Source organism: Phodopus roborovskii, unplaced genomic scaffold, assembly GCF_943737965.1.
Source record: "Phodopus roborovskii unplaced genomic scaffold, PHOROB, whole genome shotgun sequence".
Classification (NCBI taxonomy): Eukaryota; Metazoa; Chordata; class Mammalia; order Rodentia; family Cricetidae; genus Phodopus; species Phodopus roborovskii.
Window position 1 is genome coordinate 28,298,936 of NW_026126541.1, and position 267,127 is coordinate 28,566,062.

At 40.5% G+C, this 267,127-nt stretch overlaps 4 protein-coding genes across 5 annotated transcripts; 3 read left to right on the forward strand and 1 right to left on the reverse strand.

Moving 5' to 3' along the window:
• Positions 1–91,602: 91,602 nt before the first annotated feature.
• Positions 91,603–96,135, forward strand: Ranbp6 (RAN binding protein 6). The gene has a single exon (XM_051200099.1). The coding sequence runs from the start codon at positions 91,647–91,649 to the stop codon at positions 94,962–94,964; it is 3,318 nt and encodes a 1,105-aa protein (XP_051056056.1). The 5' UTR covers positions 91,603–91,646; the 3' UTR covers positions 94,965–96,135.
• Positions 96,136–98,582: 2,447 nt separating this feature from the next.
• On the forward strand, positions 98,583–171,874 carry Kiaa2026 (KIAA2026 ortholog). Of its 2 annotated transcripts, XM_051199941.1 has the most exons (9): positions 99,163–99,312; positions 115,118–115,214; positions 119,728–119,928; positions 133,342–134,759; positions 146,819–146,898; positions 155,437–155,526; positions 165,728–165,843; positions 167,004–167,191; positions 168,205–171,874. In XM_051199941.1, exons 2-9 carry the CDS (start codon positions 115,186–115,188, stop codon positions 171,756–171,758), a joined length of 5,676 nt encoding a protein of 1,891 aa, XP_051055898.1. In that variant the 5' UTR covers positions 99,163–99,312; positions 115,118–115,185; the 3' UTR covers positions 171,759–171,874. The 2 variants fall into 2 exon arrangements, with proteins under 2 accessions (XP_051055897.1, XP_051055898.1); XM_051199940.1 differs by lacking the exon at positions 115,118–115,214 and having other exon boundaries at positions 98,583–99,312.
• A 2,726-nt stretch (positions 171,875–174,600) lies between these two features.
• Positions 174,601–182,603, reverse strand: Mlana (melan-A). The gene is made up of 4 exons (XM_051199797.1): positions 182,505–182,603; positions 178,179–178,275; positions 175,451–175,558; positions 174,601–174,678 (listed from the first exon to the last, which is right to left on the reverse strand). The coding sequence occupies exons 1-4, from the start codon at positions 182,573–182,575 to the stop codon at positions 174,601–174,603; spliced, it is 354 nt and encodes a 117-aa protein (XP_051055754.1). The 5' UTR covers positions 182,576–182,603.
• A 46,401-nt stretch (positions 182,604–229,004) lies between these two features.
• Ermp1 (endoplasmic reticulum metallopeptidase 1) lies at positions 229,005–263,308 on the forward strand. The gene is given in 16 exon segments (XM_051199952.1): positions 229,005–229,168; positions 229,170–229,355; positions 230,552–230,853; positions 236,960–237,087; positions 238,165–238,270; positions 241,977–242,123; positions 242,667–242,759; positions 244,768–244,980; positions 247,460–247,680; positions 250,452–250,626; positions 250,995–251,185; positions 255,564–255,716; positions 257,690–257,892; positions 258,610–258,725; positions 262,872–263,035; positions 263,116–263,308. Coding segments are annotated over 16 exon segments (2,700 nt in total). The 5' UTR covers positions 229,005–229,031; the 3' UTR covers positions 263,281–263,308.
• The last annotated feature ends 3,819 nt before the right edge of the window (positions 263,309–267,127 follow it).

A 267,127-nucleotide genomic window follows, 5' to 3' on the forward strand; every position in this document is an offset into this window, starting at 1 on the left:
TTGACAAAAACTAGCTGCAATTACAAAGAAGCTTAGAAAATTAGTTGGCAGATTTTTCAGCACCCTGCCCCCAGGAAGTAGCACCATAGCTTTGACTCTTGTCAACCTCTTGGTTTTACAAACCTCTTTTTGTGCAAACTGTGTGGCAATTCAGTGTTCTGGAGCTGAAAGACTTAGAGATGTCTTCTGACTTCAGGAGAAAGGGGATTTCAGGAGAAAGGGAAAGACACTGGGTGACTCACACGAATACGGGAAGCCTATAAAAAGCAGTTTATGAAACAGCAGCGTCAAGAGAACAAAGACGTGATGGAGTTAAGAGTGTAGAGCATGTCTGTTCGCCGGAAGTCACCATAACCAGTGTTCCTTCTTTAGATTTTGAAAGATTCAAAGTCCAAAGGAAGAGAACTACAGTGCTTAGCCTTGGAGGACAGCCCCTTTGCTAGGAAAGGCAATTTTTCAAACCCAAACCAGTGCAGAAATTCTGCCACTTAAAGATATGAAAACAGCTCCTGGGCAGAAACAAACCAACAACAGCAAGAACAAATAGAAACCAACAAAACAAATAGCCCCTGGGCCCTCTCACCTGTTTGGTTTCCTTTTTCCCTCCACTTGAGTCCATTTTATATTTCTCTAGGGTAAAGGGATCCACTCTCCCTTGATGGGTGCAGGGTCATCCTCCTTTCCTGGCTAGTTGCCTGGAGTTTGGTGAGTCATCCTAGATACACTGCCAAGGACCATTTTCCCTTGAACAACTCTTCTAAGCTTCAGAGCAGGCATCTCTGCTCTGAAGGATGTGAAATGTCCCTGTTGACTCTTGTGTCTGAGTTCTTGCTAACCAACTGGCAGTGCTGTTTTGGGAAGACATGGAACTCTGGGGACTCAGATGGACCCTGGCAAGTGTGAACCACTAAAGGTTGGCCTTGAGGCCTATACCCCAGCACTGCTCTGGGTCCCATTCTCAGCAACTTCTCTGTTAATGGGATATGAGAAACCCCAGCCATCCACCAAACCATAAGCACTGCCATAGTGGACTAAGTCCTTTGTTTTGGGAGCCCAAATAAACTCCTCTTCCCCCAAGGTACCTTTGCCAGATAATATGTCATAGCAGCTTTAAAAAAAAAAAAAAAAAAAAAAAAAAACACCTAATATACCAGGCTTCTATACAAACGTTGAAACATGTGTTGATTTAACTTGGGGAGAGGAGGAATTCAAGTTTCATTTGAATGTGAACAGAGTTTTAATGAACTTTGAACTCTCGAATCTGATGAAGATTTCTTTCTACCTTTTGTGGTCCCTGTGGAGAATGATCTACACCAGTCATGTTTATTGTTATTGTTGTTTTGAATGAAGAATTTGTTAAGCATACAGCAAGCGGGAGTAAAAGACTAAAACAGTAAGCAGCAGAGTTGATCTGCCTCTGTAACAAGACGGCCAGCTGGAGCCCCTGGTCACCAAAGAGAGTCCTGGGCAGAAAGTTTTTTTCCTGGGTGAGTAATTTCAATTAGCCACTAGTAGCCCAGGTGTTTTTCTATCTTGGCCTAAACTGGAGCTGAGCTGTTGTTTGGAGAAGGTGCCTTGGATTTCCCTGTCTAATAACTATGTGTTTTTGAGCTCTCTCTCTCTCTCTCTCTCTCTCTCTCTCTCTCTCTCTCTCTCTCCCTCGGTCTTTCTCCCTCTCTTTCTCTGCCATGGTATTTTTTTACACTTGGGCTGTTTTATTGTTCTCTTGTTCCCTTTAAACCATGCTTTGAGGACCAGCCCATCCCTAAACAAAGGCTCAGGGAGGATACTCTAAGACAAACATGCTTAGATCTAAAGTGTGTGTGTGTGTGTGTGTGTGTGTGTGTGTGTGTGTGTGTGTGTAGTGGTGGTGGTGGGGAGCTCATCTCCAGAGACAGCCTCAAAATAAGCTCCAATAGCACATCCATTGACAGATATAGCATGAGTTACACTCTGCAAATATCAGCATCCCAAGTAACCCAATAAGAACAAAAAAGCCATTTGTTCTGTCTACACCTTTCTCTCAAGGAATGTTTTCTGTCTTATTTTGCCCTCCTGGCTAGTCTAATAATCTCCGTAATAAATAACTATGACAACCATTTATTATGCATGTTTGTTTGGGAAGTTTATACATTTATTTAATTTAATTTGCACCAAAACCCTAATAAAATTCCCACCACAAAGAGATAGCACAAACCAGCTGGGCTGTGGTGACACAGGCCTTTAATCCCAGCTCTCAGGAAGCAGAGGAAGGTGGATCTTTGTGAGTTCAAGGCCAGCCTGGGCTATAGAGTGAGTTCCAGTTCCAGGATATCCAGGGCTACACAGAGAAACCCTGATGGAAGATGTCATTCTGTATATGTTTCTCATACTGGTTAATGAATAAAGCACTGTTGGCCAATAGGAAAGGGAGATAGGAAGGACTAGGAGACAAGGAGGAAAGAGGAAGTAGTAAGGAGGAGTCAAGATGGAGAGTCTGGAGAAAGCAGAACCGCCATTCCTCCGCTGTCGGTAAGACCACGTAGAAATACTAGATTAACAGAAATAGGTTAATAATTAAGACAGAGCTAGCCAATAAGAAACTAGTAACAGGCCAACAGAATTATATCTAATACAGAATCTCTGTGAGTTAATTGGGACTGGCGCGGCGGCGGCACAAGACTAGGCGGCGGGAGGAAAAACCATACTCTTTACAAAACCCTGTCTTGAAAAACTAAAAAAAAGAAAAAAGCAGATAGCCCAGTCCAGCGGCAGCAACGTTACATGGCTGATACAAGGTGATATATCTGGTTATTAACATTCACAGTGGAGTCAGAGTCAGGGAACGGAAGCAAGGTTGTAAAGTCCACCGGTGGTTTTTGAAAGGTCTTTGTTTCAGAGAGCACTTTAGACAAAAGGGATGTGGTGTCATAAACAGAATTAGAGGGGCAGGGATGCTTTAACTTGTGCATTTTTAGGTATTTCGTATTATTTAATACACTTGCAATTTTTAAAAAAAAATGGTTTGAAAGTTAGCTCAAATGACTGCACTTTTTGCTTCCTTCCAGCCTGAATCTTTCCTTCGTTCATTCCTTCCTTTCTTTCTTCCTTCCTTCCTTTTTCCCTTTCTTCCTTTTTTCTTTCTTTTTAACCTTTCCCTTCTTGCATTTGTTTTCAGTCACAGGCTTAGCAGGTAAATTGATTGACCGGCAAGAGGACTGCAGTTCAGATCTGTACAAGTACATCAATGCCACGTGAATATGAGGACTTGCTTGTAATTCCAGCCTCAGAAAGCAAAACGCTGGGGTGAGACAGTCAATAAGATTCGCCATATCCATTTCTGGTTTGAACTGAGAGACTGTCTGAAAGTTCTGGTGGAGCAGCAATTATGGAAGATTCCAGATATCAACCTTAGTCTACACAATGAGGTACATGCACACACACAAACTTCTGCACACATGTATGTGCTAGCATATGTACTGGCACACCACAAACACATGTTAACAGGAAAGATCTGTTTACAGAGCCCTCCTGTATTATACAGAGCCAGCTGTATTATTGAAGGCACCTTATCTTCACAAATTCGAGGAGTCTGTGTCTAAGTGAAAGCAGCTGTGCTCATCTCCCTTGCAAGGGTTACATTCCTGGAATGATAAATTCTTCATGAGGATTTTGATCAACTGTCACAAAGATTATTTCTTTGAGTTCCCAAAGTATTTCTCCTAAAAAGCAATGTGAACTCCCTGGCCTTGAAGTCCAGTAAAGAGGAAGGATCATGCCTCTGGAAGCTAAACAGGAATTTCTTGAAACTTTAAGATCAAGTTATCTGTTTTCTATTGGCAAAGCTCAACTGAGTAGACACTAAATTCCAAAACACCCAGAAACAGGGTAACCATTGTATAAAACCTCATCTTAAAATGCATAGCCTTGTTATTCTGTATCTAAATGAAAGCAGCTGTGCTCATCTCCCTGGCAAGTGTTACATGAGTTCTTTACATGTATTTTGATCACTTGTAACAAAGATTATTTCTTTGAGCTCCCAAAGTATTTCTCCTAAACAACAGTGAAAACTGCCCTGCTGGACTCTCTCATCTCTCTTCTTCCTCTGGGCAGACATCCAAACATGTCTCTTGTTCCTTCATGGTCACCAAGTTTGTTCTCAGATTTATTCAGAGTCCTCAGACCTCATGACCCATTAGGCCAGGTTGAGCCACTCTTCTTCAATAAACCAATTAAGCAAGTAATAGTAAAAAAAAAAAAAAAAAAAAAAAAAAAAAAAAAAACAGGGAAAAAAGTTAGTGTAGCCACATTGAGAAATGGAGCTGGGAGGTAGCTGATCTTTGTCCTTCTTCCCAATGTGGCCACATAGAAAAAGTCTCCTTGTTCAGCTTTTCCCTGTTAACTGCTTGCGTAATTGGCTAATCAAGGATGGGTGGCTCTGATACAGTACTGTTCTCCAAGCCAAACTGCCACCATTGCCATGAGTTCAACTGTGATTGCTTTTTAAGACATCACCACAGCTGGCCTTGTTGACTGTCGATAACCTTACATAATACACTGGTTGACAGCCATAGGATGTGATGTGTACAGGACTATCCTCTGAGCCAAACTCTTTACAAGTTCAGCTGTGTCACTTTCGAAATGTCATCACAGGTGGGTGTGTGGGTTTATTGACTGTTAATAGTCCCCATAGGAAGAGAGGCAGGGGATATCTTGGGACTCCCACACAAGTATCCAGCTACACCTCTCCAACCAGTTAATTGTATGCAGTTTTTTTCCCTAACTGCAAGTAGTCCCAGGAAGGGGCTAGAAGTATATTGCTTGGGAGGGACTAATGGGGGGGGGCTCCATCTTCAGAGCCATAGGGAAGTTATGGTCCATGCAGGGTGCAGACTGTCCCTCACCCTTGCCCCCACCTTCTTACCCATTGCTCTGTAAGTAAGCCTGATGCACTGTTTCCCCAGAGTGAACCATGGTGGAATTGTACCTTGGGTTGTTTGAGACTTTATAAGGAAGGGAGGTAGGTTTTGCCTAGTTTCTCCTCACCACAGAGAAACAACAGTGGCTGAGCCTCATTTATTGAGGCAGGCAGGGCCCAGGCTGGTACTGTTGTAACTGTCATCTTTAAAAGGGGGGCATAGTGTGCCTCGGTTTCCAGCCATCTTTTTTCCTTATGCAGTTTCGTTCCTCAGGACTATTCTTTGTTCACATCTCCAGCTGCATTATCAGCCAATGGCTCTCAAGTCTAAGTCACAACCCAGACTGCCTTTCACGTATGTATCTGTTTTTCGAACTCTGACTGGGACAACTTACTGGCAACTGCAGTGTACTATGTCCTAAATCACTCTGCCCTTTTCCTTGCTCCAGCCAGTGGCATCATCAATTTCCCAAATAAAACTCTGGGTATTTTCTTTGGCCTCTTCTATTCCTTTGGCATTCTCCACTCTCCAAGCCTCCACTTAATGGATACCAAAGTCCTCCTAAATTCTATTTTCCAAGTATCTCTGGAATCCACATTCCTCCCTCTATCACAGACCCTGCTGTGAATGTTCAAATAGCTGGATTAAAGTTTGCCAAAGTAGGAGTAATAGCGGAGCATTTTGTAATCACAGCGATGTTCCAAGGAAGAGGCTGAAGCAGAGGAAGAGCAGTCACACTTGTTTTCTCCTGTGTGAATTTGCAGCTGGAGTCCATTTACCCTTAAAGGAGCTACAAGAGAAAGGGCGGACACCTGGGGCCAGAGATCAATAGGATAAGGGAAGGATACCCGTGGGAAAATACTTAGCATTGAGTCCAAGAGGGAAAAGTGCCTTTAAGGTTCAGAGATAAGGAAAAGCCCTCTGAGTGGAGGTGCTTGGATGAGGAACACATAGCTGACTGAATCCAAGCCTGCAGCTCCGGACTCTTGGGTACCTCCATATCAGCTGCAGAAAACACATGCTCCCTCCCACCCCTCCCAGCCCAAGAGGCCGCCCAGAGTTTGGAAGACCACACAGGATTTTGCCCAGCTCCAGTCCTAATCCCATAAATTCTGTCCAGCTACCCGGGCCCAGGACACAGTCCTCTCCAGCCTCTAGAGTAACAGATCATCCTCACATGGGCCCTGGAGCCAGCCTTTCTCTCTCTCTCAGTTGGGAACCCCCAGTTCCCAAATAATGGCACAGAGACTTAGTATTAATTATGGAAGCTTGGCCTTAACTTAGGCGTTTTCCCTCTAGCTCTTATAACTTAACTCATTTATTCTAATCTGCATTCTGTCTCAGGCCTCCTCACCTCATCTTTTCATACTGCTCATGCTGTTTTCTCCATCTGACTGGCGACCCGCCTTTCTTCTGTCTAAGTCCTCTCTGTGCCTAGAAGTCCCACCTAACCTCTTCTGCCTAGCTATTGGCTATTCATCTCTTTATTAAACCAATCACAGCAACACTTCTGTTCCACAATATTTTCCCTTTTTGTTTAAGTAAGGAGGATAAGTTTCAACTCTAGTGTAATAAAACTATAAACAATAAGAACAATGATCAGGTAAGAATTACATTCACAATGTCCGGTCTATTTGTATTTGGCATATTTGGAAAAAATACTCTATTATCTATCTTATCTTGATGAATTTAAAGCTTTATACCTGAACCATTTTCTATCATAACTTTTATTACCAAGTTAAAACTATCTTTTTAGACCTCAAAACATTTTTTAGATAAATGTAAGCTTTTATGTCTATCAACCTTATACATTTTATACCTCTTTTGTGAGTTTCTTTCTTGAATTTGGTAACAAAGAAAATGTGACTATAACTATTTTGTCTTCAAGTCTACCAGAGACACAAGAAAAATATATTACCTAAGTACACCGGAGTTGCAGTACAAAAAAACTTCCAAAACCATGAAATGACAGAGACATCTAGCCACTGGGACAGTCATCCAGGGTTCCTCTGCAATGTTGGGACATCATTCTTCAGCCTATAGGCCTAGAACATCTGACAAACTTTTCTGTGAAGCAGGAATTTTGCAGGAAAGTCACATCTTGTCTTGACAAAGTTGGGCAATTGCCTTTTTTGTGCCTTGCTTGTCCAATTTGGACGGCACCCTGTCAGCAGTCTAGGCAAGGGCAGTTTCTTGCCTTGTGACTAACTTTGTCACAAATGAAAGCAAACTCCATATGGAGGTTCTTTGATGTCCATCATCCTTTTTTGGAGTAAATTGGTGCTGCAAGGAGCAGATTGTCTTACTGTCAGGAAAAGCCCTATGTTATTAAAACATTAAAATACCATATTCTGTAGGTCTTCGAAGTATTTGAAGACCATCTTTCTACTTAAAATATATATCTGATTAACCATGAAAATATACCTGACTATAAGTTTGATTGTAATAGTATGTATTACTTTATTATCCTAAATAACATTCAAGGACTAGAACTTTACATTACATTTCTAAATGAGCTTCTTAGGTACAATGCCTTAAACAAGAGCAGAAACATATACAGTATAACAAAATTAACCTTAAATTTGCAATCCATCGTAAAATATGAAACTAGTGGTCATCCAAAAGTAGACTCAATGATCCACACTTTCATTCTACCATTTCTACACTATATTGTCTTTTTCCCTTCAGAAAAAGATCCCTGAATCTTGTCTCCTTTGTTTAGTTCATTTCCTGACCATGACCAATAACAACTTCTAACCAGCCCCCCTAAATGATGACAAACATCTGTAATCCACCGAATGACCAAAAACCCCCACCCCACCTCTTGGGAATGTGGGCATTGTGTTCTCTAGATTGCTTCCTGTTGTCTTGGGGTGGTGGTATCTTTATGAGACCCTGAGGGGAAAAAAAAATGAGATAATGGTCAAGTCCTGGGAGAGCTAGCTGTATCATTGGTTGTCTAGTTCCTGTGTACTTGGAAAGTATCTAAAGTCTTAAGTCTTGGCAAGAGTAGCCTGTGAGGCTGGACCATCTCAGCTAATAGCTTTAAAGATGTTCTAGATGCAGAATTATGAGAGGAAACTGCAACAGAGGCACTCTGAGAGGCTGGATCACCTGGGTTACTTGGCTTTATTGGTATCTAGTACAAATATGATTTAATATAAGACCTTATCATGTCCATATCATTAACAACCCCTAAAAGAAATAGGCTATAGCTCAAATGGTTAAAATGAAAAGCTTTGACAATGGGTCTAATTAGAAAGGTGTGGGCAGGATTAAGGAGGTGGAAATCAGTGAGGGGCAAGAGATAGTTATCCAGAGGGAGCTGGAGCTACAGAGGCCCTGTGGTCAAGGCGGGGTAAATCCACAGTGACAGATGAAGCAAGGGGAGCCATGCCATGGGTCCAGTGAGTGAATGGACCCAGCTGGAAGCCAGTAGACAGGACACAGCTGGAAGCCAGTAGGCAGGACACAGCTGGAAGCCAGTAGGCAGGACACATCTGGAAGCCAGTAGGCAGGATACAGCTGGAAGCCAGTAGGCAGGATACAGCTGGAAGCCAGTAGGCAGGGCAAGGGGATCCTAATTCCAGATAGGAGCAGGAATGTATCTGGAACTTGTGAAAACCAAGCCACTCTCCTGCTTGATAACACCACATGTTGGGACACACCCAGGTCCCAGATGTATATGGTTCCCAGGACACACACACACACCCCTTTGGCTGGGCTGGGACTTCCTTACCACTTCACTGTAAGCTTTATCCACTCCTGCTCTCCAGTTCACTACACTCAGCAATGGTTCTCCCATGTCCACAACCTTGTGAGCATTTTCCTTTTTTGTTTGTTTGTTTGTGTGTTTGTTTTAGTTACCTTCTCTTTATTCTTGATATGAGCCACTTACTGTATTTCAATTAAATTATTGCTCTCTGCAGAAATTCTACTGTCATGTGACCCTGACAGGGCTTACCCTACACTCCCGCATCCTATTTCTACTTCGACAAATGTCCAAATTTTGGGAAATTTCAGAAAAATTTTCTTGTAGCTCCAGTCCTACTGGGTGTCGGTGGTTCACACCTTTAATCCTAGCACTCCAGAGGCAGAAGCAGGCAAACTTCTGTACATAGCGAGTTCCAGGTCAACCTCCAGAGCAATACAGAGAAACCCTGTGTCTGTCATGTTCAGACTGTATTCCCAGGATGCATCTGGTACTGGTGAGTACTTAGATACTTATATAATGAACATGTGTTTAGTATATTACAGGAACTTTGCATTGATTTTCCTTTTTCTTGGATTAATAGTGAAGCTGTGAGTCTAATCTGCTTAGTGGGCTTCCAAAACAGAATGAGCCAATCCTTTTTATATATGTGTGTGTAATAAATATATAATATGCATAATTCATAAATATATATGTGTGTATACATGTATATATGTGCTACATATATATCGTTGCTCACATATGTGTAGTACATATATGGTTAATGCTATATGATATTATTTTAGGAAGACAAAAGTGTGATCTAAAACCCATCATTTCACATCATTTACTACATGAGAAATTTAACGAAAATTCACATGATCACATCAGTCCTTGACAAAGTTCAGTAGCTTTGCCTAGTAAAATCTTCGCTTAATGAATTGATAGTTTATGTCATATTATACTTTATAGTCCATCATCTTGGGGAAGCCAGGGCAGGAGTTCAGGATGGGAACTGAAGTAGGGTCCAAGGGAAAAGCTGATCACCGGTTTGCCCACTCTCTTATAGAGCCCAGGCACACCTGCCTCAGGATATTACCACCCACAGTGGGCTGAATCTCCTCTCCTCACACACACACATCTATTAGTGTCAATTAAAAATTAAGAAACTGCCTCATATACATAGCCACAGAACATTCTGATTGGGGCAAATTTCAGTTAAGGTTCCTTTTTCCCAGGTGATACTTCATCTGTGTTAAGTTGAGAAAAAAAACTAACCATTGCATGCTGGGTGGTAGTGGCACCTGCTTTTAACCCAAGCACTGGAGAGACAGAGGCAGGGGGATCTCTGGGAGTTCAAGGCCAGCCTGTTCTACACAGTGAGTTCCAGGACAGGCAGTGCTACATAGGGAAAACCTGTCTGAAAAAACAAAAACAAACAGAAGACCCTAACCATCACAGTTTTACCTGAAGATACAAAAGGGGTGGGTGGGGATTGGTTCCACTCAGGAGTAAGTTCTACCACTCATTCATAGACAAAGACTGAGAATTTACTGACCCCAATGTGACAGAAATACAGGAGTTTCTATAGTCAAATGACATCAAATGACATCCAAGGTGCTATTTGGAGTACAAAGAACATGGGGTTATCCATAGTCTTAAGGTCACAGTTGTACAGTCAGATGCAAAGAGGGGTCTTCTGCACCTAACTTTAGAAAGAACTTATGAGCCCCCACATGTGTCTCCTGGCATACCCCCTTTTTTCTTCCCATTTTGTTTTTGTATGTATGAGTGTTTTGTCCACACGAATGTCTATGAGCCACTTATGGGCCTGGTCCTGCCGAGGCCAGAGGAAGATGTCAGAGCCCTTGGAACCAGAGTTATACATTGTTGTGAGCTGCCATGTGGGTACTTCTCTGGAAGAGCAGCCAGTGCTCTTTACCTCTGAGCCATCTCTCCGGTCCCTCTTCTGATGTACCTTTCAGGTAAACAGTCCCAGGCCCTAGGGTATAGATGTAAGGAGGAAAGCTGTTTACAGAGGATGTTGAAATACCACCGGATCTTCTTCTCTTGATAACTATTTTTTTTTCTCTCTTTGCAGTTCCTCTGGCAGGAAAATTGGGCTTTGAGGCCAAGGACAAGTACCCTAGGAAAGGAAAGGCAGATGCAGCAAGGCACAGATCAGCTCCATGGTTTGGGAAATCATGAAATTGCTTTGGTGTTGACAGATTATCTGATAGGCTTCAACTAGAGGGACCCAGACCCAAGTTAGGTAGAAAATTAACCCTCTACCATTTTGATTCTCAGAACTGCCTACGGCTATAACCACAAGTTGCCTAACTTGTTCCTGGAGACTGTCAATGGCCAGTTGGCTATGAGCCAAAGGGTATTTGCACCTGCCTGCACCCATTACAGTAGGTTTCCACCTTCTTAAATCCTGCCCACCCTTTGTTCAGAACAATCTCGGTATTAAGCAAATCTGTCTACCAAATCACACCCTCTAGAGCCCTCAAATAAAGTCCTTTTGTACTCTCCAGCCTTGACTTGACCAGAGATATTGTTTAGATTAAGTCCAAACTTTTAAAGATCCAAAAGCTACACATTTACATGGTTAAAATAGAAGTTTATGTGGTTGAATATAGAGTAAATTTTAGCTGGGGATGTCCCATCCACAGAAAGGTCACTTGGATACTGTGTTCCTCCCCAGTATCCTTTGATTTTGCTATGCCACCATGTAAGTGTTTTTATAACAGGTTATGGGCTTTTTTTTCCAGCTGCAGTGGGCAGTCCTTGTCGGTAACTTACCTACCTTCTCCCTTCAGCTGTGTCTAGAGCCCTGAATGGTTCTGTCGTGTGGACTGCTGCAGCTGGGGCACAGGAGGAGGAAAGGGAGTGGGCCTCTTCCTCCATCCTCATCTTCATTCTTCCCGTTAGGCATTTGTGAAGTATAGATTTGGACTGTAGTAGACACCTAGACATTACGAATTTAGTATTCAGTTACAAACGTCTGCAAGTACCCACATCATTCTGTAGGTTTGAATGAGAGATGTTGTAAAATTGGAGTTACCAGGGAATGTTGACAGATAACATTGGGCACCTGCATCTTGTCTTGCCTTTGTTAACCTGTCACAGGTGCATGCTACATGGGGGTGGGGGTGGGGTGGACACACATTTTTTTTAATTTAATTATTTTAGTTTATAGGTGTTTTCTGTATATATGTCTGTACACTGTGTGTGGGCAGTGCCCATAGAAACCAGACAAAGGTGTTAGACCCTCTGAGAATGGAGTTACAGACAGTTGTGGCGGCCAAGTATGTGCTGGGAATTGAACTCCTGTCCTCTGGAAGAACACCAAGTGCTATTGACTGTTGAGTCAGCTCTCCAGCTCCTAGACACACATTCTTTCAGATACAAAATTGACAGAAGTGAAAAGAAGTTAGCCTCCAGGACATGAGGATGTGCCTAGAAACCATGAGACCTTCTGTGGGAGCTGAGTTTACGGGAATGCCAAGAGTCCGCCTGGACATTTCTCACAACTTTGAGGATGCATAACCATCTTGGAATGTGTCTGTGGTAAATGTTAGGGTTTGTGCAGGTTAGCTGTTTTCAGTCATGGAACAAACAATTAACTTACTCATAAGCAATATATCATTTCTCACCTCATTCACACGAAAAAGGTGTTTTTAAATTCTGCCTTTGCAATCGGTCTATTTTGACAGGCAAATCACATTCTTGTTCTTCAGAAATGATTGCCTGTGACTTGGGACCTGAACAGAGCCTACAGGAGCCATAAGTCAAACAATGTTCCAGTCACAGCTCTCCAAAATTAACAGAGAGGAGTCCAGCTGGCATGATCCTTCGAGAGACTGACTTCAACCATGCTCCTGTGAGTGTAGAAAGCAGGCAGAAAAGGGAACATGTAACTTTCTTCTTTTCCCTCTTCCCTGCAGGTAGAAAGACCAACCTCCATTATCATAAGTTTGGGGATCCTTTCTTTTAGATGAAGGGAATGTGAAAGATGTTTGGGAAATAAACTGACATGTCATAATAGACTGTGACCCTATCCAGCTATTGTAAAAGGAAGTTGGAAGAGGTTTGTGTTTCTTGAGGCTTTTTAGTGATTTAAGAGCCAATTTTATAATTGTTGCTGTCCCTATGTTCTTGTCTTAGTATTTTTATATTAGCGCGTTATTACTGTGATATCACATTGTAATGTGTTAGCCATATTTTCCCACCATGCATTGGCATGAAGTCATGGGCATTATAGTTTGGGAGGAGGATTGAGAAAGTCCCATATAACTCCAGTTGGCCTCGACCTCTCATGCAGCAGAGACTGACCTTGAATTCCTGATCCTTTTTGCCTTCACCTCCCAAGTGCTGTGATTACAGGCATTTGCTACCCTGCCTGGGAGACACTGAAGTCTTAAATAGTAATCTCTACACCCAGATAGGCTGTATGGAGCACATTTTGGGAAACTAGCCTACAGGCTTCATGAAGATCCCTCCAGCTTTAACATTCTAGCTTGTTGACCCTTGTCACATGGAGAGCTGGTATCAGACAACTAGGTATAGGGGCTTTTCTGTTTCCCTCTGGTTCTAACATTCATTGGCAGTATAAACCAGGCAAATCATTTGAAACCTCTTACCTACATTAGCTTTTCCCACCTCCCTAAGTTGCTATGAGTCAACGAGACAATAAATGCCAAGTGTTTACTAAGTGCTTAGCCCTGCAGCACAGGTTTGAGTCAATCATTATTATCAACCATTATTATCAATGCCAGAATCACAGGTACAACAGTACAAGCAGGACTTTGCTGTAGGGCACCACAGTTCTGGAGATATCACAGTTTTACAGCTGCTGGATACGCACATACTTGACTTACTGGCACTTGTAGTTAATGTTGTCTGGCTTTCTCTGAGCCTAATGCCAGTCCCCTTGACACCAGAACTTCAACAGAGACTCTGGGTTAAAGAGAAAAGCTCCAGGCCCAGTACTTTTGTTTAGAGACACCAAGCTAGTCTTAAACTCACAATCCCCCTGGCTCAACCTCACAGGGGCTGGAATTTCAGATCACCACACCCTCTTTAGGCACCCTTTTAGGTGTGATAGAACCATTTCCTCCCAACAATATGCAAATTACACCACCAATTTAAAGGGAATTTGTTTTTGTTTACTCTTAGAAGAACTAGGACTAGTTCTCACGAAGGGTGGACATGGAAGTTGAGGTGAGTGTGAGCAGAAAATTATTTTCCTGTTGGACTCTTTCTAGAATTCTGGAGAACAGCCCTGCCTTGATCTAAATGACTTTATGAAAAGTGACTGTCTCTGCATACTTGAATTTTTCATGGTTCGTCCTGATAGCATTATCTGAAGTCGGGGCTGTCATTAACCCTCTGTCACAGATGAGAAAATGGAGACCAAAGAAATGAACCAACCCGAAGCTGTGGGACTGTTAAGCGGCCAAGTGGCCACTCCAAACCAGATGTTTTGGCTTAGAAAACATGCTCTTACCATACCAAACCCAATGTCTCAACATTCCCCTTTTTATGATGTAACCTCTTTATCCCCACTTAAAATCAGCCCCTAGTCAGTCTAGCCCCCTACTCAGAGAAATAACACCATGACCAACCTGCTCATCTCAGCCACCTGCACACTGGGTGTATGACTCTGTGAGTTAGTCATCTGTTCCTTTGCTTCCCTTCATATAAAGCAGTCATAATGGCCATTTCATGGGGCTTTTGTGGATATTAAATAATGGGCTTGGGACTCTTAATAAACACATAACTATTGGCTATACCTAGTTTCTCCTTTCACAGGTGAGTATAAATTTGTGATATTTATCCATTTATCACAAAATACTTTAAATTTAGACCTTTCTATGGTTTGTCTAAAGTGTCATGACCTGCAGTTTTGGAGAGGCTCCTTCCTTGGAGCCCCTGGAGCTCCTAACAGGGTGATCTCATGGTTCCTCCCTGGGCTGTGCCTCCTGCCCTCCTGGCAAAGAGTAAACGTGGCTCATATTTTAGGCAATTCTTTCTTGAGTTTTTTTCTACAACCAAGAGCCTTTCTCCTCATTCAAACCTCTGTTTTTCTTTTCATTTCAGAGAGTTTTCTTTCCTTTCTTCCTTTTTTTCTTTTGGTGTTTAGTTTTAAATATATTCTTTCTTCCTCATCAAAAAGTTTGGACAGGTAATTTGCCATGACTCTCTGAACTTCTCCAGTGCCATACACATCATTCTCTTCAGCTGTATTCCTACTGAGACAGAACTTTAAAAGCCCCTGTTTGAGAAATACTGAAATCATAAGGAAGCCTTGAAAATCATTTCTATAAAGATCACAGAAAATATGTCACTCCCAGAACGGAGATATTTCTTTCTTTTTGTAATATGTGAAACAGGAAAATAATAAATAAAATTTTTTGGGGTGGGGGCACAGGGTTTTTGAGACAGGGTTTCTTTGTGTAGCTTTGGCTGTCTTTGATCTAGCAGTCGGGGTCTGTGTTGATATCCACAGCCCATGTTGCTACCAAGGGCCTTATGGACACCTGGAGTCTGGGCTGTCACCTAGGGCCAAGTTAATCTGAGAGCTGTGCTACTGCCGGGACCATACAGATCTGAGTGGCCTGCACTGCCATCCTGGGCCATGATGTTATCTGGACCTGGGCTACTGCCAAGAGCATGTCTGTGCTGATGTCCATGGTTCATATTACCACTGAGGATAATGAGGCTAAGGCTTCAGAGCTGGCCCCACCCTTCGCTGTGTGCAGCTGTGAGGAGCACCCTCACTCGGGAGAGCAGGCCCTGCACCTAGGCTGAGCAGCACAGTAGAGCTGACCCCATTGTCAGGGTGCAGGTGAGCCTCTCAGCAATGTATGAGAGCGGGAAAGCTAGCCCCATTATCTGTCTGTCATGGGGTGATGTGCATGAGGGGGGGACCCCCTTGGCCCTCAATACCTATTGCAGGTGGGAGGGCTTGTCCCAGGGTCACCAGAGTAGGAGGGTCTGCCCTGTTTCTCTGTAGACAGAGTTTCTGTTCCGACTAGTACAACCACCCTTCAGTCCCAACTAAACACACAGAGGCTTCTCTTAATTATAAACTTTTATTTTATTTGAGGGGGGTTGCAAGGGCAGAGGGCACTGTGAAGGGACAGGGAGATGAATGGGAATGGGATGCATGATGTAAAAGACACAATTAGTAAAAATGCCACAAGTATGACGATGCAAGCCTGTAATCTCAGTACTCACTGAGGAGGTAGAAGCAGGAGCATCTGAAGAAATCATGGCTGCCTCAGCTACATAGAGTTCAAGGCGAGCCAGCTACCTGAGACTTGGTCTTAAAAATACGTTGAAATACTCCTTATGTACACTGAGCCGTTTTACATTAATCTGCATAAATTTATTTTACCTTTTTTTTTTTTTTTAAATACAGGGTCTCTCTATACATCCCCATCCCCAGCTCTCCTGGACCAGGCTGCCCTTGAACTCTCAGAGATCAGTCTACCCCTGCTAACTCAGTGCTGGGATTAGAGCACGCACCATAATGCCAAACCCCGTATTTTACCTTAGTTTTAAGATTTGCTTTTTATTTTATGTTTGTGAGCTTTTGCTTGCATGTATCACTTCTGTATCTGGTTCTAGCAAAGGCCAGAAGAAAGTGCCAGATCCCCTGGAACTGGAGTTAAAGATAGTTGTAAGATATCACATGGTGAGCACAAGCAGGACCCTCTTCAAGAGTGGTAAGCATTCTTACTACTGAGCAATCTCTCTAATCCTAGACATTTACTTTTTTTTTTTTTAATATCATACCTTGTTTAAGACTCAGTCCCAAGATCCTTCAGGATTCAGCTATTTTAACTTTAAAAATACTTTAAACGTGTGTGTGTGTGTGTGTGTGTGTGTGTGTGTGTGTGTGTGTGTGTGTGTGTGTGTGTGTCCTGCCTCATATGTAGAGATCAGAGAGCAACTTGCAGGAGTTTGCTTCTGCTCAACAAGGTAGATCCTGGGGCCCAAACTCAGCTTCCCAGGCTTGATAATAAGTGCCTTTACCTGCTAAGCCATCTTGTAGACTCCTGAATAGATATCTTAAAGATTCCTTCAGGGTCTAATCTCAAGGGAGGAAATTTAGTACTATATTCTTGTAATTAGGTTTTTTGTTGTTGTTTTGATTTTTGAAACAGAATTTCTCTGTGTAAGAGCCCTAGCTGTCCTGGAACGTACTTTGTAGTCCAGGCTGGCCTTGAACTCACAGAGATCCACCTGCCTTTGCCTCTGGAGTGCCAAGATTAAAGGTGTACACTATCACCCCTGGTTATAATTAGTTTTTAAAACCAGATAGTGTACTTACATGACTATTACACATAGAAATTGACATTAAATGCCTTCAAGAAATGTTCAAGTTGGGAGTGGAATTCAGCAGTAAGAGCACTTGCTGTTCTTGTAGATGACCTTAGTTCCTAGCACCCAGATCAAGCAACTCACAACTGTCTGTAACTACTGTTCCAAGGGATCCAACACTTTTTTCTGGTCTCCATGGGTATCTACACACACACACACACACACACACACACACACACACACACACACACCCCATAAATTATAAAATAAAGTACATACACAATTTAAAAAATAAATCTTTTTTTTTTTAAGAGTAGGGCTAGAGAAATGACTCAGCAGCTACGAGTACGTGCTACCCTTCCCAAGGAGCCAGGTTCGAGTCCTAGCATTTACACGATGGCTCACAACCATCTGTAACTCTATTCCAGGGGGATCCCATGCCTTCCCTGGCTTCTGCAGGCACCAAGCACATCCATGGTATACACATACATATATGCAAAACACTTATGTATAGAAAATAAAAATAAATAAATGTAAGGAGTACTGTTTTTCCGCCCGCGCCTGGTATTGTCCTGCCGCCGCACCAGCCCCAATTAACACACAGAGACTCTGTATTTGATATTATGCTGTTGGCCAGGTGCTAGTTTCTTATCGGCTAGCTCTATTTTAATTATTAATCCATTTCTATGTACTTCCACGTGGTCTAACCGAGAGCGGAGGAATGGTGGTCCTGTTCTCTCCAGGCTCTCCATCTTGACCCCTCCTCCCTACTTCCTATTTCTTCCTTGTCTCCTAGTCCCTCCTATCTTCCTTTCCTATTGGCCAACAGTGCTTTATTTATTAACCAGTATGAGAAACATATACAGAATGACATCTCCCATCATCTCCTCTTTTCTGTCTAAATAAAAAGAAGGGTTTTAACCTTAACATAGCAAAATATATCACATAACAGTTATCAAATAAGAATCACAGTTAACACTATTTAGTCCATTAACATTTAGCAAGATTTGAAGAAAATATTCCATCATCTATTTTATCTTTGTGAGTTAAAGTCCTATATGTCTTTAAGCTTAACTAAGGAAAACTATAACCATAACTCTGTCTTCAACTCCATCAAAGACCACAGAAGGATAATATATAAACTCTAGAAATGACAGAGGCAACTCATTGCCTGGCCACCCGAAATTTGTAATCTTCCATCTTCAACCCATAGGCCATAGTGTGTCTGGCAGACTCTTCATCAAAGCAGGAAACTTTAAACTGTCTTTTTGTATTGGTAGTTTGTTAGTTACTTTTCTCTATGTTCTGTAGACTGTCTGGCAGACTTCCATGAAGCAGGAACTCTGTAGCAATGTCCATCTTGTATCAGCAGTCATTTTTCTGTGGGTCCTGTATGTCCAGTTTATACAGCATAAAATCAAACAGTCCAGACAAGAGCAGTATCTTGTCCAAATGGCTAGTCTTGCCATATTGAAAGCAAACTTCATAACACATTTCTTCAATGTCCATCTTCCTTTCTGACACAGGTGTTGTTGTCAGGAGCATTTATGTCTCACTGTCAAGAAAAACCCTAAACCATTTTAAATGCCATATTCTGTAGGTCTTTGAAAGGTTTGAAGAATTTTTATCTATCTCAAATACATCTCTATATATCTAGAAAACCTAACTCACCTAGCTATAAGTTTTTACTATTATAGGTAACTATCTAAAATCTGTACTAAATTATACATTACATTTTTAAATGAGCTATATAAACACAATACATAAACAAGAGAAATATACATATCACAAAATTGACCTTAAATTGTATCAATAAATGAAAATCCATTCCAAAACAAAGTATTCATATCTATACCATAATCCCTTTTTAACCTTTAAAAAGAGATTGGTTGTGGTCATTAACCATTTATAACCAACCCCATTTAAATGAAAGCAAACATTTATAAACAATATTTGGGAATTTGGGCGTCGTTCTTTCCAAACTACTTCCTGCTGGAAAAGGGCGCTGTCATGGGGGATTCTAAGAAGATGCAGAAATCCTGGCAGTAGCCTGCAAGGCTACTTTGTTTAAGCTGTTTTGAATGTTGGATCATCATTTGAATGTTGGAACTCTGTTTCAGGGGGTCTGGCTTGATCAAACCACATTAGTCTGGAAGGAATCCACAACCTTTTATTTTCTGTGGAAACAAAAATAGAAATCCTTTTCCCCAGTAACTTGTCCTTAGACTTAAATTTTTGAGTCAAAGCATTTTTAAAATATATAAATTGAATTAATCCAGCATTTCCTTTAACAGTTGCTTCCTCAGCAGTCAAACAATATAAAGACAATATAATACCATACAGTAACCAGATTTTTTTTGAGCTTTTTATCTTTACGTGGCTTTATTATTACTCTGTTTCTTTTACTTTTATTGTTTTATTTTTTGAGGCAGGGTTTCTCTGTGTAACTTGTATCTGTCCTGGAATTTACTCTGTATACCAGGTTTACTTTGAAATCAAAAGAGATCTGCTTGCCTCTGTCTCTCAAGTGCTGGGATTAAAGGCGTGTGCCACTACACTCAGCTCCTTTCTGTGTTTTTAAAACCATTTTTTTTCATGTCTACGTACATTTTAAAACACACTGTAAATGTTTAGCGCTTTTTTTTTTTAAATGTGAATCTGTCTTTACTATAAATCTTTTTATAGCCAGGAGTCTTTTATCAGGTAAACAACAACATTACTAAAATGAAAGTCTTTATTGTTTCTGCCACGGTTTATAAAAGATGGCGGCGGCTATTTTACCGCCAGCATTGAAAGCTGTGCTCACTTCTCCATCTTGACTCCTCCTTACTACTTCTTATTTCTTCCTTGTCTCCTAGTCCCTCCTATCTTCCTTTCCTATTGGCCAACAGTGCTTTATTATTAACCAGTATGAGAAACATATATACATAATGACATCTCCCATCAAATAAACTTCTTTAAAATTATCTTGAAGAAGTGTACATATTTTCATTCTTCATATTTGACATTCTCTTTGACCTGGCAATCCCACCTGAATAAAAATATCCCAAGGAAGAAGTCATATAAAGATATAAAATACTTAACACTAATATACATAAACATTATTGATAACAAATAAAGATTTGAAAAAGGCCGGAAGTATATTAGTAGAGAATTGGATAAACTATAATATGCTTGTAACACAGACTAGAAGGCTCCATTAAAATTTGGTTAGTGTAACTTTAGGTTGAATGACAATGGGAGTTAATATTTAAATTTTTTCTTGACGTGGAGTCTCCTCAGGTAGCTTAGGTGACCTCAGACTCAAATTCACTTTGTAGCCGAAGCAGGTATTGAACTCATGATCCTCCTGCTGTAACTTCTAGGATGACAGATTATAGCTCTATGCCTGGATAAGACATGAACTAATTAATATAAAATGTTGTATGTGTTCATGCCTATGCATACACATAAAGGTGCATCTTGAATGGTGCCCATCTAAAAGGTACCTTTGAGTTCGTTTGGGTTTTTTTTTTAACTTTATTTTTAAAGTCTACATTTTTAAATATAGTTTATTTAAACTATAGTTTAGTCAGCAATTTTTGTTTCAAAAATCTTACTATCAAAAATGAATATATAAAATGTAAGTAGGTATGTAATTATTAAAGACAGGACCAAAACTACAACCACGATTCCTTAACTTCTTACCTAAGCAAAGACTCCCTGGAGTTTGCCAAAAAAGATTTCCTGGGATGCAGTAATAGTGAAACTCTGTCACAATCTGTGTTCCTACATGTCTTTTTTCTCCCTGAGTCATGGCTGCCACCGTCAGCTCTTCGGTTATGAAGTATCCGGGAACCAGCACCCTGACTGCAATTCAGTTATTCAAAAGCTGTCGCACACAGCAGGCTAGATAACACCTGTGCTAAGTAACACTTGTGCTAAGGGTTTTCGATTCTTTTTAAAATTTTTAATTGATTTTTTTTTGTGTTGGTTCTTCTTGACTCTCAACTTGAGAGAACTGAGGTATGCTTAAGAGATTAGTAATGTGCACACCCGGGTGTGCCTGTGAAGATGTTTCCAGAAAATATTGAGTAAGTGAGGAACGATCTACCCTAAGAATGAGCAACTCCATCAAGAAGTGGGGGCCTGGCTGGGAGAAAGGAGTGTGAAGGAGAAGGCACAGTGTGAGGACTCTGTCTCTACATCCTGCCTGACATGGGACCTCTAAAACCCACCATGAGACCTCTAAAACCATGAGCCCAAATACATCTTTCTTCTGAATTGTTTACATCAGGTATAATTTATAGCAGCAACAGAAAGCTAACACGATTTTAACTAATACATAAAAGCATAAAAATTGTACACATTTGTGGGATACCATGTAAAGTTTAGACATTACATGCCTTGCAAATGCTCAAATCCAGTTACATACGTCAATCTGCTCAAATATCTATTATTTCTTTTTTAAAATATTTATTTGTCTATGTGTATGAGTGTGTTATTTACATGAATGTATGTGTCACATGCATACCATGGGGAGGTGCCTGGGGAGGCCAGAGAAGAGCATTGGATCCCTTGAACTAGAGTTATGAATGGCTGTAAGCCTCCATGTAAGTGGTGGGAATTGAACCTGGGCCCTCTGGAAGAGCAACCAGTGCTCTTAATCCACCAACTCATCTCTCCAACCCTAGTACTTCTTTACAGCAAAAGACAAAAACAAACAAACAAACAAACAAGACAAACGCCTTTTAAAATTCTTCCTTCTATCTCTTCAGGGTAGACAGAACATTATTGTTGTCTGTAGTCACCCTAGTGTGCAGAACTTTTTATTCTTAACTGTAACTCTTTTCCCATTCATCAACCATTCTCCATCTTCTCCCCAAATTCTCAGTTATTTTTAGATTAAGAATTCAAGATGCTTTGAGATGAGTTTTTTGTTGTTGTTGTTGTTTTGTTTTGTTTGTTGTTTGTTTGTTTTTCAATGAAAGTGTTTTTCAATTCAAGATGCTTTGAGATGAGTTTGTTGTTGTTGTTGTTGTTGTTTTGTTTGTTGTTTGTTTTTTTTTCAATGAAAGTGTTAGAAACATCTTCAGGACTCAGCTGTACGACTTAGACATTAGTGCCTGGTTACAGTAAGCAGATAACCAGGTGTGCCTCTGAAGTGTATGTTTTCCCTGGCCCCTTCTGGTCTCCATCTCTCTTTCCTGGTTGCCATGCGCATTCTCTATCACATGCTCCTCAGCCATATTCTTCCTCACCTCAGACTCCAAGCAACTCCAAGCAATAGATCCATCTAATCTGAGCTGAAATGGAAAGAACGCATTTCCCATTTAAGCTGTTCCTGTTTCAATAATGAAGAAGCAATATGGAACTCTAAACTTCCAATCCACTCATAGGTGTTACAATGTTTAGTCTTGACTGCTAGTTGGATTGATCGATTCTAAAACATGCTTTGGCGGGTTCCTGAGGGTATTTCCAGCATGGATTCTCCAAGGAGGAAAGTCCAGCCTTGTTATGGAATAATCTTTTGGTGCACTGTGAAAATGTGTCACTAGGATCGGTTTAATTAAAAAGCTAAATGGCCAATAGCTAGGCAGGATTTTAGGCAGAGAGAATGCTGGAAAAAAGAAGGCAGAGTCACCAGATACAGAGAGGCAAAAGCCACAAATCATGTTTAATTAGAGTTATAAGAGCTAGTGGAACAAGCCGAAGCTATAGACCAAGCTCTATTAATTAATAAGAAGCCTCTGTATCATTATTTGGGAGCTGGATGGTGGGACAGAGAAAGACTATCTGTACACCCTGAAAGCAGGTGGCCCTACCAAGTAAACCAGGAGCACAGCCACTCAGGCAGCCGAAAGTAAGTTCTTTGTGACTTGATGGTAGAGAATCAAGGGGGTTACTATGCCTTGGTTGAGCCATCTAAGTAGTGGGCATGATAGTGACTACCTACCCCACTAGATCGTTTCAGGAATCAAATGAACTGATATTTATAAAATACTTTCAGTGATGCGTAGCAATTACTCACTTAGCCTTACTACTCATTCTGAATCATTCAAGCTAGTATCTTAAAGCGCAACACCTTGCAGGCCTCACTCTTAGCTTAGTGTGTGAGTCATGGTATCACATATTCACACCACCGATATGATCAAAGAGCATTAACACCTCAGCTGGCCTTGTAGAAATTTTTTTAAGATTTAATTTTTATTGTTTCTAATTACATGTTTGATTGTGGTTATGTGTGTAAGTACAGCACCTAAGACAAGGCAGCTGATCTCCCTTCTTTCCCTGAGCTAGGATTACATGTGGTTGTGAACTGCCAAGCATGGATGCTAGGAATCAAACTCAGTCCTCTGAAAAAGCAGTGTGTACTTTCAACCACTGAGGCATCTCTCCTTCCACCACACAGGTCCCAGTGACTGACCTCAGGTGTCAGCTTTGGCGCCAAGAGCCTTCACTTGCTGAACCATCTCACCATCATGCCTTTTAAAAAAAAAAAAAAACCTGCCCATGGGCTGGAGGAATAGCTCAGCCACTAAAGACTAGACTCAAAACCAAAACAACAACAACAACAAAAATGCCTGTTCATGGTATCAAGAATTTGTTGTCTTGAAAATGCATAACAAGTTGATCAGGAAGCCGGTTGCCAAGAACTCTAAGGCTGGGATGTGTGGGACTGAATCAAGAAGTTTACCTAACCCGGAGCAAACTTGGCAGGACCTACCCCGACCCTCCTTGGCTCCACCCATTTCCCCGTGTGCTCCCCGCCAACGCCAAGAATTTGTTTCTGGGAGGTTTCCCTTTTTCGAATGGACGCGTGCACTCACCTCCCCTTAGACTAACTTCGGATTGCGGGAAGGGGCCACGCGGACTGGAGAAGTTCAGCTGCGAGTGTCGCGGTGTGTGTGTGGCGGGGGTGGGGGGGAGTGGCTGTAGTGTGGGGCACGGTCCCTTGCCTGGGGTCAGTGCTGGCCACTGTCGCCCAGGTTTGAGTGTGTGCTGGTCCCCTGGCACGCGCTGTGGGCAGGTGGGATGGAATTGGCCCTGTTCTCCAAAGTCTACACCTTGCTGAAGACCAAGCAGAAAGGAAGGGGAGGGACGGTGCTGGATAAGGTGATCTAGGTGTTCTGTGTGCAGAGCTGGCAATTACCTAAGTGGTAAGTGGCCGGTGTCACGTGTCACAAAGGGAACAGCAAGCGTATTCAAAGAGACTCGTTTTGTGCTCAGGATTGGCGAAGGAATAAAGAGAACTTTTTACTGAAAAAAAAAAAAAAAAAAAAAAAAAAAAAAACAAGTTGATCAGAATAAGCATTAGTATTTCAACTGTGGAAACACCTAAGTTTACTTCATATCACAGTCACCCAGAATGCATAGATTCTCTGAAACCTCATTAAATTCTTTGCTGAAGTATTAAGCCCTTCCACTAAGATTCCTTGTAAATGGCTGCCATGTTTTTCTGGTTAGGGTGAGCTGAGATGCTGGTTCAAACACCTTAGTTTGGAAAAGCACTTCCTCTTAGCAACTGTACTTAATAAATTCCCAGGAAAAACAAACAAACAAACAAAAAACAAAGCCACTCAATTCCAAACTCTAGGTGTTGTGGGGGTATCCACCAGAGAAGACGGCTCCAACATGGGTTCAAGCCAAGAGGAAGTCTTTATTAGCCAGCAGGCGACTATGCTGGATTTTCAGGATCCCAGTGTAGTCCTGGTGCTTTCTCAGAGTGAATTTTTATGCATAAAAACCCTGTTTAGAATTTACATACTTCAGTCGACAAGAACAGTTAGCCAGAAGCAGGGTTACAGAAGCCAAAAAGCAAGGTTAGCCATTTAGAGACTTTCCTAGAACTATGAACTTTGAAAGATTGGATCTTTGTTTTCATTTTTGACAGGTGGTGCTGTCTACATGCTGAGTTTTATAGCCTGAGTGGCAAAACATGGAGACAGTTATGCTAAGGTCTAGAGCATTGTAACATTGGAGAACTTGCTTTATCTGTTTGGTTAAACATAGTTATGGAAATCATGTCATAAACTGCTTACTAAGGGAATGGTAAGAAGCACTCTAAGGAAAATCCATAGGCAAGTGATTAGCTTGCCAACTGTGCAGACAATTTAAAGAGCTGGATCCTTTAACAGTTCTTTCCTCATTTGTTCAGAGGTAGACACTCAAATCTCTCCTCAGTTTTAAGGTCCAACTTTATTATATAATGATTTCAACACCCTTCATTACTCTGGGGGTTAATTTTGTGGCACACTCATTAAAGTAGTCATGATGATGTGATAGCTTCAGACTGCCTCAGTGTGGTAGCACATGCCTTTAATCAGGAGGCAGAAGAGGATGGACCTCTGTGAGTTTGAGAACAGCCTGGCCTGTGGTCTGTATAGAAGTTTCCAGGACACCCAGGTCTACATAGTGAGATCCTGTCTCAAATACATAAATAAATATATTAATAAATAAATAAAGTTTTAGCCCAATAGAAAAGTCACTGTAATCTCCTCTATGGAGGTGAGTGACATATATTGGCTAGAAATAGAAGGAATAATTCCAGATGAAACAATTTTTTGATGGTGGTTACTGATAACCAGAATTATGCAGTTTATTATTGCCGCCTACCTACAATTGCTCATTATTTACCATTGTTTATACTGAAACTGGGGAAGCTCTATAGCTTCATTTACTTTCAATTGCTTTTAAATATTACTCATTTAGATGGACAGAGCTGAGCAATATATTATTCATTCCCCTCTAGTTTTGATAGAGATGGTATTTCCATCTGAAGCTCCCGAAAGGATTAAATATTTTCCCTGGCCAAAGGTGTATGTATCATGTACTGTCTAACCCTGATCTGTGTCTTAAATGGCAGGGTTAGACGTTTGTTTCCAAATGAGGCATAAGTCATACAAATTACTCATCTGTGACTTTCCTTTAGATTTTTAGATCCCAGTGCACGAGGTATCTTCAGACATTAGAATGTTGCCGAGGACTTGCTAATCATGTTATGTAATTAAAAGTACAATGATATTTGACTTCCAGGGAAATGATGTAATTACTTTTTAAAAAAAATTCCAAATACTAGCCCAGGAGATGAAAACCATTTATTAATAAAAATGTTCAAAAGGGGCCAGAGAGATAGAGAGCTAGTAGTTAAGAGTGTTTGGGGCTTTGCAGAGGTCTTGAGTTTGGACTCCAGCACCCATGTTGGGCAGCTCACAACTGACTGAACTCCAGCCCCAGAGGATCTGAGGTCCTCCTCTGGACTCCTCTGGAACCTGCACTCATTTGTACATACCCACATACAGACACATAGAGATACACACACACACACACAGACACAGAGACACAGAGACACACACAAACACATACACACATAGACACACAGACAGACAGACACACACACACATAAACACACACATAGACACACACAGAGACATAGACACAGAGACATACACACACACACACACACACACACACACACACAAACATACACACATACCATATATAAGCAAGTCTTTAAAAAAGACTTCTAGGAGAATAAATAAAAATGTTCCAAGAGATGGCTATAAGCCTGGATTTGTGTGACTCAGCCTATAATCTTGTGCTTGTTGCCCCCAGACTCTTTTTCCTGCAACTAAAAGTTCTTTGTATTCATTATTGGGTTCCCAAAGATCAGCTTCTGATGTTAGGGACAATCCTTGAATAAAACTTAGTTTCTGAGCTGGAGAGATAGTTCAGCAGTTAAGATGGGGTACTGATCTTCCAGAGAACCCAAGCTCACTCCCCAGCACCTACATCATGTAGTTCAAAGTCACCTATAACTTCAGACCCAAGGGCATCTGATGCCTCTGGCCTCCACAGACACCTGCACCCACATGCACACTCCACACATAGACACTGGAACATGAATTAAAATAAAATACAAATTTCAAAACTTGACTTCCTTCTTGCTCTCAGTCTGTGGGTATTGGCTTTTCAGTAGTGAACAGCTGGACTCAGGTTCAGTAAGGGTACCAGCTCTTCTCAACAACTACATCTTTTGAACTGGCTCAGGCCAAAGACAATGTTCTCACTAGCCTAGAACAAAATGTGAAAAATGAAAACAATGTCAGATTAATGTAGGAGTGGAAACTGGCAGTAGCTTCCCTCAGGGACAGTATTAACCTTTATTATGATGTGTTCCTTTTACTTGATTGGTGAACAAGAGAGGATTTTGATACTGTGTACAATCTGCTAAACCTAACTACAATAAAACTATATTTATGTTATATCCTGAACAAAGAGAATTATATCAATTATGGAGCAGGTCATTAGCAGTGTGTGTTTATTATTTCAATGGAAACCATTATGAACACTGGAGAAAATCCTAAAGAACTGACGATTTATTCCTTTAACATGGCCCAAAGTATCTACAAGTAGCCTCATCTGTTTCAGAACTCAAGATTCCCTAATGATGAGGAGGGCTCTGCCCTCACATAGAGTTGTCAAGAAAAGAGAATTAGGACCTGGTGATGTACTCATCTTGTAGAGTAGGGTTTTTTTGTAGTATACACAAAGCCTTGGGTTCAACCTCCCACACTGAATTAACAGATGTATGTAGTGGCATACATCTGTCATCCCAGAGGTTAGAAGGTGGAGATAGGAGTTCAAGGTCATCCTCAGTTTCTTAGCAAGCTCATGATCAGCCTGAGATGCAAGAGACCCTGTCTAAATAAAAGGAAGATTGTCTAACAGGTAAAGGCATTCGCCAGCAAAGCTGAGGACATGGGTTCCATATCCTGAACCTTCAAGGTGGAAGGAGAGAACAAACTCCCAAATGCTGCCCTCTGACCCCCATATTTGCCCCCATATTTTAGAAGCGATGTTAAAACTAAAAAGAAAAAGAAAACCAAAGAAATTGATTGATGGGCATTTTCAAAGCAAAATTTTCATGGGAAAAAATGTATAGCTTATAGCTTTCAAATCTGACTTCAGAGAAGCCAAGCTCTACCTTGCTACTCAAGGTTCCCTAGAACCCAACAGTCCCTGATAAAGTAATAGCAATCTTCAGTCTTTCATATCACCCATAGCTGACAATGGTATCCATGTCTATTCCCTTAACATCTGTTCATCCTCCCCACCCCCACCCGGAATATGTCCCTGTGATTCAGTCCTACACTCTGCCATCTGGTAACCAGAATCTCCCTTCTACATCCCTTTTCTGAGATTTATATTTCTCAGTACTCCCTCCCAAATCATTCACTAGTTTATCTAACATACGGTGGATATCTTCCTTGTCCCTACATTTCCCTAAGTTCTGAAGACAAAGACGAATAATTTGGATTCTTTCAAAAGAAAATGCATGTATGAGTGTGTGCACACACATGCTTTGTCATCATGTGGTCAGAGAACAAGTAAGGAGTCAGTTCCCCGCTTGAGGAATCTAGGGGTCAAATTCGGGTTGCCGGGTTTGACTAGCAAGTGATTTTACCCACTGAGTCATCTCACTGGCTCTAGCTTTAGTTCTTGAAGAATGCCTGCCTTGGTGAAATCCAGGAAAAGAGTAGACATACTAACCACTATTACTGCTACACTCTTATTACTTAAGCTAAAGTCCATACTTCTGGTACCCACAGTGCTGTTTCTGCTCAAACTCAACAGTATCATTTTGTCACAGACCAAAGAGAAAAGGGCAGAGATGAGTTAGTCTGGAGGCTTTACAGGAAGGCCAGAAGTGCAATGTTCAGACAGGTTCTTTGAGCCTATGCTCTCCACTGCTCTCACAGAAACAGTCACCAGAGCACTGGCTCTTACAATTCTGTTCTAAAGGAAGTGTTCTTAGCTCTCAGTCAAGTCCCTTGAGGATGTGTACCAGGGTCCCAGTATAGATGGAATTTAGACAGATAAAGCGCAAAACACACAGGACTTTGCAAGACACTAAGAGTGTTTGGAAAGAAAAAAAAAACAGAGCATTTGCTCAGATAAAATATTTTTAAGGATTTAATTAATTAAAATTTTATTTTTTTTCACACAATGTTTTTAGGTTGTTTTCTTACTTCTTTCCCAAATCCTCCCCACCCAACTTCATGCTCAACACCTATGCTTTCTCTGTTTTTCTTTTTCTCTCTAAAACAAAGAGTAAAAATAAATCCACAAAAAGAAAACCAAAGCAAACCAAATCTAAAACCAATGACAAAGAATATCAAAACAAAAATTCATACACAGACACACAAACATAGAGGCTGTTTTGTGTTGCCAATTACTGGGGCCTAACAGAACCTGCTTTAGAGTGTGGTTAATATACTCTGTTTTCTTCATATGGGCACTTAGTGCAATGAACTTCCCTCGTAACACTGCTTTCAAGGTGTCCCATAAGTTTGGGTATGTTGTGTCCTCATTCTCATTGAATTTTAAGAAGTCCTTAATTTCTTTATTTCTTCTTTGACCCAGGAGTGGTGCAATTGCACATTGTTCAGTTTCCATGAGTTTACAGGTTTTCTGCTATTTGTGTTGTTGTTGAATACCAATTTTAAAGCATGGTGGTCTGATAAGATACAGGGGACTATTCCTATTCTCTTATATCTGTTGAGGTTTGTTATGCTACCTAGTATGTGGTCGATTTTAGAGGAGGTTCCATGTGGAGCAGAGAAGAAGGTATATCCTTTTGTCTTTGGATGGAATGCTCTATAGATGTCTGTTAAACCCAGTTGAGACATAACTTCTATTAGTTCTTTTGTTTCTTTATTGAGTTTCTGATTTGTGGTCCTGTCTAGTGTTGAGAGTGGTGTATTGAAGTCTCCCACTCTAAGTGTGTGAGGTTTTATGTGAGCTTTGAGTTTTAGTAGTGTTTCTTTTACGAATGTGGGTGCCTTTGTATTTGGGGCATAGATGTTCAGAACTGAGACTTTATGTTGATGGATTTCTCCTGCAATGAATATGAAATGACTGTCTTCATCTCTTTTGATTAATTTTGGTTTGAAGTCTAACTTGTTAGATATTAGGATAGCCATACCTGCTTGCTTCTTGGGTCCATTTGATTGGAAGATTTTTCCCTGACCTTTACCCTGAGGTAATGTCTATCTTTGAAGCTTAGATGTTTCTTGTATGCAGCAGAGGGATGGATTCTGTCTTCGTATCCATTCTGTTAGCCTGTGTCTTTTTATAGGTGAGTTAAGACCCTTAATGTTGAGGGAGAGTAAGGACCATTGATTGTTGATGCTTGTTTTAGATTTGTTGTTGGCAGTGGTATTGTGAATATATTTGTCCTGCTTTACCCTTGGTTTCTGGTGTAGTGAGATTATCTGTTGCCTACGTCTTTATGGGCATAGTTAACTTCCTTGGGTTGGAGTTTTCCTTCCAAAACTTTCTGTAGGGCTGGATTTGTAGATACGTATTGGGAAAATCTGGCTTTGTCATTAAATATCTTGTTTTCTCCATCTCTAATGATTGAGAGTTTTGCTGGGTATAGTAGCCTGGGCTGGCATCCATGGACTCTTAGTACTTGTAGAACATCTATCCAGGACCTTCTGTCCTTGAGAGTTTCCATGGAGGAGTCAGGTGTAATTTTGATAGGTCTGCCTTTATATGTTACCTGTCCTTTTTCCTTCTCTGCTCTTAATAGTCTTTCTTTATTCTGTATGTTAGGTGTTTTGATTATTATATGCCAAGCGGTCTTTTTCTTTGGTCCAGCCTATTTGATGTTTGGCATGCTTCTTGTACTTTCATGGACATGCCCTTCTTCAGATTTGGAAAGTTTTCCTTGATGATTTTGTTGAATATGGTTTTGGCATCTTTGAGCTGGGCTTCCTCACCTTCCTCTATGCCTATTATTCTTAGGTTTGGCCTTTACATGGCGTCCCAAATTTCCTGGATGTCTTGTGTTAAGGATTTGTTGGATTTACGATTTTCTTTGGTTGATGAATCTATTTCCTCTAGTTTATCTTCCGTGCCTGAGATTCTCTCTTCCATCTCTTGAATTCTGTTCCCGATCATTTGCCCAGTTTTTCTATTTCCAGCATTCCTTTGGTTTGTGTTGTCTTTATTGTCTCTATTTCAGTTTTCAAGTCTTGAACCATTTCCTTCACTTGTTTAATTGTTTTTTTCTTGGCTTTCAGTACTTCCTTTACTTTCCTTATGAAATTTGTTCATTTCTTCCAATTTTTTGTTTGTTTTTTCTTCCATTTCTTTAAGGGATTTTCTCACATCTTCTTTGAGGGCCTCTATCATTTTTATGATGATAATTTTTAAGTCGTTTCCTTCTGCTACATCTGCTTTATTGTGTTCCGTTCTAGTTGGTATAGATTCCCTAGATCCTGGTGGTGTCATGCTTGTCTTTCTGTTGTTAGGTATTTTCTTGTATTGCCATCTTCCCATAGTTTCTTCCAGTTAAGTGTTGGTAGGGTCTCTCCCTCTCTTGATGGTACTTCCCAGGTGGGCTTAGATGAGTCAGAGGTTTGATGTCTGTAGCTCTGGCTGGTCCAAGCTCTCTAGGAGGTCGCTCCACAGGCAGGGGCCTGGTGATGGGGGTCAGCGATCAGGCTCCAGCAGAAGACTGGCCATGGGGGTCAAAGATCCCAAAGGCTGTTCCTTGTGTCTATAGGCAGATCTAGCCTGGGTCTGGCACTCTCCAGCTGAGGCCTCTTTAGCAGAGGCCCTGAGATGGGGGTCAATGATCTCACAGGCAGGAACTCAGAGTGGTCCTGCAGAGATAGGCAGATCTCTGGGAGGGGCCCAGAACTCCAGTAGAGGACCAGGGGTGGGGGTCAGAGACCAGGCAGGTGGAGATTACGGGTAGTCCCACGTGGATAGGCAGGTCTTGAGTGTTCAGAGCCGCTCCCAGAAGTTCCCCAAAATGTCTGGATTGTTGGCTCCACCCTCTGTCCCAGTGCTCAAACAGAGCAGTGGGACAGTGTGCAGGGTAGGGGTGGGGGTGGGTGGGTGTGTATCAGAGCTCCAAGAGTGCTCTCTATCAGGACAGGACACAGGGGCAGGGGGATCTGGGGCCAACCCAGTGAGTTCCCAGGGAAGGGTGTAGGGGAGAGTCCACCCATATTGGTCCCAGACTCAACTCTAGCCAAGGCCTGGCAATGGGGGACAAAGGCTGGGCTGATACTAAGGATGTTTCTGCACTGATAGGCAGATCTAGCTCACCAGGTGAATAGTTTAATATGTTTCTCTATTGCTATAAAAGTAATCAAGCCAAGTGTGGTGGTACATGCTTTTAAAGCCAGCACTTAGGAGGCAGAGGAAGGCTGATCTCTATGAGTCCAAGGAGAGCCTGGTCTATAGAGTGAGTTCCAGAACAGCTAAGGTGTACATAGTGAGACCTTATCTCAAAAAAAGAAAAAGAAAGAAAAGAAGGAAGGTGGGAGAGAGAGGGGGAGGGAGAGAGAGCAACTCAAGATTAGATGATTTTAGATTTTCATTTTATCCAATATACTTTTTGAAAAGGAGCCTCTTACAACCAAATAATTTATGAGGAATAGAGGTTTGTTTGTCTCATAGTTCTGCAGATGGGGAAGTACAAGGTCTTGGAAGCAGCATCTCTGGAGGCCTTTCTTGTTACATCATCTAGTGAGACAGCATTCAAGACAGAGAAAGCTTGCTTGTCATAATCCAGCCATCCATGAGTAAGGAAGTTCATCATATTAATCCCTTTTTTGTTACTATAGTGAAATCCCAGACATAGCAAATTATGAATAACAGGTGTATTTAGCTTGCAGCTTTGGGAGATTCAAGGTCAAGGGATTAACTACATCATCTTAAGTTTTAGCTATGTTAAATGATGGTGAATGCCGTCATGTAAGGACAAGACAGTGGCTGTATCTTGAGCCAGGAGCAGAGAAGAGCATGGGTCAGATTTGCTCCTTTTATGGTGACACTCAAGAACTAGCAAAAGAGGGTCTAATGGGAGCTGTCTAAAAGGGTCCCAGAAGACAGCCCTTACGCTCTTAGTGACCAACCCTTCACACTGAGCCCTCCTTCCCAACACCACCCCCAGGGACCAAGCTTTCCACTATACCAAACCTGACACAAACCATAGCACAATTTAAAAGGGAAAAACCATATTGGGACTGGGGGGCAGTGAGTGGAGAGGGAGCTAGGAGAAGGGAAGGAGAGGAGAGCACGTGGGACTAGGAAGACTGAGTTGGAAGAAAAAGATGAGAGAGAGAGAGACAGACAGACAGAGAGAGAGAGAGAGAGAGAGAGAGAGAGAGAGAGGGAAAGAGCATAAAAGAGAGAGCCATTATAGATTTGAAGAGAAAACTGACTCTAGAGAAATGTTCAGAGACCTACAAGGATGACCCCAACTAACAATCTGAGCAACAGTGGAAAGGCTACCACCTTAAATGCCCTTGCCTGATAATGAGATTGATGACTAACTTATCTACCATCATAGAGCCCTCATCTAGTAGCTGATGGAAACAGAAGCAGACACCCACAGCTAAACATTGAGCTGAACTCCTGGAATCCAGTTGCAGAGAGGCAGGAATGATAAGAAAATGGGGGCAAAACCAGGCCACAGAAACCCACAGAGACAGCTGACCTGAACAAGGGGGATCTAATGGAGCTGGGAAACCAGCATTGAACCAACTCAGACCCCTTGAAAATGGGTCTCAGTTAGAAGGCCTGGGCAGTCTAAGGGACCTCTGACAGTGGAACCAGGATGTATCCCTGGTGCATGAAAGGACTTTGGGAGCATATTCCCCATGGAGGGATACTCCCTTAGCCTAGAAGCAGGAGGGAGGGCCTAGATCCTATTCCAAATGACTTGACAGATTTTGTTGATCCCTCCTAGAAGGCATCATCCTCCCTGTGGAGTGGAGAGAGGGAATGGGAAGGGAGGGAGAATTAGGAGGCATGGAAAGGAGGGAGGGAGAGGGAACTGCGATCCATATGTAAAAATAAGAAAAAATAATAATTGAAATAAATAAATAAATAGAGAGCCAGTCCTAACCTTTAGAAGAATCACGTCCTTGCCTTTCTTTACAGCCTTTTCACTCAGTTGTGAATCTATGCCCTTTGTATTTCCCACATACTAGTAATTGGATCCCAAGGACAATCAGAGTCCATGTTGATTGTTTAGAGTGAAGGCTGCTTTGCAGATTCCGCACTATTCACCTGGAGGCACTCCCTGTGTTTGTTGTTCAGAGTCAAGGAGACTTGAGACTTACATTCTTAATTTATTCAATATTATAAAATGTTGACATTCCAGTGCCATTATTTCTCCCTCATTTATTTGCTGGCACATCTTATCAAGAAAAACTTCTCCTCTGCTGTTAAGTTATCCAGCAGGACTAAGATACACATTGGGCTTTTGCTCTCTTCTTACTAAGTTCCAAAATAAACAATCTCCTGGCATCTTACTGGGGTGCACAATTAGAGTTTCCGCCGACACTGTCATGGACAATGAGTCTGATGTGTTTCGGTCTGCAGCAGCTGTTGCCTTTATTGATGCTGTTTGCCAGTTTTAGGGAGTTATTTTCGTGTATATTCATTGTTTAGCATCAATGGGCTTCATTGTGGTATTTTCATGCACATGTGTCATGAATATCGATGTCATTCACATCCCTTCCCATTACACTGTCCTCGCCATTGCTCTGTATGACCATGCATGTGGATCATGTACATTGATCTCATTCACATCTCTTCCCATTATGCTCTCCTCCCCATCGTGCTAGTGAAACGTACTGGTTGTATCACAGGGTTCACTTAACTACATCTGGGAAAAAGTTCTTGAAAGAATAATCATACTTTTAGAATGTTGAAAAAGTGTGGTCCTCTCTCTACATCAGCAAAACCACCTGTTGCAGGGACACTGCACCTGTTGTTATGATTTGAGTAGCCAGGAAGTAGGGTTCTCTTGGGACCCATTCTTACAGCCCCTCCCTGCCAGACAAGTCCAGAACATCTCTTATCCCCACATGTGAGCAGGAGTTTGAATGAGTCTTGGGTCTTGAGAGGTCTCCTTTCCTTCTCAGATTTCCATTCTCCCCCAGCCCTTTGCTTCCCCCAAAGGACACTGCCCAGTTTACAAATGCGTCAAAGGAGAAAAATGGGAGCATCTCTCAAACACAGAAAGACAAAAACAGAAGCAAAGTCTCCAGAGACCTTTACTGGGATACATGCTTTCCAAAGGAACTAACTTGGCAATACAAGTGCCCCAGATACCACAGTCAAGGCTTCGCCCTGACTCCTGAGACTTAAACACCAAAACCTGATGCAATATCATGCCATAGTTGAATTTCTACATTTCTTTTATATTCCTTTTTGCAAACATGTGTTTCTACAGATCTCTCATGTAAATGCAATTAATTGAATGATAGTTGTCCATTTGTGTGGCATATTCCACTTGCCATAATGTTCTCTAGGTTCATCCGTATCCCAGGATGCATTGATACTGTATTCCTTTCTAAAGCTGGATAATACCTTGTGTGTGTGTGTGTGTGTGTGTGTGTGTGTGTGTGTGTGTGTGTGTGTCCATAATGCATTCTATCTCTCAGCTCATCTGTTGAACATCAGCTTGTTTCTGTCATTTGGTTATTGTGAATGGGGTTCCTGAAAATATTGGGTGTATGGATTCCTGTTTGAGTACTAATTTTTTTCCTTTATTCTTCTCTCATATAATACATCCTAACCAAAGCCTCCCTACACTCCCCTCTTTCCAGCACCCCCCACCTCCCCTGTCCTTAAGTCCACTCCACTGTTTCCCTACAGAAAAGAGGCTTCCCAGTGACATTAACAGAACACAGCATAATAAGATGCAATATGACTAGGTATAAACTCTCATATCAAGGCTGGACAAGGCAACCCAGTAGGAGGCAAAGGGTCCCACAAGCAGGAAAATGAGTCAGAGACACCCCCATTCCCGCTCTTAGGAGTCCAGCAAATACCCTAAGCTAAACAACCACAGCATGTATGCAGAGGGCCTAGCAGAGACTCGTGGTATAGTATTAGGTCGGACTTTAGGTCTTTGAATCACTTTGAGTTCATTTTGTCTGTGCTGTAAAATGTTTCTGTCCTGCCAATCTATAAACAGTGTTCAATGGTGTTAAGTAATTTTCCCGAATCAGCTTCCTAATAAACCCAGAATTCCGCCACTTCCCATCACTTCCGTTGTTCTTGGTAAAGTCACTTCTCCCCAGTGTTACTCCTCTGGTCTCTTTCCCACTCTCTTTGATTCAGATCCAGCCCAGACAGGCTCACATTGGGATAATGCCAAATAGCTTCTTCAATGCCTGCCCTGGATCCATTGTTCTATCAGTAAAAGCCTGGCTTTTTCTCTGACCCTTACAACTCTAACTAACACGATCCAGTTACCTGGCTGTTCTTTTCTTGTCACCCTAATCTCCCCTTTGCTCACAACAAACTTTTTGCTATTTCTCAAGCATGCCTCACACGTTCTTGCCATGTGGTCTTGGCCCAGCTGCCTCCTAAAGCTGGAAGTCTTTCCCCAGCTGCATCCATGACTAACTCTTCACCTGTCAAATCTGAGACCTTGTGTAAAATCACAGCCTATTTCTTCAAGCCTCCGATGCTGCCATTATCCTACTATCTCTAATCTTTGCTGTTGACAGGCTGTGGTCTTACTTCATTATTCCTTTATTACCTTTCCTTTCTTCTGTTCTTTTTTCCCCCACTAGATTTTCAGCCTCCTCCCAACTGGCAAGTTTGTCTGGGTCACCCTTTGCTATACTCTTGAGTTTTTAGTGCTTGGCATACAATGAGTATCTCATACATGTTCCATGAGTGACATATACAATGAAACCCAACCAGGTCAGAGTGACAAAGTCAGTACTCAAGGACTAACTAGTACCCGTTGTGCTAGAGTATTCCTCCAGGTGTTCAGTCAATGTGCCCTCATAAATTACTTCCTGACCTCTCAGTACCCCAGGCCTTTTTCACTGGTCACAGCAACCCAAGATTCCTATCTCTTGTGGTATAAAGGAGTTTTATAGATGCAGGCCTCACATTCCCCTCAGCTTCCTCAGATTTTGGCTCCCCAGGTCAGTCTGTCCTGGAGAAGCACCTTCTTTTGTTTACTCCAACTGGCTGTAAGTTTTCTGTTTTCTTCATCTGTGACCTAGACTGGGCATATTAACTACTAAGGACTGGTGGGATTGAAAACCATGTGCGGATACCAGTAGGGGCAACAGTTGAAGAGTTGATGTCCTAGCTATTGATGGAGCCCATGAAGTGGCTCAGTGTCCAGATGTTGTGGCAGATCCAATTTAATGCAAAGAAATTGAAGAAGCGAAAAGTGAGTGCTTCTGTTTCTGGATGCTAGCCTGCCCTTAGAAGTTATTTCCCAATGCTCCAGTGACCACAACAACAAGTGACAGACTTTCAAAGTGTTTGATGAAATGTGAACAGATAGAAAAGACACTGGAAAGCCCAGGAGTTGGGTAGTAGCAATGGCAATGACAAAGTCTGAAGATTGAGAAGGCTAGAAAAAAATTTTCTCTGGGTAAAACATTGTGATGCTGAAAGAGCTGTTGGACTACCTAAAGATCAGAGTCTAGGAGCTAATTATGTGACGAATCAGTCAACAATACCTAGTGTTTTGGAATAGTAACTAGTTTGTAGAAAGATATTCTGCTCCAGGAGAGGAAAGATGGCTTTGTTGTCTTCTCTTTAAAACAAACTTTATTGCCTGAGGCTCAATCACTAGTTCAGCAGCTGGCAGGAAGGTACTCCGAAGGAAGACTTTTAGTGGACAGTGCTGACGAGGAAAGTGCCCGCTTTGATTAACCTGTTTAGGCAGCATGCATTTTGATCAGTGTGATTGCTTTGATGGGCCATCCTGCTGCCTCTCGGGGTAGAAGACTTACTGATGAGGGCAGCAGCCTAAGTCTGAGGATGTCCAATGGCAACTTGAGGACAGTGTCTCCCTTCTTCCACACCATGTCAAGAGTCTTATCCTAGTCTCTACAGGTCAAGTTGTTATTCAGAATTTAGATGGAATTGGTGTGAGTGTCTAAATATCTGAGCCAACTCTCACCGGGTTTCTGACAGTTTGAACAGTTTTCTTCACTGACATGCAACATACTACTGAACCACTTACATAAAAACAGATGAGCTTTTATAGAAGTCCCAGTGTTGTTTCATTGTTTGTTTATAAACATACATGTCATTTTTGATTGAAAAATGTACTTAGTTTACTAAAAAATCTTTTGACTCTTGAACAAATTAAAAGACAATAAATACCCAGGGAAAAAAAACCATATTTTCCCCTACTTTATTGAAAATAGATTTTTTTCCCTCACATAATATATCATGATTATGGTCTCCTTCCCTGTACTTCTCCCAGGTCCTCCCCATGTCCCCTCATCTAGATACTCTCTCTCTCTCTCTCTCTCTCTCTCTCTCTCTCACTAGAAACCAAGCAAGCTCCTAGGAATAATTAAAATAAAATAAAATATAAGATAAGATAAGATAAAACAAACCTAATCATAATTGGACAAAACAGACAAACAGAAGGAAAAGAGCCCAAGAGAAGGCACAGGAAACAAAGACCCATTCATTTGCACACTTAGAAATTCCATAAAAACACTTAACTGGAATATATGCATGATATTATATATATATATATATATATATGACATGTAAAGTATAAAGAAGAAAAATGTGCATAAATTAAATAAAAATAATAAGATTTTTTAATTAAAGGAAAGTAAAAGCCTTGAAATGACATTATGAGACAAGGAACCTCCAAAGATGCTGTTGAGTTCGTTTTCTGTTGGCCATCTACTGCTGGGCCTGTGCAAACTCAGCCTGTACTAGAGCTCCTATCAGCTCCTTTATACCTTAATGAGCAGGTGCTGAGTGCAGATGATACAAGAAGATTGAGGTACCATTAGGAATTTTTTCTAGGAATATGTCAGCTGGGACCATCTGTTCCAGCATTGCCCCAGGCTGCACCTCTGGCCCTCAGACAGATAGGGAGATGCTAAGAGACAGGGACTCCTGGCCTTGAGTAGAATGCTCTCTATGCACCCTTCTAAATATACTCCCTGCTCTCCTCAGGACTGGTCCATAACCAGAGAGGCTAGTTTTAGAGAATACACAAGAAGTCTTGCTCTTGTACTTTGGTTTGTGAGCTGGGGCGATAAGATTTATCGACTGAAGCTGCATAGCCAACACCTCCTGACAGCTGAGGGCACTTCTGTTGCTCCGTAGCTTGGATCGGTGCATGCTACCATTGTAAGTCTGTTCTATATGTCTATCTTCTCATTGTGGACTCCAGCTAAAGATCAACCAGTCTTGGCAAACACCTGATTAGAGCAAGGTCAGAATTTTATTTCCTGGGCTCTGTATTAGCTGCTTTCCCAAAAGAAGCAAATTAATGGAGGAAGGGTCTACTGTGACTCAAGGCTTCAGAAACAACAGTCCACTGTGGAATAGAAGACATGATGGTAGGAGCATCTCTGCCTGTGCTAGTGGAAGAGGAAGGCAACAGCAACTTATGTGGAGGCTGGACCAGGAAGAAGCACAAGGGATGATGGGAGGGGGCCAGGGATAACATATCTCCAAGACACAACCCCCAGTGAACTACTTCCTTTAGGTATGCTCCACTCCTAAAGATTCCATAATATCACTGTCAGTTGAGGGACCAGGATTCAAGCACACGAGTCTATGGGGAACGAACCATGACAGCTGCCATATTGCTAGGTCTCTGTGGTTGGCCCTTAGCTTCTCCAACTAGTGTTCCTGGATCCACACTGCTCCCTGTGTTTGACCCTCCTGGCTGGTTCCTTTAACCTTACCCAGTTTGTTACAACTGTCTCTTTTGTCAACTCTCCTTATTCTGCCTGTTTGGGCACGCTACAGTTCAAATATTTTCTGTCTGTACCAAAACTCATGTTGAAGCTTTATTCATCCATGTGCAGCATTGGGAGATGGGATCTAATGGAGGCTGGGCCCTAAAGAATGATGAATAAGTTCTCACTCTCAAGAACTGGCTTAGTTAGTGAGAGGGTAAGCTTTATAATGGAAGACTGCCACTTAAGTTTTGTCTCTCCTCCTTGCCCTTCTGCCTCTCCCTTCCTGAGCTTGCCACCTCCTCTTGCTATGAATACACTTGAGGACTAAGCCTGACACACCTGCCTGATCTTGCACTTCCCAGCATCCAAAACCATGAGCCAAGATAAACCTATTTTCTTTGTAAATTACCCGGTGTTGGGTATTCTGTTACAGCCACAGAAAATAGTGCTATGGCTTTCCTGTCGAGACCTGTTTGATTGAGTGTTGTTACCAAAGCTGGAAACCACACCAAAGGGGCTGTTCTCAGTAGACAGAACAGGGCACAGAGGGGTGTGTGTGCCTGAGACAACAGAACCTAAATGCTGAGCCAGAAGAGGCAGCCTTGCCAGCAGCCAATGTGTCCCACAAAGCTCATCTTCCCCATTGTCTTGTTTCTTGCAGCCCTAGTCCTTGCCCTTTGTTGGAATAGGTCTGTCTCCTGTGTGACCTAGACATTCCTGGCATCTCTATCCATTGGTCTTTGCATCCGGTCTTGGGCCTTCAGCTTTGTTTCCTGAAGTGTTTCCTGAAATTGTGTTGTAATTTTGCTCCCCTACTCTTGGTGGATGAGGCCAGGCTTCACAGCCCCCTACCTGTTACGGTGCAGTAAGGGGAGGAGTAGGAGGAGGGTGGACCAGCTGCAGGAAGCTGCCACTTCCCCAACAGTGATTTCTCTAGTTTCTTCATCTCTCTCTTTTCCCTGGGAGCAAAACCAAAAGCTTGGTCCACAACCACATCACTGGCAAAGTTCACAAGCCTTGCTTGAGGACCAGTCAGATAGGTGGCTTTCTGGACCCCTAGGATAAAGGGGTTAGGGCACTAGAGCCCAAGGTGGTCTCACCGTGGAATGTGCTACCTATGAGGAATATGCCGTCGCGGGGCTTAGCGTCTCTGAGGTCACTCCAGGGTTTGTGTGGATGCCTCACATCAGCCCTGTTTGCTCTTCACTCCTCCAGGAATTCTCTTACTTCCTCTTATCCTAACACATCTTAGGCCCCTATTCATCTCCCCTGACCAAGCCCAGCCTCCTAGAACACAGAAACTGCCCCCTATGGCTGGTCTCAAGAAGGTCAGTTAGCACTGCTGAGGATTCTCTAAGGTCTGTGTCCAGTATCACCTCCCCTCTTCTCGTCCTTCTCTGCATCTGTTTTTGAAGTACTGGACCCCTTGCTAGACAAGACTGTCCAAAGTTATTTAGCCATAGATCGGGAAACTGGCAAAAGATTCAGAATTGAGTAGTAGTAATTATAAATTAATTGAGTGGAATTGATTACTGTAGTTTCCTGTGCCATCAACAGAGGGACTGGGTGTCAGTTAAAGGGACAACATTTTCTGTGTAAATCTAAAACTTAAAAAAAAAATTCAGAAGTGTCTTTAAAACAACCACAACCACAGCAGCATCTGGTTGTAGTGACAGCCAAGTGACTTCACCTCAGTCACACTATGCCAAATTTGATAATGAGAAAAGTTGCAAATGTGTGGTAAGGAGAAAAGTTGCAAATGTGTGGTAAGGAGAAAAGTTGCAAATGTGTATCAACACAGTCATAGTTACAAAGGGCAGATTTTCAATCTGTATTTGTGGTGAGTCCTTGTGCTGTATTCTTTCCCATAGGTCCTTGCGCTGTATTCTTTCCCATAGGTCCTTGCGCTGTATTCTTTCCCATAGGTCCTTGTGCTGTATTCTTTCCCATAGGTCCTTGTGCTGTATTCTTTCCCATAGGTCCTTGTGCTGTATTCTTTCCCATAGGTCCTTGCGCTGTATTCTTTCCCATAGCACTGGGTGTTGACTCCAAGCACTTTACTACCTCGCTGTATTCCCCTATTAGCTTTTTAGGCAGAGTCTTGAGCCTTGGACACCGCTAGAAAAAAGAAATCATAGACTCTCCGAAGTAGTTCTGTACCTTATAAAAGCAGAAATTGCCAAGTAAATTATTCTTCTCACATTATGCTATCCTAATCCTGCATTAAAAAAAAAACACTTTAGCTAATTTGTCAATTATTGGAAATTAATTTGCAAATTTTCTATAAAGCATGATCCTGTGCTGGCGTGGCACAGGAGGGGAAGAAAAGAGTATCTTCACGTGTGGGGACAGCCTGAACAGGAAATGCCTTTGCAGAGGAGGATGGGGTGGACAAACTGTCCTGGAGTATAGTACATGTGTTGTGCTTTTGATGAAGTCTCCTAATGTGAGATCCCACAGGACAGATATAGAATGTGTGCCCCAAGCCTCCTGCACAGGCCTATACTGCATCCTCCACTTCATTTCATACTGTGCACGGTCCAGCAGCACTCTAACAAAGAGCCCTTCTTTTCTGTTGCCTGGCAACCTCCACCCATCCTGGCCTGTCTTTGCACAATGTGAATTCTTGGATGTAAATCAGTACAGCGTGTCCTCACAGAGGGGCAGTTTCACAGTCTTGTCTTCAGAGCAGTGGTTCTCAACCAATGGGTCAGGACTCTTTGGGAGTCAAATGACCCTTTTACAGGGTTTTTTATAAGATTCTGATTTGAGATGAAGTTTCTGGTCATGAATGATGTTTGAAAGCTGTTGTGATGGTGTGAAGTGAAGTATCTTTCACAAGCTCGCTTACTTGAACAATTGGTCCCCAGTCCTTTGCGTTATTTTGGAAAGAACCAACAGTGGGTGAGCGAGTCAGTGGAGGCCTGGTCTTGAGGTTTGACAGTGAGCTGCCTCACACTGTTGCTGCCAAGTGTGTATTGTTGTGGAAGGCTGTAACTCCTTGAATTTTAAGCCCAGATGAGCCCTTTCTCCCTTCAGTTGCTTCTGGTGAGACATTTAAATGGACAATTATCAAATAAGTCTTACATTCACAATGTTTAGTTCATTTGTAGTTGGCAAATTGAGACAAAATACTCCATTATCTATCCTCTTTTGGTGAGTTCAAAGCTTTTTTTTTTTTAAGTAGAAAAATGTTGTTTTACATGTCAATCCCAGTTCCCTCTTCCTCCCCACCTCCCCTGCCCTACACTGATCCCATATCTCATCCCCTTTCTGCTCCCCAGAGAGGGTGAGGCCTTCCAAAGGGGATCTTCAAAGTCTGTCATATCATTTGGAGCAGGACCTAGCTAGGCCCTCCCCCATGTGTCCTGGCTGAGAGAGTATCCCTCTATGTGGAATAGGTTCCCATGGTCCATTTGTACACTAGGGATAAATACTGATCCACTACCAGAGGCCCTTTACACTGCCCAGTCCTCCTAACTGACACCTACATTTAGAGGGTCTGGGTTGGTCCTATGTTGGTTTCCCAGCTGTCAGACTGGGGTCTGTGAGCTTGGTCAAATCAGCTGTCTCTGTGGGTTTCTCCAGCCTGGTTTTGACCCCTTTGCTCATCACTTCTCCCTCTCTACAACTGTATTCCAGGAGTTTAGCTGTGGGTGTCTGCTTCTGCTTCCATTAGCTACTGGCTGAAGGCTCTAGGGTGGCATTTAAGGTGTCACCAATCTCATTATAGGGGAAGAGCATTTAAGGTAGCCTCTCCACTATTACTTAGATTGTTAGTTGGGATTATCCTTGTAGATATCTGGGCATTTCCCTAGTGCCAGATTTCTCGTTAGACCTATAATAGCTCACTCTATTTTGGTACTTATTTTTTTCAAACCATAATCCATTTCTTTTATTATAAGTACATTATATTTACATTATTTCATTCAAAGTGATTAAAACTTTTTAAAAATTATCAAAATTTATAAAAGTAGAAAATATGCTATTGCAAAAATAATACTCAACTACAGAAAATATAGATATTATTGGAATGTATTATATCTAAAGCATTGAAGACGTAGTTATGAAATGTTTAACTCTCTACTGTGTTCTTCCATAATTAACACCACGATTATTAATATTTATATAATGGATACTTAATTTTAGATTTTTTCCCCCAGTAATCCACTATGTGTAATCACAGCCAACCTATGACAAATTGACTGGGTGAAATCTCTTTTCTCTATTCATTGCTTTAATCCATGAACATTTTTTGTTCAATTACAGCTTTATTTCCTCCCCCTTTTTTTTAAACATAGTTGTACAATTTTTTTCTTATTTTACATATTGATCCCAGTTCCCTCTCGCTCCCTCCTTCTGATGCCCCCGATGCCTTCCCATCACATTCCCCCAGGTACCTATTTTCTTGCTCTCCTGTATCCCCCCCCAACTCAGTCTTCCTGCTCCCTCATGTTCTCCTCTCCCCTCCTCCCATCTCTATCTCTTAATTCCCTTTCCCCTCCCCTTACACTCCCTTTCACCTTCTCTAGGGGACCATGTATGTCTTTCTTAGAGTCCTCCTTGTTTCCTAGCTTCTCTGGCAGTGTGGATTGTAGGCTGGTAATCCTTTGATCTAGGTCTAATATCCATACATGAGTGAGTACCTACCATGTTTACTCTTTTGTGACTGGGTTACCTCACTCAGGGTGGTTTCTTCTAGTTCCGTCCATTTGCCTGAGAATTTTAAGATTCCATTGTTTTTTTCCACTGAGTAGTACTCCATTGTGTAAATTTATCCCATTTTACTTATCCATTCTTCAGTTAAGAGGCATTTAAGTTGCTTTCAGGTTCTGGCTATTACAAATAATGCTGCTATGAACATAGTTGAACAGATGTCCTTGTTGTATGAATGTGCATCTTTTGGGTGGGTATATGCCTAAGAGTGGATCTTGGGGTAGACTGATTCCCATTTTCCTGAGGAAATGCCATACTGATTTCCAAAGTGGCTGTATAAGTTTGCACTCCCACCAGCAGTGGAGGAGTGTTCTCCCTTCTGCACATCCTCTCCAGCATAAACTCTCTTCGATGTTTTTAATTTTAGCCATTCTGACAGGAGTAAGATGATATCTCAGTGTTGTCTTGATTTGTATTTCCCTTATGGTTAAGGATGTTAAGCACTTTCTCAAGTGTCTTTCAAGCCATTTTAGATTCCTCTATTTTAAATTCTCTATTTAGTTCTGTACCCCACTTTTGAATTGGACTATTTTGGTGAGTAGCTTCTTGAGTTCTTTATATATTTTAGAAATCAACCCTCTGTCAGATGTGGGGTTGGTGAAGATCATTTCTCATTCTGTGGGCTGCTGTTTTGTCTTGTTGACTGGTGACCTTATCCTTTGCCTTACAGAAGCTTCTCAGTTTCAGGAGGTCCCATTTATTAATTGTTCATCTCAGTGTCTGTGATACTGGTGTTATGTTCAGGTACCTCCCACTTTCTCTTCTAAGAGGTTCAGTGTGGCTAGATTTATGTTGAGGTCTTTGAGCCATTTGATCTTAAGTTTTGTGCTAATATACTCACTGGCTGATTAGTGTTTGATAATACCTTTTAATATTTCTCTTAGAAGTATATGTTATTTTGTGGTTTGTTTCTAAGATTGGAAGAATATTAATCTATGTTTTCCATTGCTGTAACAAATCATGACAACCCATAAATTCATGCTATGTTAGCCACATATGGTTTTATTCCCTGACCTGTCCTTCTACCTTATACAATTTACCTATCTTTTACACTATTTTACCTGAGATAAAGTAAAAGATTGGCCTCCTGAAAAGGCCAATCTGGATGCCAAGATTTTGGTGAAATTACTGTTACATCCACACCTGTGTGCAGCAAACCTTCAACTACAATGCCTTTATTCATATCTTTAGCTTTGGTCTTTGATCATTTATAGAAGTTTGCCAAAATACTTCTTGTAAGTGGGCTTTTCTGTTCTGCTAGCCATTCCCCCAAATAACTACACAGAGACTTAATATTAATTATGAATGTCTGGTCAATAGCTTAGGATTTTTATATCTAGCTCTTATAGCTTAAATTAACTCATTTCTATTATTAAATGTGCTTCCCTCAGGCTCATATATCTCATGTATGTATTTCCTATCCTGTTCATTCTGTGTCTCATGGCATTTCCTCCTGACTTGGTCCTTCTTCCCAGCATCTTCCGAGACTGGCTTTCCTGCCCAATCTCATCCCATAGGCCAGTAGCTCTTTTATTAACCAATGAAAGTAATACATATTTATAGTGTACAAAGATTGTTTCATAGTTTTATGGTCTCTCCTGAAATTTTTGTTTTGTTTGCTGAAGCTTTTTTGTCATGCCAGAGCTGCATGTTTTTAAATAGGAATTAGGTCTTTTAATTGCCCTGTAGAGGAGTTTTCACAATGCTGACAGGGAATTACTGAGCCACATTTGACACTAGGGCCTATGAGAGGCCCCCAAGGCATTTCCTGATGGCAAAGGATTACCTTGACTATCTCTTGTTGACCTGTTTTCTTTAGTCCAGTGCCAATCTTTGCCACACCTTCTTCATACTCCAGAAGGCCGGAGCCTTCCATTAGGATTATAAACATTTCTAGGAATGCCTTTCCTGCAATTCCTTTTCAGATGACCTTGTTTTACCATAATAAAAATATCTGACCTCTTGACTTTTCTTAAATTTTCCAGAAATTACTTCTTCTATCAAAGCATCATAAATGTGAATTCCAATATCAGTCCTACTTCTAATCTATTCATCTATTGGTGCTGATCTTGCCTAATCAACCCCCTTTACATTCTGAATTAGCATTTCAAAAGCCAAAGATTCAATTAATAGTCATCTGATTTCTGGATCTGATTTCTGGATTTGTTTTATTTACAGCTGAAATCAATCTGTTTAAAAAAAATTGAGTGAAGTTGTCTTTTGGGCCTTGTATAATTTTAATAAGTGACTCAATCCTCTTTCCTGATTCTTCAACCTTGTCCCAAGCATTTAAAGCTGCAAAATGGCATAGGGTCAAGATGTGATCATCAAATTGTTGTCTTTGCAATTCAGCATATTGGCCATCACCTAGAAGTTAATCTTGGAAAATATTGATACATCTAGCCAGCTTCCAATATTGCTATAACTAAATCTTTCTATTCTTGAGGGATAAGTCTGTTCTTAGTTGCCCATGAATTTAGCATCTGCTTCACATAGGATGAAGGCATACTGTATGAAATGACTGCTTCCTTAAATCTAACATTTCCACATGATTCCAGTAAATTTGTACATACCTTGGGGTGCCTATCGTCTGGTGGCCATTCTTGTATGGTAACTGGATAAACTAAGGTTGGTTTTCTAATAACCTTGGGCCAATACTCTTCAGTTTCATCATACAATGGTACAGTAGGTTCTTGTCTAAATTCCTCTGTGTCTGAGTATTTTTCTTATTTTCATTAGTATGTCTTTCCAATACTTGCATTTTATCAGCAGTCATGGGGGAATGGAAAATTATCAGTATGTTAGTATCTAAGAGAGTAGTAGGAAAGATGGTTGTTAAGATGCTAACTTTGCTCTGGGGTTCCCCACAGGTGTAAACCTGAGAGATCCACAGAGAGACAGAGGAAAAAGATCAGCTGCCCTCTCTCCACCTTTCCAGATCAAAAAATTCTTTCCAAGCCCCATCCTTATTCCTCTCTGCCTATCTTCTCTGGGTCCACCAGAAAACTCTATGGTTTATTATGGCCAGACATTCATGGACTACACACTCTGAATCAAGGTTTGACTCCATTGGCAGTCTCAGAGCAACAATCTAAGCAAATTTCCTGCAATGGAGTTCTGTTGTAGGAGGAACTGAGAATAACTGTTAGCAGCCCTCTGTTCCTGCCTCATCTGTGCTGGTGCTGATCGCTCTGACATTCTGAGAGTCTCAGTGCCCCTCCTCCAATTGAAAGGGCTTACACATGAGCCAGCTCATCAGCCTTGGAAAGATCATTTAGAAATGAGTTAACCACCTGGAAAGTCATATTTGTGACTGTTTCTAGAGTGGACTCAACAGAAAACCCCGGCAAGTGGATGACAGAGAATGGTGGTGTGCGAGCATGCTTATGGAATACACCTTCAGGCCTGAGAAGTGTGCAAACCACTCAACTCCTCACCCCAGAGGCTCGTGATCTCCTTGCACATACCTCCTCTTCTGCCATCCACAAGCTCTAAAGGGAGAACAACTTGCTTTAGTCTATCTTTGTTTGATATCTAAACTCACTGAGTGGAGCCACATCCATGATCAAACTTCCCTTCTGCATTTTTTCCCCAGATAAACTCAGCATATCTCTTACTCAACTTATATGTTGGAAATTTTTGAAACAGTCACATTACTCAACAACTGAAGAATTTGTAAGTAGCATACACTGTAAAATCGTTGGAGCCTGGGAAGATGGCCCAGTAAGTAAAGAAAGTATTTACCTGCTGCAAAAACATAGAAACTGAATTCAGATCCCTGTGTAAAGGCTGGGTTAAAAAGCATGCCTGTAACCCCAAAGCTGGGGGTGGACACAGGTGGGTCTCTGGAGCTTGTTGTCAGGTTAGCCAATTTGGCAAGCTCCAGGTTCAGTGAGGAACCTGATCTCAAAAAATAAGAGGTAAGGAGAGTAAGATACCTGAAATTGACCCCTGCCCTCCACACACAATTACCCTAGAGAGAGCACTTGCAATGCACATATGAACACATACAAACACATACACCATACACCACACACATGATCATCTATCTCACTGGATGCAGAAAAGGCCTTTGACAAAATCCAACACCCCTTCATGATAAAAGTCCTGGAGAGAGTAGAGATACAAGGGACTTACATAAACACAATAAAGGTAATTTGTAGCAAATCTATAGACAACATCAAATTAAATGGAAAAAAAACTCAAAGTAATTCTACTAAAATCAGGAACAAGACAAGGTTGTTCACTCTCTCCAAATCTGTTCAATATAATACTTGAGGTTTTAGCTGGAGCAACAACTGCAGGATATCAAGGGCATACAAAATGGAAAGGTATCAAAGTATCTTTATTTGCAGATAATATATTATACATGCATAAGTGACCCTAAAGATTCCATCAGGGAAGTCCTACAGCTGGTAAATACTTTCAGTGATGTGGCTGGATACAAGATTTACTCAGAAGAATCAGTAGCCCTTCTATGTACAAACGAGGAATTAACTGACAGGAGGTGAGATGACTGGGTAGAGAAAGGACTCACTCTTCTGAGACACTAGGAGGTAAGGTGTGGCTGTGGCTTACTCCTTCTTCTCTCTGATCTCTCAGCGTTTTCCTCTACATCTGGCTCTGGGATTTTATTACTTAGATCAATTAAGAACTCCCTTTTTCAGGGAAGAATCCCCAAGCTGTAATGTGAGGGAAAGAGCTCTTCACACGAGAATCTGCAATGAGGACAGTTGACACATTCAGAAGGCAATATTCCTTATCATCTTGCAAATAAGGTTAAAATATGCATCTCTGATGACAATATTCCTCATCACCTTGTTAAATGAGGTATTTCCTTCAAGAGATAATCAGTATGTGATTAGTTGACCCCTGATGCATATGCTGAACTCTCACTGCAATAATTCTTGGTTTGTAGCACTAGTCTCTTTGGTTTGGGAAGATGCTCTGCATGCAGGCTACCAAAAGAGAGACATGGACACCAATCCAGCCACAAAACCTTTGACCTACAATCTGTCCCATCTGCAAAATAAGCTAGGGCAACAGTGACACAGAGCTTGGGGCAGTAGCCAATCAATGTCTCATTTGACTTAAGGCCCACTCCACAAGAAGTAGCCTGTACCTGACACTTCTTGGGTAGTCAAGAACCAGAGACTAAATAGCCCAGATACCTAGGGTATAAACAAATACTATTGGTCTTAATGATATGCTGCTATAATCATAGATCAGTGCCTTATTCAGCCATCATTGGAGAGGCTTCCTCCATCAGAAGATAGGAACAGATAAAGAGATCTACAACCAGACATTATGCAGAGAGGTAGTCTAAATTGGAGGTCTCCATCAAATCCCTCTCCTCAGAGCTCAGGGAATCTCACAGAAGAGGAGGCCAGAGGGGACGGAGGACAATACCCTCTGAATCAACTACGCAAGGCACTTACGAGCTCACAGAGACTGGTGCAGCAAACACGGGGCCTACACGGGTCTGTACCAGGTCCTCTGCATATGTATTGTAGCTATTAGCCTAGTATTTTTATGGGATACTTGACTATGAGAATGAGTGGGTCTCTGACTCTTGTGCCTGCTCTTAGAACTCCTTTCCCCCTGTTGGGTTACCATGTCAAATTTTGATGTGATAGTTTTTCCTTCATCTTATTATATTTTATTTTGTCTTGTTTGGTTGTTACCTCTTAGAAGCCTGTTCTTTTCTAATGAAAGGCAGAAAGGGGGTGGATCTGGAGGGGAGGGGAGGTAGGAGGAGTCCAGGGAGGGGAAACCATAACCAGGATATATTGTATGAGAAAATGTATTTTCAATAAACAGGGAAAATGAGGACGGGAGTATGGAGTTCGCATCTAGGAGCTGTCCCTGATTCTGATGCTCCTGAGGCTAAGGAGTTGCACTGTGCACTTATCTATAGAGATGGCAGTACTAGAGGGAAGGCCATAGAAGTTCTAATAGTGTTTGCCTCTATGAGAAACAGGAGAGAAATTAGCCTGAGAATGTGAAGGTAAGTGAGGAACTGGAAACTCTTAAAATAATTCTACATAGCTTCTCTAAATAAATGCACTGTGGTCTGGATGTGATTTGAGCATGTCCCCCAAAAGCCTGTGAGCGTGTGGTTAGGTTGCTAGTGCTGCAACCTAGAGGAGGTGAAGCTTTAAGAGGTGCATGTGAGAAGGAGTTAGGCCATTGCAGGGACTGCTCTTGGTAAGGGGTAAAGCTTTTCTTTGTTTGTTTGATTGTTTTAGGGGTATTTTGGTTTTGTTTGTTTTTTTTTTTTTAACTGGGTTTCTCAGTGTAGGCCTAACTGTCCTGGAACTCACTCTGTAGACCAGGCTGGCCTCAAACTCAGACATCCACCTGCCTCTGCCTCCAGAGTACTAAGATTAAATGTGTGTGCCACCACCTCCTAGCTAATAAAGCTTTTGTATTACTCAGGTTGGCTCCTGTGTGAGGGTGGTTAGAGAAGATCTGGCCTGAGACTGCCCTGTATAGCTTACAGCTTCCTGTATCTCCCTCGATAGTGATCTCTCTCTGTCAAAAGTGCCTCCTACTTTGCTGTGATATAACCAAGATGGTACCCACCAGATGGCAGCTGAATTGATGGGGACACCCAATTGTGTCCAAAACTGTGTGTCCAAATAAGTAAAGGTAGGACAAGATGTTACATGTAAATGTTATTTCTGTCTTTCAATGGTGACACCATACAGATTGATGATTTTCCATAGAGTTACAACTTTAGCCTTGGTGGGGGCACTTCTGTTCTTATCGGGATATTTCATGTATCTTCCTTACAGCTAATTTCAACCATGTAGCTAAACTCTCATCAGTCAGGGTTAAGTTAGATGTTTGAGTGGTCAGTGTCCAAAGCTGTCTATGGTACACATTGGTATTTTAAAAATATTTACTGGGGCTGGAGGGATGGCTCAGCAGTTAATAACACTGGTTGTTCTTCCAGAGGTCCTGAATTCAATTCCCAGCAACCACATGGTGGCTCACACACCACCTATAGTGGGATCTGATGCCCTCTTCTGGCAAAAAGTCAACAGGGTACTCAAATACATAAATATATATATGTGTATATACATATATATATATGTAGAGAGAGAGAGAGAGAGAGAGAGAGAGAGAGAGAGAGCTGGTTGGATATAAGATTTCCATGAGTCTCCTGAAAGGCAACAAGATAAACAATGCCTTTATCCTTTCTTCCAACCTGGTTTTGGAATACCAACACAAACTGTGTGTACTGTCTTGAACCATGGGGGTGAAGACTAGGGGCAGAGTAGTGACTGGAAGAAATCCTTATGACTACAAAAAAGAGACAACTCATAATATGACACTGCCTGTCTCTGTCATTTTTTTTTTCCATAATGAAATGACACCAACTTGGTTGAATCTACTGGATTTTTTTTTAACTGATTTCCAGTAAACCCTAATCTTGACAGGAGCAATGATTCATCTTCTAACAACAAAGTAGCAAAGTAGTTTCCAGGAAGACGCAGCACACATGGGAGTGTCTCAATTAGAACTGAACTCAGACAATAGTAACAATTTCAGCCGGGCAGACATTTATATTTCTCCTATTATTGAAACTGCTGTCTAGGAAGTTCAAGGTTTGGTTTGGCTGGCTTTGCTATAGCTCCCCCGAAGTCTGTGAGATGAGACATGTAAAGCTGTGCTTTGGGGACCAGGGTTTCCTACTTGGGTACTGTGAATGGCCAATAACAAGGAAATCTCAGTAAATGGTGTTTACATCTCTCCAACTAGTAAAGAAACATAAAGTGAATACACTCACATGGAAGCACCCAGCTCCTCACCATCCTACACACACACACACTGAGAGAGAGAGAGAGAGAGAGAGAGAGAGAGAGAGAGAGAGAGAGAGAGAGAGAATGCTAGTAATTATCCACAAGCAATGAATGGGATAAAAAATAGCCTCATGTCTGTCTCTATGTCACTCCTGACAAGGAGCCTCTCCCTGCTCAAGCTCAGTCAAGGCTAGGCTTGTGTTTGGCACTGCACTTTGAATGGCTGAAAGGAACAGAGCCGTATCCCTGTCTCCTGGAAATTGCAATTTAACAGATGTAACATAAATGCATAGGGACCATCAACAAAAGGAGAAACAAGACAAGATCCATTTATTTTACCTAGACCTTGTCTACCTACAGCCCTCAGCCAGAGAAACTTCACTTTCCGTTGATTCCCCCAGAGGATGTGAACATTCCTCAGGGTAAAACTCAAGAGGCCTGGGCAGACAGGGGGATCCTGAAACACACTGATGTTTCAAGAACTACCGGGTCAGAGCAAGAGTGACTACACAAAGGTTGGGAGTCCAGCCTTTGCAGCACTCAGGAGGCTGAGGCAGGAAAATCACCACAAGTTTGAGCCTGCTTTGACTAAACAGTAAGTTTGAGGCTAGGCTACACTACAAAGCAATCTCCTATTTCAAAAACTTCATTTATAAAATATATTTTTTCAGTCTAGCAGCAATGCCTGGCTTTATCCATGAGTGCTGGGGATTCAAACTCAGGCTTGAAATAAACTGGGTTGCAAATGGTTATGAAGAATAACAGGGCTGGAACAAGGCTTCCCCGAAATGCAAAGGCAGGAGGGCCTTTCTTCCTGCCCTTGAAGGTTTATGGGCCCGTGACTCATGGCATTTAGAGTCAGCTTCCTTTAAAACCAATCAAAAAAGCAAAGACAGAAGGAAAATTTTCTTTTCTAACTATAAAAGAATGCTTCAAATAGATCTGCCTGATGCAGTGACTAGTTTTGGTTACTTACTTGGCACAATGTAGAATTGCTTGGGGAAAGAGCCTCAGAGAGGACTGTCCATAGTATGTTGGTCTGAGGGATTTTTTAATTGGGTTAATTGAGCTGTGACGACTGTGACCATTTAATGAGATGTCCTCCACAATCTGACAATGTAGGACAGTCAGACTTCTTGATTTTTTTTTTTTTTTTTTTTGATGGGGTTTCTCTGTATAGCCCTGGCTGTCATTGGAACTCCCTCCGTTGACCAGGTTGGCCTCAAATTCACAAAGATCCATCTGCCTCTAACTCCCTAGTGCTGGGACTAAAGGTGTGCACCACTGCAGCCTGGCCAAGAGAATGTCTTAATCATTAGTGAATGACAGTTGATTTGAGGAAGAGAAGTGGATTTGGGTGGTTGTGGTTTTGTGTGTGGCATTTATGTAACTTTTCAATTTCACCGATCCCTTCCTGCTCTTTCTTTTTTTATTTTGTTTTGTTTTGTTTTTCTAGCTTTGGAGCCTGTTCTGGAATTTGCTTTATAGACCAGGCTGGCCTCAAACTCACAACAATCTTCCTTCTTCTGCCTCCTGAGTGCTGGGATTAAAGGGATGAGCCACCACCACCTGGCCCTTCCTGCTCTTTCTAAGATCATCTCTCTGTTTATGTTCTCTTGTCACTGTAACTACCTCTAAGCAAAATTTTCCAATTTTTCATCTATTTATTTGATTTTCTAACATCTAACCAGACTCAGGACTGTAATCACCATGATTTCAGGTACCCTCACTGTTCTGTTCACCATGTCCTCCAAAACCCAGAGCAGGAAAGGTGTTGTGAAAATACAAGTTGGACAAATAAAGAATTAAACGCATTATTTCATCTTGCATATTGAAACAGGAGCCAATGTCATGTTTCCTCAAACCATGGTTCTTCTGTGGCTGTCTGCGATACTTGAGTGAAGTCTACTTGGACTTCTGTTTTCTCATCCATAAAGGAGCAAAGCAAAGCAAAGGCTGGCTCATAGAAGTGGCTCCAAAAATGAGTGCCAGCATCAATAATGGAGACTTCTAAGAAATTTCCGTATAAAGGCATGCGTTCACTGCTCTGTGTTTGTGATGCCATGGATCCCCTCTCTGTCTGTGTTGTGAGTTGTGTTTCCCTCCACCAAGAATGTCAACATTATTAAAGAGGATAAAATATCACATTATTTCTGCTGAACGTGTTATTAGTGAGGGAATCTAGTTCACCTTCTAGACTCTGGGCCAGATGAGCACCCTTGGCTGACAGCCCCTGAAGCAGACAGAGCTGGTGGCCAAGAACATTTACATTTGTCCTCCACCTTCAGCAGTGGTGAGATGATACTGAGCTCCAGCAGTTTGGGCTTTCTCAGTCTATCAAGGGTATTATCTGGAAGTTAGGTGTGGGGATTTGGACGCTTAACGAAAAGATTGTTGGCAAAGGATGTAAATAATGCAAGGTGTACAAAGAAGAGAAACATTATTTCAAGCCAAAGGGGATTTGTTCGTTTTAAGATTACAACTCAAATAATACAAGGGCAGGAAAGAGCATGAATTCCAGTTCTGCTTGAAAGTTGCATAAGTTTAAGCTTGAAAGTTAGCTTTGGCTAGGAATGCAGGATTAAATGATAATCAGTGCAGCCTGGGATCATTCATGTCCTGTGTCTTAAGACTGAACCTATGCAGTGAGTGTGTGGAACAGATTCCAGAGACAGTGTGAGTGGCCAGGCAGCCTCTCCAGATGTTTTTGTCAGAGCATATGGCTTCTGGGCTAAGCTCTGCTACATGGCTGTGACCTGGGGTTCACACCCCCACAAACGTTCACTTTCCTGGACAGATTATGAACATAAAAATGAGACTCACTCGAAAGACCCACAGAGAAGATTAAGTGGAGTCCATAGTGTTCAGCATGACCCTACTTCATAGAAAGCTTTCAATAAGTATTAGTCACTAGTTATACTGAACTGTAAAGTTCATGAAAATATAAGAATACCATATCTTTACTTTTGTCCTTCGGTATTTTTATTTCAACTGGGAATTTTTATAAAACATGAAATAATTCAATTAAGGGCTATTCACTGCTGACTTCTTTTCTTCCTGAGTTTGAGGGCTGGAGGGACATCTCAGCAGCAGAGAGCTTGCTTAGCATGTGCAAGGTTCAATTTCTAGTACTAGAAAAAGAAAGAGGTTTTTGATGAAATCATAGAGATTACTTAACATCCATCATGAGACAAAGTAAAAAGCAATTCTAACTCATCCACCACAACTATAGACAGTTTATTGCCATGCAAAATGCATGGGTCTTGAAGCCACAGGTGTCTTAGAGTTGCTGCCATCTTGGCGAGGAAGGGAGAAAACACGGAGCCACATTTCTTGTTACACTGTGGGAATTTTTCCTAGTCTTGAAGGAGGAGTTGGGGAGATAAGGGAAAGAAAACTATCAACCCCTCAACACAGCTTGTCTTTGAGTGTAGAATTGTTTTTCATTAGAGGGTTTTATGTTCTTGTACCTTGTATCTCAGTCTTCTTCTTTATTCAGTGTCCAAACCCCAGCAGTGCCTGCCGGGCTGGAAGAGGAAGAAAGATGTGTGCTTACCCGGACTTCTGACAGGGCTTCTGTTGGATCTCTGCACGAGGTCCTTCCAGATTGGTGATGTTGTTCCACAATGGCAGCCGATGCCAATCGGCAGTGTTTCCAGTATTTACAAAAACAGCTTCATCATGCTTCCAGCCTCAGATATACTAGGGAGCCAGTATCTATCCTTAAGGGCTTTGGCCTCTGGTTCACAGGGCTCTTTATTCCAACCCAGAGGCAACGACTCAAGCTAAGACACATCCCAGCAGCTCCTCTGTTTACCAAGTTCTGGAGACTGAAGCTTGTACCTTCACATTCTAGGCAAGTACTCTACCACTGAGCCATATTTCCTGCCCAGTTGACAAATCCCTACTGTAAAGTCTTGGGTTTGACCGCTCTGGGCCCCTTCTCTAATTATCTAAGACCTAGGTTTTCAGCAGCTTCCTTCTGCTTCTCCGGATGCTACTACCATGGTGACTGCTTCTGGCAGTAGATCTCCACATGCTATCTTTGCATTCTTTCACTTTTGTTTTTCATCCTTCAGCTTCCTAGTTATTGACCTTTCATAAAATTCTCTCTGTTAAGTGAATGGTGTGGCTTCCATCTCCTGTTACCGAACAAATAAATCCATTTTCAAGAAAGCTTTAGATTTTCAAGTGAATGTTCTCAGCATTTACCTTTAGGCTTGTGAAAACAATCACATCTATGGATTACTCTAAAATATCAAATACAAGAAAGAGTAGCCGTTCTAAATAGCACTCTATCTTGAATGATTCTATTCAGAGTTATTTAAATATTAAAAAGCAAGGAAGTCCAACCTCACCCGTTCTAATCCAGGCAAATGCTGGTAGTTGTTTTCCTCTGGGAAGTGCATCTTAAATTGAATCACATCTTGGTCTGTTGTGGGGGGCTGGCAGTGGGACCAGGACCTATCCCAGGGGCATGAACTGGCTTTTTGGAACCCATTCCTATGGTGGAATACCTAGCTCAGCCTTAATATAGGGTAGGAGGGATTGGTCCTACCTCAACTTAGTATGCCACACTTTGTTGACTCCCCAAGGAAGGCTTTATCCCCTCTGAGGAGTGGATGGGGTGGGAAGGGGGGAGGAAGAGAGAAGGAGAAGGGAGGGAGAGGGAACCAGGGTTGGTATGATATGAAAAAATTTTAAATAAGTAAATAAATTGAACCACATGACTGTGAGCTTGGTGGGGATTGAGGGGTATGCATGCACCTGAGAGTCATCTTAGTCCAGAAAATTTTCTCTGGCCCCACAGTTTCACTTTTCACTGTATCACAGAATATTTCTCTGCTACTTCAATGGGGCAGAGAACTCCAAACTAATCATGATCATACAGAGGGAATGAGGGGTGAAGGGCTGGGGTCAGGAGCCAGTTTCTGTGAAGTATTTTCTTCATTCCTGGCACTGACTCTTGTAGGCCTCCAAACAACCCAGTGTTCATGTTACCCACATACCCATTTCACAGGTGAGTACACCAGGGCTTGGAGGCATTAAATAGCTAATCTGCTCTGAGAATATCCTCAAAGTCAGATTCCAGTTCAGCCCCCCAAGGTTCAAATTGCCTCTTTCCTTTAGAAAACCCTGAAGGGGGCCAGAGAGAGAGCAGGGTAAAGGTATTTACTCCTTAAGCCTAACAAGCTGAGTTCCATTCAGAGAACTAATGTGAACAATCAGGTGTGGTGGTACGCATCTGTCACTCCAGGACAGATGGGAGACAATAAAGAAAATCACTTGGACACTCTGGAGCCAGCTAGCCTGGAGTACACAGTGTGGCAGAAATAAGGGACACCCTTCCCTACAAGAAGAAAGTCAAGGACTGGTTCCTGAAAGTTAGCCTCTGACTTCACATGTATGTGAAGGCATGCACATGCACACACACACACACACACACACACACACACACACACACACACACACACACACACACACGACTGCCTCTCAATTCTAGTGACAAAGCATAGTGATAATGCTGTGAACAGGCATTATTTGTTGACCACGTAAAAAGAAATCTGGTCGTTTTATTCATTCGAGTGGTCCTGCTCTCCCCAGGCTCTTTATAGAGAGTTCACTGCCTTCTTGTGTCAGGAAAGCAAGAGTACAAGCCTCCGGGAACTTCAGAACAACCAAATGCCTGCATGGTAACAACTTTCTATTATTTCTTCAGTGATGTTTGGCATACAAAGAAGCCTTCAGTAAAAACACTCCACTGAGAAAAATAATTATGGATCCAGGAGCAAATGTTGGTGGAGATAAAGATGTCCTGTGCATTTTGAAGAACGAGGAGTCAGCTGGGAAGATGTCAGCACTGGAAACCATCATGATAAAAACAGGGAGATGGAAATTTCAGGGGTGAGATGAGCAAGGATCTGTTAGTCTCCACCCCCACAGAGCTGCCTGGGAGAAGAAACACTTTCTTAATCTCTGCTTATTTCTCATCTTGAGCTTGACCATGTCAGAGATTTTTCAGTAAATGTGGTTTTATGAATAATTTTACATTGATATGTGTGGGACAGATTTGAGAGAAAGGGGAACCAACAAATGCTATGATACAATGCTCTATAATTCCTTATGACAGTTCCCAGAAGTGATTACTTGTTGCCAATGTGATTTCTTTTAAACATAATTTCTGTTTTGGGAAACTAGCCTGAAGCAAAACCTTAGGTATGTTCATGATGTATACATGTGTGAACATATGTGTGCAAGTGTGCTTGCCTGAAAGGGTGCAGATAAAAAGCAGAGGTGAACATCAGATGTCTTCTTCAGTCACTTCTTCACCCTGTGTTTTCTATATATATATAATTTTTTAAATATTTTTTTCTTATTTTACAGATTGATCCCAGTTCCTTCTCATCCTCCCACTCCACTCCCCCACCCACTGTTCCATTCCCCACCCACTCCCCAGGGAGGGTGAGGCCTTCCATGAGAGATCATCAAAATCTGTCAAGTAATTTGGAGTAAAGCCTAGGCCCTGTCTCTAGGTGAAGGGAGTATCCCTCCATGGGGAATGTGCTCCCAAAGTCCTTTTGTGCACCAGGGATACATCCTGGTTCCACTGTCAGAGGTCCCTTAGACTGCCCAGGCCTTCTAACTGAGACTCACATTCAGGGATTCTGGGTCAGTCCTATGCTGGATTCCCAGCTATCAGCTTAGCTGCACATTGGTGGCTCATGCCTTTAATCCCACCACATGGGAGGCTGAGGCAGGTAGATCTCTGTGAGTTCCTTAGAGCCTTCATCCAGTAGCTGATGGAAGCAGAAGCTAAACACTGAGCTGAACGCCTGGAATCCAGTTGCAGAGAGGGAGGAGTGATGAGCAAAGGGATCAAGACCAGGCTGGAGAAACACACAGAAACTGCTGACCTGATCAAGTGGGAGCTCATGGACCCTACGTTTCTGAGACAAGGTTTCTCACTGAAGCTGCAGGTGACTGTCTCAGACTGTCTCAGACTGACTAGCTCCAGGGACCCTCCTGTCTTCACCCTCCACCCTGAATCGTGGGTATCACAGATGTATATGGCCACATTCAGCTCTTATGCCAGAGCTGGAGATCCAAATTCAGCTCCTCATGTTTACACAGCAAGTGTGTTAACCACTGAGCTATCTCCACAGCCTAAGATTCTTTAAATAGCTAGATTCTTGCCTCTGACACTATTTCTTACCATTGCTCTGCTTTTCAGGGAGCCCTTGCTATGTGCTGCCATCACCCTCACCACCCCACCCTCCTATCTTCCACTATGATAACTTGGACATAGCCTTCTGCCTCACACTTAGACTTCTATCCTACCAATTAACACATGCTAAGAGTATAATTTACCTATGAAATCACCAAGAAGGAGTGGCTAAAAGCTTATTGCTAAGTTATGAGAACTTACAATGTTCTGAGCTCCTTTTTTGTCACTTGCATCGCTTTGATGGGTGGTGAACAATGGTCAGTATTATGATATAAATGACACTAGACACCATAAGGAATATCTGCATTACCAGAAATTCAAAATTCATCCCAATGAGAAAATTCCACTGAGAGGTGAATATTGTAATGAATAGAAAGTAATGACAGAGAGATAAACTGGGACCATGATTTATATTTAAAATACCATGGAGAATTATTTGCATATGATAATGTTTATTTACACTTGTTAGTAATTGTTTATTCACGTTAACTGGGCTCCACAAAACAAGGGAAAAGCCTGATACATTGGCAAGATCCACAGGAAGAGAAGCAGAGAAACAGATGGATAAGTAGACAGACAAATGCCACTGGGTATCTTGAGGACCTGAAAAGTGGGGCAATGGTAGACAGAGACTTTGAATTAACTTCAAGAATAAACAATTTTTATTTTCCCACTGCTGTTTATATACTGGTTAGCTAACTACTAGACATAACATTGCAAGCATAGCTTGAGCAAACAGACTCTTTGACACCCTCCTCAAAGTTCTTCATTGTCCTCGTGGCCTTGGTTTGGCCAGAGGACATTCCTCCTAGGCTTGACCTCCTGCCTGAAGTTTCCCATGGTCATGGGGCCCCATCTGGGTCAGGGTTTGTGCTTGAGAAAAGAACTGCAGAGTCTGGACCCCAGATGGATGACCTGCAGTGATGGCAACATCTATGAAATCTTGTCACCTATGCAACTAAAAGTGTGACGATAATTGACCAGGTAAGAAGAGAAAACTAAAGCCATCCTGGCCAGAGATGCTGGAGGACATCCCTGCAACTGCCGAGACTGGAGAAACAAAGGAATGGTTTGAAATAAAATCTTAGATGTTTAGTCTCGTTGAGACAGAAAAAGTACATTAAAAATATATGTGTTTTTAAAGATAGTATAGCCAAGCATAGTGGTAAATGCTTCTGAGGTCAGAGGAGGTCAAAGCCATCCTTATTCACACAGAAAATTAAAAGGCCAGCTTGGGCTCTGAGACCACCACCCTCCCAATATAAGCATGCTTAATACCAAGAAATATTGTAATATAGTCCTATTACTCATGAAAATCCCTGATGATATGCCAAAATGATATTTGTAATTTAAAATGATAGAAATCTACACATGCAGATATAAAATGGAAATTGATGTACCCTCCTCAAATTATACTGAAGCCTGAAGAGGACTGGCAATCAAAATGCAGCATCTGTGGATTTGGAGTCAAATTAATGACTTCAAAAGGATACTTATACTGTATTTGGAAACTCAAAGCATTAGAATAAAATATTTGAGAGGAAATTAGCTGGGTCTCAGCCAGAAGGACTGAGCAGTCTAAGGGACCTCAGACAGTGGAGCCAGGATGTATCCCTGGTGCACAAAAGGACTTTGAGAACACATCCCCCATGGAGGGATACTGCCTTAATCTAGAGACAGGAGAGAAGCCCTAGTCCCTACTTCACATGACCTGTCAGATCTACATGACCCCTACTGGATGACATTCCCCTACATATGGAATTGGGGTGGGGGGATGGGAGGGGAGGGTGATTAGAGTGCATGTGAGAGGGCAGAGAGGGTAAAAGGGAGGGAAGTAAGTAGGGAGGGAGGGAGGGAAGAAGGGAGGGAGGAAGAGTGAACTGGGATCGACATGTAAAATAATAAATTAAAAAAAAAAAAAAAGATGCCGGCTATCAAAGATCCGTGGAGGGAAGGACTGAAAATAGGACGTGCTGGCCAGTGGGTGCAATGATACAGTCAGGAAGAATTAATACTGTGTTCTAGAGCAAAACAAATAGTACATGCTTATACAGTTATATTTTTAACAGGAGACTCATGTTAAATAGTTATCTTGTCTAATAGGTAGCCTCTGAGCACATATGGCTGTTTAAATTTGGATTTGAACCAAAGTTTGAAAATCTTAAAAAATGTCTTTCCTTTGTCACGTCGACTGCATTTCAAACATGCAACAGCCACAGATAGCCAGTGGTTATAACAGAATACTCCGTCACTGCAAAGTTCTATTAGATAACACAAGGATTCCCAGAGAGGTGTCCACTGACGATTTTGTGGATTTGCTGTAGAAATCAACCAATGGAGGGAGAAGTAGCACAGGTAAGGATTTAGACAAAGCAAGGTTGATCCTGGAGGACTGACCTTTGAAGGTGAGTACTGAAGAAGAAGGATTAGATAATCCTGTCTGCTAACCATATATTTACATCTTTCCAGCAGAGAAAGTTAAGATATCTCCAACACTCCTTGCCCCAACCACTTAAGGCATGGGGTACACCTTCCTATGAATAACCATTTTCTTTGGAAACATTACCCCCCCCACAAAAAAATGGTAAAATAGGCCACATGTGTATGTGACATTTCACATATCATTGATAGCATGTATGGTGTTTGGTACTTTGTGATTATTAAATAAAATATCTCAAAAAGCTTTGTATCGAGTGTATGCATTAAGTCTTTTTAAAGGCTACTTGGTTTTACATTGTCTTGAACTAGAGGGATGTGGATCAGTGTAGAGAATGGATTTGGGAGGCTCCTGAAGTTACCTCCCTGAGAGCAAACAAATCTGCCTGAGTAATTGAGTGCAATTGAGAAGCATACACCCACAAACCAATGGTTAATTATGTTTTGACAAAGCTATCAAGAACACACAATGAGAAAGGATAATCTTTTCAGTAGAAAAATCTGTTCAAGAGACGGTGTTTAGGAAATGGAATATTCACACACAGAAGAATGAAAACAGACCCTTCCCTCACTCTTTATGCAAGAATCAGCTAAAAATAAAGACTTAAGTATAACACCCCAAAATTAAGACTACTAAAAGACAATGTATGGGAAAAGCTCTGAAAGACTGAAGAGATTTCTTAGCTATGATCCCAAAGCATCAACACTGTAAGCAACTATAGGCTAAGAGGATTACATCAAATGGAAAGGTTTCTGGTGACAGGGAAAGAACTAATGGTAACACACAGATTTGAAGAGGATATTAGTAAACAGAATTTCAGACTTTTATCACATCTAAAATATGCAAAGAACTCAACAGCAAGAAAATAACCCTCAATCTAGACAAAGGTCCTAAATGACCATGTTGTAAGACAAAGCATACAAATGGACGCAGATATATGAAAAACTACTCCGCATCTCTAATCACCAGAGATATTCAAATTTAAACCACAATGGCTGTCACTGTATACTGGTTATTAGTTTTTTAGAAGGTCATTAAAGAGAATGTGGGAAAGGATGTGGAAAGGGGGATTCATACACTGTTGCTGATTGAATAAATCAGTACCCACATTTTGGAAAACATGAAAGCTCCTCAAAACACTAAACGTAGAATTAGTACATGACTCACCTATCTCTCTACTTAGTGTGTCCCCAAAGTGAGTGGAACAGAAGGAACCTCCAGACTCGAATATTCACAGCAAACTTATTCAGAATAGCTAACATATGGAAAACCTCAAGTACCCATAGATGAATGAATGGATGTTTTAAAAAGACATGCTTTCATGTGAGAGGGCAGAGAGGGTAAAAAGGGAGGGAAGGAGGGAGGGAGGGCTGGGAGGAGGGAGGGAGGGAGAGGGAACTGGGATCGACATGTAAAATAATATATTAAACTAAAAAAAAAAAATGCTTTGACTCCAAAATTTAAGTTGAAGGACAAGTTACTGGGGAAAAGGATTTCTATTTTTGTTTCCACAGAAAATGAAAAGATGTGGATTCCTTCCAGACTAATGTGGTTTGATTACGCCAGACCGCCTGAAACAGAGTACAAGCTGATCCTACATTCAAAACAGCTGGACAAAACAGCCCTACAGACTACAGCCAGGATATCTGAATCTTCTTCGAATCCCCCAAGACAGCGCCCCTTACCAGCAGGAAGTAGTTTGGAAAGAACGATGCCCAAATTCCCAACTATTGTGTATAAATGTTTGTTTTCATTTAATTGGACTGCTATATAAAATTAAATAAAATTAAAAAAAGACATGCTTTCAATATGGAATGGAATACTATTGTCTTTAAAAAAATAAATGAAACAAATAGGACTTTCTGTCACATGTGGCATGGTGGACAAACCTAGATAATGTTATAATGAACTAAGCTAGGCATGGAAAGAAATAATACATGATCTCATTTATATGAAAAATCTTAAAAAGTTCCACACATGTATTAAGTAGAGAGTAAAATGGTGGATACCAAAGGCCAGTGGAGGGAGGAACTAAAAAGGGGTCACATTGGTTAGAGAGGGAGAATTAATGCAAAGCACTATGGCTACAGTTAATAATGCAATAGTATTTCAACTTGCTAAAAGTATATTTAAGTGTTTTCACAAGAAAAGAATAAATGTTTGTGGCGATGGATTGGACAGTTAGCCTGACTTAGCCACTCCATAATGCATACATACATCACAATTCATCTCATAAATGCATACAACTATTTGTCAATTAAAAATAAGATACATTTAAAAAAACTAAACTTAGGTGGTGTGGGGGATGAATGTGACAGGACAACTTTTTAGAGTTGTTCTCTCTTTATACATTTGCCTAGACTCCAGAGATTGAACTCAAGTCATCAGACTTACAGGTCAAGCAATTTTACCCACTGAACCATCTTATTGGCCTAAGACACAACCTTGGAGAAGGGGAGGGGGGAGCAGAAATATATCACCAGTTACAGTGAATGCATTCTGCTATTCTGATCCTTAAGTAAGAAGATTGAGAAGAATGAATGAGAGACAACAGGGGGAGGACTTGTGTCTTTTCAATTTGGACCAATTGCAATGTGGGTCATAATGTGGCTAAAGGGAGTAAACAGCTGACCACGCGCATCTAAAGTCAACAAAGGGGCAGAGGCCCGGAGGCAGAGACACTGGCAATGCATTTTGTGTTAGAGATGAAAAGAATGAGTGATGTGACCTCTGGCTCTTCAGGATCTCTTTCTACCTCCATCTCTCCATCCCCCAGGAATATAGAGTGGGACTGACTCCAAGCCAGCTCCATGGTGTACTGCTGTGTGACATGCCCAGTGCTTACACATGCATCTTTGCGAACACAGAGAGTGACATGGCTTGTGCTGCAGAAAGGTTACTTGGTGGAAGAGGGAAAACCTTGAAGTTCTAATTGTTATTCTAATCAGCTACATCAGCAAAAATGAAGGCCTAACTGGATTCGTGCAAGGGGCATGAAAATGAGAGAACAGACTTGAGGAATACTTATCCTAATTAATTACTCTTACAAGATTCGAGGCACGTAGGCCCACTCCGACTATCTCGGTGATAGACTGTAAAGAGGAGTGAGGGAATTAAAAAATGAAACTAAGTACTTACAACAGAGAAATGGCTCATGGTCAGGATGTTACACAACTCATGTTATTTCAATTTACTTACATTTCTGACTACACATGACTTCAATACCCCATGCCTTTTACTTTTAGATGCCCCCCCACCCCCGCTTCTGCATTCTATAGCAACTGGATGCCTCCCAATATGTCTTACATTTTAATTCCCTAAGAGGAAGTATGTTAGGTTGAATAAGTCATTAGCAAATATTGGGTGGCCTTGTTAAGGAGAAAGCTTTTCTCCTCCCTTGTCGTATTCTTCTGAGTCAAATTCCAATCCTTCTTTAGCTTAGACTGTGTATTATGAGTGAAAATCATCTGTTAAAGTTCAAAATAACATTTGATTTTTTTTCCCACTGTTGCCAGGTGAAACTGCTAGGTGTCTATCTCCTAGAAAATTTCCAGAAAGATAGATTTATCACAATTTCTTCCTTACTCTTGAAGTCTAAAAAAACTGAGTCTTAAAATGTGCAATGACTGACTATATCACTCAAGATGAACCACAAATATATATCCACAGAGTCTAATATATGAAACAGCATGCCAATTTATCAGTTTGCAATGGGGAGTTTTAAGTTAGAAGGATCTAAATAATTGGCATGCAATTGACACCTCTCCACTAAAAAGACTCATCGAATCCACTACAAAAAAAGAAATATACAGTCAACAATCCAAAAATTTAACTAAAAATGTAGAAGATGAATCCATTGCAAAAGAAAAGTAGAGATGGCGATTGTCAGTGAAGGGAAGTCCCAGGATGAGAGTGTACAAAGCTTATAGAGAAACCGGTACACACAGGGTGTGAAACAAGAGTTGACCCATGCATGCAGCAAATGAGTTTGTTTGTGCTAACAGTAGGTATGCAGCTCTGGTAGAACTTGACACCAATTGATGAACAGTACAGAACATTGAGCAGTGAAAACAAAGGCAATTAGAGTTACAGGAGAAAGACATTTTAAGTCATAAAATGCTATAGAAGCATTCTGGAAATGTGTGGAACATACTCTTTTAATATCAAGTCTCCATATAAAAACAACTGATTGCCAGGTGGTGGTGGTGCACACCTTTACTCCCAGCACTCCAGAGGCAGGCGGATCCCTGTGAGTCCGAGGTCAGCCTGGTCTACAGAGCGAGTTCCAGGACAGCCAGAGCTACACAAAAAAACCTTATCTTGAAAAAAAAGCAAACAACAAAAACAAAACAAACAAACAACTAGGACTGACAACTGGGACTGGAAAGACGGCTCAGTGGGTAAAGGTGCTTATGCACAAGTCTGACAATCTGACACAGTGGAAAACGGAGTCCTAAAAGTTGTCCTGAACACACACACACACATGACATGTACATGCCTTCTCTCTCTCACACACAACCATAAAATAGTATTAGTAATAATAGTACAATAATATATAGTATACCAAAAGACATCATATACAACACAATTCAATGATAAATTATTCCCACAGACTATAAAGCATTAATAATTGCAAAACTCCTAGAAGAAAAAGTCTGCAGTCTTTGGTATACACAAAGATTTCTTAGGATATAAAAAATCATGACTCATAAAAGAAAAGTTGATAATATGAATATCACCAAAATTAAAATAATCACATCTCAAAAGACACTATATGACTTTAATCCCAGAACTCGGGAGGCAGGGGCAGGCAGATTTTTGTGAGTTTGAGGCCAGCCTGGGCTACAGAGTGAGTGCCAGGATAGGCTCCAAAGTTACACAGACAAACCCTGTCTCAAAAAACCAAAACAAAAAAGAAAGAAAGAAAAAGACGCTACTAATATTATGAAAAGACGAGGTTGGCACAGTAGCAGACACCTGCAATCCCAACACTGTAGAAGCTGAGACAAGGAGATTGAAAATTTGAGAACAGTCTCAGGGACACAGTGAGTCCTTGTCTCAAAAGTAATAAATAATTATGTAACATAAAAAGGGATACTATATACATGATATTTATATAACAAACATGGGACATATATTACTTAAAGAGCACTAAAAATTCAGTAAAAAGGGAACAACTTGATATTTATTTATTAAATATTTATTTATTTAATGGGAAGTGTTCTGTTTGCCTGTATGCCCACAGTCCAGAAGAGGGCACCAGATCTCATGACAGATGGTTGTGAACCACCAGCTGGTAGCTGAGAATTGAACTCAGGATCTCTGGAAAAATAGCCATTGCTCTTAACCACTGAGCTATCTCTCCAGGCCCAACTTAATTTTTAATTGACAAAATACTTAACAAAATACTTGACAGAAAAGAAAATCAAAAAATCCCTATGCCAGTAAACATATGAAAAAAATACTCAGCATTATTAATTTAAAAAAAATTAACCTCAATAAGGTATGATTCTCCATTCATTAGAATGGCCACAATCCAACAATCTGAAGTGTTACTAGATGAAGCTCATCCCATTTTGGAAAAGCCAATGTCTGAAGATCAATATTGGAGGAAAGAAAGGCTTTATTCAGAGGTCCATGGAGAAAGAACTAGAAGCTTTTGCTGACAAATCACCTTCTTAACTCCAGGGAGTTTGGGGTTACAGAAATAGTGAGAACGATGAGGGAAAGACAGGCCGTGGAGAAGAGGGATAAACATGTCTCTTCATGGATATTCCAGGAACTCAGGGTCACATTTTTATCTTTCTTTCATGCTTTGATATTCCCAGTCATGTAGGCTGGTAGGTGTCTTTTATACTTGAAGGGTAAGGAGAGAGACTAGACAGGTCCAGGTCAAGTTAGCTTTATATCATAGTTCTAGACAAAACATTGCTTAGTGGTCTACATGTCTACACACAGAAGTGACTAGAGTCTGACCCAAACATAAAGGCATCAAAAGAGTCAGACACAGTAAGAACACAGAGTTGCCACGCCTTTGCATCTCATCGTAGTAAGCCCCAAACATCTACAGGCCCAAGGAAAGAGTGGTTTCCTCAAAAGTAGACTTCAAGTCCCTGAAAAGCAACCTACATAATCTTTATCATCATCACCTACAGTGCAAAGGTGTTATATCACAGCAAACTAGTGGGAAACTAATAACATATCACCCTTCAGTGTAACCTTCAAAACTATCGATCATTTAAGTCAGCAAGAGTAAGTAAATCTACAGAGTTCATCTAGGTTTCTCCCTCAGTAATAAAAATGCCAAGTATTGATGAAAGTATAGGTTAGCTGCTTTCTCATGCTCTGGCCAAATGGGAAAAAGAAAATTATTATGGCACACTGCAGCAATCTATTAAAGGTTTGCAATTTACCTACCTTAGGACACAGCCACTCCACTCCACTCCACTCCTAGGAGGAATGTAAACACACATTTGCACAATGACTTGCAGAGAAACATTCAAAATGGTTTTATTTAGTAGTCACACTAAAAATGAAATAGAGTATTGTATACCTATTCAAGAAGGTATAAGTGAGCAATGAAATGGAGCAGACTAATAAGCCAATGTATTTTAGCTTTCAAAGAACAGTGTTATAATCCTTCTCTATGTCTGCCCTTGTAGGGGAGGCTACACTAGAGAAGAGTAAAATTTCTAATTTAATTTTTTCATTTAAGTAAAGAGTAGCATCATTAATAAGCTGGAAGATACAAGAAACTCTTCTGATTAGGAATCTAAGAAGTATAGTATATCTTGTGGGTAAGACTGAGCTGGGTCTGTGTACACTGCTTTTGGAGCAGATATATAAACTATGGCAGCTGAGTTTTCAGCAATTCATGAAAGGAGAATTCAATCAGTGCAAAGAGAACTTAGACCAAGATGGTGACCCTAGAAGATTACCATTCAAGAGGGAGGAATAGGGGTGTTATAAAATGGAAAAGATGAGAAAGAATGATCACAAAGATAGATGGGAATTTAGAAGGATGGTTAATGTAAGTCAACAAAGCAGAGTTCCAATACAGAGAATAGCAAGACAGAGTGTGCTGGGAACCACAATGAGGGAAGGATGGAAGGCGGGACTTAAAATATCCATTGGATGTGGCCATTAAGTGGGTTCAAAAGACATGAGATTCAGATGTGTGAAACGTTTTAACTCATAGACTAAAGTTCCTACAGGCTGCTAAGGAATCCTACTCACAGAGCCCGTTTCCATATTGCCTAGTTGAATTGTTGTGCTACCCATACTTGAATTCTAGAAGCTCAGCTATCAGCCTGCTTTTCCTGGTGTCCCTCATAGTCTGAAACATGAATAGAGTCCACATTCCCTGTTCAGAACAACACACAGATGAGAGGATGTTGGAATGGCAGTTTAGAGTCCACACTAATGCTTAGAAACTCCTAACTGATTATCGGCACGATACAAGAACTCAAAGTTTACATGAAGAAACCTTGTTGTTTAACCCGATCTTCCCACAAACTAGTGTGAACCTATATGTTTTTTTCTATTCTTTTTTTTTAGAAATAGTATATTGATGGGAGATGTCATTCTGTAAATATGTTTCTCTTATTGGTTAATGAATAAAGCACTTTTGGCAAAGGAAGGCAACATAGGCAGGACTAGGAGACAAGGAGGATTCTGGGAGAGTTAGTAAAGAGAAGTCAAGATGTAGGCCGTGAGAGGAATGAGGTCCAAACTCTCCCTCTCTCTGGTAACATAAGACCACGTGGAAACACTTAGATTGATAGAAAGGAGTTAATATTAAGACAGAGCTAGTCAATAAGAACCACCAGCCAACAGTTTAATAAATAGAGTGTCTCTATGTGTTATTTGGGGCTGACATGGCTCTGGGACCAGGCTGGCAGGGAAGTGCTCATAACAAAATGGCGCCTGCAATGTGGGTACTAAGAACTTCTGCTTAAAACTTGACAAAAGCTTAAAAAAACGACAAACAAGGCTTCTTGGTAGAAGCATTTTTTCGGGTGGGCTGTTTTGCAAGAGACAGAGACTAGCGTGGCTCCTTTAAGAGAGGTTTCCTGACTCAGCATACACAGAAAAAAACTGCAGGGCTCTTTAAAGAGGCCCTACTAACAATTGAATGGTGTGTACAAGCAGCTGGCAATGGCAGTGACCCCATCTCCAAACCGGCAGCATGCTGCTTGATGGCAGCAGAGACCAAAGCAATGAGCACAGCTCTCACTACTGGTGGTAAATGTACCCCTGCCATATTGGAAAGCAATGTTGTTGTTTAACAGATAAAAGACTCATGGCCAGAAAAAGACAAAGATTTACAGTAAAGACAGATTAAGATTTAAAAAAAAAAAAAACTTCTAAAGATTTACAGTGTGTTTTAAAATATATGTAGGCTTGGGAAAGAAAAAGAAACAGGATAAATTGGTTTAAAAAAGGAAAATAAACAAACAAAAAGAGTAGTACATGCCTTTACTTCTAGCACTCTGGAGGCAAAGGCAATCATATCTCTGTGAATTCAAGGCCAGACTGGTATACAGAGTGAATTCCAGAGCAGCCAAAGTTACACAGAGAAACCCTGTCTCAAAAAAAGAAGTAAAAGAAATAGAATAATAAAAAAGCCACGAGAAGATGGAAAGCACACAGAGAGTCTAGATACTGTATGCTATTCTGTTGTCTTTAAATTGCTCAATTGCCACACTTGATTATCAATACTGCTAAATTAATCCAATTTATATATTTTAAAAATGCTTTGACCTCAAAATTTAAGTCTGAGGACAGGTTACTGGGGGAAAGGATTTCTATTTTTGTTTCCACAAAAAAATGAAAAGCTGTGGATTCCTTCTAGACTAACATGGTTTGATCAAGCAAGACCCCTGAAACAGTATCCCAGGTGATCCAACATTCAAAAGAGCTGGGACTATGCACCCTTGCAGAGTCAGCAGGATTTCTGCATCTTCTTAGGATTCCCATCGTATTACAGCGTCCCCAGCCAGCAGAAGCAGTTTGGAAAGAATGACGCCCAAATTCCCAAATATTTTCTATAAATGTTTGTTTTCATTTAAATGTGGTTGGTTATAAAAAATTAATGATCACAACCAATCTTTTTTTAAAGGTAAGAGGTGATTATGGTATACAAATGAATATTTTGTATTGAAATGGATTTTCATTTATTGATACAAATGTAAGGTCTATTTTGTGATATGTATATTTCTCCTCTTGTTTAAGTATTGTGTTTATGTAGCTCATTTTAAAATGTAATGTATAATTAAGTACAAATTATAGATAGTTACCTATATTAGTAGGTTTTCTAGATATACAGAGACGTATTTGAGCTGGATAGCTATTTTTCAGACCTTTCAAAGACTTCAGAATATGGCATTTAAAATGGTTTAGGGTTTTTCTTAACAGTGAGACACAACTGCTCCTGGCAACACCTCTTGAATGAATGGACACAGCTCTAGCTGGACTAGATTATCTGCTGTAAGGATGAGTAATTCGAAATGAAGGTGTGCTGGTTAATTTTTGTCAGCTTGACATGAGCCAAGGTAATCTGGGAAGTGGAAACTTAGTTGAAAACAGCCACGCTCCAGGGTTGAGTCGCAGAAAAGTACATGAGTCCCTGCAAAGAAACAAGTCCATTTTAGACTTCATTGTGGCTTTTTAAAGCTGCACAATTATTTCATTTTTATTGAAGAAAAGGCAGACATTAGGATTTCCAGTTGAAAAGAAAAATGTCAGTTTAGAAACCATTGTGGTTCTAAATAATTCTAGAGAATGACTCCGAGGAGGCATCAGGTGTCCCAGAAGACCAATGTTTGGCTTCTTAGTCCCTATAAACTCAGAGTCCAGACCACCAGTGAGTTGTTATAAAGTTGTCAGTTCAAACTTGGATCCTACTATTTGTCATCCTTTCTGCTGGCAAAACCCTACTGCCATACCTTTTGGATTATCTGGCTTTCATACATGTCTGCCAAAAGAATATTTTAAAAGGCAGATTTATGGCTATCCTGCACATAAAAAGTGAGAATGTTCCTTTTTGCCAAGGAACTGATACATCTTTTCACCCTTTCCAATGGAGAACTCAAAGATACATACATGTGCCTAAAGAAACAATAGGAATACTGGAAATAATTGAAAAATGAAGCAAAACTAGATGAGAGTAAGTAAATGGATTGTCCCTCAATGATAAAGAATTCACGTGTACGTCACAAATTAGAATCACATGAGTTGCTATCGGTTTTCAAATTTAAAGCTATAAAATAGTTCATAGGTCATTGAAGGCACAGTCTCATGGAATCCAATAACCTGGGAGGGGATATGCTAAGACTCCTAGATGCTACAGTCTTTCGTAATTTTCCCTCCATGACTTACCCTTGTGTGCAGCTCTGTTCTTATGCCTTGGGTTTTTAAGACCTTTGACATTATTTTTCCAGAATAGGGCCTTCTAATAATTAACCCTTCTGTGAATATGGCTGTCTCTGTTTGCCACATACTCTGCAAGATTGAAAATTTGACTTTTTCCCCCTTTTCTCTTCTCTTTGTGTGTGTTTGCAACATGGTTTTCTCATGTAGCACAAGTGAGTGTGAGCTCTCCGTGTGCTTCCTGCCTCAGGCTCGAGTGCTAGGGTTACCAGTGTTTACCACCATACCCAGCATGGTTTTTTTCTAAAACATTTGCCCTGTATTTTTCTAGCTATAATATGGCTGGTTGTGTTGGCCTGTGGCCTTATAGTACATCTTCTAGACACAAACACTGTTAAAGAGGAAACTGTAGTAGGCCGTGGAATTATGTTGACAATGCATCTATTAGAAATAAGTAGCCAGGCAGTTCAGGAAGAGGGGAAGAACTGGGCCTGGGTGGAGTAAATGGGGATTAAAGACTATTAAATAGGGCTAGCTACTTGGGAAATAAAGATATGGTTGAAAGAGGAATAATGCCCTGGGAAAATAGGTATAGTATGACAGAGTAGTTTGACCCACTATGAAAAGATCAAGGGCTGCTGAGTGCTCAGGGGAGGATATGACCATCCTTAGTCATAGAATTCTACATTCTTTCCTTTGTCCGTAGTCCAAACTAAACACCGAAGGTATGCACTGTGACACTTGGAGCTGCTATAGAACAATGAGTCTTTATAATGCATTACATGGCCTCTTGGCTTCAGGAATACAAAACAAAATACGACTGGTGTATCAAATTCCAATATTGCTTCCTTTAATGCCTCCAACTTTCAGTTACAGCATCTGCTCTGGGATGGATTTCCTCATCACTGCTCTTACTGCCTCGGATTTGGAATGAGCTACAGCTAAATATATAAAGCATCTCTCAGGAATACTGGAGCTAGCACGAGGCATAAGGCCCACCTACAGCCTGTCTCCAGTGTCTGGGGGACCACAGCACGGGTTCTTGAAGTTGTGGAAGGCCTGGAGTCAAGTCAAAACACCTAGCAACCAGACTTGTTGCTATACATTCAAAAGCCATGGACTTTGGTTATAAACAGAGGGAAAGACACTCATTTTACATTAAAGCGTTTTGTTCACTGGAAGAAATTAAGCTCATTTGAAAGAATATATAGAGTAGAGGGAATTTAAAAAAAAAACATCTAAAATTCTACCAATTGCAAAGTTTGCTTCTTGTGACAATTTCTAATTGTATTTCTACCCTTAAAAGTGGTTCTGGGCTGGGCTGGGAAGATAGCTGAAGTGTGTAAAAATTCTACCTAACAAGCTTGATCACCTGAGTTCAAATTCACAAAACTTCCCTATGAAAAAAAATTAGACTGAGTGTCTGCATCACAGCACTGCTCCAGGGGGATGGGAGACAGAGCCCGGAGAGAACGCACACACAATGATTCTGATCTCTCTCTCTCTCTCTCTCTCTCTCTCTCTCTCTCTCTCTCTCTCTCTGTGTGTGTGTGTGCGCGCGCGCACGCGCGCGCACATGAAGCACACAAAGCATCATTTTATTAAAATTACTAAAGTAGGACTGGAATGTAGTTCACTTGGTAGAAAACTTCCCTACAATGAGCAGAGCCCCAGGTTCTCTCCCCTGCAATACATAAATAGGCCTTGGTCACACATGCCTGTGTAATTCCAGCACTTGGGAGCTGTAGGCACGAGGATCAAAAGGTTAAAATCATAGACAGAGGATGGATGGATAGATAGATAGATAGATAGATAGATAGATAGATAGATAGATAGATATAAACTTGCGTCCTAGGTGTAAAATGCAATGTCTTAAAAAGAGAAGTAGCAGAAATGGAAGAAAATATTTATAATTCATAGATGAAAGGATTTGTATATGGAATATGTGAATGATTCCCTATAACATTGGTTCTCATCCTTCCTAATGCTACCACCCTCTAATACAGTTCCTCATGTTGCAGTGACCCCCAACCATAAAGTTATTTCATTGCTATTTCATGACTGTAATTTGCTACTGTTACAAATCATAATGTAAATATCTGACCTGCAACCCTAAAGGAGTCATAACCAACAGGTTTAGAAACTTTGCCCTATGAGCTGTAATATGAAAAGGATAATCTAGTTTCATCACTTGAATTCATTTCAGGTGATTACAGGTAGGTCAGGTGGTTGCAGATAGTCCTTAGATAAGAAGTGGGACCCAACCTGGTCTATGTCACAAACCTCAGGCCAACCAAATGCTACATAGGAAGTCCCTGTCTCAAACAGAATAGGAAAACAAAAACAACAAACACCTGTCTTTTTTTTTTTTTTTTTTTTTTTTATCTCTAATGAAAGTGTTTTTTGGCTTTGAAGAAGAGAAAGAAGAGGGAAGGGTAAGAGGAGGAGAAGATGGTGGATTAGTTCACTGTGAAGCAGGAGCATCCTTGATGGGGGTATCGGGGGATATTTGCAGCCAAGGAAAAGTAAACATAAAAGATAATATCAAGGAAGAGTAAGATACTGGAAAAATCAACTCAGTATACACAAGAGTTGGATTTACTTAGCTCTGGCTAAGGGGTCTCCACAGTGAGACCCTATCTCAAAACAAAACAAGATTGGAAAAAAAAACCACACACAAAACAAGGAAACAAACTACCTGTTTTCAGAGTAGTGGGTTTTGGCTGGAGGTGACAACGTCTCACACAGGACACTAATGATATCTTGAGCCATTTAGGTCTATCACAGTGTATTTGCATGTAATGAGAAATGATTCTAAAATAAATTAAATACAAACAAGAGGTGCTGTGAAACAAGCATCCTACTGTGCTCAGGGATACCGCCCCCCCATACAAACACACACTCACCTTTCCCTTAAAGAATCACTCTGCCTAATGTCAGCTCTGCTGACATTGAGAAAATGGAAGTTTTGAAAACTTGATGTTAGGCAATGATCCAGGGAAAGATTTGGGCCATTCGTTGAATCCTAATAGAGCTTAAATATTCTTATGCAGATTCTTCATTGAAAATTTTCATTAAAAACTTAACACCTAAAATGATAAAAAAAGTGGGAGTTCTAGGCCTATAAAAGGTAAAACTTACATGAACCTGCGTCTCTCAATTCTCTGTAAAAATGTTTAGTTTCTGCTTATTTTCTCACGCCTTGTGTAATGGTTAGTGTTGTCAGCGGAATCTAGAATCATCCTGGAGAAGGGTCTCTGGGCATGCCTGTGGGGAACTATTTTGATTATGTTACCTGGGATGCGAAGGTCCACTAATGTGGATGGCACCCATTCCCAGGGCTAGGATGTATGACATAAGAAAGTGAGCTGAGTGTAGGCATCCATCCCTCTCCACCCCTTTAATCCTGGGTGGATGTGATGAGGCTTCTGCTCTGGTGGCCTTGACTCACCCACCCCCACCATGATGGACTACACTTTGGAGAACTATGAACTAGAATAACCCTTCTCCTCTAAGTGGTTTATGTCAGCGTTATATTTATCACAGACCCAGGAAGAGAAACTTAGACGTTGGTGCTAAGACATGAGGCTGCTGCCGTGATAAATCTGACAATGTGGTTCTGTGGCCATTGACGGTTTTGCAGCTGGAATGTAGAAGAGTTTGAGATCTGGGGCTAGGAAACAGAATGTGGGAAGCCCTCGTTGCTCTCTGTTTGTTTGCTATAGACATAATAGGGCCAGCTTAAGGCCCCTGCTGTCTTACCTGCCTTGCCATTGTAGAGCTGTGGGCAGAAGTAAACCCTTTCTTCCTTAAGTTCCTTTTTTAGGGGTATTTTTAGTACAGCAAGAGGAAAAGAAACTGAGCTAGAAATAGCATTGGGGTGGTTGGTGTTAATTGTTAACCTGGAAGAATCTAGAATTCCCTGGGCACATCTGTGGGTGATTATCTTCATTGTGTTGAGGTGGAAAGACCTGAGGATCCTGAACTGCATGAGATGGAGGAAGTGAGGTGAACACAAGCTACCATCTCTGTTTCCTAATCACAGACTCATGTGACCTTAACCTCCTGATGTCATGACCTCCATCTCAAACTGTGAACCCAAATAAACCCTTCCTCTTGTTGCTTTTGGTCAGTCTACTGTTTTGTTTTGCTTTGTTGTTGTTTTTGTTTTTCAAGACAGGGTTTCTCTGTGTAGCTCTGGCTGTTCTGGAACTTATGCTGTAGAACAGGCTGGCCTGCCACCCTATGTTCCAGAGGTATTGAGGCAACTATAATGCTTAGGAGACAGGGTCAGGAGTTCATTTTTTGCCTGAGTCACACTATTCCTGCCATCTCTGATTCTCTCTTCACTCTGTGTTTAAAGAAATTTGAGTCTCCTGTGAATACATGTAGAATAGCAACAACCAACAATAATGTTTTTAATGAAGCAGAGATGCAGAGGCACCTGGTACCCAGTAGAATGGAAACTAAGTGGAGTCTTGCTCAACTCGGTAACATTATCCACATCCTAAAGGGGACAGAGGAAGGGACAGGATAAACAGATGGCATGCTTGTGTTCTCTTAAAAATTGTCCCATGAGACAAAGGCGTCCACAGGGAAAATCTCAGGTTGCTGGTGTAACTTCAAGCATTTACTGAGTCTGAAATGGTTTGAGCCATCTTGGCCCCATGATAGTGTCTTTGAACTTACTCTTAGAAGGACAGCACCCCCAGGTGTCCATTCATTCTCCCTGAGCCAAACACCAGTTTTTCACCCTTGCTTCTAGTCCCAGCTTTGTGCTGGTGCGTGAACTCCTCATAGTCTTCCGGGGATGTACCATAGTTTTCCATCTTTGGCATCTAACAGTCAAGATCATCTCAGAAGGGGTGAGCAAAGATCCCTGTTATGCGGAGGCTGCCCCCGGTTCATGTGAGAGCGCCACCAAGAGCCCAAATGTGGTATGAGGCAAAGCCTCCCTATTCACTGTCCCTCAAGTCTGTCTTCCCTCTCCATCACAGTTCTTAGTGGCCAGATGGTGACACTCAAACTTCTAGGTCCTGTATATTGTGTCATCTCTATCCCAAACTCTTTATTTCTTGGTGGAACCTTAATGTTAAACGGAATGAGGAAGGGTAAATATTCAGTTTTTCAATAAGATAACTGACTACTGATACAGTTTTGAATAATTATCAGTTTAAAAGAAAATATATTGCTTTACCATTCATAATTTTTTCTTTTAATTAAAAAATAGAGTACTGTACATGTATTACATGCAATTATTGTGATTGTTACTTGGTCTTGTAAAATTAAAAATAGAAACATCTTCTTTAACTTATTCTGAAAAATCTTTTAAAATGGGAGTTTTCACAGAGATGGAGAGATGGCTCAGTGGTTAAGAGCACTGGCTGCTCTTTCAGGGGACCCAGGTCTATAATTCCAATTCTAGGGGATCTACTGTCTCTGTGGATACTTCATGCAAATGGTATACACACATATACGTAGGCAAAACACCTATACATATGACATTTTTTTAATTAGAAAAGGGAAAACAAGGATTTTCTGAATGCTAAGAAGAGTCAGTTGAAAAGCTTTTCACCCCCTTGTAGTTAGAACATGAATGGAAACATTCATATGCTTTGAAGTAATTTTATTGTTGCTTCAAATAATTAAATATATGTAAATAGTTGTTTCTATCCCACCCACCAGTTCCCAAATAACTACTCAGAGGCTTATATTGATTACAAATGCCCAGTCAATAGCTCAGGCTTATTACTTACTAGCTCTCGCATTTTAAGTGAAGCCATAACCTTTATTTATGCTCTGCCACGCGGCGGTACAATTATTAGCACGGCACATTCATCTCCTGTTCCCTCTGCGTCTGGCTGGTGACTCCTCCCTTCTCCTTCCCATCATCCTTAGTTTGGTTGCCCCACCTATTCTTCCTGCCTGGCTACTGGCCAATCAGCATTTTATTAAACCAATTTGAGTAGCAAATCTTTGCAGTGTACGAGAGGATTATTCCACAGCGGTATCTACAGTACTACAGTAGCTATAACCATCTGGGAAAATCTTTCGTCAGCAGACATAAAACAGATTCCTTAAAACAAGCATCTTTAAATGAACCGTTGTTAATAAGAATGCACCAGCCAAGTTGTCTCTGGTTTTTTTTAGCCATGATGAATTTACAATAGTAAAAAGGAACTAAAATCTATAGCTTTTTGTCTTCCCTAACTCCAAATTCTCTGTTGACATTGTCACCCATCTCCTTATCCTAGATCCACCCCCAAACAAAAGGACAGGACAATTGAAACTTCATTAAAACACCAATTTTCCAAGACAATACAGTGTTGAATAGTAGTTTGATCAATGAAAAAATTAATCAAATTGAGGCTTGAGCAACATGACTCAATACTACACAGACATTTGGTTTATTCACTTCCTGTGTCCCACGACTTCCTCTGTGTCAATATTTATCCTTTCCTCCCTACTAACTCTGTGGTTTGGCGTGTATGCTCACACACTCGGGGTTGATCACCAGAAATTCAGCTCTTTGACATTGTTAACTTAAGTATACATCAATTTTATTCTTAATGAAAATTCCAGATATTTACAAAAACGTAGAGTATACAAGAACCCTCTATTTATCACCACGCTTTGACAAGAGTCACTCAGAATTACTACTTATCTGTACCTCTGTCCATTTCCCTACCACAACCTTCTCCCCCATTTTTTTTTTCAATAGAAGTTGGAGTTTGCAATTAGGTGTTGCTTTTGTGAATATACCCTGCTCTATGCTGTGTTGGCTCCTCTGTTTTATATACCAGACCATAACATCTTTGTTAGTGAACTTGCATTTTACATGCTAGAAATTTGTAACTGTCACTTAACAATTTAAGAACATTGTAAACTTTCTGGGGTTAATTCTATCCCATTGTTCCTCGGGACATCTATGAAACCTCGCCTTTTTGCTCAAGCAGCTTGTCTCACTCTTTCCGACTCTTAAAGCAAGGGTGCCACCTGCTGGCAATATTTAAAATTGTTTTTCACACTGATGATTTGAGAATGGCGCCCATAGACTGGAATGAATGAATGCTTGATTCCCAGATGGTGGAAATGTTTCGGGAAAGATTAGAAAGTGTGGTTTGTTGAAAGAGGTGTGTCACTGGGGGGTGAGATTTGAGGTTTCAAGGTCAGGCCATTTCCAGTTAGCTCTCTTTGCCTCCTGCTTGTGGATCAAAGTACAAGCTCTTGGCTATAGCTCCAAGGACTATGCCTGAAGGCTGAGATGCTCTCCCATGAGGGTTATGGACTCATCCTCTGAAACTGTAAGCCTCCAATAAACTCCTTCTTCTGTAAGTGGCTTTGCTCATGGTGTTTTGTCATAGTAATAGAAACTAAGACATTAATTGAACTCAAATTCTTGACCATATTGTTCTAGTTTGCTCTCTGCTATTGTGATAAATACCATGACCAAAAGCAACTTGGGGAGGAAAGTGTTTATTTCATCTTAGTTTTTCAGAGGGATGCTAAGGCAGGGACTCATGGCGGGCCTGGAAGCAGGAACTGCAGCAGAGACCACAAAGAACTTCTGCTTACAAACTCGATTCCCCTGACTTGCTCAGCTACCTTGCTTATGCAACCCAGGTCCACCTGCCCAGGGATGTTACACTCATAGTGGGGTGGGCTCTCCCCGTCAATTAGCAATTGAGAAAATGTCCCACAGATGTGCTGCGATTCCCTCTTCCCAGGTGTGTCAGCTTGACCACTGACACTGACATGTGCCAAATAATCCCCCAGCACACTGATTCCTCAGATTAGTTATACACATGCATGTGTGCATGCACACACACACACATATACATACACACATATATACATATGTATGTATACATATGTATATATATAGAGAGAGAGAGAGAGAGAGAAACAAAATGTATGAAAACGCTGTTGCTGCCAAGAGTTATTAACTGGAGTCCATTGACTCCAGTTAATAAGCCATAACAGACTGCAAAGATGTATTTATGGTTCCTGTACAAGCAACTACTCTCTCTCATTTTGCGATTAAGAATCATTATTCCAGAAAGGGCTTCAGGAATTACATTGCACATTGTCCTCACCATATTTATATGTCTTGTAGATTTTTATAAAAGGTTATTGAAGACATAAATAAGTTTCTGTGCAATAAAAATTATCTACTTGATCCCAACAAGGCGACTCAGTAGGTAAAGGCACTTGCTAACAAAACTCATGGCCTGAGTTCCATCCCTAGGACCTGTGTGGTAGAAGGAGAGAACCAACATCTTTAAGTTGTCCCTAAGTACACCACACACACACACACACACACACACACACACACGAACATAATTAAAATTTTCAGTTGGCAATTTGAAGAAAAATATTGGGTTGTATGTCTAAGTTCAATGAATTCTAGAAACTGTGAGGGTTTTGTCAAGGAGAAAAAGTAGACTCCATAGAGAAGCTGAGAAGGCTGCTCTGCAGTGTCCCTGCCTCCCCTGCATGTCTTTACGAGGCCTACAAAGCAAGGCAGAGTACAGATAAATTCTTTAACTCCTCTAAATAAAGTCTACAACGGAGGTTTCTGATTAAGTCCCCTCCGAGGACTGACGAAGTAGCTCTCATCCCACTAGAGGGCACTGTGAGTACAGGTCAGATTGTGCGGCAGGATAGCCAGCCCTCTTGAATAAGGACTTGAGTCCCTTCCTTATAAATAACCTTCAGGGAAATGGTACACAAATGATCTCAGGAAGTGGAGAAGAGAAAACTAGAGGAGACAGCCACATTGCACAATTTTTTCTTCATTCTTAGCCTCTCTCATTTAGATGCTACAAGTCCTAGTGAAGTAGGTTTTATTTTTCCCCATTTGAAATAAACATAGATTGTATTATTCGCCATTTAAAATAAACAAAGAGGTGTTTACTTTATAGAACTTCCTGAGTTCACTAAGGACTAGCAGTATTCTACCATCCTGAGACCTTGAGTAATTATAAGGAGCAATGTCTGTCTGCTGACCCACATCCTTGTGAAATAAATCTAATGTTAAACCTAAGACATTTGGGGATGTTGTTATTACTCATTACTCCACCATAATGTAACTCATCTACAGACCTGTTTAAATTCATCGAGAGCTAGATGGGGTCATGTGGCAAAGGCATCTGGTCTGAGGTATTTTTTCCAGAATCAGAACTTCCCAGTGTTAGTTCATTTTAGTATTCCACAAAACACTTCTCAGAAACGCCTTGTATCCACCAAGTGCTCAATGTGCTTTTAAATGCAATTTAATTTAAGAAACTAAATATTTGTATACTCAGTCCCCCAAAATGCATTCCTCCCAATCAAAAAAAAAAAAAGATATAATATCACATGCCAGAGTTACAGACAGACAAAAACCCCTGCCTTTGTGAAGCTTACATTCTAGAGGAGAAGACAAATAGTAAATATGCTGTTTGTGTGTGTGTGTGTGTGTGTGTGTGTGTGTTACAATAGAAGATACATGCTAAGGAGATACGCAGAGAGGGCAGGTAAGAGACTCCTTGCATGAAATAAACACATTAAGGTTTGAGAAGTTCTGATATGAATGGAACAATGACACATATAGAATAGAGAGTTGAAGTGCCTGTCAAATGTAAACCAGCTCTTTTGGTAAGCAGGGGGAGATCCCAGGTCAGTTTAGGTGGGGGCTGGTAGAGCCTGACATTAACATACAGGTACAGAACCATCCTAAGCTGGGGTTTTGTTTGTTTTGGATTTTGTTTTTTGAGACAGGGTTTCTCTGTGTAGCGCTGCCTATCCTGGAACTCGCTCTGTAGACCAGGCTGGCCTCAAACTCACAGTGATGCCCCTGCCTTTGCCTCCCAAACAATGGGATTAAAAGAGTGTGCCACTACCTGGCAGCATCCTAAATTATTTTGAAGGTGTTTGTTTTTATTTTAAGACAGATTCTCACTGAGCAACTCTGGCTGTCCTAGAACTTGTTGTATAGACCAGGCTGGCCTAGAACTTACAGAGATCACTCTACTGTCTGCCTCCCAGGTAGTATGATTAAAGGCATATAGCTTCTACACTCAGCCCCAAGATTTTTAACCTTCTATTTTACAAACAAATGTGTATGTATTTGCATGTGAATGCTTATGTATATTAGTGTATAGTCAGAAGTGACCTTGTAATTTTTTTGATAATTTTTTATTTAAATTTGAAACAAGCTTGTTTTACATGTCAATCCCAGTTCCCTCTCCCTCCTCCCCTGCTTCACCTACCAACCCCCCATCCCATCCCCTTTCTGCTCTCCAAGGAGGGTGAGGCCTTCCATGGGGAGTCTTCAAAGTCTGTCATATCATTCGGAGCAGGGCCTAGGTCCTCCTCCATGTGTCTAGGTTGAGGGAGTATCCCTCTATGTGGAATGGACTCCCAAAGTCCATTCCTATACTAGTGATAAATATTGATCCATTACCAGAGGCCCCATAGACTGCCCACCCCTCCTTACACCCATATTCAGGGAGTCTGGGTCAGTCCTGTGCTGTTTTCTGAGCTGTCAGACTGGAGTCCATGAGCTCCCTCTTGTTCAGGTCAGGAGTTTCTGTGAGTTTCTTTAGCCTGGTCTTGACAGCTTGCTCATCACTCCTCCATCTCTGCAACTGGATTCCAGGAGTTCAGCTCAGTGTTTAGCTGTGGGTGTCTGCTTCTGCTTCCATCAGTTCCTAGATGAAGGCTCTAAGATGGCATATAAGGTAGTCATCAATCTCATTATCAGGGAAGGGTATTTAAGGTAGCCTTTCCATTATTGCTTAGATTCTTAGTTGGGTTCATCCTTGTAGATCTCTGGGTATTTCCCAAGTGCCAAATTTCTCTTAAAACCTATAATGGCTCCCTCTATTACGGTATCTCCTTTCTTGTTTCCTCTGACTCAATCTTCCTACTCCCTCGTGTCTACCTCTCCCCTCCTCTTCCTCCTAACTCCCTCTCCCTTCCCCCCATGCTCCCAATTTTCTCAGGAGATCTTGTCCCTTTCCCCTTCTGCAGGAGACTACTCATGTCTCTCTTAGGGACCTCCTGTTTCCTAGCTTTTCTGGTGGTATGGATTGTATGTCTGAAAACCATATATGAGTGAGTATATACCATGTTTGTCTTTTTGTGACTGGGTTACCTCACTCAGGATGGTTTCTTCTAGTTCCATCCATCTGCCTGTGAATTTCAAGGTTCCATTGTTTTTCTGGTTTTTTTTTTGTTTGTTTGTTTGTTTGTTTTCTGCTGAGTAATATTCCATTGTGTAAATGTACCACACTTTCTCCATCCATTCTTCAGTTGAGGGGCATTTAGGCTGCTTCCAGGTTCTGGCTATTACAAATAATGCTGCTATGAACATAGTTGAACAGATGTCCTTATTGTATGACTGTGCATCTTTTGGGTATATGCCTGAGAGTGGAATTGCTGGATCTTGAGGTAGACTGATTCCCATCTTCTTGAGGAGCCACCATACTGATTTCCAAAGTGGCTGTACGATTTTACACTCCCACCATCGACCTTGTAAATTTTTTCTCACCATTTTTTATTTTTCTTATTCTACATATCGATCCCAGTTTCCTTCCCATCTCTTCCTCCTTCCCTCTCTCCCCCTGACCTAGTAATTTTTAAAGTGCTTGCAATGTAAGATATTTTGTTGCTATACCAAAAATAAACCATAGACCACAAAGGATATATCAGAAAGATTACATTCACATTTAACCAAATTAAGCCTGCTTCTATTCCAAAAGTTTATGTATTACTTTTAAAATAAAAATTTTAAGCTCTCTTTGCCTCATATTCCTTAGTCATTATTAAACATGCTTCCTGTGCCAAACACCTGGGCCCTTATTTCATCTCTTCTGAGCCTTGGCTCCGATTCCTGCCATGATTATAGATATTAACGGTCCCTTCAAGGTTCCACACTCTACACTGGTGCCTCATCTCAGGCTAGTGTCTGTAACTCCAGACACCTCCCATTCAGCATAGTTTTCTGTGTTGTTTTGTTTTGAAGTCCCTGGAGGCCTTATCAAGAAAAAAGCAAATTGAGAACTCTCTGCAGGCTTTGGCCACAAGAGCTACCACTGAGATGCTCATTACTCAAAGTCAAGTGGCCCCTGTGGAAGTAGGCAGCTGTCACACCACCTCATTTTGCACATGCTGATATTTGTCATGGCTAGGAGCTTTGCAATTAGCAGCCAGTCCCCACCTTTACACCATAATGTGAGAGCACCCAGCTTTAGGAAGTGTAGTTCCCCATCCTTACAGAACCTCCTTCATCTCCATAAACCTGACAGAAAGATTCTTTCCCTGAAAGGGTACCCAGCATCCCCCCTGTTCCTTCCTCCCTACCTCTTCCCTGACACAATCTCCTTGATGAGTGGAACCTTCTACAGAGCAAATTGTCTTCAGACAACTGCTCCTTCCTTATAAGGAAAAGGTACATAGATAACTTTGGGAAATGGAGAATAGAAAAAATAAACAGTCCCATATCAATTGGTGTTGAACAGTTGTTCTACGTTCACATTTTCTCATACCTAGCTCCTACATTGAAGTAGATTTCATTATTCCCTGCTTAAAATGAACAATGGTGGAGGGGGTATGGGGAGGGGGCAAAGAGGAGGATGGCTCAGTGCTTAAAGCCTTGCTGGGCAAGTGTGAGGACTCGAGTTGAGATCCCCAGAATTCACATAAATCCTGGGCATGCATGGCAGCCCACCTGTAATTCCTGCATCCAAAGGCAGAGACGGGGCCTCAGAGTGAGCCTGCTGGCCAGGCTCGCCATATCTAACCACTCTGGATTTGACTGACAGATCCTGCCTTGCAGAATAAAGTAGAAGTGCAATCAAGGGTGATTTCTCACAACCACCTTGGGCCTCCACAGGCAATGCAGTCCCACACCTACCCCCCTCCCAACATACATACATGGAAAATGGGGGGAAAGCAGATAGATGGCACATAGGGAACAAACTGGGTATCCAGCAAGATGGGTAAATACACTTGCTGCTACAAGCCTGATGACCCGAGTTCAATTCCCAGAACCCACAACGTGAGATCAATTCCTGCAAACGGTCTCCTGACCTCCATAAATGAACTTTGAACACACACACACACACACACACACACACACTCATGGATACTAGTTATCAGTATTGAACTTCATTTTTACTCTTGGTCTTTTGTATTCAGTTTCTGTGTCCTTTCTTAAGAGAATCGTATGTTCCCCGTGTTCTTTCACATTGCAAGCATCTTCTCATTTATCTTCCTCTGCTGTGCTCATCCTTAAAGACTGAACTGAAGAATAATATGACAAGAAATCAATTAGTGAGCTTTAAATGTTATGCTGAGAGCTAGGTATGGTAGTACACTCCTTTAATCCCAACACTTGGGAGGCAGAGGCAGGCCAATCTCTGTTGGCTTTGAGGTCAAACTAGTCTAAATAATGGGTTCCAGATAGTCAGAGCCACATGGTGAGATCCAGTATCAACACTGCCCCCCCCCCGCAAAGATCTATGCTGATGCAAATATACAAATATAAGGAGGAAGTCTGGGTCAGCCATAGAATTTCTGCTCTTACCACTTATCTCAGGTGACAGAATAGGACGTGAAGCCCTCCACCTTAGCTAAGATATTATCTATGGGGAGCTGTCAACATCTAGGCAAATATAATTGTATGAACCTTACAGACCTTTTCTGGTTGCAATGGGTTTTAATGGGCAGAAGTAGGCACTGTGGCTCTTTGACCCTCCTACTCTGACAGCAGCTGACACAAATATCACTGTCTTTTCAGGGCTGGCTCTGTTTTAAACTAAGTGACTTTTGGGACAGTGTCATGCTGGGCTGGAAGGAACAATGCAGGGGATTGACTGCTCTGAAACTCCAAGTTCCCGTAGACAGGTTCTGGATGCTTCTCCTGTGGCAATGAGGACTCACACTCAGGTCAGACACCAACTGTCCTGACTAGACCATCACTTCACATTCGTCATGTTTTACACAAGTGGTGCAAAACCCCATCCCTCGAAAGACTCAGCTGTACAAACGTATGTAGAATAAATAGGAATGTCCTTTTGTTACTGGGGAAATTGGGGCTCTCTTTTCATGGTCCTTAGTTATCAATAAAAGGATTTTAAAAGGGATTGAGAAGAAACCCCTTGCACAGCTTTATTCAAGCTTGAGGGAATAAAAACCAGGCGGGTGAACAGAAACTCTTGGTAGGTGCCTAGAGGGGGGGGGGATGGAGAAGAGGAAAGCCATGCCTTTTGCAAGGTTGGCAAGCAGCTGCATGGCTGAAGGGAAGGTGGACTTTAGAGAGAAAGCCATGTGTATCCAGGAAAGCATGCTTAGACTTTTGGGAAGTGTAAGAAAGAAAAAAGAAGAAAAGAAAAAGATAGGTATTTCTACTTCTCCATCTCTGTAATCTAAAAGCACACACAGCTTGTCTTTTTGGCTCAGGCTGGCTCTACTCCACATCTGCCACTGTCCTCAAAGTTTGTTCAGTGGTCCTGTCATCTCAAATGTCTTGGGGTCTCCTGTAGCACAAATAATAACCCAGAGACAGATATTAGGGATCAAGCTGAAGATCAGAAAAGCAAAGTGGCCAGCCATTAGCTCAGACTGAAGGAGCGATCCTGTCTCCATGAATCTTCAGTGTGGCTGGAGACTGAATGCCTTGAGACTGAATGCCAAAGACTGAATACCTGACTCTGAGCTCCTGTCTTATATACCTTTCTAGTGCTGGAATTAAAGGTGTACACCACTACTGCCTGGCCTCTATATGGCTGTGGCTAGCTTTGCACTCTGATTTTCAGGCAAGCTTTATTAGATCATAAACCAAATATCACCACAGTTCCACTGTAATTGGAGCTTCACGTACATATACATACCTATCCGTACACAGGCACACATCTTAAAACCTCAGGTATATTATGTTGTATAATTTTAACAGTGGCCACAGGTCTTACTATTCATTATTCCACTTAGGATACAGAGTGATGCATAAAGACAGTTTACACAAATATCGGTACACGGAATTTGGAGTAACCTAAACCTGTATTCCAGGCCACAGTTACTCACACTGGGATGTTGAATACACTATTCATTTTTCTCTCAGAGGCGGTGTGTGTGTGTGTGTGTGTGTGTGTGTGTGTGTGTGTGTGTGTGTTTAGGGGCCGCAAGAGGCTGCTGCCTCCAGAAAAAGGGGCCATTGCTGAGGCAACCCAGAGAAAAACAGAAAGAACAAGAAAGGAACAATCCCTTATTTGGCTCTGCCTCTTTTGAAATCATCCAGTCTCTTGAGGTTCTTGTTGGTGGAACCCAACAGAGATCCAGCTCTGAATAGAGACCTTGTTCAAAGCCTAACCATAGCATCAGAGACAAGACAACAGGCAAGCGGCACTCCAGTTTAAACAGAAAATGTAAACAATGGTTTTCAGTGGCTTCAGCCTAAATTCCCTATTTTAAAGGTCCTACTGGTCCAACACTCATTGGCGATTACCTGGATCCGTTGTTCGGTGCTGTGCCAGAACAGTTCTCTGACTGAGGCATTTGTTTTTGCATTGATTAGGTGGAGTCTGCACAGAGAAACATTCCCTCACCAACTATTTGGCCGATTTGAATTACAATTTGTGCAGGAAAAGACAGGAAACTTAATTACTGCTATTATTCAATTTTCAGAGTTGCTGACTTAGGAATTTAAAGATGATTAGTGGCTTAGTAAATTTTGATATTAGAAATTGTCACATTTGTTCATATTTTTGATCCTCTTTTAATATATGGTAGGTATTATTCTCTTTATTTTAGGCCATTTAAAGTGTTAATGGCATTTTGTTTTCTGTATTCTTTTTAGTTGTTTTGGTTTATTCTTAAAACAATGCCATTCATGATCAACTTAATTCTATCCCTTTCATTTGACTCTAAATTTCTAAGTTCTTCAGGGAAATGAGTAACTTATCCTGAACTTTCCCCAACTTGGTAATAAACACCTTAATTGTCTGGTGTTGGGCTACTCTGTGGAAATGATCTTAAGATGCCCTCTCCACCAACTCAACAAAGCTAGAGTTAATTGCAGAATTTAAAATTGTCCAATTCTAACCAAATTGGCAAGCTAATTTGGGGTGTTATATACATGGGGAAAGAGGAAGACATAAAAAAGCAACTACAAGGGAATTATTCATTCTAAAATGAAAGCTAAGGTTTTAAATCATCTTGTGCTTTTCAAAAGCAAGAAGTCATAAATGCTTGCCCTAAAAAGGGTTCAATTTGCTCCTATTGTAGAAATTACAAGTCATTTTATCATGTGAGGAGCAGTGAGAGAACAAAACAGGGACCCCAAGATTCACCTTCTTGGGAAAAGCTTTTTTTCTCCCAAATAGTTAGCAGTGGCGTGTGTGTGTGTGTGTGTGTGTGTGTGTGTGTGTGTGTGTGTGTGTGTGTTTGGTTTTTTACATAAATACTGCTTTTTATTATTTTAGAAATAAATAAATAAACAGCACCTCAAGTCAGATGACCAGGACAACTCTTGGGAAGATGTTTTGGTCTCCTCCTCATATACTATGTGCTAATGATAACTTTCCAGTCTTTGCCATCTTTCCTGCCATCAAATTCAGCTGTTGAAAATTTTGACTTTCTGGTTAACTGAACTAAGTAATTGACTAAAATAATGTCTCTATTCTTTATGCATCAGTTTTCCTGTTCTGGCCAAACAAATTGCTCTAAAACTTGATTTCTAGCACTTGATTAAAATCTTGTCACCTTTAGGGACAGAACCCACATTTCTTAGCATGGAATATGATACCCTTCATCATCTTATCTCTACTACCTCCCTGCCTTCCACCTTGCTGTCCCGGGCCTCTCGGTGCCCACACCTAATGCTCTGACACTGAAACATTGGCAGAGAGCACTCACAGTTTGCTTCAAGGCCTCTGCATTTCAGCAAGCTGTGCTTCTACATAGGACAGTGCTCTTGCTCTCCTCAAATAGTTAATCAGGACTCATTCTTCAGAAGCCAGTTCAGATGTCACCTCCATCTGAGATTCATGTCACCCAATCTGAATATTGACTAAGGGGAGACATCAAGTTTCCCCTGCCTTTTCTTGCACAAACTGTAATTCAGGTCAACCAAATAATTGGTGAGGGAATGTTCTTCTGTGCAGACTCCCAGGTGATTGTTCTATACCCCAGTGTGTTAGGTGGCTCCTTAATTCCATGGACAGAATTATTATCACATTAATTCCTTGAGTATGTGACATTTACTATCTCTCATAAGCATCTTCCTGAAGTTGATCTTTGTGTGTGTGGTGTATGCTTGTGTTTATGTGGGTGTGTGCACATTTGTGCAAGTGGAGGTCAGAGGTCAACTTCTGGTGTCTTCCTAAATCACCTCCTCTTATTGAGAAAGAACCTCTGACCAAACTTTGAGCTCATCAACTTGTGAAAGCTGACCACTGAGCTCTAGAGATCTTTCTTTCTCTTCCTGTTTCTGCCCAGTGCTGGGTTATATATGTGCAATGTGTATTGAGATCCAAACTCAAGTACTCATCATGTTTACATAGTAGGAACTTAATCAGCTGAGCCATTTCACTGGCTCCTCTTGTATTTAATTTTTGCTGTCCAGCAATATGCTTCATATAGCTCCAATGATTAGTTTCTGATGGAATAAATGTATGACTGAACTATCTTAACAGCATTTCAACCGTCTTTCACATTGTAGTAAGTTATATATACTCCCAGGGTAACATCACTGCACCAACCCTGGCATTGTTAGTCATTTACATTCCAGACACAGTAGGGGGTCCGTCATCGCCTCCTGCTGTAGCTTTAATAAGCCCTTAGAATGCTAATGGTTGTAGCATTAGCTACATGTAAGGCAAGCATCTCTCCCACATTCATTAGCATTTTTGCAGCCAAACTTTTCTAGGAGCAGTAAGAAAACCAGTAAGTATGGCACGAAATGAAGAACTACAGGTAAACTCTTAGAATCAAAACGAAACCCATACTTCCCAAATTTGGGTGTTTATATGAAAATCTACTATTCCTGTTCCAATTATACATGCTGGGATTACAGGTTTCAGAATGCTAGTATAGAAGGTTGGAGTCTGATCCTAATATCTGCATTTTAAATAAACATCCTAAATTATCTTCAAATAGTCCACAGAATGAGAAACACTATTCAGAGAATAGTTCCATGTTACAAATTAACTTAAGAGACCACCTATTTGGTCTGTCATCTTGTTAGTGTGAAAACTATCATTTCTCCATTTTGTGTGTATATGCATAAGAATTCCACAAAACTGAAATCCAGACTTCTTGGCAAAGTTTAAGACAGAAAACAATCAATAAAAGTCTTTAATGGTGTTGCAAAAGCAAGAGTAGTTGCGGGGAGTTCTGTGGTGAAAAGGAAAGGTATAATTTAGACTCAGCTGTTATCTTAGGCAAATCCTTCGATCTCCCCGGCTCTCCATTTCTCACCTAAAAGTAGTACTATATCTGTCCTTATCAACCTCATAGAATTATAGAAGACTTAAAATGAGTGTAATAACCAACAACAGTAAGATCTGATCAGTTACACTTTATTAAGGTTTTAAAACGACACACCTGCCTAAATTAAAGGTGCATAGCCTCAGGAATTTGTTCTGAGAGTAACCTTTGCAGCTTCCTATTAAAGAGTAATTAGGATTCTAATAACTGAACTCTGTCATATTACAGTTTAGAAACACATGTAAGAGAAATCTTGAGTGGCAAAGATACAAAGTTAATTTAGATAGAAGACCGGAATTGAAGAAATTCATTATTATGCCAGATCATTTCTATCACACTTACTCTCATCTCTATTATAATCGGCAGGAGAAGGGATTCTAATGTAAGCCCGATTTGAACATCACTGTTTTACCTCGTTGGATGTGGTACTGGGGAGAAAATCGTTATCCTTTAATTGAGCTTATTTTTCGAACAGCTTTATTATGGTATTACTCATATACCTTATTCACCAATTTAAATTGTAGAACTCAGTAGTTCCTAGTATAATGGCACGGCACTGGGGAGCCATCCTCACTATCGATTACAGAACATTTTCATCAATTCTCAGAAAGAAATCCCCGGACAGCAGTTATCCTCCATTCCTCCCCATGAAGTCCATATAGGCGGCATATTTGAGATCTTTTATTAAAAATAAATAAGTAAATAAATAAATAAGGGCATCATACAGTATATAAACTTTCAGGGCGAATCTCTCTCCTCCTCCTCTTTTCCGCCTCTGCACGAGCACACGGATCGGAAACCCCATCACTCACCCCGCTCCCTCATAACGGTAAAGCCTGGGCCCCGCCTCCCAGCGTTGCCCCGGCGCCGGCCTGGGGGGCGCGCCCCGCCCGTCCCCGCCGTCGCCTCATTGACGTCACCGCTCCAGCCGCAGACTCCCTCCCTCCTTCCCGGTCGCGGTAGCTTTGACAGGCGCGATGGCGGCGGCCGGGTCTGCAGGGTTGCCGGCGACCGTGTCGGAAAAGCAGGAGTTTTACCAGCTTCTGAAGAACCTGATCAATCCAAGCTGTATGGTGCGGAGGCAAGCAGAGGAAGTCTATGAGAATATCCCAGGTCTGTGTAAGACTACATTTCTCTTAGACGCTGTCCGAAATAGAAGAGCAGGTTATGAGGTGAGACAAATGGCTGCCGCACTGCTACGACGGCTTTTGTCCTCTGGGTTTGAGGAGGTCTACCCAAATCTGCCTTCTGATGTGCAGAGGGATGTCAAGATTGAGCTGATACTGGCTGTTAAATTAGAAACACATGCTAGCATGAGGAAAAAGCTTTGTGATATTTTTGCGGTGCTGGCCAGGAATTTGATAGATGAGGATGGCACTAACCACTGGCCAGAAGGTCTGAAATTCCTCATTGATTCGATTCACTCTAAAAATGTGGTTCTGTGGGAAGTTGCACTTCACGTTTTCTGGCACTTTCCTGGGATTTTTGGGAACCAAGATCGCCACGATTTGGATATCATCAAGAGGTTGTTGGACCAATGCATTCAAGATCAAGAGCATCCAGCAATCAGGACATTATCTGCTAGAGCTGCAGCTGCATTTGTCCTTGCTAATGAAAACAACATTGCTCTTTTCAAAGACTTTGCAGACTTGCTTCCTGGAATCTTACAGGCTGTGAATGATTCCTGCTACCAGGATGACGATTCGGTGCTAGAATCCCTTGTTGAGATTGCAGATACGGTACCTAAGTATTTGGGTCCCTACTTAGAAGATACTCTGCAGTTGAGCCTGAAGTTATGTGGAGATTCTAGGCTTAGTAATCTGCAACGCCAACTGGCGCTGGAAGTAATAGTGACCTTATCTGAAACTGCAACACCGATGTTGAAAAAACACACGAATATCATTGCAGAGGCTGTGCCTCATATATTGGCGATGATGGTTGATCTCCAAGATGATGAGGACTGGGTAAATGCTGATGAAATGGAAGAAGATGATTTTGACAGCAATGCAGTTGCTGCCGAGAGTGCGCTAGACAGACTGGCTTGTGGACTTGGTGGAAAAGTTGTTTTGCCAATGACCAAGGAGCATATCATGCAAATGCTTCAGAGCCATGACTGGAAGTGTCGACATGCTGGACTAATGGCCTTATCAGCCATCGGAGAAGGTTGCCATCAGCAAATGGAACCAATTCTAGACGAAACAGTTAACTCCGTTTTGCTTTTTCTTCAGGATCCTCATCCAAGGGTGAGGGCTGCTGCCTGCACTACACTTGGACAGATGGCTACAGATTTTGCACCTAGTTTCCAAAAGAAGTTCCATGAAATAGTGATTACAGCTTTGTTGCGAACGATGGAGAATCAAGGTAATCAGCGTGTGCAGTCCCATGCAGCCTCTGCTCTTGTTATCTTTATTGAAGACTGCCCCAAATCATTGCTAATTCTGTATTTGGAAAATATGGTAAAAAGTCTACACTCCATCTTGGTGATTAAACTGCAAGAGCTGATTCGGAGTGGAACTAAGTTGGCCTTGGAACAGCTTGTGACAACCATTGCCTCAGTTGCAGATGCAATAGAAGAAAGCTTTGTTCCATATTATGATATATTTATGCCCTCACTCAAACATGTTGTTGAGCTCGCAGTTCAAAAAGAACTCAAGCTTCTTCGAGGAAAAACTATTGAGTGCATTAGCCATGTTGGTCTTGCCGTTGGGAAGGAGAAATTTATGCAAGATGCATCAAACGTGATGCAGTTACTGTTGAAGACACAATCGGACTTAAATACGATGGAAGATGATGACCCTCAGGCTTCTTACATGGTTTCAGCGTGGGCTAGAATGTGTAAAATTCTTGGAAAAGACTTTCAGGAGTATCTTCCACTGGTTATCGAGCCTCTTATTAAGACTGCCTCGGCTAAACCTGACGTTGCTCTCCTAGACACACAAGATGTGGAGAACATGAGCGACGATGATGGCTGGCAGTTTGTAAATCTTGGAGACCAGCAGAGCTTTGGAATTAAAACTTCAGGACTTGAAGCAAAAGCAACTGCTTGCCAGATGTTGGTTTACTATGCTAAGGAGTTAAGAGAAGGATTTGTGGGCTATACAGAACAAGTTGTGAAGCTGATGGTTCCTTTATTGAAGTTTTATTTCCATGACAATGTCCGAGTGGCAGCTGCAGAAGCCATGCCCTTTCTCTTGGAATGTGCAAAAATTCGTGGCTCAGAGTATCTTTCACAGATGTGGCAGTTTATATGTGATCCCTTAATCAAGGCTATTGGAACTGAACCTGATACAGATGTACTCTCAGAGATAATGAATTCTTTTGCAAAGTCCATTGAGGTGATGGGAGATGGTTGTCTTAATGATGAACACTTGGAAGAACTGGGAGGAATTCTGAAGGCAAAACTTGAAGGGCACTTTAAAAACCAAGAGTTGCGGCAAGTAAAAAGGCAGGAAGAAAATTATGATCAACAGGTAGAAATGTCTCTTCAAGATGAAGATGAATGTGATGTTTATATTCTGACCAAAGTATCAGATATTTTGCACTCATTATTTAGCACTTACAAGGAAAAGATTTTGCCATGGTTTGAACAGCTGCTTCCTTTAATTGTGAATCTAATTTGTTCAAGTAGGCCATGGCCAGACCGACAGTGGGGATTGTGCATATTTGATGATATCATAGAGCACTGCAGCCCTACATCATTCAAATATGTTGAGTATTTTCGGTGGCCAATGCTACTCAATATGCGAGATAACAACCCCGAAGTCAGGCAAGCTGCTGCTTATGGACTGGGTGTTATGGCACAATTTGGTGGAGATGATTATCGTTCTTTATGTTCAGAAGCTGTCCCGTTGTTGGTAAAGGTTATTAAGTGTGCGAATTCCAAAACGAAGAAAAATGTCATTGCTACAGAGAACTGTATCTCGGCAATAGGAAAGATTATGAAGTTCAAGCCCAACTGTGTGAATGTAGACGAAGTTCTCCCGCACTGGCTGTCATGGCTTCCGCTGCATGAAGATAAAGAAGAAGCTATTCAGACTTTGAATTTTCTCTGTGACCTAATTGAAAGTAACCACCCAGTTGTGATTGGTCCCAATAATTCCAATCTTCCAAAAATCATCAGTATAATTGCAGAAGGAAAAATTAACGAGACTATTAGCCATGAAGACCCCTGTGCCAAACGCCTAGCCAATGTTGTTCGGCAGATAAAGACTTCTGAAGAATTATGGTTGCAGTGTGTATCCCAACTTGATGAAGACCAGCAGGAGGCTTTACAGGAATTACTCAGTTTTGCCTGAAGCACTTTACTATCACTTGAATATCAGCTATCATAAAAATAACTACAAAGTGTTGTGAGTGGATCCATTACAAATGAGATACCACTTCTCTCTGCTAAGCAGTTCATATTTCCGTGTTTCTCCGGGACTAGTGTTAAGGTCTTCTGTCTATTTTGCATGTGTCATCTCTTAAAGAAACGGTGGTTGTAACTTGTGCTTCCAGTTGTCTTAGAGTTATTTGTCACCTTCCCCCTATTTAGTGTGAAATGTATAAATCGTTGCTATTTGTCTGAACTGTTGATGCTGGGTAAACAGTGCCAAGATGTCTGTGACTATCATGAGATGTAAAGAGCTCATAAAGAAAGGGAAACTTCCAGGATAGGCATCTTTGGAATTGAGGGTGGAGTGTACTGGCAGACTTACTCTTCCTTGGTAATACTTCTGTTTATTATGGTACTGGAAGGATGCTAGAACTGGAAAAGTTTCAAGGTACTGCAGTGGATGTAGGAGGTTTTTGCTATAGTATAAATGAACCTTTTCATGGGGAACTCCTGTAAAGTGGTTGGAGTGTGACTAAATTCCAGTTTCCAAGGTGTCCAGTTGAGAGGTACAAGAATTTAACCAAATTGGTCTTTAAAAAATATATATTTAGAATTGAAATTGTATGGAAGAGGAGTGCTAATACATCTAACCCTGAAAGCGTGTGATAGACTTTAACAGAGCTTAATAAATAATAGTCAGTGTTTGTGGGAGTCAGTTATTGTTACATGTTTTAGCAGAATATTTGTGTTTATATGTAATACCTCCCCTACCCCCACACCAAACAAGAAAGGAAACCTTTGTTCAGAATGGGGGATAGATTTCTGTTTTGAAGCAGTTCCTAACAGATTCTACAGAAACAGTGAAACAAACTTAATTTCATCTTTAAATATTAAAAAAGAAAATGAGCTCTAATACTAGTCATGTATCAGTGTATTGTTTTACAGAACAACTCTGAATTTAGGATTAATTATATTAATTGAAATGTCTTTACTGTTGAAGGTGTTTTGTAGAGTAGAAGAAAGTTTCTACTTAACAAAACTTCATTCAAAACTTACAAACGAGAATGTCTGTTGTGATTTCCTGAGCCTGTTGTGAGTGCAGTGTATGTAATGGGGCAAATATGTCAGACCCTATGTCAGACCCAGTAAGTGCTCAATAAACTGTCAGTGTTACTACTGTTGGTTGTTCTTCTACTGTGTTCTTTGTCATACTTTAGAATTTGGTTTACATGGCATTTACCCCCTACTAGGTCTATCTAGACTACTGTAAACAGGGATATAAAGTTAGATTTTTATATAGTTCAGAATTTGATATATAATATGGTTACAAGTGTATTTAAATAGGAAAATAGCTGCCTTGAAGTTTAATAGTTTTCTGTGGGTAGTGAGATTAAATGGCAACTTTTCCTCTTGTCTATAAATTAAAATTGCATACAAGCAACATATTTCTCATATAATAAAGTGTTTTTTGTAAAGTTCAAGGACCTGATTTACTATCATCTTGACCTCTTCATGAACAAGAGTTAAGGTTCCTTCTACTTACCTGTAGCTCTTATGTGGCTTAAGAAATCATTCATTAGTGTGTTGTTTGCTGTTCATACAGTCTTGTGAAACTGGCAAATGATTTATAACTGGGTACTTGGAGTTTTGAAGTAAGAGAGCTTTTAAATTTGAATCTTTTCCTAAGTGTTCATTTCCCCACCTGCAAGATGATAGTACACAGCTTATACAATTCTTGTATGAATCAAAGGAGACAATGAATATAAAGTGCTTAGCCACAGAAGGGTCAGTAAATGGAAACTATTGTGTGAGAATTTTGAAATAGGTCTGGTAGCTAAAAGAGAATGGGCATTTGCGTGAATTTGGTAGGCTTTAGATTCTTGTGTTTTGTCAAAGGAAATGAAGGAAGCCCAGCCAGACACTTGCCAATTGCTGAAGCAGAATTGGTCCCTACCTTTTTTCCTCATGAGGTATGTCTGACAGAGAGGAAACCATAAATGCCAGATGAGTACATGCATGTGTTGAGGAGAGTGTGACCACTCGAAAAACTTATATTCCTGTTCTCTATTTTCCTACAACTGGTATTTAACTTTCTGACCCCGCCCCCCAAAGTTTTAAGGCATTACATTTTATCAGTCCTCTAAAAGTCTTTGTTTATGCAGAAGTAAACAATCTTGAAGGTGCGATCTCAACCATTATAAATTTCACTTTCAAACTGCATTTCTATAGTTTTGGTTTTATGTATCATTTCAAGTTTCAAGCAACTAAGTCTGAATGTTATATGCACTAGAAAACAGTAATGCTGATTTTGTGGCTAATTTCCCCCTTTATACAACATGTGAACTAATGTGAATGGTGAGTCCACTTTTTTAATCACTTAAAAATAAAAAAATATGTAGCGAGATAAAGCCACACCGATGACAAGCTGTACAGCTTAGAGTAGAAATATGTGGAAACTTTTGTTTTAATTGAGATTGCAGTCTCTTGTTAGGCGAACTCAAGAATCCAGTTGTTTTTCGGTTTTAAAGTTTCACTACAACACAGGATTCGTTTTTTAAAACTGTTAACTGGGAGCTGGAGTTTCGAGTTCTACAATCCTCCACTCTTCTTTTGTGGCGTCCTTAAACTTTCTAATCTTTTCTAAACGCTAGTTTTATGAAAAAAAAAAAAAAAGACCGGCAGTCACAAGGGAGGAGGGATGCAAAGATGCTATTTTACAACGGAGAGGATTTACTTTTGTGCATGCTCGTCATTTACTTGTCCTTAATGAAGGTGACCTGGCGAACGCTTTGAGAAAACTAATACTAAAATTTCTAGGACCGGTAAGGGTCTCACGAAAGCAGACTCGATCCGCTTGCCGAGAGTGCGCAGCGCGCAGGCGCCCTGCTTCTCCCTCCACCCCACCCCTTACGACGGTCCGCACATTGATGACATCATCGGGCCGCCTCCACGCTCGGCCTCCCGGCCGGTGCTGGAGCCAAGTCCTGGCTTTGGCGTCGCAGGGCGGGGCGAGAGGGGGGCGGGGCCACTCTGTGCCACTACGCACGCGCGCCGGGAATGGCGACGGCGCTTCTTTCTTCGCCTCTCTCCACAGCTCTCCCCAGCCGGGGGGGCTGAGTGCCCTCCCCCTCTCCTCCCCGCCCCTCCCCTCGCCCCCCCTCCCCGCCCAGCGGGGCTTCTAACTGACAGTTGTCGCCGGGCCCGGTCCGTGCGCCGCCTCCTCCTGCCCAGGTCCCCCGCAGGTAGACAGGGGCGGGAGGGGGTGTGAGGGAGAGGAGGAGCCGGAGCGGCGGCGGCCCGGGGCTGCGGCCCAGTCGGGAAGGAGGGGAGCCCTCTCACTCCTCCTCGCCCCCTCCCTGCGCCCCGCCGGCCCGGGAGGGGGTGGGGCGCCGGGGCCCCGCCGGCCGGGCCGGTGAGCGGGCGGGCGGGCGGGCGGGGTGCGGAGGGAGAAGCCGGCGCGGGCCTCGCGCCGCCGGGAGGAGGGGAGGGGAGGGGAGGGGAGGGCACCTAGGCTCTCCTCTCCCCCCTCCCCCGCGCGCCATGTAACCCCGCCCCGCGGGCGCGAGCCTGAGACCCCCGCGCGCGCGGGTCCCGGCCGGCGGCTGGAGAGCGAGGCCCGATGCGGCAGGGGCTGCGCGGCGCCTCGGAGCAGCCCTGAGGAAGCGGCCCGCGCTCACGCGTCTCCCGGCGCCTCGAGCGCTCGCTCGTCTCAGCCCCAGCCTGGGCCTGCCGGGGGACATGAGCGCGCCGGAGACGCCGGGGGAGATGGAGCGGGCCGCGGAGGAGGAGCGGCCGCCACCGACGGCCGGGGACGGGATCGAGGAGGAGGCGGCGGCGGCGGCGGCGGCCCGGGCCTCGGGGCTGGACCGCAGGAGGAGCGTCTCCTCGTTGGACGGCGAGGAGGAAGAGGTGGCGGAGGCGACGGTGGTCGCGGGCGGTGGCTGCAGGGAGCAGGACCTGACCTACGAGCTGCAGCAGGGCTACCGCATCCTGGGCGAGTTCCTGCAGGAGAAGCACCGCGGCCTCACCGCCCCTTTCCTGCAGCCCTTGGGGGGCGTTGCCGCCGGGGAAGAAGAGGTGGCCGAAGGGCGGCGCAACGGGGGCCGGGGCAGTCGCGTCCTCCCGCAGCAACCTGGCCAGGGCATGTGTCTGTTGAAGATGGAGGAGAAGTTCTCCAGCGGCCAGTACGGGGGCATCACCGAGTTTGTGGCGGACTTCAGGTTGATGCTGGAGACGTGCTACCGCCTGCATGGAGTCGACCACTGGATCTCCAAACAGGGCCAGAAACTGGAGATGCTGCTGGAGCAGAAGTTGGCGCTTCTCTCTAGGTAAGCGAGCCGCCGGGTCCCTGGTGGGACTGACAGACAGACACAAACACACCAGCACACGTGTCCGAGGAGGGGCTGGGCCAGGGCCTGGGGGCGGCGCTGATAGGTGCTGAGTTGGTACTGGCACCTCAGGAGGAGGAGGAGCAGCGCTGGGCGTAGGATCGGAGGGGTGTGGTGGGCATGGCTCGGAAGGGTGAGTGCATCCTTGGAGAAGACCAGCCCTAGGAACCCCAAACTCCCGAGACTAGGTAGGTAGGTTCCGGATGTAAGAGCTACATGAGTAGGGAGAGGGAAAGCGTTTTGTAGGATGGAAGTTGAACCCGCCACTTGCATACAGTTTTAGCATAGCATTTAAAACAGCATGTAGGACGAAATACCTTGAGAAAAATAATTTTGGCTCATGTAGAAAGATGGTTAAAATTTTTTATCTTCTATCGGTTTCAACCATTGGAAATTTAGTGTTATTAAATGTTTCTTTTCATCTGAGAAAGTTAATTTTTTTACAGTGACACAAAATGAATGCATGAACACAACGTCTTTCATAAGCTTAGACTTGCATGGATGTGTGTGTCTGTCTGTCCGTGTCTTTTTCTTCTTACAGTGCTAGGTAGAACAGAGGGTGTCAAACATCTCAGACAAGTACTCTACCACCGAGTTAAGTGCCCACCCAGGCTTAGAAGTTTTCTTTATTCTACTAGAAATTATAGGTAATTCAAATTGTGCCATGCTTTTGGTATACACCATCTATATACTCCTCCCCTTTTAGGAGGAGAAAATAAGTTAACATAGGACACTAAAACTAAGGTATTTTATACAGTAGTCACTGTATAGTGGACATGAGCCCGGATAGTTAAAAATTTTCAGTAATAGAAACATCTTTAAGTATTAGGATGTCAGTGAAGGTGGAATTAGTTATTACCAAGGTTTTTTTATTTTGTGTGTGAGAGAACGTGTGTGTGTGTGTGTGTGTATACACTTGAGTATGTGCATTCTTGGGAAGTAGAAGCCAGAAGAAAGTGTCTGCTGTCACTCTCCACCTTATTCTTTGAGGCATGCCGCCCCCACCTCCCCCCCCCCCCCCCCCCCCCCCCCCCCGTGAATGTCTGGCTTGCATTTTCCTATATATTGGAAGCCAGCAAGCCCCAGCCAGCCTCCTGTCTTCATCTCCTTTGGAGGTGGGATTATGGGCTTGTTCCTTGGAAATGGGATCTGAACTTGAGTCCTCTTGATTGGGCATTAAGGGCTACTAACTGCTGAGCCATATCTCCAGCCCATGGGGTGGGTAGGAGTTTGACTATTAGTTAAATGAACTTGACTGACTCACTTTTTTTGGCCTGTTTCCTTGCCTATAAAGTGGAGACAATATCATCTTCAGAAAATTTCTGTGAGAACTAAGTAAGTTTTAAAAAGTGAAGTCAATACTATTGGTCAGGTAACTCAATGTATTAATCACAATAGTGCAATAAAATGAATATTATCTCAATTCTGAACCTGGGCATTATATATATGTAAAATAATGTATCCTTCATTTGTCTTTGGATGCTCATTTACTATTTTCACATCTGTTGCTGACTAACTTCACTAAAAGAGTAATATAGTGAGGGCTTAACTCATTCAGAAGGCACATTTCCCTTCAAACTAGTTTTTGCATTCTTCAATAAAGTAGAATTATTTGGTAATAAGTTAACTATTTACAAATTAGCTTTTAGATTATTTTAATATTTTATTTGGTGATTGATATTTCTATCTGTGTTTGTTACTCATCTTTACAGTGTATTGTGGCAGGTGTAGTACATCTTAAAAAACAGTCCATTCTTATGCCATCATTTTAAAAAGCTTTAAAAAAAAAAAAAAAGAATCTGTTTTTAACATGTGTGGTTGTGTGAGTGCAGTTGCCCTTGGAGGCCAGAAGAGTTTGTCAAATCCGCTGGAGCTCAAGTTACAGGTGGTTTGAGAGCCACCTGAAGTGAGTGCTAGGCATCAAACTCTGGCCCACTGGGAGAGCCATCTCTCTAGTCCCACAGGTCATTATTTTTAAATAGCTAACTATACCCCAAACTAATGTCACAGGATTTTAAACACAGAAGGAACTGTGGAGTTCTTGTAGTCCATCTAGTTTTACCGATGGAGAGATAGGCATATAGAATGAGATAGCTGCTTGGAAGTTCTAGAAAATGGCATATAGATGTAACTAAACTATAGATATTTTCACAAGTATTGTGTACATAACAAATCTTTGTTCTCCAAAAGAACAAGTTATTTTTTCCCCTTTGTATAAAAATGTATAAATGCCGTTATGCCCCCAGAAATACTCCCATACGATCTAATAGAAATTGAACTTAACAATGTTGTAAAGTAATAATACTCTGATTTATTAGCCAAAAGAAATAAAAGTCTTGCATTTTAGTAGCAATAGTAAAATGATAGTCTCAAATAGATAAAAATTTGAGTCTCTCATGTTTTTGTACCAATATTTGATGTATGCAAATTTTTTGGTAAGTGTTAGACTGTATTTGCTGATACTAAAAATTTTATAATATATTAGCTTAAAGTCTGAGTCATAACTGAGTAAATGTTTTGAGTGGGCAGAACTTGGTGAAAGCTATAGCTGATTGAAATATAAGTTAGACATACAAATGTGTTCTAGAACATTATTCTCCAGGCTTTGCATGTGATTATGATTTTCAGGAAATAGATTACTTTGTGAATATCTTAAAGTAATGTGTGCTACGTTAGTAATTAAGCCAGTATCACATAGTACTTGTTTTCCTTGTCTTTTGATGTGTATTTCTCAGACACTTAGGTAACTATTATTTTCAAATGGTAAAAATGACTTTAAAGTTGCTGCATATATGAAGCTGGCAGAAAGGCTCGGTGGATAAAGGCAGCTGCTGCCTGAGAACCTGAGTTTGGTCCCTGGAACTCATGTCGTAGAGGGAGGGAACTGATTCCTGGAAGTTGTCCTCTGACTTTCACTTGTGGGGATACACACCTCCCTCCATGAATACATGTAAAAGGATTTTTCCTTAAGCTGCTGCACATACTGTTGAGCTTTCCAATAAGCAGTTGATGGAGTATAGTAAGTAAAGAGGATGCTATGATATCATTGGAGAGCAGCCTAGTAATACAGGTGCTGTGAACATACTGTAACAAATCTCAGTTTCGTCATCCATACAGTGAAAATGTTAGGCTAGCTCAGTTATGCTACAAATATTTCTCTAGTTAGTGGAGTTAGACATTGTCCTTGAAATGAAAACCTCAAAGCCAAGAGTGGTGGCAAACACTTTTAATCCTAGTACCAGGAGGCAGAGGCAGGTGGATCTCTTGTGAGTTCAAAACCAGACTGGTCCACAAAGCAAGTTATAGAACAGCTAGGACTACACTGAGAAACTCTGTCTCAAAAAGACCAACTGGGGGGAAAAGGCAGAGAAATGAAAACATCAGCTCTTTGTCCCCACGTGGTATGAAGACATTTAAAGTAATAACTGTATATGATTATTATAATATGAACATACAGGCCAGAAATTTAGAGAAAGTTGGCTTACAGTTACAAGAGAAGGGAAAGTAGGGATGACAGGTAAGAGGAGTAAAGGAGAAGGGGAAGAATATGTAAAGCTGCGGGAGGGCTATACATGAACTGATTCTTAAAGGAGTTGAATCATGTTCTTGGATTTTTCAGGAGGGTTATATGAGAATATTCCAGAATGGTGAACTATAGTGAATGCAAAATATGAATAGTTTCTAGAAAATACAAGTAATTCTGTATGCTTTAGTAGGGGTCTAAAATCATATCTATACCACAGGAAGGTTTGTAGTATGACCCATCGAGGAAGGGAGGAAACTATTAGAACCTGAGAAACAATTGTTTTGGCTTGTATATGTTACTAAATTGTTTCAGAAGTAAGATTGAGACTCAAGTCTGTTCTGAATTTCTAATTAAATTGGAATTAATGATTAAATGCTTGCATGCATTCTAAATTGAGCTACAGATGTGTGCTGATTGTCTAAAGTGACACCATTTTTTTGTAGTACAATATTTATAATAGAAACTGGCTGAAAACACTACATGCTAACAGACAATATGATACACAAGTAGGATGGGGACAGACGGGAAAGGGCAGACCACAGGCCTACACCAAGAGCCTTTCAATGGACTGCTGAATGGACTGGATCTGCTGCTTTAGCTGAGAGCCTTCTTTGATGGTAACAGAACAGGCGATGACAGGTCTAGATACCCCACAGGCCCGTCCTAGGGCTTGCTTGGAGCGCACAAATACATAGGGGACATTCTTGTCTTCACATAGTAATGGGAGGTGCAGGATGATCTCCAAGGGCTCAGCGTCTGCTGCCATCACAACTCAGAGATGCCCCTGTTGAGGGTTTTGGTAGCTTCATTGGCTCCTTTCCGAAGCTGCTTGTAGTTACAGGACTGCTGAACAAGGTCCAGCAGCTTCTTGTTGAGGGTGACACCATATTTTTGAAAGGCCCAACATACTTTTTTAAGTAATTAATTTTATACCACTTGTCTTAGTTTTTGTTGCTATGTTGAAACATTTTGGGGAGGAAAGGTTTTATTTCATCTTACAGTTCCATAGTATACTCGATCATCGAGGGAAGTCAGGGCGGGGACTCAAACAAAGCAGGAACTGATAGAGAAGTCAGCCTTCCTTTTTATACCACTCAAGACCATCTGCCCAGGATGGTACCTGCCACAGTGAACTGGACCCTGCAGCATCAAACATCAATCAAAAAAAATGTCCTACAGGCTCCCCTACTGGCCAGGTTATTGGGGGAATTTCCTAAATCCAGGGTCCCATTTCTAAAACGATCCTAGCTTGTGTCAAGTTGACAACCAGGATTCTTCCCATTTTTATAAACTCTTTTCTCTTTAGACAAAGTTGTGTATTCTCAAAAAAAGTTAATAGGAATGTCATTTATCATTTGAGGCAACTGAGAAATACCAGTTATCATTAAAAATAGGGATTAAGCTAAACATGGTAGTGCAGGCCTTTCAATCCCAGCATCCAAGAGCCTGTTTACACACGTACACGCACACGTACACATACACGTACACGTGTGTGTATTGAGATCCATGTAGGCTAGCTGAAGCTATATAGTGAGACAGTCTTTAAAAAAAGGAAAATAGAAATAGGGATAAGGTTATATGAGTGGAAAGGAATAGAATAGATGTGTACTAGGAAATTATATACAAGATTTAGGAAAATGGGCTGAGAATTGGTTGAACAGTTAAGAGCACTTGTTGATCTTCAGAGGGCCTGAGTTCACATCCCAGCACCTATGTGAACTGACTCATAGGTAGTCTAGTGGACTCAGCTTCCACAGGTACATACAAGTGCATGCATACAAATCTTTAAAAGATTTAGAAAATTGACAAATTTTAAGGTTTTCTAAAAAATTGATCAGTGGAAGTATTTTTGGAAGTTTTAAGAATATTTACATGGGGCTGTAGAGATGGTTCAGTGGTTTAACATCACCCAAAGAACCTGGGTTCAATTCCCAGCACCCACATGGCAGCTCACAACTGTCTGTAATTCTAGTTCCAGGGGATCAACATTCTCATATGGACAAACATCAGTGCACATAAAGTAAAAGTAAGTAAGTCACTTTTAAAAAGAACAAAAGATAAAGAATATTTACATGTAGTCCAGGATAGCTTTTCCTAGTTTTAAAAGATTGATGTTATAAATATTCATCATTGATGACACTAATGGAGGTGGATTAAGAATTTTGCTTCTGCACATTTCATATATTTTGATGAAAGTATCATAAATACCCTTATTAAAATTATTCTTTCTCAATTAAATTGCTATTAAAATGGTACATGTATGAGTTAAAATATCTCTTAAAACTGGTTCTCAACCTTCCTAATGCTACAGTCCTTTAATACAGTTTCTAATTTTGTAGTTACCCCAACTATAAAATTATTTTCATTGATACTTAGTAATTGTAATCTTGCTACTGTTAGGAATCATAATCTGTGTTTTTCCATGGTCTTAGATGACCCCTGTGAGAGAGTCATTTGACCCTCAGGGCTCTCAACTTACAGGTTGAGAACACCTGTCTTAAAATGCAGCTGAAGATTAGTTTAGTATTCGATTTTTAATGCGCAAAATGTTTTCCTTAGAAATAGAAATACAAAAGCATCATTATTGTAGACAAAAGCCTCAAATTTTTAAAAATTGAGATGTGTAAGTACAAGTAGTAATTGAATCAAAATAAATTCTGAAGACAGATTTTAATACTCTCCTAAGTTAAATTTGAGGTTTGGTTGTTTTGACTAAGGTCAAAACCCAGAAAAATTTGAGGGGTTTGGGGGGGAAGCTTATTCTGAGTAGTCTAACCCCTCCCACCAAGTTCTTTCTTCCTCTTTTATGAAAAAGTGAAAGGTTTATAGGAGCTCAAGCGAGCCCAAAGTATAGAGCTCTTTTATATATATATATTTAAACATTGGAGGCCTTTGGCCTTTAGTAATAGAATCTGGACTTGCCTCTTGTTCAGAACTATAGAATTTTAAGAGTTTGTTATTGCATATAATTCTAGTTGTAATTGCCATTTGTTTTAGAAAAGTCTCTGAAAATGTTTAAATGTGGGATGAAAATAGAAGGATTCATTAAGACATGTATTGATCCCTTTTTCCAAAAGATTAAAAAACACATACACAGGTTTGCACACATATCTAGACCTTAACTGTTTTTCTACTCCAAATTGAGAGAAGCAATTATTTGATGGATGTTGATTGACAAATCTTGGCTTAGTTTGTAAATAAAATACTTTGTGTGTTCCATGGGAGCATATTTTAGGAATACTGTGTTGAGCTGTGTTCTAAAGTGTTAGGTGTGTAGAATTGGTATAACTACTGGTGTTGGGGCATGGGTGAGGTTTAAAGCTTAGTATATTTTGTTCAGTACATTGTAGTTTTGAGCAAGATGAGATTGATCTCGTTGAATAAGTATTTGAACAATTCTGTACTAGATCGAGATACACTGGTAAATGTTGTCTTGTTTCTTCAGGTAGATAGATGAAGAAAGGTCTTGAGACAGAAGAGTACAGTGTTGGATGAGGGTACCAAAGCAGAACTTCCTATGAGAATTGATTTTCTTTATTAGTCTTTTGGAAGGGACAAAACTTATGGAAGATTGTGATTAAAATGAATATCCATATATTAAAGCTGGACAGCTTGATAGGCAGTAGTGAGGCTAGAAAGAGTATATTATGGCACCAATAAAAGATATTATGTTCAATAGTGTAAACTTTATTGTCTAAAGTTTCTGTTTCACTTGAAAATATTTGAGAATGTTGTAGATTTCATATAATAAAAATGCCTTGGTAGAATACAGTGTGCTTTTCCTTTGTAGCCTGTCAGTGTTAAGTTCCAATACTATGGCCAAATACCTGAGAAAAACAACTTCAAAAAGTTGTTTATTCCATTTTATACTTATAGTTTAGCTTTCAGATTATTTTTAAGCTAGCTTCTTAAAATTATAATTACTCAAATAATATCATTTTCATTGTCCACAACCTTGTGTAATATTACAAGTCCTTAAAATTCTTATTAAATTACCCGAGGTTTGTTTTACTTTCACTGGGAAAGACTAATAAATCTCAGTGGTAGGTAATATTATCTACCCAAACCTTTGGCTGTATCATCCTCCACTTGAGACTTGTAAGTGTTCTAGAATTATTTGTGCTTGTGTCTCAGGATATTGAGTGTATATTTGAAACATGGAAAAATCAACAAAATAATAATTTTGGTTATTGCCAGATAGAAAGTTGCTACCCTCCCCCCTTTCTTTTCCTTTCTACAGAGTCTCTTAGTGTTCTAAGCTGGCCTTGAATTCACTGTGTAGTCCTACAACACATGCAGTGTATGCAGAGCTAGGAATCAGACCCCAGGGCTTTATGTATGCTAGGCTCAACTGAACTACATCCTTAGCTCCTTCTAAAAACTATGTGTATTCCAAGTAAGTATATAACTTTTTATGTCAAAAGATTTTTTATCAAAAAATAGTTATAATTTTGATAAACTATATAGGTAAAAAGTTGGGTTTGAATATGAATAATCAGGGTGGTAATATGGTCTGCTTAGAGTTGGTATTTGTAACTACTTAGTAAGACTGTGGTTGTTTAATTTTTTTTTTGTATGTAGAATGGTGGGGGTCATATCATGAAAGTAAAAGTTGGATTACTAGGCGTGTGAAAGGGTAGAAATGGAGAGTCAAAGGTCATAGGGTGAATATGGTCAAGTAAGCTATATTCATGTTTGAAAATGTCACAACAAAACACCCTTGTACAAACATATTTTTAAGAGGAAAAATTAGGGTGGAGATATGGCTCATTCAATAATACCTTCCCAGAAAGTTTGGATCTCCAATGCTGGATTATGATAGCACTGGGAGAGAGGTGGGGAGATACAGAGACAGGCAGGTCCAGGGCTTTCTGGCAAGCCAGTGTAGCCAGATGATGAGGTCTAGGTTCAGGGAGAGACCCTGCCTCAAAACAGAAGGTAAGAAAGGGTTGGAGAGATGACTTGGTGGTTAAAAGCACTTGTTAAGATGACCCATGTTTGATCCTAAGCACTGACATGGTAGTTCTGTAAGCATCCATAACTCTAGTCCCAGAGATACAGTATTCTCTTATGGCCCTCATGGGCACCAGGTATGCACATTGTGCACATACATACATGCAGGTAAAACACTTGTACACATAAAGTTTAAGTCTTGCCAAAATACTAAGTTGGAGAGTGATGGAGAAAAGACACCCAGCCTTGATGTCTGGGTTGCAGATGCATATCTGCACTGATTTATACATACACACAAACATGCACACATACAGGAGGTTTTTTTAAAAAAAAAGGAAGAAATTAAAATTTACTAGCATAGTATATGAGTTTATGAGTTTTGTGGTAGTATATATTCTTAACCCTTTTGGTTGACATAAAAAAAAAAAAAAACTTTTCCACAAAATATGCACTCAGAATACTATTTTCTGAGGTGCATTTCTTACTATGTTTTTTTTATTTGTATGTTTATGTGTATGTATACGTACACAACAGCAAGCATGTAGAGAGGTCAGGGAAGTCAGCACTCTTTCCATCATGTGTGTCCTAGGAATCGAACTTAGGCTGTCTGGACTTACCTGCTAAGCACTCTTACTGGCTCATGTTTTTGTTTTTAAATTGCTTTTCAGACTGAAAACTCAGCCTGATTACTCAAGCCGAAAATTTCAGCACCTGGGGGTCAAGATAGAATTAGCCTTTCCAGGCCTGCTAGGCTCTATGAGGTCCTTCCCTGAAAAACAAACAAACTGAAACAAGCTATTCTACCATTCTTGGTGGAGCATGCATTAGACCCTAGTGCTCCATTGTGGAGGCAGGTAAAAATCCAAAGAACTAGAAAACAGCAAATATTCAAATATTTTCTTTTACTATGTAAATAATTCCTAGAGAGACAGTTCAGAATATTTTCTTGGATTTGTCCTAAAAAGGACGAGTCCACTTCATTTCACACAGACTGCAACAGGCTATTTAATACTTTCTCCTGCAGTTACAAAAACATTTTTGATGTATCTGAATATTTTAAAATTGAAGATGAAAATATTAGAAAATAACAAACTGAAGACATGTTTAATATTTGCTTTGAATATTTGTGCTTTTATTTAGGAATATATTATAAATATATTTATTCCTGACTCCCCCCCCCCTTTTTTTTCCTTGATGCTACCTTATCTACAATCTTAAATAATTTTCCTCTTTTGGTCATTATCACCTGAAATGCACTTTGTTCTTAAAGATAGGTTTCTTTTTTTCTTTTCTTTCTTTCTTTCTTTCTTTTTTTTTTTTTTTTTTTTTTTGCAACCTAACACATGATGTCATTCAGTTTATGTTATATATATTATATTTCTCTTCTCTCAGACTATGAACTATGAGCACAGAGACTTTTTCTGCTTGGTTTGCTATATAACTTTTGTGAATATTCACTTGAAATTAAGACGTGGGTGGCTCTTTACGAACAAAAAAAATTCTGTAATTTACTTGTTGGGTTGTAAAGAAGCTCCATACTCTTCACCTTCAAGGAATGGATACAGTTTCAGAAGCCTTATAAACTTCAGATTTGAAGTTAGGTCAGCCTGGGCAATTGAGTGAGACCCTGTCTGCCTGGGGTGGGTGGGGTGGCAAGTGATACTGAACTTGCTTTTTTGAGACAGCTGGTGGGCTCAGCTGTCCATACTAGAGAGAGGGAGAGAAGAAATACCAGACAGATATACAGAGACAAGTGCATGTATGATAAAAAGTAGTATGGACTTGGTATTTGCTTTTGATACCAACACTTGAGAGGTAGAAGCAGGGGGCTCTCAAGTTTGATACCAGTGAGACCCAATCTTAAGGAGGGGGGATGGTGGTTAATGTGGGCTAAAGTCTAGACTGAATAAAAAGAGAGTGAGCTGAAGCAGCATTCATTTCTTTTCCTCTGCTTCTTGACTGTGGATCCAGTGTGAGTAGTTAGTTGTCTCATGTTCCTGCTGACATACTTTGCCTGCCATGATGGACTATACTCAAACTGTGAGCCAAATATCTGCATTTCCTTAAGTTGCTTTTATCAGGGGTTTCTTCACATAAATAAGAAAAGTAACTAATAGAGCTGCTAAGAAAGAAAACCATTTGACTAGATCAGCCTGACTCATTAAAAACTAAGTAGATGCTAGCAACAATGCCATGATGATTTGTAAAGAATTATAAGTAAAATTATACCTTGAAAATATATTTTTGATATTCCATGTCATACAAAGTTAGCTGGTTTTCTGGTATTTTCATTACTTCATTCTAGTAAAGTACTCTCATGGTTAGTTTATCATTCTAGAGCAGTGGTTCTCAACCTTCCTAATGCTGTGACCCTTTAATACAATTCCATGTGTCTGGTGACCCCGACCATAAAATTATTTTTATTGCTACTACATAGCTGTAATTTTGCTACTGTTATGAATTGTAATGTAAATATCCAATATGTAGGATAACTGATAGCAGGATATTAACCCTTGTGAAAGAGTCATTAGATTCCCAAAAGGGTCTTATCCCACAAGTTGAGCACCACTGGTCTAGAGCAAGGAATAGAAAAAGCCTATCTTGGTTGCCTTTAATATTCAAAATCCTAGTAAAAATTTGAAGTTACATTTTGACATATTTTAGCACTTCTTAACATTTATTGTCACTGCTACCTTGTTTGAAGAGGTTTACATACATTGATTCCTGTAGCTCTTAAGATAATTATCGAAAGGCCAGAGGTGACTCGGATTAAAAGCTCTAGCTGCTTTTGTAGAGGATCCCAGTTCAGTCCTCAGCACTCACATCAGGTGGCTCAATACCATCTGGAACTCCAGTTCTGGAGACCCAATACTACCCCTTGCCTTCTTTGGGCACTGGTGTGGTATACATGTGTCCAGGCAGGCACTCACACTTACACAAAATCTTTTAAAAGGGTGAGCTGTTTTACAAATGAAAAGATAAAAAATGGGGCACTAAAAGATTAGTTTACCAAACTAATTAGTGCCCTGGATATGACTGCAGGTGGTTTGATTTAAAAGCTAGTGTTTTACCACTGCGCTGTGTTGTCCAAAGAGGTAGTGATTGAGAAAAGGCACCTGAGAGACGGACTGGGGAAGAGAAGATTATAAGGAATTTCAAGGAACAGGGGCCAGTTTGTGACCTAGAGTTGTAATTGGCAGTATTTGCAATGTTCTTAAACAAAACAAAACAAAAACCAAAAAAAAAAAAAAAAAAAAAAAAAACCCAGCATGGGCAAGGCATGGTGGCATGTGCTTTTAATCCTAGCTCTACGAGGCCAAGGGAGATGATTTCAGAGTTCGAGAGCAGCCTTGTCTACATAGTGAGTACCAGGCTAGCTAGAGCTATGCAAATGAGACAGACCCTCTTTCAAAAAAACAAAACCAACAGCAAAACACGTGAAATAACTATTAAGGAAATCTAAAGAAAGTGGTATAAATGTATCTCATGTATGTTGCGTAATTAGCAATCCAGTGATTAATGTTTGCATTGTTGTTTATTAATTTAAGAAATGGTGTGTACATCTGCTAGCAAAAGCTAAATGATGTAAGAACAAAGTAAAATTTTTCAAAGGGGTCTCCTTGACTGGGGAATTGACTTAGAGGGTAAAGTGCTTACTGTATGATAAGAACCTCAGCACCAGCATAAAAACTGGGTGTGATTTGTATTCCTCTAATCCCAGTACTGGGAAGCAGAGAAGAGAGGATACAGAAGAGTGCAGCAGACCAACCAGTCTAGCCAGTTAGAGAGCTGCAGGTTCAGTGAGAGTCCTGTCTTAAAAAATAAGGTGGAGGCAATAAGAAAACCACACCAGATGTCAACTTCTGCCCTTCATATTCCTACACACAGGCATGGCACTTGCACATGTATATGTATTGCACACACATATAACTTAAGTAAATAAATAGTATCTCTTTTCACCAGTCATAGGGTCTCTTACTGTTTTGAGGCCACACTTGTTTTCTTATATCTAATTGGTATCTAATAACCATTTCAGACATGTTCAAACCTGTACTTGTGGCTTGTTTTGTTATGGTAGTGGTTATAGTTTTGCTAAGCCTATTGTAGCTTTGGCAAAAAAACAAGCAAAACAAAACAAAAAAAAATACTTGTGTTTTTCAAGTTTCTTTCGCTTAATTTATTTCCCTTATTAAAAATATCAATTCTGAGCTTGTGTGTTTGTAATGTTGTTGCTTAAGTTGAAGCCATTGTCATTTCTAACCTAATTTCCTAATTTCTGTTCTTTCCTTTGAGTTCATTTTCTGTCCATCAGCCACTTAACTCAGTAAGTACTCTTACAGATAAGTGTTTTACTGGCATTTGGAGCATATTAAAGAGTTTAACTCTGTTCTTCCTATGTACCTGCCAGACCACCTACACACCAATCCACCAACCATCCCTTCCATTATTTGGTGTTTGGGTGACTTTGCTGTGGCTCTAGAGTGGAGGTCAGGGGACAAGCTGAGGAAGTCGGTTCTTTCTTTCTTTCTACCACATGAGTTCTGGGGGGGATCAAACTTGGGTCATTAGGCTTGACAGCAAGCACTTTACATGCTGAGCCTCTCACCACCCCCTAAAACATTTCACACCTCACGGGCATTGTAGTTGGCCTTTTATTTTGAACATATATTCCTAAGGTTTTTGTTTGTTTGTTTTTGTTTTTGCTATGTTGATTTGGTTTTTGCGTGGTTGGCTTTCCTGTCACTTCCTCAGAGAAATTTTCTTGACTGAACTAAGGGTATATAACTTAGAACTTACATATATGTTTGTTTACTTTGATTGTATATGTCTTTACTATAGCATTTATACCAGTACCTAGCCACACTACCTATTAGCATCTAACTAATGCTGAATGAACGCATAAACAATGAAATAAAAACAAATCAATCTAAGATTTATTAGTCAAGAAATGAAGTTGAATTCCAGCTGTTTTGTTATTCTTATGTTCAGCCAATTGTTACATCACTTTTCTCCATTGATTTGAAATACTCTCTTTGTAACATCTGTAGTGTCTTTTGAACTCTTGGATCTGTTGCTGATCTTTCTTCATTTGTTGATATATTTATTTTTGTGACTTTAATTTTGTGTATGAGAGAATATACATACATGTACACTCTGCTCACGTGTGTGGAGGCCAGAGGACAACTTGGGTGTCATCCTCAGGAACACTGCCTACCTCTCTTGAGACAGGCCTAGAGTAGCTGATCAGCAAGCCCCAGGCATCCTCTTGTCTCCACAGTATTGGAATTATGGGTATATATCGCCCCATCCAGATTTTCTTACCTGGGTTTTCACATGGTCAAACGTAGGCCCTCATGTTTGCAAAGCAAGTGCTTTTTACTCATTGAGCCACTTCTTTGGCCCCTAAAATTTATAATATCTGGTAAAATGTGTCTCCTGCCAAGACAAGTTGTTCCCCCACCACCTAGTTGCTTTCCTTCTATTTTTCTATAACAAGTGTATCTTTTAGTGGAGTCAACATTTGTAAAAACCCATATTTTGGTTCATTGGGACAAGAAATATATGAGAAAACCACACAAACTACTGGTTTGTAGAGAATAGATGGAAATGGTATTGTTCCCGTTTGTGAAATCAAAGAAGAAAAGAACAGTTGAAGCATTAAGTGTTTTTGAAGATATCACAATATGCAATAGCCCTTTAGTTTGAAAGCAAAAATATTGGGAAGAATGGTTCAGTGGAGTATGTGCAGGCATTTGCCATGTTATAGTAGATTGATGTACAAACAAAAGGACTAGCAGTTTAGGTGTGAATATTTTCCAGGGATGTGGCTGTTTTTAGTCAAACCTGAACATGATTTTTTGCTAAAGGAATATACAGAAGAACTCATGAAATACAAATATTGAAAATCTGTACCACGACTGGTTTTAGACCAGAGACATTTTTACTGAAACATGACATGCCTAAATTCAGATCACCTTGGGTTTTCAAAAGCAGAGGTTAGTGCATATCTTAAGAACTACCAATCTGGGCAGTTGGTGGAGCACACCTTTAATCACAGCACTTGGGAGGGAGAGGCAGGCAGATCTTTGTGAGTTCCAGGCCAGCCTGGGCTAGAGTGAGTGCTAGGATAGGCTCCAAAGCTACCTAGAGAAACAAACAAAACAAAACAAAGAGCTACCTTACTAAGGTCTAGTGGGTGATTGGGTGAAACTTTTACATAATAACATCATTAGAAATGGCTGTTGTGGAAACAAAAGAGAGTGTTAACTACCTTCAAAAAGTAGTCTTAGTATAGGTTGAACCCAGTTGTTTATAGCTAGAAAATAAAACGCAAGGTTTTGTTTTGTTATTAACAGTAGTGCTTTGGTAGTAGAAGTATATGGGCAGAGGGACTTTAGGATAAGACTTAGAGATGCTAAGTGAAAGGGATAGAAAGGTCTTTGGCCAAGGGTATTTTGAGTTCCAGCTTTTTTTCATGACAAGTGAATAGAAGCTGAATTGTGTCAGAGCAAATGAAAGTTGAGACAAGATAACTACTTTTCTGGGTGAGCTGAAAATTTCAAGGGGAGTAAGAATAAATACTGAGGAAACAAAAGGTAAAGAAAATAAGTAATAGTTTGTGGTTAGTGTTTTCTTGCAGATGATTTTTTTCTGAGAAAAAAAAAACAAAACAAAAACTTGGATATCAAGTAGTTTAAAGATGAAATCTGTGGTCTCCAAAGTTGTTTTTAAAAATTTTTTAGCATATATTATTTATATAAAATGATTGGTTTCACCAAGATAGTTTCAGGTCTCTAAAGTTTTATAAGTTGACATGGAGGAGGGGAAAAAAAATGAGTGTGTATACTATAGTATGTTTATATTTCTTTATAAATGGCATGTAAGAATTTCTCTTAAGCATTAATAGTAAAAAAATTATTTTCATGAGAGCATTGTGATTTGTTTGTCAAGGTTTGGTTTAATACTTGGCTGTTGATATTTGAAAAACATCTTTTATGCTAGGTTTATTTGGATACTGGATTTTAATGATTGGTGCAGTTCAGAGCTCATAAAGATACATTTAGAGTACACTGCCAGCTGCAATGACTACATTGCTTATCTATCAAATGTGCCTAAGTTTTTGTTGAAGTCCCTAGTAAATCCTGTCTTTTCTAATTTCATTCAGTTGTTCTAGAAAACTAATACTCAGGTTGTGCTATGCTGTTAGTCATCATATGCTTCTCCAAATGCATTCTCCACCCTTGTATACTCTGCTCTGTGCCCCAGGAGGCTGATTTCTAAGGACTGCATCAACTGGTCTGCCTTGTCCCCTGACTTCTGATTGGGTTCAGCCAATGGAAGGCACTGACAGGAGGACCGAGAGGTAGGAGTATTTACTTTCACATCTTCCTCTTTCCTGGTCTTCAGGTTGTCAGTAACTATGCTCAGTCGTTGTGGGGCTCTCTTCTTTAGTTACAGCTCTCTTGGTCTAGTAACTATTCCCTGTCCCCTTCTCTTCCTCTTTTAGGCTTAGAGTGGGAATAACTCCTTGTTGTGGCTGATCCAGGAATACTTCATCATCTCTTCCTAGCTTTCTCTTAGTCTTGCCTGCACATTTGTAAATAGTCTCTACGTTAATTGTCACTCACTGTCTTTTTACATGTCCTTTCTTGCTAGGACCTTGGGGCTTAGTTTTAGTTGAATTTTTAATGTTTTTTTAAAAAATGAACTGAGTTAACAAAGTGAAACTTTTCTCTTAGAATATGAAACATTAGATAACTTTATTTCTAGGTTATAATTGCAGAGAAAGAGAGACAGAGAGAGAGAGAATGTGTGTGTGGGTGTGTGTGATGGGGGGGTTGATGGGTGTGTGAGTGTGTGTTGAGGAGTAAACCCAGGGCCTGTGCATGCTGAATATATTCTCTACTTTTGAGCTGTACTTCCATAGAAATAGTTGTAGTATTAATGACAATTCACAATGCTTTTAATAATAACAACCAAAAAACTCACATAATAATGGAAACATTCCTAAATATCTGTTTTTAAGAGGAGGCAGTACCTGTGTTATTAGTATCAATTATATTAGTTTTAGTATCAATTATTTATATTAGTTTTAAGTATCAATTATTTAACATCAATTTTCTTGTTAATACTTGTTTCAGTAATTGTAAATAGAATTTAAATTTAGTCTCTGAATTCTGAGATTCAGAATGTATTAGCATAAACATTTTATGCTTTAAGGGAAGAAAACAATAGAAATGATGACAGAAACTTAATGAGTCACCTATAATTGTTGCCAAGTCTTTGTGTATAGTTGGCAGTATATTGTTTCCAAACTACTGACTGATTTCATGAAATAATTTTTCTTATATGAAGAAAAGAGCTTGGGTTTTTGTTGTTTTATCCGTTTTTTAAGGGAAGACTGTGTTTATATAGCTCTTGATTATATGACACTTGCTGTTTTGAGGTGAGTTTTTTTAATATTACTTTATGGCATTTTATTCTCTAATGAATAAAAGCCAGATAACATGTTTAATCAGGACTCTTACCATGGACAAATATATTGATTAGAGTTTTAAATTTTAAATATATTTGTAACTGAAAAATGTAAAACAGCATTGCTTATATCCTTTTGAAGATATTTAAACATGCATGTACACACATATTACATACTATAATTGGGGATCAGAAAGTACAGTCAATATGGGGAGAAAAGTCCCTTATATTCCTAGACTTTTCCTTCTGGTTGGGGATAGTTATTTTTTTAATTGAAAAAAGTTTCATACAATATATTTTGATCATGTTTATCCCCTTTTAGATCCCCACAAACCCAACTTTATGTTCTTTTTCCTTCCTTTCTTTAAAAAAAAAAAACAAACAAACAAAAACCAAAAAATAGACACACATAAAATCCATACAAAAACAGAAACCATATTATACAAGCAAAAGGCCATAATACAAAAAAAAAAAAAAAAAAAAAGCAAAGCAAAATGAGACAAAAAGTCTACAAAAAAATTATTGACCAACTTCTCTTGGTCATGGGGCCTACCCTGAAGCACTAGCAGATATCAATTGCAGATAGCTTCTTTGTTGGGGGTGGGAACCTGTGCTTCAGTTTTCTCCTCAGTCTTGGGACCCTGTCTGAGTTGAGCCTGTACAGGTTTTGTGTGTGCTTCCACAGTCTCTGAGTTTGTGTATGCTTCAGTCTTGTTGAGTCTCAAAGACACTGTTTGCTTTGGAGTCATCATCCATCACCTCCGGCTCTTATAGTCTTTTTGCCTCCTATTTTGCACAGATCCCTAAGCTTTTTGAGTGGGTCAGATGGGAGGGGATAGACAATTATTAACTAAATGTTCATTAACACTGTGTAGTGGTGAGTAAAATAAAGAAAAATAAACCAATTTAAGAGCATAGAGCTTTTATTGAACATCACAATCAGAGAAAACCTCAGATTTGGTAGCCTTTGAAACATGGTTGAAATGACAGGACCAGCACACTGATATCTGTGGAAGAGTATATTTTTATGGGAGAAGAATGGAGCACAAAGATTCTAGGGAAGTATATGTGTTGGTGTGACTTGAGAATAGATGGGAGTCTAGCTGGAATGCAGAGAGCAAAGACTTAGAAACACTGAAAGGATAGAGGGCCTTAAGGAGGTAAGGATCATATCACACCTAGGTCTTAGAGGTTATAAGAATGCCAAATGTGTTCTAAGTATGACTGGAAGATAGTAAAAGTATTGCACAGGTTTTTGTGTTCATAGAGCAGAATGAAAGGAAAAAGCCTTGTCATGAGTATTTGTAGTAATCTAGGTTAAGAGTTTGGACTCATGTATACACAAGTACATATATTTCTAGATGCTGTTTATATTTGTGATGTTTGTAGGTTAAATAATCTTATTTGAAAACGTTTTTATACTTAATTATGATGATGTCTTTTTCAATGAATGCATATACACGTACCTGGTCTTATTAGATGAATGGTTTATAGTCTCTAGTACATTAGTTAATGTAATCTGGTCCTTGGAGGTGAGTCAGCAGCTAAAGGTGCTTATTACCAAGTCTAATAACTAGAGTTTGTTCCTTGGAACCCCTGTTGGGGGGGAGGAAAGAACCAACTTTCCAAAGTTGTCCTCTGACCTTCACATATACCTGCCTGTGTACGCAGGCAAATAAATAAATAAATAAATAAATGTGAAATTTTGTTTAAAGGTAGAAAGAATGTGCTGACACTTGAAAGCAATCCTCTAATCTCTACAGGCATAATATGGCATGTGTTCCTTTCCCCAGCACACAAAAATAAATGTAAATTTTTAATAAAAAAATTAATTTTTTGAAAAGGATAAGAGTAGCTTGACATAGCACACCAGATGAGCCCAAATTCTTCATTATTAGAAAACTAATGTTCTTATCCTATGAGAGGCTTAATCAGTTAGTGCCATCTCCTTGTAATAGAAAACAAAACAGTAGTACAGTAATTTAGTAGACTCTATTCATGGTATCCAGATGCAAGTGAAGGTAAGAGTTATAAGTTATCCTCATTTTTAATCGTAAGTTGATGTGCACACAGTTTAAGAAGGGAAGGGGTTTGTTTCTCATAGTAAAAAGATTTATGTTTCAGTGAACTTTTTGACAGTTTGTAGGGAATCAGGGAACTATATCCATATATCCGCAGTCAACATTTAATTTATATAAATTTTTTTTTTTTTTTTTTTTTTTTTGGCATGTGGTTTGTTTAGATAGTTAAGAAGAGAGCATCCAGAGCATCCAGAAGTGGGAAGGGCTCCAAGGGAGGAAAATCCTCACATAAATTATTATGGAGTATTTTGAGTGATTGCTTTTAGAACTGACTTGAGTTTACCATTGTAGTAATTATGAATGAAATATTCAGAGGATTTGGCATATTTTACAAAGGTAGAAGAATATATGTTTTCCATGTTTTTTGTTTGTTTGTTTATATAATAGATACAGATCTAGAAATCAATAGTTAAACTATCTTTTAAAACTTTGCATGGTCAGTGTAATGCTTCCTTTCCTAGTGTAAATATGTTTTTATTGACTTTTTTTGTCGTACTGTAGGTCATTATTGGGTCGTATGCCTGCTGCCTTTGCGCTACATCCCAAGGTCTATTATAAATTTTTTAGTCAATTCAAATTCATTAAGGTGATTTGTGCCGGGATACTATTTTTAACCAGTATCTGAATGAATTAATAAAAATATGAAGGACACATTTGCATTGAGATTGAAAAGGAATTCTAGAGTTCTAAATTTTGAATCTCTTCACTCAAAAGACAGATTTCATTACAGTGTTCATTCATTGTTATTAATATATTCTCTTTCATTAGTATTGATAAGTAGTTAATAGTACATAGGTAGATCACTTTCTAAAACACATGTAAATGAGCCTCTACTTCATCTATTCAGGGTTTTCCTTGGGCCTTGTAATTTCTTATTCTCAGGACACATGCAATATAATTGTTATATATTATAATGCTGCACTTGTTTATAATTTCCCCAATGTGTTTCTTACCAAAGTCTTCCTTAAAAAATGTTTTTATATCACTGTACATTTTCTCATCCATCAGTAAACAGTATGATACCTTGCAAACAAAACTTTCTATTGATGTTTTCAATAGAATTAGTGTTTTAGTCCTTAATTTGAATGCTTCATGCTGATACTTTTGAAATGTAGAGGAGGGACTGTTCCTCAATGAAATTTATGTGGAAGAGGTTAGAATCCTGTGTGGAACAGATAAAACTCTGGAATGTGGCAAAGAAAAGTTTAACTAAATATTCTGTAGTAGTCAGCAAAAGATACTCTACTTAAGGTGCTGGTGAAAGGGTGCGTTTCTTATCCGGAAGATTTGACCTTGTAAATTGACTTGTTCTTCTCCAAGGCACTTGAGAGAAAAGACAACGATAGCAGTTACATCTAGAGGCTATTATGGATTGGAGGAGGAGAAGGGAACTGCATGTCCTTCAACAAGGCGCCGGTCAACACCTCGAAGTTTGGCAGGTTTGACAAATGGAGTTTTTGAGTCTATAATGGTTCAAGTTTTGAGACAGGAAGAACAGCTGAGAGCAAAAGAAGAAAAAAGGTAAATGTTAAAATGTTAACTGTTGAGATTTCCAAGAATACTTTTAGAGGATAGTTGCATTTATACTCCATTATCATAGTTTTGGTCCCATTTTAGTAGTAGTCCATATTTATAGTAAAGTTAGTAGTAATGCACTGTCAACAAAATATTAATTGTTAATGAGTCACAGTGAATTTTGTTTTAAAGTGTAGTTTTAAATTTTAAAACAAATTATTTTGGCAGTATACAAAAATAATTTTATAAAAGATATTCAAGTTTTCTCAAAATATTCTCAAGGGAACTTCAGTTTATAGCGATTTTCATATACACTTGTAGTTTTAGAATAGAATTACACACCATCCAATTATTACCAACTCCAGAAATAATGATGTTCAAGAATGACATATGGGCTGGAAGCACTTGCTGCTTCCATAGAAGACCCAGCTTGTATTCCCAGTACCCACATGGTAGCTCACAACTGTCTAGCTCTAGTTCCAGGAGATCCAGTGCCCACCTCTGGCCTCTGAGGGTATCAGGCATGCTCATGATGTACAGACAGACATACATGGAGCATACATACAGAACATACATGGAACACTAGTGGAAGGCAACTTAAAACATTTTGTAGCACTTATATTAAAAATGTAACTTTGATAATTGTAGGGCTAAAACTCAGCCATGATACTTTCAGCAATCATTCTTTTTATAGCAATGGTTAATTTTGGAAACAGCTATGAAACACATTTCTCCCCTTGTTCAGCGCCCCAAAGTTTTTCTGCTGTAGGAAATGGGAATTTTTTGAAAGAATTAAAATTAACCTGATAATAGTACATAAGTGATTAGAATAGGAGGAACCAAAAAATTGGAAGGCTGATGGAAGAAAATGCCTCCATTACTGGTCACCAGAAGGAGGGAGGGAGAGAGAGAGAGAGAGAGAGAGAGAGAGAGAGAGAGAGAGAGATTGTTCTGAGAAGAGTTAACAGAACTTATTCTCAGAACTTAATGCCTTCCTTGATGCAAGTAGAGCAAAGGAAGAGTAAAAACTGAACCACAGCTGGGTGTAGTGGTACTTGCCTTTAATTCCTCCAGAGTTCAGGAGGTGAGGCACGTGGCTCTGTGAGGTTTGAGACCAGCTATACAGTAGTAATGACACTATGGTGACAAGGAAGAAAACTTAAGTGTAGTATTTATTTACTGAGACAGACTTAGCTCTTAACATGTGTAGTCAACTTGTCACAGAGAAATAAAGTTGTTTGCCCAAAGTCACACAGTTTTGGAGTGGCCCTTGGGCCTGTGCTACTAAACAGTAAACTACCTTGTGATTTGCAAAACAGCTGAAATAGCAAAGAAATTGTTAAGTTTTAAAATTTGAGCTGAAAGGGAAGGAACAGTGAACTTGTCTAAAAATAAAGGGAATAAGATGATGATAAATGTTGGCGCATCCAAGTGTGAATGCATAGTGGGAGCTAGGATAGTCCCAAGTGTGAATAGACAGTGGGAGCTAGGACAGTCCCAAGTGTGATGGATAGTGGGAGCTAGGATAGTCCCAAATCATAAATATGTTTTTTCCTGTCAGCTTTACATGTATTTATGTTAGCCTTGCCACAAATAAACATAGGAGAATAAGCCATGGCAGAACATTGTCCATTAAATGCCTCAGTGCACCACCACACCCAACTCCTATATGTTTTCTTATTTAAATATGACTTGCGGAAAAATTGTGTCCTTCCGGGCAGTGGTGGCACACACATTTAAACCCAGAACTCGGGAGGCAGAGGGTGATGGATCTCTGTGAGTTTGAGGCTAGCCTGGTCTACAAAGTGAGTTCCAGAACAGCCAGTTAGTTCTATTTGTTACACAGAAACTGCTTCTTGGAAAAAAAAAAAAAAAAAAAAAAAACTGTGTCCTATCTTTGTGTTTTCAGTGTTTTTCAAGAAGAAAATTTTACTTTTGACAGTTGATTGAGTAAAAAAAAAAAAAAAGAACAAAAATTACGGTTTTGGTGACCTGTATAAGAAACTGTACCATAATTAGCGTTATGAATTTTTTTTTCCTTCAGCATTTCTAAGTTTCCTTTTTTATTTCAATATCTAATTGTAACTTTTGGGTGTAGTGTGAGAAAAGGATAAAACTAGTTTTCCCATTACTGGTAGTCATTTATGCTAATACCACTTGTTGTGGAAAACCAAAAAACAACCTATCCTTTTTTTCACTAAATTCTTTATGCATCTTTATTGAAGTTAATTGAACATATATTTGTGAATCATTCTGAACTCACTTATGTATAGATACATATGTACTACTTTAATTTGATGGCTGTTTTATTTGATACTGTTATTGAGGAGTACTATTTATTTAAGGCTTTATATAGTAAACTTTGAAATTAATGTGAGTCTTCCATCTGTATTTTTCTTATTTTCAAATTTGTCTGTACTATGACCTTTTCTTTTCCAGGGAATTTTAGATCACTGTAAATTTCTTTGCAATAAATAGATAAATAAATAATTAAGTCAGGGAATTTTGATTAATATTGTATGGGTATTACTGATTAATTTCTGGGTAATTGTTTAATTTCTCTCAGCAATATTTTGTATTATAAATCATTGTAACTTGTAATTATGTATAAATGTGTAATCTTGTAGTATAGACCTTTTGTCTGTTTAATTCTGTCAGATGAGCTTCTTGTAATTTTTAAATTATAAAATCAACTCATTATGGTACAAATTGCTGAGCATGGTGGTGCACACATCTCAGCACTTAGAAGATCAGGAGTTGGCTATGTAGGGAATTTGAGGGTCAACATAGTTTATATCAGATCCTGTCTCATAAAACCAAATTTAGACTGGAGGAAAGGCTTAGTGGGTAAAGTACTTGCTGGGCAAGCATATGGACCTACATTTGATCCCTACTGCCTACATAAATAGCTGAGTGTGGTAGCATACCTCCAGTATCCCGAGGCGGAGATAGTAGGATCCCAAGGCTGTGCCATTCAGCCATTCTAACCAGTCAGTGAGCTCTAATCTCAGTGGGAGACCCTGCTTCAAAAATAAGTTGGAAAGCTATAGAGGAAGACACAAAACATCAATCTCTAGCCTCTCCATGCACATGCATACAGGCATGGCACACACTTACACTCACACATGTATACAGGGCTTCTCTGTGTAGCTTTAGAGCCTGTCCTGGAACTCATTTTGTAGACGAGGCAGGCCTTGAACTCAAAAAGATTTGCTTGCCTTTGCCTCCTGAATGCTAGGACCAAAGGTGTGCACCACTACTGCCAGCTTTAATTTTTAAAAGAAAAAAGAGAGAGATAATAACTATCATACTTTATTGACTTAAGTAATAGTGTTCTGTCAGCTGTTGATAGAAAAACAAAAATTCTCCCACAAAATGTGTATTTAGGTAGACTATTATTTCCTCACTAGCATTTTATGTTTTCCCTCAGTAAGAGATGCTTTCTCCACAAAGTAAGATAAAGTGCCTGGTGAGATAGCATGTGTCTTTAGTTGCAGTGCTTGGAAAACAGAGGCAGGTGAATTTTTGAGTTCCATCCCACCCTGGTCCACATAGAGTTGCAGGACAGCAGTGCTGCAGAGTGAGAGACCATAGATCAAACATACGAAGCAAACAAAACCAAAACAAAATGGGGAGGAGCATAATAGAATACTTCTTGCCTCTATAATGCCACAGGCATATACCACACACACTTAAAATAATAAAAGTACATTGTACATACTCAGTTTTGTTTTTGAGTATTTTATTGAATACTGTTACATGTGTGTCCATCAAGAATGTTGCCTTTTGTTTTCTTTTTGTTGTTGTGCATTTATCAGTTTTGATATCAGAGTAAGACTGGCTTTGTGAAAATGAATTTGGAAGCATTTCTTCACTGCTATTTTGTGGACTGGTTTGAGAGTAGTTTTTGATACTTAGGAGGGAGTTATGAAAAGGTTGTTTTGAAAGTATTCAATATCCTATTGAAGGGTTTAATTCAAGGATGGAGCCAAAATAAAATAAATACATTCTTATTAGTTCCCAGAGGTCTCCATTGATGAACTCAAGGGAACCTAGAGGATCAGGTTGCCTGTTGATAATCTGTACTGCAAAGGGTGGGGTAAGTGTAGGGGCTATCAAAAGATATTTGGTATAGCATCTTTAAATTGTTCATATCTAAAATTAATTATGAATGTATGGACCTATTTCTTAAGACTCAGCAGTACTGCTGAGTGTTGAATGGTATTATCATCTATTAAATTTTGCAGGTTAGAAATCTGGGGTTCATCCTGGAAATGTCCCTGTATCTTACATACATTTCAAATACACCCCAAGATTCTGACAGTTTACTTCCCAAGTATCTTTACATCTATGTGTCTCTTGTTTCTGACTTCAGCTAGTTCTTTTATCTCTTACTTAAACTAATGAGATTGTTTCTTAATTACTTTAACAGTATCCAGGCTCTCCTCATTCTAGTGTGTTTTGCACATTAAACTGTATTGTGGGCTGGGGATTTAGCTGAGCTGATAGGTTTATGGTCAGCTATCTTTAGGAAAATCTGACAGGACAGCAGGAAGTCTGGACTAGCTGGTTCACTGAGGGCCTTTTGATTTAGGAATCATCAACACTATTAGAGACTTAGAAAATTGAGATAGATCTAGTTAATTTATGGTTGCTAAAATAATCTTGACACTGTCCCAACCACTTTATTTTATTCCTAATGGTGACTTTGAACCATTTAGGGAAAGAATATATTTTGTAGACCTCATTTATTGAACAAAAAAAAAGTATATAACACTTTCAAAAAATAAAATTTGTTTAAAAAGACATATTGGCTCTCCTTACATATTCTGTTAGTCTGGATTTTTATTATTTTTGTGTGCTTATTTGTTTTAGTATCTTTGTCTTATGGGATACAGGTTGAGATCCCAGGCATGTACCATCTTACTCGACAATGAACATGACATTATCAGATGGTAGTTTGTTACCTTAATTGCATTAAAAATATTCTCACAATTACTTTTTGTAAAATTTAATGTTGGGATTACCAGAAACTATATCCTTTAATATTGTTTCCTATACCTTTATAAACTAACTCATCTTTTGATTTAAAAATCATAACTAAAACAGTAAATAGTTTCTACATTTTTTTTAAAATAAAAATTCTGACTTTATAATTTATTTTCAGATTCTCTAACAAAAAAATAGCAGTGCAGTTTAGTCACCCTGTATTTTTTGTTGTTATTGTTGTTATGGCTTTCCAGACTTTTTCTAATTTCCCATAAAATCTTGATGTTCCAGGGCAAATGCCAAAAATTCTCATACCCATTCAGATCTAAGGTGAGGGTATGTGATCATTTATATGGTTCTTACATGGGACTTTATAGGCAGGCACAACATGGAGCAGCAGTCTGAGATAGGAGAGTATATCTTGGCAAAAGTGGTAGTAGCAGTTTCTGATTACCCTGGGTTCTTGTTTTCATAAGTGTGAAATATATTGGAAGTCTTAATTCTCTTGGAGAAGTATATAATTGATATAATTGAGGTTACTTTGTGACACTTTTAGATTTACATCTCTGACCCTACACAGGGCTTCTGTAATTTATCTATTAAATTTTAAATTCCTTTTTAACTGTGAGACTCTGTTAGCAGACAAGTTTTAAAAAGACCTGGCTAATAAATTTGATATGAGTGACTAGTATTCCTGATATACAATATATATTTCTCATTTTAAAATGCAAATGTTTTACCTTTCCTTTGTCATGCTGTCAGTTTGTTTACATTGTAGTGTTCCCTTGAATAATATTTAATTAAAACTTCTATGTTTTTTCTCTATTGCAAACTCATGAGAAAGGGGGTCGATATTTTTTTCTTTCTTCATTTATAGAAAGTGTTCACTAAAAGTTTGTAAAACTAGTGAGGATACTTTCAAATGTGATTGTTTTTTTGGTGGGGGTGTAAGGGTGGGTAAGGCCATTCATCTTTAGCAATGCATTTTCTAAGTCATGAGTGCATGATTAAAATAACACTAGCTAGCATTTCTGTTAGTATTCCATACAGTAGCAGGTAAATGTTCTCCAGGCCTATAAGGAACAACAACAAAAAGCTTATCTAGAAAGAAGAAATAAGGGCCAGTTTTTTGTTATTTGAATTTTAATGAATGGTTGTCTTTTACTTAGTCTTTTACTATTTCCCCAAACAGAAGGCCTAGTATCTTGAGTTAACATTCTAAAACCATGTACTGCTTTCTTTTATTTATTTATATATGAGTGCTCTTGTCTGCATGTATGCCTACATGCCAGAAGAGGGCATAAGATCCCATTACAGATGGTCATGAGTTTTAGAAATTACCGTGTCACTCACCTAATAACCAAAGGTTGCTTAACCCTGCTTTAGGCAAAAACAAGTCCATACTTATTTTTTAGTCTGCTTAAATTTCTTTTCATTCTGCTCCTAAGCACTGGTTGCTTTTCTTTGCATCTCTTTAGAAACGTGTAATTTTTTCTATCAGAACAAAGAGAAATTAATTGATATTAGTCATTTATGTATTGCCTCCAGGATCCCATGATTCATTCTTGTTCTTTTTCTCTACTGGTTATCATTGTTATTGTTATTATTTTATTGTCTTATCCTCTATTCCAGTATTTAATGTTTCTTCATTGGAGTTGAGCACACTGGATTTATATTAAAAAGTTTTAATGTTCCAGAATCTGATGCTTTTAAGTTCTGATGACAGCACAAATGGAAAAGTCCACACCTGATGAAATTTATACTCAAATTTTCAAAGTTTGTATGGGTCACATTCAGTGCACAGGTTCATTAAAATGCTGTATATCCATAATGCTACCTTCAGTCAATATGTATATGTGCAATATAAATTAATTTCATGTTTAAAGTTGAATTCCATCTTCAAAATGCTTCATTTTATATATTTACAAATACTATGAAATCCAGAACTTTTTGTCCCCATCATTTTCAGATTCTCTTAGAAAAAAACAAAGTACTACATATTTTGATTTTTTTAAATCATGTTTTTCTTTTATTTTTATTTTATGTATATGATGTACATATGCCTTGTACCTGTGCAGACCAGAAGAGGGTGTCTAGTCCCTTGGAACCAAAGTTACAAACAACTGTAAATTGCCATGTGGGTGTTGAACCTGGGCTATCTGCAAGATCAGCAAATGGTCTTAACTGCTGAGCCACTTCTCCAGCCTTGAATTATAATTTTTTAATGTGTGTGATATATGTGCGTGGGGAGGAGCGTGTGTTCCTCAATATAGAAGTGTAAATAAGAGGACAATTTTACCTACTGAGCCATGTCCCCAGTCCTTAACATTTTGATTTTAAAAACAAGTCTACCATAAATTGTCATAAAATTTTGCTTGTATACAAGTATATAGAGATGATCTGTAGGCTTACTATCTGAGAGATTTTTCTAACCACTAAATGATTTTACAATAAGTTCATAATCAAAGGTTATAATGAAAACTTTGAGCAAAAACAGTAACATAGTAAATAAACCATCATTTTTGATGTTCAATATTCTAACAAGTACATAATCTTACAACAGACTTTTAAGTTCTTAAATTTTTATGGGAAATGACTCAAAACCTTTTGTATAGTTAACAGCAAAATTTTGAAGAGGAAATTCTGCTTATGTTAGTTTATAAGTCTATAGAGATTCTGTTATTGGTTAAAAAAAGAATCTATAATTCAAATTACAGGATATTCAAATAATGTGATTCGTCTTTAGTTTTAAATTTTTGATTTAGGAGTTTTTATTTGTTTGTTTATTTTTCAAGACAGGATTTCTCTGTACAGTTTTGGCTGTCCTGAAATGTATTCTGTAGACCAGGGTGGCCTCGAACTCACAGAGATCCACTTGCCTATGCCTCCCAAGTGCTGGGATTAAAGGTGTGTACCACTTACCACTACTGTCCAACTAAGATTTTTGTTTTTGTTTCTCCGTTGTAGACTATATGACTTAAAGTCTGTTTAGTACTGTTAAGGCTTCTCATAAAAGAGAGCAGTCTTATTACATCTCATCTTCACATCCCAGATTCAAAATCTCCCACATTTATCTCTTAGCTCTTTCTTATAATTATGTTCACATTTCCAAGTAAATTCTTACATAGCTGTTTCTTGACTTTAAAAAAATTGGTTTTGTTTGTTTGTTTGTTTGTTTGTTTTTATATAGCACTATATATTGACAGATAGTATGGAAAAGTTTTAGTTCCATTGAAACTATATCCACAAATAGAAATGTTTCATGTTCTACTTCTGTCTTGATTTTTACTTCTTATGCTTCATGTTTTGTTTTGTTTTGGTTTTTTGAGACAGGATTTCACTGTGTAACCCTGGTTGTCCTGGAATGCACTCTGTAGACCAGACAAACCTGGAACTCACAGAGATTCACCTGCCTCTGCCTCCCTCGTGCCATGATTAAAGTCATGTACCATCGCACCTGGCCTATACTGTTTTTATTATTATTATTATTATTATTATTATTATTATTATTATTATTATTAATTCAGCCACCTCATTTTACCATTATGGTAATAGCTTGCTTGTGCAAATAAAGCCTGTTTGAAAGTCAGAGAATTGAGCTTGCTAGTAGCTAACCATAGAGGTCTGGAGGACTGAACAGACAGACAGGAAGTGAGTTAGCTTGGCGGAAACATATAACAAGGGAGAAACGGGAACTCGCTCTCTTGTTTGTGGAGATGCTAAGGAGGTAATGTGTGATGATGGTTTGCTCCTTCTCTCTGATCTTTCAGCATTTTCTTCTATATCTAACTCCAGGTTTTTATTACTTAGACAAATTAAGAACTCTATTTACGTACCACCAAACTAAACATTACTTTTTATTAATATATACCTATATGGCTAACAGTTTATTCCTAATCACTCTTGTTTTTTATTTCTTTCTATGATTATTTTTCTTAATTAAATATATTTCATGAAAGTGCATTTATATTCACTGGTCTTTTTTTCTCTGCTAGTTTTAATTGCAATTAATCCCATTTAGTGTATTTTTTATCTCAAACATTTTAATTTTCCTATAAAAATTCAATTTGGGTTTTTTTGGGGGGGTCAAGACAGGGTGTCTCTGTGTAGCTATAGCTGTCTTGGAACTCACTTTACATAGGCAAGGCTAGGCTCAAACTCAGAGATCAGCCTGCCTACCCAGTGCTGGGATTAAAGGTGTTCACCATCACCACCCAGCATTGGTTTGGGATGGTTTGGTTTTTAAATATATTTCAAGTTAAGTGAATTTTGTTGTTTTTGTTGTTTGGCTTTGCTTTGCTAATTTGAGGCCAGGTCTTACTATGTAGCCTTAGCTAGCATTGAATTCAGTATCTAGACTGAATTTGAATTTGAAGCAGTTCACCTGTCCCCGCCCCCAAATGCTAGCATTACAATCTTGTCTCACACACATACACACACACACACACACACACACACACACACACACACACACACACCTAGTTTAAGTGAACTTCTTGACCATTCAAAATATAGTTTCAATAACTGTCATAGTGTTTGCTAATTCTAATATCACTGTCATTTCTGGATCATTTTTATTGATTTTTAAAAATACATTTGTTCTTTGAGAATTTCATGTAATGTAGTCTGATTATACTTTTCCCCAATCCTCCCTCTAACTCTCCCAAATTTATCTCTATTGCCTTCTCTCTCATGTTCATGTCCTCTTGCTCTTTTCAAACTAACCTATTGAATCCAGTTTGTGCTGCCCATATACTACTTAGTGTATCAACAGCCAGTGGAGCCTGAGCCAACCTACAGGGACCATACTCTTAAAGAAAACTGAGGAGCCGTCCCTGTCTATAGCTCAGTGGTTAAGTTTAGGACCTGTGAAGTAAATCCTTTGCTCTCCATTCTAGCATGTTGACTGGGTTAATCTTATGTGGGTCCTATGTCAGCAGCTACAGCTGCTATGAGTTCATAAATGCAGCATTCCTGACATGGCCAGAAGACATGGTTTTTGCTCCTGTCCTTCCCTGACCCTTGCCTCTTCCACAATGGTCTCTGAATATTGGGGTAGGGTGTGATATAGTTGTCCTAATTATGGCTGAACATTCCATGGACACATACTCTGCATTTTGACAAGTTATGAGTTCCTCTGTTTGCCATCATCCTCTGTACTTCTCTAATGATAGCTGTACTAATCTGTGTGCAGAGATGGATTTAGAAGGTAGTTTGATACTCTGTCCATTTAGCAGAATAATTGTTGGCTCATTCCTGGGGTCTGTGAGGTCCCCCAATCATGGGTACTAATTACCAAGTGTGTGGTATTTAGGGTTTCTATTACTGTGAAGAGACACCATGATCATGATGTCTTAAAAGGCAGCTCTTATAAAGGAAAACATTTCATTAAGTCTGGCTTACAGTTTTCAGAGGTTTAGTCCATTATCATCATGATAGGACATGGCAGCATGCAGGCCAACATGGTTCTGGAGAAGAAGCTGGGAATTTTACATCTTGATCTGCAGGAAGCATAAGCAACTGTGTTTCACACTGAGTGTAGCTTGAGCAAAGGAGACCTCAAAGTCTACCCCTACAGTGACACACTTCCTCCAACAACTCCATCTCACTCCCTATAGGGGGCATTTTCTCTCAAACCACCACACTGAGCCTTCATTTTCTCCTATGGAGCAGGTGGACCAGGCTTTAATATTAAACAAATCAGAAAGTGTTTGGTTATCCCCTTAACATTTGGACTGCCATTGCACCCATGAGCATATCTTGCCTTGGTGGTTATTATTGTAGCTCACAGTGTTCCCACCAGGTGAGACTCTTGACTTTTACTTAGCAGCTTATATCACCTTCTAACACTATGAAAACCAGCGGGGAAAGAGCTTTCTGCTCAGTTCCAACTTGATTCACCATGTCCTATGACCTATATATGTGGTGTCTTTAGCAATAGGGTCTTTCCACTAAGTTCTATAGGCCACCAAGAGCAATGGCAATAGTCTGTATTGCTTTGAGAGTCTCTGGGATACCTCTGACCAACTACTCAAGGGAAGGTGACTCATACCTGGCACTGGGCTTTTTATTTGGCAGTGTATGGCTTTGGGGAGAAGCAAAATTCCCTGTGTAGGATAACTAATTAAATGCTTATAAAATGGGTTTCCATGTGACTTTTAAAAATACCCTTAATGTTAGTGTAGAGAGTGTATCCCACTTGATGATCTATTCCTGACTTTAATTTAGCTTCATTCATTCTCTTGGTCAAAAGTTTAACATATTCTGTAACCTTATTTTTCTGAGTGTGTTGCTTCTTCAAGACAATACATAAACATTTATGTTGCAGGAAATGTGGAATAACTAGACACTAAATCATGGGTGCTTTGGTCCTGGACTTTTGACCTTTGTTAAGGACTTTCTGACAACATCTAAAAGTTTATGGATTCTCCCATCCCTTTTGGGCCTGAACTGCTAAGGCATAGCTTTATCTGTCAGTCTAGGAATACGTTCTTTTGTTCTGTCTTTCTTTCTTTCTTTTTTATAATCAAATTGAAACCTCTCAGGTTGGTATTCTTATAAAAGGAAGAAGCCAAATTCTAACAACATATTATTGCTACTCCCATGTAGTAAAAATTAAATTCTTCAAAATTATAAACATATTTTAGAGGGAGCAGCTTTTTGTTTGTTCTGTTTTGTCTTTTGAGACATAGTGTCATGAAATTTTAAAAAATTTTTAAATATATTTGTATTTGTTCCTTATCTGCATATAGCATGTATTTGGAACTCAGAGGACAACATGTGAGAGCTGATTGTTTCCATCCTGTAGGTTAAATTCAGGTCATCAGACTTGGCAACAAGTGGCTTTGCCTCTGAGCCATCTTGCTAGCCCTCAACAGCTGAATTTTGTTGATAATATTTAACAGTGTTTGGATGGTCAAATGCACACACATACTAAAATCATTAACAGAGGTATCTGTACTTTACATTTCTAATATAAGTGAGATGACAGTGTGAGCTCCTAACAGAAACCATAAATAGGATTAATCTGTAAAAGGAAAAAGCTGATATTTTTCAATATAGTTGTCTTACCGTTTATATATCTTAAAAGATTATAGTTGCTGAAACTCAGAATTCTTCTCGTCTGTGTTTTGGTATTTTCTGACTGCTTCATTCTACGATCTCCTTTTTTCTGGTCTCTTGAGAACATTATTTCACTTGGTTCTTCCATGAGATTGATTTTGCAGTTTGTACAAATGAGAGAAAACTTGTAACCATTTTCTTTCTGTATCTGGTTTGTTTCTCTTATGTAATGATTTCCAGTTCTGTTCACATTGCTAATAACAAAAATTAATTCCTTTAATGGCTAAGTAATATGTCATTGTGTGTACATCACCATATTTTCTTTATCCATTTATCTGTGATGAGTATCTTGGCTTATTTTATATATTGGCTAATAATACAATTTTTTGTGTTTGTTGTGTGTGTGTCTATGTTGTGTGTTTATGTATATGCGGGTGCCTGTATGTATAGAGACCTGAACTCAAATGTCTTCCTTTGTCACTCTCCACCTGTTTTTTTTTTTTTTTTTTTTTTTTAGACAGGGTCTCTCACTAAACCTATACCTCACTACTTGGCAGGACTGTGTAGTCAATGAGTTTCTGGGATCCAACTGTCTTTACCGCTTTGCACCCCCCCCCAACACACACACACACACACACACACACACACACACACACACACACACACACACGTGTACTGGGCTTACGGCTACACACCGCTGTGCCAAGCTTTTGCATGAGTGCTGGGATCTGAACTCACAACCTCATGCTTAAGCAGCAGGCAGGCACTTTACCAGTGGAGCCATCTCTGTATCCCCACAGTTTCTTTATAGTTCTAGTTTTTCTGTTTAATAACACTAACAAGCACATAACTTTTTTACTTGAGTTGTTATTATTTACTATTCATTATAGTCCTTTCTCTCTTTTTGAGTCAGTGTTTCTCGTATTCCAGGTTGGTCTCCTACTCACAGTATAGCTAAGAATGGCCGTGAACACCCAGTTTTTACGCAGTGCTAGGTATCAAACCTGGAATTTCTTACATGCTAGACAGACATTCTGCCCCCAGCCTCTGTTACTGTAATTTTGTAGAAATGAAATCATGTGGTTAAAATATAAACATTTTTATAGTATAGAAATAACTACAGTCAAAATTCGCTGTTTTATTAAGCTAAAGTAGATATATAAGTTAAAGTGTTCCACCCTGGAGAATACAGGGGAATATGTATTTCCGTATGGGATTGAGGCGCAGCATACTTTTAAGGGGACACTTAGTATTTACATGGAAAACAAAAACAGTTGTCTTAATTACTGAAGATAAATATAACTTTAAATTTCAGTGTTTTATGCTACTGTCTTTAAGTAATAGTAGTATAATTTAAATTTTGTTTAGGCTTCGGGAGCAAGAAAAAAAAGAAGCAGAAGAAGCTTGCCAAAAGGAAGTAGAAGAGTGGGAAAGAAAACTCCTTGCTCAAGCAGCTCCAGCCTGTATGGAGAACATGTGGGAAATTCCAGCCATTGGGCATTTCCTTTGTTTAGCCCAGCAGATTCTAAACTTGCCAGAAATTGTCTTTTATGAACTGGAACGCTGTCTTCTGATGCCTCAGTGTAATGCCTTTCTGTCTAAAATAATGACTTCTTTGCTAAGTCCTCCCCACCGCAGGCCGACCTTACATCGAAGACCTACTTTGCCTTACAGGACTTGGGAGGCAGCATTGAGACAGAAAGTACAGCAGTGGTACACTGCTGTAGGGCAGACGGAAAATCCTGATAACTGCGCTGAAAAACTTGGCTTGTGTCCTCAGTTCTTTAAGGTTCTTGGAGAAGTTAACCCATTGGAAGAAAAACCTTTTCATGAGCTACCTTTCTACCAAAAGGTGTGGTTACTTAAAGGGCTCTGTGACTTTGTGTATGAAACACAGAAAGAAGTTCAGGATGCTGTGCTTGGGCAGCCCATCCATGAGTGTAGGGAAGTCATCCTTGGCTATGACTACCTGGAGAACGCTTATGTGCACTTTCCGCAGTTCTGCGGTGCAGATGTACGGATTTATAAACAAAGGCCCTTTCAGGCCCCAGAATTTCCAGTTCCACCCATTAAAGTAAAAAGAGTACCTCGAATTAAACTGGAGAAATTAAAGTGTGACTATTTGAGTACAAGTAATGGAGATCACAGATGTAATAGAGAAAGTCTGACCTTGGCCTTAAAGAAAGAGCAGGAAATTGATTTTGGTCCAGCCCGTTGTCCTGCTAAAATGAACTTTGATAATCATGACATCTCTGTTGAAATGGAAGTAAAATCTAACTGTGACATTAAAGTACACAGGCCCTGTGAAATTGAAAAAACTGATTGTTGTAAAGAAAATTTGGAGAAGCCCAGAAGTCCAGGAGAAGTTACTGGCTTTGGAGAGCCACTCAGTCCAGGTGAAATAAGGTTTATAGAAAATCAGGAAAAATATGGTGAAGCTTCCAGAATAAAGACAGATCCCAGTCCACTAAAAGAAAATGCTCTGAAATCTTGCCAGATCCATATAAATGGGAGTCACGTTGATCATCAAGATATTAACTGCCACAAAGTTGTAAGAGATCTATTATTAGAGCACTCCTTGCAGAGCCACAAAAAACTAAAACTAACAAAAATGAGGGCAAAAAAGAAGAAAAAGAAAAAAAAGAAACTGAAAGATGTTTTGAATGAAAATTTACAAAGAAAGCGTGAAGGTCTTCATTCTCTTGCCTTCAAGTCTTACAAACCTGAGATCCAAAATAAGTTATTGATCATTAAAAAGAAAGGAAAACACAAGAAGCACAAATCTGGTAAGCTGACCTAATGATAGAATGAAATGCATGTGTGTATTTATGTGTATGTGTGGGGGGGGTCAAGTTTTATTTCACATGATTAAAAACTCAGGGCAGGAACGATTTTTATATACTAACAAAAAATAACTGGTATAATACATTTGAATGAATCACAATTTGACATATTTGGAGATATATGTGGATACACACACACATATACCTATACATATATGAATACTATATATAAATTTTTTGTTTGGTTTTTTTGAGACAGGGTTTCTCTGTGTAGCTTTATAGACCAGGCTGGCCTCAAACTCACAGAGATCCACCTGCCTCTGCCTCCCAAGTGCTGGGATGAAAGTCATACACCACTGTTGCCTGGCCACTTTTGGATATTATATTTTATATTTTTCCCTGTAAATAATGTGTCTCTATCATTTAGATTAAGTGATTTTTTTTTTTCTTCCAAGCTAAGGACAACACAAGTATAACCGCTCGTTTCTTTATCTGGAATAATCATATTATTTACTGGTTCTTAACTTATTCCCCTTAGCACTTTATTTTCAGTATGTATTCTCATATGTAGAAAAAAAACTGAATCTAGGAATTATGTCAATTAATAAAACACCAAGATTAAAGCATATACTTATAAAAGTAAGCAGATCAGTGGTAGTGCACACCCTTAATCCCAACACTGGGATGGCAGAGGCAGGCAGATCTCTGATTTCTAGGTAAGCTTGTTCTACAAAGCAAGTCCCAAGAACATCAGAGATGATACATAGAGAACTCCTGTTTCAGAAAGAGAGAGAGAGAGAGAGACCAGGAATTTCTAAGTGTGTCTTTGCCCAATTTAAATACCTTATATATTTGCCAGCAGCCTGTGTGAACAACAGAAGTTTATTCTGGTTGATTGATCATTTTTTGCTTTTGCTTTTTTAGGGATTCTGTTGCTTTTGTGTTTCCTATGATCTGTCTTAATCAGTTTATCTCATTTACCACAGGATAGGTGAGACAAAAACATATGGTCACTTATATAACCTTTATAAAAAGAATTGCTTATTGGAAGAAAAAGTAAGAATTGCTTACCAAAATGAGTTGTGGTTCTAGTCCTCATTGTTGGTTCCATTTTCATTGCTTCCCATGGCAGTATAGTTTATTAACTTGGTAAAAATTTGCTACTGAGTTGACAAAAGGAGTGAGGTTTTACTTACTTAAATCATCACATAGAACTCGGTATGTTCTAAAATGTGTGCAATGAGTCATGATAAAGTATAGGGCCAGAGAGATGATTGAGCAGGTAAAAGCTCTTGCCACCAAATTTGACCTGATTTCTAACAAACACACACAGTGGGGGCCAGAAGCTAGGTACACACAATAAATTAATGTGTTTTTAAAGTAGTAGTGTAATGTTACCACAAAAACCAGGCCTACCTTGCTTTTCAATTGGCCCATATTAACCTAACTTTTTGATTTTTCGAGACAGGGTTTCTCTGTGGCTTTGGAGCCTGTCCTGGAACTTGTTCTATAAAGCTCACAGAGATCCGCCTGCCTCTGCCACCCAAGTGCTGGGATTGAAGGTGTGCACCACCACCACCTACCTTGACATAATATTTTAAAGTAACTTTCAGAAATAAGCCTTTGGAATGAAAACTTGCAAAGACCATGTGAAGGCCTTCATTCTCTTGCTTTCAAGTCTTACTAGTCTGAGAAGTAATGGTATTCCATCCAATGTTATAAAGGTAAACATTGGTTTTACATCATTTCAGACCACTTGTCTTGTAAATTTTTATCAGGTTTTGAGGCAGCATGACATTTTTGGGCTGGGTTTCCATCATGTTTGAGTCCAGTGCTTCCTTTTTTATACTTTGTAGAAAGTGAGCTAGCTCCATGATCATAGGTTTGACTGTGCTTAGTATAAGTTCACTGTGCGCTCTGGGAAACTCCTACCACTTTTTTTTTTAATTTATGTACTTATTTTTATTACATATACAATGTTCTACCTGCATATCTTCCTGCATGCCAGAAAAGTGCGCCAGATCTCATGATAGATGGCTGTGAGCCACCATGTGTTGCTGGGAATTGAACTCCTCAAGACCTCTGGAAGAGCAGTCAGTGCTCTTAACCTCTGAGCTGTCTCTCCAGCCCCACATTCGTTTTGAAATTTAGAAATCTTGAGATTTTAAAGGAATATTATGATATATCTAGTAGTTATTAAATGTGGGTGGTTAGAGTAGATGAAATGAAATTGTTCTTAAAATCTTACAACAGTTCAGGGCTGCATTTGTTAAGCATATAAATTGGTTTTAAATTTTTAGTTTTCAGAGCCATTTTAGACTTAAAATTTTAGGTAAATGATTCAGGGCCCGTGTATTAAGAATTCTAGAAGACTTCAAAGGAAAAAGAAACTTTCTTTTGATTGCTATAATATTCTCTTCAAGTTTATTTTCACACAAAGCTTTTCCAAGTAATAGTTAGCTTGCGTGCCTTATAGAACTGCTTTGGGTTAAGCTGTGTCATCCATGTCTGGTTTATGAACTTAGACTTAGAGCAAACTAAATTTTACATATGGTTGGTTATCTGGTCCACAATATGTTACAGACTACAGACTGTAAATTTTTAGGTATTCCTGAGTTTTAGTTTAACTTATGGTTGTGATAAGAAATGATTTTTTTTAAAATAGAAGGTACAAAGGCAAATCACTTTGAATAATTTGATAATTTTAGTACACTGTGATCCACTTTTGTAATTTTTAAGCATTTTATCTGCTTTTCAGACTTGGATTTTTATTTCTGCTTTCTAGATTGTGGTTTCACTTTTTAGCCATTTATGCCTTTTACCTGTCATTTAAGGTGAGCAAGTGAGATTAACTGGGAAAGACTAGAAATGATTCTTTATCATATTATTTTTGAGAATTTAATATGATCATGTATAAAATATGTGCATCATTTCCACTCTACACTTTCTCAGCTACAACTCTTCCCATGTCCCCAAGTTCCTTTCAATCTTACAATATTTTCTTCAATTATTGTTTTATATACATACATACACACACACACACACACACATACACACACATGCACATGCACGCATGAGTACAGACACATAAAAATACAACCTGCTAAGACCATTAAGTATCTCCCAAGGCCCCACCACTAGATGAAAGAGTTGCAAGCAAATAATTGCTGCTAAGAGGGAGAATCAGTCTTTTCCAGAGAAGAGCCCTACCTCTATCCCTGCTGATTATGATTATCCAATCATAAATGGTCATCTGTAAACACGTATACATATAAGTTACACTACATAGAAACAACTTTTCAGAGGAAAAATACCATGTTTAGAAAAAACATTGCAAGTTCTCTTTAAATTTACTGTTGCTATTGGTTGAAAAGCAAAAGCAGTGCATTTTTCTTCTGCTCTTAAGCAAAACAATTTTTTTATAAAGGTCCTTTCCTCATTTCCTCATTACCTCATTCTTTTATCACGTAAAGAAACTTCCCCATTGTTTTTCTAAGTAAATTTTTCTCTTTTGTATGTAATTAGAGCATTAGGCACTTCTTTAAAATACTTAACTAATAGTGGCATTTATTTCTGGTATAGTTTGATGAGTGTCTCCCTTCTACTCTAACATTCTTGAGGACTGAAGGACTATTTCTGGTTTTGTATCCCTAGCAATTACTGCCATGTTTAATTAAGAATCTGTTAAATAAATGAATATATAAAGTATGGTTTCTCCGGATATATCTATGATTAGCCTCTTCCTGTGTATCTTTTTCTGGTTTTCTGAGACAGGGTTTCTCTGTGAAACAATCCTGGCTGTCCTGGAACTTGCTGGTCTCAAACTCACAGAGATTCACCTGCCTCTGCCTCCCGAGTGCTGGGATTAAAGGCATGTGCCATCACCACCTGGCTTTACTATGTATCTTTAATGTCATTTTAAGACATATGTTTTAATAGGATCATATTGTACATACTTTTTTAAATATATACTTTGTAGTATTCTCACCTTTCAGAATACATGAACAACTCTGAAATATAAATAGGTCTTTGCTGCATCATTTTAAGTGGCTGAATAGAATTCTGTATTTTGTAGTTTATTGAATCACCCTCCTTAGTGGATGTTTAGGTTGTCTTAGACCGTTTGAAGCAAATAGTTCAAATTAATTTAAAATATAAATATGCATTTGTAGTAATAAAAGACATCTTAAGTTACCCGTTTTAAGCTAGTTTTAGTGTAAAGGAATTTTCTTCTCTCAGCAATCTTTCTTTTCAACCAGATCATTGTGATACTTATGATTGATCTGAATGGATAAGGCAAACAGTCTTATTTTCTTAGAGGTTAAGAGACTGGTCAGTACAATGGCCCAGTTGAGTGAAGAAAGGCTCTTGCTACCAAGCCTGATGATCTGAGAGGCGCGTGTGTGCGTGCGTGCGTGCGTGCGTGCGATTTATTTATTACTTATTTATTTATGTATTTATTTATTTTTTGCATTTGAAGTAGGGTCTTACTGTGTAGCTCTGGCTAGCCTGCTACTCTGAATAGACCAGGCAAGACTCGAAGTTGAAAAGACCTATTTCTGCCTACCAAGTACTGGAATTAAAGGCATGTTTGACTAATTAAAAAAAAAAGAAAGAAGAGAAAATTAAGTTCAAAACTGGTAAATATGGGTCTGTGGAGGTGGCTCAGCTATTAAGATTGCTGCTTTTGCAGAGGACTTGAGTTCAGTTCCTAGCATCCACAAGGATGTTCACAGCCCTTTGCATGCAACTCTACTTCCAGGGGATCTGACACTCTACTAGCCTCTGCTGGCTCCAGGCACATATGTGGTGCACATACATACATGCAGACAAACACTAATAAGAATATATAAATCTTTAAAAGAAAATCCTAATAAATAGCCTTCTCAATTAAATAATCAAGACCATACAATAAAAAGAGCAAATGGAAAACTCAGTGTATACCATGGGAAGATTTCACAAAGGAATGAAGGACTTTGAAGATTAGGCTTGATTAGATAAAACATGATTAATATCATCATCAAATCATACTTAAATTAATCAAGTTGTTAAAAAAAAAATAGCACAATAAGCCAGGCTTTGGTGGCACGCACCTTTAGTCCCAGCACTTGGTAGGCAGAGCCAGGTGGATCTCTGTGAGTTCTAGGCCAGCCTAGTCTAAGAGCTACTTCCAGGATAGGTGCCAAAACAATACAGAGAAACCTGTCTCAAAAAAAAAAAAAAAAAAAAAAAAAGTAGCACAAAACAAATCTTTGAAGAGAAAGTTGAGGTGTTAGAATCTATTTCAGAGTATGCCATATGATGCTAGCTTAAATAATTGAATCAAGATTCCAAGAGCAAATGAGTGAGCTTTATTTTATATGAGATGTGTCAGATATATAAAAAGCAATTTATAGAAAATAACAAAAATAATGTAATACATTATTTGGTTACTTCCAAGGCCAAATTTGTGAAAACTTGGTAGAATTTTATATTGCTAGCACCTAGAACCTAATTGTTGGTGTCTTTGTGATAATGAAAGAATTCACTGTACATCTTGTCAGTTTATTTTCATTTTAGTATCTTGCAGTGCTAGGAATGAAGCCCAGGTCTTTATGCATGCCAGGCATATGTTCAACCACTACATTATGCCCTCAACTCCATGTCTTTTATTTTTTTCAGTCCCTTCTGTTTTTCCCTCAGGAGAATTAATATTCATGTAACACTATTGTGTACATTTGTACATATTATTTCATTTAATCATAAAAACTCTAAAAATAACTACTATTAGCCTCATATTTATTTGTTAAATTTTTTTGAGGACATATTTTTATTTTCTGTATGTAAGTGTTTTGCCTTCATTTGTATATGTACATCACTTGAGTGCCTGTGCTGGATGAGGCCAGAAGAGCTATTAGAGCTACTGGAACTGGAGTTAGAGATGGTTGTGAGCTAATATGTGGGTTCTGGGAACTGAACCCTGGTTTTCTACAGCAACAACAAATGTTCTTAACTGCTGGGTCATCTCTCCAGCCCCAAGATTTTGTAGATAGTCTTTAAAATGAGGAACAAGAAGATCTATTTACTCGTCCAATGTTACACAGCTAATAAATGGTGGGATTTGAAGAAAAGTTATCTTAAAAGATAATTTGTGTACCATTAAGTAGCTGTGAGAAGAAGCTGGTAGAGTTTAAGTGGCAAGAACTGGAAGGTGACTGAAGAGAGTGTTAATCACAGACGAGACTGCTGTGTGACTTTCTAGTATATTGGCAGAAAAAAAAATACCGTCTGTTAAGAGATGTGTACATAAAGTAGATGAACATGGCACCTGATTTTTATTTTTTGGTTCAGGAGTTACCATATTGTGTGATTAGATAAAAGAGTTACCATTATGACAAGAACATTCCTCATAAGCAAGGAGAGCAATATGAAAATCAATTGTTTAATTAAGATCAAAATATTGTTTACTAACAAATTGTTTCTGAACAGAAACTTCTATAGACTAAATATTAGCTTAAGACATGCAGATGTAATAAATATGACACAAGTTAAACTTTATACCTGTGGCTTGACATCCCAAGCACTTCCCAGATCCACTATTTAATATCATACAATGTCCTTGGATTTCTTACTTTAACAGTAACTTATGCCTTTTACCCATTCACTTGATAATATTCCTAAACTAAAAAAAATTGAGATAATAAATGTGTTGGGAGAATTTTACACCATGAAAAGGTTAGATGCAGAAAAGAATTGTTTTGTGGCTGAGGAATGAAAACAGACACGGGAAGACAGGTGAAGTATGGAAATAGGGATAAGGAACAGAATGAAGGAAAGGAGAATTAGATTATTCCAGATTATATAGGATGAGAGGGCATTTATGCATCGGGTAGAGGATAATATATGTTTTAGTTATTATTTCCTCTTAGGTGGAGTATGAGTTTCTTAAGCTGTTCTGAGCATGGTGTTTTAGAAACCTTCATTAGGTATGCTATTGTAACATTCATTGCAAAGCTTTGTTATTAGGACTATTAAGATATTTGTATACATTTTTGAAGCACAGTTTAACTGTATGTAACAATGTTTAAAACTTAATGGTGAGACATTAAAACAACACTTTATATCCTGCTTGTATTTTAAACTGACTTTTTATTCAGACAATCTTGGGTCTTGATTATGATTGGTTTTATGGGGGCAGATGATTTTGGAGTTCTAAGAGTAAAAACCTTGAGTATGCTTAGGCCATGAGAATATTCTTCTGGCAGCAGCTCGTATATGTCTTGTCCTGAAACAGACAAAGTGCCAAATAACTGGAATATGAAGGTGATCTGGCTGTGGCATCTTTCACTCCATTAATTAGCCAGAGTTGATTTGGCTTACCTGGCCAGGCAGACTGGTGGCCCGTTCTCCCTCACAACGGTTATGTGTTCCTTGCAAAGCTGCCTGCTCAGTGAATGAGGACAGCTTTTGCCTGAGGGAGGGGGAAAAAAAAGAGGTTGTTCTTCAGTTGTGGCTGTAGATGTCTGTACTTCACTGTTAGCTTCTCCAAATAACCCCAAATAATAGCTGTGTGGTTTTTATATTAACCTACACGTCATATAAAGAAAAATAATGCCTGGATTTTGGAAAATAAATATCCAGGTTATCTTTGAGGTTGCACAAAGTGTTAAGTAACGGTGAATGTGCAAATCTTTTAATCCTGACAAAAAGGATTAGTCTGAAATCAATCAAAAGCATATCTCTCCCTGTGTAAGTCTGAAAGGGAGCTATGTTATGTCATCAAACAGCACAGTTTTGAAGTGAGGGAAATGTAGCTGATAATATCTGCCCCAGTATATAGCAGCTAAAAAGCCTCCACTGATTTCTGTTTATAGTCTGTTCGTTAATATAAATGAGCTAATATAGTCTCTAGCTTGCTAATTTGCTGGCAGAATAAATCAGAATAGCAAATTCATAAAACCTGTCATGCTTGTCTCTTGGCTCGTAGTAAGAATCAACAAACGGTAACTGACTTTTGTGAAATAGAATTACCTAGTGGAAGGAACTTGGACTTTGGAGTTAGAATTCCTGGGTGTGGTGCTTACTTACTGGCACTTGAGTAAGTTAACTAATCCTTTTGATCTTTATTTATCAGTAGTAAAATACTGCTTTCAACAGTTTTGAGAACTAAATAAGGTAATTTATATAAAATCATTTTAGTAAGTATATGGCATATAGTATATGGCAATATCCCAATAAATATTTATCCTTCTGTTACCACTGTAAACATTAGTCCTCCTACATCTATGGTAAATAGTATAAGTTAAACCAGGAATGATCGTGCCCATCTATAATCTCAGGTGCTACAGAGGATGAGGCCAAAGGGTCTCAAGTTCAAGGACAACCTATGCACTTACAAAGACACTATCTCAAAACAAAGAAGAATTGGGGATATAGCTCAGTGGCAGAGTATTGTCCAAGAAAGCATGATGCTCTTGGGTTCAATTCTCAGTCCCAAAAAAGTCTTAATTATTTAAATTAATTACATTGTGATCTTCAATACAAAATGGACTCAAGTGAATGCATAGAATAGTTAAGATATAACTTGCCTGTCTTTTTCCCTACCACTACACTGTCAAAAATCTCTGATGAGAAGTGGGATTCTAGTATTTAAGGATCACTTCTTAGAAGCTGTGCATGTGTATTAAAAATAATACAATTTCTATCATCAGTAACTTAAATCATAGTGGAGAAAAAACATTTAGTTATGATTCCCTTGTGGGTGTTACATTAGTAACTTAATGTAAAAATAATAATAGCAGGGAACATGGACATAAGAATAAAAGCTTGAAGAAGAAGAAGCAAAAGAAAAAAGATTAAAAAGTAAGATTTGCAGGGCCTAGGGAGATGACTCATCACAGTAGTTAAAGATACTTGCTGCCAAGCCTGATAACCTGAGTTCAATCCCCAGAATCCTTATTGTGGATGGAGAGAACCAATTTCCACAAGCTGTTTACTGACCTACATACTAAGGTCATGTTCCTAGTAAGAGGCCACTTATCTTGGTTCCAGAACCTAATCTTAAAGCCTCCTACATGACTGCTGATGCAGCATTAAGTCCAGGAACTTAATAGCATGTAATCAGCCTAACAACAGAAGAACATAACCACATAAATTTCCTAAATCTGTTCACATAGTCTGGCTGCTAGAATTTATTGAGAATTTACTCCCTGACTTGAAAAGTCTATGAGACAATGTATAAAATGCATTTGACTGTTAAAAGTGTCTGTATTTACAGAGTCAAAGAATGGTTTTTAGCTAATTGGAGGAACTGGGGATGTGACTCAGTTGGTAAAATGTTTGCTCAGCATTCATGTAGCGCATGCATGATCCCCAGCACGGTACAAATGGCATTGTAGTATATGTACATAATCCTAACAGTAAGGAAACTGAGGTAGTAGAATTGACATGAGTTTGAGCACAGTTAGGACTATGTGGGGGAAAAAAACTCACAAAGAAGTGGTATTGGGACCTGCCAGATGGCTTAACAGGTGTAGTAACCTGCTGCCAAGCCAGACAGCATGAGTGTGACCCCTCAACCACATGGTGGAAGGAGAGAACGCACCCTCACTAGTTGCCCTCTGGCCTCCACAAGTGTGCCATGACACATGACTACTCCCACACATGCACACTAAAAAATTATCTTTAAAATAATGGAACATGCTTATTACTTGGTAGTTGGAGGCATGATCAGAAATTCAAGGTCATCTTCAACTCTTAAGATCCAGGCTAGCCTGGGATAAAAAAAAAAAAAAAGAAAAAGAAAACAGTATCTAAATGAATAAAACAAGCCTGTTAGAGCAATAAAAGAGAAAGGAATGAGGGAGTGTTTCCTTTTGTTCAAACTGTGTTTTAAAAGCCTCCCACAAAATGTAAGGCAAATTTTACTCAGCAAATCTTTTCCCATGAACTTTCTTTAAAAAAAAAAAAAGCTAGTTGTGAGATGGCCCATTAGTTAAAAACACTTGTTCTCCAGAGGATCTGAGACCTAGACCTACATGTGATTCAGTGTTCTGGAACTCTAGTTCCAGGGGATTCAGTAGCCTCTTCTGATCTCCTTGGGTACCAGGCATGCATGCAGTACACACATATACATGCAGCCGAACCACTCATACACGTAAGAATATACCTAAAAACTTTAAATTGAAATAGAAAAGGCATCCTGGCATTCGGATTTCTAAGGTTCCTTGAGCTAACTATTTTTTTATAAACACTAAGAATTTAGTCATTTCTGCTTCAGTATTGCTCATTTTAGCAGCTCACTCACTCTGATTTCCTAGATTTAGTACTGTCATAGGTAACAGTGTAAGCACAGAACAGATAATGATGATGAGAAAGGAACTATATGTTGGGTAATTATATAATCATTTAATTAAAGCAAGAGTCAAATTACAGCATTGATACTTATTTAAACCAAACTTAACCACTTCAAAATTCACATAATTCACTCATTGTATACACACATTTTGAGTCAAATGTTAGGAATTATCCAAGTTATAATCTTGTGATTTCATTGGAAGGGAATACAGAAATAACAATTGTATTGTAATTGGAAATTATTTTACTTGAGCTTAGTAAAATATTATAACAAAATTATCATCTTTCATGTGAGAACTTATCAATTTAGAAAATGTTTAGAGAGGGATATCAGGATTATGTAACTGTATTTATTTCTCTGTTGGAAAGGTAAATATTAAGTTGACTGTAACCTAGAAATAATTGTGAATCAGGATCAAAAGAGAAGGACTGTGAATGTAGCTCTGAGGTGGCACACTTCCCTAACACGCACAAGGCTATGGACTTAATCTCCAGCACTCACCAGAGAACTTAACAGAAATATTCATGCTCTTAAAAATCGTAAACTCCTAGGAGACAAGATCTCTATTTAATAATTCCTTATTGTCCTCATAAACTAGTGCTCTACATGTAACATTTGTTGAACAATTAAGTAAGTGTATTTTTCATTTTTTATTTTGTGTGTGCATGTTTTTGCCTGTATGCTTGTCTGTACACCATGTGTATTGCACAGCCTGTGAAGGCCAGAAGAAAATCACAACAAACTTTAGAGTTGTAAGCCACCATCTGTGGTTGCTGGGAATGGGATCCTGATCCCCTGGAAGAGCAACCAGTGCTTTTAAAACCCCTGAGCCTTTCCTCCAGCCCACAATTAAATAAGTTTATTATTTGATAATTACACATAAGGGGAAGATGTGGTAGTTCACACATGTAATACCAGCTCTTGAGGGCCTGAGGCAAGAGAATTTTTGTGACCTTCAACCCAGCCAGCCTTGGTTACATTGTGAGATCTTCAGCATTAAAACAAAGTAAGGAAAAAATTTTAGCATGTTTCTTGCCAAAAGTGCTTGTTTTATTTTGTGACATTAAATGCAAAGAAATAGATATATACTTCAGATGTGTTCTTGAAATTGGGTTCTTTCAGGATGAGGTTTATTTTTCATCATCATTTCTGAGTGCACAAAAGTACTAATTGCACATTAAAGGCATATGTTAATTACATTTTTAAAAGTTTGGATATCAAATACTGCCAAAAGCAGTCCATTAAACAAATGCAGCACTAAAGGAAGGCATCCTTGTGTTACTAAGGGGTTTCCATTTTGGTTGAGGGTCCATAATCTTCATTCAGATGACATGCTTACTCAGGCTCCTGAATGCAGAGCTCATTTTAAGGTAAGGCTTATTTCAGGTTATTTTGAGTTGTGAATGTAGATTTTAACTGAGCAATAGTTTTTTTGTGTGGCATTTTGCCTACTTTTAATAAACGGCCACTGGTTTTGTTTTTGTATCACCTTGAAGAGTGTAATAGTTTTGGCTCTTAATAAGCAGCGTTGTTTATGTGTCTGTCACGGGTAGTTACAGTTTAATATTTGCTTTCCCTGAGGCTTGTTTGATTCACTATTTTCACTTGACTTACTAGCAACCATCTGTTAGTTACAGTTTAACTTTCAAGGCTCTATGTAATTGGGTTTCTGTTAATGAGGTGCTGTAAACAGCATTATGAAGTTTTTCTCTTTTAATCTTGAAAGGAAAAAAATCCATATCTAAAAAAGCAATCACAAAGAAGAGGAAAACTGTCACAAAGTCACCTGCTGTGCCGGAGTTTCAGGTAAATGTTTCAACATTGTCACCAAGTTCTTCTTTTTTTTAAGTTTTTGTTTCACTGTCACTCCTTGAGGGAATGGCTGAATTTCAAGAAACTACAAGGAGTATACTTTAATGATTGTTTTCCACAGTGTGCTTCCCTTTAAAGTTACAGATGTAGGCAAAAAAAAAAAAAAAAAGAAAGAAAGAAAGAAAAAGAAAAAATGTAATTTTTTAAATCTCTGTCTCTGACAAACCTTGGTATTTTTAGTTTCCAGCCTGTACAAACTTTTGTAGATGTAGTTTTAATGGAAATGTATGTGTATATTTATCTCTTCTTTATATTTGTCAGTATATGTAAACAAATACATAAATGAAAGTCATCTAAGGAAAAAAAAGTCACAATTTATACACAGTATGTTATTCTGGTAAGCCTAATGTTACTCTGGTATGTTACTCTGGTAAGCCACTTTTACATATTTAACCAATATAGAAGTGGTGGACTGATTAACTTGAAAAACGGGTATTTTAATTCTTAGCTATAAATAAACATAAGAGAGAATATTTAGTAAAGGCTAAATATAAGTCTTTAAACATTTTTGCAAAAAACTTTGCTGCCATATGTGAAGTGTTAATACTGAAAGTAAGCAACCTTGTTATAAAGAAGTATGCTTTTATTTTCTACTTAATTCAGTGTTTTCTTCAACAAATGACACTTTCTTTAAAAAATTGTTTTTGTATTATTGTGGCCAGTCTGTCTCCAAAAAGTTTATAAGCTCATAAAATAAAAGTGTGATATATTTGAATTTGTAGGTCTTAGGTAGTTATGAAAATAAAGGGGCAAGAAAAATACTATGTAACAGTGTCATAAATCTGTTTTCAGTAAAAATCCTATTTGGGGGAAGTAGAAAATTAATAAAAACCAAGTATCTTTAAATAGTCAAAGGAAAAATATATATATACATATATGTATATGTATATATACACATATAATAGTTAACTACTTTAATGACATTATTATGATAAATAATATTCTTTAGAAATTCTTTATATAACCTTTTTACAGAATCTCCAATAAAATATAATTTACTATTTGGTTGGAAGCCATCCTGCCATTTATTGCTTATAACATATAATGGTATAGTATTACATTTTTATGCTTCCACTGCTAATCATGCTAGCTTTTGTTATTTATCCCATTCATTTTTTCCCCTCAATTTCTTAATACAGAATTCTATAGATCTTAAGACAAAATGGTCCACTTTTAATATTTTCCTTTTTTCTTTATTAATGAATAGATTTTTGTATATAATAGTAACAGACTGCATAAATAGTGCTTGGTAAAGTTTCAGATAGTATTAGTGATATATGAAATCCATGTGTTTCTTTTTTAAGTTATCAATATTAAAAAATAATTTATCAGTATATCAGTTTATCACAATGTCATGAATATGTATAATTGAATATATTGTTTTATGAAGCTGATGTTGCCTCTGTATATGTGTGTTGACATGCTTACATGTGTCAACATGTGAAATGTATTTTTCACTCTGGCTCATGGGGAAAAGTTGGAAAACTTTGTTGTGATACTTCTAGTCAGTTATTGACCATTTGCTTATCACTCAGAAATTTAAGGTCAAAAGTACATGTTTTGTTAGATTGAACTGTTCAAAATAAATAAAGTCCCTTTCCTAGTTCTTAAGGCCTGGAGGTAAAGGAGTGCGCTCTCTCTCCCTCTCTCTCTCTCTCTCTCCCTCTCCCTCTCCCCACCTCTGTGTATGTGTGTGTGTGTGTGTTGGGGAGTTGTAGCTGTCTTGTTTGTGAGTCTATATTAGACTAAGGTAGCTCTTGTTTCTAGTTTGCAGTGTGAATACTTTGTTGTGATTCATGAAGAGAACTCGAAACAGTCTTCTGAAATAGAGATTAAAGGGGCTGGAGAGGTAGCTCACTTGTGAGGACTTTTGCTGTACTTTTGTTCCTAGCATCTACATAGTGACTCATAACCATCTGTAACTCTACTTCCTGGGGATCCAACACCCTCTTATAGCCTCCAAGGGCAGTAGGCATATTTGTGGTATACATACATACATGTAAGCAAACACTCATACACATAAAATGAGAATAGGTGAATCTTAAAATGCCAATTATTATCTAATAAAGAAGTGAATTTTTTGTCTTCCCCAAAGTACTGGTAGTATATGTAGCACCTCATTTATTCGTATTGAACATAAAAACACTTTGTAGAAATAGTTTAGTAAGATTTTAATAGTAGCTATTCTATACTAAAATATCCATTTTTATTACTGCAAATAAAACTTTGATATATAAATATTAAATTGCATTCATAAAACCTGTCCTATTTACCAAAAAGCTGATCTTTGATAGAAAATATGCTTAGAGAGAAACAGTTTAAAAAGATTAAATGTTGTCTTAATGAGCTAAGAAAAGGTGAAGCCTTTTTGACCTCAATTTCTTTGACAGTGTTTTTGTTGACTTGTTAAACGCTATAAGTTAAATTTGCCTCCTTTAGCTGCTTTCATGAGAATCTGTGTTTATATGTACACTATAAAATTCCATTCCAGAAAATATCTTCCCATTCATATTTAGATTATGCACTAGGGACTCTGAAGTGATGGCTTTGGTTTCATTTTGTGTGTATATTGTAAAGAAACTAAGAGTATTTATGTCCTTGATTCTTAAAGTTTATAAAGTACTAAGATAATCAAATGCCTTTATTTAAAGCAAAAATTCCTAGGTTTCATCCTCTCCATAGACCTTCAGTGAGTAGTTGGTATCAGTGCTGTACATAGTAGTTAAAACATGTGGATTCTAGATCTCGACTACTTGAGTTTGAATGCCAAACCTGCCACCTGACTATTGTGTCACCATAGGTAAATTAGTCAAACTCTGTGAGTCCAGTTCTTCATCTGTACAGAGGGGAGATAATAGCCAGTACATTTTTAGAGTCATTGTGAGGGTTAATTCCATAGCTTACTGTTCCAAATAGGCATAGACTTCTGTTGGAAAGTACTGCATTTTAATTGGGACAATTAATTAGGAGTTTACTTAAGAGCATCCAGTGTGCTCTTAAGTACTTAATGGAAACTATAGGAATCTTAAAGTGAAAAACCAAATAATAACATCGGATCACAGAGTGAAACTCAGTCTTTCTTACTCTAGTGTCCTGATTAGTATACAGTGACACAGCAACAAAATTGTTGAATTTATTTATTAGCAGTTGACTGCAAAAATAAAAAAAGAAAAGAATGTTTTTATTTTAAATGGTAGAATAGTGATGGTTTTAAGTTTTATATAAAATTTAACCTTTATGATTTTATTTAATGTTTTCTTTGTTTTGTAACATAAAGACTCTTGGACTCAAAAGTAAATGTCATTTTTCCTATTAAAGTTCATTTTTGCTCCTCTGAAAGCCTTTCTTTTTTTCAGTATTTAAAACTGTAGTAGTATATAAATTCTCTGTGCTAAATTAAATTAGAAAGCGTTTTTAAAACTTGATGTGTCTAGTCCCAGTAAGCTCCATTTGTAAAGTGAAGGCACTGGAAAGCTAGTTAATTGGTTAAGAGGACTCAGTGCTCTTTCAGGGATCTAAGTTCAGTTCCCAGCTCTCACACCAGGCAGCTCACAAACTGCCTCCCTGTAACGTTAGCTCTAGAGGATCCAATGCTTCTGGCCTCTGTAGGCACCTGTACTCACATGCACACACACACACAGACATACAATCAAAAATAATTAAGATAATTTCTTAAAGTTATAGTAAGTAAGGGCTGAAGAAATGGCTCAGCAGTTAAGAGTACTTGCTGGCCTTTGAGAGGATACAAGTTCTGTTCCCAGCACCCATGTCATGTGGCTCACAAGTGCTTGTAACTCCTGCTGAAGGGATCTCGTGCCATCTTTTGGCTTCCTCGGGCAGTCACACACTTAACTTAACAGACATACATAATCAAGAACAAATAAAATCTAAAAATACAAGAATAATTTTAAGTGCGCTTAGTTGCCATGTTTCTGCTTTTCATTGGTAATCCCACCACACACACACACACACACACACACACACACACAGTTTAATGACTGTACTTGGCATCTGTTCTAAACATATTATTCTACAGGTTAATTTACAAAGGAAATCCACAATCTATATGTTAAGACCTACGCAGTATTGTTTACAAACATAAACTTTTAACTAATATCCCTGAAAAAAAGAAGTATATTTCTCCACCTAACCAAATAAGGAATAAGAAAATAAGTACTATCTTCATATAAAAACTAGAGACTACAACTGAAATCAGAATTTTTAACTTCCCTATGTTATAAGGAACCATAGATTAAATAATATTTTAATTGCTACCTGTTAAATTACATATTTTCAACTTTACCTCTTTAAAACCATTCAACTTTCTTTAAGGCATTGAAAAACATTTCTAATTACATGGTATTTAAAAATACTTTGTTAAATTGTTTGTCAAAATTATTTTTCTTTCATGTCTCTGTAATTTATTGTCCTTGCTGTTGTAGCATGGTGATCATAAGAAAATGAGATTTTCAGCCAGATATTGGTGGTGCATGCCTTCGATCGCAGCACTCAGAAGGCAGAGGCAGGTGGATCTGTGTGAATTTGAGGCCAGCCTGATCTACAGAGCGAGTTCCAGGACAGGCTCCAAAGCAATACAGAGAAACCCTGTCTCAAAAAACAAAAAAAAAAAAAAAAAAAAAGAAAAGAAAAGAAATAAGATTTTCTTGTCAGCATAGTTCTAAAAACTATTAATATATTTTTTGTTTAAATACTATATGGATTTTTAATTTGGATCATATATTTAGTGTTTTACTTAAATTTTAAATCAAGAATCTTTTTATTAGAATGGTAGTGAAAATAATCCATTTGTTTGAACATAATTATTACTTTTCAATGTGGTTTGCCCTTGTCTTATTTAATATAACATACATTTTTTAATTTTGTATAATACTTTTATTTGGAAAAAATCTTTCAAACCTAGTGGCATGATTTTGGTGATTGAATTGATAAAGTAAGGAAATTTTTAGTGTGTAATTTTTCTGAGATATTGCCATGAAATTCTTTTATCTATATAGTACTTCCTTACGCTAATATATATGTACATTCATTTCTAATTTTTTAATTGAAGAGATGGTCTTTTAATACTGCCAGCCAATGAAAATAATGTTATGAATAGTTTTGTATCCTAAAGCTATGTGTTCTATTCTTGCTACTTTTAAATTTTTTTCTGTTTTGTTTAAAAAGACCCCTTGTATGATGTGATATAGTAGATGGAGTTTAAAGTTCTGTTGTTTGCTCTCCCAGTGCATCATCTTAGGGCCTTTCACATCTGTTGCTTTTAATTCTTGTGGATCAATTAGAGATGCACCTCTTTAGCCTACTCTAAGCCTTGAACCAAGTTACAGAATTTTAGGCCATTTCATCTGTAAGTTGGTTGAGTGTGGCTCAGCCTGGATATAGTCAAGTAAAAAGCTTCCTTTAACATGAGTGTGCCACTGTGTTCTCCCTGCAGGGAAGCCTCTGAAAGTGTGTGGTAATCCCAGCAGCTCAGCTGTCTTTTCACCCAGAAGACCCTGTGTCTTGCAAGCACTTTCTAAATTAATACTAATGAGAAAGGGATTTAATGAGATGCTTTTCTTTGTTCTTACTAAATGCATCTATCGGTCCTCTTAATAAAGTGAATTTTTACTGTGTTGATTCTAGTTTTCATAAAATTACCATCTGAAATTGAAGACTTTCCTTTTTTAAGAAGTAGGAATTGAATTGTATGTGACATAAAGTTGGCATAAATTAAACTATGTTTCTACTCCAGAATTTTGTAATATTTTAGTATGATTTAACATACTATATATATTAGGTATATAGAAATATAAAGAATATATTTGAGTATTAAGAGTATAAGCCAGGCCTGGTTGTGATAGCACGTATCTGTGACCCCAGCACAGATAGGCTACATAAGTTTGAGGACATCTTGCTCTATGTAATGAAATAAATTCTATCTCCACAACAGCAGCAAAAGTTGTAAATGATTATGTAGATATTAAGTTATTTTAATATATCTTCAAGATAAATATCATTAAAAATATTCTGAACCTCAAACTTAGAAAATTTACACTTAGCACTTTGATAAGGTCATTTATTTTAAGATCATCTTAAAAATACCCTACCCTCCTAAATTCAGAAATTAGTTATTTTGAATTTTCATATACATTAGCTACATAGCATCAGAATATTTTAATGTATCAGTAGCTGTGCTGGCTTGTAATTCACAGTCATTAAGTACATGACTACTCAAAAGTGTGATCCACTGACTCTACCTATAAACTCGTCAGGTGTGAGGCATACTAAATTCAAAACTATCAAGGTTCCCCTCCAATTCTTATGTGTGTGGTTTAACACATCTTAGTATCTAGGTAAGCCATTTAGAAGTGTTACTTCATATAGCTTTTAACGCTTTGGCCTCAGCTATGTTCCAGCAAATGAAATATAATTATTCATTAATGTCATGACTAACTGATAATTAAAAGAGCTTTAAAAATTCTAAGATGTGTTTAGTTTGTTGTGTGTATGCCTTCATTTTTCCTGTAAATTTCTATATTCTGCACATAAAGCTTCCTCTTGCTATCTTAGGTGATCTACCTAAAATATAAGGAAAATTTCTCTGAGCCTTGCCATATAGATAAGTGAAAAAATCTATGCAGTGATATTACACCAAGTACACCAAATTCAGTGAAAAAGGACAAATCTGACATAGTAATAATAACTACAGACTGCAGTGAGTACTCACTAAAACTTAACTGGAAAGCTGATGTTGCCCTGTAGATTCATAGGTACAATAGAAGCTGAAGATTACCTAGTTGTAGAACTACTTCCCTAGTTGGCCAGTCTACTGCTCGACCATCATCATTTCTTTCATAACCAGATTTAGGAAATTGGAATGTTTGATTTCCAGTAATTATCATTTACACTCTCCTACTACAATATTGTGTAGTGTTTTTACTCTGAAATTGCTTTTATTTTTGTATTTTGCAAGTACTCTGCCACTGAGCACATCCCCAGTCCTGAAATTGTTTAATTTGGATTACTTAGGTGTATACTTCCCCTGTTTATCAGTGTATTTGAAATTTTATAGATATTTCTAGAAGGTAATTACTAATACTAATTATGGTATAGTATCTGTGATAAATTTTCTTAATCACTTAGGTTGAACCATATTGTCATTTTTGTAGATAAATGTATCTAAGAATTTCTTATAGTTTTAGCCAAATTTAAAGCATTTCCTGACTCCTGTTTTAATCAGTCCATAACAACTAGCATGTATCTTGTGTGACCCACTTTTGCTTGTTATTTTATCCGATTTTCTAATAAAAGAAAGTATACATTTTAAGAAACCAGTAACTTTACATTAATGAATGTAATGAGCACAGTGATGAATGTTAGTGATAATTTATAAATATATAACATATTTTAAGTTATATGGTATAAACATCAAGATTTTCTTGGGTCTGAAACTTGTCTGTGTGGATGCAGTTTTGTTTCTGGATTTTCTGTTACTTTGGATGTTCTTTGGTTGCTTGAATTATTTTAGGAAAAGGGTTAAATATATTAAACTCATTGGAAAAATTCAATATAATTTTACAGGAACTAAATGGAATAGTAAATATTTTTCTTAGTATTTCTGATGCTTCGGTTTATAAAACTATAGTAACCCAGGCTAGGTCAGTTAATAACTAAGAATTCATCATTTTGCTCATTAACCAGAATTAACGAAGTAAAATAAAATGAGCCACACAATTACAGACATACTCTTTATAAACAGGTTTTTAATTTATAAACAGGTTTAGAGATGGCTAAGCCATTAAAGGCTAGGCTCACAACCAAAAACCTATTAAGCTCAGTTGGGCAAGGTGGCACATGTCTAAATAGCACTAGATGGCTGAGCAGGAACATACATAGTAAGACCTTTCTCAAAACAGCAACAGTTAAAAACTATTAAACTCATGAAAAGATTGTGTACTTAATTTTGTTCATATCTTTAAATATGTTACATGTAGTTCTGGTCCTTTAGTACCACTGCCAGCAGCAATAACTCAGTTTGTTGAATTATATAGTTAGCAAACCAAAGCAAAGGGATAATGGCTACTGTCACAGGACTGTAGTTCACCTGCTCAGAATGCCTGGTGCAAGGATTTCTTGCAGGTGATTCAGTAACCTATAAATTCTAATGAGTTTCCAGATCTTTGTCATTCTGGGATGAAAGCTAATAATACTAAAAAAGTAATGGGATTATAATGCCAACTTTGAGATGTAAGATAAGACTACCAATGTTGTAATTTAAGTTTATTTTATATGAAGCCTGAAATTCATACATCATAACAAGTAAATTTCTTAGATAGTATGTGCACCTTTCCTTGCTTTTATTATTGCAGAAAAGTAATCTTAATTTCAGTATATGTTAAACAATTTATGTTACCACATTTTTGGTGTTTTATATTATGTGTTATCAAGCTGTGTTTTTGTGTTTTGTTTTAGCTTATTTGCACTAATCTTGATGAACTCAGGGAATTAATCTCAAAAATCGAGAATGAACTCAAAGATCTGGAAAACAGTAGAAAAAAATCGGTAGGTGTTTATCAAAAAGTTCTATCTATTATTGTCAGCATTAAAATTTATTCCTGCTTTTTTTCCAAAGTTTTTAAAAATCTTGTTCTCCTAATTACATGAAAATTTACAACTAAAGATAGAAGCATTGTGTCTTTCATTTCTCCCATGTGATCTAATTTTCATTTTTAAATCAAAAAGATGGTATCTCTGTCTGCTTGGTTTATAACAAGTATAGTCTTAGATATTACTCAGTATGCTAATTGTTTTCTAACTAGTAGCTTTTTGGATTTTGCATATTCTTTGCATATCTTTAATGGAAGCCTATTGCTTAGTAACAAGCTTTTCTAATTATGTGTAATATAAAACATATACCAGGCCCCAAATTCTTACCAAATGACTCCTAAGTTCTTAAGATCAAGTTTTACTATATATTTGACAACTAATTTCCTGAATTTTTCATTGTTAAGAAGACGATACAGTATGAGAGTGTTATATATGAGATACATACATATATACATACATACATACATTACATACATACATACATGTGCTCTCACTTGGTAAAGTTCTCCATGTTGTTTTTTATTAAATAGATCATCACCTACTTAAATGGCATTTATAGTTGGATTATAGCATAATGGAAACAGTTATATACCAATAGATAAATGTGGAAAATATCAAATATTTAAGAAAATTAATCATTATAAAAACTTTGTTTTATCATGAAACCTCTTGCTTTGTACCTAAAACTGTTAATATAAATGTGTCTAAATATGATGACTGATTCAGCAGGTTTACAGTAGCCATTTTACATGCTGTTAGGAATGATATGTTAGAAGTACTTTGAAGGGAGCAGACTGAAGTGTCAGAAAACTTTAGACTCTGAAGTTGTTTAATGCAGTATTTCAGTAGTCTGTCACATGATACCTCTGAGAAGATCACTGTAACCTACAAGGTGAAACAATGTTCTGAATAGTCCTCAGCCACATGTGGTTCACATCTTTAGTACCAGCACTCAGTGGAGGCAATGCCTAAAGGATCTCTGAGTTCAAAGCCAGCCTGGTCTGTATGGTGAGTTCCAACTCTGCCATAGAGCTAGCCAACACTACTTAGTGAGACCTTGTCTCAAAACAAAAGAAAAACAATCTTAACAGTCATTAGTTAACAATAAAGACCTTATCTTATTAAAGGGTGGGGAAACTTCCATTTAAAAACAGTTGAGACGTTTTTTGATTTTCATATGTACTTTAGCTATCTGGGAAGTCTCTTGATGTGGAAGGCTGATTTATTAAAATTTCCTACAGTAATGTGTTATACAAAAAATTTCATGTGAAAATATTTTCAGACAAAAGTTGTTTTATCTTATTTAAATTTTTTGTTTAAAAAGGCTGATTCTTTAGTAAGAAATGATATTTTCTTTAAAATCAGGGGTATAACTTATGCAGAAGCTGTTGCTTTTAGTTATTATATCAGAAAGCTGTTTTCATATTTCACAACTGAGCAGAAGTCTGTAAATTGCTAAACCTTTATGTACTTCACTTACACTTAACTTTATTCTGTTTGTATAAAAAGTTTTGTTCCTATGGCATAGTTTTAAGCATGATTTAATACTCACAGCACATATTACAGGTGCTAGGGTTCTCTGCAAAGCCGTCCTCCTTATTTTCTTAGTGAGTGGACGTCAGTGTAAGCATATAGGATCAAGTAGAAGAAAAAGTGAAGAAAGCAAACTGAAGGTGCTTGACAACATAGGCTTTGAGAATGTTTGTTAGAAGCTTCAGGTTATATAGCATTTGATGGGTTACCTTTTGTGTGTCCAAACGACATCCTTTGGTATTTGCAAGTTCTTGGAACTGTACTTTACCAGGAATAATTTTACTGAATTACCAACATAGGGTTTAAACTATTTCCCCTTGACTGAAATTGCCTAAAAGATTATTACATAGATGATTGTCTGGGCCATTGAAAATGACAGAGCATAAAACAAATAGGAAAGTTCTCATTTTAGAATTCTCCCTCTCCCCCTGCCCCAACATAACCTTTTTCCTTTACAAAATCTGTGAGGAATGTGATCTCTGTAAATTGCAGAAAGTAACAAATTGGGTATTTGTTACTGTTTAATGCCAGCTTGTATTTGTTTGCTATCATTAAAAAGTAATATGCTTTCCTTAACAGAATTTTTACATGAACTAGAACTCTTATTAAACATTAGTAAGCATAAATTATATCAAAATCCTTACCTTACTCTGAACTTTTTTTTTTTGCATCTTACCATCTGTGTACAATTTAAGCCTTTGTAATTGACTGCAGGATCACTGTTGTGAATTATCAGCTGTCTTATTATTGTAAAAATCTGTTGCTATCACTTGTTCTTATTAAAGATTCATCCATATATTTTGAAGAATTATTTTGTTTTGGTGTGTTTGCTTCATGTCTTTTTTTTTTTTTTTTTTCATTGCCAGGCTTTCTGCCAGTTATCATTTCTTAATTGTGTTTGTTTATCTGCCCTAGTTGGAATATTGTGATTAAAAAGCCATACTTACTAGAATTGGGCTTAGAGTAAAGACTATTTATTGCATGAAGACTTTTTCTTACTAATAAAATGTATGAACTTCATGATAGAGATAGCTGTCTTGACTTATTCCTTATCTTGTGATAAATTAAAAATTAATATTTATCCCCTGAGGATTAATGTCAAGACTAAAATAGTATTTAGAATCAAAACAAGTTTTCAGTTAATAATGACTTTTATTATTTCAATAACAATGAATAACAAAGAAGATGTAAATTTTCATTCCCCATAAGTGTCACTACTAAAGTTAGAGATTGCACATGGGATGTTGATTTAGTAATAATTCATATAATAAGTGTTTAGCTGTTTCTTCTCTCTGAGGTCTGTCCTGATAGTATTATCTACCAAACAACAAGCAAAGCCAGGCACCCTATGCATCCCTGTAATACCTTCTTATCCAGTAAACATTGCATTGAAAAGGTTATTTTGTTTTCTAATTTAACAGACTTTATGCTGTAGTGCACTTTATAGTTAGAGGCTTTTCTAAATACCTCGGGTTGTGCTGTTGAACTGTTTGTTGCAATGGAAGATTATAGTTTCTTAAAAGTCTCGGTGGTTTCCTTTGGGTTCTATAAAGCTTTACCTCATTACTGCCTCAGCTTTGTCTATAGTGAGATCTGGTTAAGATGAAATTTGACAAAACCTTTTCATTTTTCTTATCATAATTTAGGTCACAGGAGTTTTTAGTATTTTCAAGGAGGAATCCCTTTTTTTACTCCTTGAGTTCATGTGGCTTTAGTTAAAATAATATTTCCATTCTGCTGAATTATTTGGAAGACATTCTTTGTACTCTAATTTTTTTTTAAGTTTTCCTGAAAGTTAAGAGTATGGAATGTTTTAATACATTTACTCAGTCTCACTATATTTGAGGTTTGTTACACATACTGTATTCTAGGTAGTAAAAAAAAATGAAAGATTTTTGGTACCCTTTTTTAAAAAATTTTCATGTGAGCCTGTTTTTTAAAAATCATATTTACTCCAGTTGTGCTTTATCATAGCTTGTTCAAAGAGGCATCTGCCTTCCAGCAAAGATTTGCATAAAGATTAAGCATTAAAAAAAAAAAATAAGAAATGTGAGCTGCCTCACTAGGAATGTGATCTCTGTATTTCTCTGTACAAAGCAGTGATGTTATCACAGTGGTGATTGTGTGTTTTTCTACTTGATTTTAATGCTAATTTAGAAGGATAATGAAATGTGATATATACTGTTCAATGTGAGACTTAGATGAAAATTGGTGAGAGTATCAAGAGAAAATTTTACTCTGGCATTGTTAAAACACTGTTTCAACTTTTTCCATAGTAATGTACAGTCGTTTCACTGTAATATCAAAACTAGTATTTTTCAAAAGGCACTCTGACAGTGAGATTAAGGTGCTATTTTATCTTCTCAAATGAATATGCAGGACCATGGAAATTTGGAGGTAGTTTCTCTAGGTAAGAAATTATGAAAGCAGAAAATACTTAATGAATGCAGAATTAATTTTTCACTTAGACTATAAAACATATCATACAGCTTATTAAAATAGTTTGTGTTTTGGGGGGGTTGGTTTTTTTTTTGTTTGTTTGTTTGTTTTAAGACAGAATTTCTCTGTGTAGCCCTGGTTGTCTTGGAACTCAGATCTACCTTCCTCTGCCTCTCCAGTGCTGGGATTAAAGGAGTGCACCACTATACTTGGCTAAAATGATTCAATTTTGTTTGTGCTATTTTCATTTCATAGGAGTTTGCATTCTTTACAAGCCACCTTTGGATTGGATTTGGTTTTGAATTAACCACCATTGATCATCAGGGGTCACTGACACTTTGACCATTTAATTTTTCTTGAAAATTACAATACAACCATATTAATAAGTTGGCAGTCCTTTTCCAACATAGGATTTCTGTTTGTAGGAAGAATCAGGCCTATAAGTACTTTGCTTTGTGATGGATGTTTCTTTCTATGCACTAGTGTTTGTAAGCAGAAGCATTTTAAAAAGTAGCATTTAAAAAGAAATTCTTGCCTATATAAGACTTTACTTTGTTAATACATGGTTCCTAGTAACCTTTTGTGATTATATACATTACAAGAAAATCTGCATATGAAATTGGATGGTTTGTAAAAGTGAGTTTGCCATACAAAACATCTGAATTTATTAATATGTAAACATATCCATAACAATGAGATACTTAAGTCTAGAATTTGTTTTCCTTTTCTTCCCTTAGGTTTCCAATGTCCCCAGCATTAGTAGATTGCCAACTCCCTCTTTACAGCACCCTAGCCAGTGTTAAGCTGGCATTGTCAAACCCATCCCAGATTACTGCAGCAGATGGAGTTGTTCTTTAGTTATAAGGTAAGTTCCCCCATGCTCATTTCACACTCGTTGAGATGCAGTTTTTCATTTTACAATATTGTATAGTTTTGTAAGTTTTTCTTTCCTCATGTGATTCCCTAGGTTATTGGTGCATTATACTCAAAAACTTAGAAAACTATATAATATAATAAAGGACTTACCTTGTGGCCATAGATAGCTTCTTTTAATAATAATCCCTAGAGGGTCCTTTAAAAACTCCATGGTTTCGTAGTTGAGCATCTAATACAAAGGGAGCTGGCAATCTGCAGATGCTGTGGACATTGGATGAGAAGCAATACAAGGTAAGCTGCAAATTTAAACTATTTCCTGTTGCATGCTTGAAATTCATTGTTCATGTTGAAGTTTATAATCTGTTAATTTTAAAATATATATATATTACTCTTTGGGCTGGCAAGATGGCTCAGTGGTTAAGAGCAGTTGTTTTTGCAGAGGACCAGGTTCAATTCCCAGCATCCCCATGGTACTTCACAGTCACCATAACTAGTTCCATGGGTCTGACACCCCTCTTCTGGCCTTCCTTGTTAAGAAATACATACATGGTGCAGGCAAAACACACATAAAATAAATCCTTTTTAGAACTACTCTATTTTCATTAAAGTGAACTTTGATGTTCATAATACTAAATGTATATAATGCGTTTAAGTTTTATTTTAAAATGTTTTTATTCCTGAAAATGATCAGAATCGTGATGATAAAAAAGGTTAAAATTTCCCTGTATTCACTTAACTTGTTTTAAAATAACCAGAGTATATGCATAATTTATATTAAATATTAAACCAAGTAGTTTTATTAATGCTGTAGCACATTGTAGCACCTAACTAGTTGCCCCAAATACCAATCTGCCAGTTTGATTTTTAGCTCTGTAATCAGTACACATTCTTAAAAATCAGTGAATTTTATATTAGTAAAACAAGCGAATGTACTGGTTTTTTAGCTCTTATTTTCCTTGGAAATACACTCTGTAGCCCAGGCTCACCTCAAACTTGCAGCAATCCTCTTACCCCTAAATCTAGAGTGCTGGGAATACAGGCTTGTGCCACCATGCCAATTGTTGTTTTCCTTTGTTTTAAAATATGTCACTATTTTAATTACTATTCTACTTTAAATTAACACAATTGTTAGTTATGTAACTTTTAACATTACAAGGGTGTCTGCACAATATAACCTATTAGTACTTACTTAGGAATAAGTAGTTGCACAATATAATTTATTTATAATTGTTAAGGAATTGGCTTTTTTTGAGGACCAAGAGAGACAACATGGTGTTTGAGGAGAGTAAATTTAAACATGCATGAGATCCAGAAGTTTAGTCTGAAGTCAGTTCCATTTTACAAGAAATTCCTGAGGAGATTTTAAGACACCTTTCTTCTAGAAAATTATGGCTTTTTAAATTTTAATAAATCCATCTTGGAAGAAATATAAAAATTGTTTTTCCTCATATCTGTATTATAATCAATAAAGTTGATCAGTTAGAAAAGCTATTTCTGGCTTGGGGTTGCTTAGTTTAAACATCAATAAATATTTGTTGATTTGAAGTAAATTTTTATATTGGACCAAAGGTAAAGCAGATTGTTACTAACTCTTAATTGCTTATTAAAAATTGATAACTTTTATGGTTCTTGTAATAGCTCCTCTGTGAAAATGAGGTCACTACTCAACAGAAAGCAACAAGTGTTAGTTAAGGAGTTAGTTTGGTGATAGAGTGCAGGGATCAGGATTCAGTCCTTTGCACCAGTGGTGTGGGGCACAAGATGTCATTATGTTAATTGCATCTGGATTGTAAGCTTCATGTTTTATCCAGATGACACAAGAAGCTATGAGTTCCCTTCCAGTCTGAGTAGTTGAGTGAAAAGCCTTGCTTTAAACACCAATACAAGCAATGATTCTGCCCTCTTAATCACCTCAAGACTATAGATTCGCATCCCGTGGCAGTGTATAAGGTTCCTGGAGTCATTGTATTTTTTATACTTTTATATATTTTATTAATCTTCTATGATAGACAACCATAGATTTCAACAGGTTAATGGGAAAGGCAGTTGTATGAAAGTTATAATCTGTTCTCTGATTAAACATTTGAGTTCCCTTGTATATAGTCTTTTGGTTCAGTCGCATAATTTGTAGATGTTAATTAATCAAAAGTTAATCAGAATTAAATGTAAAATCTTCTTATTTTAAAAATCTTATGCAAAAATTAATGTTGTAATTTAAGTGAGATATCTGTAACACTAACTCTAATTGTTATTAGTAATCAAAACTCAGAGACAGATACTGGGGTTCAAGCTGAAGATCAGAGAAGAGCAGCCAGTCACCAGCTCTTATCTCTGCCTCAGATTCCACTGCTCCTCCAAACCCCAGAGGACTTGTCTCCTCCCACCTTAAATTCCTCTCTAGAGCTGGGATTAAAGGCTTGGGATCCCAAGTGCTGAGATCAGCTTTGTGAGCTCTGTTTCTCTTTTAGACTGATTCAATTTTGTATAGTTCAGGGTAGCCTTGAACTAACAGGGATCCATCTGCCTCTATCTCCGGAGTGCTGGGATTAAAGGTGTGTGCCACCACTGCCTGGCCTCTATGGCTTTGCACTCTGATCTTCAGGCTAGCTTTATTAGATCATAAACAAAAGTATCACCACAGATACCAGTACAGCAATGTTCTGATATAAAGATTTCCAGGTGTACCGTATATCCTTCCTGTTCCTCATCTACAGAGACCTAACTGGCATCATTTGCATTCCCCATCCTATTATAGCTATACTAATCCATTCAGCAACTATGCAAGCAAGGTTAGTTCTACAGGTGTCACATTTCTCCTTTGGTCCCCACTAGTTCTCTCAAGAATAATCCTTTTTCTAGTGAATTCTACCACATAGAGAATATTCTTTCATCTTTCTTCCTTCGCATAAGGAAGTTTAAGTAAAATTGGGTTCTGCTTTCTCACAATTTCATTTTTCCACCAAGTAGTTGCTGAGTGTGTGATTGGCACTTGTAATCTCAACACATGGGAGACTGAAGCAGGAAGCTCAAAAGTTCTAGACTAGCCTGAACTGCGTAACAAGTCAAAGGTTACATGGTGAGATCCTCTCTGAAAACCAAGAGAAGTATGGTTGCCCTGGATAAATACTATTTCTTATTTATTTCATTTAATAGTTTTCTTTCATGGATTAGAATAATCACTTCATACTGATTCATCAATTCTTTTGAAAAAAGTTTAAATTTTGAGATACAGCTCACTGCTTACTTTGGTCTGACTTGTGCTTTTCCTAGAAGTCATTTAAAAAGAAATAAGACTCTTTAATATGTTATAGCAGTTTCTCGATCTGTGTCATGACACCTTAGGGGTCAAACAGTCCTTAGGGGTCACCCAAGACCATCTGCACATCAAACATTTACACTATGAGTAATGAAAATAATTTTATGGCTGGGGGTCACCACACATGAGGAACTAACTTTTAGAACTACTATGTGGTAGGAAATAAAAATTTTCTTAAGCTGGGTGGTAGTGGTGCTCAGGAGGCAGAGGCAGGTGAATCTTAGAGTTCAAGGCCAACCTTGTCTAAAGAGAGTCCCAGGACAGCCAGGGCTATACAAAAAAACTCTGCCTTGGGGGAGAAAGGGAGTTTTTCTTAAAACTTTCCTTAATACCATGATCTGACATTCTATTAAGATGCAAGTTAAGGATGGAGAAATGACCACAGTTGTTAATATGTGCTGTTCTTGCAGAAGACCTGGATTCAGTTACCAGCACCCACATGGACGTGTGCAATTCAGAGGGTTCAGCTCCCTCTTCAGTCTTTGTGTGCATTACACACATGTGGTACACTTACATACATGTAGGCAAACACTCAAACACATAAAAATAATCTTTTTTAAGACATGAATTAGCATAGGGTTCATATTTGGTGTGTTCATAGCATATAATCCTACGTTTCTTACTCTTCTAATAAACAGTTCCTCTTTAAGATTCAGAAACCTCAGAAGAAATATGGCTCTTTGTGTTTGTGCAAATATACACTCTGTGGTTGCTGAGTACTCTTTTTGTCAAGCATGCCATTAAGACTTTGGTGCTGGACAATGGTGGTGCACACATTTAATCCCAGCACTCTGGAGGCAGAGGCAGGAGGATCTCTTGTGAGTTCGAGGCCAGCCTGGTCTACAAAGCTACATAGAGAAACCCTGTCCACAAAAAAAAAGAAAACCCAGCAGAAAAAAAAAAGAGACTGGATTACAGAATTGTCATTTAAAATAGCAAAAAGTTTTATGTGTGTGCATGTGTATGTGTGAGTATATAAAAAATTGGCAACTCCATGTACAACTCTAGAATATATTTTGCTGTAGATAGTGGCCTTATTATTCTACATACGGGCAGACTAACTCAACAGTTGTTTATAGGATGAAGTCTGATTTTATGGCTGTTAAATGTGATCTAATAATATATAATTCTATCTTTCATTAGAAATAATACATATGGATTATATGATACAAGATATTTCCTCGTTTTATAACTATTTAGTTGCTTCTCTGTGCTAGAAATTGCTAACACGTCATTTCTAGATAGACAGACAGTCAGTACCTGTAATACCAGCAAATGGGAGGGACACCAGTAATAATTAATGTTAGTGTAGTGAGTAGGTTTTAAAAAGCAGTTGGTTGGGCTTGGGAAGGTAGCTCAGTGTTACAGATGTTTCCTTGCTATAGAAGCAGGAGGACTGGTGTCCTAATGTCCTCTGGTCTCTACATCCTTGTGCACATGCGCATACACACAACACCACACAGAAAATAAAACAACATTAACTGTTTTAGTTGCTTTTCTATGCCAGAAACTGCTAAAATGATTGTAACAACTCCTAAGGAAGTTTGTTAAGAATTCTTATTTTTCCTCTCTTAGAAGTTACAGAAAACTTTTCTTCATGAACTATGCTTATGTATTTGGTGAATGTATTTAAATATTTGTACCTTTACATGATTATGTTTGTTTGTTCATGGGGTCCCCCGCCTTGGCACTGGACATCAAATCCAAGACTACATACATTTGGTAAATGATTTATTAAGATATTTACAACTGACATAACTAGACTATTTTTAATATGTATTTCCTACTTAAATGATAAGCATTTTGGGATTTCTTCTGTAGAATTGAGATCACTAAACATACTAAAAGATATTTCCTCTTGTAAACTCCTGTGGAAGAAATATTTTTGATGATATTGGCATTTTGTTACTTTTTAATTAGATGCTGAAACTTGGTTGATACTGATTTTAGGTTAAGTCTTAGAAATTTATTTTTTAAAACTTATGTTTCTAGGGCAAATGGTACCATCGGAGGCAAGCTGTAAAAGAATTGCATAGTACACTGATACGCCTTTTAAATGAATTGCTGCCATGGGAACCAAAGTTAATGAAGGCTTTTCAGAGAAACAGGTAATAAGCTTTATGGTGTATTTAGCTTATTCTGAGACCCTTCTTTTATGATTTGGGGCTTTTCCATTCATTTTGAGTACAGTAAATACAAAACAACATTCTCAGTGAATGCCCGCTCAAATGTGGTAACTGCTAGTGGGAGGGCCCTGGCGGAGGGATGTGAAATTCTTGTTTGGGACTGTGGAGGCTACTCACAAAGGAAATGAGGCGCATGCTAGAGGGGAAACGAAATGGAAGGGCACACTTAAAAAAGTGTATACGTGTATTTGGCATTTAGAGGAAGCACTGAGTGAGAATCAGTTATAATCAAAGAAAAATCATTGATGTAGATTGAGGTAGGACATAAAAGTCAGAAGTCAAGGTAGCCAGGTCAGGTAGGACTTAATCTTTTAAGAATTTACATGGACCAAGTTGAAAAGTTTTTGAAAGGTTTTTAAAGAGACAGAATGTTTTCTGTGCTTCTGTTGCTTGCTTGCTTGCTTGCCCGCCTGCCCCCTTGCTTGCCTGCCTGCTTGCTTGCAATGCTGAGACTTCAATCCAACACCAGCCTAGTCTACAGAGAGTTACAAGACAGCCAGGGCTACTTAGAGAAACCCTGTCTTGGGGGGGGAATTTTTTAATGGCTTTTTTTTTTTTTAAGCCAAGCATGTATATGACATGAAGATTCCTGGGTCTTGCTGGCCAGTCTACTTAGTGAGTGACTCAACTCATTTTTCAATTCAAATAGAAAACTTTAGTTATTTATTGCTTTTCTTAATAATTCTAACTAACGACAACCCTCAGAAAGACAAATAGGTGGTATATTCAATTCTTATTCACAATTTTTTTTTTTTTCTGAGACAGGTTTCTCAGTGCAGCCTTGGCTATCCTGGAACTTGATTTGCACACCAGGCCGGCCTCGAACTCACAGAAATCCACCTGCCTCTGCCTCCCAAGTGCTGGGATTAAAGGCAGCACCCAGCTTTAAGATATAACCTTTAATTTCTTAAGCATATATCATAAGTTTTGTCTTCTTGGGCAATTAATAATTGGCAAGACTAAAAGGCATCTTAGATACACTTTAAACATAATTTAATGATAATTGAAAATATTTCAAGATTCAATTTAATATGCTAATTAATTTAGCTTCCAAAAGTTCCACATTACAATGATTATTTCAGGAGCCGCCTGAAGAAAGACTATGATGATTTCCGAAGACAACCTGATTATGGTCAGTTCACTAGAGAACTGTGGACTTCTGAAGAATGTGAAGGGAACCCTGAGAGAGATCCTCCTACAGCAGAAATCAGTAAGTCTGTAGATGCAGCAGAACCTCTAGACAACCTGGAGAAAGAACACGTGGATTCTGGTAGGCATTCAAACTTTTAAAATATAAGCACAAAGAGAACTTTCTGTTTGTTGTGAAGGCAAAAGGTAATCGGGTTAGTGAATGTTGCTTGAGAAAATTCAATAATTTGCAGAAATACTGTCCATATTCTTATAAGCAATTTCTTGACAGTCATTATTAAATTTCTAAGAGTTTTGAAGCCAGTGCTTAACCCTAAGTTATATATGTGCTATTGCCTGTTGCAGACCATATATTACTAATCAGTTACCCATTTGGAATTCACTGATTATCTTTTTATTGTTACTACTATTAAAGTTCTGTTGGTAAAATTTGTTGTAAATGAATTTGAGAAATCATTAAGATTGTGAAAGGTTTTTAAAATGAGGTGTGACCAAGGTTGATGGCTGACTGGGAGCTAAGTAAACATATCACTCTAGTAAATTATGGGTAACTAGACCAAGTTATATGTGAGTCATTTCAGCTCATCAATGGCGTTCTTCAGTTACATAAGAAGTTAATCTGAAAACTTGTAGTTAGTGATATGTTAACATAGTTCCTATCTCATAAGAATTGTAAGAGTGAACTTCTTTTGACCAGATGTGACCACAGTTGTTTAAGGATTAAGAAAAGAAAGGCTAAACATTGGTGTTCATTTTCAGTCTCTGAAGACTAAAATATAGAATAGTAACCGTTCCTCTATGGCGTAAAGGGTTCCCTAGCTAAAGAAAGAAAACTCGCCAGATTAAACTCAGTATCTTTTTAGAAACTGGGTTTTTCCTTAACACTCACACCTTAGCAGCAGTCTTAATCTGGGACTGATCTCAGCAATGGGTTGCTCTTAAGCTGAGATGTGGGAAGTCAGCATGTCAGAGGCCACTGCTACCTTCGTCAGCATTGCTGAAGCTTTGGGAAGAGGAAGACTGTACAGTATTCTTTTTTAAATTGCCTGTTTAGAGATTGACTTTAATTTTTATAATTGGTGTTACTCAAAAACTGTGTTCTGTAAACAAAATGCTTGTTTTTATCATTTTCAGATGATATGAAATTATCAGAAATAGGCTATCCTTTGGCCAGAAACAAGTTGTTGAAAAAAGAATTGTCTTCTAAAGATGTAGTGAAGACACTGCCTAAAGCCCTTAAACGACAGTCCAAACAAAGCAGTTATCTGGATGATAGCACAAAGGAGCTTTCCCCAAGGAAGAAAGCAAAGCTAAGCACAACATCAGTTGAGAACTTGGAAGATGATATGCAGATTGACTGTTTGAGTGAGTCAAAGCATACAGAACTGCCATTTTCAGAGTCATTTGCCTCAAAGGATTCAGTACCAGTGTCTACTCTCCAGAAAGGGACCAAACCTATTCAGGCCTTGCTTGCAAAGAATATTGGGAACAAAGTGACCTTAACAAATCAACTGCCCCCTTTCACAGGTAGAAGTGTTCCTGCTGTGGAAAAGCCAGCTCAGTCTCCTGCAGAAACAAGCCCTATAAAGCCAGCATCGAGCTGCCTCACCAGTACAAAAGGACCTTTACAGATGGTTTACAAAATGCCCTGTGGTCAGTGGCTGCCAGTAGACCTTCATAGTAGTTCTGTCAAGATTCAGATGCAGCCTGTGGTGGATTCTAAAACAGGAGAAAAGATCATGCAGCAAGTCCTTATTCTGCCTAAGAATTTTGTGATTCAGCACAAAGAGGGAAAAGCAGTTGCAAAAGAGCTAGCAGCACCTCAGCAGAAGGGTGCAGAGCAGTGTTCCTTAGTGTCTGTTCCTGTCACCTCAGGAGGGACAGTTTCTACCCAACTGCTTAATACAGTTTTCAGTAAGACAATTGCTCCTTCATCAAATGTGAGTGCTAGATCACAGCCCCTGTCACCTGTAACCTCTGTAAGTAATACATTATCATCACCCATTAAGACTAGCCATTGCGAAGCAGGGAAAGGCAAGAGTGCAGTTTCACCAGCCACATTCCCCCAGCCTATTACTTCACCCACCATTTCCTCAACAGTTCAGCCTCTGTTACCAGCAACAACACTAAGTGAATGCACAGATCCTGGCAGTTCCCTCACCTGTTTCTCCCAGCAAACTGTTGATTCCTCTGAGGCAAAGCAAGAACTCAAAACCGTATGTATCAGAGATTCGCAGTCAATTCTTGTTAGGACTCGAGGTGGGAACACTGGAGTTGTCAAAGTACAAACTAATCCAGAACAAAATTCACCCAGCAGTTTATCTTCAAGTTCCCCTTTCACCTTCGCACCTCAACTTCAGGCATTTCTGGTGCCAAAATCGACACCGTCCCCTGCTTTTTCACAAGGAGCTGGAATGACTGCTACATCTACTCCCCCATCTTTCAGCCAAACGCCTACTTGTGTTTCTATTTCATGTGGCTTTCATCCATCCATGGGGAAAAATCTCAAACCCGTGTTAGGCCAACCCTCCAGCAGTGGCTGTGTGGACCCCGTGACAGAAAACACCTCACACAAGCCCTCTTCACCCTTGAAACCCTCCATTTCTCCCAGCTCGCTGCTACCATCAACAACAAATAGTTCAGTTAGTGTGATTAGCATATCACCAGGGAATTTCGGGCAAACCAATACAAATGTCATTCACACAAAAGCGCAACAAGTAGATTATTTCACAAAAAGTTACCAAGTTACAAGATCGGAAGCAATAAATGGAGATGTTCTCAGTGAGACTCCTGTTCAGAAACTCATGCTAGTGTCAAGTCCGTCGGCTCTTCCTTCCAGCACTGCGTCTTCAGTTAATATGGCACCAGCACCAACATCTACGAGTGTTTCCACCCAAAAAGTCATTTTTATTAATGCTCCAGTTCCTAGTGGCACTTCAGCCTCAGCTATTGTTGCAGAATCATTAAAACAGACACTTCCTTCTCCCTTGAATAAAACTTACGTTAAGACTCCAGAGCAACCCCAAATAGTACTAATTCCGTCTACATTAGGAACACCAATAAAAATCAATTCTTCACCAACCGTGTCTCAGATTAAAGATGTGAAAATTGGGTTAAACATAGGACAAGCAATTATTAACCCTCCAGGAAATCTGCCAGCTATATCATCAGTTAATATATTGCAAAGTATAATGCCAAAAGGAGAAGACAAAAGTAGTAAGGGCTATGTTTCACCCTTGTCAACAAGTGGTAACTCAGTCCTAGCAAGCTCAAGTATTGTGAGTCCGAATCTTCCTCCTGTTAATGAGTCAGTGGTTTCTGCAGCAAGAGCTACAAACATGTTTTCAGGAACAGGAGCAAATGTACCTTTGAGTTCCCTTTCAGTGACCTCATCCTCTGCTTCAGCTGGGACTCGACCTCCTGTTTTAGTCAGTGGAACTGATACCTCTTCAAGAATTATGCCTGTTTTGTCAAATAGACTTTGCACATCAAATCTTGGAAACACAGTAGCTATATCAACTGTGAAAACAGGACACCTTGCATCATCTGTTCTCATTTCAACTACACAACCCACTGTGTCTCCTAAATGTTTGACATCAGCTTTGCAAATCCCTGTTACTGTCACCCTACCTGCACCTGTGACTACATCTCCAAAAATAATCAACACGGTTCCACCTTCAGCAACAGTACCAGGAGCCACACGCCCTGTATCTCTTTCCAAAAGACAGTTTCAGTCCCCAGGGACTTCAACTACAGTGCCAACAAATTCAAACACAAATAAACCTCAAGCTGAATTACCATCTCTCTCACCAAGTCCAAGTAAAATAATTACTACTTCCAACATTGCTTCTATGCCAAACCAGCTTATGTCCCCTTCGTTAGTAAAAACAGCTTCTGGTAATTCTGCTGCAGGTGGCTCTACCATTCACACTTGTACACCACCATTAAATATAACTAGTCTGGCAGGTGCCTCCTTTAGTGAACCTTGTATTCAGCAAAAAATAGTTATCAATACCAGTACACCTTTGGCACCAGGTACTCAAATCATGATGAATGGAGCCCGGTTTATTGTTCCACCACAGGGTCTTGGAGCAGGGAGCCATGTCCTCCTTATCTCTACTAATCCAAAATATGGGCCTCCCTTAGTTCTTAACAATCCCCAAGGTATACCGACGACACCAGTAGATAATCCTGTCCAGAAGATCATACAGACATCAAATCATTCTCTAAGTGGCCCGCCTTTAAAGCATTCTGTGAGAAACTCTACAAAGATTGTAAACTGTCTTGGAAATCCAAGTTCTTTCCCTGCAGTACATTCAACACCACAGATGGTAAACACACCTGCTAAAGTTTATGTCCCACCTGCACCAACGGTGCCATTGACTTCAGTGATTAGGTCCTCTCCAGCTACTCTTTTGGCAAAGACATCTTTGGTTTCTGCCATTTCCTCCAATAATCCTCCACTGCCAAGTAGCACATCGGTATTTCATTTGGATACCTCTGTCAAAAAGTTACTGGTTAGCCCAGAAGGAGCCATTTTAAATACCATAAATACTCCAGCATCTAAAGTATCTTCAATGTCTTCATCTCTTCCTCAAGTTGTTGTATCTGCTAGTCAAAATCCTGCCTCTGTCTTCCCTGCTTTTCAGTCATCTGGTTCAGAGAAACCTGACAAAGCTGCATCTTGAATTTAGACTAAATGAGCCAGTTTTTAAATAATGGGGCATTGTTTTAACTCCCATAAAAATTTAACTGTTTATTATTCTGTTGAAAACATGCTGTTCATACGTGTGTGTGTGTGTGTGTGTGTGTGTGTGTGTGTGTGTGTGTGTGTGTGTATCTTCATTAGTATGTGTGGTGTGTGAGTGGGTGTATATGTATCTTCAATAGTATGTGTGGTGTGGAGTGTGTGTATATGTCTTCATTAGGATGTGTGCTGTGTGTGTGTGTGTGTGTGTGTGTGTTATGTATCTTCATTAGTATGTGGTATATGTGTGAGTATGTGTATGTATCTTCATTAACTTGCACAAGACTTTGTTTTCTTGGTGGGGGGGATGTCTACCATTTTACTCATTGGTGTGAAGATGTTTTCCAAGGTTCTTTGTTCAAAAATATGTCATCAAGATTTACCTGTCTATATAACATAAATTGAACAAACTCAAGTTTGACTAGTTTAAGTAAGCTAGCCTTTTCATAATTATATTGATGTTTTTTCTTAAATTTGGACTGTTGTGGTGTATCTACAGTATAGTATTCTGTGTCATTGGTGACATCTCATTTTTGTTTCTGTAAAAAAGAATATATATATATATACATATATATATTTATGCATTAAGAAACTGCAGTCCATGTTGTAAAATTGTACATACTCCTTAAATTCCTAATAATCTGTACTAAATATATGTACAAAGAACAATGCTGTCTTATTTATGTTTTGTTTACATAATGTATAGTTTTTTAAGTATTTTAGTAATTTTGGACCAGTGAACTGTTAGCAACAATGCAGAAGAATCTGCATATAATAAACTGAGTTGCTGTATTTCTGTGTTTGAATACCGTTTTTAAAATGTGTTCTTGTCCATTGAAAGAGTACATGATATAAATGAAAACAGTCCTTTAAAAATGTGTTAAAATTGGGAAGTTTATAGAAATAATAGCACTTGCACACTCTTTATACTTGATGAAGCTTCCTTTCATGTATCTTATTTTATTTCCACAGTAATCTTGGGAGCTGAGTGACATGTCCAAATTTACCTGGTTCGTGGAGAGTGGAGCAAGGGCATGAATCTGATGCTTCACGCACGCTCTCCCAGTAGTTGTACTTGACTTTTGTTTTGAAGTTTTCATTCAAGATTTTATGGTTCCAGACATTTAAAAAAAAAAAATAGAGGAAAAAAAAACACAAAAATTTGTATTGACCAGAACGTGTGTTGTTTTCAGATAAGAATATTTGGTTTATGTCTCCACATCCAAAACATGTTCCTTAAAACTTCTTTATTTTTTAGGTTTCTCTATGCCCCTAAATAGGCCTGGAACTTTCCATATAACCCAGAATGGCCTTGCCTCAGCTTCCTGAGTGTACCAGGATTAGAGACAAGTACCGCCATGCCTCTGGAGACTTAATTTGTTATAATCTGGGTTCATAACAGGTTGCAAAAGTAATCCAAAGTGGTGGTGTTACCCTTCACCTTTCTTCACATTTCTGTTTAAACTGAGGTCTTGGTTCATTGTTAATGATTTTCCAAAACTATGTTTAAGTACATGAATTTCTTTGTCATTTGAAATGAAAAGTGAGCAAAATGATTAATGCTCTTTCTCCTTTCACTCAGATTATAGAGCAACTGCTCAAATTGTAATACTGAAGCCAATTCTGTTGCTCAGTTAATTTGACTCAGGGCTTGACTTTGTAGAGCTTGAGAATGTGCCTCGTTGTAAATAAAAGGTAGCTTTGTACTTACTGGAGCTTCGTTACCTTATTAAGATACCAATATATACATTCAACTTAAAATATTAAGCCTCATCACAACATTCTGCTCTAAAATTTGAAATAGTAGAAAGAGTAGGCTTAGGCCTCAGTGGGTAAGGGTGTTTGCCACCAAACCAGAAGACCTTAGTTCAATTCCTGTGTCCCACATGATCAAAGGAAAGAACAGGCTTGAGCAAGTTGCTCACTGAGCTCTACACACACATACACAAAATAAATACTATCTTAAGATAAATTTTTATTATTAAAAAAAAGGGGGAGCTAGAGAGTGGCTCTCCTGTGGGGGGGGGGGGCTAGTATTGATGGTGTAGCAGGAAGCAGAGGCCTCAGACCAGACCAATGACTTTTTGTAATGAACACTGACAAGTAAAGATATATGGATAAAAGGTTTACTGCTCGACTCACTGTGTCATGCTACAGCTTCTATGATGAGACTTTTTGGGGGGGAGGTTGACTTTTTAATTTTACATATCGATCCAAGTTCCCTCTCCCTCCCTCTTACCCTCTCTCCCCGCTCACATGTACCCTGACCACCCTCCCCTCCCACCCCCCACCCCAATTCCACATGTAGGGCAATGCCATCCAGGTGGGGTCATGTAAATCTGTCAAGTCATTTGAAAATAAAATAAATTTTATCTTATTGGGGAAGGGGCTTGCAAGGGCAAAGGGCAGATACAAGGGGTGGGGAAATGAATGGGATTGAGATGCGTGATGTGAAAGACACAGAATAAATAAAAAGTTTAAAATAATCTTCTCACAAAGAAATCAAATGCTCCCAGATCATCCATGTGAGTTTACCCCTCGACGATGATGGTTTAAGAGCATTACTTCCAAGACAGATAACATGCATTGAAGTATTTATTGAAGCATTTGCAAGGTTTCTATTTCTCACCAGCTTTCTATTTCTCAGTGTTCCTCTAACAAGAATTCAGCACTGCCTGTTAGTAGAGGTGCACATTATGTAGCATTCTAAAGAAAAACATGGGTGTCTACCAGCCTTAAAGCAAGAGTGGGAGGGGAATCATCAGTTGCTGGCTGGCTGGCGCTCAGGGTGAGTACAGTGGTGGCGGTGGTGGCGACTGGTCCGAAGAGAGCTTCTCATAAGCAGGTGGAGCATTGGGAACCTGTGAGGATGAGGCAGGTAGAGTGAGCTTGTCAGCAGTGTGTATGTTGTGGGGAGGGATGGGGTATAGGGCAGCGCAGTTTGCAAAACCTTCATACATATTTCTTGTCTAATGGAGTGATTGTTAAATTTCACAAAAGCATATTTTGAAATGTTGGTGGGAAGGGAAAATAAGAGATGAGAGGCTTCCAAAAATCTGAAAGTGGATTTATGTCTAGATTATTCATGTCAGAATTTCTAAGACCTAACCAAAGAATTCTTTTTTTCATTTGTTTAACTTTACTTATTTACATACTTTGCTCATGGGGGCAGCACCTGTGCCACGGCATGCATGTGAATGTTAGAGAATAATTATAATTTGGGGGATTGGTTCCCAGATGGGTCCCAGGGATCAAAGTTGTCAGGTTTGACAGCAGGTACCCACTGAAGCAACTCACTTGCCCATATAGGACTCTCATTATTGGCTGTAAAATCTAAATATAAAAAGATGCAACTTAACAAAACCTATTTCCCATTTTGTTTGCTTTTATTATAAAACATACAAAACAACAATTGTTATTTTGGCCTTTGTGGGGGGAGGGGCAGTCATGTGGGTTCAATCTAGACCCTCGTGCATGCAAAGCAAGTGCTCTTCACTGAGGAGTGGTCCCAGCCCTAATTGTGACCATTATTGGCCAATGAAGAGTTTAGTGACATTAAGTATATTTACATTGTTTTTTCAATGAAAATCACATCATTCACTGGAGATGAAAGCAGCTGATGTTTCCACCTACCACGGGCTGATGGCTTTTCTCCTCATGAGCAAGACTGTCACATGAGCATTGCTCACCAGGGCTTCTTCCCTTTGGGGTATTCTGAGTACCAGCATGAAGCCTTTTGTCCTGAAGTGTAGTCATTGAAAACGTAAACCAATGAGAAATGAGTCCATTAGAGAAAAGAGAAAGCAAAGGACACTAACTGCCTTCTGTCACTTGCTGTGTTTCCTAGGGCCAGTCCCTTTACATCTGTGAATCCTCCTTGCTAGATCTGTAGTAGCAAGATGGTTAAACCCACTTCTCAGAGTTGTTGGGACTAACTAAAGACAGTGCCAAGGCAGTGCCTGGTACCAACTGTCCCTCACTGGGAGGTTTTGAAGAGAAGGGGAAGACAATCTACAAAATGAACAATTTGGGGGTGGGGATGAGATGGGGCTAGAGAGATGGCTCAGGAGTTAGAAACATTTGCTTCTCTTGCAAAGGACTGGGTTCTGTTCCCAGCACTGGCTTCGTGGCTCACTATCACCTATCACTCCAGTTTCGGGGAATCGCAACGCCCCCTTTTGGCCTCTGTGGGTACTGTGTGCATGTGATGTTCTTTCATCCATGTAGGCAAACACTCGTAGTAGAGAGTGGGGGTGGCCAGAGAGATGCCTGCCATTAGAAGCATTTACTACCGTAAAGGGCCTACATTCAATTCCCTATACCTGCATTTGGTGGCCCGTAACCCCAGGGACAACTGCTCCCTGGCCTCTATGGACACGGGCACTCTCTAAATCATAACCACACATAGACACAAACGTACATACGATTTAAGATAAGAATAAATACAAAAGATGAAGACGTGCTAAGTAAAAATCAATAAACATTGTCTTCTGTCATTCTTTGTCATGACTAGGTGTAGAGACAATAAAGTTTGGAAAAGTTAATATCTAAGGTCACTAAGCAAGTCAGTGTTGGACAATAAAGCCAAATCATGATGCCCTACAACCAAGTGACTCTTATGTGACTGTTAAATGAGAGAACCAAACAGTAAAGAACCAATTGAGGTCTCATCACTCCATGCCAGAGGTGTACGGGTGGAGTAGGGTGGTGGAAGGCGGGATCTCTCCCCTCAGCCTGGACAGTGGCAGTATCCTGTGGGCAGGAATTCTAGACTTAGGCCAATCTTGGGTTTTCCTGCAGTTTGTTTGTAGTCTTCTTGTCCATACTTGAGTGTGAATTCACCAGAAGACTCTGGTGAAGTGTGGGTCCCAATGTGCCTTGCCTGTTTGGTTTACATTCTGGACCCTTGGCCAAAAAAGGGCAATTAGGGAAAGAGAGACACAGATGGCACCCGGTTTCCTAGAAAAAACAGAACATTCGGTTGGGAGACGAGTGTGGCTGGGCTGTGGTGGCGCACATGGTTAGTCCCAGCACACAGGAGGCAGAGGCAGGCGTATCTCTGAGTTCAAGGCCAGCCTGGTCTACAAGGTGAGTTCTAGGACATCCAAGGCTGATACATAGAGAAGCCATGTAGAAAGAAGAAGGAAAGGAGGAGAAAAGGAATGTGAGTAGAGTCCAAACCTGGGGACTTGAGGCGTGGACATGCCAGGGAAGCATCCTAGGCTCAGGGCTGGAACTTGGAGCTCAAATGTCTTCTAGGGAGCTCTAGCTGTGGCTGGTACTGGTGGAGTTTTGTTAGGGTCTCCCTTCTTCCAGAGAGAACAGAGAGAAGCTTTTCTGCAGCCATAAGAAGTGTGGATCAGAATCGCAGAGGGTTCCCACCTGTGTTCGGTGCTTTGTTTTTTAGTATACTTTTGCCATTTCTATGACAACGTAGTCTGATGATTCTATGACAATTGAATTTTGAAGTGATGTGTTTGGGAGGGGGTGCTTTATTATCTTGTGGTGACCTGAACTCTGCCCTTCTGCCTCAGCCTTCCTTAGTGTATAAATTACATACAGGCGCCACCATCCCTAGATAGTGGTTTTAATTTCTATTTTATTTATGTACTTTTATGTTTATGTGTGTCTTGCCAAAATGTATGTCTGTCTCCACCGTGTGAATGCTGGGAACTGAACCTGGGTCCTCGGGAAGAGCAGCCAGTACGCTTAACCACTGAGCCATCCCTCCCATCCAGTGGCTTTCGCTTTTAAAGATACGTTTTTACTATTTAGCAATTGGTTTTCCTTTGAGATCACATGTTTTTCTACCTTGCTGTACCTTGCTAGCCCCAAAACGCCCAAACTTCATTTGGAACCTACACACATGTTCAGGTTTTTAAGGCCACCCTCTAATGTTAGAATTATGACAGGTTTGCACATACATGCTCTTTACAAGATCAATAGACAATGGATAAATAGCTGACGGAAGCATATGCTCCTTAAGGACCTATAGACAGATGAACAAATGGCCAAAGGAATAATATTCAGTGGTACACCCTGATGCTGCGGGAAGGTGGCTTTCTCATGCTGATGTGATCATCATCAGGGAGACCTTGGATGTCATGGTACGACAGAGTTAGTGTGACAGTTAGAAGAACTTGGAATTCAGCAGGGATATGGCACAGCAGAGAAGAAAAAAATGTTTGCTACCCAGGCTAACAAGCTGCGTTTGCTCCCAAGCCCCATATGGTGGAAGGAGAAAAAACAACTCCAAAAAAGGTGTCTTCTAGCCTCCACACCCATACCATGGGACGTGCATATAATGCATGCTCATCGCCAGAGGTTCGGAGGAAGAATGGGACCCTGCGGGGACCATTACCCTCAAGGTTCGGTATCCACTTCGTCTTCTACAGTACCAGCAGCCAAAGAGCAGCGCAATTCCCAGGACCACAATCAGAATGCCAATCCCCAGAGCCCTGGACCAAGAGATAAACATGTCCAACACAGCTCAGAAGCATCATTCCAGATGGCAACGAAACAACCAACAACTTTTCCCTTTTCATGGTTCAGAAAACCATCTTCCGGTCTCCAAATGGTTTGCCCTTTTCTACACAGGGTGCCCAATGAGACTCCCAGCTCCAGTATCTAAGGACAGGTCCTAGTTTGGGAACCTTTATGTATGGAGCACCTAAGTCCCAAGCATAAAGGGTGCCCTGGCACCTGAGCCTAAAAGGGACAGTTTATTTCCTGAAGTAGAATCGCCTTTTCTTCACAACACAGCTCTTTCAAAGCAATTTTCCAACTTGATCCAGAAAAGGGAAGTAGAAATGAACACAGACTATGAGCAGCTGTCATGACCCCACAGCAAGGAAGCCATCATCATGTCCACTTCACTGAGGAAGAAAGAAATTGAGAGGACCAGTGACTTGCCATCCAGAGCTATCACAAGGCAGAGTTGGAGTCTGAGTCTGAGGCCATCCCTGCCCCGCACTCCTCTCTGGTACCCTGTAGGCCCGGGGGGAGAGTCTGAGCTGAACCTAGTGCAGTGAGCCACCATCACTTATCTGTGTATCTGGTCCTGGGCATCAGCGTGCTGTTCCGGGGCTCTGGGCCAGCCTCTGTGACCTGTGCCCAGAGTTCCCTGTGAAGCATTACAGTTGCTGCAAAGGCCCCTGGAACAGAGGCGTGTGTTTCTGCCCGCCACTGCCAGTCAGCTGACATCTGCCTGATACTCAGCGTGAGCCACACTGAGGAATAGACACAGTCTGAGACTGAACTTGCTAAGAAATGCCGAGCTGGGGGGATGTGTATTACACTGAGTGGCTGCAGGGTGCAAGTGTGAGAAGGAGGGAATTGTGTCATTACCACCTACCTTCATCTTAAGGCTGCCAGGGCATCAAGCTTTATCTGTCCAACTCTAGATGGGATGGAGAGACCCGGGAGGTGTCTCTCCTAGGGAAGCTCTGCCCTAGTCGTGTAGGCCAACCTACATGTAGAGCTATCAACTGCATGACCCAAACACCCAGGTCCTGGGCACTGGAACATCCTCTACACCATTCTGTGCCCGGCATTGTGCTGTCCAACCCCGTGTTTCATTTTATCTTCACAGCCATCCTCTGACCTAGACATAGTGCATTTTACAACCAACATTAGGCTGCCAAAATGCTCAAGGCTGTACAGCCAACACATGGCAGAACTAGCAGAGTAAGTAGTACTAGACAGCCATCAGGGAAGCTCTAGGATTCAGGCCAGAGACCCAGGTCCACTGTCCAGCACTTTACTGGGAGTAGAAAAATTCCATCTCTAAGATGACGCTGACTCAAGGAGGTTTCGATGGCTCTTATGATTGAAGGCAGCTGACACAACCCCCAGCAGGCTGTGCTCTGAAGTTCCCCTCTGCTCGCTCTTTGAGTGTCTTGGCACAGACAGAGCTCTGTTCCAGCTCTTTGTGCACAGTCACATTGTGCTTAGAATACACACGAGTGACTGAAAGTATAAAACATCAAAGAATGCCAGATAAGCCAGAGGAAGCCACTGAGGACACAGGGTCCCTCAGTCACCTGAGGTGTAATTAAAGTAGAGATCCTGGGGCCCCATGTCTGGCCTAAACTGAGTCTTTGTAGAGGCAGCACCTAGGAATCTGCATTTAAGCTAGCTCCCTGGATGGCTTATCCCCACTCAAGTGTACTGAACCCTTGTCTACTGAGGCTTCAGACAGAGCTGTCAGCAGGTGGATAGCCCTTTTTGACTGGTTATGGGAATTCCTTCATAACTTTCTTCCTCATTATACCCCTGGCAAATTTCCAAGGAGGAAAAATATCCTCTTGCGAATCTCAGAGATGAATTACTTCAATGCAGACGCCTCTGCTTCCCATGAGTCCCACCCTCTAGTTTGAATAGGCAGCCAGATGAGTGAGGTCCTGATGCTGCTGGCCTTGAGCGGTGATTTTCTTGTGCTCTTCATTGGTCTTACTGCCCTGCACACAATCACGTACCATGGTGTTTCAGGTACCCGATGATTGCTTCCTTCAAGGACTGAGGTGAAAAGTGTCATTGCACTGTGCTGGGCCCTCTGGTGATGTCAATGGGCATGATGGCACCCACACATGAAGATGGAGTGGCTGTTTTTCTTCTGTACTGGAACCCAGGACCTTTCCGTGCTCCCCTGACCTTGCATAAGCACTTTACTCAGGATGTAAGAGAGAATGAGCCTTCAGTGAAGAGGTTGCTTAACGTGAGGCTAATAAGTCAGAGGTGCCCTTTTTGTACACTGTTGCCCCCAACTCCAAACCCACCCGTCTATACTCTCCCTGCTCTGGGGTGCTGCCACTGAACCCTGCAAACCTTACTTCTGCTTTGCCCGCAGGCCCCTGCAGAATGTCCCAGAAGAGCCCCATTTACATTTGCTCTGTTCAGCATCACCCATAGTCCCTCATCACACTGCTAGTCAGCTCAGTTGCCAGCTCTCTCCTGGCCGCTCCCAGAGCCTGCCTCTCCATGCTGCTACCAGCTGATCCCCCTGGCCAGAGGCCTGAGCACACAGGAACCAGCCGACAGAAATCCCCCCTTCAGTCATGTGGGCCCCATTCTGTGGGGTCTCCCTCCATTTTAGACTCTGATGACCCCTGCTTTTCCATGTTCTCGTCCAGCTCGTGAGCAGCATCCTGCAGTTTTGCTCTCCCCCCCCCCCCGTGTTACTTCTGTGCCTTTGTCTCTTCAAGAGCCCTGCCTGTTTACCCAGTTCCTCATACTGAAGGTGAAATGACTTATTGGTGTCCATCTTCCTTCCTACACCCAGGGAGTAACTTTGCATTGGCTGTGGGGCTGCTATTCGCTTCCCAGGCTGGGAATGATGGCTGCACACCACAATGGTGTCAGCCTACTGAGCTGACAAGGCCTGCCTCCAGTTTCCAGCTTGGCAGTTCAGTTCGATGATCTCTGGCCCCTCCTCTCTTTGAATGGGACTATGCAAACATTTGCCTTTGTTAGCTCACCAGCTTAGTGCTTCATGGGCAAACAGAGCTGCACTTAAATCCCAACATCACCTCTGAGCCTTTTACCATATACAGCAACACAGCAGGCAGACACGGGGGTCATGATGTGGAGCATAGAGACAGCCTTCCCTTGGGTTCTCAGTTTCCGTTGAGGAAACCCAAAGATGAGGGCATCCATCTTCACTTAGGTTGGCTATGCTGTGATATGAAAAATCCCCTGGGAAATGCCCCCTCCCCCAGCTTTACTCCATGGATGGAATCTGTACCTTGTTTGCTGTTTGACACTATGTAAGATTTTTCCAGAAGCTCTTTCTACAAGGGAAGCAGGTCTGCATGGGTTCTGAACAGATGGCCTTAAAGATGGTCTAAATCGACCCCAGGTCTAAAGACCCTTTCATGGCAATCGAATGTCAGATATTCTGCAAATCAGATATTTATTTTATGATTCATAAGAGTAGCAAAACTACAGTTATGAATTAGAAGGGAAATAAATTTATGATTGGGGATCACCACAACATGAGGAACTGTATTAAAGTGTATTAGGAAGGTTGAGAACTACAGGTCTAAATCAAAGCCAGGTTGGACTCCATGCTCGGGTTCCCTCCTACCACACCCTTCGCATTCCTAGAGTTACTTCCTGCCTAACTCTCCCAGTGGACTCTGGACCTTTTCAGAGATACCGAACAGTATCTCTAAACCATGTACTTAGTTCTTAGAAGTAATAATCGCATAAATGCTTATCGTTAATTAACTCAGAAGCCCAAACATCTTTCTGTAGGATGGCACTGTGGTGCAAAAGTCATGGCCTCCGTCTTCAGCCTGGAGTCTGCATGTAGGCTGAGACCCACATCCATGCCCCTCATCCACGCTCACTCTTTCGCAATTTAACACTTTTCTGTCTACAACATTCCTGCAGGAGTCCTGAGAGGAGCTGATGGGCTAGCTTGAGGAAGGAAGTGTCTAGGTCCCGGATAGAGGTTTCCCAGCTCGAAAACCAACAACCAAGGCCCGAGAATGCAGACAAAAATAGCAATATCTAACTTTTCTCACTTCTGCCTCCTGACAGTTTGGGTCCAGAGAAGTGTGAGTGAGACCATTATAATGCCAGCAGCTCTCCTGGTGGCAGTGGTTGGCATGTGTGGGTGGGAGTCAGCAGGCTTCATCTGCAAATGGCAAACTGGAAACCCCGGAAGGTCTGTTTTTTAACTTACTCTTCGGTGGTGACATAAGAGTGGCTGTGGTCCTTCCTGGGGTAACCAAAGTGGGCCTCTTCTCGTGGCATTGTGTGGACTCAGAGCACAGGACACCTAAAGGAAGGAAACGTGGGCATTGTTTAGTGTGTCCAAAACATCCTCACACATCTCACAGGGACACAGGGAGACTGTACCCAGGATGGGTGTCAGCTAGCATACCCTCTGGGTCCTCTCTGTGGAGGTCCACACCTCCTGCCATTAATTCCAAGAGCTTTAGAAATAGCTTAGGTTTCTGACACCTTCTAATTACTGGAAATTTAAGTTCCAAGAAGAAAATAGAAACGAAACAAAGCACTTTAAAACCGAGCCATCATCCAGGAGTGTGCCTCCCAGGCCTTCAGTCTGACTCTAGGATAAAATCAGGGAGGATTTTATTTGTTCTTTCTCTAGCTTTACTGGTCTACGGGCAGCAGTTAATAGAACAAGAGGTGGGGCTGAAGGGGAGAGTCAGTGTGGAAAGATGTTTGCTACACAAACTGGCAAAGAATTGACCCCCAGAACTTCAGGTAAAGGTGGAAGATGACTCGTTGGCATTCATTGCCTTCTGAGCCCCACACGTCCACTGTGACACACATTCACACACACACACCCCTACACATTTTATAGTATACATTTTACAAGAAATAAAAGGAGTTAGGTAATGGTGTACACTCTCAATCCTGGTACTCAGGAAAATGAGGCAGGAGGATCTCTGTGAGTCTGAGGCCGAGGTCGGCCTGGTTTACAGAGCTAGTTCCAGGATAACCATGGCTACATAGAGAAACTCTGTTTCAAAGAACAAAAATGAAGATGCATTGCATTTCTCCAAAATCACCACTGCCGTCTGTCTCTGGCCAGGCGGAAGGTTACAGTGCTCAGTGAGATGTTCCCAGGTGTGTGCACCAGTGACAGTGTGTCTTCCAAACCCGTCTTTCAACAAGGGAACCTGGCCTTTTTGGCTAAGTACACATCACCCAAGACAAACCTAAAAAGGCCAGGGCCTCATTTCGTCTAATAATTTGTTTTTCCTCCCATTCAACATGTAATTCAATTTCTATCTATCCAAGTCTAATGGCTAGGAATTAAATTTTTTTTTTTTTTTTTTTTAGACAGAGTCTTGCTATACTACCCTGGCTGTTGTAGAACTTAATATGTAGACTAGACTGACCTTGAACTCATAAAGATGTATTGTATGAGCCTCTGCTTTCCAAGTGCTGGTGTGCTGCCACCACACCCAACACGCGCGCGCGCGCACACACACACACACACACACACACACACACAGAGAGAGAGAGAGAGAGAGGCGAAGCCTAAAACCAACAAAAATCTTATGGACTACAGTGGTCATAACTAAAGTGAGCTTATTGAAAAGCAATGATGGAGTTTTACTCCTCGCTATATTTGTGGGGTTCTTACAGTGTTCATCCCCATGGAACATTAATTAGCTCCATTTTGAAGAACAGAGAGAATGGGAGAGCATTATACCGTGGGGCTTCTTTCCACAGGGGACATTTTGTGTGTATTTGCCCTTCCCTGGTGTGAAAATAAATTACAGTTGATCTCACGGATCATTTCGGGTAAGTAGGTGTGAAGCCCATGTTGACAAACAAGAGACTGGGTTAATTCTGTATTAATTCTTTCATTGTATTTATCTCCCTCAAGCTCAGAGCCTTGGAAAACAGTTACAAGACAAGGATACCCCACCCCACTCAAGCCAGCAGAAGTCCTTTTGGCTGACAGACTATATCTAGTGTAAAGGGGTTCCTGTCACTAGCAACAACCCTCCCCACCCCCAAATTGCTATTCTTGGCAACCTTGGATGACTGAGAGAGAATTTAAGGGACTGAGCTCCAGAAGTGAGACAATTACACTTGTTTACATGAAATGCGAGTTTCACAGGGAGGATCTCTGCTGACACTTGAGATCCAAGAAAGCCCTGAGGAGGGACAGAGAAGTCCCCCAAACCCTGTTCTGAAATCCTGTGCTCTTACCTTCCCGAGGAGACAGCCTCTGCGTGCTGACTGGCTGTGTGTGTGAAGACGGCTTCTCTGGCTATTAATCTAATTTTTTTTTTTTTTTCATTCTTGATCTTGAGTCTCATGATAGTCATGGGTCTGGATTCCTAACGGGTTGTCTGTGATTGCTTATTTGGCATGAAAGAAACTAACTTCATTCTACCCTCTAGGGAAAACACACACACACACACACACAAACACACACACACACACACACATACACACGGGGTGGGGGGGGTGAGGGAGAGAAAGAGAGAGAGAAAGAAAGAGAGCTCTTAGTGGCCTTTGTCTCCACTTCCAACACTTTACCCCAGGGAAGCCACGCATTTTTAAATTGCCCAGTAAACTACAGGGTGTCTAGGTAAACTTGCATTTCACATAAACAAGTATTTTTGTCATATGTCTAATGTAATTTTTTTTAACTATAAAAATGCCTCGGCCTTGGAGTGCTCACCCTAAATGTGACTTGCATGTCACACTCCTGCATGCAAGGCTCTGGGATCTTTGAGGATGAGAGGGCAGAAAGATTGTAAGAGTCAGAGGTGGTGGCTGACTTCAAGGAGACTTCTCCAGACACACAGGGCAGTTGCACCCAGGAGCTCACAGAAATTCTGATGGCATGCACAAGGCCTGCTCAAATCAGACAAAGCCCACGACTAGCTGAGGAATATTTGGTAGCTTTGGGGAAGAGAGTGTGGGTTTTTGTTAACCGGGTTGACCTCTGACAGTTGACCGCACTCTAGGGCAGAATCTCCTCCCAGGAGTAGTTGGGCAACACAAACTGTACTCCATAGGTGAGGAGGAGCAAGAGGAGAAGTCAAAGTTGGGTGGGTAGGGAGGTGAGAGTGGAGTGGGTGTGTCTAGGAGGAGGTGGGAAAGGAAGATGATCAAAACACATTGTAGGAAATTCTGAAATGTTTAATAATGTTATTTTAAAAACATATATCAAAAAATTTAAATGTCTCATATATTATTGGGATAAATTCTATTTTTTGAGCAGAGCATGACAGCTAATGCCTACAATGCCAGCACTTGGGAAGCTGAGGCAAGAAGATCACAAGTTCAAGGCCAGCTTGACCTGCTTCCAAATAACTTCATAGTTTATCTGAAGTCCAAGCTTAACTGGGTGCCCTTGGACCCCAGAGGATTGAAGAGTTTGCAGTCTGGCATCTGGAAAGCGAGTCCCAACAGTCCGTGTCCTCGTTGTTTGTGGAGGCCCTAGGGTTAACTGTCCACTAAGGATTGTGAATTTCCATGCACTTGCAAGAGACAGATGAAATTTTCCTTTTCAAGGTGGACCTGCTTGGACTCTCACTAAACCAGGAATAATTCTACTTACCATCAAAATTGTAGATGTAGTAATGGGACAGTGGTCACTCTTGCTAACCAACCCTCCCTAACCATCACAGACAGGTCCATGTCAGATTAAGAAGTTCAAGTCTTCATCAACTAGGACTTGGGTGATCTCCCCACAAAGAGACATTCTCCTCACATCTGAGGGCCATATCCTGTCACAGCCTATGATTCTAGTTTCTGTGCTGGGCAAAAACAAGAGCATGCTTTATGTGTGGATAATATGAGCCTACTGAAAACTTAGTGACTATCACGAGAATTAGCAAGAGACACACAAAACGGAGAAAGAAGAGAGTTGATCCTAGAAGAAGCCTGTCTGCTGTGGATCAATCTTTGTACACTGTGAATATGTATTACTCTCATTGGTTAATAATGATCTGACTGGCCTATAGCTGGGCAGGAGAGCCAGACTAGGAGGGTGCTGGGAAGAAGAAGGGTGGAGTCTGAGGAAACACCATGGGATGCAGAGCTGGATGGGAAGTACATACATGAGGTAAATGAGCCTTAGGGCAGCATGTAGATGAATAGAAATGGGTTATAAGAGCTAGCTAAAAACAAGCTTAAGCTATCGGCCAAGCAATTGTAATTAATATTAAGTCTCTGTGTTGTTATTAGGGAGCGACTGCTGAGACAGAAAAGTCTGCCTACACCTTTCTGCAAAGGACATTTTAAACTAAGAATTAAATGGCAGAGAGAAGGCCATGCTTTTCATTAGGGCAATAGGGGTGTGGCTCTGTGGCAGAACAATTGTGAGGCCCTGGGTTCAATCCCTGGCCATGTTAACAAAGAAAGAAAAGGAAAGGAAAAAGAAGAGGAAGAGAAACATCTCAGGTAGAACAACCATGCAAAGTCATGGAAACAGAACCAGAGGGTGGGCTGGGCCCCAGAACTGGGGCTGGGTCAGCAGATTTTTAAAAACCTACAGTCTGCCCTGCCTGCCAGATGTCCTAGGGCGACAGTGGCACAGAACTTGTGGGAGCAACCAACCACTGTCTGATTTGACTTAAGTCCCACTCAACGAGACAAAACCCATACCCAACATTGTGTGGGTGACTAAGATCCAGATACTAGAGAACTCAGAGACCTAGGGTAAAACAAAGCACTACTGGTCTGAAAAAAAGAAGAAGAAGAAAGCCATTAAGATGACTCCTAATAATATTCTGCTATACTCAGATCAGTGCTTTATCTAGTCATCATCAGAGGCTTCTCTGGCAGCAGATAGGAGCAGATGCAGAGACCCAAGGCCAAACACTACGTAGAAAGAGATTCTAATAGGTCTCCACCAAATTCCTCTCCTCAAAGCTCAGGGGACCCCAAGAAGAGGAGGCAGGAAGAGTATAAGAGGCAGAGAGGCTGGAGGACACCAGGAGAACAAGGCCTCTGAATTAACTAAGCAGGGCATGTATGAGCTCACAGAGACAGATGCTGGAAACACGGGGCCAGCATGGGTTTGTACCAAGCCCGCTGCATATATATTATAACTATTTGCTTAGTGTTCTTACGGGGCTCCTGAGTGTGAAAACAGCTGGGTCCCTGATTCTTGTACTTGCTCTTATGACTCTTCCTTCTCTTGGGTCTCTTTTCCTTCTCTTGGCTCGCCTTGTCCAACTTTGATGTGATGGCTTTTCCTTCATCATATTAAATTCTTCCACCATGTTTTGTTGTTATCTCTCAGAAACCTGTTCTTTTCTAATGAGAGATAGAAACAGAGAGGATCTGGAGGGGAGGGGAGATGGGGAGGAGCTGGGAGGAGTAGAGAGATGGGAAACTCCAATCAGTATGTATTGCATGGAAAAATCCATTTTCAGAAGAAAAAATGAGGAAAAGGGATATAAAGTTGGTAAAGGGAAGTGGAGGGAATCTAGATGAAGTAGGGGGTATAGGAAGTGAATATGATAGAAATACATTGTAAATTTTCAAAACAATCAGACATAATATATTAAAATTAAAAATATATTAAAAACTAAATATTAAAAATTAATTTATTTTTTAAATCTCAATTTACAAGTATAGGTGTTTTGTCTGGGTGAATGTGGGTGAGCCACAGGTGTACCTGGTACCCAAGGAGGCCAGAAGAGAGTGTTGCATCCCCTGGAACTGATGGGTGTGAGCCGTTGTGTGGGTGTTAGGAATGGAATCCCGGTGCTCTGGTAGGATGCTCAGTGCTCTTCACTGCTGAGCTCTCTCTCCAGCCCTATCCTCCCCCCCCCCTTATTTTTTGAGACAGGGTCTCACATAGTTCAAGTTGGCCTTGAATTCACTAGGTATATAAAATGACAAACGCCTGATCCTCTTGCTCACTGCCAAGGGAGGCAACTGCAAACAGGTGTACCCTGGCCAGTTTGTGTCAGGAGATTCTGTATGAAAGTTGGGAGGGATGCAAGTCTCCGGTATCTTCACATCTGAAGCAGCAACTTCAGTCTAAACCTCCGGGTTATGTCTAGTGGTCTAAATAGTGGTGATTGACGATCTACAAAGAGAGCCGCAGTTCTGAACTTAGGGGCCTGACATTTGCACCTAGGGGCACTCTACAAACAAGAGGGGTTACTGGGTGATCGGGGGAGAGAGGAAGCAGGAGAAAGTGTAGTTCCCAGGTTTCAGTCGCATCCTCTGGTGGCCTGAGCCGATTCAGATAATTCTTCCAGGATGGGGACATCTAGGAAACTATCATCAACTCCTCCTACAAAGGGTCTCTATGGACAGGTGCAGCATGCTGATGGCGTTACCACTCTCCAGCTCGTTTGTTTTGTGAAACCCATCACCAGATCTTCTACAGGCGTGTCTTTGGGGGCTGTGGTGCTTTGCAGCCTCTGGGGTGTCCAGTCTTTAGAGTTATAGTACCCAAATGATCTGTGTGTGGATGCTCCGGGAACCTCAGCCTGAAGGAAAAAAAAAAAAATCCTACCACATCCTGTTTCTTGGACTCACACAACCTCCGGGAAGTCCTCTCTGATTAGGTCTTAGTCATTGTCCTCGGACTGGCCTCAAACATACTGGAGTCAGCCCAAGCCAGGCCCAACCACCACTAGATTTGTTACTTCCAAGGCTCTGATTGTCTTTTCTTTCCCCAAGGAACAGCTAGGGCTGCAATTCAAACGGCCTGGTCCTCCTCTCTTCAGTCTGAGCTCCCACCGCCTCAGTTCACTCATCTGAAAAAGCCGAGGCTAAAGGCATCCGCTGCACAGGTTGGTCGTGAGAGTTAATGAGGCAGAGCTCTTGAGTGCTAGCACAGAAGGTGCTTGGCCACGAAACTGCCCTCACCCAGCTCGGACTCCAGCCCTGCCTTTGTCCCAGGTGAGAACCTGCTTCCTGGGCCTCCCAGGCCTCTGACTGGTTCTCTGCTGCCACCTGTTGGACACTCCCTAGCGCCCCAGGCCCGCTTCATGAAGGGACTCCTAACGTTTGACCCTCCGCTCTGGTGGGGACAGGGTAGGTGCGGAAAGAAGCATTCCCTAATGCGAATGGTCCTGAATCCCAGTTGTCACCATTTATTATTTGCACCATCTCACTAAGTGATCTCCCGCTCTGAGCTTCAGCGTCCTCATCTGTAAAATTAGAAGAAAGGAACACACACACACACACACACCAAAAAAAAAAAAAAAAAAAAAAAAACCACGGAATTGTTAACTCAGCCTGGCTGAAGCTGGAGGAAGGCTGTTGCCTCTGAATTTCCTGTGAATCCCCAAATACTTAAAGGAAGAAGCCAGATATGCCTGGCTTCGCAGCGTCACAGCTAAGTGTCATTTTAGTTAAAAGTCACTGCCTAGGTTCTGGTGGTATTGTGATATTGTGTGAGGTAGGTGATGCAAGCTGTCCAGGCAGTACCTAACTGGAAGCCCTCCAAGCCTGTTTTCCCTCCCAGCCCATCGCAAACAGCTTGCTCACCGGTGAGATACAGCTCTGCTCCCAAGGTGAGCAGAGAGAAAAAGCGTGAAATCCCGTGGTCATAGCGAACCATGCCCATGGTTGTCAGATGACAACCCCAGGTTCTTGTCTAGACAGCAGTAGGAGTATTGATTCTCTGTGGGGCAGGAGGGGTGGAAAGGGCCAAGAGAAAATGGGCTTCTCTGGAGCCTGGAAAGGTAAAGTAGGGGTTTACCAGGCTCGAAAGCGGCGACCCGGGCCGAAGAGGTGGGGTGATGGTGGGAATGGGCAGACGCGGGGAGGACTGGTGGAGGGCGAACTCTGTGACTAGAGATCCCCGTATGAAAAAGTGACAAAGGAACCTGAGGTCAGGTTTTGGTCTTCAGTGCTCCTGGATTGCCACGAGGCTTGTGTGGTTTGAAAGAAAATGACCTTTAAAGGGTGTGGCACCATTGGGAGGTGAGGCTTTGTTGGAGTACGTTTGGCCTTATCGGAGGAAGTGTGTCATTGTGAGGATGGGCTTTGAGGTCCCCTATGCTCAAGCTCCCCTCAGTGTGACACTGAGGCCGTTTCCTGTTGCCTGCAAGACGTAGAGCTCTCAGCCACTTCTCTCATTCCTGGCCGCCACCCCCATGATGACAGTGGACCGAACCTCTGAAACTGTGAGCGAGCCACCCGAATTAAATATTTCTCTTATAAGAGTTGCCATGGTCATAGTGTCTCTTCGCGGCAATAAAAGCCGTAACTGAGACAAGGCTGTTAGACTGAGTGCTATATTGAGTAACGGAGTTCTAAGGTTGAGAGTCAGTCTACTTTCTGAGTCACCAGGACACCCGCCACTAGGGGGCGCGAGGGCTGCCTGTGTGTGTGAAAAGGAAGCTGCTTGTCCTGCGCAGGCTGGACACTGGATTGGAGATGTGAAGGGCAGATAGGAGACCTCTGGGGCTCTGAATTCTGAGCTAAATGCTTGTTCCAGCCAGCGTTGATTTGTTCTGCATCTTTGGGCATGGGAGAGATTTCCTCTGGGAATGGGGACGCTGACCCTCGGGAAGGCTGGTAGGTAGATGGGATCAGTGAGCATCAAATAAACTCTTTTAACTGATGGTTTTGAGCGGCAGAAACTTGAACCTAGTTGCTGAGGGAAATGGAATTCCCATCACCACAGAACTGAAGATACTTAGTAACTAGAACTTAGGAGTGGCCTAGTCGTGTGCATGTGAGATACCAGCACCTGAGAGAGAGAGAACCAAGAAGGCAGCGCATTCAAGGCCAGGCTGGACCACGTAGCAAGACCATTCAACCCACGGCCATCCCGGTGAAACCAGCTTTAGGGCCTTCATCTTTGTGTATAATACTCCATTTCTGTGGGAATCTTGACTAACTCCCGTCTCAGGGTCAGTCCTGCGCTGTATGAAGTGACTTGGGGTGGGAGAGAGAGTTATCAGCTGCCAAGGGTGATGATGGGAAAGGAGTAATTCTTTAGATGTTTAGATTACTTCTGCATCAGACCATGGCCCCTAATTATACCGGGTTTATCAAGCCGGGACTTGCCCCTGACCAGCTTTGGCTAGTTCTTAGAAAGCCCTGCAGAAGGAACTGAATCGTATATATATGGACATCATGCGGGAGCATAGGGACGGCTGCCAGTAGCTCTCTGCTCATACTCACAGCCTGGCCCTCACTGTCTGCTCACGTTAGCAGTCTACTACAGTTATTCTATACACGGCGTTATAAATCTCTGTACCTCCGTGACCCCGCACACTGTAATGAGGTAGAGACTAGCAGGCCAAAGTGTTGCTCAACTCTCATCTCGAGGGGCTTTTAAAATAATCTGCACCATCAAGGAAAATGGCGCGGTCATTCAATAGAAAGGGCAACAGCCCTCTGCTTCTGTTTGCTTTTTCTGGATTTGATTTAAAAAGAAAACAACCCCCCCCCCACACACACACACGGTCTACCCCACCACGGTCATTAATTGTATAGTAACTTTCTTGAGCATACAGCCTTAAATAGCTCCTCCCAGCATAGGATTTGCAGAAGAGGCTGGAGTCTTCCGAGTGCAGCCATGCAGATGGCCTTGCCCTTGGCACCCCTGGGGATAGATGTGTTCTTCATACTTACCTCTTTACCTTTGGTATCAAAGAAAAAAAGGGTTAATAAGACATTTGCAAGAATCAAGCGTTTTAAGTATGAGGCAATTCACCTTCCCTGTCTCACTGGGAGCCCTTTTCTTGGCTCTCCGTCCAGTTATAAACTCAGGCATTTTGAGGTTTGTGGATTTTTTTTTTTTTTTTTTTTTTTTTTTTTTAGAATTTAGGGATAGGCTACTTAACAGAAGACTTTGACTGTCACAGCAAGAGGGACATTTCAACCTGCCCCAAACCTTTCTAAGTTCCTGTTCATGGTTAAAGCATCTAGAGAAACAGCCCCTGACAGTGAATAGATCAAAACATCCAGAAAAAGGAAGAGTTACCATGTATGGAGAGAACAACCCAAGCGTCCTGTCCCTACCCTGGAGGGGTTAAGACAAGATTTCCTCTTAGGCTGAGATCTTATGATTTCAAGCCTACTATTAGGGAAAGAAAGGGAAAGTTGAAATTGCCCAAAGTCAGTTATGCTTTATAAATTTTAAAAACTTTTTATTATTTATTTATGTGTATGTAACATGCGTTTGTATATGTTTGCAAGGAGGTAAAAAGGGGGTCAGCTCCATGAAGCTGGAGTTCCAGGCAGTTGGAAGCTGCTTGATGAGGGTGCTGGGAATTAAACGTGGGTGTTCTATGAACCGAGCATCTCTCTAGCCCAAGCCTCATATTTTGTAGGATGATTTGACTTCTTTTCCTGTTTGTATCCTCTGTCTCCCACTTTCTTGTTCCAACTAGTGCTTCAGCACACGGTATTGAAAAGGAGTGGGGATAGTGGACATCCAACTCATCTCTAGACTTAATAGGATTGCTTCAAGTTTTTCTCCGTTCAGGATGATGCTGTCTGTGGGCTTGTTGCACATAACCTTTACTATGTTGAGGTATATTTCTCTCTGGGGCTTTTATCACAAAAGTATATTGGATTTTGTGAAGGGCCTTCCTTTTGCATCCATTGTCTAATTTCATGTGTTTTTATATATATAATATAAATAAATAATATATTTATTGACTTATGTATGTTGAATCATCCATGCATCTCTAGGATAAAGCCAAGGAGATCATGGTGGAAGATTTTTTATTATTTATTTATTTATTGCTATATGCCTGTGTTCAGCTTACAAGTATTTTATTGAGATTTTTGAATATATGTTAATCAAGGACATTGGCCTGTGGTTTTCTTTTTTTGTTGTTTGTTCACCTAGTGTCCTAGTTTGTTTTTTATTGCTATGGTAAGCACCATACCCCTCACCCAAAAATGGAGAGGAAAACATTTATTTGGCTTACACTTCCAAATCATAGTTCATCATTGATGGAAGCCAGAACTGAAGCTCAAACAAGGAGGAACCTGGAGACAGGAGCTGATACAGAGGCCATGGAGGGATGCTTCTTACTGGCTTGTTCTCCATGACTTGCTCAGCCTGCTTTCTCATAGAATCCAGGACCACCTGCCAAGGGTAGCACTGTCCATTGTGGGGTAGGCTCTGATTTTGCCTATTTCTTTTATATTTTCCAACTTAATTACAAGCTTTTAAAGTATTCCTTTGTAATAGTTTAGATTTCTTTGGCTTTTCTTGTAGAGTTTTTTTCTCTGCTCATTTCTAGCTGTGTTCATTTGGGTCCTTGCTCACTTTCTTTTTCTTTTTTGTTTGGTTGGGCCAAAGTATGTCAATCTTGTTTATTTTCTCAAAGAACTAACCTTTAGATCACTGACTTGTAGTGTTTCCTTCATTTCTATTTCACTAATTTCTGATCTATTTTTTAAAAATTGTTCCTTGCTGTCTACTATATATGGGTTTGTTTTGTTTTTGTCTTTCTGAAATATTGAGTTGCAAGTAATTTGTTTGGCTCATTCTAGGTTTTTAGCATAGGCACAAAGAGCTATAAATTTCCCTCGTAGGACTGCTTTTAATGTGTCCCAAAGATCGTGTATTGTGTTTTCATTTCCATTTGGTTACAGGATTTTTAAAAATTTCTCCTCTGGCCCATTCATCATTCAGTAACGATTCGTTTACTATCCATGTGTTTGGGGTTCCTAGGGATTTGCTTTAAGTTCCCTGCATTATGGTAAGGTTATTTCCACTTCTGAATTTGTTAAGATTTATTTTGTGTTCAAGGATGTGTCCTATTTTAGAGATGTTTCCATGATCTTCTGACTAGAATGTATATTCTCAAGCATTTGGTATAATGATTATTTATTAAGTCCATTTGATATATGATGCCATTAAATTCTGAAGTATTTCTATTTATCTGTCCAAACAACTTGTCTTCTAGAGAAAGTGGAGTATTGAAATCACCTATTTGTCATGGGTTGCTGTTAATCTATTATGTTAATTAAAGTAATATGCTTTTTATGAAATTGGATGTGCCAGATAATGTCTTCTTGCTTAATTGGTACTGACTTATATGCCTATCATGAGTCCTCATGAATCCTGGGATTAAAGGTGTGAGCTATAATTCTCTTTTAGACTGATTCACTCTTGTGTAGATCTGGGTGGCCTTGAACTCTGCCTCTTAATCCTGAGTCCTGGGACTAAAGGTGTGTACCACCACCTCCTAGCTTCTGGCTGCTGGGATTAAAGGTGTGTGCCTAGCTTCTATGACTTGTGGCTAACTTTGCTTTCTGAATCCTTAGGCTAAGCTTTAATAAGTCATAAATAATATATCACTACAGATTATTGTTTACATTTCTCTTTTGATAGTTGCAGAGTACCTTCCTGCAACTGAGACACTGGAACAAATGTATGAAGGCTCCATGTAAGCACCAGCTCAGCATCCCCATGTTCAGTGATGGTGTAGGTGCTATCTTCTGCAGTGGGAGCTTCCTTTCACTTTGAGGACAACAACCTATTGCCTTGGCAACAATCTTTATTGTTTGGGAATTTCCATGAGGCCCCTTTATCCAATAACTCATTCAGATACTAGAAGCTTCGTTTGGTGACAAGACATGGCCAGTTGGGTCTCTGCCTCCTCCATTATTTGATGATTTTGTTTGCTAATTGATATATGTATATGTTTTGGAAGGCTTCTACTGCTTTAGGGTTCTGTACCACCCCCAAATATTCTTAGTTGTAGCTCCCACTACATCTTCTCTGCATCCCTTCCCTACCTGATCCTCTCATTCCAGACCCCACCCCCATCCATCCATAACTATCTACTATATTTCTCTTTCCTAATGAGAACTCTTGGTTCCCTCTGTTGCCTTACTCTATACCTAAACACTGTGATTCTTTGGATTATAGCTGGTTATCATAGGCTTAATAGCTAATATTCACACATAAGTGAATACATACTATATTTGTCTTGTTGGGTCTTAGATACCTCACTGAGGATAATTTTTTTTCTAGTTTGAAGTATTTTCCTGCAAATTTCATGGCGTCCTTCATTTTTAATAGTTGAATAATACTCTGTTGTATAAATGTACCACATTTCTTTATGCGTGTTTTTGTAGAGGAGCATCTAGGTTACTTTATATCTCTGGCTATTATGAAGAGAACAGCAATGAACATGGTTGGATAAGTGATAGAATAACTCATTTTTCAGGCATATGCCCAAGAGTGGAATATCTGGTTATTGACATAAATTGATTCCCATCATCTTGAGGAACCACCACACTGGTTTCTATAGTGGGTGTTCACGTTTTCACTCCCCACCCCCCAACAACATATGAGTGTTCCCCTTACTTCACATCCTAACCAGCAGGAGAAGTAACTTGTTTACTGATCTTAGCCATTCTTCCGTGTATAAGATAAAACTCTTGAAGCAGACTTGATTTGCATTCCCCCATGAGGGCTAAGGAATATTTCTTTAAATGTTTCTCAGCCATTTGAGTTTACTATATTGAAAATTTTCTGTTTATATCCATAGTTCATTTTTTATTTTGATTATTTTTCTTGATATCTAATTTCATGAATTCTTTATATATTTTGGAAATTAGCCCTCTCTCAGATGTGTAGTTGGCAAAAATCTTTCCAGTCTTGGTGTTATCTGTTATCTAAAGTTCTAGCTGGAGTAGTTTATGGGGCTGGACCATCCTAGCTAACTGCTTTGAAGCTGTCCTGGGTAGTTTGCAGTCTAAAGCCGATCTTTGGGTGGTGTTTGTCAGCTTAGCAGCCTTACCACAGTCCAGGTACATTCATTGTTATGGGGCCCCAATATCCTTCTGGAAACTTCAAAGGTCACTGTTAGGGATAGTCATGGTTCAGTGCAGGAAATGTAAATGTGCTAAATGTCATTTGCATTTAGATCTTAAAGGGGTTAAAGGATCAATATTTGTTATATACATCCAGAGTACAAAAGCTTAATTCATAGTTACCTGATAAATACTCAAACCTGAAATCATGTACAGGAAGCTAGATGAAGCCCTTTTTAGAGTCACTTAATACCCTATATGACTGTTAATATCACAATAGCACAATAGAAGGTTTAAATATATATGTTATTTTATTTTTCTTTTTTTTTTTTTTTTTTTTTTTTGTTGTTGTTGTTTTTGTTTGTTTGCTTTTCGAGACAGGGTTTCTCTGTATTGTTTTGGAACCTGTCCTGGAAATAGCTCTGTAGACAAGGCTGACCTCAAACTCACAGAGATCCACCTACCTCTGCCTCCCAAGAGCTGTGATTAAAGGCATGTGCTACCAACGCCCGGCCAAATATATATGTATTAATCATACATTTTGAGATAATATTTATACCATAAGAAAAGTTTTAAATAGTCAAAGTAAAACCAAGGATTATTAGATGAGTGACAACAGAATAGTCCCTTAATTTTGGTTTTCTTCTGTCCCATACCAGGTGGCTCTTCTGACATGAGACAAAGATTTTGGATTTTCCTTTAAAAGCATGATTGGGCTTAGAGAAGGAGAGAGCCACAATCCAACTCCAAAGCCAGCTTTAATTTTTAATTGAATTGGGAATACAAAAAGACCATTTACCTTATGTGTCTGTAAAGTGCAGTAGAGAAAAATATTTGGGAAGATTTATGATATTTAATTCTATTGGAAGTGTGATATACCCATTAGGGCAATTTGTTCTTTTTCTTGTGGCATTTTCTCTGGATGATTCCTCCTCCTTCTTCAGATGTCTCATGTGTCCAGTGGTCTTCAGATTCATTTGGGGTGGGGGATGCTTTTTTTTCCTGGAAAACCAAAACAAAACTCTGCTCCAACCTTAACTTTAGCAAGTTTCTCTTTTTGGCAGGTTGAATGGTCATGTTGTTTGATGAATATTGCCTCTTCTAATCAAGAGTAAGCTCCTGTTTGAATCTAATCTTTATACCAATCTTGATGGCATCCATAGCTTTTCTTCTCCTGTGGAAAAAAAGCAAAACCTCTTCCCTAACATAACACATATCTTGGTTTCTATTCTGAGGTCAACACATCTTTAAAGTATCCAGGCTGATATAATTCAGCAATTTTTTTCCATTATTGAATTTCTCTCCATGGCTATTGTCCCTGTCTCCTTGGCATTTAAAAATGGTGGGAATGCAAACTTGTACAGTCATTTTGGAGATCAGTATGGCAGTTACTCAAGAAAATGGGAATCAGTCTACCACAGGACCCAGCAATTCCACTCTTAGACATAGACCCAAATGATCCACATCCATGCAACAAGGACATCTGTTCAACTATTTTCACAGCAGCATTATTTGTAATAGCAAGAACCTGGAAGCAACCTAGATGCCCCTCAACTGAAGAATGGATAAAGAAAATGCGATACATTTACACAATGGAATACTACTCAGTATAAAACAACAACAACAACAACAACAACAAAAAACAATGGAATATTGAATTCACAGGCAAATGGATGGAACTTGAAGAAGCCATCCTCAGTGAGGTAACCCAGTCACAAAAAGAGTAACATGGTATGTAATCACTCCTATATGGATTTTAGACATAGAGCAAAGGATCACCAGCCTATAATTCATACCATCAGAAAAACTAGAATACAAGGAGGAACCTAAGAGATTCATACAAAGTCCCTCACAGAAGGGGGAAGGGAACAAGATTTCCAGAGCATATTGGGGAGGGGGGTCAGTGAGTGTAGAGGGTGTTAGGAGAAAGAGAAGGGGGAGGAGAGGAGAACATGAGGGACCAGGAAGATTGAGTCAGGGGACAAATAGATGAGAGTGGAAAAAAGGAACTACCATAATAGAGAGAGTCATTATAGGTTTGAAGAGAAAACTGACTCTAGAGAAATGTCCAGAGACCTATAAGGATGACCCCAACTAACAATCTGAGCAACAGTGGAAAGGCTACCTTAAATGCCTTTCCCTGATAATGAGATTGATAACTAACTTACATGCCATCATAGAGCCCTCATCTAGTAGCTGATGGAAACAGAAGCAGACACCCACAGCTAAACACTGAGCTGAACTCCTGGAATCCAGTTGCAGAGAGGGAGGAGTGATTAGAAAAGGGATCAAGACCAGGCTGCAGAAACCCACAGAGACAGCTGACCTGAACAAGGGGGGAGCTCATGGACCCCCAGACTGATAGCTAGGAAACCAGCATTGGACTGACTCAGACCTCCTGAATGTGAGTCTCAGTTAGAAGGCCTGGGTAATTTAATGAACCTCTCTGACAGTGGAACCAGGATGTATCCCTGGTACACAAAAGGACTTTGGGAGCACATTCCCCATGGAGGGATAGTCCCTTAGCCTGGAGACAGGATGGAGGCCCTAGTCCCTACTCCAAATGATTTTGATGACCCCTCCTGGAAGGCATCACCCTCCTTATGGAGTGGGGGTAGGGGGATGGGAGGGAGGGAGGGAAGGAGAGGGAACTGGGATCCATATGTAAAATGAGACAAAATAATAAATATATGTACATATATATATTTAAAGTTAATAAAACATAGAGATATGGCTCAGCATATCTAGTCATTTCTGAGTATCACGTTTATCTTGTAATTCCCACTGGTGTTTTCTAAATATTTTATTGTTGTCTGCATTGGATTGTTCTTCGAGTTCAGATGGTTTATCTTCTCTTTGATCCATTCTATTGGCAAGATTTCCCACAGAGTGAGACCCTGCCAAAAAATTAAAATCAAAATGTAGCAATTGTGATTTTGAAAACCCAACCATGTTTTTTTTTTTTTTTAAAAAAAAATGATTAGAAATCAGCTATACTGTTTTCCTAAGTGTTGTTCTTTTTAAATTTTCATTCAAATTCAGCACAGCAAATGTCAATAATGGCATCCTAGCTGTGAGAATAGGGAGATAGAAACTGCTAAGCAGTTTAGGGTAGAGGACCCCAAAAGTGAAAGATTCCCCCCACCTCCTGAATAAACACCTAAAATGTCCGTGTCCCCGTTGACAACTCCATCCTTGGAGGCCAGAGATGCTGAAAGTGAAAGCCAAAAACATCTTTAGCTCTACCCTAGAGGCTGAGGGTACCAGAAAGGGTGTGGGATCTGTTTTATTGCCCTTCTCCTTAAATGAATACCTCTTTCCTGGAAACCACACGTAAGGATCAAAACTGAAACGTACCCGGACACCTTGTAACTGGGAAGGACACTAACCAGTTTAGACTCCCTCTGCACCTCATCAAGTAAAGCCTTACTGACTCAAAACCAGTGGCACCCCCATTCCCAGGGACCTGCTCCGATGGCACAGGGGTGTCACCCATTTTCTCTCTCTCTCTTAAACTCCCACATAGGAATCTATAATAAATATCTTTCTAAAATTCAGCCTCATGAATTTCATTCTTCAAATTTGTGGGGTGAGACCCTAAAAATCACTGGCTCATTGGGCTTAGTTCATCAAGAGCCAAGAAATGGTCTGTCACTCTCAAGGACACCCCCAAAATTTCCTGTATCATTGAGATAACCTTTGACGTAGTGATTTTTTTTTTTAATATCCAGTATTTTTTTTTCAAGAGTCTCTCTGTTTCTGTCCCTGTCTTTGCCCTTCTTTCTCTCTGTGTCTGTCTATCTTTCTCTGTTTCTCTGTCTCTGTCTGTCTGTCTCTCATTCACACACACACAAACACACACACACACACATACATGCACGCATGCACACACATGCATATACACATCTATACACATAAATATGTGCATATACCCACATACATACACACATCACACACACACATACTTTCACACACACGAAACATTCCCTAGGCTATTGTGTGCTCATTGCTCCTCAGGAAAATGAGAACACTCTGGCCCAGTGCACAGCTGCTGACAATCCTGCTTCAGCCATCTATGCCTCTAGAACAGAGCCCCACAGACTGGGAGTTGGCGAATGAGCAGAATGTGTTGGCTCACAGTTCAGAAGGCTGAGGAGCGCAACATTAAGGGGCTGGCATCTGCCAGTGGTAGACAATTCTAGTCTGGAACTGCCTGAACAACTGTCAAGATGGAGGGTGTCAAACTCACTCCCGTGACTAACTCACAGATTTCCCTCCTAGTCTAATTATTTCTTAAAAGTCTATTTTAATGATGTCACAATGCTTGCATTTCAACATGAGGTTTGTGTGTTTTTTATCGGACCTCCCTGTGTAGTCCTGCCTGGCTTTCAGCTCCTGTTTTCAGGCGATCTTTCCACCTTAGCTTCCCGAGTAGCTTTGCATACAGGCAGGTACCATCATGTCAGGGCTTCTGTGGGAGTGAAGGGTTCATTCAAACCATAGCAACCAAACCTCCCCTTTAATACCAAAGATTTCCCTAACCTAAAATAGGGTGAGGACATTGAGGCTGTGTGGATGTAGTCCAGGCAGCCAACCCTTCCAACGACTTCCCTAAAGCAGGAGAAAGCAGGTAATGGGCATGCTGGGAACAGATGTAACCCCAGCTGACTGCGCCAGAAGTCAAGAACTGACACCTATAGCAGCACTTGCCAGAGGCAAAGCAGCAGGGCCTGCATTGAGCGTCTGTGTCCTGAGATTTGTTCCCAGCACTCCAAGGAAACCAGCTTGAAATAGGAGTGAACTGCAAAACTTCTCACATTCGTGCTTGACAAGTCCCTGAACCACGCTGCCTGTCCTCCTGCCAGAGCTCATCTGAAGGTCCCAGGCAGCCCGAGGAAAGCACAGTGGTCCTCTGATCATCTCACTTGATAGCTTGGCTATAACACCATAAATAAAAGTCTCAGAGACTAATGTTGGGGTCCAGGCTTCAAGCTGAAGTTCAGAAAAGCAAAGTAGCCGGCCAGTAGCTCTTACCTCTACCTCAGACCAAAGGGGCGATCCTCAGGCTGCTCCTGATTTCACTGCCCCTCAGATTCACTCAAACTGCTATGTTCTCCTCAATGTGGCTAGAGACTCATCCTCAGACTAATTCTTGGGAGGCAGAGGCACTCAGATCTTTGTGAGTTTGAGGCCAGCCTGGTCTACACAGTGAGTTCTAGGCCAGTCAGGGCCACAAAGTCAGATCTTTTCTCTCTCAAAAAAAAAAAAAAAAAAAAAAAAACTGTGGACCAAAGGTATTTAAACTGCTCATGTTTAAGATATCTACTATGGCATTACCATAATAATCTAATCAGTTAATAAACAGTGACTGAGGACTAAACAAAAGAAGTAGTTTCTTTTTCTTCTTTCAGGGACTCAGACATCCATGGTAGGCTTTCCTACAATACATACAGCCTCTAACCAAAGTAGGCTGTCTTGGACCCCCTAGGATTGTTTACCTTTACACTAAGAAGGTTGAGAAAGCACCTAATCCACATGTGGTATGCAGCCAGGCAGACTTCCGGCATTTGTGTCCCTATGAGATTGTCTAAAGCAAAGAAGCAGTCACCAGGACCTACTGTGACCACATGCACACTACAGGTACCAGTTACAGGATAGGGTGTGCCTCCTTGTTGAGGGGCAGAAAATCGTTGTGAAAGTGTTGAAGGCACAGACACGGAATCAGAAAGATATCTAAAAAATTTTGCTAGGATTTTTAAAATCCTGTTATCAAGACCCATGTACAAAGGAGGTGTGTTTTCCCAACATGTACCTAAGGCCATGCTTAAATTTTCTTGAGTCTGAAAGCTTGTTGAGCGGCAAGTTGAATGACTGCAAATGTAGCTATATAGCCTGGCCCAATGCCTGCTGGATAATAGCTGCACAATAAATTCTAGTAGCTCTCTGTATGGAGCATCAGCCCTGAGCCAGGCCATACTCATGGGAAAATTGTTATAGTTCTTAAAGAAATTCTCTAAGGCTTTGGAAAAGTTATGGTAAGCTGGGGCAGGAAGCACCAAGCACACAGTACTCCATTTATCTTTCCTGACTCATGGCAGGCATTGCTAGCTGATCACCGGCCTTTGCCACAGAACCTGACTTCAGCCATAGAATCTTTTCAGTAAAAGATGTAACTGTTTGCTACTTCCAGGCCAGAAGAAAGAGGCCAGTGTAGAGAAATTCTTTCTTATTTTGTTTCGAGGTAAGATTGCATAGTTTTCAGGTGTCATTAAATTCCTCTGATCCTGTGTTAACCCATGACTGAAGCAGACTGTCATTTCATGTAACCATCCCATACAGTTAGGAATGAGAAAGAGTTTGCAAGATTGAGCAGGACAGGGTACTCCTGGGGGAGCAGCGAGAGCTCCCATCATTCACCAAAAAACCAAAGGCCCACCTCTGCCTGCAGGACAGTCCCACCAAGGCGTATTTAAGGCAGAGAGGATCTGGGCTGAATTTGGGGGTTTTGTTTGTTTGGTTTGGTTTGGTTTGGTTTCTTTGTTTGGGGTTTGAACTGAGTCTCGCTTGTGGACCATGCTGGCCTCTGCCTCCGGCTAGGATCTGGTCTCAAAATGGCTTTTCTTGAGCCAGTGAGAAGGCTCAACAGGTAAAGGTGCTTACTAGGCAAACCGGAGGCCCTGAGTTCAGTCCCCAGAGCTTAGTGGTTGGAATGCCAGGGCTATGAAGTACATCCCCCGCTTACATTAAAGTAAATAGAAAGTGAAGTAACATTTTAAAAAGGTTTTCTTTCTGCAGAGGAGGAAGAGGAAAAGAGAAAGCAGTGAGAGAGAAGGACACAGCCTGGAGGCAGAGGTGCCAGGTAAGGCTCCATCCCAGTTAGGCCTTTTGCCAGACATGGAGTTTGCGGTGGTTTCTGTAGGCCCCACAGTTTCAGTCACAGGACAGTGTCAGCACCTACCCGTCAGGGTTGTTGGAACTATAAAATGAGGTCATGGCTATAAGAAGGACCAGTGTGAGCTGGGTACATAAGGAGGATGTAGAGAACTCAGCAACATGACCCTGTCCCCCCTCCATCCCGCACCGATGCCACCCAGCCTCACGGCAGTAGGAACTGAATTTCTCAGCATCTATCTGTCCTTCCAGCTTCCACCGAACAGCCTCACTTTATGCTGAGTGGGAGACGGTACGTGTTGATACTGAACACATCTTTGGCCTTAGGACCATAAGGAGGGCAAAGACAGCCGTTTTGCACAATGTGAATGGGGCCCTTCACAGCATTTGACGCCTCCGCACAGTTTTACCCCGTTCAGCTTTCAAGGACACCTTTCCCTACAAGTCGGACTCATGCCCCAGAAGAGCAGGTGGGCCTCCCTGACATACAGTGGGTGTGGGCTCGCAGAAGGAGCACTAGGAGAAGTCCCCGGCACTGTGCGGCCTGCACTGAGGCTGGGGAGGGATGACAGGAGCCCCAGCATTTGTAGGGAATTAGCTCGAAAGCCAACCGCTCTATCTGGACTAGCTCTTCTCCAGCCCCTAGAGCCCTTGTTAGGGCCAGCTCCATGTGGTCCCACTCTACTGTGAACCCCAAGAGTGCTCACTCACCCTGTCTCCATACTGGAACATGAAATATAATCATCCCTATGCATTGGCTTCATCCCTCACCATCCCTGGTTGCCCTGAACTGGGCTCCAGGTGCTGGCTAAGAGCCCTTCATTCCACAGTCTTCTGCCTCCAGGACGTTTCTCACTGATCTTAGCTCACTCAGTTTTCATGCTGGCATCAGAGACCTTCAAACCTGCTTTTACTTTAGGAACAATGGCCCAGTGTTGAGTAATTCAGTGCTTCAACAACTTTGTAACTTCTTTGAGTAGTGAGAATTGACTGTGTTTAATTCCCATCAGACTCCTAGCAGATGCACAAATCCCAGGATTTATATGGAGGCAGCCCAACACACAACTGAAAACTCACTCCAAATATTGTGAGGTGGGTGTTTTTTGCTTTGCAATTTTTATATTTAAAAAAAAACCACTTATTTAGAAAGGGAGGGCATGAATGAGTCCTGGCACACTTATATAAGTCAGTTCTCTCCTTTAACATGTGGTGTCTGAGGATCGAACCAAGGTTGTCAGACTGGGTATTTCATTATCCACTAAGCCATCTAGCCAGCCCCTATGGGACTTTAAAATAATAACTCAATTGTACAGTTCCTTAGTGTGAACTACAGAGATGACAGCACCATGTCACAATGTCAAAAGGTTGGGCACCACCTCCCATCTGCCATTTGGTGGAGTGATCTTAGGAGAGATGCCCTCCCACATCCTCACCCCTCACTGCCTATGGTAGATGGGAAAGCTGGTCCTTCCTTCCTTCCTCCCCCCCTCCCCTTCCTTCCTTTCTTCCTTCTTCATGTGTTAATCAGTTGGTTTTGGTTTCTGTTTTATTTTGGTTTCTTTTATTTTGAGGGGAAGGCTGCAAGGACACAGGGTGGATATGAAGAGTTGGGGAGATAAATGAAATTGAGAAGCATGATGTGAAACCCACAAAGAATCAATTTTTAAAAAATTAACAAAAAAGGGTGGGCGCACCTGCTTACTCAGCCTATCCCCCCAAAAGATGCTCGCTCCTATTGGCACAGCTTTAACTATCATCCTCCTCTGTCTGTCCATCTGCTATCTATCTATCTATCTATCTATCTATCTATCTATCTATCTATATCTATCTATCTATCTATCTATCTATCTATCGATCTCTATCGATCTATCTATCTATCTATCTATCTATCTATCTATCTATCTATCATCTATCATGTCATGCTTCTGTGCGATCCCTAGCAGGCCTTGTATATGCTAGGCAGTGCTTTTGTCTATACCGCACTCTGTCCTTGTCCCTGTAGGCAGAGGGGTGGTGATTGATTCCCACTGTTGCTAGCCTCCACTGCTTGATGCCTCACCATCATCCCAGCCCACGCCTTTGTAAACAGTGCCTTTCATGTCTTTTTAAAGTGCACCATCTATTTCCAGCCAGAATCCCGGCTAATGCTGACTGTGTATGGAAAAGATGGGCCATTTTCTTTCTAGTGTGTACTTAAACAGACATAAGCATAGGCTGTCTCTTCCCACCTGTCTCCAGTGACACGTTACCCTCCTCCCACAACAGAGTCACTCCTTGGGGGCTCATTAGGAGTGCACATTGCTGGGCATCTGACTTCTGCCATCTCTCTGGGGACAAGGCTCTGGGATCTGTTAAAACAGATCTTCCAGGTGATTCTCAGGTGCACTCAAATTTGAAGACAACTTCCTGGAGAATGGGTATGCAGCAGAAGAAGGAGATGCATTCAGCAGGTGCTCAGAACCTTTACCAGGACCCCCTTAGCACCTACTGCCCAGCCTTTGTTTCTCTAGGCTGAGTCACAGGGGCACATGTGAGATTTGCCCTGTGCCTAAATGTGGCTGCTTCCTAGTCAGGGAGCACGGTGCCTGTCGGGACAAGTGTGGCTATTGTAGTAGCTTGGCACGGAATTGTCAGGTCTCTCTGAATTCAGGCACAGGGCAAGAATAACATGAAGCAGATAGGGACATACCACCCCAGGACATGCAACTTTGGCATACTGATGATATTGAGATGGAAGTACTTAAGAAAAGAAAAAACAGTGGGAGCACTCTCTGCCGTCTTCCCTTCCCCCTAGAGCAGGATATAAATGTCCCTCCATCTGTGCCCAGATAATTGCCCAAGACCCAGGGCTGAAGAGCTGGTCTTCAGATAAGTTTGCATAAACAACCTAAAACAATTCTTGCCCCTGTGCATTTCTTGCCGTGTTCCTGCAATGTACCATCTTTAGAGGCCCAAATGCCCTTTTCTTTGTGTAGTTTCTTCTCCACAATCACTTGCCTTTGTTGAAAATGTTTGTACCACTTTTCACTTTTCTGGGAAGCCCCATGTGGATAAAAGCCTTAACACACATAAAGTGGATGCCTTTCCTCCTGTTGTATAACTTTTGTCTGTTTAACTTTGAGCTCTCAGCCACTAAACCAACAGGATGAGGAAAAGAGTCTCCCTACAGTCAGAAAGATGGACGGATTAATTCTGTTTGAATTACAAAACTCCACCTCGGGGTGGTGAACATAATCCCTCTGTGGCTCTTCCAAAATCTTTTTTGGCTTTCATGTTTCAAAACGAAGATCTGAGATAGCTTAACAAGGCACACATAATATGAGGTTAAAAAAAAATAAGCAGGGGCTGGTGAGATGCCTAAGTAGTTAAAGGTGCTTGCTCCAGCAAGCCTGGGTTCTATTCCTGGGGCCCACAAGAAGGTGGGGAGAACTTACTTTGCAGACCTGTTGTCTGACCGCCACACACTTGCTGGCTGCACCCCTACATTGCAGGCACTAAATATAGAACTATGAAAAACAAATCCCTAAAATTTGCAAGCTACTTTTCTTTGATTAGCTGCTTTCTTACTCCAGTGTTGGAGCATAAGAAAACCTGCTGCTTACCCAGGCTTAAGAATTTAGTGTTCTTTAATCCCAGCACTCGGGAAGCAAGGGTAGGTGGGTCCCTGTGAATTGAAGGCCAGCCTGGTCTACAAAGCAAGTCCCAGGACAGCCAGGGCCATTACACAGAGAAATACTGTCTCGGGAAAAAAAAAAAAAAAAAAAACTAAATAAACAAGTAAATAAATAAATAAATCCAAAAGAAAACAAACAAAAAATACACCTTAATGTTATTAGGTTATTTTAGAAATCTGTAAAGTGTGTGTGTGTGTGTGTTATACAATGTTATTGAGACAGGGTCTCTCTATGTAGCTCTGGCTAACCTTGAACTCACTGCTTTACAGAACAGGCTGATCTGGAAATCACTGAGATCCACTTCCTTCTGCTTCCCCAGTGCTGGGGTTAAAGGTGTGTGTCACTTTTGGCCCGAGAGGGGTGGGGGGAGAACATTACAAATGTGTGAGTGTTCTCAGAGGCCAGAAGAGAAAACTGGACCCTCTGGAGCTGAAAATGCAAGCAGCTCTGAGTCTTCTGAAATGGGTGCTGGGAACCAAACTCAGACCTTCTAGAAAAACAGGAAGCTCTCTTAACCACTAAGACATCTCTGCAGCCCTTATAATGTTCTTTGTATTTAAAATTAGTATATTTGCCACAGAAATGTAGTTAATGTGTAACTTCTTATAGTTGGACATTGCTTAGTTGAGTATTGCTTAGACAAAGGCAACAAACAGTTATATGCCTCCAAATTTAGTTTTTACTTTGAAATAGGGGCTTTTTCATTTATAAGATTACAAAAAAAAAAAAAAAAAAATGTTTCTGGGGGCTGGGATTGGGGTCTAGTTGGCAGGGTCCTTGCCCATCATGAGGGAAGATTTATGTTTGGTCCTCACCACATAAAATCCTGTATTGTGGTGTCTACTCATAATCCAAGCAAAAATTCTCAAAATGAATAGAGAAGAGAAACCTAAAGGCTGGGGGGTATACCTTAGTGGTAGCACACTTGCCTAGCACTTGTGAGGCCTTGAGTTCATCAGTAACACACACACACACACACACACACACACACACACACACACACACACGCCTACCTTTTCCTCACATAAATCCACACCAAAATTTACTTTAAAGAAACATAAGGCTAATCAGTGGTGGTGGTGTACGCCTTTAATCCCAGCACTTGGGAGGCAGAGGCCGAGGCCGGTGGATCTCTGTGAGTTTTAAGCCAGCGTGGTCTACAGAGAGAGTTCCAGAACAGCCAAAGCTACATAGAGAAAGAAAAACAAAACGAAAAAAGGAAGGAAGAAAGAAGTGAGATGAATTTACAACATTTGATCTAAGCTTACTCACAAAGCAACATTAACAATTAGGGGATGTTTTTATTTCCTAGTTAGTCGGCAGCTCTGCCCTGTTGTTAAAGACATATCACTTTCTTTCTTTCTTTCTTTCTTTCTTTCTTTCTTTCTTTCTTTCTTTCTTTCTTTTTAATTGGGGTGGGACTGGCCTCAAACTTGCTATGTAGCCAGAATCGAGTGAATTTGTCTTTGTGCCTCCTGCATGCTAGTAACTGACTCAGTCAGCTGCCAGGCCTCGGCTATAAAAGGGGTTTCTTTCAAATATGTGTGAGACGACTAGCTGAGACCTGGAGCCTTCTGCTTGTATAGATAGTTATTGGGCGTGTGCTTTCTCTCAGTCAGTCTTCCCTCTCTTCCTTGTCAAGCATATGGATATGTCTTTAGATAATTTAATCTGTTAACTTATAACAGGTCAGAATAGACTGATAAATATTTGGCTGGGGGAGAAAAAAAGCAGGCTAATTGAAACGAAGAAGGAAGAAGGGAAAGGTGAGTCGGGAGTAAGATCATCAGCACAGATCGTCAAGTGCTATGTAACTGCTAATGTCATGCTCAGACTCGACCTTGAAGCTTCGCAACAGAAGGAACAAGGAAAGGAACAAACCAATTATAAGATTCATCCTGTGCACAAATTAGAAACACCCCAGAGACTTTGCTTGACATCCGCACTTCAGGTAGATGTCTGACACATATCCCAAGGGACCGGCAAGAGGGGACAGGTTAGCCGAGGTCTCCCCAATCTGGCTTTGGTACTTTATCCTCACCAATGTATGGGATGTACTTGACATTCTGTAGCTCTGGGATTTTCAGGGGCCCAAGCCCTAACTTCCTCCCAGAGACCACAGCAAGGGCAAAGGGTGAGATCACCCTGCCTCAAAGCTGTAGGGCTGTCTTCTAAAGCACTGTTCACAAGGGCATGTGTTTCCGATTATGATGGCTCTTTAGATAACTTCAGAAACATTACAGAAGTATGATTACCTATGTGCCACTCAGATTAACAGAGTGAAGGCCATTGGGACTCAGCTCCATTTAGTTTTAGGTTACAGTGGGAATAGAAAAGTGGGTCCCTGGGAGGATAACACTTGACCTTGCGTCAGTCACTCGGTCGTACGGCACTCACCCTCCCAAGCATCTTGGGCTCGGAGATTCTGTTTTATAAGCGAGAGCTCAGAGTCTTCACGCAGTGGGTTTCTAGACACAGCAATCCACTGAGTTTACAGAAGGAAGGTCTGGGGTCCAATCTGCCCTGGCCCTGGGCAGCCTGTGGCACCATTCCAGGCTCCTACTTGAGCACTGAGCACTGCTGTTTGCTGTCTTCACTGGTGAAATGGTTAGAGAAATGATCAGGATGTCACATGGATTTTCAGTTGAGTCACAAATAGAAAGAGCTCCACAGGCCAGGGATGGACCGCGAAGCCATTCATTTTCGCATTTCCAGCACACCGATCAGTGTTACACATCGTGGGCACTCAAGTAGACAGAAAATGACTCATATTTGGGAAAGCAGACTAAAAAGGAGTAAGCACATTGTGGCCACTAAGCATGGAGTTTTACTAGGGTGGTGGGGCAGGATTGAAGATACCCTGAAATTCTGGGTCCGTTGTTTTCCCAGTGAAGCTTGTCATCTTAGGGCTTGGGAGAGGTGTGTTCTTTGGCCTGTTTTCTGCTGTTGTGTGTCAGAATCTGGATGGGTTTATGCATGCTTTGGCTAGAAGATATTTAAACTATTGCCAGCATAAGAACTTCTGTACAAAGCCTAGATGTTGAAGGTCAGCAGACTGACCTAATTTTTTTTATAACATACACAGTTCTCAAGTAAACCTGTTGTAACACCATGGGCTTAAGTTTTTAATATGATTCTTTAATTTATTCTTTGAGAGTTTCACATATACATACAATGTATTTCAGTCATACTCACCCCCTTCTCCCTTCTAACTCCTCCCAGATTCTGCCCCGAGATGCCCCTCCCTACTTGACCTCTTATTCTAATTTTAAAAAAAATTTATAGCTCAATGAGTGCAACTAGTACTGCCCATGTGTGTGGGATGTGTGTGTGTGTGGGGGGGGGCATCCATTTAAGGATGGGCCACCTACCAGGGACACACCTCTACAGGAAACCAACTTTCTCCCAGCAGCCAATAGCTCCTCAGCTCCAGCTGGGAGCTTGTATGCCCCTCCTCCATCCAAAAGCATGGGTTTTATTAACCAAGAACTGTAAGGAGTAGGTTTTTTTTTCCCTCGGCCGCTGGTCTTGTACCGCCCCAATTAACACACAGAGACTCTGTATTTGATATAATGCTGTTGGCCAGGTACTTGTTTCTTATCGGCTAGCTCTGTCTTAATTATTAACCCATTTCTATTAATCTAAGTATTTCCACGTGGTCTCATCTTACCGGGGAGTAGGGCTGGCGTCTGGTCTCCCCAGTCTCTACATGTTGACTCCTCCTTACTACTTCCTCTTTCCTCCTTGTCTCCAAGTCCCATCTGTCTTGCTTTCCTATTGGCCAACAGTGCTTTATTCATTAACCAGTATGAGAAACATATTTACAGAATGACATCTCCCATCAAAGAACAGCAGTTTATTGAAACCTGGGGATCGAGGCCTGATGTAGCTCAGGCTGACCACAAACTCAAGGCTGAGGGTGACCTTGAACTTTTGATCCTCCTGCTTTTACCTCCCAAGTGCTGGAATCACAGGCATGCACCATCACTAGCTGGAAGTATCACCTTTCAAATGGTAACCAAACCATGACCTTGTTTATAGAAAATGTTTGTGTTTAGTGCACACAAAACCATACTGAGATAGGCGAAGTGGGCAGAGTGAGGGCTGAGTCAAGGGCTGGGCTGTGGCTTGGCTTTATTGCTGGCCTGGAACTCCTTGTGTTCCCCGGCCAGATCAGTTCCTCTCCCCAGACCCTGCTTTTGGTCTATAAAGTGGGGCCATATGACTATCTGTAATGCCCATTCACTCATAGGTTTGGAGTCTGACCACAAACTACCTGGTAGAACTCAGCTACCAACAACTTCCAAACACTAACAGGCACTTGGGGGGGGGGGGGTGGAGGTAGAAAGGGATCATTTAGCTCAGTAGTTAAGAGTTCAGCTCTAAACATAAAAACAAAACAACTTACAGTTCTCCGTATCTATATGGAAATCGGAAACATGAACAGCAACAAATAAATGAATCACTGACAAAAGCCATTGACGACCCTTTCTTTTTACTATTCCGTATGTCACAGTGTGTGGGTTTCCTGCAATGACTCTAACATGACCACAAACTTGATGGCTTAAGATACAAATGTGTATGCACTGCTATGCACTCTGGACGTCCAGAGGAGGAGAGAGAGTCTGTGTCCTTTGCAGCTCCAGGAGGCTGGCTATGTGTCCCGTGGCCCTGAGTCACCTGGCCTCTGCTTCTGTCCCTACTCCCCTGCCTCCTGATTTTCTTGTAAGAAATCTCCTGCCCCTGCCCTGGGGAATCCAATACAATCTGCACAACAAGGTCCTAGGTAGCTAGTTAGAAATCTGCAGGAAATGGACCCCTCCCCTCATAATCAGCAGGTGTAAAACTTAAAGGTTGGCACTGCATGACCAATTACCGGTCTAAGGACTTGAGTCATCTTTGGCCACAAGAGGACACATGCAGTCTTGAACTCATACCCAGAATAATTCCTGGAACCTGGCAACTAGCACTAGCATTAGGAGCCTAAGCTGGGAGTATTATAGGGTTGGAGGCTTTCTGATAAATAATAGAGATGTCCCATTGCCCTCTTGTGTAAGAGTCTAACCAAGCAGGCCTGGCAGTGATTCACACAGGACAAAGACCCTTGGGAAAAGCTGCTTGCTCCAGAGCCTTTAGATACAGTGTCTAGGCTGACCTAGAATGTGCTACCTAATGGTCCGTTTAACAGAGGTCCACTCTTACCCTTGAGAATGCTGACTTCATCCTGTAATCACCTCTCTCCCACACTATGCTCTGTGTGTTTCATCTAGATTATTTTGACAGAGATGGCAAGACCCATGAGCCAAAGTTACTTCAGAGAGACCTGGGAGAAGGGGTGGGATAGATCCTGGTGGCATCTGCTTTTTCTTCCTGGTTTCAATTGGATTTCCTTGTGGCAAAGGATGGCTTTCTGTTCCTTGAACTGAGAGCATGCAATTCCCTGCTCCTTCGTACTCACGGCTCCCCTCGTGGAGTGCATTTCTGCACGCCTGTTGGATGTCCCTTGCTTTCCTATTTTAGATACTATATGCCTCAGGTCCCCTGCTCTTGCTATCCATGCTAACCTGTCCTTTTCTAAAGTGGGCAGGAGTGACTTATGCTCATGAACTATTTCCTGGGTGTCCACATCGCCATGTGATAAGGTCAATGCATTGGATTAAATTGGTCAGTATTGGATTAAAGGGTATTAGCAGACTTTCAATGGTGGGTCCTTTAGTTTTTGAGGCACTTATTGAGTGTCTGTGTGAAGCTTGGTTTCTGCCAGCCAGCCAAAGAAAATCTGGAGTTAGGTAAGTCATGTTACACTTGATTTCCTGCAGGAAGGCTCCTGCGTGAAGGGTTAGAGATGGCCCAGTCATTCACCGGCATTTTGACAAGGCTCAAATGGAAGAGTGTGTTCTCCTTGAGCACCTTGTATTCTTTCTCTACAAGATGAGCAACTCCCCTTCAATCCATGTTTCTTCATCCTAGAATACATCCATCATAATTTTGACCTTAAAAACTGAAAGTTAACTATGACCCAGAATTTGAGTTTTGTTTACCTCTTCTGTAAATGGTTGGGCAAATGCTCTAGAGTAAAAGGTCCGGATATGTACAATGAATGAAACTTGTCAGTTTAAGTTAGATGTTAGATCCATATGACCAATAATGGGCCATTTAAGCTTTAATGGCATCTTCTAGCTAGATCTGTCTTGTAAAATACAGAAAGTGGTCAGGTGTGTTCATTTGGGGAGGGGGAAAGAATCCAAACGATATCAAGAATTTTTATAAAGGAAAGTAAGCAAGAAAGGAACTAGCAAGTATAAGGAAGAGAGCCTGGAGTGTAGAAACACATTTCTAGTTAAACAGAAAATGCTTTGGGTTTAAAAAAGAAAATACAGTTTGTTCTACAAGAAAAATATTGTTCCAAAATAGAAATAGAGATGAGGACAACACTTGAGGACACAAGATGACATGATGAAGTTAGCTATAACTAAAGGTTACTAAAAATTCCTGCGGTCATTGGCTGGGGAGACAGCTCATGGGGAAGTGTTTGCCATACAAGCCCAAGGACCTGAGTTCAGATCCCCAGAGCTCATGTAATAACCAGACCCTGTAGTGCACACCTGTAATCCCAGTATACCTACAGCCAGATGGGAGGTAGACAAGGCAGAATCCCTGATCTCCACACTATCCAGCTTGGTGAGCTTTAGTGAAAATAAAGTCAGCCTAGGGCCAGAGCCAGTCACCTACATCCCAGTGTCAATGCACTCAGGGCTCACACTCGGGATAGCTCAGCTTACAAAATCCTACTTCTCAGGATGTGTCAGGTCTTCAAAAGACAGTTCATTGTTAAGGGTTTGTGAGTGGCTTTAGTTCTAAGAACAGGTAAAACAGGTTGGTGTAGTTCTGCTGAGGAGCCCTTTCTCATCTAGCACCTGCAAAGCCCTGGGCTGGGTCCTAGCACCTCATGGACACTCAGAGTCCATGACAAAGGAAAAAGTAGTGCTTCTTAGCTGTAAGAGGGGAGCCCGCCTTCCAGAGAACTTTCTGCCCATTCTGGGCTTCTAGGTAACTGAGAGTTTGCTAGACGGGTACGTACTGAGTGGGGGCAGAGGGAATATACTGACTTTGTGGGGAAGCACTGAGAGCCAGGCCCCTGCTTCAAGGGGAATGTGTCCTTATAGTGCATCTCTGCCCTTGTCTGCTTGGAGCTCCCTGCATAACCAGCCTCCAGCACCATGCCAAACAGGAATAACCAGTATTCTGCTCAAGAGTAGGTGAAATGTGAGACCTCTGAAAATAGAAGAGTTTCCATCAACACAAACAAGTCCTTTCTCCTTCCAGAGAGGGACAAACAGCCTATCAAGCAAGTGTAGTGATTGGTACTGAAGGTTAACAGAATAGAGCTCTCCTGCCACACCCATCATCCATAGGAGCAGGGGCTCACCCAGTCCCTGGGAAATGCAATTCCATGAGGTTCTTACTCACCTGGGGGTAGATTTTGCAATGCCACACAGAAGAGTCAATGCCCCATGACTGACAGTTACATTTGAAAGTGCCTTGGCAGCTTCATACACGGTTCAGTTAATCTTCAGATGAATCCTTTGCGGCTGACAAGATTTAAACCCAGATCCGTGCTACTGAGGAGTCCTGATTTGCTGAGACTGTCTACCTATCCTGACCGGTGACAGTTATTTGCTTGTTGGTCCCTTGTCTGGCCTTTCAATTGCTCTACTCTAGTGCATTGTTTTACACAAGTATGGCAAAGTAGAAGCACAGATGTCCCCAGGGAGGCAAAGGAGGGTGGGATTGAGAGTTTGAGGTCAGACTGGGCTATTTTGTAAGTTCCAGGATAGCCTGGGCTATGTTATAACAGTCCATGTTAAAACAAACAAAAAGATCATCTTCCTGCATCTTTCTTACTTACCTTCAGCCTTATAGGAACACTGTGTCTGTGAGGACCAAGAAGCCTATCTTAGCTACATTTTCCCACTTAGGCAGCTTCATAGTACACCATGACTCCTTCTGTTTTTCCTCCACAAACACTGTGATGGCCTGAGCAACAGAATCCTACCCATTCCCTCCCTCCTTCTGCAATGTCGTCCAATGTACCAGTGGACCTATGGCTTCAGAGGAACTCCTTAGACCCAATGAGTTGAGATGGCTTGGTGGGTAAAGGCTCTTGCTGCCAACCTTGACAATCTGAGTTTGATTCCCTGAACCACAAGGTGAGAATCAACTCCCACAAGTTGTTCCTCTGACCTCCACTCCTGTGTTGTGGCCCACACACAACCACATCCCTCATGCACACAAGAAGTAGCTACATCTTTTAAAAAGGTCTGACCTCTTTTAAAGAGGTCAGAACAGACCCCGTTGCTTGCTCTAATAGGAAATCAAAGAGAGTCAGGCCGAGTTTTGTCTCCCTCCATTAAGAGAGTCTGTGGCAAAAATAGACCCTACTTGGAACCAGCGCACCCTCTTAGCCAAGACAGGAAAGAGCTGAGGGAAGTCAAGAGGGGCCCCTGGTTCCGATGAGATCAACCAACCAGTTGGTCAGCCACGGATTAGTTGCGTGAGAGAGAAGACAGAAATGGCTGAAATCAGATATTATCTCATTTTCTTGTTTGCTTCTATCCTTCCTCCTTTCCTGTCAAGTTTAAAAAAAAAAAAAAATTCTTTTTGAAGAACACAAATAAATTGTTGAATTCTCTCAGGGCCACTTATAGGGCAGGGACATGAAAAGTATAAAAATAAACAATGATTTTTAAAGATAGTTTTAAGATCACACACACACACACACAAAAAAAAAAAAAAAAAAAAAAAAAAAACGAAAGAACCCCGAACATTGCTTGATGAGAAGAGAAATGCCAAGTTTCAGGTTACAGGTCAAGTCTAAATGTCAAAGGCCCTGCCCTGCCTCAAGGGAGGGACAAGATTGGAGAGGACATCCCTTGTTCCTGCTGGCAGCAACGCCAGCAGGGCCAGGACACATCTCCCGCTCTGGAGAAAATCACAAGGCTGGTTGGTATTGTCCACACGGGCCCTTATTTATGGGAGGTCATGGGGAAGAATGTGGTACTGTTGATGGTTGACTCTGTAGCAGATGGTATCTCTAGAAGAGCTGGGTTGCCACTAGAAATGTATTGATGTGTATGCTACGGTTTCCTGAAAGGAAGATAAAGTTGAAAAGTACACCTGTAAGTGAACACAAATGGGGGGAAGGGCTGCTGCTGTTTGCCCAAGCCTCTTCCAGCAGTGAGCTTTCCAAGCTGACTGTGAGCTGTGACCTCTCCGCGGGTCTCTCCAGGTGGCCAGTGCACATTTCTCAGAAAGACTGAATTTGTTCTCCCATGCTGGGAAGCCTGGGACCACTGGTATCATCTAAATCCTAGCTGGAGACCACAGGAGGGGAGCTTGGGACTTAGGCTGCCAGTGTTTTCTAAGATGGGGCATCCGACTTTATAGTGTTTCTCCTCGATTCGGGAGCAGATCTGCTGCCTTGGTGGTTGTTTGCCTCTCAGCGATTGCTTACATTTTACCCTTCCTATTAAAGCCAGTGGCTGCAGGATTAGCCCCTGATGGTGAAGGCCCTTAGCTTCCACAGCTGCCCCTTAGGTCTCAGGAAGTGTGTATGTTCAGAAAAGACAGTCTTGGCCCACCCAAACTAGACTGTAGGCGGATTTCTGGCCGTTAGATAAAAATGCCATCAGTCCTCAGGAACTTGTGAAATAGGTTCCCATCTGCCAAAACGACTCATTTCCTTATCTGAGGCAGAAGGGACACATGGCTCTCCGTTGACATACCTGTGCTTGCCTATCAAAGCCCGTGCCGGCTTCCAGGTCTCCCGGCTTCAGAGCCCCCCACTCCAGCATCCTGGCTCTCCTGCCTCCCCCCTCCCCCACTCGTCCTCCACTGTGCTAGCCCCCACGCTGTTCCAGACCCCCCCATACAGCAAGGGTGTGTGTGGCGCTCCCCCCCCCCCCCCCATACTCTCACTATTCTCTCTCCTGAGACTTTACTGTTCTCTTTCCTGCTGTTTGCTGCTATTCCCTCTCAGCTCTGGCCCTGTCCACTCTGCTTCTTTTTCTCTCTGGCCTCTTCCAGATGCTTCTGGGTGCGCTCGCTCTCTCTCTCTCTCTCTCTCTCTCTCTCTCTCTCTCTCTCTCTCTCTCACACACACACACACACACACACACATCAATCTCTCTCTTTTGTGTGTGTGTGTGTGTGCCAGTTACCTTGTTTCCCCCCCCCCCCGGCCCCCCCGAGGACCGGAACCTGGGCCCGCGCAGCTTGCGCAGCTGGCAAGCGCTCTACCACTGAGCTAAATCCCCAACCCCTCAATCTCTCTCTTTCATCAACAATAAAAATCTTGTCCCTAATCACAGAATAGCCACCCTGGCAGTTTCTTTACTGCCCCATCGCTTATACCCACTTTATTCTAGGCCCCTGCACTTCTGTCTTCCCTTCCTTCCTCCCAAGATGCACAGGAGGAGAGTAAATACATCTAATCATCTACTTATCCCAGGCCTGGCCTAACGTGCCTCTGTGTGTGCCTGTGTGTGTGTGTGTGCGCGTGTGTGCGCGCCTCTGTGTGTGTGCCTGTGTGTGTGTGTGTGAGCCTGTGTGTGCCTGTGTGTGTGTGTGTGTGTGTGTGTGTGCGCGCCTCTGTGTGTGCCTGTGTGTGTGTGTGTGTGTGTGTGCGCGCCTCTGTGTGTGTGCCTGTGTGTGTGTGTGTGTGCCTGTGTGTGCCTGTGTGTGTGTGTGTGTGCGCCTCTGTGTGTGTGTGTGTGTGAGCCTGTGTGTGTGTGTGTGTGTGTGAGAGAGCCTGTGTGTGTGTGCCTGTGTGTGTGTGCGCCTCTGTGTGTGTGCCTGTGTGTGAGTGCATGCCTGTGTGTGTGTGGGGGGGTGCCTCTGTGTGTGTGTGCCTGTGTGTGTGTGTGAGCACTATAACTCACAAGGGGCCCCAGAGTGTTCCCTGTATGTATAACCAGATGGGTGAGGGAAGAAGCCATATCAGAGCATTTGTTGCTGCTAGAAATCCAGAGCTCTGCACACAAATGCCAGGCTCATCCCACTCACTCACACTTTGTGTAAAATAAACAGAGTAATCCTAGAGACCAGAGGGAAGGAAGCCTTTGACAAGATTATGCCCGAACCTGCGCAGGAATATGAGGGAGAATAGCTATCTGATCAATACTAGAACTGTTCACTTTCTCCCAAATCTTGAGATAAGAATCCTGCCTATAACCTGATTCTCATGCAGAGAAATATTTTATCTTTGCTGAGTATATCCTTCAGGGTTAAAGGTGAGGGCTGCAAACTGGCAGCCTGTGAGTGGGATCCAGTTTGTAACCCTGCTGTGTTTGGCACATATGGTGATCTCTTTATAAATGAGTCACCAACATTAATAGAGGAAAACTTTCACAGACATATCTCAAGTGAGCCATTTATTGGGAAACCTCAAGATTCAGATCCTCTAAGTTCACATTCCACAGAACAATAATCAGCTATTGCTGATTTAGGTGAGTCTTGGGGTTGACTCCTTGACTCCCTGGCCCCCACCCAGAAACTTGAAGTTGCCTTGTTTAGTTATTTTACCTCAAAAATCCAAGTCAGGAAACGGTTTGTACATGCTTGTAAGAGAAGTACAGCAAAGAAACCACCCAAATGGCTGCTCCATGATTAGGGGGAAGGTTTTATTGTCGGAGAGAGAGGGGGAGAGAAAGAAGGAGGGGGGGAAAGAGAGGAGGGGAAGAGAGAAAGGGAGGGAGAGGAGGAGGGAGGGAGAGAGAGAGGGAGAAAGAGAGGGAAGGAGGGAGAGAGGGAGGGAGGAAGAGAAGGAAGAAGGGAGGGAGGGAAGGAAGGAGGGGAGAGAGGGAGAGAGAGAGGGAGGGAGGGAAGGAGGGAGACAGGCAGAGAGGGAGGGAGGAATCTAGAGGCATTTGGAAGGGTCCAGAGGGGAGTGACATGGCCGTGGCTAAGGAAGTGGGAGAATGGACAAATCTTGCACTTACAGTTAGGAGGAGGATGAGTGGCTGGGAAGAAGGATGCCCATGAAATGGAGCAGCCTGGGAGTTTAGGGTAGCGGGGGGGAGGTGAGAGGGGCCAGGAGGCCAGCATGGGCTTTGGGGTATCTAACAAGCATGGGTGAATAGAGGCTGAAGGAGTCTGGAGGCCAGCATGGACTTTGCTAGGTGCCCCAGGTATGCCAAAGGAGAGACATAAGTCCCTTCTGCCTCCGGTTCCTGAGGACGCTGGCTTTTATCTAACCACCAGAAGTCCTTCTATAGTCCAGCTTGAACTGAGCCTAGACTCAGTTTTGTATCTAGTCAGTGGAGGAAGCAGGATACACTTTGGAACCGATAATCCTCTGTTCTACTTCCTAAATCAGCCACAGATTCTCTGCTGATGAGATTGCACTTTGCGATGGTAATACAAATAGAAGTCTATCTGTCACTCAGGCTTTTGCTTCTGAGTCTCTGAACTTGGGGTCCCAGTCTCACAGTAGTCCCTCAACAATGAACCTGACACCTAGCTAAGGTATTCCTGGGATCTGGGAAGACAATGGCTCTAAAAACTCTAGGCTGTGCTGGGTGTGTTCCAATTTGCCAATAATTCCTGCCCTGTCTGGGGCAGGATGATGTTCAAGGCCAAGCCAGGCTACACAGAGAGACCCTGCCTCCAGATGAAACACAATCAGCCCTTTAGCTTATGAAGTGAGCCATTCCCTTTGCTTTCCCTACACAGTCAGTGGGGTTGCAAAGAAGACCCAGTGGTTATTAGTACTGCTGCTTTTCCCAGGATGCACATGCAGCTGTTTGTAATTCCAGTTCTGGGATCCAATGCTGTCTTCTGGCCTCCTCAGGCAGGAAGCACACACATGGCACACAGACATACGTGCATTCAAGACACGCATTCGTATACAGTGAAATAATAGGGTCAACCCCTCTGCAAAAGATCTGTTTGTTTTCCTTAAAAAGTGGAGGTCCCATATTGTAGTGTAGCATTTGGAGCTGTTTGGGAGTAAGATTTGGCTAGTGAAGCCCAAGGCACTTGTTAGCCTCAGCCTGTAGCAGAAGCAGCATATGGACAGTAGCTATACTGAGAGGAACTTGGCCAAGTGTCTGCCTCTGGACTAAGAAATCTTTTAAAAATTCTATTTATCCCAGTCATTTGTGAATCACATTTATCAAATACATTTTGTTTGTTTGGACGTCCTACTGGATGGAGGCCTTGAACTCACTGGGAAGCTAAGGGTGACTTTCTTACCCCCCCCAGCCTCTTGCTCCTGAGTGCTGGGGTCATAGGTGAGCACCTGTGTTAGATTTACACAGTTCTGGGGCCCAAGTTTTTGGATTTGTACCTGATAGGCAAATATACTACTATATTTCCATATCTTTTTTTTTTTTTCCACATTTGATGAAGTAAAGAGAGGGGTATGTATCACAGCACACATATAGCAACCAGAAGCCACCTTGTGGAAGTTGGTTCTGTCCTACCTTGGGGTACCAGGGATCTAAATCAGGCCATCATGCTGGTGGCAGGTACATTTTACTCCCTAAGACATCACATTAAGACCTAGATTTCCCATATTTCTTTTCTTTCTTTCTTCTTTTTGAAGGTGAAAGCTACATCACATAAAATTAACCATATTAAAAGTGACCCATTTGGAACATTCCCATGTTCCTCAAGCCTGGCACAGCTGCCTGGTTCCAAGACGTCTTCTCCACTTCTGAATAATTGTTCATAAATGTTAAGCAGTCAGTGCAGTCCTGTCCTCCCCACCTGCGCCTGTACCCAACTGTGCTGTGTCCCTTCTCACTGTGGGTGCTTCATGAGAATGAAGACAATGGGCTTTGTTTGCTCTCACTAGCATCATGATTTCATGACTCATGGCCACAATAGCACGTCGTCTCAATACTCCGGTCCTCCTAGTGGATGAAATATAGTGTGAATAAGGTTCTAAGGTTTTTATTTATTTATTTATTTTTGTTTTTTGTTTCTTTGTTTTTCAAGACGGGGTTTCCCTGTGTAACCCTGGCTGTCCTGTAGACAGTCTAGCCTCTATAGACCAGTCTTGAACTCAGAGGTCTACCTGCCTGTGCCTCCTGAGTGCTGGTTTTTAAATGTATGTACCACCACACCTGGCCGTGAATAAGTATTTTTAATTGAAGAAACTGAGAATTTATTCTCAGAATTTCTGGATTCTTGCTTATCAGTTCCCAATGTAGCGGAAGGAGCAGCCCGAGAGGAGAGAAGAAAACAAGCTTTTATCTTTATAAGGCTTATTGTCAAGAAGATAGAAATAAAGAGGTGAGTGCCTGTAGGGCTACCAATATGTTTATGGGATTAAACAAGGTTGTTAGAAGCATTTAACAAGTAAAGCTACACTTTTTGTCACAAGTTGCCTTTCAAGCTTTGTGCCCTTCCTTTTTAAATAATTTTTTTTATGTGTACGGATGTTCTGCTTTTGTGTATGTTTGTGTATATCCACGCCGGGTGCAGGCAGAGACCAAAGCAGGATGTCTTTGGGTCTGGGGTGAGCTGCCCAATGTGGGGGCTAAGAACAGAACTTGGATCCTCTGGAAGAGCAACAAGTGCTCTTAACCCCTGGGCCCTCTCTCCAGACTTCACTTTCTGTTTCTTTTCATCCACCTAGCCAATGGCTAAGGGATCCTCTTTCCATTTCCATAAGGCCCACCCCTTCCCCCAGAAGAATAGCAATAGGCATAATGAACTTTTACCATGAGTGTGGTCAAGGGTCTTAGAAAATCCTATTAGCCTAAATTTGCAGATGGGGAAATGGCAGCACAGGCAGGCAGGCAATTAATTCTCAGTAGTTCTATATCTCAGTGTGAGAGCAAGCCATGAAAACAGTTTAAGTGACGCTGTTTTGTACAGCATGTGTGGCAAGGTGCTCCAAGTTCTACAGGCTTGGAGGGTGAGCAGGAAGGAAGTCAGCATGGTAGGCCTGGCGTTCATGGAGTGCAAGGAGGGCTATCTGGCCTGGGTTCTAGCACAGTTGGCTCCTATACACTGCTGGACATGTGGCCCAGTCCTGGAAGACCCTTAGAGACACCATGGCTGACCATTTTGGTGTAAGTAGGCATCACAGTCAGAAGGAATCATACCACCCGTAGAATCTGAAGCACAAGCTGGCTGAGGCACAGGAAGCTACCAGGTAAGTCTCTGGTTGCTGCTTCTGTTGTCTCATTCAGAGAGACTGGTCATACTTTCATGTGAGATCCACTGTGGTCTCCTTCCTCTGGGGAGCATCTAGGGCATGCAGCAGCTGTAGAAGCTATTTTGGGCCAGCAAGGACCCAGACAAGGTCACTGCTCACAGGCCAAGTGAGATTATGGGGAGGGCTGGCGTTTGGGCAAGGCTGTGTAGATGTACTGAGCTCTGGCAAGTACACACTTCATGAATATTTGAGTAGATTTGAACGGCCCATTTTCAACATGGAACAAATTCAGTTAAGTCAGCGTTCCCAAGCCTCCAAACTGCTGAGTCACATGCTCTTGGTACCAAGTCATTTGTCTCCCCTAAGCCCAGTGGAAAAATACAAATAAGTACTGATGTGTGACCCTCAAGTAAGTGCCCAAAGACATCTAGTTTGCTGGGGCCTTTTCCAATAGGCTACAAAGGATGAAAGAGAAAACCTAGAAGCCAGAGGCATTTAAAAGTACCCATCCTCTCAGGCCAAAGGCAGAATTTAAAGAAGTGAAAATTCCCTCATATTATTTTATTGGCTCAGCAATTAATTATTAAAGTTTCAGACTTTGAAGTTTGAAAATGTGCCTGGGCCTCAAGATGCATCTTAGTTGTGGAGCACTTACTTGACGTGTGGGATCTTGGGTTTGATCCCTAACACTAACAGAGAATACAAGAAAACAACAGAAAGAGAGAAAGAAGGCTGGATGAGGCATTGCCCATCTGTAATTCCAGCAACAGGAGCCAGAGACAGGAAGATTGCTGTGAAGCCTGGGTTACATGCCAAGATCCTATCTTACAACCATAGAAGAAGAAAGCAAACTTGAAGAAGGAAAGAATGAATAAATGAAAGAAAGAAGAGAAAGAGGAAGGAAGAAAGGAAGGAAGGAAGGACAGAAGTGAAGATTAGCAGCCAAAGTTAGCTTTTTGATTATTTTATTCCCTTATTAGATCACATCCATGCATTAATTAATTATAAATTTTGTCTTCCTGAAAATTGAGATGACAGTTCTCCACACACAAGCTTCTGAACACTGAACTCGAGACACAAAAGGTGGAAAATAGAGAAGGAAAAATCACCGAAGATACACTGTTTATTGCAAGTGTGTGTGTGTGTGTGTGTGTGTGTGTGTGTGTGTGCTTGCACACATGGCTTTTCTGACGTCTACTCTTTCTGTCTTGGTGTTTGTAATGTGAGTATCCTGTCACAACATGAGGCTGATTCAGCAATACTGTTTTAAATCTACGTGTTCCAAACCTTGAACATAGGATGATTTATTTGACATTTCTTCTCTCTTATATATATGCTAAAATCACCTTTCTATTTAAAATGTTTTGCAGTACTGGGCTTGCTCCTGCTCTCTCTCTCTCTCTCTCTCTTACTCTCTCCCTCCCTCCTTTCTTCCTTCCTTCCTCCCTCCCTTCCTCCTTCCCTTTCTTTCTTGGAGACAAGGCTTCACTCTGTAGTCCAGGCTGGCCTGAAACTCATAAGAAGGAACATGGTAATCCTCCTTTACTGAGATTATAGACATAAACCACATGCATAATTCATGTCTTTTTAAAAAGCACATTTTTGACAGATGTTTATGTGTGAAACTACTACAAGAAACTGTGAGATGTTTTAAGGCCCTGGTGTACCTAAAATAATTGCTTTACAGGAGAGTTATTCAAAATATATCCTACCAGCATTGTACAAGTTTTATTAATGAAACTTGTAAGAAGTGCCTGTCATTTAAAAAGTAACCTTCTCAATATAAGTTACAAGACTACATCTACTCCTTTGATACTAAGAATGAACAATACATACATATTAACATTAAGGTTTTTCTTACTGATCTGCAAACACACAATACAAATAAGATGAATGACCCTTACTTTGGGTTTCATACTTGTAAATTCTGTTCCAGTGTTGGGTCACTTGTAGCATGAGTTCTAATTGGTATTAATAATAAAAACCCAGAGATAGATATTGGGGTTCAAGCTGAAGATCAGAGAAGCAAAGAAGCCAACCACTAGAGAGTTCTCACCTCTACCAATCCTCAGACCAAATGGTCGATCCTGTCCTCAGACTGCATGCCCAGACTGCATAGGTCTCCACCAACCCTCAGACTGCACTGTGCTCCTGTCTCCTCCTGCCTTACATTCCTCTCTAGTGCTGGGATCACCTTTGTGTGAGCTCTGATTCTCTTTTAGACTGGATCACTTTCATGTAGCTCAGGGAAACCTTGAACTAACAGATATCTGTCTGCCCATGTTTCCTGAGCAATGGGATTCAAGGTGTACACTACCACTACCTGGCCTCTATGGCTAAGAGTATGTGTGTCACCCCTGCCTTGTAGTGGCATCTTGCCTTGCCAGTGAACTTGTAGCAGTGGCCATACCCTGACTGCTTTAAGGTAGAAGTGTGTGTGTGTGTGTGTGTGTGTGTGTGTGTGTGTGTGTGTGTGTGATACTCTCTCTTGGGTCGTGGAGATCATTGGAAGAGCAGAGACTACATTATCTGGAGCAGGAAGGCCACGGTGGCTATTTACTCTTATCTATGTAAGTTCTTCTCTAAGAAAACACCCATTTATCTTTTATCTTGGGTTTGGTGAACTCATTTAAACCCTGACTTCACTGAGTGGCCTATACGACTGGCTGATTGGCTAGCTTTGCACTCTGATCTTCAGGCAAGCTTTATTAGTTAGATCATAAACAAAATATTACTACATTTTCCCTTTTTTGTCTAAAATTTAAAAGGTTATAATTAATATAAGAAAACTATATGCAATAAGTACAATAACTATACATAATATATATAGGCATTAAATACATCAACAATGTCTAGTTCATTTACATTTGACAAATTCAGAGAAAATACTCCATATCTATCCTATCTTGGTGAATCCAAAGTGTTGTACCTAATTTATTTTCTATCCTAACTTGCATTAGCATCCAAAACTACCTCCTGATATCTCTCAACCTTACACACTGGCAAATAAGGAAGACTATGACTATCTAGTCTTTTATTTTCTCTTTTCTTCCTTGTTTGCATGTGTCTGTTTCATTTGTGTGTACTCATGAGTGTGTGCCTTTCTTTTTCAGTGTCTCAATGCATTAAGAACTCACTGAAGGCTCAGCTAGTTAGTGCCAGCAAGCCCCAGTGAGCCCCCTTTCTCCATCTTCTCCACCACAGGGCTTATAGGCCACTCTGTGCCTGCCTTTTGGTGGGTTCTATAGGGTGAAGTAAAGGTCTCAGCCATCTCCCCAGACTCTCTATTATCATATGTGAGTGTGTGACCGTTTTTGATGTATACAAATCCTTAATTTTGTGAAATCAATATGCAATGTTTCTGCTGTCTGACATTTCTGTTTTGATTGGAATCTGTCCATTTTGAGTTTAATCATTGCACTTACATTCACTTATTTTTGTTATCACTTGACCTTCATCCTTTCTTATCTATCTAAAGTCATTTCCACATAACTCTGTCTCATTTATAAAATTGCTGGGCTGCGGCTGAGACTCAGTTGGTAGAATGTCTACATAAAAGGCATGCAGCCTCAGGTTTGATCCCCAGTGTTACATAAAACAGGCATGATGGCACAGGCACAATCCTTTGGGGATGCAGAGATAGGGGAGTCAGAGTCCAAGGCGTTGTTAGCTAGTTTGAGACCAGCCTGGGATGCATGCAACAAAGCAAAGAAACAAATGCACGACACAGTTGACAGTAAGCACACCAGACCAACTTCAGTCACCCCCCCCTGCAGCTGACAGCCAGGCTCTTGTTTGCTTTTGGGATTCCTAGCTTGGCTTTCGCATCTTTTTCTTTTCACTCACACAGTGTCCTAGCTTTGACATCTGTTTCTGTCTTTTGAAACTGGTTTGGACCGTCTTTTGCACCTCTTGGCTTGATACCTCACTTGCTTGCAATGACCATGGAACACAAGGTAACAAGTGTTCTTTTGCCAGCTTTCAGCTCCTGGAACCAGATTTGGTGAGCAGGCCCTCCTTACTGGAAGGAGGTCCGTAAGCTGTGATGGCTCAGGATGTCAGCCATGCAGCAGCCTGTGTGTTGGCAGTGCACAGGTCTGCCCTCTTAGGGTTGGCCAAGTTACTGGGAAATAGGAGAAAGGGAGCAAGAAGAAGGGCTTTGGGGTATCTTTATGCTTGTTGCTCAGCCTAAGTCTGTGTCTCATAAGGACTTGGAAGAAAAGCCTGGGCCTTCCTACGTCACCATCCAAGAAAATGAAACACAGACTTTCCCAGAGGCTAATCTGACGAGGGCATTTTCTCAATTGAGGCTTCCTCTTCTAAGGGAACTCCACCTGTTTCAAGTTGACGTAAAAAGCTCTATGGCCTCCAATCACAAGAAGATAGGAGAACCATCCATATCTTGATATATTGAAATATATTGATATATCTTCATATATATTGTAGCAGGTATAGCTGTTGATGTTTGGAACTCTCTTTCCAAAGAGAATAGGGGGTCTAGACTTTTGAGGAAGTAAACAGGAAAAAGCATCTGATTCTTATAGAAGGTGATATACATTTTCATTCTCCCATTCAATGAATACATAGTGAGTGATGACCAGAGACTGGCAGAAGCTAAGCACTATGGGTAAGGTGATGAAGTAATGACATAGACATTGATTTTGGTTTCATAGAGCTTACAGACTTGAAAGGGCTAAGAATTTACTTCCCCTCCTGCTGCCCTCAGGGCAGGCAGCTGTAACCGCTGGAAAACAGGAGACATGTTTTCTAATGCAAAATGCTAATGCTCCTTTGGCTTCTGCAACACTGAAAGCACCCTAACTTGTGCTTGGAACCTGAGACGACTAACTGCCTTCTCTGCTTCCCCCTCCTCCATGTAGTGCTGGGGTATATAAGCTACCCCACCCCACCATGGAGTAAAAGGAAAATAATAAAGAGCCTTCTTAATATCAAGCAAGAGTCCTGTGTTATTAACCTCGACACCCTCCGCAGTTTCTCGGGCTTCAACAGCAGCGCAGGTGCCACAAAAGGGTCTTACAGAACTAAAGCTCTATGCTTCTAAAGATGCTGTGTTTTCCGCCCATTCAAGATATTTTGGCAGTATAGTACTTGTCACTCCGTGTCTTAGGAGAAGTGAGTAACGTGAGTAAAACTACACAAGATTCTTGCCTTTATGGGGCTAGCAGCCTGGTGAGGGAAACATGAAATAATCCCAGCAGTATTGGTGCTGTAAGAGCTGACACGGAAGTGGGTGTACTGGACTAAGAGAGTCTTGTTTGAGATAGTACCAGTTGAGCTCTGAAGTTTGGTAATGAAGGGAAGGAACAAGCATTGTGGGTAATCTACATAGTATATGAGGAGATATCGTAAAGAAAAGGTGGCAACCTGGAAGTCTGAGAGAGGCCAGTGTGGCTGTGTCTCATGGTTTGAGAGGTAGGCAGGGCTTCAGGGCTTTTGTGTATGATATCTGACACAGAAGTTCAGCCAAAATTCTGCATCGTGTTTTCTCAGTGGGTATCTAGGTTAATGACTTAGAACACTTAAGCCATTATGTGCTTGGGCCACAGAATCTTGAATCAAAGAGGCAAGCAGTTGCTAGCTTGGCCACTAAAACCAATGACCAGCCTCTTGCCATTTAATGGTGATACTAAAGGGAGACTAACTTTTCATTTATTACTGATTTATTTTTTATGACATTTAAACATTTTTATTTTATTATTGTGTGTCTTAGGGCTACTATTGTTATGATAAAACACCATAACCAAACTTGGGGAGGAAAAGGTTTATTTGGTTGATACTTCTATATCACAGCTTTTCACCAAAGGAAGTCAGGACAGGAAGTCAAGCAGGGCAGGATCCTGGAGGCAGGAGCCGATGCACAGGCCATGGAGGGTTGATGCATACTGGCTTGCTCCTCATGGCTCATTCAGCCTGCTTTCTTACAGAACCCAGGACCACCAGCCCATAGATGGCTCCACCCATAAAGGGCTGTACCCTCCCCTATCAATCACTAATTAAGAAAATGCTAACTAAGACATTTTCTCAATTGTGGGTTCCTCCTTTCATATATCTCGTTTGTGTGGCAAATGGACATGAGACTAGACAACACAATAGTGTTTATATGGTGTGTGTGTGTGTGTGTGTGTGTGTGTGTGTGTGTGTGTAGGTCAGTAGACAGCTAGTGGAAGTTGGTTCTCTCCTTCTACCACAGCACCCAGTATGGACTTCTGGTTGTCAGGCTTTGGGGCAAGACTGGGACAAGCACATTTACCTTCTGATCCATCTTGGTGGCCCAAGAATATCTTTTCTAGGCCTTTGTTTGCACAGTGCCCTGTGCAGCAGTGGAACAGAATGCTGTCTTGGGAACCCATCCATTTTTCATTTGCTACCTTTATGTTCTTCAGCTATTCAATAGGAATAGAAATAATTTCTTTTCAAAGTCTGTACTTAGCACACCGCCTGACTCAGCAACTATTCATTAAATATAACTATTATTTTATCTGTTAAATGGAGACAGCAGTAGCTGTCTTCCGTGTTTCCCCTCCTCCCTTCCCTTCTTCCTCCTTCTCCCTCTCACCTTCTATAGCCCTGGTTGGCCTGGAACTCTCTCTATGTAGACCAGGGCTCCAATTTGTATAAAGTGTAAATCCTCCCTTTCATAACTCCCTGAGTGCTGGGATTAGATATGCAATTTACTTTCCTTCCTTCCTTCTTTCCTTTCCTCCTTCCCTCCCTTTTCTTCTCCCCCCCCCCTTCTCTTCTCTTAAGGAAAGGTCTTCCTTATGTATCCCTCTCTAGACTCGAAATAGAGATCCCCCAATGGCCAAGCTTCCCAGTTCCCTAGTGCCAGGATTACTGGCCTATTGGTCCATTGCTGGTTGTAAAATCTTACTTTTTGTTTTTGTAGACAGGATCCTACCTTTTCAGAGGCATCTGCCCAGGGCAGGATAAATGCCTGGTGCATTCTGTTAAAAGTGGCCTTGCACTTTCCTCTTGCTTGGGGCTACTCATTTTTCGATTTATGGGTGTTTTTCCGTTTGGCAATCTGCAGACACCAGGCTGGGAAGCAAGCACAACTACCATGCCCCGCCCCGGCCGGCCACCGAAGATCAGTTAGACTGAAGCGCCGGGGCGCAGCAGAGCAGATCAGCCAATCAGAAGAAGTTTGGCCCTCTGCAGTTTCCGTCCGCTCACTAGGAGGCGCTGCGGCGGCCGCGGCGGCCCGGGCTGTCGCGGGCCGGGGCGGTTGGGGCTAGTGGCTGCGGCCATGGAATGGAGTTCCGAGTCGGCGGCCGTGAGGCGGCACCGCGGCGCGGCGGAGCGTCGGGAGGGCCCGGCGGCCGCGCCGCACCGGGAGAGAGAGGCCTCAGCGCAGGCGGACGCGAGCGGCGGCGGGAGGACGCGGGAAGGGGAGCTCGGGGAGCGGAGGCGCGAGCCGGGGCGCGGGGACCGCGCTGTCCGAGGCGCGCACGGTGCTGGCGCTCGCACTCTACCTGCTCGCACTGCGGGCGCTCGTGCAGCTCTCGCTGCAGCGGCTGGTGCTGAGCCGGACCTCCGGGCTCCAGGGCGAGTTCGACGCTCGCCAAGCCAGGTACGGTCGACCGGCCCGGCCGCACGTCCGCTGCTGCCCCAGGCGGGAGAGCCCGGGGTGGGGAGCTCCGGGTCGGTGACTCTAGTCTGGCTGCGCGGTGTTGGGTTCGGGGGGGGGGGTCCCTGGGCGCACGTGGGTGGGAAGCGGGGTGGTCCCGCGCGTCCCTCTGGGTCTGAATGGCGGGTATCCGGGGCTTGCAGGCTCCCCTTTCGCTTTCTCAGGGTGGCCAGGTGGATCGAATCTGCTTCCCCGTGCACTCTGCCCCGCCCGCAGATGATTGGTTGTTAGCACGCCCCTGTGCGTGGGGTGTTTGGGCCAAGACTGCGTTCATTAAAAAGCCCTTTGGGGATGGTGTTGGGAAGGGGGTAAGGTAGTGTGCTGCCTTCCCAAGCAACGCAGCCCCCAAATCCGAAAGCTGTGGACACTAATCCAAGAGGCCACTCATTCAGAGTTCTGCCTACACTTTCTCAAGTTCGCCTTTGGTCAGTGGCCCTAATGTGATAACGGATTGTATAGGGCTCAAGCTTTTTAAACGACCCCAGGTGTACTTGGGAAGGTGAACTCTTTGATATTGTAACTTGCGTCTTAAACCAGATGAATCCTAAGCTAGCAGAAAGTTTTTAACTGCGGTTGTTTTAAAAGCTGCTTCTTTGGATGTAGCGCGTTGAAAACATTTTCTTAAGGGTTTTTCTCACCATCGGTTTCTGCCATTTAGACCCAGTAAGGAACAATCTGTAACTAGCCTGTGAAGTTGTGTTTTCCTACCTAGCCTTCAGCAGCCACACATACTGAATATAAGCCCTAGTCTTGGTACTGATTTGATGTGGAGTCAAAGGAGGAAAATTTGAAAGCATTAGTTCCTGGGATGTAATATAAAGTGATGAAACCTCCAGGTAATTTTCTTGGGGTGTCTGATTTTTTTTTTTTAGTTTATTTGTTTACTTATTTTTTTTTTTAAAGTGCCTTTAGAGGCAGAGGCAGGTGGATCTTTCTGATTTCGAGGCCAGTTTGGTCTATGTAGTGAGTTCCAGGATAACTAGTGACCATGACTTAGACATGGGGGAGGGGCAGTGTTTTTGCATTTGGTTTTTCTTTATGTGAGAATTCAAAAGAACTAAACTTTCTGAGGTAGGAGGCAAGCTCTAAGATATGATCATTTTAAGTTTATCATCATCATTCCTTTTGATTGCTTTCAGGGATTATCTGGAACACATAACAGCCATTGGTCCCAGGACTACAGGAAGTACAGAAAATGAAATTCTGACAGTGCAGTACCTATTGGAGCAGATCAAACTGATTGAAAGACAAAGCAGCAGCATTCACAGAATTTCAGTGGACATACAAAGGCCTACAGGTTCCTTCAGCATTGACTTCTTGGGAGGTTTTACAAGCTACTATGACAACATTACTAATGTTGTGGTAAAGCTGGAACCCGGAAGTGGAGCCCAGCATGCTGTACTGGCTAACTGTCACTTTGACTCGGTGGCAAACTCACCAGGTATGTACTTGTCATAATTACTAAACAGTGGCCCACAAGCCCCATGACAATCATGAGATGTTTTTGGTAGGCTGAAGTAGCCTTATTATTAGTTTACCATGTGTCTGTCCACTTGTAAGTGCTTACACAGCCAGGCGTTGCACTAGGCTTTGGGAAAAAGATCCCTGCATTTCAGGAATACATGGTTTGGAGGACATTACTTCTAGCAGTTTCTGTTCACTTCAAAAGTTAGAATTACTGTCCACTGAGGGTATGATATATTGCTAGAATACTTAGCCTAGCGCTCTGAACAGACATTGGCAAGATAGAAAACTTGATGTTTAAGACAATGACTGATTTAATACATATTTGTCAAATCAGTATGAATCCCCTAAATTGAACTTGCTTATTTTTTTTTAATTTAACTTTTTATTGATTCTTTGTGGATTTCACATCATGCATTCCAAGCCCACTCATCTCCCTGTTCCGCCACTTCCGCCCTCTGCCCTTGCAGCTCCCCCCAAAACAAAATTTAAAAGTAAAACCAAAAATAACAAAACAAAAAACATAAAAAAAAAAAAAAAAAGTTTCGGTGTGGAAGCTGTCGTGTGGCTCAGTGAGTCACACAGATTATCCTTTAGTCCACACATCTTTTCCTGTTAAGTGTTCATTGCAATGAGTCATTGGGAACTTTTTTTAAATATAAGATTTTTCAACCAGGTGGTGGTTGCATTAGAAAGGCAGAGACAGGTGGATCTCTGTGTGGTCTAGGCTAACCTAATTTATAGAATGAGTTCCAGGAAAAGGCTCCAAAGCTACAGAGAAACCCTGTCTCGGGGGGGGGGGGGGGGGGGGGGAAGAAAACCCAGAAACAAAAAAGAAAAAAAGAAGGTAACTCAGAAACAAGTTTTCAGTAGTTTAAGTGGTTTCTTCATGTGTCCCGAGGCCAAACTCTGGGTCTCTTTCTCCCTGCAGTAGCACCAGAGAGTGCAAGGTATGTTGGCAAGAGCAATGGTAAGAAAGCATTTAAAACTCTTCAGCTGTTTGATGGGTATTGGTTGAAATGAATGTAGCCAAAACTTAAACCAGAAGAGGCATTATGTATGCTTCCCCCAGAAATGTCGAGGAAAAGCATTACAATCAACAGGAGTAGCTTGGAAGTAGAGAGATGCAGTTAGCTTGAAAGTTCTCCTAGGATGTAGAGGTATTGATATAGCTGTGGGCCACAGGGATTCTGTTTGCTTTTTTTTTTTTTTCATATGTATTTATGAAGTATTTTGAGAGAGAGTGAGAGTATGTATGTATGTATGTACATACGTATGTACTTGCGGGCCAAGAGAGGGTGTCAGATTCCTTGGAGTTGGAACTTAGACATCTGTGAGCAGTTGTGGATTGTGGTGTCTGAACTTGTCCTCATGATTGCGAGGCAAACTGTCTTAACTGTTGAGTTTTAAGGATTTACTACTATTTTGATTTTTTGAGACAGGGTTTCTCTGTGTCGTCCTGGCTGTCCTGGAACTCAGAGTTCCTCCTGCCTCTGCTGGAATTAAAGATGTGTGCCATTACCACTGCCCAGCTCCAAGGATTAATTTTTTTATTTAGAGATGGTGATGTTTTGGGAAAGTATTAGAGGGAAACAAAACCTACCATTGAAATGCTATTATATGAAACCTTCTTATTGTAATTAAGTCCTAAAATCTTTTATCATGTAAGTAAATTTCCTTGACTCTCTTACAATGGCCTCATGTCTTAAACCAATGACATGCATTATCTCTAAAATTTCTTCTCTATATACTCATGTAAACAAATAAGACATGCAAAACAAAAACAAAAAACAGCTAATAATATAGGAAGGTAAGAATGGAAAGTAGTGTTTCCTGAGATTTTAGACATAAGAAGACCCCTTTTCTGATTATCACGTCTGATCCCACACAGCTGGGGTAGGTGCTTGACCTCCTGGCCAGGAAGAGGGTATCTGAGTATCATTAGGCCTTCTTGGGCCTATTGCCTAATTCATTTTTTAACTTCCTGTTAAATGGAAAAATAATGGCTAATTTCCTGATAGTATAGCTCAAAGGATTAAGTGTAAGTAAAACATTAGGACAGCATCTTTTAAGGAAATCTTCCCTTGTTGTTGGTACTATTGTTGACAATATTTCTGGTTGCCTTCGTGTATAGCAGGCTCAATATAACTATCTGGAGTCACATAAGACATAAACTAGCCTTAACTTGAAATGATTTTGTGACTGGATATTTCACATTTAGAATATGCTTTTCTTATTCAGAAATTAGTATACACATGTTCATTTTTTTTTTTAACGGCAGAAGTGTTTTACCTTATGCTTGAGACACTAGACAAGGCCATCCTGTGTTCATTATTAAGATGCTTAAATTGGAAAGGGACACATAATGCTCTGGGTTTTTTTTTTTTTTTTTTTTGGAGCATTGCATTAGAAAGACTGGATATATAGGTATCAAACAAATGTAGAAACCCTGAATTTTTCTTTATCTTTCGTAATCCTTATGTGGGATGGATCCTTGTAAGAAAAGATAAAAAAGAAAAAGCAGACAAGGCTATTTCCCTGTGCAGATGTACCTGGGTGATACAGAAGAACACTATTTCAAAGAGGTGGTTCAGCTCTCTGGCTTAGCTATTCTTGTCATCAAGAACAAAACTGTTTTTGAAAAGTGAGAAGACAAAGGGAAAGAACCAGGTGGGGTGTAGCTTAGTGGGAGAGTGATTGCCCCAAGTCCCATCCTTAGTGCCACAGAAAAACCAAAACCAAACCAAAGGAGAAAGGACCTAGAATCAGTGGGCAGCAAATGCTGGAGATGACATGTATGGCAAGTAAAGTCTAGTTGGCTAAGTTTGCTGTCTGTAGGCTCTTCAGGGGCTAAGGTTGTCTTTGGAGGTTAACCTTTGTCCTTCCGGGTAGAGGGGGAGGTGGAACACCTGCATAGATTTGTGTTCTGCTTATAGGCAAGTGGGGGGAGGGCAGGGAGTTTTTTCCTGTTTCCTTCTGGATTTCTGTTAGTACCAAATAGTGTTTGCATTGTCTGCTGCTCTTCACACAATGCCAAGTGTATGGCTCCCATGTGGAGTCCACTAATGAAAAGATTCTTTGGACAGCCATTAGAATGCCCACCCCATTTCTTTCATACAGGGTCTCATGTAGCCCAGGCTAGCCTTGAACTGGTTTCACACTTGGCTATGTAGCTGAGGATGACTTTGCTGAGTGTGCCACTGTGCGTGGTTTAAATGACTAAAGAGATTTTTTTTTTCCAGATTGAATCTATGGTTTTCTGCATGCTAAGTAATACTCTATTTCTAGTTTAGAATCACTTTTATCTAAAATTTTATAATACTCATACTGATAGTGTGAAGGAAATATCTACCAATAATAAGGTAGGAGTAGTTTTTCAACCACTCTTCAAATAGGTGTCTATCTCCCAAATCCTTTCAGTGGATGAACTCACTGAAGCAAGAGTATTTGTGTGCTGGGGATGGAACCAGCACCCGTACTTGCCGGGCAGATGCTCTACCACTGAGCTATACTACACCTTCAGGAATATTATTGAGACATCCTCAACAGTGTAGTCTAGGCTGGCCTGAGCTTTACCAGCAATTCTGCTTTAGCCACCAAAGGACTGGGGTCGCAGGCCTCGCAGACCTGCTCAGCTGTGTTTAATTTCCTGTGAGCATCATTTTTAAGTTCTCAGCAGCATATGTGGACCCAGGAATTGATACCCACTAGAAGTAATGTTACCCACAGAAGGGCCTCATTTATCGGCTCAGCTCCTCTGCGTGGTGCCAGGTCATCAGTGAAAGAGACATTTGAGTTATTTTGGGGTGACTTCAATTTCAGGGTTGATTCTAAGTGGAAAGGTATGCAACTTAACCACTTGGCCTTTTTACTGTTCACGTTCTTAAAAGAATTTTGACCCCTTTCTGGGCCTCTCCTAAGACACTAGAACCATTAAAGTAGGGGAAAGTGAATGGGAAGTTTAATTTATCAATCAGCCATATGAGGATAAACGTTTTAAACCTTACTTAGAATAAAGAAAAGTGTTACTGTTTGCTTTTTATTTTAAAAGAACAGTTTCAATTCAAAATGGAAGTGTTTATCTGTTTTCTGGAAAGTGGCACACATAAGCTTCATCAGCTTATACTCCCTGCTCTAATTAATACTAATCAGGTAGCCATTATTTTGTTTCACTGTGACTAGTGACTAAAATACAGTCCAATATTCACCAAGAGAGGTGTCATTAGTATTGTTTCTTTTTGAGCAAGAGTGAGTTTTAGAATTTAACAGAGCCCCAGAGCAAGTATTTTATTTTACCCGGTTACAGAGCCTTCCCTAAGTTTTCAAAGAGAAGAAAACTAAGGTGGGGTGTTTCCCAGGAGCCAGGCAATGGGTGCTGTCCCGTTTAATCTGTGCATAGCTTGAACCATCAGTCCGCTTTCGAGACCCGGAAATGGTAAATGACATCCTGCTCCCCAGTGCCTGTGGAATGCTATAGCACCCTGCCGCTCTTGTGTGCACATCCAGAGGTGCTACTGCCTGAGTTAGAATAGTGTTTCTCACTCTAACTGCCCTTTAAGCTCCCTATTAGGAGAAAAATGAGATCTAGAAAACAGGGCTGCTCATTGACCTCCAGTGTGCCTCAAAGTCATGCAGCCCAGTCCTGCTGCTCTCTGCAGCCCAGTCCTGCTGCTCTCCTGCAGCCCCCTGCAGCCCAGTCCGGCTGCTCTCCTGCAGCCCAGTCCTGCTGCTCTCCTGCAGCCCAGTCCTGCTGCTCTCCTGCAGCCTTCCTGCAGCTCTCCTGCAGCCCAGTCCTGCTGCCTCCTGCAGCCCAGTCCTGCTGCTCTCCTGCAGCCTTCCTGCAGCTCTCCTGCAGCCCAGTCCTGCTGCCTCCTGCAGCCCAGTCCTGCTGCTCTCCTGCAGCCTTCCTGCAGCTCTCCTGCAGCCCAGTCCTGCTGCCTCCTGCAGCCCAGTCCTGCTGCTCTCCTGCAGCCTTCCTGCAGCCCCCCTGCAGCCCAGTCCTGCTGCCTCCTGCAGCCCAGTCCTGCTGCTCTCCTGCAGCCCAGTCCTGCTGCTGTCCTGCAGCCCTCCTCTTCTTGGTTGTTTTGAGATTGCTTTTTGCTGCATTGGTTTCTCTATTTTAGTCTATATTGGTGAAGGATGGGGACCCCTTTGAGCATGTCAATAATATCATGAGCTAGCTCACTTAGAAAATCCAGTTATAACTTTTCAGTGTCATCAAATAGCCAGTCAGTTCCTTCAACTATCTCCCACAGAACTTTCAAAGTCAGCATATAGGGCCCAGCAAGATGGCTCTGTGCTTAAAGGCACCTGCCACGCCCAGCTGCCTGAGTCTGGACCCACATAGTGGAAGCAAAGAATGGCCTCTCAAAGATTGTCCCTCAACTTGCGTATGTGCACTGTGACAAGTGTGCCTCCCAGCCTGCACACAGAGTCAGTGCAAATGTTAAAATAGTGGATTTTATTATTATTATTTTTTAAATCAGAGCACTAGAGTTCTTTTTATCATCTTTAATATTATTTCCTGATGTACTTGACTGCATGCTATACCTTTCCAGTGCTGCCATTAGTTTGTTCTTCTTACCATTCAGGCGCCTCCTTTGTGCTCTTTCATTACTCTGTCCATTCAGAAAATCTTTAAAAAGTGTTACCTCATCCAATGTGAACATCCATTGCAGAGTGTTGCTCCGTCTGTAAATGTGAAGTGCTACAGCTTTTATGGTTTTGAAGGTCAAGGAAATGATAGAGTGGAGGAGGCCATAAGTACCAGAAGTAAAGAATTCTCCAGGGGGTGATGGGAGAGGATGAATCCCAGTTGGCCTTAGGTCCTATCTGGTTAATTTTTCAACACAGCTATTGAGTGTGTACTATAAGGGTGGTTCCAGGCACCGATTATGTCATTGAGCAGACCAGACAAGGATCTTAATGGGTGTGTCTTTGTTGGGCATAGTTGTCATCCTATGATGACAGTCATGCTTCCCGGTCATGCCGCTGTTATGACGCTTCTCTGAGGGGAAAACTGCATTCCACAGGCAATGAGAAGTACTGAGACTCTGAGAAGTGACTCTGTTTTCTACTCCTAGGTGCCAGTGATGACGCAGTTAGCTGTGCAGTAATGCTCGAGGTTCTCCGTGGCATGTCAGTGTCATCAGAACCCTTGCAGCATGCTGTGGTGTTTCTCTTCAACGGTGCTGAGGAAAATGTCTTGCAAGTAAGGTTTTATTGTTTTAAATATTTGAGCCGACAAATGGCTGATTACTGTTACATTTCATTTGTGTGTTTTCTGGAAAGGGTGAAGCAATGAGGCAGAAAATCCAGTAGATATCAAGTGTTGGCACAAAGGGTTTTTATAAATAATAGGAACTTTGTGTTGTTCATACTTGCAATGTGTATGTTTTGTTTAAACTCAGAGTTATACACCAAAAGAATGAATTTTAATGTGTGAATTTTTTAAAATAAAAGTAATTTTAATGAAAAAATAAATATTTGAGTTGAGTAATAATGAGAGCAATAATGATTGGTTAGTAACATTTATTGTGTTTTATTAGCAATATGAGTAATGTCATAAAATAACATGCAAAACAAATACTGTACTTAGTAGTACTTTAAAAATACCCATGATGCAGACATGCTCAATATGTTAGAAACCCAACTCATCTTGTTAGTATGTGATTCTTTTATTTTCACTATCTTCCCACCCCCCAAAGGACAGTGTTTCTTTGGTAGCATTGTCTGTCCTAGAACTGGCTCTGTAGATCAGGCTGACCTCAGATGCATAGAGATCTGCCTGTTTCTGCCTCCTGAGTGCTGGGATTAAAGGTGTGCACCACCACTGCCTGGCTGTTTTCACTTTTAGCTTTTGAAACAGGGACTTGCTGTGTCTCCCAGGATACCTGGCACTTGTGATCCTCTTGCTCAGTTTTCTGAGTGCTGGGATTACAGGCATGTGCTACCATGCCCAGAAAAGTGTTTGATTCAAGGGCTTTTGAATGTTATAATTACTCTCTGAGTTTCAGAGAGATGATTTGAGGAAGGTACACAGTACGAATGCCCAACCATATGGATTATCTCTCCTGCATTTTCTTAACTTTTGCATATCCTCACAGTGACTTTCCTCTTGGCTAACTGAACACCATTATATACAGGAAGATGCCTTTAGAGTCTGTCTGCCTTTAAAAAATGTTTATTTTGTTCCCGTAGTCCCCACCTTTTCAAGATAGCCATTCTGTCATGCAAATAAACAATATAAAAACATATTTTAACATACATTTGTTTCTCCCTCATTAAGGCCAGTCATGGTTTTATTACTCAACATCCCTGGGCCAGTTTGATTCGAGCATTTATTAACCTGGAGGCAGCAGGTGTAGGAGGGAAAGAACTTGTGTTCCAAACAGGTATGTGAGGTTGCGCACTGAGCATTTCAGTGCAGTTCTGGTCTTATGACAGTGGAAAGTTTTTCAGTGTCACGAATCTCTTAATGAGCAATCTATTGAATGAGATTTATTTTTAAGATGTGAGGTAATTTTAACTTTGTGAAAAATTTTGGTGTGTACATGTGTGGTATATGCACGTGTGTGTGTGTGTGTGTGTGTGTGTGTGTGTGTGTGTGTACATGCTTATGGTTTTGGTGTGTACATGTGTGGTATATGCACGTGTGTGTGTGTGTGTGTGTGTGTGTGTACATGCTTATGGTTTTGGTGTGTACATGTGTGGTATTTGCACGTGTGTGTGTGTGTGTGTACATGCTTATGGTAGCCCAGATGTGTTAGCATCCAGTGACTTCTTCAGTTACATCCTACCTTATAGAGACAGGAACTTACACATTCAGCTAGGCTGGCTGATCATTTTTTTAAACAAAACAATGTGATCAGCATGTGGTTCCTCAGTAGTACATATTATATGCAAATGTTATTTGGAACATGCGCTGCTGTACATTGAGTTATTTAGTTCGCAAAGCAACTTGAGGAATACATGCTGCTATACTTGTACTTTGTAGATGAAGAACAGAGGTGGGCGAGTTTAACTTGCAAGGTTTTATAGTTGGTATGGCATGATTTGAACCTGAGTGATTGAGGCTCAGAGTTGGTTCAGAGCCAGTAATGGGATTATAGTATGTGCTGGTTTTCTGTTTTTTTTTTTTTTTGGCAATATGACTCAAAGTAGAGTTAATTGGAAAGACAGATTCTCAATTGAGGAACTGCCTCCATCAGACTGGCCTGTAGGTATGTCTGGGGGGGCATATCTGTGGACATTTTCTTGATTAATGATTGATGTGGAAAGGCCCAGCTTCCTGTAGGTGGTATCACTCCTACACAGGTAGCCCTGAGTTTCACATGAAGCAGGCTGAGCAAACCGTAAAAAGCACGCCAATAAGCAGCCATTCTTCCTCTGTGGCCTCTGCTGTAGATTTGCTTCCAGGTTCCCAGCTGAAGTTTGTACCTTGGCTTCTGTTGTGATGGACTCTATACTCTGAAGGCTAAATGAACCCATTTCTCCCTGCAAGTTCCTTTTGGTCAGTGTTTTACCACAGAGCTGAGAAGCAAAAGAGGACATCATATAAAATGCAATAAAAATACACAAAAAATGTAATTAAAAATCATATTCATGGGGGGAGGGGTGGCGGTGCATGCCTTTAATTCCAGCACTCGGGAGGCAGAGGCAGGGGAATCTCTGAGTTTGAGGTTAGCCTGCTCTAAACAGCAAGTTCCAGGTCTACACAGAGAAATCCTGTTTCAAATAACCATTAAAAAAAAAAAATCACTATTATAATGGTGAATATTATTTTTAATTATGGATGATTATAAAGGTTTTTAAGTGATAATTTATGAGTTAGAATGAGAAAATTTACCCACAGTTGAAGGAAATTAATTCCATCACTGAGTTAATTTGAAAAAGTCAAAAATGGACAGCAACCATTTTATTTAGTGGCTCTCTGGCTATTATACTTACTATATTTATATAATATATAACATAATACATATTATACTTAATAGCCAGAGAGTTTAAATTTTAGGCAGAGACTTTCCTGAAGATAACAGGATACAATTAATAAATACCATGTACTAGTCATCCTAGCAGAAGTTAAAGCTCACAGATTTGCTCAGCCAAGGCCTGTTGAGACCCAACACTGGAAAGTCCATTTCTTGTCCTCTCCTTCTACAAATTTGGGCAAAGTAACAATGCATTTTAGCCACACACATAGCTTCTGCCAGAAGCTGTTTTTGTTGTTGTTTGAGTCAAGATGGTCTTACTTCGTATCCCTGGCTGCTCTTGAACTCCTGATCCTTCTGCCTCTTCCTTCAGAGTGCTGGGATTATAGGCATGTCATATCATGCCTGATTTGCCAGGAGTCTTAATGGCAAGTAGTGTTTTGGGTGAGGTGGGCTAGAGGAAATGACTTTGTAGCATCTTTAAAAGACATGGTATTGTTTAAGTTTTGAAATTACACCAAGTACTAAGTGTTTTTTGTAACCTAAATAGTATCATATTTCAATACTCTCAAACTAACTTTACACTCTTTCAAAATGGAACCAGGTCTAAATAGGGAATACCAGGTCAGCCAAGGCTACATAGGCTTGACTCAAAACAGACACTCACTTACACACACACACACACACACACACACACACACACACACACACGATCACAAGGTGAGATACAGCAAGATTTTGTTTTAGCTCTCAGATTTTTCTGTTTTCTCTTGAATCAGTGTGAAGCAGCTGAAGTCTAACATCTATAGGGATAGGCAGCTGTCTCCACCTCCAGCTTCTTGGATATCATCCATAATAGGAGGAACACTTTAACAGCTACTAAATCAAAAAGGAGCAGCAGAGAACTCTAAGCAAAGACAACAGTGAGTTCTCACCTGCTGTGAAAATCCCAGGCTCTGCTAGAGCAACAGCCCATGTTACATATTTCCCCGCCAGAAGTGCACTGTAAACTAAGTACCTTCATTGTTCTATGCTCTTATTCAGAGATAGTGCCACTCACTGCCTATAGACAGCCAGCTTCCCTGTGGCGCTGCTGTTTTCTAGAAAGCCCGCTATTGTTTGTGCATTTGACTATGAGAACAGGCACTCCTGGGCCAGCAGGTATGGGTTGTGTTTCAGAATGTGTGCCAGATCGCCATCCTCAGTGTTTTTCTGTGTGGTGAAACTTGTCCTATCTTGGCTTTTCAGATCAAACAGTTTGTACTCTCCAGAGTACCATTGTAACTTCAGAGGGAAATGCTCATTTGGGGAGCTTTTGGTGGCTGGAATAATCATTCTTAATGTCAGAAGCAGTGGCCCACCAAGTCAGCACCATAGTGAGTCAGGATGCTTGCCGGCATCATGTTTGCAGATGTTAATAAAATACAACCTTGTAAAATTTAAACAGATTAAACCATTAATATATGTTCCATTTTGAAAAACCCAGGCTCCACCAGCTGAGTAGAAGAAACCCTGTAAGCCAGACACTCATGGCACTCACAATGCCCTGAGCAAACCGGTGCTACAATTGTTTCTTTCAGGGAATTTTAAATAATGTCTATTTATGCACAAAAACACATATACACATTGTTTCCTTAAAATGTGGTATTTTGCAACTGTAGACTTCTTTATAATATATATATAAATACAAATGTTTATAAAAATAAATCATGGCTTATTATATCAAGATAAATGCCCTATAAGTTCACCAACTTAAATGGTAAAATTTAGTGGTTTTTTGTTTGTTTGTTTTTGTTTTGTTTTTAGCTATTTCCATAGTCATACATAATTCTAGAACATTTTTAAAAAGTTTATGTGTATGTGCTCATTATCTTTGAATATGTGTGTGTCTGTGCAGGTGCACCCAAAAAGGTTTGAAGAGATCATAGGATCTCTTGGAGCTGGAGTTAAAGGTGTTTGTGAGCTCCTTTACATAGGTGTTGGGAACCAAACTCTTGTCCTCATGACTGAGTGGTAAAAATTCTAACCACTGAGCAATCTCTCCAGTTCCTAGAACATCCTGGTACTCATCAGTTAGCTGTTGCTTATATTTCCTCAGTACAGCCAACCATGTGTGGGTATGTTGAACAAAGCTATCTGGTTAACCTTGTATTGTCTTGTTTCATTTCAGGCCCTGAAAATCCTTGGCTGGTCCAGGCTTATGTCTCAGCAGCTAAACACCCGTTTGCTTCTGTGGTGGCTCAGGAGGTTTTTCAGAGTGGAATCATTCCTTCTGATACTGACTTCCGGATCTACAGAGACTTTGGAAACATTCCAGGTACTCTGTCAGTGGCCATAGGCTATTAGGTCAGAAGCAAACTCTACTTCTTGAGGACACTGTATATAAGAGCTTTGTCTTCTGACTCACCAAAGCAAAGTTCTTGATCCTCTCCTTTAAACCCATAGTAACTGAGATGCTGCCTGCTGTAGGGTGCTGTTGTAGACCACAGTGTGGGAGTTGGAGAGAACCGTTTAGCACTTCACCCCCAAAGATGCCAGGGTCCTCAGCGACTTTGGCTCCCATGCTTGTTGTCTCGATTTCCAACTCCTTTAGTGACTTGTATAGCCCAAATTCTATCCCTCAAACTTTCTTCCCTAATGTGTGATTTAAAATGCTTTAATTATTATGCTTCAAATTTATGGACCATAGTTACAGATTTTGTAAGAACAAAAAAGGGTTTATGACATTTCATGAATATGACAGACATCAGGCAACCTCATGTTTTGCCATTTTGTCTTTTAGAATTTATTATGTTAAACAAACAGGCCTAACCCTAGTCTGATCTTTAAAGTAAGATGGCGTTTTCATTTTCTGTTTTAGGAATAGATTTAGCTTTTATTGAAAATGGATACATATATCACACCAAGTATGACACAGCAGACAGAATTCTCATAGATTCCATTCAGAGAGCAGGTTGGTATTAACAGGTTTGGCTTTTGGCATACAATGATGAAATATCTAGAAAGTGCGTTCTGTATGTACCCTGTGTGGTTGAATGAGTTAGATTTGAAGTTGGAAAGAAGAAGGCTTGCATTTTTGTCTTTACTGTCTGACTTAGCAGTTGTCACTGTGGTTACTTAGAAAGGAGTGGCTCAGGGCTATGGTGGGGGATGCTGATTTACTGTGAAGATTTGGAAGGGCGGCCCCAGGCTTATAGGGTTGTTGAATAGTAAAGAATGTAGCTAAAGTGAGAGCTGTGAATCGGAGGTCGCATCAGGACGTGGGTTTGTGTTTGTGGCACTGGCTTTGAGTAGAGAATGATAATGTGGGCCCGTGGTAGGGTGGTGAGGACAGATGAGGCCCTGACCTAGCACAGAGCATTGTGGTGCTTTCCAGGGAGGCAAACCTGAGCCTCAAAGATTTGATAGGGATTTGGGCTGTGGAGAGGAGATGACTTTTTAAGTCAGAGCACAGCACAGGGGAGGAGGAAATGGGGATAGGGCATGGGAGTATGGAAGGCTTCAGACTAGATTGACATATTTTTGGAAGAAGGTTGAAGCATATGGGGGAAATTGTAGATGACTTCAAAAACCATTAAGATTTGGTGTTAGGGTACCACTTACCATGTGCAAGGCCCTGGATTCCAACCCTAGCATTAAAAAACAAGTGGCTGATGGGACAGCTCAGCAGATAAAGGTACTTGCTGCCAAACCTGACGGCCTGGGTTGATCCTGGAACTCACACAGTGGAAGGTGAGAACTGACTCTGGAAAGTTGTCCTCTGACCTCTAGCTATGTGCAGTGGCGTGCACTAAGTTTATAAGTGAACTTACTAAAGTGATTTTAAGTGTCACCTGTTGGCAATGCAGTACGGGGTGGAGGGTGAGGGTTAGCCTCTGACTGTCATTTATGTGGGATAAGGTGCCTTGACTGGTGCTGACAAAACATAGGAGTGCTGGGGAAGCAGGAGCGTGCATTTTATTTGGATTGTCTTTATGAGAGAGAGAGGGGAGAGAGGGGAAGAGAGAGAGGACAATTTGGATTGTCTTTATGAGAGAGAGAGAAAGGGGAGAGGGGGAGAGAGAGAGAGAACACGAACCTTCCCCTCAACATGGACATGGTTCTGTCAGTCTGGACAGTCTTAATTTTTTAGCTATGTTCTACCATTATTACTTACTATGTAGGCCCAACTGCTAAGTACTTGGCATCCTCTGGCCTCTGCTTCGAGATGTTAGAATTACAGGCATACATTACCACACATGGCTCACCTTTTAAGTTTTTTAATTTTTTAAAATGTTTTGTTTTGATGAGGCAGGATTTCTCTGTGTACCCAGAGAAGGCCTTCTGCCCTCTGACTAAATGTGGTTTTTATTGTAATTTGTTTTGGTTTGTCATCCTTGGGTATGGGAGACCAAACCCAGGCCTCGCGTATGCATTCCATTCAAGCTCTGTATCACTGGTCCCTGAGCCACCTCTCCAGTTCTTTTAGAAAACGTTTTTGTTTAAGAGAAGGTCTTGCTGTATGTATAGCTCAGGCTAACTTTGAACTTGCTGTGTAACCTAGTGTGGCCTTGAATTCACAATTCTCCTGCCTTTGCCTCCCCTTCCTAATACTGCTTAACATTTGTAACAACTTTCTCTGTTCTGATCAACTTCCTGAGAAGTTTTGTCTGTTTCACCACTGAATTTCTGGTCTTTAGAGCAGGGTTTCACATAGTTATAGTATATTCCACAAGGAAGGCCTATAACGGAGCTTTGGGATTGTCCAGTTGATCTTAGGGGAGAGCTGTAGGAGAGGGCCAAGGTTGAGCTTCCAAGTGGACAGGAAGAAAAGCAAGAGAGGGACTTTACCTGGGACATTTGGTAAGAAAGGGGGAGAGCTCCCAGTCACTTCTGTTTCAGATAGTGCCTGATCTGTTTCTGCTTTACATGGTATGTGTAAATCACGACCCAATCGATCATCTTATCTGTCTTATTAAAAGGTGACAACATTTTAGCAGTTCTTAAACACCTAGCTACATCTGACATGCTGGCCTCTTCGTCTGAGTATCAACATGGAAATGTGGTCTTCTTTGATGTGTTCGGCCTGCTTGTCATTGCATACCCTTCTCGTGTTGGCTCAATAATAAACTGCATGGCGGTCATGGCTGTTGTTCTGTTCCTGGGGAAAAAACTGCTGCAGCCCAAACATAGGAGTAAGTATTCCCCTAAGGTATGGGTACTGGGATGGGGTGTGATGTCTGAGAGATTTTACCCATTTAGGAGTAAGTATTCCCCTAAGGTATGGGTACTGGGATGGGGTGTGATGTCTGAGAGATTTTACCCATTTAGGAGTAAGTATTCCCCTAAGGTATGGGTACTGGGATGGGGTGTGATGTCTGAGAGATTTTACCCATTTAGGAGTAAGTATTCCCCTAAGGTATGGGTACTGGGATGGGGTGTGATGTCTGAGAGATTTTACCCATTTAGGAGTAAGTATTCCCCTAAGGTATGGGTACTGGGATGGGGTGTGATGTCTGAGAGATTTTACCCATTTAGGAGTAAGTATTCCCCTAAGGTATGGGTACTGGGATGGGGTGTGATGTCTGAGAGATTTTACCCATTTAGGAGTAAGTATTCCCCTAAGGTATGGGTACTGGGATGGGGTGTGATGTCTGAGAGATTTTACCCATTTAGGAGTAAGTATTCCCCTAAGGTATGGGTACTGGGATGGGGTGTGATGTCTGAGAGATTTTACCTATTGTTTTTGTTTCTTCCTAGGAAGTATAGCATCTTAGGAGAACATTACTTGATTTATATTTTTAGAATTCCTAGATAAGTACTGAATTGGTATGCTCATTATACGTTCAGGTTGGTGAAGTCAACAGTTTTTGCACTCACCCTGAAATTGGTAAAGTTAGCCGACTTGTCTGCTGTAATCAAACTAATGGAAGGCAGAGCCTCATAATGCCAAAGAGCTGTTGTGCAGTGCAATGCCCTGTGCCCTGCGGGGATCTGTGGGAAGCTGCGCTGTGTGCTCCTGGAGCTGCCTGCTGTCTGAAATAGACCCTTAGTATTGTAAACGATGTAAAGAGAGGTGCTTTCATGTGTACTTCTTCAAAAGAAAAGAAACTGTTAGGTTTCCCTACTTTTTAATAGCAAATTTTAATATGTCTTGAAATTCAGTAATATTCAACTTTATAACTTGCGTTAAAAGTTAACTTTATATACAACCAAAAAGAAAAACAAAAGGTTTATAGAAGTTGACTTTTTATGTTTTAAAAATATTTGTATTTTTTTTTTTTTTGTGTGTGTGTGGAAGTCAAGAGGACAGCTTGTGGGAGTATCCTTCCACCATGTGGTCCTGGGTGGCCTGCTGAGCTGCCTGCTGGCCCTGTGGATTACTGTTAGTGACAAGCTCCATTAAGTCTTCTTCACTATAGGCCATCAGCACAGTGCAGAAGATGGATGCAGTGCTTCTGGTTAAATTGTTCCCTTCTACCCAGGTCATTTCTGCTTGAAATGTTTCAGAAGCTAAATTGTTATATGTTATTCAAGATAAGTATTTAGCAGCAATTTAAATAATTCTTTACCACCAGTTATTTTCCCTGTCATTGTTTTCCAATGTTAACATCTTTTAAAACATTTTTACACTTATTTATTCATTTATTCTTGTGTGTGTGCGCGTGCGTGTGCGTGCGCGTATGTGTGGGGCTGGTAATACTACCATGCACCATATGCCATGGTGCATATCTGTGAAGTCAGTAGACAACTTGTGGGCTTCAGTTCTGTGGGGCCTGGGGATTGAACTCAGGCTGTTAAGCTTCTGTAACATGAGTTCTAACAGGTCTTAATAATAAAAACCCAGAGTTGGGTATATGCTGAAAGATCAGAGAAGTAGAGGAGCCAGACACAAGAGAGACCTCTAGTCTCTACTGAATCCTCAAACCAAATGGGTGACCCTGTTTCTAGGAAGTCTAAGATCGAATGCCATGAGCTCCTCTTTCCTCCCAGCCATATCACTCTGGTCTTCAACTCCCTAGTGCTGGGATTAAAACATGTGACTCCCAAGTACTGAGATTAAAGGTGTGAGCCACCACTGTTGGCTGTTTTTTTTAGACTGGATCAATCCTGTATAACTCAGGGTGATCTTGAACTCACAGAGATCCGTATGCCTGTGCTTCCCGAGTGCTGAGATTACTGCCTAGGGTCTATGGCTAACTAGTATAGCTAATTCTACACTTTGATCTTCAGATCACAAACAAAATAACACTACAGGCTTGTATGGTAAGTGTACTTTCCTGTGGAACCATCTTACCAGCTCTCTTCTATTGCCTTTTAGCAAGAGTTTATATGGAACTTTGGTTTTTAAAAATCCTTGCTAATGCTTAAACAAAGCATCCCAAAAATGATGACGATTACTGCCACTTTGCCTAGTAAGGAGTGTATCTGAATTGTTCCTGTGAGACATCTCTTAAGAGCTTTTACTATTATGGGAATTTCACTGTGTTCCTTGAATATCATCCTTTATTCTTATCCCATTCAGTTCTCTACACTATACTGCAATTATAGTAGTGATTTTTTTTTTTTTTTTTTTTTTTTTTTTGTTTTAAAATTTGCCTCTTTAGCTTTACTGGTGTTATAGTTGATTTGATGAAGATGGTGACATTAACTTTTTGTATTCTTCTCTATTAGATGTTGACTACACAAGAGACTTCTTATGCGGACTTGCCATCACTTTCATTAGCTGGTTCACGAGCCTTGTTACAGTTCTTATTATAGCAGTGTTCGTCTCTCTCATTGGACAGTCTCTCTCATGGTACAACCACTTTTATGTTGCTGTTTGCCTGTATGGGACTGCAACAGTGGCTAAAATAATACTCATACATACCCTTGCAAAAAGATTTTATTATGTGGTAAGTGGCTGAGGTGTTTTGTTATTTTCTTTTTGCTGCTTTCAAGAATTGAAGACAAACAAGTGAAATTTATTATGTATGGTCTTTCAGAGGCATTAGACATTGTTGGCATGGCTATAGAAAATGCTGTCATAGTGTTAATTTCGTGGAGTTAGCTTATTCTGGGAATGTGTGACTGTCACTGTGCTCTTCTGGACTGTAAGACTGATGATGGTGGCATTGCTGGACTCTCAGGCAATGTCTGACACAACTTGTCTTCTTTCCTAAAAGAATATTGCATTTAAAATGTTCTCATTGGTTTTCCCATCACTCTTTCTTTTGTTTTTAAGATTGTGTCATTTCCCTCTTTCTCTTTCACCTTCTAATCCCTCCCAAATACCCCTTCCTGCTCTCTTTCAAAATCATGGCCTCTATTTTCAGTAGTTGTTATATACATGTATGTATAAATATATGTATATGTTCACAAATATAACCTCTTTAAGTCTATATACTGTTAATCGTGTATGTTTTTAGAGTTGGCCATTTGGTATTGGATAACCAATCCCTAAAAGATTATTTTTCTTCCACTCAGCATTCCTTAGTTGCCTGTCTTTCTTTGTGTAGGGCCGAGGCCTTGTGCAGCTCATTTAGACAGTCATGTTGGTGAGACTATGGATGTAGCTTCTGATATTACTAGGGGACAAAGTCTCATAGCAAACTCCCTGATCTTCTGGCTCTTGCAATCTTTGTACTTCCACTTCTGCAGTGTTCCCCGAGCCTAAGGTTCTAGAGTTGTTTGTAGATGTAGTCACTGGGACCGGGCTCCACAATTCTGCATTTTGATTGGCTGTGGTTTTCTGTAATGCTCTCTATCTGTTGCAGAGTTTCCTTAATGCAGGGTGAGGACCACACTTATCTGTGGGTCTGAGGGCATGTAGAATATGGTTAGGGATTAAAAAGTCCTGGGTATTTGGCCAGGTTTCTAGTACCAGGTTTTCAGTACCAGGCATGATTTCCCTCCGAGTAGGTCTTAAGTCCAACCACCAAGATAATGTGTGTCAGTCACTATTGCACCCATAGGGTTTTCTTGCCATGCTGGTCATTATGGTTTATAGGCTTCACAGCTGGGTAGGTTGCTTCCCTCCTGTGGAAGCTTGCATGTTGTCAGTTCTAGCTTATAGGCCTCCTGTGTCTGCACACGGTATCTGAGCAATAAGGACTCACCTCCACCTGTTAGGGGCAACCAAGGACAATAACAATAGCCTGTAATGTTTTGGGACTCTCTTGGGCAACTCTGACCAAAAACTTAAAAGAGGGCTTCTTAAGCCTGGTGTTAGGGTTTTGTTAGATGGCCTTTTGGCTCTTGGAGGGAGCATTACCAGCCCATATGAGAAAATTTCACTTAAACTATATATGTATATTTATACACATCATAGTATGAGTCTGTAATACTTTTTCAGACATCTTTAGTTGTTTTAGCCCCTCCCACCTCCTTCTGTGTTTATCTCCCTCCCCATCCCTAACTAGAGTACCCCCTTTCCCTGATCAGATTACTTGTGCCCTGATATTCCCCCTTCTGTTGTTCCTCCACCCTCACCCCACACATCCTAGCAATGGTCCCTTTTTACTTTGCTGGTTTCTGCAGTTAAAGGATTCATACTCACATTTGAATATCCTTGTATACTAAGCACTTTTCTTATCTCCCTCTTTTTTGCTTTTACTTGAGACAGGGTCTCACTAAATTTCCTCAGGCTGGCCCTGAACTCTCACTGTATCTACATAGCAAGTTTCAGTGTTCCTTACTGAGCTCTTTGAGTGCATTTAGTTTCAGACTGAATTACTGCTGCTATTATTATTTTGAGTATTTTGAGGCAGAGCCTCACTGTGTCCCAGATTGGGTAAGAATCTTGTTCTGTAGCCCAGCCCAGCTTCAAACTGCAGGGTGTCTGACTCAGCCTCAGGAGTGCTGGGACCACCGGTGTGCATCACCCATCTAGCCTTCAGGTTGAAGTCGGAGAATTATTTTCTTTTAAGACCACGCCTCTTAACACTAGGTTGGGCATCTAAATATTTAACTACCCCAAACTGTTTGCCAGTGAACTTTAAAGTGTGGTCCCTTAACAGAAATGAGAATGAGAGAAAGAAGCTTAAAGCCCAGCCATTCTCTCTTTGGTATCTATCCATTGTGATTATAATTTGAGGTTTGCACTTTTGGAATCACTTGGGCACATGTTATATTTGAAGTTCCGTAGGCAGCTTTCTTCCCAAATAGTATACGATGCCCTTGGACTCCATGTCTTTCTTTAAAAGGAACTTCAAAGTATAAGAAAGTATCAAGAGAAGAAAAAGGTGTCCAAGTGGCAAAGATGATGGATGATGTAGCATAGGAGAGACAGGAAAATGAAGTCACACATCCACCATGAGCATCGCTGTGAAGGGTGGGTGCTCTGATACGTGCTTTGTGATGCTGTAGCAGCTGGTAATGTCCTTCATGAACCACTAGATTGCTTGTAACAGTGTTTGGAAGCTACAGAAACAGAAAAGGAATATGGGGTGGATGTTTTTAGGAATCTTTCTATTACGTTTCCAATCCTTATGATAGAAACAACAGTGTTGCTCCTGCCTTCTCTGTTTTGTCCTGTGTAGCAGCTGCAGTCAGGAGTAGCCATGTGAGTCTTTCCTTCATCTGTTTGAAGGGTTGCCCATGCTGGAAATATGCATTTGGCCTTGAAGAAATTGTAATTAAAAACGTTGTAAATGACTATGAACAAGACTACATTTCTTTCTTTCAGAATGTCAGCAACCAGTACCTGGGAGAGGTGTTTTTTGACACGGCGTTGTTTGTGCATTGTGGCTTTCTTGTTGTTCTCACTTACCAAGGATTTTGCTCTGCATTCATAAGTGCTATCTGGGTAGCATTTCCGTTACTCACAAAGCTTTGCGTGTACAACGACTTCAAGAAGCATGGTAGGGTCATTTTTGTTTTTTTATAAAAATGGAAACTGTATTAAAAATGCAAGTCTCCTAGGGATTATTTGTGTATTTAATCAATTGGCTTTCTAAAATATTTTATTCTTTATGTCATACAAATATTTATCTTATACTTTATGCCCCATCCCATTCTCATGTTTCTGAACATATGCCTCTATATTACTTTAATATTATTTTATCATCCCTGATGAAAATGCCTAATTGCACTAGATCACATGTACCAAAGGGACTCGAGTGACATCTGACTCAGTTTCTGCCAGGTGCTAGAGCAGGCCAGCACTGTGAAAAGGAGCCCTGCAGCTTGTCATGGTCTCTTACAGGCTTGTTTCTTCCTTTTTCCCTAGGTGCCCAAGGAAGGTTTACTGCTCTTTACCTTTTGGGGATGTCTATCCCATATCTTTATGGACTGTATCTCATCTGGGCTGTATTTGAAATGTTTACTCCTATCCTTGGAAGAAGTGGTTCCGAAATCCCTCCTGATGTTGTGCTAGCCTCCATTTTGGCTGTCTGTGTGATGATTCTCTCCTCCTATTTTGTAAGAAAAAAATGGGTTTTGTTTGCTTTTATTTTTTTATATATGTGATGACTTTAGCTGTACTGGATTCTGTGGATTTATGTTGCTTATACTTTATTAAGAAAAAATTAAACAAAAGATAGGGTTAGTGTGTGGACACTGTGGGTTCAGTGTGCCAAGAAGACAGAGAACACGGTGATGCACACTTTAGTCATCACTCAAGGAGAAATGAGAGGGTCATGAGCCCCAGCCAGGGCTGCATGGTGAGGTTATTGTTACTGTTTTAATGATTGATATATATATATAATCAATCTCACATATATATATATATGTGAGAAAGAGTAAGCGGGCAAGCTCGAGAGCCCCTTCCATATATACGCTAATAGATATGGATGCGTGGGATATATACCAAGTGTGGATTGTGAGATGTTCTGTTCTAGGGAACCAAGTGGAGACAGGGACTGCAGTTCATGACTGCTTAGTTGTTCATGGACGATGGTGAGTTTTTTGTACCTGCAGTGAAGGGAGTTCCCTGTAAATTAGGTTCTGAAGACCTCACGAGGCAAGGGGCTGCCACAGTCATAGTCAACACCATCTGCGGAATTTCCCCAGCTACCAGGAAAGCTCTGCATTTATTAGAGTCATTCTTATGCACACTGCTTGCTATTAGCTATACTAGTACTAAAAGAAACCTGACCTCTTAACTGCTTGCCTTTGAGATACAGATGAAAGGCTGAGGCAGTAGCTCACTGATGAGTGCCTGCCTCATGCATGAGGTCCTGGGTTCAGTTCCCCAACACAGAAAATGACCCCTCCTCCCAACAAACAACACAACCTACAGGGTAATGATTAACTCTTACTGGCATTTACAGAGGTGGATGGAATCCTAACATTTGTTGTTTACTTCTAGTTTTATTATTAACCCTTTAACCCTGTATTTCTGTATTTGTTAAGTGTTCTTGCTTTTCTTATCAGTGTGGAAAATACCTGGTAAAAATAACTTAAGAAAGGAAAAAATTATTCTGGCTCATGGTTCCTAAAGGCACTGTTCATGGTGAGGAAGGCAGAGGTCCCCTGGTGGTAGAAACCTGTGGGAGGTCTAGATGAGATTGTGACAAGAAGCCAGAGGCAACAGACCAGAGACCTGTTTTCTCCACTTAGACCTTGCCTGTTTAATTGTTTCCCCAAATAGCATCTCCCAGCTAGGGGCTAAGTGTTCACATAAACTTGAAGGAAACATTTCCCATTCAAACCGTAGATCTTCTGTTGTGAGGATTACAGAAGCTAGAGGCCTGGGCATGGAGACACATAATGGTAGTCCCAGCACTTGGGAGGCTGAGGCATGAAGATGATGATTTTGAAGCCAACCTTGACTACATATTGAGATCCTGTCCTAAAAAACAAAATGCAACCATAAAGGAGAAAGTAGAGTTCTGTCCTTTGTAAATGGGAATCTGGTCTAAAGGGTAGCTATGAATTATGAATCAGGTTTTCATTGTACTTACACTATAGAGCAGCAGTTCTCAGCCTTCCTAATGCTGTGACCCTTTAATACAGTTCCTCATAACCATAAAGTTATTTTCGTTGCTGCTTCACAACTGTAATTTTGCTACTGTTATGAATCATAATACAAATACCTGTGTTTTCTGATGGTCTAAGGTGACCCTTGTGAACAGGTTGTTCAACCCTCAGGTTGAGAACCACTGTCCTAGATGGTTGAAACTTCTGGTGCCTACAAAGGTGATTCAGGTGTAGGACATTTGAATCCTATCTCATGATCATAAGGAACCTGTGAAACGAGATTAGGAAAGTCCCCCAGTCATGGCTTTCTTGGAAGCCAGAGGAATGAGATTAAAGGGTTACCAGGATTACCAAAAAGTATTATTAGGAAGGCTTTGTTATTTGTTTTTAAGAAAATACCTCTTGGAATATTTAAAAAAAAAAAATTACAAGTGAGCATGTTGGAATGAATGTACCTGAGTCCAAGGCCAGGCTGGTCTACATCTGAGTTACAGGTTAGGTTAGGATAAGTCTATGTAGTAAGAACCTGTCTTAAAACCACCATTCTTCCCCTAAAACAAAAACCTTATTTCCTTTCATTACTATGTGAGAATGCTGCTGTTACTTTTAGTTGTTGTAAGTCATCTTTCTCTTTGTTTTGTTATTTATGTGTCACAGTGTTGAAGACAGTGGCTTCCTGATTGAATGAGGTTGCTCCTTGGGTAGCAGAGCACTGAACCATAATTTTTACTTCAGGGAAGCTTCTTAGTCATTGTCATTGAGGCTTTTAAAAATACATGTTTTGGAAAACAATTACATTTTTGTTAAGTAATAAGTTACCATATTTCCTAGAGTTATTGTTTGTTGGGTACCATGGTTGTATCGATTGTCTGAGAGCTGAAATAGATTTGATGATAAACATGGGGTCAGAGCCCTGTCATAGTTCATACAGGTTACACTGGGGTCCTTTAGATGTGCCTTTTTTTTTTTTCTTTCATGTATGTTGTATACACATATGTGGGTAAATGGCATTTTGAGGGCACAGAATGGCATCAGGTACCTTCCCCTACCAGGCCCTGCCTTATGTCCTAAAGGGAATAACTCACTGAACTGGAAGCTTGCTTTTCGGCGAGGCTGGCCAACCTGTGAGTTCCCAGGATCTGCCTGTCTCTGCTCCCCCAAGTGCTGAGGCATGGGTAGTCATGCCTGACTTTTTACATGGGTGCAGGGGATTAAAACTTAAGTCCTTATGTATGCATAGTGAGTGCTTTTACCTACTGAGCTATCTTCCCAGATCCACTACTCATTAATTCTGGTGTTTTGACACAAGGTCTCATGCCCCAGGCTAGCCTTAAACTTTCTGAAGATGACCTTGAACTCATGGTCCTTCTGCCTTCACTTACCAAGTGCTGGGATTACAGGACTGTGCTACCACACTTAGCTTCATTTGATTCTGTATTCCCTTAAGAATTTAAAAGTGACATAAGGTACAACATTTAAGGCAATACAACTGTAAAGGTGCTCAACTGTGGAATCCAAGCATACTGTCTCTTTATGGCCGCTCCTTCATTATCTTCATTCTTTGAGCCCATTCATTTATAACCTTCTAGAAGATGAGTCTTACAATTTGGAGAAGACAGAACTTCAATAGGAAGTGGTAGCTTCAAGTCGGATTTTAGGGTAGCTTTGGCAGTAGCATTAAAAAAATAAAATACATATATAGATGTAACTAAAATATATTAATTTCTCTCCAATTCCATTCCTTCATCCAACTTGATCTGAACAGTATCTGTATGTTCAAATTTACCAGGCTTCCAGTAGAGGGGAAGCTCATTACTTGGGACATTTGAAGCATGTTGGGCATTCTGACTGTGTGGTAGAGGAACAAATAGGTTACAGTTGTTTTGTTGTCTGGAGTGATTATTTCCTAACGTATTAAACAAGAGTAAGGCCTCCCACCCAAGAATAGCACTGTTTGGTTGAAATTGCCCCAAAAAGGACATGGGAATACTTGGTATGTGGAGCCTTTAACTTTGCATAACTTCAATATTTATATTTTTTGTTCTCCTCAATGGAAATATCTTTGTATTCATGTTCTTCGTGAGTTTAAGGTGTAGGCGGGAAGATAAAGAAACAAAAGGAGCTAGTTTTAGATAGTTTCTCAGACCTGAGGGGACTGAAATATATTTTGTGTGCACCCTTCTTTCAATTTGCTGATTTGGCTACGATAAAAAGCTAAGTATATCTTTTGGATGCCAACCTTGCAACTGAGGGATTCATGTTTACTGTCCCAAGTTCAGATTCATTGTTTAGTAGTCATAATGGTTAACTTAAAAGCACAGTACTGTTTCATAGTTAGTTTTTCTTCAAATGGAACTTTTAGAAGATCCATCTAAAAACTAGTAAGTATGACTCCAACTCTTATTAGCATGTAATAAACACTAAAGGTAGAATCTAACTTTTATTGAAACACATTTAGTCATAAAAACTTACCTTTTGACAGTTTGGCAGCTTTGATGCCATGTTTGGGTTCAGTTCAGTGGTAGTCTGCTGTGCAGGGTTGGCCATTATTAGCCAGTGAGTCACAGAAGGCAGTGGCTTGACTTGACTGCAAATGGATTCTGGCCCTTTTTCTTTTGATGCTTGAGCACAGGGTCATTGAGTCTTGTTTCCATCCTCCCTGTTGGTTTCCCGCCCACTGTCCCAAAGTTCTGTCCTGGCCAGCTGAAGGCACCTGTCATTTTCTAGGCTCTGACGGATACCTGAGGAATTACTGCTTTGTTTACTGTGTCACAGTACATTACCCAGGCTTCTAGTGACAATACCCACTAAAAAACATCATTTAAAATACCTGTCTACCAGAGGTATGGATTAATAATTTTTCTGTGTTTGTGTTTAGATTATATTCATCTACCTTGTGAAAAGCACAAAGAAAACCATGCTGACCCTAACCCTGGTGTGTGTGGCCACACTGCTTCTCGTCTGCTGTGGAGCCTTTTTCCCATATAGCTCCAACCCTGTGAGTCCAAAGCCAAAGAGAGTGTTCCTTCAGGTAAGGGCAGTTCTTCATAAGCAGTGAGAGTCAGAGGATGACATCACTGTGTGTACTTTGAGCTCTACTGGTGAACAGGAAAACTGACTTTTCAGCTGTTGACATAATTAGTTGGTCTATATTTCTTTGTGTATAAAACAACAAGGGACACTGACCATCAGTGCACATTCTTATTAGCTAGACACACTTTCCATGATGTATATATGTGTGTGTGTGTATAATAGATGCACATATATAATCATGGAAATCATGAACAGTTGAAAATACAAATTGCATAAATATCTGTAGGCTGACCAAAAGTCTTAAACTATTACTAACAATATAAAATATAAATTAAAAATTGCTAGTAAAATTGAGCCTTAGTAACATTCAAAGTAATATGTGATGAATATAACCTATAAAAGGGTTATTAAAATGAAGTTTAGGACTTTCTTTGGATTTCAGGTCTTTTTATAAAACCTCTTAGAAGTGGTACCAAATAGCCAGAGGCTCATTTTCAGTTTTGTTAAAGGTTTTAGCATGGTCACACAGTGCCAACTGAGTCATGATTTAGATAATTATTCAAGGACGGAAAAAATTCTATAATCTGAGAGATTTCGAAAAGGAAGCCAAGTAGTCCTTGGTGGTAGTCTTTAGGACAGGGGTCTGTTTTGTAGGAAACCTTTGGTGAAGAACAGTTTTTAAGGCAGTCCATCATGGTCTTCAGTGGAGTGGCAATTGTTCCAACTCTGGCAGTAGGATTTAGGAAAAGTTATATTTTTAGTTTTAAAAGGACTGTGACTTGTTTTGAGTTCTTTTCGCCCCTGATGGGCAAAATAATAACTATTTTAGGCCCTGCCAGATGTGCAAGTTTCTATTACTGATAATCTGCTTTTATAGAGGAAAGCAGCTGTATTCTACCCAAAAAGCTAATAGCCCTGAGTTCCAACATGTGCTCCCTCTGCCATGACCCATGCCATGACAACCCTGTCTGTGCTGTTCCCTGCCTCCGGGCTGTTCTCTGCTGCTGAGTGCTATTAAATACACTGTAAGCCCTTTGGGCATTAAGACCGACGTGTTGTCTGCTGCCATACCTGTCTTTCTCTGTGGATGGATTAACTGCATGTGATGCACTGAGAAGGAAATGAGTGTGGTCATACACATGTGCTTTCCATTATAAATCTTCTGAAAGAAATTATAACTTAAATTTGAGTAGAATTTCTTTCTTTCTTTTTCTTTTTCTTTTTTTTGGTCATTTGGGTTTTTAAGAAAGACATTTTAAAGTTATGTATATACATGTGTCTGTGTGGGTATGTGTATCTGAGTGTAGGTGCCCTCGGAAGCCAGAGGTGTCGATCCTGGAGCTGGAGTTACAGGTTTTTATGAGCCACCTGATGTGGGTGCTCAGAATTCGACCAGGGTCCTCTGGAAGAGCAGTACATGCTTTAACCACTAAGCTATCTCACCAGCCCATTTTGTTTTCTGAGACAGACTCTTACAGTATTACCTAGACTTCCTTCAATTCCTGGGCTCAGAAGACCCTCCACTTCAGCCTTCTGAGCAATTGAGACTACTGCATATACAATGTCCCTGATCAATTTAATATGTATTCCCCCTACCCCCAACACACACAGAGATTCTCTGTGTAACAGCTCTGGCTTTTCTGGAACTCGCTTTGTAGATAAGGCTGGCTTTGAACTCAGAGATCCACCTGCCCTCTGCCTCCCAAGTCCTGGGATTAAATGTGTATACTACCAGTGCCCAGCTAAGTTTTATGTATAATTTAAATATACTTCAGCTATATTTGTAATTTGCAATAAAACAGTCATTTACGTATCTGTCATCTAGTTTAAAAAGAAAAATCCCACTAACAGTAACTTAGTAATTATTAAGTTTCCTTTTTGTTTCCTGTTTCTAATCAGTTCTGAACTGGGGTACAAATGTGTGTATAGTAGCTGAAGAAGTTTCCTTACTTACTAGTCTGTTCTTTTCAGCATATGAGTAGAACTTTCCATAACTTGGAAGGAAACGTAGTAAAAAGAGACTCTGGAATATGGATCAATGGGTTTGATTACACTGGAATGTCTCACATAACACCTCACATTCCTGAGATCAATGACACAATCCGAGCTCACTGTGAGGAGAATGCCCCACTCTGTGGCTTCCCTTGGTATCTTCCAGTACACTTTCTGATCAGGTTGGTCATTACTTTTTGCTTAAGTTGGGGGTTATTCTTATTAATTGAAACTTATCCTTAACTTGGTCAAATGTTGTTTATAATACTTTACAAATGCTTGTTTATAATATGACTACAAAATGTCCACTTCTTTAGATAACAAACTCAGGAGAATAGTTTTAAGAAGTCTCTCTTCAAGAAACCTGAGTAGTAATTAGAAAGGGCTACCTTCCTAACATAATACAAGCAATAGTTACAGCTTCATACCAGCTTGAGATGCTCTTAGAGTTGGCATCTCAGAATTGCATCTGAGGAAATAGGATTGGAATTGCCTAGGTAATTCCTGTTCTTTTAAAAGGATACACTTTATATGTATGTATGCTTTCCCTGCATTTATGTGCATAGTGTGTGCACCTTATACCTTTGAAGAGAGTGTTGAATCTCTGACTCTGGAGTTACAGGTTGTTGTCAGCTGTCATGTGGGTGCTGGGAACTGAACCTGGGTGCTCTGTAAAAGCAGCCCAGCTTTTGACTGTTTAGCCATCTCTCCAGCCCTTAATTCCTTTGATCTTAAAGTTAAGGAGGATTTGTTACACAGCGTGGGCATCAGAGGAGCTGGCATCATTTACCATATTAGATGTTTTCATACTCTGTGTATTCTGAACTCTTCTGTGAGTTACATTTTACTTATTGTCAGTTAAGAAGGCATCCTAAATATTAACACTATCTTTACAATAGGAAAAATTGGTATCTTCCGGCCCCAGAAATTTCTCCAAGAAATCCTGCTCATTTCAGACTTATCTCCAAAGACAAGACACCATGGGGTTCTATAAAGTTGACCTTTGAAGCAACAGGTGAGCCAGTTTTCTTCCCATCTCATTTGCTTAGTTTTTCAGTAAGTTGCAATATATATGTCTTCCCATCCACTATATATCAGAGCAACATCCATCCATCCATCCATCCATCTTCTGAGACTCATGTAGAGATCATGATCTTCCTGCCTTAGCCTCTTGAGTGCTGGAAACATGTACTATCACAACTTGTACCTTATAGTATTTCTAATAGTAGCTGAAACTTCTACAAGAAAATCTAATATGCTTTATTGCTTAGAATAGTTTTAGGATTAAAAAAATGAGTAAAACTACACTTTAAAGTTTATCAATTTTCTTGTCTAGACTACTTTTCTACTACTTTTTTTTATTTAATTCACTCTTCTTTTTCTTGTCTAAGGTGGAAGCTTAACTTATGTTCTTTAGATTGTTATCCCTACTATATGCATTCAGTGCTATAAATTTTCTTTTCAATATTGCTTATGCCCTACGGTGAGGTTTCTTAAAATTTTTATACCTGCCAACTTTTTACACCTGAGAAATTTTTATTTGGCTCTGGGGCTACAAAGTAGATATACAAAGCAATCATTTACTGCTAATAAATTAGAGAAATTTATTTTCAAAGTTCTTTGGTGTACATATAATTTTACCAGTAACTAACAACAAAAACAAATGTGCACACTAAGGAGATGGATGACTTCATTTAATTTTTACATGAAGAGTTACATCTAGAGTACTTGCTGTTGTAAGATTTAGAGCATCTTCTGTACTTCCAAAAGTTGATCAGTATTTTGACTTTATAATCGTCAGTGCTGAGAGTGCCACTCCAATAAGTATGCAGTACAAATGGCAGAAGTGGTTAGGGCCATTGCAGAAATTGTAAAATTTTGTACTAATCCCAATACAAAATTCATTTAACAAGTCTTTATGAAAGTTGTCAGGAACTCAAACAGCAAGTCTAAAAATTAAAGTCTTATCACATTCCAGTCCAAAGACAGTCAGATTTGATATTTATATGCTTATAGAGGTTAAATATTATAAATGTATGACTATATGACCATTACATTTATGCAAGAGAAGAAAATCTTGTACAGACAGTATAAACACTAACTCATAACCTAATGAATATCAAATCTGAGCTAGTGTTTCAGGCAGCATTTGGTGGCATTGCATACACAGTACAAAGTATTCATGTCGTGTGTTCAGATCCAAGGCTGTGTGTAAGTCATGGAGTGCATCATTGGATTCATTATATGTTTGTCTTAATTACTTTTCTGTTGCTGTTTCTAAGACAGGCTGTAAAATGAAACATTTAGTTTGGGGCTCACAGTTCTAGAGGGTCAGAGTCCATGGCCATCATGATGTGGAACAAGGTGGCAGGCATGGTGCCGGAGTAGTAGCTGAGAGCTTATATTTTGGTCTATGAGCAAAAGCAGAGAGAGTGGTAAGTAGGGATGGTGTGGGGTTCTGAAACCTCAGAGCCTGCCCCCAGTGACACACTTCCTAGTTCTTGCCAAACAGTTGTACCAACTGGGGACCAAGCATTCAACTATACAAGCCCATGGGGGGGCATTCTCAGTCAGATTACCAGTGTTTTCTCTCTCAGACTATCACAGTGTTTGATTGTTGTGGTTGCTGTATATTCAGAAACCTTTTACTATTGCTAATTCTCCACCCCCACATTGAGTTATACAGCCTGTAAGGTGCTGTGGACCATAGTTTATGAAATTGGCTCTAGACCCCACAGATTTTAAGTTGTTGTAATTTAGTGTTTAGTTCAAAAAACTAAAACACAACCCTTTCTCTTGACACTTACTTCTTGAGTCTTTTGTATTGACCCATTTGTTATCAGAAATGCACTCTTTAGTTTCCAAATAATCTAGCCTCTTTTCTGACATCAACTTCTTGTTTAATTTCATTTTGAGCCAAGAAATCATTGTTTGATTTATATTCCAAATATGTGATGGTATAGTGCATGCTGAGGATGCAGTGGCTTGGGTAATGCTCCTTGTGAGTTGCTAATGTTGGAGGGACATTCTTTGACTGCCCTGTGGGTCCAGATTCAGTGATGAGTTTTTGTGTTACTTGTATTCAGGCTTTGCTGTTAGGTGAATGCATTTTAAGTACTGTTTTATCTTCTTATACACTACTTTTTGACCTTATATAATTGCCTTTTCACCAGTGAACATTTCCCTTGCATGAGTCAACTGTGTAGCTTTCCAAAGCTTTCTTTTGATTATTGCTAATTAAAAATTGTGTATTTTTCTGCTGTATACATATTAGGTAAATGTTCCATCACCAAGCTACATCTCTAGCACCTTCCATTTACTTTTCATCTATGTGTATTTATCTTAAGAATTTCGTATAGATAGTACTTTGTTGGGTCTTGTTTTATGACCCAGTTTAAATGGGTTAATAGTTTTGCCTTTGTGTCTTTTTATCTCCCATCCTTTTTAATGCCTCAATGTAGTTTTCACTGAGGTATTAACTACTTCATTTTATAGGTTTTGTTTTGTTTTTGTTTTGAAATTTTGTGCTGGGCAGTGGTGGTACATGCTGTTAATCCCAGCACCCAGGAAGCAGGCAGATCTCTGTGAATTCAAGGTCTACATAGTGAGTTCTTGGAAAGCTACACAGAGAAATCCTGTTTTTTATTTTTAGTGATTGCCCTAGAGTTTGAAATGCATATCTACAGCTAATCCAGTGTCACTTTCAAACAACACTGTACTGCTTTGTGGGTATGCCTTTGGTTTGCTTGAGACAGGGTCTTGCTCTGTAGCTCAAGTCTTGCCTCAGCTTATGATTCTCCTGCGTCTGATTTACCAGTGCTGGGGTTACAGGTGTATCACCACACTTGACCAACTATTTCGCTAAAACTTTTAACCCTTTTTCTCTCAGTGTCATTATTCAAATAGTCAAAGGCCAATTAAAATCAGGCTGGGCGTAAGCAGATCTCTTTGTGTTCAAGGCCAACTTGGTCTATATATGGAACTCCAGGCTAGCCAGGTAGCATAGTGAGCAGCAAATGCTCTTAACAGCTGAACATCTATCTCTCCAGCCCCAAATCAAACTTATTTTAATGGTTGCTGAAGGCACAGTAAGTTTACTCCCTTGGAGCACATGACATTGGCCTCAAAAACAACAGTTAGGTCCTAGGACACTGCTGCTTCGCTTAGGGTGATTAGAGCTTATCTCCTTAGGCTCATTTATTTACTTTTCGGACAAGCCATCTTCAAATTCAAACTCATGGTCTCCTTGCCTCGGCATCTTGAGGGACTGCTGGAGTGTGCCACTTGGTGATTTTGAGTTTTGCAGGTTTTTTTTTTTTTTTTTTTTTTTTGGTGAGGGGGGAGACAGGGTTTCTTATGTGTAACCTTGGCTCTGTACAGGCTAGCCGCCAAACTCAGAGATCTGCCTGCCTCCAGAGTGCTGGACTAAAGGTGTGTACTGCTATTGCCCAGCCTGGTTATGACTTAAGAAGCCTTACTGAAAATGTAGTATTGGTCATTGTCAAACAGATACACACTGAGCCTTGACTCTTCCTTTTTCCATGTTTAGCCTTCTAGGATTTCCCTCACAGTGCCACCAGCTGATCTACATTTGATTGTCACTTTCCTCCTTAAGTAGTTCTGCTGCTTGCAGAATGACTCTAGACTTCTTGGCATAACATTTTAGGTCTTTGGTATAAAGCCTCAGAGGCATCCCAAGTTATTCTTCAATAAGCAAATCAGGATTATTTCCATTTATGATGAATTGTCCTTTGTGGAAATGTGATTAACTTTGTGTACCTTGGGATTTGGCTAAATTATCCCAGACTTTTCTGATACCATGTAAATAGTGGATTTGAGTCAGGTTGATCAGTTACCCTAGTCCAAACACTGAGAGCCTTAAGGAACTAGCCACAGGCAGATTACTTTACAACTCTTCCTGCAATCTCGGGGTGGGGGATTAGGTAAATTCCATTAGCAGTTACTTTTCTCATTTACATTCTCTGCCTTTTCTGTTCTCTTATCCTTACTGCTAGATATTAAATATCCAAGGTGGTAACCCTCCTGCCTGTGGAGAGCCTACCTATAGTCACAACACAGATGAACCAGGACAGTATGGTTTGGTTTGGGCATTAACTGTATTGCTTGTCACTCCTGACTGATGGAAATGTTCCTCTTCCAGGACCAAGCCACATGTCTTTCTATGTTCGAACCCACAAAGGATCAACACTTTCTCAGTGGTCTCTTGGCAATGGCATTCCAGTCACAAGCAGAGGAGGGGACTACTTTGTGTTTTATTCTCATGGACTCCAGGCCTCTGCATGGCAGTTCTGGATAGAAGTACAGGTGGGAATTTCCCAGGCTCCCAGATAGTACTTGGAGTTCAGTGTTCTGGCTTCAGAGATCTAACTGGTTTTCTCTAGCAGGTGTCAGAAGAACAGCCAGAAGGAATGGTCACGGTGGCCATTGCTGCACACTATCTATCAGGGGAAGACAAGAGATCTCCTGAGCTTGATACTCTGAAAGAGAAGTTCCCGGATTGGACATTTCCCTCTGCGTGGGTTTGCACTTACAGTCTCTTTGTGTTTTAATTGTGTGGATGGGCTTGGGGGCATGTAAATGCCCTTGGACATTCCATGGGACAGTTTCTCTCCCATGTCATATGGATATTTGTAACACAAGTCAATGAGTTTTAGTGAGCATATGTTCAAAGAGCTTTTGGATTAATATTCTTCAGGGTCAAGTACCATATGGGTTAAACTTTGGGATAGTGATGCCTGGCCTTTTTGTCACTTGAAAATTCCAGTTTTCAGGCACGTAAGCACATGTGGATACTGCCATTTATACATGTCAGTTGTATGACTGTAAGGATTCAGCAACATACCACTTCAGTAGCTTTCCTTTGAGGATCAAGAAAGATGTACAGTTAGACTACTGTTAATGAAGTAGGTTATCAGTGGATGGTGGGTAAAATACCATTCAGAGGGATAGTGGCTCTTCTCACCTGTAATTGCAGTATTGCAAAGTGACTGCCATGAAGAAGGAAGTCCCAAGAGCTGTTTCTTTAGGCAGCCATTAGGGGGTTTTAGTGTCTTTTGTGAGCCCTGGGTCTGACTCCCAGCCCTGGAAGCCACTTCTGGACCGCTATTCTGAGGTAGCATTCTTTGTCTGCTCCCCCTTCAAAATGCTCCAATCATTTGGGAAGAGAACTTTTCACCTGCATCCCCTTCTCATAGTTCATGAGTTGCTTTATTTGTGCAATGTAAGACTTAAACTTCTTCCCAGAGCACCGAGTTGCTAGCATGGCTCTTCTGAGATAATAATTTTATTGCTGCATTTGATTTTCTGTTTTGTAGCAAGTGAATAAGTTCTTAGAACTTGCTGTGCTGACACTAAGGTTGTGGCTTACACAGGAATGAGATAACTACACCCATATCTGTTAGTGTTCAGATCCTGGGTATAAGCAGCATATGGTTTAATGGTGCTTTTCATTTGGAAGTAGGAATGCAGCTTGTGCCTCTTGTGGCTTCCCTAGGTCCCAGCGGTGACAGAGATGATGAGATGAACAGTAAAATATGTCAGTTTCTTTTTTTTACATTAACAAATGTAAAAAGGCAAAACTTGAGTTAGTCAACAAATATGACCCAAAATATAGTTGAAAGAAAAGCTATACATAGTAAAGCAAAAACAAAGTAAAATATACTTGGGCGGTAGGAACAGAAACGCTTTTTCTCAGAGTGGCCCTCAGAGCCATCTGAATTTCAGTACGAGTAGAGTTAAGTGCGGACTGCAGGAGAAAACTGCTTGTTTGGTATGTCAGTTTCCAATCATGTTCCTTGTGTTGCCTGCTTCATCTCTAACTCCTGGAAAACTGCCTGGGTCTGTGCAGACAGAAGGGCTGCAGCTAGAGCTGGATGGTAATGTGCTGACTGTTAACATGTGTTGACACTGGTTTTGCGGGACTTACAGAAATTGTATCTAACAGTGCTTCAAGTGTCTGGCTCTGCTGTATGTATATTATCTGTCAGGTGGTACTTAACAGCTGCAGCCTGTATAGAACCACAGCTGATGAAAAGAGGTAACAGTGCTAATAGCTAAATGAACTTCAAAATATAGGTGTATGTTCTGTTCCTGGTTTAATCTGAAATTGATTACTAGAAATTACAGGAGGAGGGGAAGCAAAACATCATGCTTAGGAAGCATATAAAAACAAGATGTTCTCTGATTTCTTTCCTTTTGGCAAGGTGCCATTGTTCTTTTTGGCATAATCATGTTTTTCCTTTTGACTTTTGGGTTATTTCTCTGTGCAAACAGTTTTGATTTTAACATTATGAAACTTTGATATTATGCACCCAGTAACAAGATGCTCAGTTTTAGGACATGCTTAAAGGCCAAAAATGGTCAAGTAATTACAAACAGTATTCATGCTTTTAATAATTATATCCCATAGTTATCAGTACCCCCCTCTTTTAAAGATTATAGGACCACTTGAGTAACTTCTAAAAGTATATTTTCAAGGTATAAGTAATGCACTCCCCCCAAATGAATGTAAATATAAGCAGCACAATAGGGAAAGAGTATAAAGTAATATTTAATTGGTTCTTCTACAAAGTATTTTCAGTTAGCAGCTGTAATTAAATGTCTAAGATTCCCCAAGGTTTTACCACGAAGGAGGTTGGACCACAAGCAGTCTATGTGATTCAGGAAGCTGCTGGAAGAATGTGTCTGGCCCATCTCTTTTTTCCACTGTTCTGCTGACTTGTTGAGGGTTAACTGTTGCCTTACAATGTTACTGAAATAAACTTTTTTAACATACTGGTTGGAAAAAAAATGGATCTTTACAATTATTTTATTCTGTTTCCATATTTAAGGCTATTTTATGGCCCTAGTTTTTTATATTAAAAAAAAATCTTTAAAAAGATCTACATGGCTTGAGCATGACTGCTATTTTAATAAGTGGTGTAAGCAAAGAATTCAAGATGGGAATGCTCACTTCACTTGGACTCTTTTACCTGGAATGAAATGATACATCTGAATTCCATAGAAACAAAAATAACCCTGCTTAGCAAATGGTAAAATCACAGGTGTATTTGGGCTTAAATCCTCTCCATGGTGAGGGGAAATCACAAAAGGATTATTTTTTTTTTTTTTTTTTTTTTTTTTTTTTTTTTTTTAAAACGGGCTAGGGATAAGAGCAATGAAAGAAGTTACCTTGTAGCCTGTGACCCACAATAATTCTCATCACCCAAGGAAAGGCTGGTGACATTTCTCAAAGCGCTTAGTTTTTGAGAGGATTCCTTCCCAGCAGTTCCATACAAAAGGAAACAACCATTTCTGGTCTTCTCCTTTTAGGGCCAATAAAGACATAATACACCTATGTATGCTTCATTATGTTGAACTTTTACTTGATTGCAAAAATTATTGAGAATTTATTTAATCCAGTTATTCTGAGCAAGAAGGATTAGTGAAATGGACCACACTAACAGAATACTAAGGATGTTCTGTTCTACCATCTCAGAAGAGGGATTCCCCTCCACCTGGTAAAGGTTGTCATACCACAGTGTCATACTTAATGAGACAAGATATCCATCATTGCTACTCCTACTTTGAAAGTCATTCTGGTTCTAGCCAGGGCAAGCTGGCAAGAAGAGACAAAACATTCAGATCCTTAATGCAGACTCTGGTTGCAAATGACATGACTGTCTATATAGAAAGTTTAAAAAAAAATTCCAAAGATGACGTTAAACTACAAAATACTGCTAAAAGAAATCAAAGGCCTAGGATGAAAGATAGCATTCATGCCCAGGGGGATACATGGTACTAAAAAGGACTGCATTCTTCAGATTTGTTTACACATTGCATAAAATTCCTATGCAAGTCCCACTTTAGGACCATTTTTTCCAGTGTGCATACACCCAAATTCCTATGGAACCAGAAGAGTCCTGGAATAGTCCAAATAGCCTTGAATGTATAAGCAAATGTAGCGCTTGTACTTCCAAAATTTCCTGTGTAAAACAGGAATTATCCAGCGTGCTGCTACCACAAACAGATACTTGTAATAGATGCCTATCGTTACAACTGAGTCTGGAAAAAAGCCTGCATTTATAGCTGTGGAAAAGACTTTCCCCCCAGTGAACTGTGAAAAACAAACAGTACTCAGACAACTTAGTAATCATATGCAAAAGAATAAAGTTAGAGTTCTTCATATATACAAAAATTAATTCAAAATGGATCTAAATGTTTGAGCTACAACTTATAAAGCATAGGCATAAATATAACCTTGGGTTAAATCGTAATTTTCCAGCTTTGACACAAAAGCACAAGCAACAAGAAAAGAATAAATTAGACTCCTATCAACAAGAAAAGCTCTTCCAAAAGATAGTATCAAGGAAGGGAAATCATAACGAATGAGAAAATACTAATCATAAACTTGGCTAA

Coding starts and splice junctions, on each gene's coding strand:
- Ranbp6 (XM_051200099.1), top strand. CDS start 91,647: ATGGCGGCGGCCGGGTCTGCAGGGTTGCCGGCGACCGTGTCGGAAAAG.
- Kiaa2026 (XM_051199940.1), top strand. CDS start 98,723: ATGAGCGCGCCGGAGACGCCGGGGGAGATGGAGCGGGCCGCGGAGGAG. Junction 155,527..165,727: donor AAAACAGTAGAAAAAAATCG/GTAGGTGTTTAT, acceptor TTATGTTTCTAG/GGCAAATGGTACCATCGGAG. Junction 167,192..168,204: donor GAAAGAACACGTGGATTCTG/GTAGGCATTCAA, acceptor TATCATTTTCAG/ATGATATGAAATTATCAGAA.
- Mlana (XM_051199797.1), bottom strand. CDS start 182,575: ATGCCACGAGAAGAGGCCCACTTTGGTTACCCCAGGAAGGACCACAGC. Junction 178,276..182,504: donor TCTTATGTCACCACCGAAGA/GTAAGTTAAAAA, acceptor CTCTTGGTCCAG/GGCTCTGGGGATTGGCATTC. Junction 175,559..178,178: donor GTGGATACCGAACCTTGAGG/GTAATGGTCCCC, acceptor ACTACACTTCAG/GACAAAAGGCTTCATGCTGG.